The sequence below is a fragment of the Mesocricetus auratus genome, unplaced genomic scaffold (genome assembly GCF_017639785.1).
Source record: "Mesocricetus auratus isolate SY011 unplaced genomic scaffold, BCM_Maur_2.0 Super-Scaffold_2245, whole genome shotgun sequence".
NCBI classification, from domain to species: Eukaryota; Metazoa; Chordata; class Mammalia; order Rodentia; family Cricetidae; genus Mesocricetus; species Mesocricetus auratus.
Genome location: NW_024429180.1, coordinates 34,354,949 through 34,607,764, shown reverse-complemented (window position 1 = coordinate 34,607,764; position 252,816 = coordinate 34,354,949). Strand labels below are relative to the sequence as shown.

The following is a 252,816-nucleotide window of genomic DNA, read 5'->3' as shown; positions in this document are numbered from 1 at the left end:
GTGGTTTGGTCTCATAAAATTAAATGAGAAAACTTCCTTCTGTTTCTATTTTGGGGATTAACTTGAGGAGTATTGACATTAACTCTTCTTTAAAATTCTGGTAGAATTCTGCACTAAAAACATCTGTCCCTAGACTTATTTTCATCTGGAGAGTTTTAATGACAGCTTCTTTCTAATAGGGGCTATAAATCTGTTTAAATTGTTTATCTGACATTGTTATATATCTAACTCTGTTAGGTGGGTACTTTTCAAGAAAATTGTGCACTTCTGTTAGTTTCCAATTTTGTGTAGCACAGGTTTTAAAAGTATATCTTTATAACTCTCTGAATTTCCTTGGTGTCTGTTGTTATGTCCCCCTTTTCATTTCTGATCTTTTAAATCGGATATTCATTCTCCTTTTCACTTAATTTGGATGTGAGTATGTTAATTTACTGATTGTCTCAATGAACCAACTCTGTTTCATTGATTCTTTGTAACTTTTTATTTCTATTTTATTGATTTCAGTCCTGAGTTTGATTATTTCTTGTCTTCTATGCATTTTGAGTGTGATTTCTTCTATTCTTTCTAGAGCATTCAGTTATGCTGTTATGTTATTTGTATGAGATTACTCCTAATTTTTTGTAGGCACTTCATGTTACTATATTGGGTATGTTATGTGTCATTCAATTCTTGGAAGTTTTTTTGTTTGTTTGTTTTTTGTCTTGGCAGATTTTTCATTCAGCAGAGAGTTATTCAGTTTCCATGAGTCTGTAAGCTTTCTATTGTTATCAAATCCAGTTTTAATGCATGGTGGTCTGACAGTATGTAGAGTGTTATTTCAATTTTCTTGTATTTATTGAAACTTGAATTGTGCCAGAGTACGTGTTTAATTTGGGAGAAGATTCCAAGAAGTGCTGAGAAGAAGGTATATAGTGTATGGGTGATATATTCTCTAAATATCTGTTTTATGTATGTTAGCTCCAAAATTTCTGCGTAGTTTTGTCTGGATGACCTATCTATTGACAAGAGTTGAGTATTTAATTTACCCCCTCTTACTGTGTGAGGATCAAGATGTGATTTAAGATACAGTAATTTTTCTCATATGAACTTGGATGACTTTGTACACAAATGTTAAGAATTTCATGTCCTCCTGGTGAATCTGACATTTGATGAATATGTAGTGACCCTGTCTCTTCTGATTAGTTTTGGTTTCAAGTCTATTTGGTCAGATATTCAGATGGCTTTATCAGCTAACTTCTTGGGTCCATTAGCTTTGATTATCTTCAATTTGTTTTAAAGCTGAGGTGATGTCTACCCTTTATGTTAAGGTGTGTGTTTTTTTGATGCAGCAGAAGGGTGGATCCCTTTTTGCACATGCATCCTATTAGTATGTCTTTCTATTGAAGAACTAAGCCTACAGATGTTGAGAGGGACCACTGAGTTTAAAGATTCCCTAGCAGCTGGCCAGAAGGTGAGAGACTTGAAGGCAGGTTGCAGCACCACCCCTACCACTCACTGGACTCTGCAACCTCCAAGACCAACTCCACCTCCCAAACCCACCGATCACATCACCCTCCCCTTGGCCAACCGTCCGCCTCAACATCAGCAGCCCCTACATGTACAAGCACCACCTGCACCAGTTGGAAGAACAGGTGAGTGACAGGTGCCCCAGGTAAACTGCCCCAATCTCTAGGGCCTAAGCCCCAGAGCATTTCCTGTGCCTCTCCCCCTCCCATCTCAGGCCCAGAAAGGCCACTGGGCCAGGCCCCCAACTCTGGTGGAACTCCACTGCTCTGGTGTGGTCCCCAGCAGCTGGACAGCAGGTAAGAGACCTGCAGGACTCCTGCCACCCACTGGGTTTTCTTTGTTGATTTCATTTCTACTTGCAGGTCTTGAAATGTCTTATTTGTTTCCTTTCACTGTAACGTGTTGCCTTCCCACCAGCCTGGTCCCTGAGTTGCGTCAGTCCCAAATAACACACAAGACACTATATTAATTATGAAGCTGTTGGACTTTGCTATGATTTCTTATCAGCTAGGTCTGACTTGATTATTAACTTGTAATTACATATATACATATATATATATATACATATATATTTTTTTCGAGACAGGGTTTCTCTGTATTGTTTTGGAGGCTGTCCTGGAACTTTCTCTGCAGAGCAGGCTGGCCTCGACCTTACAGACATCCGCTTGCCTCTGCCTCCTAAGTGCTGGGATTAAAGGCATGTGCCACCAACACCAGGCTTACTCATATATATTTTATAAGAACTTATCTTTGCTAGGACGCATTCCTGCCGTGTCTGTTCCTCCCAGAAGTCACATGGCGAGCAACCTCCTCATTACAATTCCCAGAATCCTCCTAGACTCCTAGTCCCACCTATCTTGCTTCCCCATTGGCCAACATTCCACTGTTTGTGACTTCATAGCTCTCTTTACGGATTTATTAATTTTCTCTTTAAGGACTTCTATTGCCTTCATAAAGGCCCTTTTAATGTCTTTGTCCAGTGCTTCAGCTACACGAAAATTCCCAGGGTCTTCTGTTGTAGGGTTGCTGTGCTCTAGTAGGTCTTCATATTGTCCTAGATGTTATTGATAGTGTTTTTATGCTGGAGTCTACCTATTTGGGTTTGGGAAGATTGCTGATATCTGGTCTTGTCTTTGTTTTGTTCTTTTTTTTCTATTGCACTGTGTGGTTCTTAGGAGGTTATGGTGGAATCCTGATAGGTGCGGCCACTTGGGTTCCCAGGTAAAATGTGTTTGTAGGTATTGGGAGCTGATACTTAAGAATGAGGACAGTCTAGGATGGAGGATGAGGAGACCCACACGAGGGAGCAAAGCAGGGTGGTTCACTATGATCTCCTTAATCTCCTGGGAATGGAGACAGAGAGTGAGGAGAGGCTGAAGCAGATGATCTGTCACATAACTAGGGATGAGACTGGGGGATTTGACTTGGATGAATGATGGGAAGATCTGCTGTTAGCCTACCTGCTTCACTGGCAGGGACGTCTGTTGGAGTGAGGAGCGGGATAAAGCCGTGAGTCAGGGGAAGGAAATTTGGAGAGGAATATCTGTATGATCTACTGAGAAGTGGGGTGGAGGGTGGGGTGGAGGCTGATACAAGTGGTCTGTTACAGATCTGTGGATAAAAACTGGGGCATGGCTTTTCACAGAGGTGAGCTAGAGGTGAAGCTGTTAGCATGCCTGCATAGCTGGCAGGAGAGGCCTCTGGGTTCCTAGGGAATGCTTGTTGGAGTGGGGTGCTAGAATAAAGCAATGAGTAGGGGAAAAGAAAGTTAGGAGGAGAAGAACTGTGTGATTCACTGGAGATGGGGGCAAGAGGAGGGAAGGAGACTGTGATAAAAGGTGGGAAGGAGATGGGAGTAAGGGGGGGGAAGGAGATGGGAGAAAGGGGCAGGGAGGGAGATGGGAGAAAGGAGCAGGGAGGGAGATGGGAGAAAGGAGCAGGGAGGGAGGCCCTCAACTCCTGCTATTCGGCAGATTGGATTTGGAAAAGGTGAGGGTGAATTGAAGATGTACAGTTAGTCTACCTGCTTCTTTGGCTGTAGTGCTTTTACACACTTTTGAAAAGGTATGTTGTAATGTTGTTGAGGGGTGGCTCTTTTGTATTTAAGGAAGAATGACTATGGATAATTTGAAATGCATCCAAAAGATACATTAAATTTGAGATGATTCATTTTATAAGTGATTACAACTAGATCCTATGATGTAAAATAATAACATTTTGACTTATGTATGTTTACAAGGAATCCATCTATTGTACATAGTTTTAGAGTCTCTGCTTAGGTAAATGACTCCCTTTGTTGTCTCTTTATCTCACTGATTGGACCTTTGGCATGCTTGTATAAATGCTGACTGAACATGCAGTGGGCCCCTTATCTATATCACAACATGCATGTCACAGAATGCCTACTCTGGAATTTCTGTTTGGATTCAAGAGTCAATCACTTTGGAAGTCAGATGTGTAACAGATAATCCCAGGAACCAATGATATTCATTTCCCTGAAAATAAGGAAAAGAAGAGATGATATTTGATAGAAATGTAGACATATCTCCAGTTTTTGCCCTGATAACTGTCTGTCGACTTTCAGCTGCTCATTTTAATCCTCCTTCATTCCTTTTAAATTATAACCTTTATTAGTTTTTTGTTTTTGTTTTTTGTTTTTTTGAGACAGGCTGTCCTGGAACTCTCTCTCTGTAGACCAGTCTGGCCTGGAACTCACAGAGATCCACCTGCCTCTGCCTCTGGAGTGCTGGGATTAAAGGCGAGTGCCGCCCGGCTCTTTATTAGTTTTTAATTTTGTCGCATTTCACAGATGAAGCTGGTCTCAAACTTACAACCCTCTTATTCAGCATCCCTAGTGCTGAGGTTACAGCTGTGTGCCACTGCAGTTGGCCAGTTCCAGTCCTTCTTAAATGTCAACTGCTTTTCTGTTTCGGGGTTTTATAGAGCCACCCCTTTTCTTACACAGTTTTTATTAAGTTAGGTATTGTAACACATAAAACAATCTAGGCAATTTTCACTTTATTGTAGTTTTAACTGGGTATGTCATTCTTACGTTAAGCTGAAATCCTCTTCATTTATTCCCAGTACCACACTCTGGGACGAAGGAACACAGGTGTACATGTCTGTGTGTGAGGTCCTCACTTTGCTGGCGACTGCTACTGTAGCCCTTTATTCTCGTCTATATAAGCTTCTTACTTCCTTGTTTCTGTACTGATTATGTCACCAATCTGACAGATTATACTATGGAAAATAAAAGCACAGTGTTATAAAACATGGTGAAATACAACACTGTCAGGATTTTTTTGACATATGTAAAATATAACAGGAAAATAACAACATGAAACAACTGTTATTTGTTCTATTTCAGTGACAGTAACTTAATGTATTATCATAATTGTCCAGCCTTTTTGCTGAAAGAAAATTTAAGGGTAAAGCCTAAACTATCTTTGGCAGCTGCCCTCCGATTTGTTTTATTTTCTATCCTTACAGAATCAGGGTCCTATACATCCCCCCCTCAACACACACACACACACACACACACACACACACACACACACACACACACACACACAAAATCTAAACACAAATATATGCATCTATGCCCAGCCATACTTGGGCTTTGTGTCTAGTATGTAGGAACCAGCCAGCATATTATGTCTATTGACTCTATTAGTTCAGACATAGTACAGTTCCCTCATCACAGCGTTTACTGGAATATGTATATCTGTGCTCTTCATTAGCTGGGTGTGGTGGTTAATGCTCTAATTCCACTACACAGGAGGCCGATGCAAGAGGCACATGAGTTCACTGGATGACAGGTTGGGCTACAGAGGGAGACTATTAGCCAGTTCTGTGTCCCTGTAAGCATAGTACTTGACTGAAACAGCTTAAGGGAGGGAAAGCTTTGGCTCACTATTTTGGAAGGTTTTAGTTTATCATATTGGGAGGTGATGGTGGAGCAGCTCAGATCATGGTGCATGAGACTACACACATGACCAGGAATAGCATAAATCCCAAGGACTTGCCTCCAGGGACTTACATTAGTTAGCTAGGCCATACCCACCATATTTTCCATAACCTCCCCAAACTGTATCATTGGCGTGGGACTCCAACTAGGCATTCAAAACAAGAGCACGTTGGAGACATTAGATTCAAACTGTAACAGAGAGCCTCACCTCTCCTCTACAAAGAGCAACTTTTCCTTGGATGGGTACTCTTGTAATTTCATGTTTTAACTGTTGCTTTTATTCTTGTTCGGCTATATCTTTCTATCCTCTTCAGTCTGAGAACTTTATCCTTCACTGAAATGATGGGGAAATCCAAGTGATTCTGTACATTTCTTTTGTTGCCATCTCTTTTTATATCTTGGATACTAAATAGACTTGATTTCTTCTTTTTTAATCTACCAAGACTTTTTTGATATTCTTAGGATTTGAAAAATATTCAGCTCATTGGAGACTTTATATTTGCTGTGAATCAATAATTTGTCTAATTTAAAATGAAATTTACCTAGTCAGCTGCTACCATTTTTCAGGACAGTAAATTACATTTGAAGACCAGTATTTCAGTGATATTTTGCCTTTTTCTAGTTTGGAAATACTTAAAATCTAGGGAAAGGTTTTAAGAAACAATCGCAAGGACCCTCTAATGGATGGATCCATTTATAACATCTTGCCATGTTTTCTCCTCTATCATCTGCATACAATTCATATATGTATAAATTGTACATAAAGCATATGCAAGTACATTACAATACAACTCTTCATAGATAAATATACTGGCATAGGATTATCAAGATTATATCTAATGATAGCTCCATTAACACACTGTATGTATTAAATATCTGGTCTATAATTAATTTCTGAAATTGCTGTGAATACTTTTAAAAATTTCTTTAGAATTAGGAATTTTGTTTTACCCCTTGCATGTATGTGTATGTTTATATGTATGCATATATATATTCATATTGGTGTTTTAAAAATAGGTCTGACTATGTAGCTCTAACTGTCCTGAAACTACAGAGCAGGCTGGCTTGGAACTCACAGAGATCCTCTTGTTTTTGCTTCCCAAGTGCTGGGATTAAAGGCATGTCCCAACATGCCTACCATCTCTTGCATATTTTCAATCCAGAAGAATTCTTTTATAATTAGTGCATTTTGACATTCCAGTTTCAATTTTTGTGTGACATGACACATTCTCAACCCATGTGTCCCTTCATTTCTAACTTGTTCCATTATTTTATATGTATTTTAATGTGTGCTTTAATCTAGACTTGGAGTTCACCTGTTGCATTATTATTTTACATTTTTTTTGAGATTCCACGAGTGTTCTGTGCATTTCAGGTTTTTTTTTCGGCATCTCTGCCCCTTACAATCAGGTCTAATTGACCCCATGAACATCCTCATAGGCTATAGCACCCGAAAGTGTCTCCCTGACATTGTTAAATGTGTTCAGGGGCTGCTGACCCAGGCAATATATGAGTGAGAACTACAGCTCAGAAGCTCGATTAAGTTAATGTTAAAAGAAGACTGGCAAGGCTATTTCCTAAATGATGTTTATGTCTAGTTGGAGTGAGCACACACCAGACTGAGCCACTCCGATGCCAGCACTTCTTCAAAGAACTCTTTATTTCTATGCATTCATTCATTCATTCATTCATTCATTCATTCATTTTTGGTATGGATAAAGACTCACATTTCTCCTTGTGTTATATAATTTGAGAACAGTTGAGAACTTTGTATTCCTACAAACTTTTATACAGTGGTTTTTCATATCATTTGATGAATTTTGCATTAACCACTTGTGATTAGGGAAAATGACTTTCCTTCTTTCTTCTTCTTCTTCCTCTTCTTCCTCTTCTTCTTCTTCTTCTTCTTCTTCTTCTTCTTCTTCTTCTTCTTCTTCTTCTTCTTCTTCTTCTTTTTTTTTTTGCTTTTTTAAGACAGGGTTTGTTTGTCCTGTAACTTGCTTTGTGGACCAGGCTGGCCTCAAAATCTGAGATCTTCCAGCCTCTGCCTCTCCAGTGTTGGGATTAAAGTCATGTGCCACCACTGCATGGCTAGGAAAACTGATTTTTTTCTATCCTCTGTTCTGCATTTATAACCTGGCCCGTCTGTTCAATAACCCTTCACCCTATCTCATTTTTGAGACAGGGTTTCTTGTAGCCAGGCCACCTCAAACACAGTATGTAGCCAAGAAAGACCTTGAACCATCCACTCCCACCTCTGCTTCTAGAGTGCTGGGCTATTGGGGGATATTCGATCACACTGTGAACCCCGAGTTTGCATTTGTGTTAATTAAATAAAATCCACCTTGGGTTAGAAGGTTGTGTTAGCAACTAGTTGACAGAAAGTAATCATAGAGCATCAGTGGGCATCCCGGAGAGATAGAGACACAAGAAGTAGTAGGGGAGATATAGGAGACACAGGAAGTAGTAGGGGAGAGATAGTGAGACACAGGAAATAGAGGAGAAATAGAGAGACACAAGAAGTATTAGGGGAGAGATAGACACAGGCGTGGGGTTTGGAGTGGCACATCTATTTTGTGGTTTGGCAAAGGGAAGCATGGGTCTTCTGTGGATGTCAGCAAGGAGAGAGGGTTAGCTAGCTGCTTCTCAGCTTCTCTGAGCTTGTAGGTTTTCCCTGCAGCCTTTGAATCCTGAGTCTCATTCGTAATTAGAACAACAGGCCTGTGGAAGCAGAATTCTCTCTATGCTCTGGCCTGAGTGGCCAGGCTGCAGCAGAGTTGCAGTTGATGGCTGAGATAGCAGTAGATTAAAGGCACAGCCACTGCTGAAGTTAAAACATCACATCCAGTTTTTCTTTATTTTTGGTGGTACTCAAAATGCATTCATTCTCAAAAACTCAATGTCAATAAATTGATTAATTCAGTTAATGTCATCCTTTTATTTTTTGATGCTTTCATTGTAACAAATTTCTCCAGCAGAAGTCACATTCTTGAAGTGGATTTAGTATTTTGTTGGCCAATTTAACTTAATTCATAAGCACCTACAATGGTGAATTCTTATTGTATTACACTGAATGTGAGAACAAATGTAAAGGTTTATTCAATGAGTCTGGTGATTGGGATATTATAAATTTAAATTTTAGTTAAGGATTTACACTAATAAAAAGATATGCTTGGTAAGAGGGTATTTTATCTAACCGATAAAATTGTCAAATAGAGTCTTGTATTTATCTTTAAAATATCTTTTTCTGACTATGCACTGTTCGGCTGGTGCATATAAGCACACTTGTACCACTCATGCATAACTTAAGACATCTTACAGCACTGCAAGTACTGGGGGATAAGGTAAAGTTACTCCTGATTCTGCACATGGTTGTGCACGCGTCATAAAACCTACCCAGGAGCAATGAACGTTTAGAAACACGCACCCCAGCACTTTCCCCAAGAAGGCATAGTGACTTTAGAACGGCAGGTCTAGGGAAGAGCAGCTAAATTGAGACGTCGTTTTGGGAGATCTCAGCTCTCCTCTGGGTATTTATCACCCTTCTATCTCCAACTATCAAGTTGTTTCCCCAAGCATCAGGAGCAGCTGCCTATTCCGCAGCCTGTGTCCCAAGCCAGGCTCCCTGGTGACAGCAGCTGATGCGACCACCGCGACGGGGGGCTGCGGACCGAGTTGGAGTTGTCAAATCGTCTTCATTGCCTCGGAACCACTGGGATGCACCGCTTTTAAGACTTTTTTTCCCTTCATCACCAGGGCTGCGGAGGTGAAAGACCCAAAGCGTGGAGCCAACTTTTTGGACGCCTTCCCGGGCCCGCCCACCACCTCGACTCCTCTCCTCTGATTGGCCTGCGTGACTCCCGACTGCCCAATTAGGTTTGGAGCGCCTCGGCGCAGGCCGGTCGCGTCACCGCGCATGCCCAGTCCCGGACGAGCCGTACTCAGCGGTGCTCCGGAGTGCCGGGAAGGGCACGGGCTAGGGCGGTGCCAGCCTGGCTGGGTGCTGGCGCCAGGGCCACGCCCAGCGGGAGGGGGACCTGAAAAGCGGTCTCGTCCCCAACCGCCTGGCTTCCAAAACTCACTCCCCTAAGTGCGGGGTTCGTGTGCCCCGCTGGCTCAGCCATCCTCCGTCTGCCGGGGCTGGGAAGCGGCGCGAAGCGCAGTCTTCCGAGTCCCGAAGGACGGCGAAGCCAGCTGCATGGAGCCGGCCCCGATCGGAGGCAACGGCGGCGCGGCAGGATGGGCCGGGCTGTACCGCCCCAAACGTGGCCGCGTTAGCATCCTCCCCGAGGCGCCGCCCGGGCCGCGGGCTCCGTGTCCCGCCCCGTGAAGCGAAGCGCGGCACCCGAGCGTGCAACTCCCCAAAGTGACCAAGCAGCCCGGCAGCAGGGTGCCACACAGCTCAGCGCCCAGCCCCGCGGCCAGGCGCGTCCGATCCCCGGGTCCCAGGCCGCGTTTGGCGGCTCGCCGCTCCCAAGCCCGGGCCCGGCCCCTGCGGCCGCTCACAAAACGCGGCGAGCGGAACCGGCACGCGGAAGCGCCCGCCGCACTGAGCATGCCCAGTAGCACAGTCGAACAGAGGAGTTTTTTTTTCTTCTTTTTTTTTCTTTTTCTTTTCTTTCTTCTTTTTTCCTCTCTTCCTTCTTCTTTTTCTTTTCCCGGCTCTCCAGTAGGAGGCCCGTCCCCCGCCCTCTGTTCAGACTCCCCCCCGCCATCCCCGGGCCTGAGCTGCTAGCTTAACCATGGCCGAGGTGCCCGGCGCCGCGTTGTCCCAGGCGGGTTGGTAAGTGGCGGGGTGGCCCCGGCCGCTCGGCCGTGGGCTCGGGTCGGGCTCCTGGGAGGGTCGGGAGTGGGGCGCCGGGGGCGCGGCGGGGAAGGCGGACACCGCCGCCCGCCCCCCGTCCTCTCGGGGGCCCTCGGGGCCGGCTCCGCCCCCGGCGCCACGCGGAGCTCGGGGAGTCCCCCCCGGCTCCCCTCGGGGCGGCGGCCTGCGACCCGGAGCCGAGCCGAGCCGAGCGGCGGCCCGCGGGGAGCGAGAGAGCGAGCGAGCGGGGCCTCGGGGCCGGGGGAGCGGGCGGCGGCCAGGCCCGAGCCGCGCCGCTCTGGACGAGCCCGCGGGGCCGAGCACGGCGCGCCGCCGCCCGGGGAGGGTGTCGCTGCGGCGGGGCGGACGCGGGAGGCGGCGGCGGCCTGCGGGAAGTTGGCGGGAGCACGGAGCCCAGCCCCACGCGGCGGCCGGAGCCGGCCCGCTGCCCTGCTTTCAAACTACCGCGCCCGCCGTTCGGAGCGCCGCAGCGCTGGCTGCACGCTCTTGCCCAGCAGAGAGTGACTGACTGCCCGGCTACTCGTGCGGGGGTGCCCCGCGGAACTTTTCTCGAAGGGATCGCGTTGGTCCGATTTATTTTTTTTAAAGGACGTGTGGTGTGGAGAATCTGGTCATCTGAAAGCAATTAAAATTGTCATTAGGCAGTTTCTGGAACTGGAGCCACCCCGGTTGTACACATCCAGTTTAATTCTGCGTCGCCTTTCCCAGCCCTCAACCTTCTGGGTTGAAGGGTAGGGATGAGGATGAAACATAGTATTTGTCCCAGCCCTCTGAAACTACACTTTAGTGAGAAAGGAACATTAAGAAAGCTGTTGCTGCGTTGGAAAATCGTAAAGGGCAGGCAGAGCACTCTAGGATTGAAGGAGGGTTCGTTTCCTACAGAAGTGGACTTTTGACAGATGGCGAAGAAAGGCGTTGTAGGTGCAGTTAGGAAAGTGCTTATTGTTTTGGAGCAAGGACACTGCTAGATCCCGTTGGTTCCTGGAAGTAGGAAGGTGTTTGAGGATTAAAACGAAGAGGCAGAGCACCGGTGCCTAAAGTTTTGATCAGCTGGGCGATGCAATCACACCTGTGCTTTGATGAGTTTGCTACCCACTCGACAGGGTTTGCTACTTTACCCTGCTTCCTAGGTGCAACGAGGAAGGCAAAGAGTGGTTAAGTAACTTTCTCCCATGACGTGACTAGAATGTAGTTGAAATAAATGTTGACCTAAGGAGTCTGGTCCGGTGCTGTGTATTTATTATTTATTTATGTAATAAGATACAGACTTTTACCAGCCCCCTCCCCATGACTGGTACAACAAATTGTAAGTTAAAAATTTCACCTTATTCAGCTTTATTTTATTATTTTACTGGAATACTTACTTTCATTTTCTTGGTTTCTATAAGGCTGTCCAGATTAATCTTCGGCCAGTCTTCATATTAGTTTATGGAGCCCAGACTGGCCTTGAACTCACGGTGGAGTTACAGGTTTGGATCACACCAGACTTTGCATCTATTCAAGTTTACCCCATTCTTCCTTACACCGAGTCCTACTCTTACAAATTAGTTTTGCCCCTTTATTTACAAGGTTGGCCTTTTAAAATTCATTATGACAGAACCTACATCTAGGAAGGTTTCTTACATTATTGTGAGTCCAGATAATTAAAAAATTGACACCTTTGGACTCTTAAAAGCTTCTTAAGGACAGAGAACTATATCTTACTTTTCTGTAGTATCTAAAAATACCCAGCATACACCCGGTGAATGACCCTGTCAGTCAGAATTGCTCAGTCAGAGCCCTTTCCTGCTTTACGTAATTGTTACAAATCTCCAGCAGTGTTATATTGTAGCACGTGCCACTTAATGCTACCTTGAATTTCATTTTCCCTTAGTCTGTTGTGCTTCTGTAGGACAGTGCCTCCTAAAGAGCCCGGTACATAAAGACAGTGACTGTTCAAGTTCTTCCTTCTCTAGGGCCAGTAGGAGTTTCCTGGAGCTCCCGACCCATGGTCACCAGTCAAAGCTGGTGCCAAGGAAGGCTTGGGTGCTCTTCGGTGAAGTGACTTGAACTAGGCCTTTGATTAAAGACTTACTGTGTTACCATCAGAATCTCAAAGGCTTGAAGGGACGAAAGTACTAAGCGGAAAAGTTTAGACTTGAGAACAGCTTTGAACATCTTAGATTTCTGACACCCAGATTTCCCCTTCCTCTGGAGTTGTTGATAGCAACAAAGCACTTTTAGACTCATGTCCTTTAGTTGTGGGCCATAAAATAAAATGCTAAAACATCTACACCATCATCAATCTGTTCTGTCAGTTGTATGGAAAGTTAGAGAAATAGCAGTGAATGACTTATGCTGGTAATGCGATCTTTAGGGGGGTCAGAAGACCGAGTTCCTGTTGAAATTTATAGGTGGTTTTAGAGTATTATCTTGTATGTCTCAGATGCTCGGTGGTATCCCAGTCAGACTCTGGGCTTTAAAACATAAAGTAAGCAGTGTTATACCTCACCCACCCCACACCTCCAGCTTGCAGTACAGAAGATCAGGTCTCATGGACATCAGTTTAAATGTTGTAGGCATTTCTACAGTACAGTGGTTTGCTTAAATACCTTACATGTCACCTTGATCTTTTGTAATGCTTATTTCTATGCATAAAATAACTCCATAGAAGGCAATTGGCTTTATATTTGTATAGGGAACAACTTCATTGTGGCTTGTTTTATTTCTACTTACTCATTAAGTACTCTTCCACAATATGTCTTTGAATCTTTTCTATTTCTTTAATATTTTTTCCTGTGAGGTGAATGTGCCTGTGTGTCATGTGGTGCACATTGTGAATCCAGAAGAGGAGGCTGGGCATTTTGCTCCATGATTCTTTGCTGAGTTCCTTCGAGATGGAGTTTTCCACAAAATCTGCAGCTTGTTCCTTGATTTTGGATAAGACTGCCACCCAGCAAGCTCCTGTGGTCAGCCTGTTTCATTGGGGGTTACAGGCTTCTGTGGCCACACCTAGCTTTTTAATCTGGGTGATGGGGATCCAAATCCAGACCTCTTATCTAAGCCATTTCGTTCATTTATCCCTCCCTCCCTCCCTGCCTCCTCCCTCCCTCCCTCTCTTCCTCTCCTCCTCCCTCCCTCCTAACCCTCTTCTTCCTCCTTAGTCAGGAGAATGTAATCATTGAATTTATATTAGTGAGACCATATTGTCTGTAGAATTAATGTTGCATAATTTATCTCCAATGTGAGGGTGGGGACAAACCAAGTCATAGAGAGTAATAGTATGCTCATTTCAAAGCAGCAGAACGAAGAATAGAGTTCAATCAAGAATAAAAATTCTGTACTTATTTGCAGTGAGTTGTGGTGACCATGTCTCATTTGAGTGATTAAAAATAACACACTGGAAGCTAGCCTTGGTGGTGTGTGCTTGTAATCCTAGCCTGGGCTTCAAGAGAGCATCTCAAGAAACCCAAGCCAACAAACAACACCAAAACTAACCCCTACATTTAAAAATAGAATGGTTTGCTGCTTTTTGTTTGGGAAGGAGGCTTAGTCTGAGGGGTGGTTATGTCATAATCAAATAAATCATTTTTATTGGACCACCTATAAGTCTTAAGAATTCCTGAAAAAACAAAGCACTATATTGTGTGCTTTGTTTTCTTCAGCAGTTTAGAGTTCAAGATCTATAAAGTAGTATTAGGTGTGACATTTTTGGGCAGGGCCTGATGACTCACAGCTGTAGTCCCTGGATTATTGTAAATTCCAGGCCAGCCTAGGCTACAGGGAGACAGAAACAAAGGAAGAAAACAAATACGTTTCCATTTTATTAAAAAAAATGTATCTTGGAATCTCAGCGCATTGATGGTTTAACTAGAGTACTCCAGGTATCTGTTTGTTTGTTTATTTATTTATTTATTTTTGTGGTTTTTACGAGACAGGGTTTCTCTGTATTGTTTTGGAGACTGTCGGTCCAGCCTGGCCTCGAACTCACAGATATCCACCTGCCTCTGCCTCCCGAGTGCTGGGATTAAAGGCGTGTGCCACCACCGCCCAGCTGTTTATTTATTTAATGGCATTTGTTTTTGTCCTCTTGATAGAGTGAGGGATCTAGAGTATGATGTCAAAGATCTCCTTTCCTTATGTCCCTTGACTCTTTCCTTTGGGTTATCTCCCTTTGGCTACTGCCACCAGCTGCCATCTTATGTCCTGAGTCCATCCCTAACTCCATCTGTGTCATCTTTCAACAACTAAGAAGCTGCATGTGTCCTGTAACCAGCTGTGGTGCAGAGCAGAGCGACCTTGGACTAAATAGTGAAAACAGGTAGTGCAGTGTGGCTTACAAAGGCACTCTTCTTCTTCCTCTGTCTCTTGCCTTGAGGTAAGGAAGTGGAGCAACTTTCAGACATATCACTGGGATTTAAACTTCCTCACCCTTTTATATCCCCCACCAGAAGCTTCTTAATAGCCGTATTAATTATCACAATAGAGCCTATGCAATTGCCATTCTTCAGCCCCTCCCTCTGTGCGTGCCTTGTTGGGTTGGCTTCAGTTTTCTCAGAGGCACACTATTCCCCAGGAGACTGCTGCTGAATGAGTGCTCTCAATCCTCAAGGAAAAACATATTCTAAGGCACAGATAGAACCTTTGGCAGTAGCATCAATATAAATCTACGCTTCTGCTAGTAGTCGTGTAGTAAGTTGTGAAAAGGATATTAAGAATTTTTATTCATCTACATTATTCCATAGCAACTTTCTCAGGTAGGTAGACCTATACAGTATTGTTCCCTCTCCTTCCCTCTGCTTTCTTCATTTTCTTTGACACATGGCCTCACTGTGTAGTCCAAGCTGACCTAGAACTGGAAATTTTGCTTTAGCCTTCCTGGTGCTGGTATTATAGCCAGTTACAGATGTGCATCGCTATATGAAACTTATAGTTATTTATGAGGTTATATATTAAGTGCATTTTTCCTGAAATTGTGAAATGTATTCTCTTCTCCTCTCTCTCTCTCTCTCTCTCTCTCTCTCTCTCTCTCTCTCTCTCTCTCTCATCTCACTATATAGTTATGGGAACTGACTATGTAGACCAGCAGGCTGGCCTTGAATTCCTAGAACTTCACCTCCCTCAGCCTTCAGTACTGGGATTAATGGGATCCACCACCACACCTGACTTACGAAATGCATTTTCATTTTCACTTTGATAAAAATATTCTTAAAAATATTTATTTATTTATGTATTTTGTGTAGATGAGTGCTTTGTTTGCATGGATGCTTTCATGGCAGAAGAGGGCATCAGATTCCATTACATGGTTGTGAGCCTCCATGTGGTTGCTGGGAATTGAACTCAGGACCTCTGGAAGAGCAGTCAGTCAGTGTTCTTAACAATGAGTCCAGCCCTACTACAAATATTCCTATTGTTCTCTTTTGGGAAGGATCAGAACTAACATCTTTTATATGCTGAAGAACACCAGAAGAAACCAGTCACGTTTATTTGGTTTTCAGGGAGGCTTATTGGAAATTCCCTTCTTTATCACTGTTTCTGTTTTTAGGCAGAGTCTCACTATATATAGCTCTGGCTGCTGGCCTAGTACTTGCTATGTAGATCAAACTGACTTTGAACTCACAGACATCTGCCTGCCTCTGCCTTCTTCTCCCAAATTCTTGGATTAAAGGCATGTGCCATTATACTTAGCTGGGAAACACCTACTTTGAGATAGTTCCTACTTTAGTGAACATTGGTGAACCTTTGCTAGTTTATATTATTTGCAAAGTTAAGATGCTGAAAATTAGCATGCCCTTGTTAACTTTGTGTCTTAAAATATGTCACATTATCTCCTCCTGCTTTTACTGGTAGTGTAACCTGGGTGTTTTGTCAGACAGTTCCAGTTTTAAGGTGCTATTTTCTGCCATTTCTTGGTGACTAACCTATAAATCTAGTTTCAGCTGTCTGTAGGCTTGACTGCCTCAAGCATGAAGAAGGTCTATAAAGAAATTTGCTGCCTCAGCAGGTTGAAAATCAGTTTCTTCTTTCCCACAGAAACATTTGCTAAATCAACTAAAAACTGCGTAGCAGCAGCCCAAGAACCATAAAAACAGCACTTGAGCTTGCTCCAGCTTATGTTTTCTCATTCTGACAAGAGAGGAATATTGGCATTCTGATGATTTAAGTCCTGTCAGTCGAAAATTCTTAAGGTCTACAGTGTGTAAGCAGGTGAAGAGCTCTTTACTTCTAGGTGGTTTCTACAGTACGTAGACTATGTTAACAACAACAGAACACATGTTTGATGTAAAAATTTGAGAAATATTTGTGGAACTGTAGCAAAATGAAGAAAAGCATTCAGGAAAAGAATATGTGACAGTAGGGTGATACGTTCAGTCATCAAGTCAAAGATACAGGTAACAGAAAAGAAAGTCATGATGGAAAGGAAAAGACTGGGAACTTAGTGTGTACTATAACCTCAAAAGGGGACATGCGTACGTACGTACGTGTGTGTGTGTGTGTGTGTGTGTGTGTGTGTGTGTGTGTATTCATGCCTGCATTTACAGGCCCTTTTTACATGTATTGATTGCAGTTTTGTGGTCTTTAAAGTAGAGACAAATAGGTCCTCTTAGTAGTGGTATTGGATACATGCTGTCTTTACATTAATAAGTCACTATAGAGATACTAACAATATGTATTACTGAAGTACTCTTAGTAAATATTTATGCTTCCTGTGTGCATGATACTGTGTTTGTTTTGGAGTGTAGTGATGTATGACAGGCAGAATTTAAACATGTTCTGCACTGTTGTTCTACTTGTAGAATGGTGTTGAAGCACATCTAAAAACAATTAGCCCAGATTTGGGAGCCTGGAAAAGTTTCCAATGTAGTAATATGTAAGCATGGCTTATACATCCTGTCTTACCATTGTTTCCAATTTTTGTCTAGGAAAAAAAGCAGACAGATCCATCAATTTGTCTATTCAATAAATAATTTTGGAACATTGTGCTGTAGCAGGCATTTTCTCAAATCAGTATATTTTACCTTTATTTCATAGTAATAGAGAGAAGTTGATGAGTTTTTATTGGGATGGGTGTTATGGTAGCTGTGACATCACGGGTTGAATTTCAGATATCCTTGCACTGCAGTAGTTGGAGCTGGGCAGGAGATGGTGAGGTTGACATTGAGTACAATAGATTGGCTTCAAAGATATTTGTGACCAATATTACAAAGGGTGACAAAGGTAGTAGTAAGGAATTGATTCTAGTTTTCAGGCTTATATAAATCAATTATAATTTAGTTTATTAGGTGATATTTTGCAGGTGGTTGGATCATGAGTCATTTGAAATAAGATGTTAGCTAGGTATTAGGAAATACTAATCATGTTCTCAGGAGTGAAGACCAGACTAGAGAGAGAAAATTTGGAGATGTGTGAGTGTAGCTGGTAGTTGCAGCTCCTCCTGACCAGTGAAGTAGGTGTTAGCCATTGGGTTAGTCGCCTTTCCTTTGATGAGACCCAAGAAAAATAATCTTAAGGAAGAAAGACTTATTTTAGCTCATGCTTTCAACCCTGGTTATTTGACTATACCTTGACACTGGGGAGGAGCAGAAGAAACAAGCTATCTTTCTAAGACAGACTTTTTATTAATCTACTTTCCCCTTTTCCACCCTCCCAACTATAGATTCTGCCACTTTCACCTTCTAATAGTGCATTTGTGTAACATGAAAAAGTAAAAGACCCAGACACTGATACTGGGTTCAAGGCGAATATCAGAGCAGCAAAGCAGCTGGCCACTAGCTTCTTACCTCTGCCCCAGGTTGAATGGGCTGACCCTGTCTCCATGAACTCTCGCCAAGCCTCAGACTCTAAATTCCTCAGCGTGGCCAGAGAACAAGTGCCTCTACTGAGACCTTGCTTCTGTCTTCTATTGTAAAGAGAAGCTTTGTCCTTGAGAGAAGCCTTCCCGCCAGCCTGGTTCTAGAGCCGCATCAGTCCCAAATAAACACACAGGAGGCTATATCAATTATGAAGCTGTTAGCCTTGCTTGTTTCTTACTGGCTAGCTCTGACTTAAGTAGTTACCCCATAATTGTTAATCTGAGTATTTCTCTTACCGGAGAATAGTTCTGGGCTTCCTACTCCATGGCGTTACATCTTGACTCTTGAGTTTCTCCTGTGTTTCTCCTACCCAGAGTCCTCCTGGACTCCTAGTCCCACCTATCTAGATTCCTATTGGCCAGCAGTGCTTTATTGACAAATGCACAGGACTTCCCCCCAACATTCTATACTTCCCTAATGTTGGGAATTAAGATGTGAACTATAATTCTATTTTAGACTGATTAACTCTTGTGTAGATCCGGGTGGCCTTGGACTCACAGAGATCCATTTACTTCTTAATCCTGAGTCTGAGTCCTAGGATTAGAAGTGTGTACCACCACCTCCTAGCTTCTGGCTGCTGGGATTCAAGGTGTGAGTCACCACTGCCTGATCTCTATAGCTTGAGCCTGTCTTTGCTTTTCTGACTCTTCAATCAAGCTTTAATAAACCATAAATAATATATCACTATTTGATTATGAGCTTATCAAATGGATAAGTGCACTGATGAGATCAGAGCCCCCATCATCCATTTGCTTCTTCAAAGACCTCATCTTAAACACGGCTGCATTGGGTTCAGAGCCTTCACTATAAAAGCTTTTGGGAACATTTTAGTGTACTGTGATGGCCACATGTAGCTACTGAACACTTAAAATATATGTCTAGTCCAAGTTCAGATGTGCTGTGAGATGTGTACCTAGTTTGGGAAATTTAGGATAAAAGTGTAAAGTTTGCAATATTTTACATATATATATCAAAATAATATTTTCAAAATATTGTACTAAATATAACATTTTTTTTCTATTTTTATTTACTTTAAAATGTGACTGCTAGAGGGACTGGCTGGATTGCTCAGTGGTTAAGAACAAGTACTGCTCTTGCAGAGTTCAGATCCTAGTACTTACATCAGATATACAACTGCTTGCATGCTGTCTTAGCCAACTCCGAAGGATGTGATGACTCTGTCTTTGCGGATACCTGCTCTCGTGCACATGCGGACACAGGTGCTTACACATCTATAGAATTGATTTTCTTTCTTTCTTTCTTTTTTACTGTGACTACTGGAATGTTTAAGGTTATGTATATGGCTGATAATACTGTGTCTCTGTTGGACAATACTGACCTGAGAAGTGACCTCTGAGTGAGAGGATACACTCAAGTACTGAAAAATCTCAGCACTTTTAGATGAGATTAGCCTTCAAAGAGGGGCACGTGGGAAAAGTGCGTTAGAGTGCATTAGAAAGGCATTCATTTCTCTAACAGAAAATGGACATTTCAGAGGTTTCTGATCATGTGATAGGCCAGTATTGTTTTAACAACTTACCAACATTAGAGATAGAGTGATTTTGAGGCATAAATAGATACTTAAAGGTTCTTTAAAATTGTGCTCCAACCCCTCACATGTGATTTAGATATAAAATTCAAGTTAAAATACTTTAACTGTAGATTTTCAGAAGATTCTGCCATGAAGACTATGCTAATTGGTGATGCTAAAAAAAAAAAAAGAACTTACAACAACAACAAAAAACAACTAGGGGATAAGTCAGCAGGTGAAGACATTTGCAGCCAAGCCCGATGACCTGAGTTCGAGCCCTGGGACCCACATGATGGAAGGAGGGAGCTGACTCCAGCAAGTTGTCCTTTGACCTCCAGTAGTGCCTTCTGACCTATGTTCCCTACCTCCATAAGTAAATGGAATAAAAATAAATAAAAGGCATTTGTAATTTTACTAAATTCTTAGGGCTTTGAAGAACTTGGGCGTTAAGGTGAATTTTGTTTTTTGTGAAATACCTAATATGAAACATTAGATATTAAATATCAGTGGAGAAATTTTCTAAATAAGGTCAAATTTAATGGCTTATAATTTTATAAACTTCTGAAAAGAGAGGGTCAACATCAGGTTTCTCTTTGGTTAACTTTCAGTCATGAGCAATGGAAAACACACTTTATTTGTTGCTGGCTAGGGCACAAAGCATGGGTATTAGGCATCTCAGTGACTCTGCTTAGTTCCCAAGACTCATAAGTAGGACAGTGACTTCCTCAGATGATGGCATTCTTGTGATGGCAGTCTGAGGTGGTGGCAACAGCAGGGAGCACTTGTTGCTTTCATTTTCTTATAAAGCTACTGGTATCATGGAGGTTTCTGCTCTGATAGCCCTATGGACTCTCTAGTCCCTTTCCACAGGCCCTTTTCCTAAACCCTACATTAGGTTTCCATCCTCTGATAATTTAGAATGGAGACTAAGCTCCAGCATGAAGGGGAAAAGCATATTCAAAGCCTAGCAAATGCGATTTCTGCAGGATCATGTTGATTTGACTACTTTGCTGAGTTTTACTTGGGATGGGATGGGTAGGCATAGCATAGTATGCAGGATGTCTGAATCATCTTTAGTTGGCAACATTTTGAAGTGGAGCAAGATGAGGATACAGTTCTTCCCTTGTTTTGGTTGCTGTTGGTAATTTTTCTGTTGACCTTTCTGGTTGTAGTTTTTAACCATTTTTATCTTTGTTCATTTAATTACAAATTCATCAGAAGTCTTTAGAAGTATATATTGTTTCTTTGATAATTCAAATTTGATTCATATTAAGGGTTTTCAAATACAAATTATGGCTGTATGGATACAGTAAAATTTTAGTACTCTCTATTCTGTGCATACCTACATATTTGTTGGTACAAAGTAGCCACCTAAAACAACATTTGGCTTTTTTTTTTTTTCAAGAAGGGGGTTTCTACACTGTGTAGCTTTGGCTGTCTTGGAACTCACTCTGTAGACCAGGATGACCTTGAACTCAGAGATCCAGCCTTCTCCCAAGTGCTGGGATTAAAGGCGTAGGCCACCAACGCCCAGTTTACTTTTGACTTTATTGATAAACATATTTTTAGTTGTTTTTTTCTGCCCCAATAGCAGAATATACTCACTAATTTTTTTTAGCAGTTGTGAAGCTATTTGCAGAGGTGATTTAAAGAAAAGCATCTTTACGTAATTGCATGTATCTTCTTAAGAAGTTGAGAGCTAAGTTGGAATTTATTTGCCATCATGGAAGAGAATGCAATGTCTAATATATATTACAAGTATGTGTTAATGAGATATATTTAATATGTAAATGATCATTACAGTCTACACACTGAAGTCTAGCTATCTTAAAAGGTCAGTAGAGCTTCAAGTTTTGTTTATCCTTACATGAATAAATTTATACTGACATGAATAAATTTGTGAGTAAATATTTACATTGATATTCGTGAATCTTCTACAGTTATAAACATGTTCTAGTTAGGTTTAGGATTAGGGCCCAGTAGAGGCCACAAGTACAGAGGTCTGAATTCCAGCCATTTTCCTCTCCGTCTTTTAAACAACCCAGTGTTCTGGGGCAGTTTTCTGCTTTGCATTTTTGGTCATCTTGTTGGTTTCACACGTGAGCCACACGACAGTAGCATCTGGTACCATGTGGCAGCCTGTCAGTGCTGTAGACTCTGTCTCCAGAGACATGCTCAGGTGTCTTTGTAGTTTAAAAGGTTCCCTTGGTGACTCTTTGGCACATTAAAGTCAAGATAATACCATTGTAGAATATTGCAGTTGCCTGCATGGGCAAAGCCGAGTAGCTGTTACATCTCAATTTCAAGGGAAGTGTTCTCAGGAAAGGGAAGTTCACGGAGTCCACTCTTGTTGGTTGGAGAAGACAGTGTGCCACATCCTTTGTTGTAGGAATGTTAATCTCATATCCACTTGAAGGACATGTGAGAACTGTGGCCTGGCTCAGTGATTCTCAAGTTATCTGTCAAAATAGTTTCAGTGTGTCAGTGTCTTGGAAATTGCAAAACTGTGAGGCAATTCTAGATTTTCCTAAGATTCTGTGTTCACCTGTTTCTGTACCTGTTCCATCACCCAGCAGTAAGAGTTTGTGGGTTGGCATCGATCTGATGAGTGGGCCATGCTTAAATCAGTTCTCTTTCTACCTGGAAACACTGAAATTTTGAATCAGTGATACTCTTTGAATTATGGTAAATTTGAGTTAATTGGTAGGAATAGTCAAAGCTGTACTTGGGGGGCATTTATACTTCTAACTTATTTGCTATTATAAAAATTGAAGTGTTAATCTTATGCTTATAAATGGCTCTACAGCTTGCAAAGCCTTCTTTGTATCATATTTCACAGTAATAAACAGGAGATAGTATATTTGCTTATGAAAGGGTATTATGAATGTTAGTGGTGAGGCAGGAGTGTAATCTCAGCACTGGGGAAAGGGAGGCAGGAGGATTAGGAGTGAAGACTAGCCTCAGCTGTATAACAGGTTTGAAGCTATTTCAGCTGTATTAGAATATTTCAAAACTGACAAATAAATGAGTAAGTATTTATAAGAATTGCGAGCCTCATTGTAGACATCTAGTATGATACAACACATAATAGGCTTATAAGATGTCATTAGTCTTTCATAACTTCTTATACTTTTAGTTATGAATTAATATTAGCTCAAATTTGGTATGAAGCTTACCAGCCTTTACTGTGGCTACCTTTTACCTTTTGAATTAGTCCTGCTTCAGCATGTTTTCATGGAAAATAAGATTGGACTGGACGTTTGTGGTTCTTCAACATGTTTCTCTTATTGTAACAGTTTCCACGTATAAATTGGATTATTTATAGTTACTGGTGATGCTTTAACCAAAGTCTATGGAAAATACATGTAGCTACAGGTTCCTATGTATCTAAGATACTTCCTTTTTTTGCACTTGTGTTTAAAATGGATTCTTTCCTCACATAACATACCTGGATGATGGTTTCTCTTCATTCCTCCCAGTTCTTCTCACCTCATCTGGATCCCCCATCCAGATCCACTCCCTTTCTATCTCTCATTAGGAAAGAACAAACTTCTGGGCTGAGAGGCCAGCATGGGACTGATCCAGGCCTCCTGAACGTGTGTGTCAGTGAGGAGGCCTTGGCAAGCTATGGGGCCTCGGATAGTAGATCAGTATTTATCCCTGGCATACAAATGGACTTTGGGAGCCCATTCCACATGCAGGGATGCTCTCTCAGCCTGGACACATGGGGGAGGGCCAAGGCCCTGCCTGGGATGAGATGACAGACTTTGAAAATCCCCTTGGAGGGCCTCACCCTCCCTGAGGAGCAGAGGGGGAATGGGTTGGGGGCTGGGGGAGGGGTTGATGAAGAGTGGGGGGGGGGGGAGGAGAGGGGGCGAGAGGGAGCTGGGATTGACATGTGAAGCAAGCTTGTTTCTAATTTAAATAATAAGGAAAAAAGAGAATAGACTTTTAAAAGATAATATTAAAATATAACAAAACAAAATATTGTAAGATACATAAAAAATTATGACAGTTGGACAGGGCAATCCAACAGAAGGAGAAAAGCCCAAGAAAAGGTACAAGACTTACACACTCAGGCATCCCAAGAAAACACTAAACCGGAAGCCATGATACATATGAAGAGAACTTGGTACAGACCCATGCAGGCCTTGCACAGGCTGCTTCTCTTTCTGAGAGTTCACATCAGCTTTGCTCATGTTGATTTAGAGGGCCTTATTTTCTTGATGTCCTCTGGCTCTTACATTCTTTCCTCCTCCTCTTCCATTGAGCTGTGAGGAGAGGGATTTGATGGAAAACTCCCATGTAGCGATGACTGTTCTGAGGTCTTTCTCTCATCCTCTACGTAATGTGGTTTCTGTATTTGTTCCCTCCCATCTACTGCAGAAGAAAGCTTCTCTGATGATGGTTGAACAAGTCACTGATGTGTGAGTACAGCAGAATACCAGTAGGAAAAATTTTATCACTACTTTTTTTTAGAGCATTTTGAGTGGTTTTACCTAAGTCCCCGGGCGTTCTGTCTTGTCTCAGGTTCTTGATCACATGAGCAATGTTGGGAGTGGTTCCATATTGAGGAGGTTGTTGTTTGCTTACTCCCTCAAGTGTTGAACCACCATTGTACTCGCATATCGTGCAGGCAAGAAACCATTGTAGATAAAGCATGTGTGGGTGACTGGTGTTCACGTTTCTCCTCTGGTAGTGTGCGGAGTACCTTCCCTAAGACATGCCAGATAGACTAGTGTTTGGCAGGATACTTTTGCTGTATCCACCTTGCTTGTTGTATGATAGCATGGCTTGTACTGTCTCTGGAGACCCTTCTTTAATCCTCTCCTATATTTGTTTTTATTATTATTATGATGAGAAGGAGGATGGTGATGACGATGATGCCTAAATTCCTAACACAAATAAACTAACAGGTCAGTAAGATACCACTACTCTAAAAGTACTCCATAGTAATGTCCTTGGGAGATTAAATCAATTTTTGTTTGGAACAGATTAATAATTAAATTACCTTGAATAAATGTTTATATTAGAATCGATTATAATAGAGGTTTATAGCAAAACTAGATTATCATGAGAGATTTTTGAGAAAAAACACAAGAATGCCAATATGTAGTGTTGTTCTTCAGTTAGATTTCATCTCTTTCTTTCCTCTTATTTTATTAGTTCTTTGGCAAGTTTTCAATGCATTCTGATTATATTCACTGCAACCCGACTCCTCCCACATCCATCCCCTCTTCCCTACCCACCCAACTTTATTCCTTTTGTTTTTACTTTTTATTTAAACACACAAAGTACAGTTTATGCTGTCCATATGTTCTTGGATATGTGGTCTTCACAGGAGGGTGATCTACCCACCAGAGCCTGTGTCTTAAAAGAAAATTGATTCTCCTTTTCCTAGTTGTAATCAATTGCCAGTAGCTCCTTTGGTAAGGGTTGGACTTTTCTACCTCCTCTCTCCATGCTGGAATTTTGTCTGGTCTGATTCTGCACAGGTCTGGTGCATACTGTCTCAGCTTCTGTAATTCATCTGCGCCACTGGCCCTGCTCTATCCAGGCAACACTATTTGCTTGTAGTTTTCACCACCTATGACTTTTACAGTCTTTCTGCCCTCTTTACCATCAGTCCCTGAGCCCTGGGAGGGGGATTTGTGATGTAGATGTCCTGTTTAGGGCTCAGCAGTCTCCAGTCTCTTATTCTCTGCACCTTGATTGCTGTAGATCTCTGTGCTAACTGCAGTCTACTGGAAATAAGCTTCACTGATGGCAGTTGAGAATTAATCTAGTGCATGATGATAAGTCATTAAGAGTTGATTTAATACTGTGATCATTTAGCAGAGTAATAGTACTGGTTTCTACCCCAGAGCCTCTGTCCTGTCTAGTCACAGGTGTTGGCCCTGGTAACCGTGTCAGGCCTGGGGTTTAACTTTTGGATTGGGCCTTAGACACAAGTAGAAAGTATTTGCTTACTACTGTGACATTTGTGCTACTATTGCATCAGTGGGCATGTCTTCCTAGGCGCCTCATTGTTGTAGCTGGCAGGGCAAACAGTTGGGTAAGACTGGTGTCCTAGGGTTTCTGTTGGTGTGAAGAGACACCATGACCTACGCCACTCTTACAAATAAAAACATCTAATTTGTGTGGTTTGTTTACAGTTCAGAGGTTCATTCCATTATCATGGGGGGACATGGTGGCTTGTAGACAGACATGATGCTGGAGAAGTAGCTGAATGTCCTACGTCTTGCAGGCAACAGGCCATGGGTTGTGGCATTGGGCATGGCTTGGGCATATATGAGACCTCAAAGCCCACCCCCAGAGTGACATACTTCCTCCAACAATGCCATACCTACTCCAAAAAGCTACACCTCCAAATAGTGCCACTCCCTATGAAGTTATGGGGACCAGTTACATTCAAAATGCAATTGGTGACCTTTTTTTCTTCTGGTAGCATGTATGAAACCTTCCAGCATTATGAAAGGTAACCAGGAGGGATGAAGCTTGCACGGTCAGTACAGTTTGAATTCTTTATGTTCTGTGACTCAAGTACCTGCAGCAATTGGGTCTAACTCTCAAGTTCTGGAGGGTAACCAAGAGTATTGGTATAGCCTGTAATGTTTGGAGGTATATGGGACTTGACTTGCCAACAACTCCAAAGAAGGTAAGCCATTACTAACACTGGACTTTTTATTTGCTATTCTATGGTATCTAGTAGGGGCATTGTTGCCCAATTATAAGGTAACTCTTTATATAAGTGCATGCATGTATTTTAGGAAGGTTGTATAGTAGAAAGTTTCCCTACGATTTTATTCAAGATGTCTTTAGTGTTATCCCTCTCCATAGTCACTCATGTAGGCTGTCCTTCTGTCCTCTCCCCATTAAGCCTTTCCTGTACCACTTTAACCCCTTGTACCACTACCTTCTATCTCTCCATGCTTGAAATTCCTGTGTGTTGGCTAAAGGTCTCAGGTATCAAGTGGGCCAGGGATCCTGTGAGTCCAAAAGGGCAGGAGATGGGCTGAGAAGAGGGGGCTGACCCTGGCAAATAGTCTTGGGACTTGGACAAGCTGAATGTGTGTGTGTGTGGGAGTACAAGTAGCCTACCTGGGTCTGCATGGAATGTGTTTCCTATTGCCCCCCCCCCAGCAAACAGCCACATCTACTTCTTAAGCAGTGTGGTTTGTGGTTAAGAGCATGGGTTCTGCTGCACAGTTCTCCTGAGCTGGGCTAAATCCTTGTAATTAGCTATAACCTTGGACGTGTTTCCTTACTGCACACATGGTATCAACAGTGGTAACCCTTACAAGGTGTAATTAGGAAGACTAGGAATTAATCCAGAGTTTGCTTAGAATACTGCTTGGCATTTGCTGAGCATGCAGTAGATATTTAATTTTCTCTGTATTAAGCTTGACTCCACATAAATAATTTCAGATGACTTGCACATAAATGGATTTCTATGCATGTATTATTTTTGGAAAAGCTGATATCCTTTGTTTTGGAATATTCTCTGTTGAAGGGATTTTGAATCTCCTATTTTACAGCAGTGTTTGGTAATCTCTCAAAGATGAAACAGCCTAGGAAGATGGAATATTTGATTCATTATTTTACTTACACATTGCAACTAGAAGTTCGATAGGAATTTGTGAGTATCTAGTCCCTTACTGTCTAAAGTTTTCATCTCAGAAGTAAAAGTAAGGTAATCTCATCTCTTTGAAATGTTGCATTATTAAGTATGTTTTAAATTTTTTTTTGTAAACATGGCTTTCTCCTGAGTAATGGAATTCTGTCATCAAAAATGAAATATGTGGAACCACTTATGGAACAATGTTAAATTAAAAAAAACAATGTTTTAAATGAGAAAGACTGTCTTTTGAGGAAAAGGAGATTGTATAATTTTACCTGGAAATGAGGACTTGGAAAACACAGCCCATTAGCCAAATCTGGCTTGCTGCCTACTTTTGTCAGTAATGGTTTATTTAGACACATCCCTAAGTATTAATGTACTCATGGTCCGTGTCTCGTTTTATGCTATAGAGGATGAGTTAAGTATTTGTGACAGAAATCCAATGGCTTATAAAGTCTGCAGTTTGTACTTTGTGGCCCTTTACAAAAAAGTTTGTGCTGATCTCTTCTGTGAGTAATTTGTAAGTAATTAGTGACGTAGATGTATTACTGTATTGTCAGAAAAATATAGAGGTTGGAACAAGTTGTACATGCCACTTATTCAAGTTTTTGTTAAAAATAGTATGGCAGAAATAATCATGGCCATTGTTCTTCGCCTTCCTTATAGTGACTGGCCAGATGATGTGCATTATGGATTAGTAAGCCCCAGCTATTTGATTGGAAAGTGCAAGGACTTGCAGAGGAACTTTTGTCAGATGCAGATTTGTCAGTGGCTTTTGACATGGTCTACTGATTTTAATAGAACTTTCCCATTATGCCCTGGGGCAGGTATATATTTTGCATTGCTTTTACTTTAGACTTCTACCAAAGGGACAGTTTCAGATGCTTTACAAAGTCTAAAACAGGTGATTTTGTTTTGCTGAAATAGATTTTTTTTAAAGAACCATTTAAAATTAAATTTGCTTTTTGACAATTTCATACATGTATATAATGTACTTTGGTTATTCCTTCCCTATACTATACCTCTCTCCTATTCTTTTAGTGCCCTCCTCCTTGTATCTGTTCGGTTTCTAGGTTGATGACTTTTGGGTTGTTTTGTGTTCTGTTTAGTTTAAGTAGGACCATCTGGGTAACCATTGGATTAGAAGTTTTAAATACAAGAAAATGTAGGTGTGTTGAGCTTGAAAAAAATTTAAAACATACCAGTCCTAGCCAGGCACAGTAGCCCATACTTTAATACTAACATGCAGGACATGGAGGCAGAGGTAAGCAGATAACTGTCAGCTCTAAACCAAGCCTGATCTACATAGCAAGTTCCAGGTCCACCAGTAAGAAAACAGAACAACAAACAAACAAGACCACCACCAAAGAGAGCTCCTACCATCAATCCTGTGTAAAATATAGGTGTTTTGCTTTTAATAGTGAAACATATTTGGTAGTCCTTCATACTTAAGTTTACCTTACTTGACATCATCAGAATGCTTATTAGAAATTGACCCTAAGGAATATTAATACTTTTGACACGACAAAGGTTGATGAAGTTTTGTAATAGGGTTCATGGTCCAGCTTTTTTGTCACATCGTTTTCTTTTTGAAGATATGTCTCTCAGGCTTCCAGGATCACCAGTTTTAGTTTGTAGAGATCTGTTCACTGAGGTCAAATACACAATTTGCATTTTAATATCATTCTGATTATAGAAATTATGGTACTGTTTCTTTAGAATATTTACATTAAAAGCACTTAAGGTATTGAGTCTGTATTTAACACAGTGATATCAAGCAAACTTATTCCTTTAGCTAATGGAATCAGTAGTGGACGGATACTATTATTGGAAAAGCTAGGTCCTGAATTTACTAACTTAAGCAGACTGTGGTGGTTTCAGTAGCATCCATAGGCTTGTTTACTTGAATGCTTGGTCATTAGAGAGTGGCCCTACTTGGCAGGGATTAGTGTTTGTTTCTTCCTTCTGCCTTCTGATCTAGATGTAGAACTCTTGGCTACTCTCTAGCATGCCACCACACTTCCCAAATGATGACAATAGACTAAACTTCTGAACTGGAAGCAAGCCCCATTTAAATGCTTGCTTTTATAAGAGTTGGCATGGTCATGGTGTCTCTTCACAGCAAAAGACCATTGTCTAAGACAGAGATTGGTACCAGGAGTAGGTTATTGCTGTGACAAGCCAGACCCTGCTTCTTGTTGACAGAATTTGGACTTTGGGACTTTGGATTAGGAAAGCAGGGGAAGGCTTTAAGTGGGACTTAAAAGGGCCTTACTAGTCTGAGTAGGGAAGACAGTGATGCTGAGAGTAATGTAGATTATTTTATGGTCTGCCTCAAGAGGTTTCAGAGGAGAATATTAGTAAGTGGCCTAGAGATCATTCTTTTGATAGTTGGGTGAAGAATATGGCAGCTTTTTGCCCTAGTGTGAGAAGTCTGCCAGATGCTAAATTGAAGAGTGTTGCTCCAGTGGTGTTAGTAGTCAGTCTTATCAGATCTGTAATGAAAAGGAGCAAGGAGAGCAAGGGAAAATATCAGATGTACAGTTTGAGGAGAAAAGAGGCACTAGAAAGTGTAATGGAGCTTTATGCTGTGTTCAAGTAGATAAACAGATGGAAGAAAAGCCTGATGTTAAATCGAATAAAGGGAGTAGTGATCTCAGGGTAAGACCCCACACAGCTGAGCTTCCAACTTGTGAAAAGGAATTAGAAAGAAATTGGTGACAGGTGTGGCAGCACACACCTTTAATCCCAGCACTTGGGAGGCAGAGGCAGGTGGGTTTGTGAGTTCAAGGTCAGTCTGGTCTATGGAGTTCCGGGACAGCCAAGCTTAAGCAATGAAAGGAAGCCATTGAAAACAGAAAGCTGGTAAAAATGTATTTGAATGAGAGAGCTGTGTTCAGCCCCAACAAGCAGCAGAACTTGGCAGCTTCTGGTTTTAGAGTCAAGGATGGAAGTAAGGGGTTATGGAATTTCCCTCCGAGACTAAGGAAAGCCACCAAGGTCAGATGTGTGTCGGTGATGACCCTTTATGGAGACCTGGAGAGGCCTTTGAATGAAGCTGTGAAGATGAATCCTGGATTCTCTTTGGGGATCTCAAGATGTTGGAGATGGTCAAGTCATGGGATACTTGCCCAGGAAAGCTGCTAATGGGAAGTGGAGTTGTAGTCAGCAAAGCTGAAAGGAGTTAAGATCTGAAGAGCATTTTGACATCAGACATGGAGATGCTGAGTTTGGAGTTTGCTCTGCTGGTTTTTGGTTTTGCTTTGGTCCAGTATTTTTTCATTGCTTCCTTCCCTTCCTTTTGGAATGGTAATATATATTCTGTGTCATTTATGTTAGAAGTATGTGATTTGCTTTTTTATTTTTATTTTATAGGGGTTAGAATTAAGAGATTGCATGAATATCATAAGAGACTTAGAACTTTGGACTTTAAGCATTGTTGAGATCATGTTAGATTGTGGAGACTTTTGAAGTTGGATTGAATGCATTTCTGCATGTTGCATGTGGTTTGAATAGGAATGGTCCCCTTAGACTCATATATTGGAATGTTTGGCCCTTAGGGAGTGGTACTTCTTGGCAGGGATTAGAAGGTGTGGCCCTGTTGGAGGAAGTAAGTCACTGGGGATGGGCTTTGGGGTTTCAAATGTTCAAGCCAGGCCCAGTGTTTGCCTGTTGTTTTCCAATCTAGATGCAGATGTTTGCATGCATGTTGTATGCACCATGTTTGACTACATGCCACCATACTTCCTGCTGTGATTATAATGGGCCAAACCTCTGAAACACTAAGCCAGCCCCAGTTAAATGTTTTCCTTTATAACATTTGGCATGGTCATGGTGTCTCTTCACAGCAATAGAATGATGAGTGACTAAGACACAGACCAATGCAGTGAATATGAGAAATTTGTAGACTAAGTCTCCTTCTATACAAATTATAATTAGCTTTACATATAAAATTGTGAGATATCAGCAATTAAAATTATTTTCTTTTCTCAAATGGCCAAACTTTGCATGAATACTTGATGGATTCAGTAGCAACGCTGGTTTAGTGATCCTTTGGAAGTGTTAAATCATTTCCATGAAAAAGATCAGATTTGTTTTGTTTACAAATCAGTCTGTCTGGCTTCTACTTCATGATTTGGTAAGAGATACAGTCTCAGTTAAGGATAATGTAAAGAGAACCTTTTTATTTTTGAGATAAATATAATGTTTTTCCTAAGGAAAATTAATTCTGTGAGATTTTTCATGTTTTTTGGCTCCTATAACCCATTTAAAAAATAAAATGAATGAATACTGTTTATTCTTTTAGTATTGTGCTACTATTTCTTCATATCTTTTGCTTAACAATTAACTTTATTGGACACTTTAAAAATGACACATTAAGATTTAGTGTGGTATCATTTTAAGTCAGTAAAAAGAAATCAACCCATTGTAGGATTTCACCAAGTCTCTATAATAGATACTGTAAAGTGTAAAGTTTAAATAAGATGAGGGGATGGAGAGATGGTCCAGTTAGTAAATTGCTTGCTTTCTGTTTAGGGATGAGCACTTGAATTCAGATTCCTGTCACCCATGTAAAAAGTCCAGCTGTGGTAGTGTACTTTTGTTATACCAACACGGGGGTGGTAGAAGCAAGAGAACCCTGGGACTCACTGGCCAGCCAAACCAGCCAGTTTAGCCAAGTCAGTGAACTCTGGGTTCAGTGAGAGACCCCATCTCACAAAATGAGGCAGAGAAATGACCGACTTCAGTGTCTGACTTCTGACTTTGGCCTCCATGAGTATGTATGTTCACAAGTACCTTTGTATGTGCACATGTATGACACACGTATGAATCCACCACACACATACACAAAATAAAGCTAAAATGAAAATGAGGACTATGTTCCTAATAAAGTTCTTAAACCATGATTTTTGTAAAGTAGCAGTGGGTTTTGTTGTTTTTTTTTTTTTTAACTAAGGAAATTTCAAGAACGCATTTGCAAAAAAGCCTGTTACTGGCCCATGAGAATAATTGTTCTTCCCTTTCTTTCCCAGTCTAAATCCTTCCTTCTGTCATAGAATAGTTTTTCCATTAAAGCTACTGGTTCATGCCTGTTAACTATTAAAATAAATGGCTCTTAGATACTTAATGCAGTCAGTTCTAGTTTAAGTTATTGATTTTTTTTTTTTTTTTGGTTTTTACGAGACAGGGTTTCTCTGTATTGTTTTGGAGGCTATCGGTCCAGCCCAGCCTCGAACTCACAGAGATCCGCCTGCCTCTGCCTCCCGAGTGCTGGGCGCCGCCACCGCCCCGCAAGTTATTGATTTTTTAAAGGAATTTTCCAAGAGTTTGAGGTACCCTGTGATTTACTGTTGAAATTGCATTTCAGGGTTTCATATGTTGTTCTTCCATAGTCGTGTGCTTGCTGTCCTTGAATGCTGCTGTTGGTTTTTCCCCGTTTTCTAAGGATATAGTAAAGCCACTCTGTAGCACTTAGGATGTATTAAGTATGAGAGGTAGTGTGTAGCAGGAGGATGTGTGCAAGTTATGTTCAAACACAGTCGTATTTTAGATAAGAGAGGAGAGCATGATCAGATTTAGGTTATGAGGAGAGTACTTCAACAAATCCCCCATGCACAGTGAGAGGCAACTGCACAAGCTCAGGTAGATTTAGGAGCCATCAGCATGCAAAAATTAGAAAAAGAAAAGCAGTGGAATCAGTTAATAGATAATGAAAAGACAGAGCAAAGATAATAGAATCTTGTTAGTATTTTTAGTATCAGTATGGAAGATAATAGAGTACAGGGGAGGGTAGGAGAATGATGTAAGATCGTAACAAATGAGCGACCAGGTAAGGGTGCAGACAGCAAGCCTTCACAGTGGAGGTGGAGCGTGCTCAGCTGGTAAGAGCACATGTTACTGTTGTGGAGGATCAGCTCAAAACTGCACTGAAACATACACGTGATCATTTTCTGATGTTACACAAATCATTGAATATTTGATAGGAAGTACTCAGTGATTAGAAAGTCCATTTAAGTTGTACCCCTTGGTGATTATGTATTTATGTATTACACACATATATATTTCAGTTCTTAACTATAATTGCTATTATCTAAGGTCTTAGTGACCAAATCCACATACCAGATCTTTTGTCTCTCTAGGTGGCCTTTATAAAACAATTTAGAGCATAAATAATTACAGAATGTAAGAAAAAGTTATTGTAAGTGTTCTATGATGTTAGTTTCCTAAATATTTGAATTTTTGTTCATAATTCACATCTGACACATCTGTTGGTTTATGATTTGCAAAACCTAAGAAAAAATCAGGAAAATATTAAACAAATGAAAAAAAAAATACCTGCATATAGCTCCTGGAGATCCAGCACTCTCTTCTGGCCTCAGCAGGCAGGGAGACTAGAGCAAGCCCAGTGTCTAATGGCCAATCAGGAAGGCTCCACCCTCATGAGCTAAGAACCTTCAGGAAGGTTACAAAATCCCAGCACACTGGGGAGTAGAGTTTCAACACAGGAGTTTGGGGCAGATACAGTGTTCATTTCATAGTATTATTCAGAGGAAGACTTGGACCTGCTGCTTTCCCTGGCCAGTTTCAAAGCCTGGAACCTCTCCAAATGCTTTTCTCTGAGTTTGGATGAGAACCTCAAGGCCTTGGTAGCTGAACAACCTGAGTTTCAGGAATTCTTTTGCCCTACTTCCTGTGTTTAGTTATTGAAAGCCCAGAATGTTTAATTCATGTAGCTGACTTTTATCTTATTTAATGCAATTACTAATTTGGTTAGCTTTAATCTCTTACTTTTCTGGGGGGAGGGACTATTCTGTACAGCTCCTTTGTTGTATTTGTGGTAAAGTGTGTTCTCTTTAGCATCCATGTTTTCTACTTTGCTTTTATCAGTCTTGTCCGGGCTGGGCTGTCTTTTTAAGTGGTTGCTCCTTTAGCTGTTGCACCATGTCTTTAGTTGTCATAGTCTGAAATAATGACACTTTATAACAGTGTAAGGACTTGTCAGTATACAATTATACTTACCTATTCTGTCCATTGTCCTTCTGTTGTTAAAAAAATTCTCATATCTAGTAGAAATATAAGTTCTTTATAATATTTTAATTTTGCTTTAAATACTCTGGAGTCTTAAAATAATTTGTGCATTATGTATAATGTAATAGTAGTTTGAAGTTTTTCTCTTGTATATTTTCAAGTGAGAAGGTTTCTATCTCTGTATTTTCTCTCTTAAATGCTTTTACTTTTTTGGCTTCGTGTCTGGCTTTATCATGTATGGAATGAATCATTTCTTTCACTATTTTCCCACTGAGTCTACTAATAATAAATGCTTTCACATAGGGATCTCGGGTCAACTTTATTTTCATACTGAGGAATGTGTTCTGTAGTTACAGACTGCAATATGACTCATCTCAGTATTTTGTTCATAGGATTTTACTTTCTTCTGGGATGAATTCTTTATAATGGGAAGTTAGGAATTGGTTGTTTTTCCCCACTTTGTTGTTTTGTATCTGAGGCAGAGCTGCTGCACCTGATCCTATTGCTACCTCAGCTGATGACCATGTCTCCACAGCCATTGCTGCCACTGCTGCTGTGAGATAGGCAAATGTTTTAACTAAATCTCTGTCTTTTATTTTACCAGTAAAGAGTCTGGAGCCAGATGCTGGGGTGAAAACCTGCTAGCTCAGAGAGTCAGAGACAGCAGCAGGCTGACTTTCCTCTTCTGCCATTATCTTAGACTGAATCCTCTCATACATTGTCTGAAACAAAATTCCTCCAATCAGATGTCCCTCCCTTCTACCTCCTGTGCCCCTCTCTCTCTCTGACCTCCCGACTTACCCTCACTCTCTATGGTTACTTCCAGTCAACCGGTTGCTGACTCTGCCTCTTGACCTATGGTTGATTTTATTTAAATAATACAAATCATAGTATGATCAAATATCCTGCAACATTTTGTAATGCTCGTGTGTGCTCTCAGTGTTTTCCACAGAGGTTTGACACTGTTGTATCTTGCTATAGAGTTCTTTGTATTTATTTTCTTTTTGTTTACTGAGATGTTTTGCTCTCAGCTAGAGCCAGATCATAATGAGTTTCTTTTGGTGGTAGAGTCAAATCACTACTGGTTTCAGGTGCTTTGAGTTTGAATCCTTAGCTTTCCCCTCAATAAGGTCTGGGATGTAAGCTTGGGTAGATTGCAGAGAGAGTGACATTTTCTTGACAGCTCATGTGGCAGCTTTGGAAATGTGGGTGATAAGTGTCTCTAAGCTTTCTTATCTAGCTGCTCGAGAGTTAGGCTTTTTTTTGTGCTTGGATATCTCTTTCAATCCATTGTCTGTTTCTTAGGTAAAGCTTGGATGGTCTAGGTATGTTTTCTTGTGCGTCTCCTGAGAGCCATTCCACTATTGGTTGCTCAGTTCTCAAATATCTAGATGGATTCCTCTTAGTTCTCCTTACTTTGTTTTTAGTATTTGAAAGTTTGGAGCATTTAGAAATGCAGTGGTATGAAGAATGGATAAAGACAAGTTCTTTTACACCCACTTGCAACCAAAGTCTAAGTTTTTGGTTACGGAGGTGTCTCTGTCTCCCTGTATGATAATGATACTAGCTTTTGGTATATATCACCCAGAGCATTGGCAGGCAGTTGTTAATTTGGTTATTGATAAATAGTCTTGGGATTGTGAACTGTTAAGCCAAACTACACTTGGCTTATGAAAGTCTTAAATCTGTGTACAATTTCCTTACATTGTGGCGGACACCTTCCTTTGACAAGAATAGAAGCGATAGGAGTCTCTTCTCTCCTTGAAAAGACCCAGCACCTTTCAGAGTTTAGTTCATTTCATACTTACTTCCTTGTGGTCTTAGCTTCCTGGTGTGTTGAAAATTCCATGATTTTTGTTCCACATGGCCTTTGTTTCAGTTGTTCAGTTGAGAATGATGGCTACCTTGTAAGAAATCCTTGTTTCTCTTCCTAATATTGATGATTTTATAGAACTATCTCTCTTACAGTGGCATGTTGAAAAATTAGTAACTGGTAAGTCATCTCCTATTGATATTTAATTGTCCTTGAGATTTCTTTACAGTCTGCCGTTTTTACATTTAAGGTAGAATATTGATTGTGGCTGCTTTTACTTGAATAGTAAACCTAGCTTATTGCCTGGGAGTGAAGGTTCTTTTGGATGCTCCTCTTGATCATTGTGTCATGGAGCTGGTAGAGGTCTTGTAGCTAGCCCTTTTATTTTACTGATGGAAAATTACTATGCTTTAGAGAGCAAGGCACATATATATATGGAGAGTAGTATGCCTCTTGTTTCTCTGCAGTACTTAGGTTTCTGTCATTTAGCATAGTACTTAATGGTTCAGGTTTTGTCTTTATAACTTTTAGTCTGTGATAGTCATCTTACTGTCCTGACTCTAGTTTGAACTGTAAAAATAATTAGAAAAGACTAATTCTTTCTCTGGGTGTTAATTACCCTATTTGTTTTGCATGACACATAAATTGCTTTGTAGATATAAAGAATTAAAAGTGTTATATTGACATTAACTCAAACTGTTCTCAACATGAATACAGTGGTTTATTTAAAGTATAGACGGGTACTTACGAATAATGTTCCTGTGTAAAATGTTTTAAATGGCAGAATATGGTTTTTAATAAACTTTGTGCCTTGGTCATAAAAATAAGAAGCTAACCTTCATTTGGATATGTAGCAAGTAGTTAGAAATTAATAGCTATATATTCAGTTGAAGGAATGTAAAATGTTAGTTGTAGTCTCCCAGGGGCAGGCCCAGCATATGTATTGTTTAATATTCCTATAAATGATTAAAAAGACAAAGGGCATAGAAAAAATTTAGGTAAACTTACTAGCTGGTAAAGTGCTAAATTTTGTTCTCACATAGTTTTCGGTTAAAAGTTAAATTTATTAAAAACTTGTTTATTTATAAAAACATTTAGTTAAGTAAGTGCTCTTTTTGCCTTTTCTAAGAAGTGGTGATCTCATTATAAATGACCTCAGGCAATTCTGGTTCCTTGTGTTTTTTAATAAGGAATTTTGCATTACTGCATGATTTGTTTTCTGTTAATAGTTCCTTGCAGTTTCCTTCTGCCTCCTGCTCTATTTCCTTTTGCCCCATTCCTTTCTGATAGGCTAAGAGGGGTATGAAGCGGACTCTGTACACAGAGCTCAGCGTTGTACCCAAGGCAGCTTAAGATAGCTGTCCTCTGGCCATGCTCTTACCAATCTGCCATTTCTCTTCATTGCCATTTCACTGTTTCATAACTGTGTAGCTTTGGGCAGGTTGCTTAGTCTGAATGCTGTTACACCTAAAATGAAGGTAAATTTTCTTTATGGGATTATTGTGACAGTTAAGTGAATGAATACTTCTCAAATGTCTAGATTTATAATCTGGAATTTAAAGGGACGGTAAATACTTTTCATTTATTCTGGTTGTCATAGTTACAATCTTCATCATCATCCCCACCCTGATACATCCTCTATTGTTCATTTTGACAATCCACCTTTGTCCTTTTTGGTTGTTTTTTTGTCAGCTTGTTACAAGTTAGATTTAGCTGGGAAGAGGAACCTCAGTTGAAAGATGCCTCCATCGGATTTCCTGTAGCAATCAGTTCTGTAAGGCACTTTCTTCAGTGACTTGAGGGAGGAGGTCTGGCTCACTGTGACCAGTGCCACCCCTTGGTGGGTCATTCTGGGTTGTAAAAGGAAGTAGACTGAGCAAGCTCGTAAGCAGTTCTCTTTCATGGCCTCCTCTTCAGTTCCTGTCTCCTGGGTCCTGCTGTGAGTTCCTGCTCCACTGAGGAGTGTGACCCAAAAGTTATAAGCCCTTTCCTCCCCTTTTGATCATGGTGTTTTGTTTTGTTTTTTCTATTTTTCTTTTTATTTAGGTTAGAAACAAGCTTGCTTCACATGCCAATCCCAGTTCCCTCTCCGTCCCCTCTCCCCCCAACCCCCTCAACAGGGATAAATACTACCCATAGATTGCCTAAAATCCATTTATGAGTGAGTACATACCAGTCACAGCAACAACAATAACAACAAGATCATGGTGTTTTAATGCAGCAGTAGAACCCTTACTCCAACGTTGTAGTCTGTCCACAAGAAGCTTCTTACTGCTTTTCTCACTTCATAGTCAAAGCTGTGCAGTTAACTCCTTTCCGATGCTGGGGCCTTTAGTTCCTGGTTTATTTACACGTTCCACACTAATTTACCTAAAATAGAAGTTGTGATGAGGACATTGCCCAGTTTTAGAATGTGTCTGCCTTGTTTATAAAATCAGATTTTGTTTGATATTACAATAACTCAATTTTTCCTGTTCAACATTTCTGGCATTTTCCCTTGTTGAGCAAGTTGGATGAATACTTTTTAAAATACCACTTTATTCATAAAGCTAGACTATAGTGAAATTTCATTATGTTTACAGCTAGCTTTTAATAACTGTTCTTAAATTATTTCTTCTGGTTAAAAATAGCTTTTGAAAACTTAGTTAAAATTTATCAGAGTAGTATATGGTTATTGTTAAAAGTATCAACTGATACAGAAGGATTCACGGGGCACTGTCCTTTTTCTTAAAAGAGCCACAGAAAATCTCTAGGAAATCAGGTAAAAATTCTGGCTACTTTCTTTCTTGGAATATGATTTTTTAAATTTAAATTTTATTTATTTATTTATTTTTCAGTTTAAATTTAGATAAGAAATAAGGTTGCTTCACAAGTCAGTTCCAGGGCCCTCTCCCTTTCCCTCCCCTCCTCCCGTGCCCTCCCCCCAACCCCCCCATTATCCCCTCATTTCCCCCGGGAGGGTGAGGCCCTCCATGGGGGTGTCCATAGTCTGTCATTTCATATAGGGCAGGGCCTAGACCCTTCCCCAAGAGTTCAGGGTGAGAGTGCACCTCACATTGTTGGATGGGAGTCCAAAGTCCGTGTGTATACTCGGGATGGGTACTGATCTGCTGCCCAAGGCTCAATAGATTACCTAGGCCTCCTTACTGACACTCACATTCAGGGGGTCTTGATCAATCCCATGCTGATGCCTGGGATTCAAGAGTTAACCTTTGTCAGGTCAGCTGTTTCTGGGGGTTAAACCAGCCCAGTCTTAATCCCTTTGGTCATCAGTCCTCCCTCTCTGCTGTTTCCAGTACTTGTTACAGACATCAGTTCTTTTAAGACAGCCATTCTAGCCATTCTTGGTTGGTAGCACATCCCCTGGGGATGTTTGGTAATATCTGGAGATGCCTTGGTTGTTATATACATGGAGTGCTATTGCTGTCTCTTGAGTGTGTACCGTCTCCACAAATGCTATCTATCGTATGATGCATATGATGGTCTTCTACAAAAAAGAATTTTCTAATCCAGAACGTTAGTACAGCAAGTTATTGAGGAAAAGTTCTCTAACACGTGGAGCCGCCCTCTGTGATTTTTCCTACCTTCTGGATGTTCTCCTTGGAGGGGCAGCCCTGCTGTGCATCTCTTGGAATGTCAGCTGATTAGCTTTCGGGATTCAACCCATCACCTGCTTCTCTTCTAGTTTATTCCCTTCCTTGGTAAGGCATATCATCCATCAGACAATTAAATCTCCTATGGAAGAGTGGATAAAAATGTAAATGTCATAGCCACTCCACATGAAACGGCGGTTACTTTGTCCTCACTTCTTTGTGATATTTTAGCTGGCTGTAGAATTGTAAGAGAAAGCCCTTTTCTTTCATGATAAAGTTGGAGACCAGCCCCAGCCTTTTTTCCTATTTATTAGTTTTTGCTGCTTGTAGAATTTTCTGTGTGTCATTGGTATTCTGAAAATCCAGATAGGAGCTTAATATCCCACCTCTCTTTCCCTTCCTTAGTACTGGGAACTTGCCTTTCCCTGGGTTCTTGAAATGCCTCTAACAATTCCTGCAAAGCCTTGCAAGATAGGCTACGGCTATTCTTTCCTTTGCTGTGTCCTCTCTAACTCTCTTCCCTTCTTGAACTGTTATGTGACTATAGAGCTCTCTGGATTATTTCTTCGATTCTCTTATGTGCTTTTGATAGAGTCATATCCCAAATCACAATTTGGTCAATGACATACTGTATAAATGATGACTGTCTTGTGAACATTTAATAGAGCTGAAAAATTCCTGTTGATTTATGATATCATGACCATTGTAATGTCATGGTGTCTTGGATTGCATGTGTCTGTCATCATCAAACCTCCTGTGTTTCTGGGTTACTAGAGTATGGCACATATAATCATTTGTAGTGCATAAATGGTTGATAATGATAATAAGTAGTTACGTTGCTAGTTTATGTATTTACTATTTCTTCATTGTTTTTTGGTGTCCTGTTTATTGTAAGCACTATTTTTTCATGTGATTAATCTTTTTTTTTTTTTTGTTTCTAATGTGCCCTAGGACTTTTAATATTGAGATGTCACATGGATTGTACTGGAACAGAACTTAACATTTTGAAATTCAGCATATAGCAATAGGCTTCTCTCTGCCCCCTCCCCCTGTATGATTTTATACACACACACAAGCACATACATTAACATAACTACATCCCACATAGTCTAGTTGTGTAGTAGGGTGTACCACCCAGGCCTCGGCAATTGCCTTTTATAGTGTTTGTACAGTAACAACATTGTCTAACAATTTGTTTTCTTAGGACATGTCTTTGTCCTCGTAGTCTGTAGCCTCAAGAGCTCTTTATTATTAGCTCTGAAGGAGTTAGCCTTTAATTTTGAAGTTATATTAGCTTACTCTTACCACTTAAAATGTAATTTATTCAGGTAAAATTTACTAATGAAATGAACCATTGTAAAATGAAGATTTTAATGTTTCTTTATTTCCCATCCCTTTCCCCATTTAACTTGCTGAACTGCATCTTTTTTTCACCCCACCCCACCCACTTTTAAAGCTACTCATTTTCTTTAAAAATTTTTTATTTACTCTTTTAACTTAATTTTCTACAGTTATTCTTTGTCTGGTAAACATATCCACCCCCTTCCCCCCCCACCTCTCTTCTCTCCCACTTGCTGCCTTTATTCCCCTTTAGTCACTTATAGACACATTTATGATTTTATGTGACTGAAGAAAATTTAGTAGCCAACTTACGATATTTGTCTTCCTGAGACTGACTAAACACGATTATCTCCATAAGCTTAACATGATTATTTCCAGTTGCATCTACTTCCTTGGAAATTACACAACTTCATTCTTCTTTGTGTTTGAAAAAATTCCGTGCACAGAATTTGTTATTCATTCCTCTGTTACTGGAGGCCTAGGTTGGTTCTGTCATTTAGCTATCATGAACAGGGCTGTAATAAACGCTGATGTGCAGGTGTCTCTGTGATGTGTTGACTGGCAGTCTTCTGCACAAGTCCCCATGCGGTAGATCAGTGTTTTTACATCCATGGTAGCTGGACTACTTACATCTGCCTATTCCTCAGTGGATTGTGCTGCCTCTGCTTTTCAAGTGCTCCAGGACCTGACTACTTCTAGTTCTCATTGTGTTCTTTTAAAAAATACTTTTGATTCACTTTTGTTTTTCATCTACTTGAGTGTCACAGGCAAGTTATCTGTGTGAGGTACAGGTCTTACTAAGAGCTGAACAGTCAACTTTTACTTATTCCTAGCACCTTTAGCAGCTGTGAGTCTCTTCATTTATTACCCTACACTTCAGAGAGCAGCTTTCTAAAGTAGCATTTGTGTCTGGGTATAAACATAGATATTTATTAGATACTGTCTTTGTTACTGTTGTAGTGCTGTAAAGAGACCCCGGAACTCTTACAAACAAAAGCATTTGATTAGGCTTGCTTACAACTTCAGAGGCTTAATCCATTATCATGGCAGGGAGCATATAGACATGGTGTGGGAGAAGTAGCTCAGAGTTCCTGATCTTTGGGTAAAGAACTAGGCCTGACAGGGGCTTTTAAAACCCCAGTGACATACTTCCTCCAACAAGGCCACACCTCCTAATCCTTCTCCCTGGTGACTCAGCATTCAATGTATGAGCCTATGGGGACCCTCCTTATTCAAACCACCATAGACACCATGTTAACTTAGCTAGCAAGTAAGTAGTAAGTCTCCTCAAGGGCCTATGACTTCACCAGCTAAGAGGTCTTAACTGGGTTTAGAGTGCCAGGCATGGATTCCTTCCTGTGCACCTGGCCTCTAATCTAGCTTTTAATTACCCCAAACAGTCAAGTGTGACTGTTACACATTGCATAGAAGGTTGTCCTTGTTCTTAGAGTTTATTGATGCCTTTTCTTCACCAGTGTCCTGCATAGCGCCTTCAGGCACTGAAAGTTAGCCAGCAAGGAGGATGTTTCCAGCCCATTTTCAGCTTGATTGTGTGGTGTCCTCAAGCAGTAGGATCTTACCATCTAGTCCTGATGGGCAACCAAGAGACATAGCTTAGGGGGCCTTGCAGGTCTCTGACCAACAGTTCACATAGAAGCACCCCACACCTGGTGCTGGTGTTTTTGTTAGTAGTCCATGGTTTCTAGGAATAGCGTTTTATTACAGTGCCAATTATTATTTCCTGTTATAAAGGTACCTTTTTTGACTTTGCTTGGATATGAATTGAAAACTAATCTTGTATAGTTGCTTCAGTGTGTGTGTGTGTGTGTGTGTGTGTGTGTGTGTGTGTGTGTGTATTAAGACTGTTTTGCACTTTCATATTAGAAGTATGAGTGGGTAATGTGAGGATATCCTTTCTAGATGTTTCTTATGTGTGATTCCTCCAGATTCTTTGGTGTTACTGGTTTACCAACTTCCATTTCTGCATTGTAAAAAAGGGGCACTGTCACTTTTATTGTAATTCAGCATATTGTGTGTCTTATTTATCGACTTATACCAATCAGCAAGTGCACTGACCACTTAAAGCAATAAGACATTTTACACTGAATAGAAAATAACCCTAGGAGAAATTAAGGGATGACCTCGATTCTTAAAATTTAATTGAATCGGTACTTTTGCCACAATTAAATTTATAATGGACATATTAAATCTGGTTTGTGGTCATGGACTGCAACAGCAGTTTCCTAACGTCTGAAATGAAGGCTCTTCAAAGCTGCACATCTGTCAGAGAGACGCCAGGGGAGAGTGAGTGACTGCTGAGTGGCATCCCTCTCTGCTCTGGGTGCTGCTGTCATACTGTGTGTTTGACTTTGTTGTTGTTTGCTGTGTTCTTACAACCCTTTATTGTAATTAAGAAAAACAACGCTGGAGAGAAAAAGACAACCATGCAACAGGGTTCAAGAAGAGGAATTAAGGGGAAGGCAAGGAGAGAGACTGGCCTCAGGAGACAGGAGCATCAGGAGAGGTGTGGGGGATGGGACGCCACACAGACAGATAGGGGAACAACCAGAGAGGGGGAGGGGAGGGAGGGAGGAGGTGGGCAGGGCCCCTTTAAAAGGAACATAGTGGATGTGCACAGTTGGTGCTCTTAGTGGCTGCAGCTGAGGACATGTCCTGTCAGAACCCCAAGGACAGACCAGTGGAGATGCCTGAATACTAACACCCTCTGCACCTATGCCTCTCTTAATTAGATGTAGGGAACAGCTGGGCAATCTAGGATGATTGCATGATTTTCTTCCTCAGTTTAAGATTTTCTCTCTCCTTCTTTTTGTCCTGATTTTGTTTTGTGGTAGGGTTCATTGTGTGAGTTAGGCTAGCCTTCAGTGCACAGAGGTCCACCTGATTCTGTAATGGTGAAATTAAAGGTGTGTGCCACCATGCCCTCCTGTTTCATGACTCATACTACCACCAGGGAAGCCTGTTTTGTTTTCAGGGAAATTACTATTCACATGTCCCAGAGACTAGAACATTTTTTTTGGTTTGGTGTCAGAGAGGAACAGTTATTGAAACAACACTGAAAGCATTTCTTGTAACTATTACTACTCCAAAAACAATTAGACTCAGGAGAAGTCCCCACCAGAACGCACTCACAGTATAAGAGTGAGGACCAGAGTTGGCATCCCTAAACACACAGGACAGTAGTGCAGGTGTGTGTGACTCTGCCTGTGATTTTAGTCGGTAGCACTCAGCAGGCAGAGACACGCTAGCACCTTCGGACTAGCCAGGCCCGCTGAGAAGGTGAGCTCCAGGGTCGGTGAAATCCTGTATATAAAGTGGGAGTGACTGAGGAGGAGGGCGCGCGCTCGCATGTGCACACACACACACACACACACACACACACACACACATTTATAAATTTTGTATTTCCAAAGGGTAACTGTAAAAACAAAGTAGGCATATCTTTTGATATACTAGTTTTTGTTATATCAAATGTCTTTGAATGTATACTAAGGGAATTGCTTCTAAACTTTAATGATTTTTATAACAAGAACCTTAAAAAAATCTAGTAGTCTATTTTATTTTCTCTGCTTTCCTATCCGCTACAACAGTGACAACAACAATGAGATGTCATAACCCTCTTTAGTAAGTTTGAGGCCTTGGTTTCCAACAGCAGTGCAATATTTTACTTGTGAGGCAAGGTTGCCATCTAGTGGTATTTTCAGGTAGTACGGTCTTCAGAATTCCTCCTTATTAACATCAGCTTTTCAAAAAGAAAGTCCTTAACAGAATCAACTTTTGATTTTTAGCTTCCAAATTTTAAACACTTTTAAATGTTAGATCAGATACATGCTTATGAAATATTCCTTCTAGAACTTTTAAAATGCCTTTTACTCTGGCCACTGAAATCCTTAAAGTTGGCCAGCAGGGTGCTAATTATTAGGTGTAATAATGCAATTCATGTTGCTTTGCATTTCCTGAAATTGTGCTTTAGGATAATAGGTACTCTCTAGTATTAACTCGATTTTACATAAGATTTTGCACATTTATCCTTTTATTTCTGTATAGGTTAATTTTGTGAAACATTGCTTTTTGTGTGCTGTGGCTTTCATAATTATTTCTTTGACACTCCTCATTTGGTTTAGATTATATTTTTTTTAGCAAACTGAAAAGTTGTCATGAAAGAAATTAATGTTTAATATATTGTGTATGTATATGTGTGAAAAACATCACAGATTAAAAGTGAAAATAGCTTCTATAGCTTTCATTTGTACATAAATCCTAAAAATAAACTCTGAGAAAATAATTCTAAAAATAGTTTATTATTGAATGAGATAAATCTCGCATTGAGTTAAGTTTACTGCATTAAGGTCAACACCAAGGGCTTAAACTCAGAAGGACTGTAAAAATATATGACTTTGAGTCATGTTTATATAAATCATAAAGTTAAATTTCCAGCTTGATTTCGCTGTCCTGCAACCGAAGTGTATCCTGTATTTAGCAATAGATCTTCTCATCTAGCTGTGATGGGCAACTAAAAGCAGCATCTGTACTGTTTTGGAGGTCTCTGGGACCTGCCTGGGTCTGAGATTTCCATTTTATAACCAGTGTCTTCTGTGCGAAACGTTGTCCATCCATGCAGGGTACCTCTGTTCAAATTCCTTTTGTCACAGTTAAACTGTTTTTTTTTTTCATTTGCCTGTGTGTGTGTGTGTGTGAGAGAGACAGAGACAGAGACAGAGACAGAGACAGAGACAGAGACAGGGACAGGGACAGAGACAGAGAGAGTAACCAGGCTTGGTGGGAAATACCTGTGCTCACTGAGCCATCTAACTAGCACTAGCTCCTCCCGTTCTCAATTGAACCCTTTTCACCGGCTCACAAAGCAGTGGGTTTCCTGAAAGCCTTCTCACGTTGACTTAGTTTGGTCTGTCCTGTCCACCATGCTGCCTTTCTTTTCGTCTCCCGCCACACTTAATCTTTAGCCCACACCGTCGTCCCCTTCTGCTCGTGTGCCCCGTGCTCTTACCCCATCGTCCCCTTCTGCTCGTGTGCCCCGTGCTCTTACCCCATCGTCCCCTTCTGCTCGTGTGCCCCGTGCTCTTACCCCATCGTCCCCTTCTGCTCGTGTGCCCCGTGCTCTTACCCCATCGTCCCTTCTGCTTGTATGCCCCGTGCTCTGCTTTTTCCAGGCTCCTTAAGTCCTTGTGCCCTTTCCCCTTTCATGGACCTTTCTAGCTTTCTGGTCTCTACAGACACTACAAATTAAACATACAAATCAAAAAACTTGAAGCTAGGATCCATGAATGAGACAGAACACATTTTTTTTCTGGGCCTGAGTTACATATTGGTATAATAATTTCCACTTTCATCCTTTTTCCTATAAATTCATTTTTCTTTACACATAAATGAAATTCCATAGTGTACAGGTGACACTTTGAATTGCTGGACATCTATGATGCTTAATTAATCTAGTGTGGCTTGTTCTTTCCTGTGGCCGTATGGATAGATTTGCCTTAGATTCCTTCAGCTGTGTCTTGGTCACTGTTCTGTTGCTGTGAAGAGACACCATGACCATGGCAACTCTTATAAGAGAAAGCATTTAATTGGGGCTGGCTTACAGCTTCAGAGGTTTAGTCTGTTATCATCATGGTAGTGGTCAGGACGATATGGTGCTGGAGAGGTAGCTCAGAGTTCTGCATCTGGATCGGCCTTCGGCAGGAAGAAAGAATGACACCTGGGTGGTGTGGCCAGGCTTGGGCTTTGAAACCTCGAAGCCTACTCCAGTAACACACTTCCTCCAGTAAGGCCACAACCACACCAACAAGACCACCCCTCCTAACCCTTCTCAAGTAGTGCCACCTGTGAAGACTAAGCATTCAGATATGCCCATCGGAGTGTTCTCATTCAGATTTCCACAAACTGTCCTCTCTAGAGCCATCTAAGTGGCCATGAGTTCCTTTAGTCTATTTTTAATCATGGAAAGTATTTTCACTTCATGTGTGATGATAGTTTTGCTGGCCACAGTACTATGGTTTGGCAGCATATACTCTTCCAAGCCCTCCTGGCTTTGAAAGTTTCATTTGGATAATATGCTGTTCTTATAGGCTTGCCTTTATATGTGACTTAGTGCTTTTCTTGCTGTTTTGTTTTGTTTTGTTCTGTGTATTGTTTTAGTTTTTAATCTGTTTTGAAGCCTGTCTTTGGAGGGGTGACAGAAGAAAACATGATGGAGAAGTGAGCAAGTTTAGATTTTAAATGACAGCAGATGGGGTCCATGAGCAAATCTGTATGGGCTGTTGGGATTGACTGGGAACTCAGTGCCCTGAGGTAGTTGAGCTTTGGGGGGAGGCAAGAGTGCTTCCAGTGAAGAGAAACAAACCACCTCAGGAGAACTGCTTCTCAGGTAAACAGAGATCTGCCTTTAGGCTTATGTTTACCAAGCCAAAGTCCTGCCTGGGACACTGTCTTGTGCACAACCACTCTGGGGGACCTAACAAAGGTTCTTTTCTGATTCCGTTCTGATCCCATTCTTTCTGTTTGGTTTCCTAATGTCTCTAACCAGATTGGTATTTCTTTTCCTAACACTAGGAAGTTTTCTGTTAAAATTCTTTTGAAAATGTTTTCTTTCCTCTTTTGATGATTACGTAGCTGTAGACTTGTCTGTTTTCAGTGTCAGGGATACCTGGGAAGTCCCACTGTATCTTCTCACTGATTCACCTTCGTCCTTCTCTCATTGCTCCCTACTCCCAGTTTTTCTTTCAGATTTTTAAATTTCAGTTAGGAACAAGCTTGTTTTGCATGTCAATCCCAGTTCCCTCTCCCTCCCCTCCTTCTCTGCCTCCCACCAGCCACCTATCCCATCCCCATTCTGCTCCCCAGGGAATGTGAGGCCTTCCATGGGGGATCTTCAAAGTCTGTCATATCATTTGGAGCAGGGCCTAGGCCCTCCCCCGGATGTCTAGGCTGAAAGAGTATCCTCTATGTGCAGTGGGTTCCCAAAGTCCATCCGTATACTAGGGATAAATACTGGTCCACTACCAGAGGCCCTGTAGATTGCCCATACCTTCTAACTGACACCCACAGTCAGGGGGTCTTGGTCAGTCCTATGTTGGTTTCCCATCTATCAGTCTGGGGTCCATGAGCTCCCCCTTGTTCAGGTCAGCTGTTTCTGTGGGTTTCTTCAGCTTGGTCTTGACCCCTTTGCTCATCACTCCTCCCTCTCTGCAACTGGTTTCCAGGAGTCCAGTTCAGTGTTTTTTTTGTGGGTGTCTGCCTCTGCTTTCATCAGCTCCTGGATGAAGGCTCCAAGATGTCATATAAGGTAGTCATCAATCTCATTATCGGGGAAGGGCATTTAAGGTAGCCTCTCAACTATTGCTTAGATTGTTAGTTGGGGTCATCCTTGTAGATATCTGGACATTTCCTTAGTGCCAGATTTCTCTTTAAACCTATAATGGCTCCCTCTATTTTGGTATCTTTTCTTGGTCTCCTCTATTCTTCCTCTGACTCAATCTTCCTGCTCCCTCATGTCCTCCTCTTTTCCCCTTCTCTTTCTCCTAACTCCCTGTCCTCTTCCACCATGCTCCCAATTAGCTCAGGAGATCTTGTCCCTTTCCCCTTCTCCAGGGGACCATCTATGTCTCTCTTAAGGTCCTCCTTGTTTTCTAGATTCTCTGGCAGTGTGGATTGTAGCCTGGTAATCCTTTGCTCTATGCCTAAAACCCATGTACTAGTGAGTATATACCATGTTTGTACTTTTGTGACTGGTTTACCTTGCTCAGTATGGTTTATTCTAGTTCCATCTGTTTGCCTGTGTCATTCTCCCTTCTTGTCTTCAAGCTGAGATGTCGTGTCTCTCCTTGTTCTATTCTTTGGTGAAATTTTCTGTTGTTTTTCTTTTTTAATTGTTTCTACCTTTTAAGCTACTGCTATCATATTCAACAACTGCTAGTATACCACTCCCAGCAGCAGCTTGGCTGAAAGAGGGACATTGGTTCTCTTAGGCACCAACTCTTTCAAAGCTACTAAGGACACTTATTTAAATCTCTGTCCTGGTAAAGAAATCAAGATTCAAAGTTTGAGGTAGAACCCTGCTTCCCAGAGAGCTGAGTAGCAAGCGGGTGACCTCTTCAAGTCTAGCAAGAAGTCCTCGAGCTCGTTCTCACCCTCCTTTAAACCCTTCTCCACTTGGCTCCTCCTGACAACTTCCTGTGAACTAGTTGCTGACCCGGCCTCCTGACCACAGGCAAATTTTATTTAATCAAACACGTCTTTGCATCATTGAACAAATGTTAGCGAGTATAAACAAAAGTAACACACTTTAATATTCTGCAACACTTTTCCACAGAGCTTTTTGTTTCACTTGCTATGCTTTCCTTCCCAGCATTTCCTTGTTTTTTCTTCAATATTTCTCTCTCTCTCTTGGATTCTTTCATATTTTATATCATGGTCCTCAGTTTATCCCGACATTTGGCTTTGTTCTCAGTCAGGAGCTTATTTTCTTCTGTTTTTGAATATTTTTATAGTCATTCTTTTGAATTCTGTCTGGGACTATCTAGCACACTCTCATTAGATGCCATTATTAATTATATAACTGGTAAATTTTGGAGGAGTTATGTTGCCTTGGTTTTCTTAAGTTCTTGTGTTGACTGATTGGGTTGATTTAAAATAATCATCTTCGTTCCTTGCAATGTTCAAGTGGGACTCAGCTGTGCACTATTGAGACAAAAGCAGACCATCACAAGATACATGTGCATGAATGGAAATTAAATAATAGACAATTAGAAATCAAAAAAGTCTCTGGAGTCAATTGCTGGTATGGCTGCTCTGTCTGGCTCTCTAAGGCCTCTTACTTGGTACTGTGTCAGGGAAGGGCAAGCAGGACCCTCTGCTTTCTACAGACTCACTGTTTTATGTGGTTCTGCTGTGAGCATAAATGAGTTTACCTTTTTTATGTCTCTTGTATCCACAGTAGCTTTGATAGTTGGAATCTGGTTACTTCTTTGTGTTCCAGCAAGAATTTACATATTAAAGTTAGTAACTCAGTGTTGTAGCAGATAACTAATAGAGGTAGAGACACCCCCCCCCAACAAAACACCACCACAAACCACACGAAGCCTGTAACTCAGCAAGTCTGTTGTCTCATTGTGCAAATGGCTCCTGTGTCTCGCTTGATAGAGACCCTGTTATCTGGAGGATTGTTTTTCTCTTCTTATTGGCACCTCAGTTTTCATATGCCACAGCCTGCTTGCTGTCGGTGTGTAATACTAGGCTGTCCTGCTGTTTTACAAGTGCAAGTCTTGATTCCCACCTAAGTAGACATCCATTATCTCAGTGGGTGGAGGTGATTGGAGGGGAAGAAAAACTAGTTTTTCTTTTTAGGTTGAGGTTCGGGACCATTAGAGGTAGCCTGACTGTCTGAATTCTCTCTGTCTCCATCTATATGTCCGTCTGTCTATTTTGACCAAACATTATCATAAATGATCTGACACCTTCAGCCTGACAGCCACTCTGGTAGGAATGTTAGTTGCAGGTGTAATTGTGTTCCGTGCTCTCCCATACTGCACAAAATGTCATGAAGATCCCTTATTCTACCCTTCCCTGCAAAGGCTAGCTGTGATGTGACTGGTAAGTGTTTGAGACGTACTCAGTGTCACACTGCATCTCAGAACAACTTGGAGGTGAGCAGGAGCAGATATGTGACTAACTTAAATAAGCTCAGAATGAATAGTCCTCATGCCAGCTGAAGTCTGTTTTGTTTGGCTTGTATATTGCTTTACGAAGGTTAAAAATCGGACCCGACAATAGCTGCCTCCCCTGTCCTCATGCAAACAGTCAGCTGAAGCTGACTTGTGGCTGCCTTTTGTAGCAGGGCAGCCTTCCACGGCGTGGCGTGACCTTTTCCTGCGTACGTCTGCCAGCCAGTAGACATGGATTTTCCCAGTTTTCAGAGCCTAGATGAGGGCAAGTTGGCTTTGTTTTGATCATACTGGTGCTAAAGGGTATTAATGGAGACCTGTTGTCTGGATCTACCAAATGAGTTTGAAATGATAGCCAGTCTTTTATCCCAGTTTCTGCCAGTTCAGAGTTTTGAAAGTTTTGAACTCACTTGAACATGTCTGTTTCTGAGCATGAGGTGAAGGCTCTTGTGGCAGTGGCCCTTAGGCCATGTGACTTTGTATAATTCTCCACCTAATTTTAAGTGGTTATTTTTGAAGTTAAATAAATTGATTGGGATGACCAGTTAAGTAACACTAAGAATTGGGAGTCGAGTGCCCCACAGTTTGAGAACTACTGCTCTAAACCCTCCCACATATCACTCCTTGCTCTCTTGCAAATTAATGGCCTCTGTTTTCAGTAATCATTGTACATTTATATATATGCATATATATCCCAAAATACATGCATACAAACAGCTTAGTCAATTCAATCATACTTATATGTGTGTTATCAGGACTGACCATTTGGTATCGGATCACAGACTCGTGTACTTTTCCCTGGGGAAGACTATTCCAAGGAAGATCTCTCTCTCTCTCTCTCTCTCTCTCTCTCTCTCTCTCTCTCTCTCTCTCTCTCTCTCTCTCTCTCTCTCTCTCTCTCTCTCTCTCTCTCTCTCTCCCTTCCTTCCTTCCTTCCTTCCTTCCTTCCTTCTTTTTTAATTACCTTCTTGAAAATTTTGTGAGCTGATTAAGCTTGTGTTTAAAATGGCATTATTTGAAGATAAAACTAGAAAGGAAATATTAATCAGTTTTATGCAGAAATGTAGCCCTTCAATGTAAAATGTATTCACATGTATTTTGTAGTCTAGTGGTAAGGGTTTGTAATATCACTGTTTCAGGCATCTCTGATGGAGGAGGCGCAGATGGGTGCCTTGTGGGCTGTTGTAGCTACAGCAGCTCTCTGGGGTCTGGGCTCAAAGGCGGCACAAAGGACTGATTGTAATTCCTCTCCCTGGTGGCCCATTGAGCACGTGTGTACAGGGAGCTTATCCATGTACCTGCTCCAATTTTCAGTTCCTTTTCCTGGTGACAGTCTGGCTGGTGGGTACTGTTGTTCCTGGTCACTGAGTTCTGTGGTATCTTACAGTCAAGATCATTACTTTTTGCTTTTATCACTTGCTTTATTCATTGTTAATACTGTCATTTTCAGTGTTTACAAAAGAGAGTAATGTATAAGCGTGACATGGTGATTAAGTTAGGTCAGTCTTTTTGTGAACCGGCCAGGTATTTATAGGAGGGTTCCTAACATGCTAGAGCTGTGAGTGGATACTCTGTTGATTGACAGTTTTGGAATAAAGCTGGAATAAGCTTTAGAAAGGGATCAGGGAGACCTGTTAAGATCGGAAACCGAAACTCAGATACACTTCGTAATTTGCTATACAGAAAAACTATTACTAGGCAGTGTTGTAAAGGTAGGTACTACATGATACCTCATTCACATTTATGTGAAGGCAGCCCCTGTCCCTTCATTAGTGATGGGGCTGTAGTTTGAGTGTGAGTGTGGAACGACCCCTATTGGGTTTGAACACCAGAGCGCCAGCTGGTGGAGCTGTGAGGGAGGCTGTAAATAAGTCAGTAGGGATGGCCTGCAGATTTCATAGCCAGACCTGACTTCCTGACCTCTGTGCTTCCTGAGTGTGGACACAGTGTGGCCATCTGCCTCATGCTCCCGACTCCTTATGTCTTCCTGCATGGTGGCCTGCATTCCTACTAAAGCTGGACACCCAAGTAAACTCTTCCTCCGCCTCTAAGTGTTGAGATTATAGGCATGTGCCACCATGCCAGGCACATGCTTTTAATCTGTTTCTTTTCTCTGTCCGGATAAGATTCACACTCTGGGCCTGCAAGATGGCTCAGTAGGTAAAGGCACTTACGAGGAATTGAAGTTTGATCTTGGAGCCTACGCAAAAGGGGAAGGGGAGAAATAACTGGATGGAGCTGTCTTCGGATTTCCATATTTATAGTGTAATACATGTGCACACACCTCAAATAAATACTCCAGTAATGGAAAAAATTACACTGGTAAATGTCTTAAAATGAGTGTAGTAATGAAGATTAATGGTGGCGTTGCTGACTCATCAGGAATGGCTTAGGATAGCTGTTGGATTAGCTGTGAGACCAATTCTCTTAGTACTAGGAGAATGTGGGCAGTAGTGATGGATGGTGACTTTAGCCCATTGGTTAAACAAATTGGTGATGGTCATAAAACATGTGAGATGCTGGTGGACATTTTTATGAGCTGGTTTATACTTGAATCACTGAATTCATAAAAAACAAACCACCCTGTATTGCATATGGGTTTGTTGAATGTGTAGAGATAGTTTTTCCTCTTTTGGAAACAACAGTTCCTTCACTCTTGAATTAATTATTGTTTTGTTCAGATGTAAGATTGGGTTGGACTGAGAAAACGAACATTAGGATGTGATAACAAACAAACCAAGACAAAAGGCAAAGGTTGTATTATAAAGGTTCCCTTTCCCTAGGTCCCTTCGAGTCAATAGTGCTCACTGAAAGATTCTTGAGAACATGACATTAAAGAAGGCATGTGAGAAGATAATGTGAACAGATATCCAGGAGGGGATTTTCATGTTATTAGTTTGTTCAACTAAGTTTTAAAATGTGGTTATTTTAGTCTTAATTTTACAAAGTAGCTCAACCTCTTTTACAAGCTGACCACATTAACAGATATTAGATGAGAAATTTCGTTTATATCATTGCAAAGAATAGCTCGTAGACAGGCTGATATGTAAATAGCTTTTTTCAGAAAGTATATGGATAATTTTATTCACATAATATCTCATTAAGTGTACAGAACAAGATACACGCATGCATATATGCATAGTTGTTATATATTATTATTACATATATACATCTTTTTTATTTTTGGTTTTTCGAGACAGGGTTTCTCTGTGGCTTTGGAGGCTGTACTGGAACTAGCTCTTGTAGACCAGGCTGGCCTCGAACTCACAGAGATCCACCTACCTCTGCCTCCCGAGTGCTGGGATTAAAGGCGTGCGCCACCAACGCCCGGCTTACATATATATATCTTATCAGAATAGTATACAGACTGGAATATTCAGTCTTTCCTAGTATTAGGAGAAAACAAAGCTGCATATTGTAAAATTTATCTAATATTGGGTTTAGATAATATTAAGCTGTTTATTTTATTTCAACAGGTACCTTTCAGATGAAGGCATTGAAGCTTGTACAAGCTCTCCCGGCAAAGTCAATATAAATGACATCATCCTGATTGCTCTCAATGTAGGTTAAGTTTATTAACTTTTATTAGATCCCTTTTAAAGTTTAAAGCTATTCCAATGAAAAATACACCATAAATTGTATTTTATGAGAAATAAAATTTTTCACCTTTTTAAGTTATAGAGATCTTTGTTGAATCTAATGGTCTAATTTTAGCTAGTTGTAAATATTACAAATACAGTAAGAAGGAGAAAAGTTCATTAGTTGTAGAATCCATAATATTGCATTGAAACTTAAGCTATAGTCTTATTTAAAAAAAAAACATGGTTTATTTATTTACCTCATGTGTATGGGTGTTTTTCTCTCCTGTGTAAGTGTGCACCATGTCTGTGCCTGGCACACTGGGGAGTCAGATGAGGTTGCCAGGTCTTCAGACAGTTGTGAGCTGCCATGTGGGTGCTGGTAACTGAACCCAGTGCCCTTAACCACTGAGCCGTCTCTCCACCTTCTGTTTGTCCTTAGATGTTTCCATTGTGCTCCGATTTTTGTGTTGAAAAAGACAAGTCTTACCTTGTTCATTTATAAAGCAGGGCAGTAGGAATATTAAGGAATGGCATTAAAATCCTGCATGCAGTTTAAGGTTCAAATACTTGAATTATTCAGAGAAAATTAAATGCAATCTTATTTATTGAGCACTGTTAGTGTCTAGTATATTTAAAAACAGTATTATTTCTCTTGAAGTCTATACTCCATAGAAAGACCTAAATTACCATAGGTTTTTACTCTGAAGAGGATACAGATCTTAAAAGCCCTACTTTTTATATGTACTGTATAGTCTTCCTGTTAGCTGAGATGCTGTAACCTTAGTAACCAGTCCGAGTTTTGTGTGCAGCGGTTTGCTGAGTTACAGGTATTTCTGCATTTCCATAGTTAGCTGTTAACTCACCATTTCCTCTTCCTGTGATTTATCTGAGCAAGGGAAATGCTCCTTCTGCAAAGGTGCTGCTGCTTTGCCAAACCTGCCACGCTGGTCCCTGTTTCCTTCCCGTTGCTGAATAGTGAATGTCAGGGCTGGGGGCGTAATTGGTTCTCATGTCTTTGGATATTGAGATCATATGGGATTTAGTTGTTATCACATGTACTGTGCTTATTGTAGTCCAAAGCTGTCCTTTGACTTTTGATTATGGCAGTAATTTTCAGTAAGACCATAATGGATGGAATGTGTTGGAGATTTTACTAGAGAAGACTGACTAAGATAGAGTGTCAGGGAAATAGGACGCCCCGTCTCTTACAGTTTGCTTTAGTGGTTCACTTGAAGCAATACAAAAATTAGCTAAATGATTCAAAAATTGTGACTATCTGGTCACATTTTATAATTAGTTAAAGATGGTTACTTAATTTTTGTTCAATAGACTGAATCTAGACATACTTTTTGTATCATTCTATTTTAATAATGAAATATTTATTTTAGACAGATTTGAGAACAATTGGCAAGAAGTTCCTTCCCAGTGACATCAACGGTGGAAAGGTGGAAAAGGTAAAGGATGACCTCGCGCTTTCCTGACTGCCACGGAGAGTGGCTGTGCACTGTTGCTAGGCGGAGGCCCAGAGTCACAGTGCTGTTCCTCTTCACATGCGGGATACTGTTGACAGTAACGTTCAGGCGAATTTTAAATGCCAGAAACTTCATTCTGAAATTATAAATACGGTGCAATAGCTCGGCATGTAACACTCATCACATTGTTAGAAAGGGGAGACAAGTCCCCTTGTCTATGTTTGTGTTTTAGTTTCCTTGGTAAACTGTTACTAAGTTACTCAGTGTGTTTGTGAATACAGAAGTATAAGGCTACAAAGCTGTTAGCAGTCTGACAAAGATGCATGTGTGATTATTGTGTGTTTCACATAGATGTGTTCATATTATGGATTTATTCAGTGGTCTCATTTTTTAAGATGCAGGAATACCCTTCAAAGAAAGTCAGGTATGGATGATATTTCCTGCACATTTCTGTTATTTGTTTTGTGAGTTTGAAAATAAAGATATATTGTTTTAGTAAAGAATTTAAAATTGCTATTGGTAATTTCTGGATTAGTCTGATTTCCAGCGGTTGCAGGCCGTTTTGTTGTCTTGATATTCCTTCAGAGGGCGTGGACAGTATTGTTACCGCCCTCTGGGTGGCTCTTGGTAGACCTGTCAACGCCACACCTTTTTGTTCAAATATCTGGGAGCTTTTGCTTATTTTTAGTTTCGGTTTTGTTTTCTGCTTTCTAATGTGCTTTCCAGAGTCCTCTCCAATCTGTCTATATTCCACTTGTGGTTACAGAGATATCTGTTCTCAGATGTAATTTCCTGCTGTGTTCCTTGGTCCCCAAACTCGCCTTGCCCTCCTCCCTGAGTTTCCAGCTCCCTAGCACGAAGATGGAACCTGCTAATTTGTATTTTGGCCCTTTTAAGGGGATGCTGGCCTTGCTGCCTCAGAAACATCCTTAAGAAAACCCCCAAATTATAACTGTAGATTGGGCAGCGATGGCGGCCAGCTCTTTTGAGTACCGTAGTTACACAAGAGCGCATGCACATCTATATACTAACTTTATTGAGAAAATGAGGGGTAGCCCGGTGGTGGCGGCACAGGTTTTAATCCCAACACTTGGGAGGCAGGCCAATCTGAGTTCGAGGTCAGCCTCGTCTACAGAGCGAGTTCCAGGATAGAGAAGCCCTCTCTCACCGCCCCCATCCCCACCCCCACCCCCAAAGTTTACTGTAATACTGCTTTTCCTAAAGACTCAGAGCCTGCACTGCCAGGAGATCACCAGTAGATGGCGGCATTCTTTGTCCAGGCCACCTTCTCAGCACAGTTTTGCTTCTAAAACTGTGTGCAGTACTTTGTAAATGTTTCCTTTGTAAAACCTGTAATTTTTTGTGAAATATATTATTGAAAACATGCTTAAATGTGATTCTAACTTATACATAGAATGAATAGACTAAAGGTTCCATATGAAATGGAAATTGCTAGATCATTCTTTTTCTGTTCTTTCTCACTGATTATATTTCTGCTGCTGACCAGATATAATTCCTCTCACAGCAGGAATGAAAAATGTTTTCAAAATGGTTTTAATAGAAATTTTAAAAGCTGATACACATATTATACTCACTTTGTTGGCCACTAGCTAGAACTCCACACACTATATTTGAATACAGCTATAATTAGGGTAAATATTCAAGGGATATGTATTTGATAAAGATTAATGTGGCACATTATACCTTATTTGTACTTTTGTTAGAAAGATTTACTACCTAGCGTTTCATCCTGTTAATAGTTTCTGGTTGTTATGAAGATGTGACTCTAGAATCATCTACCATAAATACAAACTAATGTTACAGTTTTAGTTTAAAATCAGCTTTATCTTAGTCTGTAAATATGCTATCGGGCAGTATTATTGAGTGTGCTATTTTAATTATTAATCTGCCTATCTTTTACTTTGCTGTGCCAACTATTATGTAAATTATACTTAAATGGAATGTTAATTTATATATAGAATAAATAGATAAAATAATCCCTTTCAAATGAAATAGAAATTGCTAGATCACGTTTTAAATTTCTCCCAAATCTTACACCCCAACCTCAGATTTCTTTTCCCTCCCTCCTCTCCTCACAGTCCTCCCCTACACACCCTCTCTTCCCCAGATCCACTACTGTTTCCTTTCAGAAAGGGCAGGCCTCCCAGGTATACCAAGTACGGCGTATAAAGTTGCAAAAGACTAGGCACATCCCCTCATATTAATGATGAGGCAACACAGGAGGAGGGAAATGGTCCCAAAAGTAAGCAAAAGAGGCAGAGACACCCCCGGTGCCCACTGATAGGAACCCCACAAGACACCAAGCTACTCAGCCATAACACATACGCAGAGTGCCTAGGTCAGTCCTGGGCAGGCTCTCTGATTGTTGGTTCAGCCTCTCTGGTCCCCTGTGGGCCCTGGTTAGTTGATTCTGTGAGTTTTCTTGTGGTGTCTTCACCCCTCTGGCTCCTACAATCCCCTCTCCCCTTCTTCAGCAGGATTCCCCGAGCTCTGCCTAATGTTTGACCGTGGGCCCTGGTTAGTTGATTCTGTGAGTTTTCTTGTGGTGTCTTCACCCCTCTGGCTCCTACAATCCCCTCTCCCCTTCTTCAGCGGGATTCCCCGAGCTCTGCCTAATGTTTGACCGTGGCTCTGTGCCTCTTTCCGTCAGTTGCTGGATGGAGCGTCTTTGATGCTGATGCTGGGCTCTGGTCTACAAGTACAGCAGAGTAGCTAGATGATTCTTTTTCTGTTATTTTAGCGTTTGTCTTCTTCTAGTTGCTCCTGGCATGGAATGTAATTGATGGAGTCTGGTATAAAATGGTACTCTGTAGTTTTCCCTTTGTGCTAGGAAAGGAAGGAAGGTTGGTAAGGGAGGTGACCGGAAGAAAGGAGAATGAGAAGGAATCAGCGAGCAACCTGGATTTCCTGGTCAGCTCCCGAACACAGCAGACGGGAAAGCAACTTTCTAGTTTTGTGACCAGCACTGAAAATGAAGTATGTAGTATATGTCTTAAGAGGCAGGGGAACCATGGTTCATATTAGGTATGGAGGGGCATGAAATAGGAACCAGTAACAGATTAGGAAGATGTGAGCACACCCATTGGCCTTACTCAAACTCCATTTCTCTAGATTCTTAAATTCTGTGATTTTTGGCAAGTTACTTAATCTTTCTAGAGGTTAATATTCCTATCGTTAAAATATTTATTTCCTTATGCTGTTAAAGAGATAAGTGGTATTGCACATGAAGTATTCAACGTAATGCAGAGCACATGGTGACTTTGACATATTATGAGCCATTCAGGATGGTGTGTTTGTCTCAGAAATCTAGCAGTGCGTAAATGCTAATTACCTCTGCTTAGTTACTGAGAGCTTCAAGACAATTCAGTGAAGGAAGCAAGCAAATGGACTCATTTTTATCGTCTGGATGCATGCCTGAACCTCCTTGATCCAGACTAATGTCTGTGATTGGATCAAAGATGCCTGAAACTGCTGTGACTGATTGTACCGAATTTCAAGCCTGTCTGTGATACTCCCTTCTCAGAGAGAGGAAGCCATTTGAAGACCAGGGGACTTTTTTTTTTTAGGTATTTGGAAGGAAGGGAGGAGTGGTAACCACTGTCTGTGGGAATGTCCTCCATTTGCCTTGTGTGGTCTCTTAAAAGCCTTCCCCCCCCCCGGTGTTCTCCTGCCCCCTTGGAAGTTATTCACTAGGCAGAGGCTCATCACGGTGTTCTGGAGCTCTCAGGCAGACTAGTAATTCCCTTGGGAGGTAGATGAGAAGAGTCTAAATGTCATCTCCTGAATGGCCAAAGTCTGTGTCGTTGCTGTACAATAACACCATGCTCCTGATTTGGAATTTCAGATTAGAAAGAGAATGGAGAGCTAGTAGATTCGTGATCAGGTGAGAAAGATGGTGCCCGGTCTGTAGTTGGATGATGCTAACCTGACTACTCTGAATGTACAGTCTCATTGTAAGATGTCTTGGACCCTCAGAAACAGATTGCCATCTGCATTTTGCAAGTGAAGTTTTAGTCATTGCTATTATCAATGATTAATTTAGGAGAAAACAGAATTGCAAAAAGTAAAATACCTATTAGTAGCCAATATAGCATTTTCCCTTGAGGGCCTTTTTCCTCTTATTCTCCCTGTGACATTGTTTTGAAATTTCCATGTACTCTGGACAGTGTGTGAGCATGACTTCATAGATTTCTAGGAGATCTGACAAGGGGTGAGAAGGAGGACCGGGGTTTTGCTGCAGGCTTCCAGTCCAGGCTGTGTGTTCAGTTTTTTTTTCCTCCTTAGGCCTAAGTGTTGGAGGCTGAGTGTGTGTGTGTGTGTGTGTGTGTGTGTGTGTGTGTGTGTGTGTGTTATATCTCACATAGTTCCTTTTTGAGCCTATTTAGGGCAGGCTTTGTGTTTCTTAGATATTTTGAAGTCTTGGGACACTTAGTAGTGCACAACTGGAGTCAATGGGAAATAGTCATAATGTAAATGCAGTATAATTATTTAGTGTTTTTTTCCAGTTTAATTTTAAAATTTTGTTGTTTTCATAGCTGTTTAAAAAAAGGCATGAAGCAGCTCAGGTTCCAAGCTTTGAGTCCAGTCCAGTTACTTGAGGACTTGTACACACTGCTTAAGAAACCTAGCAGGGACTGTGTAGGTGTGTGACACTCCTGGAGAGAGGAGACAGTACAGATAGAGAACCAACAAGCAGCCGAAGCAGTGATTACACCAAATGTCCAGGGTGGTGATCCCAGGAGTTTCTCAGAGTTGCTAGCAGAGGTATCAGAAAGGGGTACCTCTGCAGGAGCAGGGGTTGTGGCTCAGCCGGTTGGAGAATCTGCTCCGGGTGTCTGGACTCACCATTCAGAGAAGTGAAGACCCATGAAGTGTCCTGCTCCCTCTCCCTGTACCCCAACCCCGGCAGAGTTTACTGCCTCCATAGCCATGGGGAGAGGTCTCATCCGTCTTGTTTCAGCTCTGAAGGGCTTGTAAGGTGGTTTACTCTGAGTCTCCTGAGTCTTCCTCCAGGATGCAGGGTTTCAATTGGAGGAAGTTAGGTCCTGCAGTTATTTCTTTTTAAATTGTAAGTCCTCCTACTGACAGCTGTGTATGACTTTAAAATGCTAAACTGATTTAAGGCTTCAGTTTGGGAAACTGAAGGGACTGCCTCAGAGCCCCAGCAATACCAACCTGAGCCACAAGATGGCAGCCTTGCCTTAGAATTGAGTCTAGAGGGCGAATGATGTTTAAGAAGGAAAAAAAAACTGGGAGAAGATTCAAGTTTTAATCTAAAGTTGTTTTCTATCTACTTTGTTAATTTAGTCTGCAGTAAATGATACTTTATTAGCGTCCCATTTAGTGAATGGGTTATTAAGATTAAGCATGCACTTGTATTTTTCAGAATGAATAGAATTAGGAATTTGTGTTTTATTTACTAGGGTTTTGTTATTATTTAGATCTCTGTGTTAAACAGATAAATTCTGAAAACTTTGAGAAGTGTATTTTGTCAGGAGCACACAGTAATCAGTGAAAGGCTGAGAGGATGTCCCATGGGAAGCGCTCCCCTCCTGTGCCGTTAGGGGCAGTTTGTTTGCCGTGCTGTTACTTTTATTTATAACTGTTGCTCTTGTCGTTCAAAAAATCTCAAGTTTGGGGAACTATTCAAGGCGTTTTTACAGGACTCTGAGATTTCTAAAGGATAGGCGCCTTACAGTTCTATAGTAAGTGCACCCCCCACACTTGTAGTCTGTAAGTCCTACATTAAGTGCATCCCCACACTTGTAGTCTGTAAGTCCTACGGTAAGTGCACCCCCACACTTGTAGTCTGTAAGTCCTACGGTAAGTACACCCCCACACTTGTAGTCTGTGCTCTTTCCTCGCATTATTCTCATTGCCACCACTGTGGTCTTCACTCGCGGTCGTGTTGTATGTGCATAGCAGGTGAGAATGTGGACGGATGCAGATTCCGGACAGCGTCACCCACCGCTGCTGTTTCTTTGAGTCCCAGTGCTTTTGGTCTAACCTCCTCCATCTTTGAGGTGTCGTCTTGTTTAGAGCTTGTTTTTAGTAGAACCTTCTTTTCCCCTCTTTCGGTGATTTCTTTGAGACGTTCCTTGCACTGGTGTTAATGTTTGCTCTTTATTATCTGCACAGTCTTTGGGAGAACACTAAAGCAGACATTATCACTGCAAATCCAGCTTTCATTGCTGCAGCACCGGAGTGTCCTCCAGCTGCAGGCAAACTGCAGTTTAGTCTGTGGTTTCTAATCGAGTGCTCCTTCTCTTCCCGTCTTCTGCCTTCTTTTGAGCACGGCTCGTTGTTTATAGTATCCTCATTGCTCTGTGTACCCGCATCTGCATTTTGTGTTAGCTGGGGAATGTGCAGGAGAAAACAAACTTGCTTGGGGGAGACAGCTCCTGTTTGCATTCTGTCTCTGTGCCACAGCCACTCATGACCTCTGGCAAAGGTTATGTACGCGAGGATATATGAATGACCCTCATGTGCCGTGTAATTCCACAGGTGAATCCGGGAATGCCTGTGGAGCTCCAGTCTTATCTCTGGCATATTAGTTGCCTGTTTAATAGATTACAGCGTAGCACTGGAAAATCACTTTTTGTTTATTTTATTCTTCTCATTTTTTGAGAAGGGTCTGCCAAGTAAACCAGAATAGTTTGGAACTTTCTGTGTAGCTCAGGGTGCACCAAAATTTGTGATCCTCTAGGCCTTCGGCTCCCAGGTGTGCCCTGCTGCTGTCCCGTCAGGGGTATCTGTCTTAGTCTTCATTTCATGTGTGGGGCGTTTAACCTCATGAGTGTCTGTGTTGCCTGTTGGCCACTCACTCTGTGGGTGCTAGGAATAAAATCCAGGTTGTTTGAAAGAGCAGCCAGTGCTTGTAATTGTGGAGCTCCAGAAATACTGTGATTTATTCAAACAGGTAAAAAATGACTAAATTTATTCATTTACAGAGAGGGAGGGAAAGAGGAGAGAGAGAGAGAGAGAGAGAGAGAGAGAGAGAGAGAGAGAGAGAGAGAGAGAGAGAGAGAATGAGAATGAATGGGTATGTGTGTATCCCTTGGTGAGTGTGTGGTGGTCAGAGGGCACTTTTGTGAGTTGGTTCTCTCTTTTCACCATGTGGGCCCTGGGACTTGAACTTGGGTCACCATGCTTGGTGTCGAGTGCCTTTTCTCACCGCACTATCTCATTGTCCTTGTAGCAGTTTTGAGTATATACCTGTGCATAGTGCAAGAGACAAAGAACTCCATAAAACTGATTTTATGTTGGAAGTACATACAAGAGGGAGAGCCATTGGAACTCAAGTACAGGAGACTTGCTTTCGCCTCTAGACTGTTGGCTTTTAGAGACAGGATTTGCAATTATGGAATAGTGAGCGGTCTCCATAGTGGAGGCATATTTGAAACCTTAGACTATATTGCGTCTGGGCTGGAGCGTTGCTTAACAGTTAACACTTGTTGCTGCTTTTGCAGAGCTCTGGTGTTTGGTTCCCAGTGTCCATGTCAGGAGACTCACAACCACCCCTAACTGCAGCTCACCAGGTCTGACGCCCTCATTTGGCCTCTGTGAGCATGTGCAAATGTATGCACATGCATGTAGACAGACATGTGTACACATGAATAAAAATAAATCTTTGCAAAAAACCTTAGAGTATACATGCTCTGTACACATGTCTTCCTGCTGTAAGATTCTTAAACATATATTTATATTGTATATGTATATTAAGTATATGTGTGTATATTTAGTAGGCATACATTTAGTAGATAGTAGCATACCATATTCAATTTTATTTCTATTTGAAAACAATGGGCTGTTTTTATAATATGAATTATAGGAAATGGGGCCTAATCACACTTTTGGCTGGTGATTGTGCATAGAAGATATATATGTTTGGTTCTTGTGGTTACTAGAACTTTCACTGAGTTTGGGGAATTTTTTAAATGAAGATACATGTTTAGAGAAGCGAGAAAGTAAAGAAATGGTGTACCTGTTTCTCGGTGTGTAGACACAGGTTTTCTCAGGTTTGCTCAGTGTGGAGGAACCACCAAGTGGTAGGAGAACAGCAAGAAGTCTGGGTTGAAGGTGGCAGCGGCAGCATTGCTAGGCTACGTGTCCGGAGCGAGTGAGGTCGTTTGTACAAAGCTCAGAACACGGGCTTGCTGTGTGCTGCGTCAGTGTGTTCTAGCTCATGGAGGCCAGCAGATAGCATCTCTTGGCACAGAGTATAGTAGTATCCAGTTGGTTGTTGATATTGCAGGGAGAATTGTCAAATGGTGTAAACTATGGCTTTTCCAGCATTCCCCCCTCTTAGAGATGATTTTACTAACATTTCTGGCAGCCAGCCAGCTCTGTGATTTGGCTTTGGGTATACTCATGCTGTGTAGGTTGTAGATCTAGTTTTTCAATTCTGAAATTTCACTGACCAAGCCAACATATTAATTTTAAAAACATTATTTAAAATATTGTATGCATGGCATATGCACACATACTTTGAAGCTTAGTATTAAAGTTGGTGCCTCGGAAGCCTCTTGTGATGCAAACACTAGCATATTGGAATGATTCTGCTCTAATGCTCGGTTCCTCACCTCTTCCTACACTAGAAACAATTGCTGTAAATCTTTGTCTTTTTTCTTGGATTACATATGCAATTACAGTAAATAGAAATCAGTTCCTTTGATGGCTGCTTAGTTTATTATTGTTTTTTATCAGTTTTTAAAATGGATACTTCTTATAAGAACAAGCATATATAAGAGATGAACTGAGGCACTGAATTAGTGTACGATAGAGTTAAGCCAGTGTTCATCAAGATGATGCCGAGTTATTTTACAAAGACTTGCATCATTTATATTGCTTTCACTAGAGTATACAAAGTCTGTTTGAAAGGTACCTTTATGACACTTGAAATTACCATTTTTTCTAAACTTGTGGTTGTAAAATACAATATTTTCCCCTCAGGTTATTATTTTTCTTCCAATAAATTATAGAATCAAATTATTAAATCTCTTAAAATGTGCTAGAATTTTTACTGAAGCTGCAGATCAGCTCAAAGACAGTTGACATCTTTATAGGATATGATGTGATGCTACCCATAAAATGCTGGTGAGCTGCCCATCCGGAGAGAGGAAAGCGCCTCCGTGGGCAGCAGTCACCGCTCTCTGTAGTTTAGTACATCCGGTTAAACTGCAGCATGAAACCACTGAACCTGGAATGAGGAAGAAATGCATGGAGTAAATTCCTGTGGATTATCCTGAGATGGACAGTTTCATGACCTATGGGTATACATACTCACTCTCCCACACACATGCGATGTTAAATTTAGGTTCTATATCTGAGAGAAAAATGTGCAATTTGCCTTTGAGTCTGGCTTGCTTTGCTTAATCTAAAGATTTCCAGTTGCATTTTTTTTCCTGCTAATACCATGTTTTCACTTTCTTCATAGCTGGATGGAATTCCATTGTGTTGTGTGCTACATTTTCTTTATCTGCTCGTTTGTTGATGGGTGACTATGCTAGTTTTGTTTCCTACCTATTATGACTTGTGCACGCGTCCCTGTGCTGTGCTGATTTGGGACATACACCCAAGAGTAGAATAACAGTGCCCTGTGGTAGTTGCATTTTCAGTTTTTTGAGGAAGCTCCAGACTGGTTTCCGTAGTGGTTACACAAGTTTACTGTCCCACCAGCACTGGACAAGTAACTTTCCTTTTCCTCTGTCCTCAGCAGCATTTGCTGTTTGACTTCTTGGTAATAACCATTGTAGCTAGGGTGAGATGGAATCTCAAAGTAGTTTTAATTTGCTTTCTCCTGATGACTAAGTCCATACTTAAAATATATTTAGGGAATATTTAAAAATATTTATTGGTCATTTGTGTTTTTTTCTGTCTCTAATGGCTAATGATGTCAAACATTTTTTCAAGTATTGATGGGCCATGTGTATTTTTTTCCTTTGAGAACGTCTGTTTAGTTCATTAGCCCATTTTTTTATGATGATTTTGGGGGGGGTTGATTGTGACAGTTGCATACATTTATAAATATATATAAATGTATCTGATGTTTAGTTGGCATTTTGGTTATCTCTTCATTGTGGTGATTGTTTCTTTTGTTTTGAAGAAGCTCCCTAATTTCATGCAGTCTGCTTGTCAGCTCTTGGATTATTTCCGGTGCTATTGGTTGGAGTCCTCTTCAAAAAATCCTTGCCTATTCCTGTACTTCAAGTTGTTTCACCCATTTTTTTTTCTAGCGGTTTTTTAAAATTTATTTTTAAGTTTAAATTTAGATTAGAAACAAGGTTGCTTCACAAGTCAGTTCCAGGGCCCTCTCCCTTTCCCTCCCCTCCTCCCGTGCCCTCCCCCCAACCCCCCCTAATATCCCCTCATTTCCCCAGGGAGGGTGAGGCCCTCCATGGGGGTGTCCATAGTCTGTCATTTCATCCAGGGCAGGGCCTAGACCCTCCCCCAAGAGTTCAGGGTGACAGTGCATCTCACATTGTTGGATGGGAGTCCAAAGTCCTTGTGTATACTCGGGATGAGTACTGATCTACTGCCCAAGGCTCAATAAATTACCTAGGCCTCCTCACTGACACCCACATTCAGGGGGTCTTGATCAGTCCCATGCTGGATTCCCAGGCATCAGCCTGGGATTCAAGAGTTAACCTTTGTCAGGTCAGCTGTTTCTGGGGGGTTAATCCAGCCCAGTCTTAATCCCTTTGGTCATCAGTCCTCCCTCTCTGTTACTGGCTTTCTTGAGTTGAGCTCAGTGCTTAGTCATGGGAGTGTGTCTCTTCTTCCATCAGCCACTGAATGAAGTTTTTGTTTCCCAGACTCTCTGGCCATGGGATTGTAGGCTGGCACTCCACAGATCTATGTCTAAAATCCATATATGAGAGAGTACATGCCATGTTTCTCTTTTTGTGACTGTGTTACCTCACTCAGGATGGTTTCTTCTGGTGTCATCCATTTGCCTGCAAATCTCAGGATTCCATTGTTTTTTTCTGCTGAATAGTACTCCATTGTGTAAATGTACCACATTTTCTCTATCCACTCTTCGCTTGAGGGGCATCTAGGTTGCTTCCAAGTTCTGGCTATTACAAATAATGCTGCTATGAACATAGTGGAACAGGCATCCTTGTTGTATGAATGGGCATCTTTTGGATATATGCCTGAGTGGAGTTGCTGGGTCTTGTGGTAGGTTTATTCCCATTTTTCTGAGGAATCTCCATACTGATTTCCAAAGTGGCTGAACAAGTTGGCACTCCCACCAGCAGTGGAGGAGTGTTCCCCCATCACCACATCCTCTCCAGCATAAATTGTCGTTGGTGTTTTTTATTTTAGCCATTCTGACAGGAGTGAGATGGTATCTCAGAGTTGTTTTGATTTGCATTTCCCGGATGGCTAAGGATGTTGAGCACTTTCTCAAGTGCCTCTCAGCCATTTTAGACTCCTCTATTGAAAATTCTCTATTTATTTCTGCAGCCCACTTTTTAATTGGATCCTTTGGTGTTTTGGAGACTTGCTTCTTGAGTTCTTTGTAAATTTTGGGATAGCAACCCTCTGTCAGATGTGGGGTTAGTGAATATTTTTTCCCATTCTGTGGGCTGCCTTTTTGTCTTGCTGACTGTGTCCTTTGCCTTACAGAAGCTTCTCAGTTTCAGGAGGTCCCATTTATTAATTGTTGATCTCACTGTCTGTGCTACTGGTGTTATGTTCAGGAAGCTGTCTCCTGTACCAATTTGTTCAAGGTACCACCCACTTTCTCTTCTAAGAGGTTCAGTGTGGCTGGATTTATGTTGAGGTCTTTGATCCATTTGGACTTAAGTTTTGTGCATGGCGATAAACATGGATCGATCCGCATTCTTCTACATGCCAGCCTCCAGTTATGCCAGCACCATTTGTTGAAGATGCTTTCTTTATTCCATTGTATATTTTTAGCTTCTTTGTCAAAGATCAGATGTTCATATGTGTGTGAGTTAATATCCGGGTTTTCAATTAGATTCCATTGGTCTACCTGTCTATTTTTGTGCCAATACCAAGCCATTTTCAGGACTATAGCTCTATAATAGAGCTTGAAGTCAGGGATGGTGATGCCTCCGGACATTGCCTTGTTGAACAGGGTTGTTTTGGCTATCCTGGGTCTTTTGATTTTCGATACATTATTGATTATTGTTCTTTCAAGGTCTGTGAATAATGTTGATGGGATTTTAATGGGGATTGCATTGAATCTGTAGATTGCTTTTGGCAGGATTGCCATTTTTACTACATTGATCTTACCTATCGGAGATCTTTCCATTTTCTGAGGGCTTCTTTAATTTTTTTCTTTAAAGATTCAAAGTTCTTGCGATACAGGTCTTTTACTTGTTTGGTTAGAGTTATCCCAAGGTATTTTATGTTGTTTGTGGCAATTGTAAAGGGTGATGTTTCTCTGATTTCTCTTTCAGCCCTTTTATCATCTGTATATAGTAGGGCTACTGATTTTCTTGAGTTGATCTTGTAGCCTGCCACTTTGCTGAAGGTGTTAATCAGCTGTAAGAGTTCCCTGGTGTAGAGTTCTTTGGATCATTTATGTAAACCATCATATCATCTGCAAACAGTGAAAGTTTGACCTCTTCCTTCCCAATTTGTATCCCCTTGATCCCCTTTTGTTGTGGAATGGCTCTGGCTAGAACTTCAAGTACCATGTTGAAAAGGTATGGAGAGAGTGGACAGCCTTGTTTTGTTCCTGATTTTAGAGGAATTGTTCACCCATGTCTTTATCTAGCAATTTTATAGTTTATATTAAGGCCTTTTATCCATTTTCATTGATTTTGTGCAGAGAGAGGATCTACTTTTAACCCTTTATATGTGGAAAACCAGTTTTCTCACCAACTGTTGTTTCAAAGGTTGTCAATTTTCCAGTATATGTCTTGGCAGTTAGTAAAAATAATTAGGTATCTATAGCTTTGTGGTATGATTTCTGGGTCCTTATTCTGTTCTATTGGTCTATGTGCCTGTCTTTGTGCCATAAGCATGCTTTGTTATTGTTGGTGGTTTTTTTTTTTTTTTACTGTGGCTATATAATATAGTTTGGCATTAAACATTGGAATACCTCTCGTATGTTCTAGAGAGTTTATCTGTTTATGTATACTTGAGTCCTATATGCCTCTAACTTCTTTGAATAGATTCTTTATGCCTTTAGTATTTATCTCAGCTTTATTTGTTGTGTTCTTAGGTTTAATTTCTTTTATTCATTTATTTTAACATCCTGGCTATGCCCATTTATTTATTTATTTGCTTGCTTGCTTATTTATTTATTTTTGTGACTGATGTTTGACTATAATATTTTGCCTACTTTGTATTCTTCTTGTGAACTTTTTACTTAAAAATATTTCTACATTCATGTATTTCTCTCATTCTCGTGTGTGTGTGTGTGTGTGTGTGTATGTGTGTGGTGTGTATGTGTGTTTGGTGTGTGTGTATGTGTGTTTGGTGTGTGTGTATGTGTGTGTGCAGTGTGTGTATGTGTGTGTGGTATGTGTGTGTATGTGAGTGTGTGTGTATGTGTGTATGTGTGTGTGGTGTGTATGTGTGTGTGGTGTGTATGTGTGTGTGTGTGTGTGTGTGTGTGTGTGTGTGTGTGTGTGTGTGTGTACCATGGCATGCAGGTAGATGACAGTGAATATTGAGGAACCCTTGGTTCAAACTCAGCTTCTCAGTCTTGGCAGCAAGCTCCTTTCCTGATGACCCATCTTACCCTCTCTCTTTCTGTAGTTTTAATTTGATTCATTTTTTCATGCCCTACATTTCTATTTTTTTTTAAGATCTCAATTTGTTTGGTAAAATTCTCATTTTTGTTGCTGATACTTTTCTCCCCACATTACTGATTTTTCTCATTCATTTTGCCAACTTTTTCTACCTGTTATTGATTTCATTTTCTCTCTTCTAGTGTGAGCTCACTTACTTGTTTGTATTTTATTTCAGGTCTTTACTCATTTTCACCAGGAAACTTGATCTAGTGTTTTACCTCTGTTAGTATCTCTGAGTTCAGTGCTTTAAGAATTGCCATCCTTTGAAAGATCTGGACTACCATGTGCTTGTGTGTGTGTGAACTCATGCATGTGTGTGTGCATGTGTGTGCATGTGTGTGTGTGTATGTGTGTGTGCACTCCTGCACCTTGTGTGTGGAAACCAAAGGTGGACATTTATTGGCTGTCCTCCTCTGTTACTCCATCACATGTCCCATGTGAGATGAGACATGATGGTGCATTGTGTCACCTTACCTGGAAGACAGGCTTCTGGGCCTGTGTGTGTGTGTGTGTGTGTGTGTGTGTGTGTGTGTGTGTGTGTGTGTGTGTGGTGTGTGTGTGTGGTGTATCGTGATTGTGTTATTGAGCTGGGAAGACCTGTGCACTATAGAGGGCGCCTTTCCCTGGTTGGGATCCTGAGCTGTGTAAATGGGAGACAGCATGCTGAGCATATAGCATTCATTCCTTTTTGCTTCCAGGCTGATCCAAGTTTCTGTGCCTTGATTCCCACACCATGATGGTCTGGACCCTTTGATTGCAAATGAAAATAGACTGTTTCAATAAGTTGTTTTTATTGTAATATTTTGTTTTTCAGAGCAATAGAAAAAAAAAACCACCTATGTAATTTGAAACCCAGTTTTGGTGAGACTAGTTAGCTGGCTAGACTGGACTGCCAGTGAGCCCCTCAGAATTGCCTTTTTCTGCTCGCCAACATGGGCTTACAGTCATAGCTTGGCTTCTGTGTGGGTATTTGGCTCATTGAGTTATTTGTTCATATTTTGTGTGTGTTTCTGTAAATTTGTGTGTGTTACTCTGGACAGCCGCTGTAGATTTCTGCCCTTGATGGTAGTCTCTAGTAGCACTCAACAAGAAGCAAACTGCTTTACATTTTTGTTATATATATGGTGTGTGTGTCACTTTGTCTGTCTGTCTGTCTGTCTGCCTGCCTGCCTGCCTGTGTGTCTTCCTGCCTGCCTATGTCTTCCTAACCCCCAGATGCCTTTGTAGGATGCCTTTGTCTCCTCCTCCCCACTGCTGCCCTCTGCCTTTCCTCTCTGGGCACACGGTCCTTTTTACTTCTGCTCTTTCCTGGGATCCTGTCGCATCCTTGTGGATTTCTGAAGCTTTTCTTCCTTCTTCCTGTGATAGCAACCATTTTCCTTTATGTTAACTCTTGCTTTTACTGCCTCTCTCAGAACCCCCCTTCAGTCCACCATCTTGCCCAGAAATAGTATTGGCCTTCCATAGCTGAATGTTAGATGAAAGCTTAGAGTAGATATAACTGAATGTAGAGCATTATTGTTTCTGGTCAACGTTGAGGAGTAGATTTTCAGTTTGGAGACTTGCTTGCTTTGGGAATACGGTATAAATATTTGCCGACTGTTTTTCATTCTTTTCTGAAAACATGTATTACTTTTTTTTTGCACAGAAATATATACTTGAAAAACTTTAGTTTTAAAATAATCTTTCTTCTTAAAGTAGGATGCTAACTTAATTATCTATTTTACTATGTAGAAATTATCACTTCTATTACATTTATTTTTCCTACATATAAGCAAATTTAACTATTTTTCTCCAGTATTGCTATCAACATTTTATTATATGAACTTTTAGCTTTGTAGCTTGTTAGTTTATTGACTTATTTTTTATTTTGATTAAAAGTTGGCAGGGGAGAACATTTCTTCTCTTCCTGTCAACACATCGTATAGCATCAGATTTAATATCATTTTGAAAGGGAAGTGTAGACATAAGTATAACACACTCTTTGAACTTTATGTGTCTTGTACTTTGGAGCACTGCATTCTTTACACCTAAAGAGGGGGCCTTAAAGGTGGTGTTTGCACTGGAAGCGTTCCTTTGAGTCCCTTAGAGTAATGTCACATTGTTTGTCTGCTGCGTTCCTGCTCATGTGAGAGGTGAGGAAGCAGGGTTTGTGTGAACTACTTAGAGCACATCAGACTAGAAGCATGGTTAATACACCTTTTACTAAAAAACAGAGCTGTTCGATGAGTGCTGTCATGCCTAGATACTATCTGAAAGTGGATTTAAAAATTCTTCTTCCGCAGGCCTCTGAATTAACAAAATAATTTCCATCTTGACTTTAATTGAAGTCATAATAAATCACCATTAAAGAAGAGAAAAAATGGTGTAATTGAAAATATCGCAGTGACTAAGAAGTGACCTTTGTTCCTTTGTGTTTGGCAGCTTGAAGGTCCGTGTGTTTTACAAATTCAGAAAGTCCGCAATGTTGCTGCACCAAAGGATAACGAGGAATCACAGGCTGCACCAAGGATGCTGCGTTTGCAGATGACTGATGGGCACACAAGCTGTACAGCTGTGGAGTTCAGTTATATTTCAAAAATAAGGTGACTGATATAACTTGTTAAACAGAATTTGAAGGTGCTTTTCAAACCTCATCTTGCTGTAAGAACGTGAGTAAGGAGGACTGGAGTTTTAGGTGAATGCTGTACTTTTTCACAAGAAATTACTGGGGTTTTCATGTCAGTTTTGTCTATCTGGAAGGCAGCTAGGGATAAAGTTAGTCACTCTTTTTTGTGTTAACTATAAAACAGATTTAAGATATACATGCATTTTTTTCTAGAAAATTTTGTATCATTCATTGTTTAAAACAGAATTTCTCTAAAATATGTTTTTTTTTTCTCCAGGACAGATTAACAGCTAACTTGTACATATTAGTGTATTTTTATATGATTTAAGATTCTAGCAAAGTTTGTAGGCTAATGTACTTTCTAAGGATATAATTAAAGCTAAGGAGGTTTGTGATTAGGTGAAAATCACACCTCTCTCCCTTGCCCCAGACCCTGCCCTTCAGAAAGCTTGCAAAATGATGACACCTACCCCAGAGATGCTCAGAACCACTACCATAGGGTGTTTAACTGCCCCCCAGAAAGCAGAGGCGTGGATTTTTGGTCTCTCTTCCTTGTCTTCTCTCTGGGAGGGCCGGAAAATTATCCAGGAGCCTTGTATTCATTAAATGTGGGCTTTTTCTAATTCAGTTTGATTTGATCTGATTTGGATTGCTGCATCAACGGAGAACTTATCGGTGTGCAGAAACTTCAGTTTGTGGCTCCCTACTTCCTAAAAGAGAATTCTTTAAGGGGCAGCCTTCCAAAGTTTTATTTTGTTTAAAATACTTTTATTAACTCTTTGAGTATTAAATATAATGTATTTTAATCTTTTTCACTTCTTTTTCAACCCCTTCCAAATCCACCATCATTTCCTGGTTTTTTGTTTGTTTGATTTTTGTTTTTTTTCAATTCATGAAGTCCATATACGTTGGGATCCACTACAGCTTGGTTGACATACCAGAGGCCACACACTTAAACTCTCCTTCCAGCAGCAGTCACCAACTGCCAGTAGCTCCTCAAATACTGGTGGGAATTCATACCCATCTCTTCTCTCCATGCTGAGCTTCCTTCCTTCCTTCCTTCCTTCCTTCCTTCCTTCCTTCCTTCCTTCCTTCTTTCCTTCCTTCCTTCCTTCCTTCCTTCCTTCCTTCCTTCCTTCCTTCCTTCCTTCCTCCCTTCCCTTCCCTTCCCTTCTTTTCCTTTCCTTTCTCTCTATTATTTCTCTCTCTCTCTCTCTCTCTCTCTCTCTCTCTCTCTCTCTCTCTCTCTCTCTCTCTCTCTCTCTCTCTCTCTCTCTCCCTCTCTCTATCATCTATCTATCTATCTATCTATCTATCTATCTATCTATCTATCTATCTATCTGGTGTCACTTTAGTCTTGGCAATGCTGTCACAGCCTCTGGGACTTCATATGTGTCACTGCCCCACTGTGTTTTGAAAACATTATTTTGCTGTAGTCATCCACTACCCTTGACCCTTAGAACTTTTCCACCTCCCTTTTTGGATGATTGCTGAGGCTTGAAGGAGGAGGGGTGATGCCAATGTCACATGTAGGGATGAGTACCTCAAAGTCTTGCACCTGTCCAGTTATGAGTCTCCATTCATTGCTGTCTACTGCCAGAAGAAGCTTCTCTGATGAGGGTTGAGAGATGCACTAACTTATGATAAGTCATCAGGAGTATTTAATACTGTTATTTGATGAAATAGTAGTGGGCTTTGCCATAAGGTCTGTGAGCTATCTAGCCACATGTTGTTGGCCTTGAGAATAGAGTCAGATTAGTTCCATCTTGTTGTGTGGGCCTTCAATCCACTTATAAAGCAGTGAGTTGCTCCCATGGCATTGATGCCACTGTTGGACCCGTGGGCATATTTTGCCAGGTTGGTCATTATTGCAGGTTACTATTGTAGAAAGTGACTGCATGGCAGGCAAGACTAATGGTTATCTTTCTCCCTCTGGTGCTGTGTGTAACACCTTACAGCGTGCTGAAAGCTAGCCAGCAGGAATTACAGGCATTTAGAGATACAGCCATTAGACAGAAAGATGAGAAAGGGTTTCTATCATGGCAGTCTGAACTCTGCTTTGTGAAGGAAGAACTTTTACTGGACATTTGCAGACTTTTTTATGTTTTTGTATATGGTCATGTTTGCTGCTTTGGGTCCTCTGAGCTTTTTTACTTCATGTAAATCCTAAGGAGTACTTTTTTCCCTAAGCAAGCATATAGTCTTCACCATACACAATATTCCATTTCCTTCCTGGGGAGACCAGAGATAAAGTTAAATTTTACTTCCTAGTAGCTGATATGCTAACAATTTAGGCATATACACATGTAATTATTTCCCTGGAGCCCAGAGAATTACTGAAACTTGGGGGAGACAGGGGTTTGATTTGAAATATGAATGGTTCTGAGAGAGGTGAATTGTTCCTGCTTTAGTTGGTCTCACGTGGTAACCAACTTTACTGAGAGCAACAAATGGTTGATATTCTGAGGGTGTTCTGAGGGTTAGACAAGGCCATATGAGTGTAGGCTATGTACAGTCACAAGGACAACTGGTGCTTGGGAACATTTTTGGGTAATAAAAGTAAGATGATGGGTAATATAAAGTAAACCCACTCCTGGTTACCACACTCGGGAGGGGCAGCAATCTCCTCACACAGCTTCATTCACGGTCTCTGTCACAACAGTGAACGGCATGTGTTGGCCAAAGGGTGGGGAGCAGTTTTATTTGGTAGAGCTTGGGTGATTTGGAGTAGGTTGAGGTGCTGCATTTAGTTTTCAATGACACTGTTTTCCTTTATTCTGTTTCTGCCTTTGGTAGAGGAGGGACCCCCCTGAGATGATAAATGAATAAATGTTCATCACCAAGTGTTGATTTCTTATACAAGGGGTGGTGTGGGGCAGCTTAACTACCTTGTAATTGCACTGTCTTCTTTTTCTGTGGATAAGGCATCTTTTCTCCCTTGACAAATTCCGTTCAGGCCCTTGCAAGGGCTCAAGGGTGCCACAGAAGGCTGACTTTATGGAATGCACATTTTCTGCTTTTGCTACTGTAATTTCTCTGCCCAGTGCCATCTGCTGCCCGATTCTATTGAATTTATTACGGCTTAAAAACTAAAGATTTTTATGTGCTTATTCACTCATTATTGAAGCAGCCTGTGTTGCTTTGCTATCACAAACATGACAGCATGCAAAACTGTTCTTTCATGGAGATAATTTAGAAGAGTTTTAATGTTTGGCTAGTGGTTGGCATAGAGGGAAGGTGAAATAACTTTCTAGACAGCATAAACCAGATGCAGGGCTGGGCTGGGCTCCCTCCGTGGCCTCGGACTTTGTTTGTAATTAAGGTAAAGACATGTTGGGGTGCCTCTCTAAATAAGAGTTAATTATGATACTGAAGTCAGTGAAGTAAAACATATAATGTAATTTTAGTTCTAATTTTAATTTTGTGGGAGTAAAATTATAATTTAGCCTAGTGAGATTCCACTAGTTATTTTTTGTGAAATTTTAAGTGTATTCTGAAATTATTTGACAATTAGGGATAGTTTGGGGAGGGTGTTGCCATTTAACACAAAGTTAATCATCTGCTTCTATATTTTTGTTATCTTTGATATTTGTCTTTTTATTGTTTCATTTCTGCTGTTCCCTGTATTCATAATTTTGTGTGCTGGTATATTCTTACTCATTCTGGTTTTACTAATTTGTAAGAAATTCTTGACTAAATGTTCTTTTCAAGAAAACAAAGATCAGTAGTATAATTGATGTTTCCTTTGGCCATAAAAGGGCATCAGTCTATGGTCTGTGCTACCTGTCTCTTTGGTCCATTTAGTAACGAAGAAATTATTTTCAGAGTTATTGAATCTGGGTTTGCTGATTAGTTAGAATTGGTAAAAACTTACTGGTATAATTTTGTTGATCGTAGTTACTACTGATCTTGAAGATGGGACTTTGTTCTCAGTGACTACACTTCTGACACAGAATTGCATAAGGTTGAGGTTAGGCAAGGCTGTTTGTGAGAAGTCGTTATGTCAATCTGAATTATGACTAGGAATGTTAAACTTGTTAGCCTCAGAACAATTTTAGTGACTTTATTGAGATAGACTTATCTGACACACTGAACAGTGTGTAATCTGTCTTACTCTGTATGGGTTCTTCGAAGCTTGAGAAGTAGGCATATTGTTACTTCTTTTCACTAATGATTTTTATTAGCTATTCTTTCAAAAGCTGTGGTATTAACACTTACTGATTTGATATTGCATATATCAGCATGTGATGAATTTCACAAGCCTTTAAAATGTGAATAATGATGCCATTGCAGAATAATTTTCTAATTCATCCCAAGTGTTTCATGGTAGACTATTTTAGGAACCCTATTTGGAGGGTTTTATCCCTTGCTAGATGTGGGAGGAGATGGAGTGTGATTAATATCTATGCTTTTCCTGTAAACAAACCTATGTGATGATGTGGATTTCATCCTGTTTCCTTTGACTAAGGTAGTAGGAAGATGAACATCTTGTCTCTGTTTTTTTTGTGCAAGGATTTGTGTTGCCGTGTTTATTCAACTATGGTTAACACTGGCCTTTTGTAGAAAAGTTTTGTTACAGTTGTTTGTATACTTTCAATTCGGTTTGTAAAATTCTATTTAAAGTTATTGCACAAATAATTTTCATGTTTTATCTTTAACTAGATGATTAACAAAAAGGGTTTTAAACAGATTGCTTTAATTCATGTAGGTGCTAGATTTCTGTGTTTATTACTGGATAGATATCTTTTTCTATATTAAAATTTAATTTAATAATGATGTATATTTGCCATGTATAGCAAAAGTTACAAAAGGAAAGGGAGATATTATGTTCATTTATGGTAGAGCTGAGAAGCGCTTTCCTGGTTGGAGAGATGTCTCTATGGTCAAAAGCACTGGATGCTCTTTCAGTTCAGTTTCGGGTTCAATTCCCAGCACTCACATGGTGGCTCACAACCATCTGCAACTCCAGTTCCAGGGGACCTCACTCCAAAAACTCAGGCAAAACACCCAGACACTAAAAAATAAAATCTTAAGAAAAGGAAAGTACTTTTGGCTTATTTACCACAGCTTCGTGAGGTGTGATTGTTCTTGTCCACTTGTTTTAACTTGTGGAAACCGAGGTTCATTTTGTTTTATACTTGGTCTTCATTTATCATGATCCATTTATACTTCATAGCTAGTCCTGAAAGCTAGTGTAGGCGGCAGTGCATTCTGATTAGGTCGTAAGACTCCCTTTCACGACTGTGGAGGAGCGTCAGTGCCGCTCTAACGCCTCACTCCTTTGCCTTTCTTTGCATCAGTCTGAACACACCGCCTGGCACGAAAGTGAGGCTCTCGGGCGTCGTCGACGTAAAGAACGGATTCCTGCTCTTGAGTGACTCCAACACCACGGTCCTGGGTGGGGAAGTGGAGCACCTGATTGACAAATGGGAGCTACAGAGAGTAAGTATGCAGTAAGAATGGCTGAGACGTTGGAATGCCGGGTTTCTGACCGTTCTCGTGAGCGACTTGTCCCATAATGAGTGGTGGCGTTAGTGTTTTGTGTCAGAGTTATGAAGATAGAACGTGATGATGTCAGAGAAACTATCCGCTATGCTATGATTTAAACACAGTCTTCCTGGGGAGCAGGTGAAAGATTTCAGCACTTGTTACATTTTTTTCATGCTTTAAATGTTCTTTTTTTTTTTTTTTAGCCCCAAATGATTTTATTTAGAAGTACTTACAACTTCTCATTCACTCTTAATTTAGTATTTATTCTCAGTTTGATTAAAATTGCCAATGAATTGCACCTTGAAACAAACCAAGTTCACTCTACTTATACAATGAATGTCCTTAATGGGCTTTAAAGCATCATAGAAAATGAAATGCAAAACCAGATGTGATGGCTGACACCTATTATCCAGCAGCTTTAAATGTTCTTATTACAGTGTCTTGGCAGGTTTGAAACTTGTCAGTTAAGAGGAGGATAATTTTAAAGTCAGATTGTATAATTTCTCAACATCCCAGCTAGTCCTTTCACTTAAAACCATTAAATCAGGTAGGAACTTACTCATTTCCAACACATAGACACTCAGACATGCACTCTTACACTCATCCCCATGGCAAACACTGTTCTACTGTCTCCATGAACCTGACTATTTTAATAACTCTTCAACATGTACTATTATAGTATTTGTTCTTTTGTGTCTGGCTTATTCTGTCTGTATGAGATAAGTAACATGTGTCAGAATTTCTCTCCTTTTATAGACTCAGTAGTATTCCATTGTTTATACCACATTTTGTTTATTCATCTGTCAGTGGGCATTAATGCTGTTCCTATCTTTTGCTCACTGTAAATAATGGTGCTGTGAATATGGGCTCCTCCCAGTTCTTTTGTATGCATCCCTGTCAGATTGCTGGCTTACGTGGTAATTTTGCTTTTATCGTTTTAGTAAGGCTGTGACGTCTACGCGGGTTGTCTTTTCAAGTAGCTATTGTCTTTTGGGTGCCATGCGCATTTCTCCAGGGCTTAGTGATGCGCAGTCTTCTCCTGAGACTGTGTTCTCCACTCAACTCTCTGTGCTGTGCTTTCTGCATTGTACATCAAGCAGAAGCCATGACTTACTTCTTCCCATAGGAATAGCTGTCTTCTACGACATGTTGTGTTGGTTTAGTATCGTTGTATTTATATGTTGACCAGGTTGCTCATTGTATTTAAAGGGGGATTAGGGCTGGCTCTTTGTACCTTCATCAGTGTAAGGAATACAAGTCCTCTAAGTCGTTTTTAATTTTTCATGTTAACAAGAGCTGCTAATTTATGTTAGCTTTTAAAGGAAGTTTTAGTATGAATTAAATTGATTTATCGCTGTTTACATAATCCTTTCTTTGTAACTAAATGGAAACTGAGAAAAGGGCCCCTAGATAATTGTGTATATATGTTGTGCTTATTTTCTTTTTAAATTGAAGAGATTGATAACGTACATGTAGATTGTGAAGAAATATGGCATCTCTATACCATTTTTGTTTTCTTTTGCTCATTAAGCTGATGTTATGGTTGCCATTAGCCTTATTACTCACTCTGCAATGTACATGAACTGTATAAGAGATTTACATAATTCAAGAACTTTGGAGTATGTTGAAATGTATTTGGCAGATTTTTAAAAATACTTTGTGACTCTTTTACATTGTATTTTCATCACAACACCTGTAATGGTAATTTAAAAAAATGCACACAAGATTAAAGTTTAGAAAGTATACTTACTAATGAGCGCTTAACGGGTGCTTGTTAATAACTTCAGTGGGAAGGATAATTGACAGGAATCCTATTTAGTTTCCTTTGGCCCTGTAGAAGGACCTCACAGTCTGATAAGAAGCTTTTGGTAGGAGATAGTTTTCTTCTGCCCATTTTCACAATACATTGCTGTTTCTCTAGTTCTAACTGGGCAAGCTTGAAAATAAACTGAAACTGACAAGAGTTTGGCAGCTTGTGTCTGTTAAATAATAATCAGAGGCTGTGCAGTGACTCAGCAGGTAAAGTGTTTGCCTTCAAACCTCAGGACTCGGGTTTGATTCCTGGGATCTACATGGGAGAATTGACTCGTGCAGGTGGTCCTCTTACCTCCCTCCATATGCCTGTGTTTGTGTGTTTGTGTGTGCCTGCACATACCCACAAAGTATAGCAAAACTTTTAAAGAACCCTATTGGTTGAATATTTCTTCAAAGTATGAATGATGTACGGTAATTTGACAGAATGTTATTGAGTGACTTTCCATGTTATGAACTATAGTAATATGACATTTAAAGCACTAGAAATCACCTTCAAGCCAGGCGGTGGTGGCGCACGCCTTTAATCCCAGCGCTCGGGAGGCAGAGGCAGGCGGATCTCTGTGAGTTCGAGGCCGGGCTGGACCAACAGCCTCCAAAACAATACAGAGAAACCCTGTCTCGTAAAAACCAAAAAAAAAAAAAAAAAAAAAAGAAAAAAGAAATCACCTTCATCAGTAATGATTTTTTATTTAGTAAGTATTATCTCTAAGAATTTCATTTTTGTAGAAAAATGTAAGGCATTATTGACCTCTTGGTTATGTACTTCCAAGTAAAACTGTTCTTGCCAGGGTTTATTTTCTATGAATTGACTGTATTTGGGGTGTTTTTTGTCTCCAAAGGACAACAACTTGAAAACTATTTCTAAAAGTTAAATTTGAATGTATTTTCATCAGGAGAGTTGATGAAGGAGCCGTTGCCAGGTTACTGAAATAAAGAGTAGAGAATTTCCTGTTGTGGTTTGAAATACTTTAAAGAATGCTGCTGTTCTTTCTTGGGACTCTATGTTAAGCAGTGTCTCTGGTGCATTTGCATTTGGCTAGTGTGTTTGCCTGTGATTTATGCTCTATGACTGATTGTGTTTCTAAACAGAGCTTATCAAAACATAGTAGAAGCAACATTGGAACTGAAGGTGGCCCACCTCCTTTTTTGCCCTTTGGACAGGTAAGGACTTTCTTCTGGTAGGTGGACTCAGTCAGGAAAGAATGTTCTTCATTGTGCTCAAACTGCCTGTGGTTTTGTGCTGAATTATTTATTTAAACGCTGTGGAGATACATGGAAAAATGAAGTACAGGGAATGTAATAATTTTGCTGCTACTCCAAAGATTGAAGCAATTAAGAGTTATGTCTGAAGAGCAAATTACAGCAAACTAAAATAGGTTAATTAAAAACAATTTTTAAATGAGAATTTTAAAAGTAAGGAGATAAAGTATGCCAAAATTTTCCCCAAAATTCTTTTCTTTAGCCTCCAGCCAATTCTTCATCTCGGTTTTAAACTACAGTAGCTGGATTCTTCTTCTGTAGAAACTAAATATCGAGTCCTTAATTTTTAACACCTTTTCAGTTTTCTGTTGCTGTAACAGAAACACTGACTGAGGCAACTTTTAGAAGGAAGAATTTAATTGCGTTTATAGTCTCAGAGGGTGAATCCATGACTATCACATCACAGCAGGAAGCATGGTAGCAGCGGACTAGCATGGTGCTGGGGCAGTAGCTGACAGCTTACATTTTAATCCTCTAGTGTGAGGCCGAGAAAACTAAGTGGGAATGGCGTGGACTTTAGAAACCTCAAAGCCCACCCCCAGTGACACACTTCCTCCAATAAGGCCACACCTCCTAATCCTTCCCAAACAGTTCCACCAGTTGGGAACTGAGCATTCAGGTGTATGAGCCATTGGGAGCCATTCTCATCAAACCTCCACGTCTTATCTAGTGTAGAGGCACTTTGAGGAAGATCTTGAGTTGGCCTGTGTCTGTGTCTTCCTCTATACACAACCTGGAGTTTGTTCCCAGCAGTCTCTTTAACCTTCTCTCCCTTCCCCCGTGATGAGACTTAGAGGAATCCCTGTGTCTTTTGGCTTTGCCTTTTTGCCACCACCAAAGTTTTTAACAGTATTTATTCTGTACTTTTCTTAGAGAATGCTGGCTGGAGTAAAAGTGAACTGGGCACACAAAAGTAGAAAGCTGAAGTAAACATTTATTTTGGATTTTGTTTTGTTTGAAATTTTGATATTAAAAAGGTATCTAGTTGGTTCAAAGATATAGGATAGAATCAGTTGATTGGAATCTTCAAATAAGTTTTATGAGCTCTACTCAGAATTGAATTAGAGTTATTCCTGCATCATGTGCATTTTTTAAGTATGTAGAAAACATGTTTCCTTTTGAAAGCGATTAGGAAATAGGAAGTCCAATGTGTGGTCCATGTTATTGACATTCTGCCTGTGATAAAAAGAAAAATTACTATTATTATAGTAATTTATACTTTAAAATAATAATTGATATATCTGTAAAAAATTTTTCTGAAACATTTGTAAAGTTTCTTTCTTAAATTACTTAAGATATTAAAAGTGACATTTCCCCCCCCAGAGATACTTAATGACTTAATTGTTGTCCAGAATTTAAAATGTGTATTGCAGTTTTAGAGGGCTAGGCAGTATAACAAAGGTTTAGTTTCGACGACAGTGTTTATTTTTTATTCATGCTAAACAGTCTTGTGCAGCATATTACAGCATTGTAGGTGGGCTAAGACTATAGTGCTGGCTCCATATTGATATAAATAGCGTGTTTATTGGAGGAAGCCTGCTGTATTTGTGTAACACACTTGAGAAAATTTCCTCTTCTCCCCTTTCTTCTAATTAATGAGCTGGGGGGAAAAGCAAACCCAAAACAAAACATGCAAATAAAAAAAGCAGTCACAGTAGAGGACTTTACTGCTGTGGAATGAGAATTTAGGAATGTTTCCAGACAGAGACACCATTGTTAAATTATGAGATTAACAGTTGAAACTTGCAAAACTGAACACATAAAACTTTATATCTTATTTGGTGCAAAGAGTATGTTTTTTGTCTTTGTCTTACAAGTTCACACACATTTTGTTACATGTTAACATGTACCGTCTAACTCATGGATATTGTGGTGTGATGCGGAAATTGAACTTTTAGTTACAAAATCAAATTTATGTGTTTTAGCTCATGTAGACAGCTTGAAATTTACAGCTATTTTAAAGTTACTCCTTTAAAATGAAACTTGGCACTTTCATCACAGTATGTTTTGTAAATATGTGGCCTCATTCAAGTGATGTACACACACACCCACACACCCTTTATATTTATTTAAAACTTACGTTGTAATCAGCTTTCTACTTTTCTTCTTTAAAATCGGTTGGATGGAGTGGTATATTTGCTCTTACCAGTGATGAGAACTATAAACATTTCTTTTGAAGAACTAGTTGTTTCTATAGAGAACTATAATTTCTTTTGGGATTCCCGAATGGTATGAATTTATTTTTCCAGAAGTGTGCATCTAATGTCCAAGTGGATAGCAGAGAACTTGATCGGCGGAAGACATTACAAGTCTCGTTGCCTGTCAAGCCTGCGAGTGATAACGATGAATTTGAAAAGCAAAGGACTGCTGCAATTGCAGAGGTTGCAAAGAGCAAAGAAGTAAGATAATTTTCACAAATCTTCCCATTGCAATCTCTGTGAATTATTCATGATCATTGCTCATTTTCACATAACTAATTCCCAGTGTCGTCATCTTGTTGTCGTTACATACGGGAGAAGTAGAAGAATGCTGTCCTCTGGTGATTGAAGCCTGCCTGTTGGATCCTATGTTCTTTGTCCAAGTCATCTTGGCAATTCTAGTAACTATTTCTGTTAGCAAGTCATCCATCCCTGTGCCCCCTTTTCTTTATTAATGAAATAACTAAACACATTTTTTCTTTTACATTATAGCAGAGGGTTTCTTGTTTTTAGTTGCGCTAGTTTCCACTTTCTCAGAATATTCTCCCTCTTTAATACTTCTGAAAAGTAAAACTTTTGAGGAATGAATTGTAAACCGGGATTAAGTAGCATATAAAAAATGTCTTGCTAGTTTATTCTTATGTTAATTACAGCAAATGTTAATCTTAGGACTATATGTGTTTTTGTAATGTACTCCTGTCCATGCTTACACACACCCTCTATCTTACACTGTAGTTAGCTAAGTAGTTTGTTTTGAATTTCTTGCTTACTTGGACAAGTTTTTTTTTTTTCCCTTTGTTGATTGATTTTTCAGATTTTGATATGAAGTTTTGTGTTTGCTGGTTAAATTTTGGGTTTGTTGGTTGAATTTTTTATTCACTAATATTGAAATGGTTTCCTGCATTCAGAACACAAAGAAGATTTGTGAATGATCACTTTTCTATTTAATTTCGAAGCTTCACCTGAAAGCTTATTGATGTTCGGTTGTCTCTCCTTTTTTTTTATAACCAGTTCAGAGTAGGCCTGAACACAAGGCTCTGGAATGGGGCACCCCAGAGCATTAACTTAACAATTCAGCCCAGTCCTGACATGAATTATGAACTTTGTGTACCCAGTTTCTTCATCTGTGCAATTTAGGGGCAATAGTGAATGGCCATGGGTGCTGTATGGTGTATACTTGGCCATCTTTGAAACATCTCCAGCTGCCCCCACACACCACACAAATTATGACACTCCTTTGTGTCAATAATCACTAGTGGTGGCATACTTCAGTGTGCTCTTCATTCAGAGAATGGAACTAATTTAAATTTAGAAGAAGATATTTGATATAGCCCGTTCTGTTGGTTCCCATGTAGTTCAAGCATTCCTCCTTAGGGTTTGTTTACTGTGGTTGCAAATGTCTATATATTGGAGAATACAGTTAGCATTATAATGTACTTCAGTTTTTACATTATAATTGATCATGTGTTTTCTTCACATGTATAAATAAAGAATCACAGCTTTCAAGGACTGAAACATTTCCAAACTCCTCAGTGTGAGATTGTTGAAAGCTCTAAATTAACTAACTCCACACTTGTCCAGTGTTACCCAACAGTAATTTATTGAGTAAACTGACATGTAACATAATGGGTGATCCATATTGTAGATAACAAGACATGCAAATAAATTTTGCACATCAATTTTACATAGGCCTTATTTATATATACACAGGCTATATGTATAAATAAGCCTTGGGATAATGGAATTTTTTCGATGATTTGGAGGAGGTGAGAGAATTAGCTATATGTTATAGCTAAGGAAGAATACCCATGGAACAAGAAAGCTGTAGTGAAGGCTATAAACAGGAGCAGATGTAAAAGAAGCAGTGATGTGGTCCTGTGCAGGAGCGGGGGTGAGGAAAATAGGAGAGATAATGAGGCCAATTGCAGGAGCAGAGAGCTACATAAACTAGCTAGTTCAAAAGCTGTGTTTGAGCTGAGCTGTGGTGGCGCACTCCTTTAATCCCAGCACTTGGGAGGCAGAAGCAGGTGGATATCTGTGAGTTCGAGGCCAGCCTGGTCTACAAGAACTAGTTCCAGGACAGGCTCCAAAGTCACAGAGAAACCCTTCTTGGGGGGGGGGGAGCTGTGTTTGGCTGTGCTAAACACATTAGTTCCCATCTAATGAGCTTTGCATTATATTTATGTAAACTACATTTTTAATCAGTAGTGAATACTTTTATTTTTGCTGAAAATCCATAGACACAAAACTGAATAGTGTTTGTTCGGTAATATGCCTTTCATTTTTGAAGATACTATTTTACCTTGAGTTTTATAGAATTTAGCATGGTATTCAAGAAATAATAAAAATTTTGTCCATTATGTATGTCTAGCATGAATTTCATTTTTCAGATTCTATTTGGCATTTTTATCTGGTTCAAGGTAATTTCCCAATGTTAAATTAAGATGCTTCTTTATTACATATTACTTAAAATATATTTTAAACAATTATCCTTTATAAAAATCAATTTTTAACTTTTATTTTTATGAAAAATATCTACAATAAATATAATAAGATTTTTCTTTTGATGATATTCAATAATCAGCTGTGGGATGCTTTTCAGCCATGATCTTATATCTTTCCAGTCAATTATCTTTATAGCCCATTTTTTCCATAATTATTTCAAAATGACAAAAGTAAGATTAAATCAAATTTGAAATTTATTCAAATAAGTCAGCAAAATAATGAATATATAGACTCATGCTTTTATATGTAGTTTGTAATAAATGGTATACATGATGAATATAAATAATGAATTAATAAACAGATTTCAGTCTTGTGTTCATGTTATATTTACTTTCTCAATTTATATAATGATAAGACTGTGACATACTTCAATTGATTATTAGCCATTTTAGTATTTTGTTCAAAATAACCTTGATTAGTAGATGGTTCTAGGTCCTGGATCCAAGACATATTCAAATATTTTACTTAGTAATTTGGACAATTAATCTTTGTTATTTATGTCATCTTATTTCAGTCTATATTGATGAACATAAAGGTTTGTTTTGATGACTTAACTAAGATCTTGTAGTTTTTTTTTTTTTTCCTGCCTGAGCTTGTAGAAAGAAAATATTATGGCTTGTGGATATTTATGCTCTATGCTACTTATAAATATTTGTTATTTTTTTAACTTGTGAAAAATAATTAAGCTTTGAAATCCATTAATTTTTCCTGCTTTTTCAATAATGTCTTGGTTTGTATGACTATTTTAAAATACTAATTACTGTTTTCTGTTTTATTTTTCTCTTATCTAAAGACCAAGACATTTGGAGGAGGTGGAGGTGGTGCCCGAAGTAATCTCAATATGGGTTCTGTCAGTCACCGAAATAAGGAGGGGTTACAGAAGGAAAAGGCTTCCAAATCAGAGAACAAGCATGAAGGTGTCTACAGAGAACTGGTAAGCGTGACAGTCACTCCCAATACAAATACCCCATGCTTTCCTTTGTTTATCTTTAAATTTATTTTTGAATTGTCAATGGAACTTTGCTACAGCACAGTTCTTCCTTGTCTGTTAGTGTGGAAACAGTGAGTTGGGATGTTGTGTTACTGTGACAGTTTTTCCATAGCTATTGTTGACTTTTGCTGACCTGTGTAGATCTTTTCTGCCTGACCTGGGATCTAAGACCTGAAAGAACGGGGTGGACTACAGTCTAATGCTCTAGACAGTTTTCCTTCAGTTACACGACTACAGCAAAGAAAGCAATGATCAAGGAAGGTTGCTTGAGTCCAGAAGAGCATGATTCGAGCAAAACATGTAAATGAAGTCCGGTCAGCACATGCTAAATTTGACCGAGTAGCCCTTTCCCAGGACTTTCTCGGGGTAGAGCAGTTTGAAGACACGTGTCTCTCATGTACTACTGACTTTCTGGGAAAGCACAAAAACAAGGCAGAAGGCCATATCCATGTTTGGGGCACACTGAGACCAGCAATCAGCAATGTCCTTGCACCAGATTTGGTTCTATAGCTACGTGCTGATACCCAGCAAGAGTAACGGTGTCTTATGAATTGAAGGCAAATGTTTAACATAGGAGTATGACATCACAAAATGCACCTGAAGTAAAAGACTGTGCCTTTTTTCCTGGTGCCTCTCTCGCAGGGCCCCGAGGCATTGTTCACCATGAGTCATTCTTTTGACTGTGTTCTGACAGCTGTGAATGAAACTTGAGTTAAGGCAGTGAACTGTATGTCTGACTTTGTCTACAGTCGTTACTGTAGCCGTCTCTTCCTTCTTTCCAGGTTGATGAGAAAGCCCTGAAGCATATAACTGAAATGGGCTTCAGTAAGGAAGCGTCGAGGCAAGCGCTCATGGATAACGCCAACAACTTAGAAGCAGCATTGAATGTACTTCTCAGCAGCAATAAACAGAAGCCTGTCGTGGGCCCACCTCCTAGAGGTACAGTTCATGTGCCAGCTCGATGAGTGATGGGCCAAGGCTGAGCTTTGTGCTGTGACTGAGGGCTGTGGCGTCAGGTAACACTGTGGTTCTGAGAGCATGCAGCTGGGAGCCGCTGAGGTAGTTGCAGGCTGCTTCCTGTGAGTGTCTCTTGTCGCTGTATGAACTGTATCTAATAGTGCCTTTTTAGAGGAGCTGTTTCAAGTCAGAGAAGAGACTGTGATGTACACTAACTTCTAGAGCTGCGCCATTTTTATAAAAAAAAACTTATCAAAATTAACCAAACACTACCTTGTACTTGGTTTTTCTCTTTAATCATTCACATGGTTAGAAGTGGTATCATTTGAGAAACAGATTGAGAAATAACCCTGTATGTACGATTAAATAACCGTACATGCGCATTTAAGTATGTAGAGTGGTATTCTAAATGTTAGGTAACTGTGTGAGATAACTTTAAGTTGTAGCAGTGTTTACAAAGTTTTATTAGGCACAGCTATAATACACTAAGCTTGAGTAACTTAACATTTCTTTGTAGAAAGAAAATATTTTAAGTTAAAATATTTTTAAATTAAAAAAGTGATATATTTTTCAAGCCTAAGATCCATGTTACTTGGCAAATCTTGAATAGATCATATTGAGGAGTAGAGGTGCCATTTAGTAGCCTTATTAAAAGTATTTGTATTGGACGAGAAATAGAATTCACTGAAGACAGTGAGAAGAAATGCATGTACAGTGTAGAAGATTTCTGATTGTATTTTAATGTGGTTTCTCCTTCTGTTTTTCACACATTATATATGTATGTATGTATGTGCTTTTAAACCTAAGGTAGAGGGAAGGGCAGGGGACGCACACGATCTGAAGATGAAGAGGACCTAGGAAATGCAAGACCATCAGCACCAACCACATTATTTGATTTCTTGGAATCTAAAATGGGAACTTTGAATGTGGAAGGTAGGCTAACTTAAAATAGATTTAAAACGTACCAATATTTTAAAAAAGACTAACCTCACTTGGAGTTGTACAAAATGATCTCTATCCAGAGTGGTTGTTTAGAATTTTTATAGTGAATTTTGTTTGAAAAAACACAGGAGAAAGTTTTAATTGTTATAGTCTAAAAACAAATGCCAGCTTACTTTGCTCCTAATTGCATGTTGAGTAATACTACAGAACTGCTCCACCCACAACTCTATTAGACAGCAGAGTTAGATGTGTAAACAGATGGTGGCGTTGGAAAACTTGTTGCAGCATAACTTATATCACATACATCATTTGTAAAATTGGTACATACTGTAGGAAAATGTTACTGAGAGAGCATGCTTTCACAATATAATATTTCTTCCACATGGTGTACTGTAATACTGAACATAAATACTGGAAGGAGAAATAGGCATGTTAGATATTTATCTCTACAAGTGTAGAATATGGTAAATGTTTTGAAAAGATTAAAATTGGTGTTTCTTTCAGATTTATTTTTCAGTTCAACCAAATAAACTTGGAAGCAAAATGCTTTTTCTTTTCAAAATGCTTTTAATATAAAATTGAATGTCTGTATTTCATGAAAACAAGAGTTTAGTGCTATATTTTATATCTTATATGTAATTTATAAATTACATGTATTATATATAGAAGACTCCTTGTCCTGTTTGGAAAATTTCTGTTAGACCAAGACAGTTTGTAAGGGTAACATAGGGGAGAAGAGAGCAGTGTTAGAAAACTGATCGCTTACTTTTCCACTGCTGTGTAACAAATGACTATACAGTCTGTAGCTACGGTTTGGGGGTGGGGTGGTGAGCTCACCCAGCATCAAGTTCCTCTTACAGGCTCACTTGCTGTGAGCTGTGGAATCGTTCTTTGCAGGTGCAGGACTAATGTGCTTTTTTCTTGCTTCTTATTCCCGGGGCTGCTGTCATCTCGTATGAGCAGGCTTCAGGTTGCATGAGGGCAGGACTTAGGCAGCATGGTTTTTTGTCTACATGGTCAGCAGGGGAGTCTCTGCTGTGTCCTCACATCTGTCCTGACTGACTTCTTAGTGTTCTTAACCCAGCATCATCCTTCACAGTGCCCATTCAGACCTCTCGATGCCCCTTATCTCTGACTCCCGTATTCCCATCTTATGGTGACTCCTAAATCATGAGTTTGCTTTTCTGTTTCTTTTTAGTTGAATTGGATATGTAACCCATCTGTGATTTGGCATATGCAAATGAAGTATTATTGTAGTTTATAAGTAGTGCCAGATCCTAGTGATTATCACAGTAATATATCTTCTGCTAAGTCCCCTTATTTTTGTTCATTTTAAAGTTTATATTAAGTAAATGATAGCATTCACTAAGCAAATAATTAAATCCTCTTTAATAAGCATTTCTAAGCTCCTTAGTTTGTTTGTTTTGTCTCATAAATGACAGTACATTTTCAGGCATATTTGTAGTCTGTAATAATGTTTATTCCTTTATCTAAAAACTTTATTACTAAAATAAGGCCAACTAGTTGTTTTAAATGGGTTAGGCAATGCTTAATCCAGGCTGATGTGAAAACACTATTGATTTACTGTCATTGTTGTTAATATTGCTGAGTAGACACTAAGTCCATCAGCTGCAGCTTTTCCTCCCAGACTCCAATGATGTTGACACCATAGAGAAGAGATCCATGATTCCACACATTGGTGTAAACAGATGCACAATACATGAATTCGTTCACAGACAGAAATCATGTTTACAGAGGTTTTCTCTGTCCTTTTGGTCCTGATTTCATGGATACAGTGAAGACAGCAAGATTGATGGGAGAGCTTGATTTGTGGTTGCTCTCAAGTGTATTTTTTTAAACATACTGTTCTGTTATTCTTTCTCTTGTTAGTTTACTTCCACTAAGTGACAGTATTCTTAAGTGAGCTGGGGCTTCTAGGAAACAGCAGTGGAGACAAGTGACTGAATGGGTTTTCCTATAGTTTTACAATTTCATTGTTTTCTTTTAATTGCAGCTAAAACCTGGAATGTATGACTAGGAATTTTCTCAGATATCTTACATTTTAAAATGAGATCTTCCTAGGTGGTGGGGAATGTTGACCATTTTCCTAAGAAGCATCTAGCAAGCTTTTCAGGATAGTCTTCATCACATTTAGTGGATTGGGATTTTAGAAGAGTGCTATGATCTGCTGACTTGGCTTGAGTTCCTATCAGCATTGGTGTTTGGGTCTTTATAGAGGCTGATAATGAAGACTGGTCGTGATTCAGTGGTGTGTAGCGTGAAGCTTCACTTGGTAGTTAGCATTTGCTCGATATGTGTGTGGCCCTGAGTTCAGTTTCCAGTAACACACATACATAACACACCACACACAGACACAGACACATATACACGCATGCAAACATTCACATGCATAATTCTAATACATCATTGAATAATGAAGCTTTTTCTAGTATTTGTGTTTTGTTTCATTTAACTTCACTTCAGGCTATATCAAGAGTTTGTTTAGTTTTAGGATTCCCCAAAGTCACGATTAGCTTAGCAAGTATCCTCATTTGGTTTCTGGTGATGTGATAAACACTATGACCACAACAACTTGGAGCAGAAGGCTTTATTTAATCTTACCATCTATTATGAAGGCAGGAACTGAAGCAAAAGTATAAAGAAATGCTGTGTACTGACTTGTTCACTCACCGTGCTTTCTTTTATAAGGACACCTGCACAAGGATGGCACCACCCACAGGGAGCTGGGCCTTCCCATTGCAGTCGCTAATCAAGAACACGTATCACAGACTTGCCTTGGTTCTGGATGGTCTTCTTGTGTCATATTGGTTATGCTATTCTAAACCAAAATTGTGAAACCCAAAACATTACAAAATATGCAACTTTTTTGAGTTATTGTGCTGTGATGTTGAAAATTTCACGTCCTTATATAGCAGACAGTAGTCAAAATGTAGGTATGCTAAATGCACTGGAATATTTATACTTACAGCCCACGCCAAGTCATATAACTATGCTAAAATACAGAATACAAATATTCCCAAAAATATTTGTTTGAGGAGTATTTACCATGTGTCAGATTCTGTATAGTATTTCAGATGTTTTAAGAAAAAGTCCTCCTTTAAGTATAAAGTGTGTGTTTGTGTGTGTTAAATATAATACAGGTTTATAATGCATTTACTTTCATATCACATGTAATTCCTCTAGAACAGCCAAATGTGCTATCATTTCTTCATTTTTATGCTTAAATACTCTATCACAAGTAACTGATCATTTCTTAGAGAATGTCTTCTAGTATTAGCTTTATAAACCTTTTCTCAGAGCAGGCAGCTGAAGCCGGCCGGGGCTTTATCCATACTTGGCAAGTGCTTGAAGATTGAGCTCCATTTGCAGTCAGTGATGGACTGTGACCTGGAAGTGTCAGTTTAAAAAATGCTTCCCTTCTTAGGTCGTTTCTCAGAGTGTTTGTCATACAATAGAACATCTAGTTTCTTGTGGTTTCCAGCCTGCATATTTTAAGAATCTTAATTTTTTTATATACATTACCTATGTAGTTATTTTCTTAAACTAGTAATTTAGCTAGCTGTAAGCTACATACATCTCTGGATTTTACTAGCAGCCAAATCCCAAAAGGACTTAGATGTAAATAGTATATAAAATACCTTGAAAAGAGATTGTAGAGGTCTGTGAGTTCCTTCCAGACTATGGCTTCATTAGCTTACTATTATTAGTTACGCTCTTAATTCAAAATGGTCCAAATGTACATTCTGAAGTTTTGAAACTTTCTGTATGGATGTTATATATCAAATAATTGAATATTTGTTACTTGAGGAAGATTACCCCTGTTGAACACCTACACAGTGTGTTGGGCCCTCCCACAGCAATCATTAGTCAATAAAATATCTCACTAAATTTTGTGGCATAGCATATAGTTTTCTCTGATATTTTATTAAATATGCATTTATTTTCTCAGAATGCTAAAAATTCAGGCTTTTCTTTCACATTTAGTTTACTCTCCCAAGATTTTCTTCTCTATAAAAAGTGATGGATGATATTTACTGAGAACTGCTGTGTTCTTGGAGCCGTGCTAAAGGCTTGCCAGCACTAAATGATATTGTGATTTCCATGTGACATAGAGTATGCTTGAAGAGAGAAAATGTCTAAAGACCCGGGATTTGATTTATCTTTTGCTGTTATTTAACCTAAATCTTCTGTAGTGTGCTTTAATATTCTTACCTTTAGAAGGCAGAAGAGAGGATGGAATTTTCTCTTTTACCCTTAGCTTAGCAGAGGTGAAAGAATTAAACAAGCAACTTAAACTTGGGACTTTGTTTCATTTCCAATGTTTTCAGTAATTCCTTGGGCAAATATCTACTGAGTGTCTCCAGTCTGTGGTTGTAAAACACTGGAGAAACAGTTATGAGTAAGACTCAGACAGACTCTACTTGCAGATTGGCTAAGGTGTAAAAATATTCCCTATAATCTCCTTTTCTCTTAATGTGTCTATGTATGTATCTGTATATATAACACATATACATATGTATATATACAGACATGCATGTAATATATATGCTATATATTCCAATATCCCTAAATTGATATATTAAATGAAAACACTACATATATATATTCCTAAATATATAAAAAAACTGCTCAATCTGTAAGAATGTCTGTGTGTATGAGCAATTATGGAAAGATGCCATGAATTTGAATGAGGGGTGGGGGTACATAGGAATGGTTGGAGGGAAGAAAAAGAATGGGGAAATTTATATAATTAATCTTTTAATTAAAAAATTCCCCAAATCAGGGCTAATCAAAGCTTTTATAGTAAAAACAAAATATGCCAGAGTAAAGGGATAAAACCTGCAGCACTGAGCCGAGGGAGGCAGTTCTTCTCAGACTTGGAAAGGTGCCATAAAATACTGCTAATCCCAAAGTAGACTGCAGCCCCAAGTGAAGAACAGGAGCATTTTGTTGTTGTTTATGGAAATGTGCACAGAGATGCCATGCATCATACTAAACAGTAGCCTTGACACTTTAACAGTGGCTGTGGGTGATAGGATTGCTAAGGGCTTCCAGTTTCTAACAATTGTAGACTATATGGATGATTTTTATATAAAGAATGCTGATATTTTAAGTGTAAAACAACATTAAAGTATGACTTATTTTCAAACGTTCCTGAAGTTTCTCTTTTGTAACTTTGCAATCAAGTTTTTATTGAAGTACTCTTCCTACCCTACTTGCAATAACAAACAAGCAGAAGAGTAAAGTTAATATTCTAGGTAATGGTGGGCGTTTGTGGCAATGAGAATGTGTAAATAGATACAAGCTTCTTATCCAAGTCACAGGTGTTTCCTGGATGTCCGTATATAAACTTATTTACATAACTGTAATATTTATGATGTCATAATAATAATAGCTAATATTTACTGAGAGCTTACTAAAGACCAACTATTCTATATGTTTTACATATGTTAAGTTTTGAAGTACATTATTTATTTGTATGTTTATTGATTTTAAGATAAGACTCAGAAAAGTTTATGTTTTGCCTGAGATTATAGACCTAGTAAATGACTGACCTATCATATGACCCTCTAAGCTATGCTATCTCTAAGTGCTGATGCTTAAAGCTTTTAAATGTTAGTCCAGTTCTTAATAGTGGTTTTAGTTTTTCTTCTTGGAAATAAAAATATTAATTTTAGGTCAGGAATCACTAGTCCTGGTATTGAAATGTATCTTTCAGCCTTCAGGGCTAATAAAGGGCTTTTGCACTTTCTGAATTTTACCAGAATGAATGGATGTAGGTGGTAAACATGTCATCAGTATTCTCTGTTCTTCTGGAGATGCAGATTGACAGATTGAGAAATCAAGGGCTTTAGCTTTAGTAAGATTTAGTTGAGCTCTGGATTCTACATTTTCAGGCAGATTTTTAGTTGTGGCTCATTGCTTTGAATCTTCACTTGCAACATAAGAATAATAATATTGTGCTCTCAAGATACAGGTGTAAGTAGTATGTTCACAGTCAGGTTTTTAAACTTTTTTTCCCTTTCATTGAAAATAGCTATTTTCTCATATAATATATCATAATTATGGTTTTCCACTTCCTTTCACTCTCCCTTAAATATAAAATAAGATAAAATAAAACTAACATGTTGGAATTGTACAAAACAAACAAACAAACAAACAAACAAACAAAAGATCCCAAGACAAGGCACAAGAAAGAGAGAGACCCACTGCTCTGCACTCTCAGGATCCCATAAAAATACTAAACTGGAAGCTTTAATATATATGTGAAGGACCTGTAGAGTTAAAAGGGAAAAGAAAAAAACATATATATATATATATATATATATATATATATATATATATCTTTACATGTAAAGATAATTTTTTTAAGATGTAGAAGATTCCTAACATGAAATTATGAGACAAGAAATCCCCAAAGATGCCATTGAACTCATTTTCAGTTTGCCGTCTAATTCTAGGCATGGGGCCTACCCTTTAAGAGTAGTCTGTTGCAAAAGGAAACCAAATTTTCCTTGCTAGTGGTTGTCATTTGAGGATTTCTTTGGAGTTAGGCATGGGGGTGTGCGGTCTCTCCTTTCAGCACTAAGTCTGGGACTGGTGCAGACTCATGTAGACCCTGTGCATGCTGACTCAATCCCTGTGTCTGAATCATGTTGACTTAGAGGGCCTTTTGTGGATCATACATCTTTTCCATGTCCATTTTGACAAGGTTCCCTGAGACCTGAGGGGAGGGATTTGATGGAGACAGCCCATTTAAGGGTTGAGTTTTCCAAGTTATTTCAGTCTCTGCATAATGTTTGGGTGTGTGTCTGTGTTTATTTTATCTGTACACGATGAAGCTTCTGTGATGATGCTGAGCATAGCACTGATCCATGAATATAGCAGAGCATCATCAAGAGTCATTGTACTGCTTCTTTCCTAAGAACAGGACTATTGGGCTTCACATTAGGTCTCAGGTTCTTGGTCAGCCAAGCAGCGTTGGTGTGGGCCATGTTGTGGAGCGGGCTTTCAGTCAAATCAGATATTGTTTGGTTACTTCTACAAACTTTGTGATACCATTGCATAGCATGTCTTGTAGGCAGGACACCATTGTAGATCAAAAGGTTTGCAGCTGGCTTGTTGTTTACACTTCTCTTTTGGTAGCCTACAGAGTACCTTCCTATTTACACCAAATATGCTAGTTGTAGGGATGAAGGCGTCATGTAGGCATGATTTCAACATTATTATAGTCAGTGAGTCATGTGGATGTTGTCTTCAGCAGTGATCCCTTCTTGTCTATTTGTGGAGAGCAACATACAGTCTTGGCAAGGCCTGGATTTTTTGTGGAATCCCTTTGGCTAACAACTCAATTAGATGTAACCCATTTCCAAAACTGAATGCTTCATTTGGTGGCAAGAGATGTCTGGTCGGGACTATTGTCTTTCCCATTGTTTAGTGATTTCAGTTAGATTACCTTTCTATGTATGTATTTTAGGAAGCTTTTATTGTATTAGGTTCCACATTACTGTTCAAATAGCTTGTAATTTTAACTCTTTGATATCCCTCCCTTCTATCTCTCTTTCCTCCTCCTCCCCACTTGGTCCTCCAGTTCCAGCCACCCTGCATCCATCTGTAACTATCTATTCTATTTTCCTTTCTAGAGAGATCTATCCATCCCTCCTAGTTTCTTTCTCTATACCTGACCTCTGTAATTCTAGGAGTTGTAGCTTTGGTATCATTGACTTAACAATTAGTGTCTACATGTAAGTGAATATATACCATATTTGTCTTCCTGGGTCTGGGTTACCTCACTCAGGATGCTAGTTTTTTTTCTAGTTCCATCTGTTTACCTACAAACTTGACAGTTTCATTTTTTTAACAACTGAGTAATTCTCCTTTGTATTAATATATGACATTTTTGTTATCCATTCTTCTGCTGAAGGTCGTTTAGGCTGACTCTAATTTCTGACTATTAGGAATACATCAGCGATGAACATGCTTGAGCAAGTGTTACTGGGATAGGATGGAGCATCCTTTGGTTATGTGCCAAAGAGTGGCTTAGCTGGATCTTGAGGTAGATTGATTCACATCTTCCTGAAGGACAGCCATATTGATTGCCATAGTTGGTTGCAAAAGTTTTCACTCCCACTAGCAATTCACTAGTGTTTTCCTTATTTCACATCCTAGCCAGCATGAGCTGTCTGCATGTATGTTATTGATGTTGCCTATTCTGACAGGTATAAGATGGAATCTCAAAGTAGTTTTGATTTGCATTTTCATGATGACTCAATGTGTTGAACGTTTAAATGTTTCTCAGTCATCTGAGTGTCCTCTTTTGAGAACTTTCTGCTTAGGTCTGTACCCCATTTTTAAAATTAGGTTATTTGTTTTCTTGATTCTAGATTCTTGAGATCTTTATATATTTTGAATAGTAGCCCTTTACTGGGTGTATAGTTATGTTGGAACACAGTCTGTGAATATAGTTGTACGAGGAAAATTCTGGGTGCTTATAAGAAAATTCCAAGAATACAAGAGTTTTGTGAACTCAGTTTCTTTAAAACATAGAATGGTTCTTGGAATCTGTTTTTGTGCTCCTCCCAGATGTAGCAGATAGGAGTTTATGTCAGATTATTCAATACACCTGGTTATTGTTATTTGTTTATATGTCTGGGAAAAATATGAAAGGTTCAGGTGATCTGATGGGAATGAGAGTAGAGAGGAAGGGGGACTGCAATAGGAGTTCTGCTACAGAGCTGGGGAGGACCTGGAGTCCAGTTTGGAGGAGTGGAGGGAGAGGTAAAATCTGTAATTAGCCTACTTTCTTCCCTGGCCTGTGTGGCCTGAAAGTTCTCTGGGAATGCCTACTGGAGTTGGAGGCTGCCATAAATCAACCAGCTGGGGCAGAGGTGAAGAACTTAGCCTGTCTCCTTAACTGGCTGAAGTGCACAAAGTCAGATGTTAATGAATTTCAAACGCTCTCCAGGTAGGAGTTCCAAAACGAAATGATTAATTCTGGAGAACAAAGTACACCGGGTTACCATAAAATGAAGGGTTAACTGCTGCTGGAGATTGAATTTTTTGCCAAGAAGTATTCATATTGTAAGATATCTGTTTAATTCAACATCCTCAATACTGATGGAAGAAGTTGATTTTTGACAATAGATTTGTTCTGAATGACTCTTGCATTTAATATCATGGTGCCATCACCATTTTAATTGCTGTAAACATATATTTTGAAATTCATGACCTGGTACAATAGTAACATTTTGTTTCACACCGACTCACAGCAACACTCTTTGATAGCCCTTTTTTCTTTTTAAGCTTTATTGTATTCAAATTTTGAATACTATTCATCAGATTTTGGTAATCTTTCCTATATTCTGTTACACAATCTTAAATATTGAATTGGAAGCTTTAGGACAAAAAAATAGCATCATTTACTTCTGCTTATGCTACTCTTTGGTATTATTTTCTTCTGATCAAGTTTTAAAGCTCATGAATCTACTCTTTCTTGTACATAAAAGCATTTTGGCATACTTATTATTGGAGGGGTTGTAGATTTAGTGTCTGGTGCTGTTGGTGTGTCACAGTTTGGATTCCTGATTCTCTGTAGGAGTGGCAGAAAGGACCAGTATTCTGACTACACAACTGAAGCCACACCTCCCCGTTGTTACTCTTCTTCTTCTACTCCTTCTGCTTCTCCTTTTTAGACAGTGATGGGAAAGTTTTTAAAAAAGACTGGGTCTAAAGCCAAAAGAGAGATTTTGGTATTTTTTTAATAACGCAGTTTTCCATTAACTAAAGATATACCTCCTAATTCCAGCTGTAGCCTAGAAGGCTTTGCTTTTCTTGGTTTGTAATCATCTCATGGCCATCAAGTCTAGTTGAACCTTCTTTCTCTGTGTTTATTTAGCATCTGTCTGTAGCCCAGGGCACTGAGGTACCGTCGTGATAACCTACTTTTTTTCTAATGTTTTTGACCATCATAGATATCAGTGACCCTGACTAAAATAATTTAAGAAGAAAAAAATAATCCTAAATATAGCAAGCTTAAAAGCCTATTCCCCAAATACATTTTCATATCTAGCTGATGGCAAATCAACCGTCTTCATATTTGATTTATCTTGGCAACAGAATTTTTCTCAGTTTATGCTACAAGAACCTCACCTTGTCTTGTTAATTGGGCATCCGTGTTTCTGCATTATGATAGTGTGTGAAGATTGCTTGTCTGGCACTACCAGAACAGTCAGCATGGCCACTGCCACTTTGTTCCCCAACATGCCTTTCTGATGGGCGTGCTCGTCATATGTGTCACCAGTATTCCCTCTGCTTGAAATGTGTATTCCTAGAAAAATGTAATGTTAGCAAAAAGTCTCCAAAACAGTTAGCGGGCTGGAGAGATGACTCTACAGTTGAGTGCTTGCTGCTTTTCCAAAGACCTGAGGTCAGTTCCCTCGAAACTGCTTGTAATCCCAGTTCCAGGGCATGTGGCCTGTGTAAGCACACTCCCCTCCCCCACATAACATAATATATTTACATCCTCTCCCATACACACAAATGCAAACTTTAAGAAGAAGCATTTTAATTGAGTATGATTATTAAAATAAGACATTTGAACATGTTTATCAGATAGGTATTCTTGGGGGAAAGTTTCTTTTAAATATAGTTGGCCAGCATTTGAAGCCTTGGGTATTTCTTTTTGTCACAATTAATAGACAGTTGGCCTACATGTAGAAACTTACCTAGAAAATAATCCTTTTTTACTTTACATGTCATGTCCAGTGGACCTGCTTTGATGACTTTTTGAGTTTTCTTTTATTAGCTTTATTTTTGTCTTGCCATTTTGAATCTCGATTTAGAGTCTATGACTTAGCATTTTTAAACATCTCCTTTATTCTTGTTGACCTAAGTAATTTATCTGACAACTCATTTGCTTCTAGTGAGTGTTGGAAACAGATAGAGACATATTAAGTTGGTGTTTGCTATCTGGAGAGCAATAAGGGTAGTTTTCTTGCAATGCTAGAAATAGGTCAAGCAAACGTCATTAGTGCCCATCTTTGGGAATGTAATGACCCTAGGAAATATATAAGGTCCTGAATCTTGACTGACAGTGGTTTATGTCAAAACAGACAGAAAACACCAAATGTGTCCATCAAAGGTCAGTCACTGTATTTGGTAATACTGTAGTCATTTTTGTGAAACAAGAGAATAAAGTGTATATGTCCTCACTTAACATAGAATAAATGTTCAGCTGCTAAAATGTTTTTATGTTGATTCAAATAATCACTTTAGTTTTTCTAACGTGCTAACCAGGAGGACGGACTTTATGATAGACAAACAGAACTCTGAAGAGCCAAGAATTTAAGTAACAAGATTTGAAGATAGGAGTTGTTAAAATAGTAACCTTATACCTGTATAATTTAGGAATTTTCAGATAAGCAACTATCAGTGCTGTCTTCATCCTAATATGCATGATGTACTTCTACCTTTTAGAACCAAAGTCACAGCCACAGCACCTTCACCAAGGACAGCAGAGAGTGTCGAATACTGAGCAGAACGGGATAAAAGATAGCAGCAATCAATCAAGACATCTTCTTCGAAATGATACCAGACAGCCAAGAAATGAGAAACCTCCTCGTTTTCAAAGAGACACCCCCAATTCCAAGTCAGCCCTAGAAAGCAGCGTATTATCTAGGAATAGAGGCTCTGAAAGGCCTGGCAGTTCTTCTGCTTCAGAAGTGTGGGCAGAAGAGAGGATCAAGTGTGATAGGCCATATTCTAGATATGACAGAACTAAAGACGCTTCATATCCATTAAGTTCTCAGCACAACGATGGCGCTTTTAAAAAAAGAGATAACTCTATGCAAAACAGGTCAGGAAGAGGTCCAGTGTATACAGAGCCAAAAGAAAACCCACTTCCTCAGGAGTTCTTAGATTACAATAATCAAAAGCGTGGGAAAAGAGAAAACCAAACAGGTAATCTTGATCACTTTTATGACAGGAAATCACGGACAATGAATAATGAAGCTTTTAGTGGTCTCAAAATTGAAAAACATTTTAGTGTGAATACTGATTACCAGAATCCTGTCCGAAGTAGTAGTTTTGTTGGTGTTCCAAATGGAGAGACGGAAATGCCACTCAAGGGAAGACGCGTAGGACCAATTAAGCCAGCAGGACCTGTCACAGCTGTATCCTATGATGATAAAATATTTTACAATAGTGGGCCCAAAAGAAGATCTGGGCCAATTAAACCTGAAAAGGTGATAGAATCATCTATTCCTGTGGAGTATGCAAAAATGTGGAAACCAGGAGATGAATGTTTTGCACTTTATTGGGAAGACAACAAGGTACGAATGTTTGAAACACGTGGCTGCATATTATGCAGTGTTCTGGTGGTACTCTGTAGAAAGTATTTGTGTGATCTATTCTGTAACCATACCTGCTTGGGGCCCTTATGGAGGTTTATAGATAGATGTGTAATTCAAAAATATTTAACATTTTTTGTGTGGGTGCTTAGAATTTGCTTTGGCTTATATATGAAACCTTATTAAAATGACTAAACTTAGTTCATCTGTATTTCACTTATCATTTTCTAAATTATAGATGTTTACTTTCTTGTAAATTTTACTGATTCCCAAAGGGTGAAATCATTTCAGTTGTGCAAACTTTTGTGAAAGAGAAAAGCATATAAGTTAGTCTCTCACCTTGTAAGAAATAAGTTAATAGTCATTAGTTGGCTCCGAGGGAAAGAAAGAAGTGAGGAAGGAGATGACCAGGAAAAAAGGCAAAAGGAAGTAGAGTGATGAGAATCTGGTGAGAGCTGGGAGAGCAGCGAGCATCAGGGAACCCAGAATGCTATTTGTTTTTAATTTTATTAGTTCACGGATAATTTTGTGCAGTGTTTTGATTACATTTACCAACTTTCACAACTCCTTTCAGATCTACTCCTCCTTCCCTACCCACCCAACTTTGTGTCCTGCTTTTTAAATGTATTATGTAAAATGTTCTTCTACCCCCCAAGTTCAATTGATGCTGCCCGTATGGCTTTAGGTGTGGGGTTTTGACTGTAGTATGGTCAGCTTACCATGGGTATTCTCCCTCTCCCAGCAGCTGTCGGCTGCCAGCAGTCATGGGCCAGCGGTGGGACTCCTCTCCTTTGCATTCAGTGCCGTAGTCTGACTTCAGTTTGTACAGGTCTTGTGCATGCTGTCTCAGCTATTGTGAGTTGATATGTGAAGCCTCCCTCCCCAGGGTGTGGTCATCCACTGCCTCTGGCTCTAACACTGTTTCTGTCCCCTCTCCCACCATGATCCTTGAGCTATGTGGGATGGGGGTATGATATAGATGCCTCATGTAGAACTAAACATTCCACAGTCTCGTCCTCTCTGAACCTTGGCCACTTGTGGGTCTCTGTGTAAATCACCATCTCGTACAAACAGAAGCTTTTCTGATGTGAATCGATAGCTGGGTATAACAGTCTGTCAGGGGCTAATGCTATATCCATTTAGCTGACTAACAGTAGTATGTTCTTCCATGGGAACTATGAGCTCTCCAGCCACAGGTTCTTGGTCCTGATAATGGGTTGCAACTTGTGAAGTGGGCCTTAAATTCAATTAGAAAGTGGTTGGCTATGCTCATTATGTTCATGCCACTTTTGTGGCATGTCTTGCCAAGGCAGTCATTATTATTGTTGGCAGGATTCATAACCTGGATAAGATCGATGCTTATTTTTCTCCTCTAGTATTGTGCATAGTGCCTTTCAGAACTACGAAAACTAGCCAGTAGGAATGAAGCTTTCAGGTTAGTACTAGCTTGGCATTTCTATGTATTATGGCTTAAGTATCTACTGTCTTCAGCAGTAGAGTCTAATCATCAGTTCTGGAGGGTAATCATTGGCATTGGCAAATAACCTATGGGAACTCACTCCAAAAGAGGTAGCCCATTCTTGGAATAGGGCTTTTTGTTAGCTTGTAAATGCCCTATAAGGGCATCAGCACCCTGTTATAGGCTAACTACTTAAACACACGCACCCTCCGAGTGTGTGTGTGTGTGTGTGTGTGTGTGTGTGTGTGTGTGTGTGTACATGCATACGCACACACTTTATAATGCTTTTATAGTATAGTATTAGGTTTACATAATTTTTTTCAAAAGGTCTTTATTATTATTTATCTCTTGTTCCCTCCTCAACCCTGCCTTCCCATTCCCACCCAATTGAACCTTTCCTGTTCTTCTTTTATTTTTCCTTTCAACTTCCTCTGACCCTTACTTATTTCCTGACCTCTTTGCGCTTTCCAAATGAAGCATGCATACCTGATGATTTAAAGCTAATAGTCACAAATGGAGAACACATGGCAGTTGTCTTTTTCAGTCTGGGTTACCTCCATTTACCTGTGAATTTCATAATGTTTTTCTGGACAGCCAAATAATATTCTTTTGTGTAAATATAACACATTTTCGTTATCCATTCATCAGTTGATAGGTATCTAGGTTATTTTCCTCTTCCTGACGGTTGTGCATAGAGCATCAATAAAAATAGATGAATGGGTGAGCGTGTATCACTATAGTAGGGTAGGGCATATTCCTGAAAGTGATGTAGCTGGATCATGCTGAAGATCTATTGATCTATTTTCTTTTTTTTTAGGAGCAGCTACCAATTTCCATAATGACTATACCAGTATTTTTTTCTTGGCCACTTTTATTTCATCTTTTGAGAACTCTGTTTAGTTCCATGCCCCATTTTAAGATATAATTTTAATCTTTAAAAGATTGTGCCAGTAACTCTAAGGCCTGGAGTGGGATTGTGTGCCCAGCTTATTTTTTCCTTGCTGGAATTTGGTGTGATCTAAGCTTGCACAGGTTTTGTATAAGCTATCACAACTACTATGAGTTCATACACTTCTCTGCTGTGTCTAGAAGATAATGTTTTCCTGTAGTCATCTACTGACTTAGGCCTTTTCTACTCCCTGCTGCTTGTGAAAACAGTTTTAATATTTGATTTCCCAGTAGGGCTAAGCAATCTGAAGTCTCTTAATCTCTGAACCATAGCTAGTTGTTACCATCAACTATACCAGCTACTACAAACAGAAGCTTTTTAGATTGATCTATCAGTTTTAATACTGTGTCCATTTAGCAGCACACTATTGCTTTTGGTAGGATGGCCATTTTAATAGTATTAATCCTACTAATCCATGAGTATGGGTGTTCTTTCCATCTTCTAGAACCTTCTTTAATTTGTATTTTCAGTATCTTAGGTTTTCACTGTGTCTTTCATTTTCTTGGTTAGATTTATTGCAAGGTATTTTATTTGAGAAAATTTTAGTCATTTTTATTTTATGGGCTTGAGTGTTTTGCCTTCATACATGTATGTGGACCGTGTGTGTGTGGTGTCAATGGAAGTGAGAAGAAGGGGTCAGATCCCCTATATTGGAGTTACAGATGATTGTGAGCTACTATATGGGTGCTGGGAACCAAGCCCAACTCTTCATCAAGGGCAGCAAGTGTTCTTATCCACTGAGCCATCTTTCAGACTCAAGATATTTTATTTCATATTCTGAGGCTGTTGTGGCTGGTATTGGTTTCTCGATTTTCTTCTCTTCATGTTTCTTTTGCACATAGGAAAGGTACTGATTTTTGTGTACCTACTTTATATTCTGCCCACTTTCCTTAATGTAGTTATCAGCCTCAAGTAATGATAGCAACACCCACCAGGTAACTTTGGCAAATCTAAATCCACCTCCTTCAGGAGCAAGGGTATCTCCTTGGTATTCTTGTCCACTTCCAAAGACATAAAAGCTTTGGATATGATTGATCTGATCAACCAGAGATTAATGGAGCAGCAGAGAATAGATCTGCCTGTGTTCCAATAGTTGAAATTGACAGAAGCGTTCCTTCATCAAGTGTTAAATATTAAACTAAGCATAACTCAGTAGTTGGTAAGCACTAACTACCAAGGGATGTGTAAGTTAATTCTGGCTATGTGTGCTGATATCCAAATGCCTCCCATAACTTGATATACTTTTTAATAAAATTTTAATCTTAATTATAATTGTCTATAAAATCAGCATACTAGTAGGATTAAATACAAATTTTTTTCAATGAAACATTCTAGTTAGTTTTCACAACTAGTTATAGCCTGTAGTTAATAGGTTCTTAACCAAAGTAAAGACTGTATTAAGAACATATGAAAAAAGTCCAATGTGCTGAATTCATTTGTTGCCTGTATTGAATATGTTTATAAATAATGGCCTAAACTATGTTGATATTCAAAACATGTTGAGTTATTACAGTATTCTTAGAACAGTTAGAGGGTCTTTTAAGGTGGCTACTTTGATTTATGTTGGTATGTGGGCATCTTTGGAGTCTAGGTTATACTTTCAGGTAATAGAAATCAACACTATTCGCTCTGTGAAGAGATGGGACCAGTTACCTCCTAAAGCCACTTAACTTAAGGGGCACATTTTAAATACCTTGTCAAGAATAGACAACTTCCAGATGTTTTAGATAGAAACAAAGAAGTTAAAAAAAAAAGAAATGGTTTATAACTACCATTAGGAAACCATGCCTTAATTTTATTATAATTATGTTTTGGAGACGATCACCTAGTATATGATAATGTTTGCACAGTTCCACACAATTCCTTCTTTTATTTCCATAGAAGAACTGAGAATTCGAAGCCATTTTCCATCTTTCTTTACACTATAAAGCTAAATTTTTTCTCCCTCTGGTCTTGAGTATTGTAACAGTAACCTCCAAATTGTTTTCCTTACCAGCAATCTTAGATCTCCCAACTTTGTCAATGATAATGCTGTCACTATGATGCTGGTCTTAGACCACATGATCATTCTACTTAAAATCTTTTATGTATACATGCAATACAGTTTGTCGATCCCTCATTATCTATTAGTACGTATTGATCCTAACTTGTTATTCTTTGAGCAGTCACATCATATCATAATTAGTTTAAATCTTCTATTAGTTGACTATATTCATCTCTATGGCCTCATAACTTTCCCTGGAATATCCTGTTCTTGGCTAAACATTCTTCATCTTTAATGAGTTCCATCCTTACAGGAAGCTCTTTGTTAAGTTCTCAGCTTTGTAAAATGGCACATCATTTCAGCTGTATTTCACTACTTTTTGTGTTGTAGATTAAATTTTTTTTTTAACATGGATAACCTTTATTAAGCTGCCAGGTACTGTTTTTTTTTTTTTAAAGAAATTAAATATATGGCTTTATTTGGTGCTGAATTTCTTAAGTAAAACTTGCCTCTATGTCAAGGCTGTTTTGGAAAGTTGAATCTAAAAGCCAGACAAATGGAATATATTGTACTCTTTTAGTTACTGTACAGAATCATGAGAGCCAAAGATTAAATTGTAAGTTCCACAAAAAGGCATTTCCTTATTTGTTTTCTTAGGCTACAGTATGACTCTTGAACTTACTGCGAACTGACATAATTTGAGAAGCTTAAAATTAAAACATGTACTCATAACAACTCAGAACACAATAGTGAGTCTACAGACAATAGAGGAAGAGAGAGAGGAATATTTGCTAACGGCCTAAGATAAGGACAGCCCAGCATGTTGCTCTAAACTAAGCAGCACCCAGACAGGAAAAGAAAACATCAGGCATTAACTTAATACTTATATGAGATGCACTAGTTATTACCAAAATATATTAATGAAGCATCAGCTTATTCTCGGTACAGACTTAGAGTTACCTCGCTTAGAAGGATGTGGAGAGTATGAATTCTGTTATCTTTTCTCATTTCATTGATTATATTAAGAAATCCTGGCAAAGTAGGCATTGCCTCTGTAGACAACACTGATGTCCTATTTCAAACTTCTTTTTGCTTCCTCAGTTTTACCGAGCAGAAGTTGAAGCCCTCCATTCTTCGGGTATGACAGCGGTCGTTAAATTCACTGATTATGGAAACTATGAAGAGGTGCTATTAAGCAATATCAAGCCCATTCAAACAGAGGCATGGGTACGTGATCCAAATTCTGTACAAAAGCTACTTTGAATAAAAGAAATAGCTCTAAAAGATTAGGCATAGTCATACAAAATTTGCAAGTGAAGAAAAGTGAGTTTGTTTGAAAGTGGCTATTCCAACTAAAGATTTCAACTTTATCTGAACAAAAATAAATGCATTACAATTACTCCAGTGTATACTGTGTTGTTATATCATGCTATGGAAATAGATAACTTTGTTTACGTTTGCCAAATATTTGTATGTGTAAAATTGGGTTTTATGAATATTTTCTTTTTCATATTGTTACTTTAAATTTGGCTAAGTTATGCCCCAAATTTGTCAAATTTCAGTCTCTGTTGGATACATGATTTTGTCCGTTACCTTAGGTACCTCTACAGTTAGGACAAAACATTTTAAATTTTGTATGGTTTGCATATTGTCTACCAAATGCTTGTCTTTATCCTTGTGTATGTGCAGAGTAACTAAACGTTTCAGCTTAGTAATTACTTGATGAATTGTATTGGCAGTTGTTTGTCAAGGCTGTATACCAACTCTGATCACATAAGTTAGCATTTCTCCAGCCTCACAGAGCCTATGTTTTATAGGACCTCCTTCACTTTTTACAGACTGATTATCATCTACATGTAAGTACAAAGGGCCATAGAGAAGTGGTGTCCTACACTTTCTATTTTCATTAATTTGTTGTGATTTCCCTAACATGGTACAATGAAACAGAATATATCATCCTGCCAGGCTTCTCTGGAGCCCTGCATTGTCTTTTCATGAGCTGTTTTAGATTTGGTGTTTTCAGGTTTTTCTGTCTTGTCTTTATTAGTGCCCCCATCCTGCAGTATAAATACAGCAAGAGCACAAAACCCAATTGCAGTCTTCAGGTTTAGAGGCATGGATTTTTGTTGCCTTCTTATTCAAGAAAAGCTGTTATGTTCTAAGGTAATTTACCATATGCTTGCAGTATGATATTACTGTTGGTTCATAGGTTTACTAAGAGGTCACTTCCTTCAGCCTCATTCCCTAAAGTCTCAAAGTTTTTCTCTAAAAGACCCAAATCCAATCATTTTCTGATGCATATTTTTCCTTTCTTGGTAAAACTTGATTTCACGTATTTTTATTCTTCTTGATCTCATGTAATGGCTATTTTAATTCCCCCCTTTTTGTTAATACTTTCTAATCCAATGCTAGTGGTAAAAGTGATTATTTACTGAATCTCTAGTTCTAGAATATGACTTGCTATTTTACATGCTCCCTGTTGTTTTTAGCATTCAGTGTCAAAGTGAAAGCCATGTTTGTAATGTGTATATCATGCTTATTTTATCTAGAGGCTTACATGATAAAAGCTAGGGTCTCACATAGCCCAGGCTGTACTCAGTCCTGTAGCCAAGGATGAGCTTAAACCGATCCTTAGGTGTGCACTCTTATGTCACCCTCAAAGTCAAATTTTTATGTAATTTAGTTTTTATATGTTCAGAAATCTTAAGTGTGGATTTTACTCTTTTAGTTTTCTTGCTGTCTTTTTGCTCTTCTAGGGCAGTCATTCCTGATGACATTTATTGTCCCTCACTGAAACTCCCCCATTTACCGGTGTTTGGTTCTGAATGCTTTTACTTTTCTGACTTAATGGTCCTCATGGCTCTTACCTTGATTTTTATTGGTGTGAGCATAGCTGGATGATGGTTTTATCAGATGTCTTAACTGGTTCAGTGGTTATATTCTGAGCCACAGTACACTCTGTTAAACACTCATTTATTATTTATTTTCATGTATTTTAAGCTTGAATAAGATGCCTAATCTATTTTTGCAGAACAGCATAAAATCACTACATTTTTGGAGATTTTGCCATTCTTTCCTCCTACGTGAAGTTTTTTTTTTTTTTTAAACATAAATCAATGTAACTGGATCATGGGCATCATTGCTGGGGGAAAGGCCAGCCATTCTTGTCTGCAAGTGTAGTTACATGAGAGAAACATCTCCTTGAAATATAGATGCCACCAGCTTAACAATTCTTTCTCTAGCTCCATTTAAACAATATCTATGTGTCCACAGATACATACATAAAAAGCCACTGCAGCAATACAATCTATGCAGGTGTCAGTACATGTGATGTAGGGGCAAGGTAGAATTCTTACCTTCTGAGAGTATTTGTGTTACAGTCTATGAGCACCTTTCTCTATGCTGGAACTGTATCAAGGCTATGTTAATCAAAGGTCTACAAATTATAAGCAAAACATCCACTGTACCAATAGGAAGGCAACCATAGTTGACTGACTCACTCTACAGAATTATAGGGCTGCAAAGGTGCAGAGACTCTGTTAAGGGGCCTTAGCACAATTACCCATTTACACTGTGGATTATCGAACTTTCAGTTTTTAAATTCTTGCACTATATATGTGTTTGCATTTTTATGTGAAGTAGTATGTTTATTTGATTATGGTTCTTGTTTATTATTGGCAAATATGTTGGAAAATCTCCAAGTTTCCCCAAAATACCAATGATCATTTAGTGAAAATGTTTTTCAAGTAAAGTGCAGAGCAACCAAAACCAGCTTGCATATAAATCAAAAAAGCCTTTATAAAAACAGTTGCTTGTACTGCTTTTCAAAGATGTAAGGATAAATCAAGTAAAAAGCATGAAATATTAAGTATTAAAGACAAAGTTAATAGTCGGTTGTATGGAAAATTAAAATAAAATTTAATGCTTTAAATCTAAGTGTTAATGTCTTTCTCATGAGGTTTATGGGTTGTTTATCTTACATATGTTGGCCAGATGAATATCTATTTCTTTTTTTTTCCAATCTGGATATGCCCAACTTTTTTTATTTCTAGGACATATACAGGGATGATACTTAATTTACTCAAAATACATGTTATGATTTTGACTGAATACATTATTCTTTAATACATTAGTAAACATCCTATTGTGTTAACCTTGAACTTTTGTTTTTATTACAACTAGATTCCACCTGGCTCCTTTTACCAGTGTAGGAAGTTATCTTATTTTTGTTGGTGGTTTTGTTTTTTCTTTTCTACTTTTTTTTTTTACTAAAAATAGATTTTTTTCATACAGTATATTCTGTTTGGTTTCACATCCACACCTATCTCAGATCTTCCCTACTTCCCTTCCACCTGTATCTATACCCTTTCTTTCTCTCATTATAAAAACAAACAGGCATCTAAAAAACAATAACAGAATACATTAAGATAAAATCAGTCTTATTTTAATATATAACATGTAGTGGACTTTCTACTTATCATGTGTAATGTGACATTTACAGTTTGTTTTGAACTATATAAATGCTCTAATTTTTCCCTCTAATACTCTCTTTTCTTGAGAATTTTTTTTAATTTTGTGTTTGCACATTGTATGCCTATGTGCTCGTTTGTGTGTTATTGAAATCTTATAGAGCTATCCTTGTTTTAGCAAAGTAGTTGATGCATTATGGAAATATACATGGAAAAACCCATAACATTTTTTAATCCTCTCTATTATATGAGAAAACATTAGCAAGGAAATCTGCTAATGGTGTGCCCTGCAGGCCCTTCCTAATTGGTTCCTTTGAATTCCAAAACTACCATGAGGATACCAGTTTAAAGATGCCACAGGCATTTTGGAAACCCTGTGAAGTAGTTGGCTGGGTTGCACAGATTCACCTTTTATTTTTCTGGAGTTGTTTCTGAGTAGTTCCTTTACACATGGGACACTACTTTCTCTTGAGTTTTCAAATGCCTTCAAGACTTAGATCCTGTGATATTTTATGTCCTAAGAGATGTTTTGGAGTGTGCTGGTATGTAAGCTTTCTCTTAAAAGTGTTCAGAGCCTGTGTGTCTTCTTTCAGAAAACCATCACTGTTCAGCTGTTATTCCAACCAGAGAATCTCATTGTGTAGACAGTAGCTACAACTATTGCGCATGGTCTTGGTCAGTAATTCTGACAAAATAACAGATGGATTGTTATTATTTTTAAAGTAATCATCCTACTGTAAGTGTTTTTGTGGGGTCATTTATTACTCAACATATATTTCTTGCAAACCTCCAGGTTGCAGGCAGTGTTCTGTGCGTAGTATATGTAAGCCCACAAAAATCTCCACCCTGTACACAAAAGTAACGTATCTGCTATATGCAGGGATCCTCAGTGTAAGTCGTCTTCTTACCTCTTGAACTCTTAAAGCCAAATACCAGTAGAGATGATTCTTTATTCCACTTTAGTTTGAAGACAAAATTGTTGTTGAAGAAAATGCAACAACGAACTTATGTGTTAAAAACCATACTTTTTCTGAGAGAATGAGTCAGTGGGTAAAGTGCTGTGTCAGCACAAGGACCTCAACTTAGTTCCCCAACACCCATGTAAAAATGTAAAAGGCCGGGATAAAGTTTCATATCTATAATCCCAGGGCTGAGAATTGAAGACAGAACAATCCTAGGCTCACAGGACAGCTACTATAGCCTAGTGAGGTTCTGTGAGACCATCCCAAAACCTGAAGTGTAAAATGATAGAAGACAGAAGCATTTACCTTCAGCTTCCTTGTATAGATGCACAGGTATGTGCACGTGCATGCTCACACACACATGGGCATACAAAATACTAATGGAAAATAAAAAATACATTTCTCTATTTATTTCATTGTATCATCTTTTGCTTGGTTTGGGTTTGGTTTTTTTTAATGTAAGGTATTGCAATGCTGTCCAGGCTGGTCTTGAACTCCTGACCTTAAACAATCTTCAGTAGGTAGAAGTCTAGGCAAGCCTGTTGTACTATGAATTGTAGAGAGAAGCCAGTCGCTTTGGTTTTTCCCCACCAGTTGCCTGGGCTCTGCCGCATTGTAGTTCCCAAATAACACACAAGATGCTGTATTAATTATGTATTAATTATGGAGCTGTTGGCCTTGCTTGTTTCTTACTGGCTAGCTCTGACTTAAGTATTTATCCCATAATTGTTAACCTAAGTATTTCTCTTACCGGAGAAAGTTCCGGACATCTTAGTTCTCTGCCAGGCTACATCATGACTCCCTTTGTTTCTCCTACCCAGAGTTCTCCTGGACTCCTAGTCCCTCCTATCTTGCTTCCCTATTGGCCAACAGTGCTTTATTAACATATACACAGGACTTCTCCATCAATGAATGGCTTTGTTTCCTATTGAAACAATAAAATTTAACCTGGCTTAGTGGCATATGCAGAAAACACAGCACTCAGGAGGCTGAGAGAGGAAGTTCACAAATTCAAAATCACCCTGGATTATGTAAAGCTCTTTGCTCTACTACCTTAGACCCTATCTGAAGTTTTAGTTTTGAAATAACTTTGCACAAATTTGTTTTTTTTCAATGATAGCATCCTGGAAAGGACATTTAAAAGTTACCCTTTCAGTTTCAAATAGCATTAATAAAAAGTCATGAATTGTTATTTCACCAAAAATACTTTTTTAAACAAAGAACCGAGCAACATCAAAAACCCTAACTTACTTATTGAGAAGGGAGAGAATTGAATTTGTATAGGTAGAATTAAATGAATTAAAAAGGAATCCTTAAATGTATAAGAACACGATCATGTAAGTAATTTAATTAGGCTGTATGTAATTTGTACAGGGTATCAAAGATCAATAGACAATTAAAATGAGGACAGTTGTTATAGAAATTAACTTGGAGATTGGAATTAATGTAACAGTGAGGCTTTGCCAGTTAGTATTTGGTTTAAATGTCTGTTTGATCATAGACTTTCTATTCTTGCTGATAAATCCTTAAATAGTGTCTGTATTACTGCTAAGAACATAGTTTGTTTTGGCCACTCATTAAAGTGTGTCTTTTTCTTTTCTTTTTTTTTCCCCACTATATTTTGAGAAACATTCAAAGTTTACCACGTGTTCATTTTCTTTTGTGGTATAAAGTCAGAAGCAAACTGTATGTCTAGTTTGAACATAAAACATCCTTTAAAATTATGGACCCTGAACTTCATCTATGTTGTTTCCTTTTAATGTTTTTAATTAATTTTTATGATGCTGTGATTGAACCCTTGTCCATGCATGCTGCATATCTGTTATTCCACGGGTGAATTATATACCATCTTTAAACTTCTTTTCAACACATTTATTACATTTAATGTGATTTATTTCTTCTTTAGCTATTCCTCATCATCTTGTGATTCCTACAGGAGGGTATGGGCTGTACCTGAGCCCTTTCCTGGGGATGAGAAAGCTGCTACCATGGGGGAAGGGTGTAATACCCTCATAGGTATACTCCATACTCATAAATACAGCACCCTAAAACTATTCATAGCCCTTGAGACTCAGATTCAGATGTGACAGTTAAACTAGAGTATTATGAAAATCTTGAGATTTAGCTCTCACCCAGGTATAATAGTTTACAGAGGAATTTTATTCCATCATTGAAATTATGCTATTTTCAAGACCTATAAAAACAGTTATGTCAAAATTTTGATATAATACATTGAGATCTCTGCAAGCCATAAGACCTTTTCCAAAGAGTTTCAGATTAGTCTGAAATGCCTTTTATTGAGCAGTGAAAGTATCCATTTTCTTTTTTCTGAAGGTGAGATACCTCCCAAGGTGAAGTAATGTGGAGGGACTATGGTGTCTTTCTTTTAAAGTTATTTTAATGACAAGATTTGTTGCTAACTTTAATTAGAGCTTATAAAGTAATGTATGTCTGGAATTAAATATTAATATCATGTATGAGGTTAGCATAAAATTATATGTTTTGCATATCCAAATAATTCTACGAGATGTTACATAAATCTATTATCACCTAAGTCTCTCCTTTACTAATGCTAAATTAAAGTGGGGGGCTTATGAATATGTTATATTGGTTAAGGAGTTAATTTATGATACTTTATTGTTTACTGAAAATAATTTTAACATTTTCCTTCAAAGCAGTTTTTATGGGGTGTGTTGGGCAAAGGCCACAGCTGAAGGCCCTGGAACTGTCAGGTGCACTAACCTTCCCTTTTGATACCTGATCAACAGCTGAAGAGTTGGTTGGTGTGTAAATAGTGCCTTTCTGTTCATTTTGAAGCCATGAACTTATTGTTCTGAGTTCTACCATCCTTTTGCAAATACATGGAGCGTATATTTGCTAGTATGCTCATTGCCTAGGGAATCTAGTAGTAAATAAATGAATCTGAGTGATATTCTTCTTATGTTTATTTCTATGTTCCTGAAGTTTTCATCCTTATATTGAAAATGTGCTTTAACAGTATTACATGACAATTTATTTTAAAGATTCTGTTAAATTGGAAAAGGTGATTTTCTTGACTTAAAGCAATATAATTCTGCTTTTGCTTCTTGTGGATTTGGGGGCCATTTCAACCCCATCTGGAATAGCTAACAATATTGTTGCTCATTGTGCTGTAGGCTCATTTTCTTTTCTGTTGGAATTCCCTCAGTGCAGCTTTAGTTCTTAGTCAGTGACGTGGATGAACCCTCACAATATTGAGCTGTGGACATACGGTACACATTTAACTTCATACTCTAGTGAATTATCAGTAATCCATTTCTTTTAATTCTTATGTAATCATTTGTGTTTTCTTACTTAACATTATATATATTTTTAGCCATGTCTGTTTTCAATCTGTTTCCTAAAGATTACATCCTTGATTTTTATCATAAGTTGTTTTTTCTTTCTTTTTTTAATCCTTTGATAGGCTGATCCCTTTTGTTACTTTCCCATACAATGCTGCTTATTATAGAATCATATGCAGGAGGTTCTATCATCATATCTCTGGCAAAAAAAAATGGATTTGTTCTCTTTTTTTGTGATAAACATTTTGATGCTGCAAAGTTTCTAGCTCTATTAAACTTAGAAACTACTGGCAAGACTTTGGCCTGAAATAGCCCCCTTAGTGACCTGCCATTGGCTAAGAGCTGTAATCAGAAGGGAAAGGAAATGCTGCAACAGTGAGTATCATCTAGTTGCCTTCAGCCTCCTATGATCTGGACGATAAACACAAGGAGAGAAGTTCTAGTTAGGCATCTTAGAGCAGTCTAAGGAAACAGAAGTCATTGCTTTGTGCTTCCTTGTGTCTGACCAACTGTTTTCTCAACTGTATTCTGGGAACATGAGTACTTAAACACATTTGGAGCACATGGGTCATATAATTAAGTATATTTTTTATTGCAGAGCTTCCTTGATTTGATATCAAATTAATAAGCACTTTAGGTTTACCAGGAGAAAGAGTTAATGTACAGAGCTTCACAGAGTCACCTGCTCTTGGAACACTTTAATTCCCCTTTGTTGAGAACCTATACAGAAAGCCTACAGGATATGTTTCCCTAGCTAACTTTCAAATTTCCCATCTATAAGATGGTAAAGATTCATTTTCAAAGTATAAGGTGACTTTTCAGATGTTTGATCATGTGGTCTCTATATAAAAACAGTTTCCTCCAACATTATAAGATTTTTACCTTCTGCAAATAAAGGTCAAAATGCATGGCCCTTTTTATGTCCTATGTCTTTAGTGATTGGATTTTATTGCATAAAGATGAAGATTTTATTTTACATATGATTATTCAGAACTCATTGATTTTTTTTTAATTTTACTTTATCTAATTCTGAAAGTTTTTATATATTAACTTTAAGAAATCGTCCCTTGGAAAGATTTCCATCATAGCATTCCTAATGATGCTTTTTCTGAAAACTTGACCTAATAGTCCACCATGTTGATATATTCAGCAGTAAGGTATTTTCATATTTGTTTTTCTCCAATAGGATAAAATCTGAAGCTATTCTTTTGTTAAGCTGGCATTGGTTACTAAATAAAAAAAAGAGCCCAAAACAGTTACTTCACCTGGGCACTTGTAAATAGAGGACAGGACTCCAGGAGATCAGACCTTCTGTTCTGTATCAGCATTTACATGGTTCCTTTTATATAGGCTAGTGTTTTCTCCCACATCTTCACGTACTATGGTTTTGATTCAGTAGAAGTTATTTTAAGCCTCCTAAGAAAGAAGCTCTTGTCCCTCGCTTCTCGGGTTCTTTGTCTTTGTTTTCCTGGCATCATTGCTTAAATCAGATGAAGGAATAATCTAGAGTCCAGTTTCAACATTTATCTGTAAGATATTTTGAAGGTAGATGGGTATTCTTACTTTTAAAAATACCCTCTTTTCAGATACTTAGAAAGGTGATCTGAATTTAGTGTTGGATGCAGCTGGTAGAATTAAAAGTAATTGTGTAAATAATCAGTGATTGTGTACCATACCGAGGTGCTATCTCTTCTATGGTTTATAATGTCAGAGTTTTAAGTTCATATAAAAATGAAGTTGGAACTCAAAACAGTAGAAGGTGATCAATAATTATTGTGTAATTAATGAAGTTATGGTATCAAAGATGCCTTCCTAGACACCAAACCTAAGCATCACAGCTCCATATGGTAGAATTTTACTAAGGACTGTGTTCTTTTTATATAAATACTTCTTTGAAAGATAGATTAGTTGTGTATGTGAAGTGAGAGATGCATTTTCCTCTCTAGTACCTGGTAAATACTGGTAAGACTAAAATGACACCATCTGGCAGCATTGCTAGCGTGGTTCCAGGTTACACTCTTGTTACACATGCCATAAGAATGGGATAGTTTGGAGAAAGTAGACTTGGAAGCCCAACATTGACTTTCTAAAACTCTGATTTTCTTTGATAATCATTTCCTGGTATGTTAATCATCATGCATGAATATCCTTTCTTTTCTCAGATGTGTAATTAGGGGCAATCCTCTGAGTCCTGATTTACAAAGAACTTATTATACAAAGCATGGCATCAGAAGTTAGCTTAGTTTAGCTCTGTATGCTTCAAACTATAAAAATGACCATTATTTCATCTTTTTAAGTATTGGTAATTATTTCTGGTACCATTTAATGAATGACAACATAATAGGTACTTATCTTAAAAGACTTAGTTTAGTAAAGAGTGCACAGAAATGTAATTTTTCTGATAATATGACCAAAAGAATAGTAGACTTCAAAATTTTAAAATATGAAAGAAGCCTTAAACCTACCAAGAGCTCAAGGGTAGTGTTAATACTTCATATTTGTTATATCTTTTAGACAATTCCCCTTCACCTTATGTGTCCCTTCTCTGCCTCTTCTTCCTGCTTATCCAAGCCCCCCCCCCCTTTTTTTGTCCTCTTTGTTATGCTTCTCATTTTGAAGCTATCAAGTGATTAACTGTTAGGGTGGATGCCTTCCAACTCAGACAGGACTGTGCTTCAGCTCGTGTCTGGTGACAAGGAGTAATCGTTCGAGAACCAGAAAATAGCTGACAACTTTGGGCACTAATAAATACCTTGATGTCCCCAGTGCTCATTTGTATAGATGCTTATTTTGCCCTTGACTCAGCTTCTTCTCAGGAAGATGATCGGGCCTGAAATGTGTGAAGACATACTGCAAAAAGACTCAGAAATGATGAAAAGGTAGCTACAGGTACAGGCAATTCGAATTGTATTCTTGTAGTCTCAGGCCATTAGAAAAGGAAGTAAAATTTCTCATTGAATTTGTTCATATTTTGTTAGAAATACAAATAAATTAAATTGCACAACCTTAAGAAAAGTTAATGTATTCTCCAAGCTAGGTAATGGAAAGTCTAAATTTTGTTATAGAAATTTAATTTTAAAAGGCAGCACTAAAGATATTTTAGACATAATTTAGAAAATAATATAGGTAATATTCAAGTATTATATATTTCTGTCAAACACTTAATGTGGGCTATGAAAGAAACTGAATGCATGGACTTTTCATTCTAATGACAGTTTTTAAATATGGCATAATCACCGAGTGAAGATGATTAAATGGGTGAAAAGTGGTCTCTCAGCATGGAAGTACTATTGGTAGGTTGGTGTCTTGGCTCATCAGCGGTTTTCAGAATCATCATTATGACATATTTTAAAAGCTGTAACTGAACCTGCAAAACAAAAGCATTGAGCAAACAGCTTTAAATAACTTAGCTGTTAAAAAAGTTTTGTTTCCCAAAGTGACAATTATTATGCTTTGAGATTTCAGTGAATTTTACCTAATTGGCAAAGTCTAGCCAGATGTAACTTTGGACATTGCCTTTTATTGGCATTCTTGAGCCTAAGGTTAGTACACATTTTCAGATTCTCCGTGGGATTTGGTGGAAAGGGTCTCAGAAAGAGTAAAATGTCTGCTCTGCTCAGCCTTTGAAGGAAGGGAAAGGGCAGGGCTGGCCATGGGCAAATTACTTCCACCTCCCTTTTTGCCCCTGCTTCAGCTCCAGGGGAGCTGGGACTGCACAGGAGGAATCAGAAGACCTGGGTTCCAGTCCCGGTTCTGCCACTTACTACCTGTGTGACTTTGGGTAAGTTACCTGACATCTCCAGTCTCAATTGCACTGCAGGATGTTGTGAGGATTAAATATGATCTACAGAAATGTGATTTGTAGCCTCCCAACATCTATAGAGACCATTTTTATTAGTGCAGGCTTGGCCTCTTCCCTATTCCTCTGTAGTCTTGTGTTCTGACTCGTGCCTTCTCGAAGCAGTCCAGATGACTTTACTACTTGTGCCTTTCCTGTGTCCCCTCTGTATTGGAACCACTGTTCCTGCCTTCTGCATGCTTCTTAGTGGGGGAAACTAAGTGGACTAATCTTCACGATGGACTGCGGGATATTGCCCTCCCTTCTTACCCTACTCTCGCCTCCCTTTAGTCATTTCAGAATTGCATGCTTCAAAACTTCAGAGAATAAATCTAATGCATGAAGATTCAGACAGTGTTGAAGAGAATGATTGAGGTAGAGGGAAGGGCTTTCAGTTCTATTCCCACCTCCTCCATTACTAGGCAGATTGACTGGGAAAACTGAAGGGAAAAGTTCCTCTCTTTTATTTCCTGTGTGGAAATAAGATCCTCAGTGGTCTCACTGAAAACCTAGATCCTTAACCTTGAAGAGATCCGTAGAGGAGAGAAAAGAGGTTTGATGCCTGTCTTTGGTCAGCTCTTTTAGGACTACATGGTATAGCTTCCTCTGTTAGGAAAGCCCTGACTTACCCTCACCCAACTTAATTGACATGCTTGCTTTCTGGGTGTTCAGCTAAAAAAAAGTGCATGGAATTGAGGAATATGCTTTCTTGATCCCACACCTGGCTTCAGACCAAATGATCCTTATAGGAAAGTGTGATGCTCTGTTTGGTTCAACTTTCTCCACAATCTAAGAATGCTTAGCCTGGCACTATAAATAACAGTAGCCATTTACCATGAACTGCTTGCCATTAATGCTTGATTGCCATGCAGTACAGTAACACTCATATCATTATGAGATTAAATTTGATTAAAATTTTTGCTTTTTTTTTTTAGCCTTGAACCATTGACTTACACTTCATATGGTTTCTTCCTGAAGTAGCAGTGCCATCTCTTACAACAAAAACTTAGTGATAAATGCAAATTAAAGCAATTAACAGCATGGTTTTAGATTTATCAATCAATGGAAAAATTTTAATGATAATACTCAGGATTTAAAGGATGTAGTAAAATAGGGGCCCTGATACAGTGCTAAAGGCGTTTCAATTGACAAGATCTTTTTGACATCTCCGCCCTGCCCAAGGTATCAGAGTATTCAAATTTGAAGCCAGTCATTCTGTCATTGCTAATGTCTGTAAGGAATCATAATGGGATCGCAGCACAATCCTTACAACAAGAACCCGAAAGCTGCAATCGTGTCTGACAATAAAAAATAGTGAAATATTGTCTGCCAGAAACATCACAATGAAATCTGTGATATATGTTAATAACTTACAGACCTGAATGAAAGTATATCAGCATAGTTGTTTTAATGTAATAAAGTTATACATAGCTGATGTGTGTGTATATATATATATATATATATACATATATATATATATATATATATATATAGTCTTATAACTTCTGGAATTTTTCATTATGTCTTCAGTTGGAAAAGTCAAAGGCAGATTGAATAAGAATTGTTCTGACAGTTCACCCCTCAGTTTATGGTCCTTTCATACCTGCCTGAAGAATACTTGATACACAAACAAGACAACCTTTCTGTGTTTATTAAGCTCAAGCTATCTGTCTGCCACTCATCCAGATTCCAGTGGAGGTTTCCACTGGGAACTCTTTTTAAAAGTCTCTCTAGCCTAATGAGCATATTGTTGCCCAAAGGCATCAGCAAAACTCAGTTTTTAGAAATTGCCTCTGGAAATAGATTTCCAGAATTTGCTAGTAATATTAATATAATCCTGAGAACATTAACATCCTTCAGGCCCCCTTTTAAAGATTTTATTTTATATGTATGGGTAGTTTGCCTCCATGTATGTATATGCATGTGTAAATTGCCTGAGGAAGCCGGCAGAGGGCATCAAATCCCTCAGAACTGGAATTACAGATGGCTGTTAGCCACCATTTGAATACTAAGAACCAAACCACTGGCCTCTGAAAGAGCAGCCAGTACTCTTATCCTCTGAACCATCTCTACAGCCCCATATAGTATCTTTTTGAGCTCGTCTTGATGCCAGATAATAACACATTCAATGGCAAATGTTAGGTGTCCATGTGTATTGGGGGAGGGGCTGAATTAAATTCTGATATTTGGTATATTTATTGTTCCTTTGTGGGGGGCAGTACTTCAGTTAAAGGAGTAAGAAAATAAGATGGGAAATTACTGGTAATGCATGCCATATCCTTTCACTAAGAAGGCTGAGACAGGAGGGTGACCTGAGCTCAACAGTTTGAGATTAGCTTAGGTAACATGAAACCCATCTCATAATCAATAGCAATAAACAAATAAATAACCAAGGCAAAACAAAACCGTTAATCTCATGAAATGTAGCATAGCCTGTTGATTTATCTGTTTATTATTGCCTCTTTCATGAAGAAAAAGTAAGAACTAATAACAGTTGCCCAGTCTTCCTAATGATGGGACGCTTTAAATATTTCAAGTTGTGGTGACTCCCAACCATAGATTACTTCATTGCTATTTCATAACTATAATTTCACTACTGCTATAAATCATAATTGAATATCTGACATAGGATATATATGTAACCCCTGTGAAAGGGTTGTTTGATTATCAAGGGGTCATGACCCATAGATTAGAACTACTGACATATTCTTACATGAAGACCAGAGAACTTAGAAAAGAACTTATCTCATAGACCTTGGTATTGAATGTTTTAATACTCTTTAAATAGTAAATATGGGATTTTTTTTAAATTACAAGGTAACCTCCCTTACTTAACATGTACCAGAGTGACACATTCTTGAGTCAATTTAGGAACTTGCATTAGTTACACATTAGAGAATTATTTGTCTTCATCTAAGCTTCTGGAGGTAAATACTTTAGAGTTGAGAATCGTAAACATAAAGAATCTATTCTGAAAGTTCCTGCCTTGGTGAACTTGACTCCTGGTTGTTTGTTTGTTTGTTTTTCTAGTAGTAATGAAGGAGTTAGGCTTCATCTTAGCAGATACCAAGGAAGAGAAAAAGTTTTACCTTGAAAGGACTTTTTAGTAAGATTCGTATGTCTGATGTGTTGGTATGATATGACTTGTCGCTGAAAAGATGACTTTTTTCATTGGAAGAAAAACCAACATGGTGCTTCCTTATTAAGTTCTTCCTCTCTCTTCAGTGCTGTTTTGGTTACTGATGTGAGTTGGTTGCAAAAATAATTTTGTTAGTAGAAAATGCTAAGTAAGGGTTAGTTTGACATTATGTGTTAGGTTCATCATCTCTGTAACTCACTAGGGTAAAATAGACTAGCTCAAACTCTTAGGTGAAAAAGTGACTGCACTGTATCTGATATTGTAAAGATTAGAACTTTACATCTAGGAGCTACTAACACTATCTCACTTTATGGAATTAGCTCTTATGTTAATTTGTGTAGATGCCATAGCTTCTAAGGATAAAGTTGGTAATTCAGGGTGTCTTAATTGAGTGAAAATGGAATGTGTTCAGTATAGATAGCTTTGGGTTGTTTATGTTCTGTATGAATAAGTTTAGCATCTGGGTGCTATTGATGTATTAATGTACGTGTCTACTTAAAATTCAAGGTTTATACTTATATAAACCGTCCTAAAATTTATAAGAAACTCATAAGCAGCATAGAAGCTGCTCTCTGAACATCTTTTCAGATTGAAATGCCTAGTCTGTGGGTTCTTGATCACTGCCCGTTCCTCCTCTTGTTTTCCTTAAAGGCTTGGAGAGGAACAACCATTCTGACGTTCACTTGCTGTATGAGGGAGGTCCAATGCTCTAAACTGCAGATGCTCTAAACTGCAGTGGCAGCTGCTGATGCGTTAAGAGCTGAGCATCTGTCCTGAGTTCCTTCTCTTGGAAGGAAACCAAAGGGCGTCTTTACACCATTCTGTTTTTTGCCCTCTTCAACTTTTCTATTTTAATGTAACTAATAAAATGAAGATCTTCCTGGACCCCTAACATGTAGGTCTAAACATCAGAACCTTTTAAAGTAAATTAGTTTTTCTTGGAGCACATAGTCCTTTGAGTTAATATGACTTTGGCTACAAAGTTACAAAGCTTTTTTTTCCTTTAAATTTCTCCTGCAAGCTTTGGAAACCCTACAGTTTGTTGTAGCTTTTGTGAGTGGATGGCTTCTGCTTTGACTCAAGCATGATGCTTTCAGCCACTCCTACAGTAAGTGCACCTGCCCTTTACACTGACAGTGCTGTCCAGACCTGGGTTTTGAACAAACTAGTTTTGAACCATGGTCAAACTTTTTTTTTTAATGTGTTGTTGTTCCTCTACCTTTAGAATAGATTTAAGGCTGACATGTCCTTCTTCAGAGTTAAAAAGGTGAAATTTGAGTCATGGATGCTATACTCTGAAAAGGGTTGTGTACTGTTAGAGTACCGTGAACTCTTTAAGTCTCTGATTTCTCATTGAGCCTTCTTTTCATTCCCTTGCAAATTGCCTCATGATTTGGACACCATTACCAATAGCTGGCTGTTCCATCCCTGCAATCCACATGACCTATCTGCTATGCTTTTAATGTCTGTCTGTCTGTCTGTCTATCTCCTTCCTTCCTTCCTTCCTTCCTTCCTTCCTTCCTTCCTTCCTTCCTTCCTTCCTTCCTTCCTTCCTTCCTTCCTTCCTTCCTTCCTTCCTTCCTTCCTTCCTTCCTTCCTTCCTTCCTTCCTTCCTTCCTTCCTATTTTGGAGTAGTCTCACATAGCCCAGATTGGCCTCAAACTTGCTCTGTAGCTATGGATGACCTTGAGTTCTTGATCTTCCTGTCTCGCCTCCTAGCTGCTGGGATTACAAACATGTAATACCATATCTGCCTATTTACTGCACTTTTTAATACACACAACTTACATTCTTTTGAAAGGAGTTCTAAATTGCACAAAGGAAAAAGACCTTTATTTGCAGGTGATGTTAAAACAAAACAAAACAAAATGTCTGCAGGCTGGAGAGATGTCTTGGTGGTTAATATCTCTAACTGTTCTTCTAGAGAACCCAGGTTCAATTCCCAAAACTCCCTGGTGGCTCACAACCATCTGTAAGTCCATTGCAGGGAATTTGATGCCATCTTCTGGCCTTCACAGACACTGCACATGAGTGGTACATGTAATACATGCTTACATACTAACATGCAAAACACCCACACACATAAATAAACTTGGTTTATCTTTCTACTTTTAGGTGATGAAATAGAGAATCCAGAGACTTCATGCTTTCCCAGCATGTTCTTGCTGTCATTGGCCCTGGCATGGCTGGGTGACAAAGGAGAAATATTTTCATTTTTAGATGACAACAGAATATAACATATTTAATATAATCACATTTCCTTTTTATTCTTTCTTTGTATAAGATGATGAGCAAAGACTATAATATGTTAAACAGCTCAGACATTTTGGATGTGGAGTTATACATGGTTAAAGCTTGCTTCCTGGATTTCAGTAAACCTAAGACGGAAGTGCTAGCACTATGTATTTGTCTTGTATCAAGTGATGGTGTATACTAATTTTCATTCTTTGAAGTAGAATGTCTCTCTTTTACTATTGAAAAAAAATCTTTATGATACTTCTTTATCTCCAGATGATCTAACTTTCAAAAATGACGAAGAAAATGTCCCATAGTAGGAAAGACATTTTAAAAAACAACTAACATATTGAACAGTTTGAAATCAAGTGGGAAGATGTATCAACTTAAGCACAATGAGTTAAAATATAAATATAAAAATAGATAAGCTCTTGCTTTTTTTTTTTTAAGTAAATGTGGCATAGTGGTTAAAATGTGAGGGCTAGAAATTTTTCCTGTTTAAAATGGTTGCCATTGTAGCACTTTCTGGTCCCTCTTCACCTAGCGTAACTCTTGATATACATTAATTAATTTAATAGGTATGGGAGCCCTATGAAGTAAATATTTGTATACCCACTTGACACACTAGAAAAATTGCCCGTATAGACTCTGAGCCATTAACTAACTTGTCTAAAATCTTTACACTACTAAGTTGAAGGACTGATATTTAGCTTTGGCACTTTTTGAAACCACAGAGAATAATCCTACAGTTGACCTCTGAATAGGATTAAATGCTACCTCACTCATTAAAGAACTTGTATGTGAGTTCAATGAAATATATGTGTGATCTTATTTTTTGTATAAATTTGTCTGACAAGATGTCTTTCAACAAGTGTTAGTTTTCATAAAGAGCCAACTGAATTTCCTTATTTCTCTAAAAGAGCATTTCTGTGTTATTGAAGATGAGGGTTGGTAGAAGTACTAGCTGGTGTTTCTCAAGAGTAGGCAGGAGTTTCATAAAGGGTAAAAATATCAGCCAACCTTTTCCTTTCTCTTTTTTTTTTTCTGTTTTTTCGAGACAGGGTTTCTCTGTATTGTTTTGGAGGCTTTCCTGGAACTCGCTCTGTAGAAAAGGCTGGCCTCGAACTCACAGAGATCCGCCTGCCTCTGCGTCCCAAGTGCTGAAATTAAAGGCACCATCAATGCCCAACTACCTTTTTCATACTATCCATTGCTGTAAGATTTTAATCTTATACTGTGACACCTTGTTAGTTTCTGCACTGTGAACTATTATCAAGGGTCAGCTGGAGTATAACTACCCATCTAGAAGTTACTCTTTTGGGTAGCAGTCCTCTAATGTCTACCCACTCTGCAAAATGAAAACTAACAAATTATCCAGAGGCTATACGATCTGTTGTTGCACATTTATGCATAATACACCAGTGAGAATATTGTGCCAAAATATGGTTATTTCTACTGCACAGTCATTAGCTGTGTTTAACATAGAGCTCTGTGCTTGCATTTGGAAAAGCATCCTCTACAAATATGTAATGAATTAGATTTGGGAGTCCGTTGTCAGGATTTCACTCAATGTCAAGCACAGTACGAGTAAACTGTTTGAGCAACTGATAAAAGCTTTAATGCAACTGCCTAGTATATTTGTACATTGTCAAGGAGAAGAAAGGACTTTCTTCATGAAGGATATGTAATGGTACTGTACTTTAGACAAATCATACTTTTAATAATATCCTGAGTGCAGGTTATATAGAAAGTCAATACTGAAAAGTAAAAAAAAAAATATTCACAGTGATGGAGATTCCAGAAATAATGACATTTGACAAGTGACTCTTATTGAAAGAATGAGGAAAGGTAAAATCTTTAGTTTTACACAGTCTAGTCTGATACATGGAGGAAGAAACAGACCCAAGTAGAAAAGTCAGTCAGCACTTGTAAAAGTGCAGCCTTCCTTTGTAGTAGAAAAAGCAGCACTGCCGTGATGTGCACTGATGTGACCTGAAGGAGACATCACCTCCATCCCTGTGGCCATGCCAGTGCTGTGGGGAAAGGCTGTGCTGCAGCGCTGAGCTGTGCTCCTGAGCACACTTCACACCCCAGACCGCAGCCTTGGTAACGGGATAACTTTGATGGGTGTCGTGAAGCAGGGTTTTTATTTGCGTCACTCAGGAGAAGTGGTTATGATTTGTCATGTACACATTGTTGTGAATATTTGGGCATGGATTTGGCTTGATACTTGACGTTGTACCTGCTTTAAGGTTTACATTTTTTATTTTATCTGTTAACTTCCTTAATTCTTATAAAGAAGTGAAAACATCAGGAAATTATTTCCCTTCTCTATCATATTATATTGAAAATTATGTTAAGCATTTCCCATCAAATTTCCCTTGCCCACCTCAATTTTCAGTACGTTTTAAAAGGAGAGATGTGACCTATCAACTGGCCATAAAGTGTTGTTTTTCTAATTCAGTTTTTAAAAGTACTGTAGCATACCATATATATCTGCTTCAATTGGTCTCTTTAAAAAATTGCATTGAGCTAACTGTTTGTACAGTAAAAGCCATTTTGGTGTTATGATGTGGTAATTACTGCTTTCAGACAAAGAATTAGTTTTAGTATCAAGTTCTGTTATATTAGCCTACTATTGTAAATTGTAAAAGCAATATAAATTATGGGAGTGAAAGAGGATTTTGCCACTTGTAATATAGTTTATATACTTTATAATGCCCATTATAAAGCATGTAAATTTTGTTTTGTGTATCTTTAGAATATTATGTATATTTTATTATATTATGCATAATTTAAAAATATTCCAGAATATGTGTTCAGCTAGCGTATGTTGGAATGCATTGCTCTTGCAAACATAAACTATAAACATTTACGTTAACACTTATATATTGATATAAGTAGGCATATTTTCTTCTCATTAACCATTACAACTGGCCTTCTACTCATAAATACTGTTTTCAACTCCCTTCTTTTTTTGTCAGTGGTATTTGTTATAATTTTAGGGGTATAGGTTAAAGACAAGATGTTCAAAGAGGTTAGACATGTGACTATTTTTAATTTAATCTAAAAATACTGAGACTTTATAAGATACTACGTGTAAGTTTTGGTGATCATTTTCAACCATGCTCTTTTGCTAATTTCCTCCCCCTTTTTCTCTATACATAAGAATGACTGCCCTCCAAAGAAAGAAAAAAAGATAATAGAATGAGTTATGATGACAGAGTCTTAGGTTTTCATGCAGTTTTAAGCTTTTAGCACCTCCGAACCTCTGAAGTAGTTTGGTGACAGTTTTAGTTTTGTTTTGTTTTTTCATCATTGACTCACATTTTCTCCTTTATCTACATGCTGCAATCAGAGTAGTACCATAAAGAGCTAAGTTCCCACTTTTCAGCAAAATGCCTGAATCTTTCGTTTAGTTGAAGGAAGCATGTAATTTTATTTACAGCTAGTCAATTTAGATATATGTCAAATGGATTGCCTATTTGTTGAAATCTTTCTTTTCTCACAATTCTCAGTACTGTTTCCTACCTGGAAACGGAATAGGAAGATTGAAGAAGTGTGTCTAGGACATGAAGGACTCTATTACCAAGATTCAGAGCTGGTTAAAGATAAGGAGCTCTTAAGTGTTCCTCTGTGATGCAGAATCTGTAATAGGAAGCTCTGAGATGGCTGATGTCATTAGAATAGGTACACTCTTTCTGTTTGGACTCCTACAAAGTCTGTAACATGTTTAGACCGTTGGTTTTAGAGAAATGCTTTTTTGCAATTAATAATTCTTTGATTTAGCTGTAGCATTTCAACAAAGATGATGACCATTAATTGATAATCGTGCTGAAGCCATCATATAATCATGGGATATGGGACCCTAAGATATGCTCAAGGCTACAGAAATGCTTGCAGAGTACTGCTCTTGCTCTCCAAACAAGCAAGAGTTGATTGTGGTCTCAGCAGTTAAGATGCCCTGATTGTTCTTCCCATGACCCAAATCAGGTAGCTATATCACAGCCTCCTGTATCTCCAGCTCTACGGGATCAAATACCCTTTTCTGGACTCTGCTGGGATCCGCACTCACATATTCATATATCTACACCATGCAGACATGACTAAAAACATTAACTGTGTGATGTGAAGTGGGACTATGTGATTTCATTCATGTAGAGGACTTGATACAGTCAAATTTAATTAAAAGACACCATGAGTAGGATGGTGGTTGCCGGGAACAAGGGCTAGGTTAGATGAGGAGATGTTCAAAGGGAACAAAGTTTCAGTAGTGCAAGATGAAAGATTCCTGGCACTGTATAGCTTGGCAATGACAGTTAATACTTGTATTATGTACTGGTGCTGAATGAATGGCTCCTCAGTGTTCTCCCAAGAAAAAACAGGGATGAAGTCAGCAAGAGCATTATGAGGTGATGGATGTGGTCACTGGCTTGTGGTCATTTCACAATATGTACATAATGTATTTTATACTTCAATGTGGATTTTAAAATATGTATAAGTTGATTTTCAAGTATACCTTAGTAAACTTGAAAAATTGAAGTTAAAAAAGTGGCCCTAGAAAAATTAAGCTAGTAGAAAAATTAAAGGGAAACAATCAAAAGCTAGAAATATTAATAAAATACCATACTAAGCATTCTTTACAACTTTCCCCTATAACTTATGGTCCTGACTATCACAGGCCTCTATTTTATTGTAGAACATATGGCTCAAAAAAAGGCAATTGGTAAACAAAAGGTTAGTATCATGGGCACAGAGACTACACAAGCCTCAAGGAGATAAGAGCTGAGCCATCTTTGTTTCAATTCTCAGCTATTGTAATAAATAGAATATTAGTGGAATTAATTTATGAACAGGTTATTTATAATATTTTAAGTTCTAACTGGGCAATCTATTGCATAATGTTTTGTAAAACATGTCTGTCTTTATAATGATTGTTTGCTAAAGTTTTATATACAACCTTATTTGGTTGTATTTAATAATATAATCTCACCAGACAGGCATAAAAAAGTATAGCCTAGTGATTTATAAAGTAGGTTTTTGTGTATGAATTACTACAAGAGATGTATATTCCTTAATATTATTTAAAATAGCCTAAATTTCAAAGATTAAGTATATTGAACTTCATATGTAATTTATTAAATCCATTGAAAATGCTCCCAATAACTATTAGCTTGATTTTTTCCATGTTCTGTGATTCAAATATGTGGTGTTTTCAGCAGTAGGATCTTACGATCATGTTCTGGAGGGCAACCAAGGACATTGGCAGTAGCCTACAATGTTTGGTGTTCTTTTAGTTCCTGGCCAAGGAATCTAAAAGAAGTCATTTATTTCTGGCATTGAGCTTTTATTTGTTAGCTGGTGTCTTATAGGGCCATTATTCCCCTATTACAATACAGGTCTATTTCAGTTTTTTAAATGTATGTGTATAGTTACATTTTAGGAAGCTTCTGTAGTAGTGTGTTTCTATGTTATGACATTTTTAGAAGTCTTTAGTATTACTTCTTCCTCATTTCCCTCTTCTGCCTTTCCTTCCCCTTCTGTACTACAATTTACCCCTTTCTGTTCCATAATTTCCTTTTAACCTTTTATACTAGTGTATTCATTCTGCCTTGTCCATGGACCTTTATTTATTTTCTGACCTTTCTGGGTATTCCTAATGAATCAGATGTCTAAAGATTCAAAGCTAGCAAAAACAAACGAGAGAAACAAACATTTTTCTGGGCATGGGGTATCTCACTCAGGGTGCTTGTTTCAAGCTCCATCCATTTGCTTGTAGATTCCATCATTTTTCCTAATACCTAAGTAATATTCCACTGTATAAATATGTAGCATTTTCATCATCCATTCATCAGTTGATGGGCATAATAGTTTCCAAGCTGTTGTGAACAGAGCAGCAAAGGAACATAGCTGAGCATGTATCTCTGTGGTAGGGTATAATCGAGTCCCTTTGGCGTTTTGCTAAGGGTGGGAAAGCTAGATCATGTGGCATATATTTTCAGCTTTTTTGGAGAACTTCTATACTGATTTCCATAGTAGGTACACCAGTTTGTTCTTGTAGCAGCAGTGAATGAGTGTGTTTCCCTACATCCATACCAGCACTTGTCAGTATTTGTTTCTTTGAGTCTTAGCTATTCTGACTGGGGTAATATTAAAAAAAATAATTTTAATATGCATGTCCCTGATGGTTGAGGATGTTGAACATTTATTTCTCAGCTGTTTGTATTTTATCTTTTGAGAACTATTTAGATTCTTGCAAGTCTCATTTTTAAATTTTAATTGTCTTGACATTTAATTTTTAAATTCTTTTATATTCTAGGTACTAACTCTCTGTCTGATGTAAAACTAGTAAAAAACTTTTCCCATATTGTAGGCTGTCTGTTCACTCAAGTGACATTGTCCTTTGCTGTAGAGAAAGACGACACAGCTCCTGGCGAGCATCCCTGCTCATCAGTTCCTCCCTTACATGCTTGTGCTTATGTTTAACCTTATTTCACCCAATGTTCCTGGAACAGAGATCCTATGATGTAAGCATGTTTCAGGCTGTTAACTTGTGGGTGTCATGGGATCCCTACATAACAAACTTTCATAGAGCAGCTCATTTGCAGATCAGACATATGTAGTTGGATGTGTGTTCTCCAAATATAGTAAGAGACCAAAGACAATATGCAGAAGAGATTTAGTTGTAAATTTTCAATTTTTTGTTGTTGAAGTTATTACTGTAATCTTTGTGTTGGTGATTTGGCTTTGCTTCAAAATGCCATTTGATTTGTGCTTGTCAGACTACCCAGGGTGTGTGTGGGTGTGTGTGTGTGTGTGTGTGTGTGTGTGTGTGTGTGTGTGTGTGTGTGTGTGTGTGTGTGTGTATGTGTGTTGGGGGGTTGACTGTTTATGAAAGATTTCACTGGGTTAGTGAATGTAAGCAGGAAAAGGCCTCAGTGTGACTATTCATTCTTTGGAACCAGGCTTTATTTGATAACATAGCTGAAGTGATCAAAAGTCCTAATAACTAATGAAGTAGTATGGCATTTCAAAAGCTTGGGTGAAGATTACATCTGGGTGTTTCTGTCACTTGGACTTTATTCCAAGCCTTATGAAGAACTCCTGAGAATCAGAAACAAAATAGTTCCCACCAGAACTTCTTGTACTGAGCTCTGTGACTTTGGAAAATTACTTTATCTCTCTAGGTTGACAGATATGTTTATCAAATCCTGAATGCAGGACTAGATGCCTCTAATACATGGTCAGTTTGTTGTTGTTGGTTTAGTTGCTTATTGACTATGAAATCAATTTTTAGAGTTTTCAATGTGTAATAGAGTTTGGAAACGTAAAAGAAGAAGAGAGGCTAGGATGACATAAAGATTTCATTAAAGACAGGCCAGGCTCCCCATCTGTTCCACTGAACTGTGTGCTGTACAGAATGGATGGGGATGCAGTCAGCACTCAGCTGTCCTCCTGCAGACCATAGTGGGTATTGCATGCAAACCATGTTGGCCCTCAGCTGCACTGCAGGAAGAATTTGGAAGTTAATGAAAACAAAGATTGTGCCTTTGACGGTAATTGAGAAGTAAGCTATCAGAATCTAAGTTTTTGACTGTTACTTTGTATAAAAAAATTGTGAAGACATCAGATTATGTGAAAGACATTTCATGGTTGGTCATCTCTATAACACTAATTGGCTCTAGTGAGTACAGTCTGAATCTTTTAAGCCCAGAAGAGACAGCTTTTTCAATAGTAATATCATTTTTTATTAGGCAGTTGCTCAACACGTGTGGTGTCTAACTTCTGACGATGTGTTTCATTGTAAAGCAAGGACTTTTCAGATGTTCTCCAGCCAGTTATGCAGCTGGGTGTAGAGAAAATTAACATTCTGTTCCCATTCCTGCAATAATTACTTCCTCTCCCAAAGTACCAGATATATTTTCATCCTTTTCAGTTAATATGCAAAGCCTTAAGTGTTGTCATTTGTCATAAAATTAAGTATATCTCCTTTTCAAATTTGCAGTAATATTTGATAATCATCATTCAGAACAGTGCCCAGAATAATAAAATGGTAGCTCTCTCCTTTCCCAAGTACTTTTTAACTTCTCTTACTGTGTTTTAATTGCTGTGCTGAGTTCCAGATCTGAGGCCCCTAAAACAGTTTGAGATTGACCTTTGGAAGGGATTTGGAGAAAAGTCGAGCTTATCAGACATTTTTCTCTAAGAAGGGCTACTGAATTACATCACATAAGTGTTAGATTTCTCCTTGAAAATGATCATTAATTTTTGGCTTACATGCAGATGGAAATACTGAGATTTAAACAGCAGTGTTTGAATTTAAACTAAATCTGTCTTACTTGTCTTAGATCTTTTAGTTCCCAGACTTGAGTATCCTTTCTAAAAAGTGTACAATGTGGCTCTTTCTTTTGAATACTGTGAGGGATGTCTAATAATGAGAAGAATGTTCATGCCTAATACTAGCTATCACTGTTAAATAATAGGATTTCTTTGTCAGAGCGTCTTAACATCTCTCTTTCTATCAGGTAACAGTGCAAAAGTTGGCTATGTAAAAATTCAAGGAGTGTAACTTAGGCTTTCTTATAATTTCTTATGTTATTATTAGAGTCAAAGTTTGAGAAAAAAGACTTCATAACACGAGGAGGAGGGAAAAAGAATAAATTTCCAAAATCATGCAAATTATTGTACTCTGATAATTTAGTTGGAATTTAAACTCTACTCAGTAAAAATAGATATGCTGTTTCTTGCATAAATAAAACTGAGAGCCAGTTTTTTCCATTTTATAGGATACCTAATTCATAACTGAATTAATTTTTAAAAAGTACAAAAAAAAAAACCCTAGGGTGGCAGCACTCAGTAAGAAACCGTGTGTTTTTGACTCTATTTTGTTGCCTTAAGTCCTTTTCAGGTGTTATAATGAGCTATACATTTCCTGCTCACTCTTTAATCAGTCTCCTAATGTCCTTGTGCTTGTCCTTGAGTTAGTAGATCTACCCTCACAGGAAGGAGAATGGAATAAATGCTTTACTATGCTCTCTCTTGCATGAAGCTTTTTGTATATTTAAATTGCATAACCCCACCCCATTCCAATTTATTATTTTTTCTCTCTGTAGATGTAAGATTCTTAATGTTGAAGATTTCATTAAATGAAGGTAGATAGTTGGTGAATGTTCTCTACCTCTTCAATCCCTTTTTGGTATCTTTTCAAGACTCCTTCCACAGTAAACACCCAAAATATATTTAGAAGTCCAAATACTTAAGAAAATTATATTTAATATTCTATGTGTTCCTTACATTTCATCATTGATGTAACATCATGGAATTGTTTGGACATTATTTCCTTTAATACTTCTGCCTTTCCCCTTTGCCTCTCTCTGTTGACAGCTTAAGAAGGTATATTAACATGGAGACTATAGACCATATTTAACTTAGGAAAGTTGGAGCTTCTTTAAGCACACTAAATAATTATTCTTTGCATATAGGAAGAAGAAGGCACCTATGATCACACCATTGAGTTTCGTAGAGGAGGTGATGGCCAGCCACGGAGATCCACTCGGCCAACACAGCAGTTTTACCAACCTCCTCGGGCTCGGAACTAACGCTAAAAGGTAAATTTGACATGGTAAAGCAGTTTTTATAAAGAGAAAGATGCACTTAGTGTTCAATAAAAGTTCAGCTGCTGATGCTTCGTATGATTTGTCAGTTTTCCACCAGCCTTTCCCCCACAAATCATTCTATAAATCCTTTGTTCCATACATAGTCTCAGTTACTGTTCTGAGCAGCATTTAATTGGGGCTTGCTTATAGTTTAGAGGCTTAGTCCATGGTCATCATGGCAGGGGACATGGCAGCAGCAAGCACAGTGACAGAATAATAACTGTGAGTTCACATCTGATCCACAAGTTGCAGGAAGAGAAAGGAAGACCAGGACTGGTGTGGGCTTTGGAAACCTCAAAACCCACTTCAGCAACACGCCCCCTCCAACAAGGCCATGCCTCCCAATCCTTCCCAAATAGTTCCACTAACTGGGAACCGATTCAAATATAAATGAGTGCTGTATTTATAATGTTTCACCCCTTCCTTTCCTGACTCCAGCTCCTCTCTGCTTCCCACATTCTCTATTTAAATCTGCCCCATCCCTTTTCTCTTTCTTGATTTCTACAGTTAATCCAATTGTGTACTCACATGTGAAGATGAGAGCTAGGATCCACAAATACGAGAGAACAGGCCTCATTTCTGAGTGCTTTTGTATTGCTTCACACAGTTTAGTTTAGTTAAGAAAGAGAGGATGTCTCAGTGTACCCACCAGAGTCAGAGAACAACCATTTGACTGCTTGCTGAGATGTGATTTGGGGCCATTTGCCATTTACCTAGAAGTATTCATACTAACTTCAGAAAGAACAGCTGTCTGAAAATCATCTCCACAAGGGAGAGAGAGCCCAAAGTCAGGAGGTGAGGAAAGCACACCTGACAAAAACCTTATTGCTTAGTATGCTTTTGGAAGGAGATACTTCTGCCATCTTTGGTAACCTACCTGTCTTGTTTTCATCCTATGATGTTAGTACTTTTGGACAGTTGAAAATAAATTTCCCATTGGGTATCTATCATCCCACAGACTGTTCTGGACCTAAGTGTAATTTCTTCCAGTGTCTTCCAAGATGAAACTCTTCTCAACTTCTCATTTTTGCTATTAATTCTACTAAGGTTTTTAGTCAGGTTCTATTCCCCCGCCCCAAGAGTGACCAACAGTAGAATTGGGTCCTTGAGGTGCAGGTACCTTGAACTGAGTTGTGATGAGGGGGTGTAGGTGGGGACGAATTTCAGGATTTCAAAGGGGGGGAGTAAATTATCTCAATTTTATGTTGATATAAGTTGAAGTATTACTTTAAATATAATAAGAAAAGTGTCATTCAACCTTTAAAATACTTGTCTCTCCTGATATTTCAGCTGAAAACAGTTTGAAACTGCTTCCAATGTTCTAATATAAATACAGAATTTTTCCTTTTCTAGCGTTTACCTTCATATCTGATAGTCTGCCTGAAGCAAAAACCTAATGCTAATTGACTTCTGGACTCTCAGAACAAGTTAGTGTGGCACTTCTTCCTTTTAACGTGGCCTTTTCTTTGCACTCAATACAAGGCCATCAAACAAGCAGACCTCACCCACACGCAGATCAAAGAGGAGCTGCTTTTTGACTCTGGGCATTTTTCTGAATCATACAAGAACCCTTTCTCATGATTCTTTTTCTTAAGCAGAATCAAAGTATATACAAGGTTTTAAGGAACTTCACACTGTAGAAGATTGAGTATACAGTCTTAAAATGAGTTCCCTGTGCTTACAATTAAATGTCACTTCAGCTTTGTGGGAATTTTTCAGTCCTTTAAAAGAGTGTTTAATGAAGCTAAAGGTTTTCGGCAGGGTGTCAGGTTTCTCGGGGCTGCCTTTGGGTTGATGGAAAGGACAGGATCCAACAGGCTAGAAGTAGAGAAGCCAAGAGAAGTTGAAGTGTGCCCAAATGGGGAGGGCTCAGTTCTCTCATCCTTCCAGTAGTTTCTTTCATGTATTTTATGTTTGGGTTCCATGGAAATTTTTATTTGGAGAAGAGTACACTGCTTAAAACTACATTATACACCATGGCCCTGAGGTAACTGTGGCTTCACCATATCAAATAGTACAATGCAAACATTTCTGAATCAACTTAAGTGTCATAATCTTACTTTTTGTGCCCCACAACTTACAACTATCATCTTGGATGCTGGCGTGTAGCTCTGGGAGAGGCCATGCATGTCTAGCACATGACAGGCCCTGGATTCAATACTCAGCAACAAAATAAAATCAATAAGCCTGTTTTTTTCACATGGTCCAGATACTTGTTTGGGTTGTATTGTTTTCAGGAAAAAAAAGTGAAACTAAAATTTTACATTCCTAGTATCAACAAAACAATTAATTTTGGATGGATGGTTATCTTATTGTGTGTCATTTAAAAAACTACCACAAAGTTTAATCAAATAAAGTGATCAAGACATGCAATGTTGGCTGGGGAAAATTAGTTTTGCACTTAATTCAAGATATATTGCTAAAGCCTATAAAGTATAAGAAATTATCTCTGAGAAACTATTTTGAATGGGGTATTCAGCAATAAGATAAATATGATTTCCTGTTCTTGTTACAAGATTGAAGACTTATTTTTTTCTCACTTTCTTTATGTTTCTATTAACAAGCATCTAATAAGAAGATACACATTGGTAGTCAGCCAATTGACTTTCTGTGAATATAAATTAATATTTACATATGCTAAAGTATTTTTTCTCAAAAATCACAGGGTAGTGAGAAATACTTTAGGCATTTCTGTTATCACTTCTAAAGTATAATTTTAAAATTCATTCATTTATATTTTGGGAATGTTCTTGGGGCATAAATGCCATAGAATTTTAGTTGTAAATTTGCATGTTACTTTCCAAGATCATTTTTGAGATTCCATACACAACCCCATTTCCCTGCTTCTCCAATGTGGAGACATGCCTGGTTCATTCGTTTCTATTTCTAAGACCAGCACTGCAGAGTAACAAAGGAAGACACACCTTCGAGGCAGGACCAAGTGAGAGAAGGGGGTGATAGGGAGGTGTGGGAAAAAGTGGCGATACATCAAAGCTGTTATTTGAGGGGAGACAGCCCCAAAATCCAAAGTTCTAGTTCCTGGACACTGTCTCATTGTGCTGCGCAGTTTGGAAATGTGAGTGGATACAGAAAATTGAAAGTAAAGCTGCCTAAACTTTGGACAGTAGGAGGAATTTATAATGTCCTAGGAACTACATAAATTCCCGGGATCAGCCAGTGAATTCATTGTAGGGTGGACTCTGAGACTGCTGAAAAGGAGGAAAGCTGGAGAGGTGCACACAGTAGGCCTGCAGGTGGCTCTTGGTAGCTACTGAAGGCTGTGAACCAAAAGTGGGTGTCATGGATGCTTACTGATGCTTTTGTTACACATTGGAGTTGTAACGTGATATGTTTGGTGTAGTTGTGAACTTGTAAGAATAAGAAGATCCCAGCCAAACTTAGAAATATTGTTGTTGGTTGGAAGTAGGATCAGAGGACCTCATCTGTCCACTGCTTGAGTAAAAATTGCATGTTTGGCTCTGGAGAGAGAAAGTGTAAGATATATTAGCTGGAAATCCCTAGTGTTCTGAGCTCAGCAATATGTACTGTGAACTTGCGTCCTTGTTTTTTATTTAATGGAAGAATGAACTTCAGAGTTTATTAACCAGAAGCTTTGAAATGATTAGCTACCTGTAGACACTACAAAAATACTTGACTGTGTTTGTTCTTTAAGGTCCAGTTTTAACACCATTTTTTAGCTATGTTTTTAAGTGTAGGTTATTTTGGAGACACTTGTGCAGCATTGTTTTTGTAGAAGTTCTTATACCAAAGTTAGAACAGTGATCTTTATGATTATAACTGTCGGCCTGTGGTGCTGCCAGGACTGCCTTTATGTAAGAGAATCAGTGTCTAAAGCACAAGCTGACAGGCCAGTGGGTAAAGCACTTGCCACACAAACCTGACCACTTGAGTCTGTGTCTGGACTCCACATAACAGAAGGAAAGAATGTACTTCACAAAGCTGTCTCCTGACAGCTGCCATAGTACACAGGCTGTCCCCATTCACGACATACATAATTAAATAAAAACAGTGTCTGAGAGCTCTGCTTTCTAGTCCGGACTCTGCTTGCTGAGGAAGACTTAGGGGCTGTATGTTTGTAGTGGTAGATTACCTATCCCTGCCCAAACACTTTTTCACCCATAAAGCTCACCCAACATGTCTCAGTATCAATCTCAGCTCTTGTCACCACTGACTCTTGTGGTTTCCATCCTGTGGTGCCTGAGATGCTCCTCAGTTAAGAACACTTTCCACTTGCTCTTACAGAGGATTGAGCTCAGTTCCCAAACCAAGATTGGTCGGCTCACAGCTCCTATAACTTCAGCTTCAAAGATCTAACAGTGCACGCACACACGCACGCACGCACGCACGCACACACACGCACATATACTCGAGCACTCACGAGCGCACACATGTGCATGCAGATAAATAAAAGGGAATCGTAAGAAAATACAGGTACTGAACAAGGTGGGGAACAGTTGGAGGGAGAGAACAGATGATAGTCCAAAGTAAATGACAAATGAGCTGGGTAGACTAGCCCGTTCCAGAGATCTACTGAGAAAACGTTGAACTGGGTAGGATAGGGTGGAAAGCCCATTTGATTGTCTGCCTCTCATTTTGGTCTTCCTTTGTGAAAGAGCTATCACTTAATCCAGCTTTCTGAAATCAGCGCCTAGTAAGGAAGGACTTAGCACCAGAGATATACTTTCAAAAGAAAAGTTCTATGTATTTTTAAAATTTTGGTTTTTTTTTTTGTTGGTTGGTTTTGTTTTGTTTTTTATATTTTTATTTAACTTTTTACACATATTACACTCAGTTCCCTTTCCCTCCTCTCCTCCCCTGGCCTCCCATTCCTCCCAACCCCTCATTCCACTCCATCTCCCTTCTGCTCCCCAGGGAGGGTAAGGCCTTCTATGAGGGATTTTCAGAGTCTGTCATATCATCCCGGGCAGGTCCTAGGTCCTCCCCCATGTGTCCAGGCTGAGAGAGCATCCATCCATGTGGAATGGGCTCCCAGAGTCCATTTGTATGCCAGGAATAAATACTGATCTACTCCCCCAAAGTCCCATAGATTTCCCAGGCCTCTTCTGTGACACCTAGGTTTGGGGGGGCGGGGAGGTGTGTCTGGATTAATCCCATGCTGCTCTCTCAGTCATCAGTCTGGGGTCCATGAGTTCCCCCTTGTTTCTCCAGCCTGGTCATGATTCATTTGCTCATCCCTCCTCTTTGCAACTGGGTTCCAGGAGCTCAGTTCGGGTTTTTAGCTAGAGGTGTCGGCCTCTGCTTCTGTCAGCCACTGGATGAGGGTTCTGGAATGGCATATAAGGTAGTCATCTTTCTCATTATCATGGGAGGGCATTTAAGGTAGCCTTAATGCCAGGTGGTGTCATTTTTGTAAATCTGTGAAGATCTCACTAGTGCCGGATCTTTCCTCCAGCTTATAATGGCTCCCTTTATTATGGTATCTCTCATCCTTCTCTCCTCTATTCTTGCTCCAGCTCAACCTTCCTGCTCTCCCGTATCCTCCTCTCCCCTTCTGTTCTCACCCTCTCTTTCTCCAGCTCCCCCCCCCCAATCCAATGAGGGGATCTCCTCCCATAACCCTTCTCTGGGTTACCATGCTTCCAGACTCGGGGGCGGTGGGATTGTAGATTAGCAATCCCCTGCTCCATGCCTGAAATCCATATATGAGTGAGTACATATCATGTTTGTCTTTTTGTGACTGGCTTACCTCACTCAGGATGGTTTCTTCTAGTGCCATTCATTTGCTTGCAAGATTCCGGTTTTTTTGGTTTTTGTTTTGTTTTGTTTTGTTTTTTGGTTTTCTGCTGAGTAGTACTTCATTGTGTAGATGTACCACATTTTTTCTATCCACTCGTCAGTTGAGGGGCATCTAGGATGCTTCCAGGTTCTATCTATTACAAATAGTACTGCTATGAACATAGTTGAGCAGATGTCCTTATTATATGAGTGTAGATCATTTGGGTATATGCCTAAGAGTGGAATTGCTGGATCTTGTGGTAGGCTGATTTCCATTTTCCTGAGGAATCTCCATACTGATCTGCACAGTGGCTGCGCAAGTTGGCATTCTCACCAGCAGTGGAAGAGTGTTCCTCTTTCTGCACATCATTAGTGGTTTTGATTTTAGCCATTCTGACAGGAATGAGATGGTATCTCAGAGTTGTTTTGATTTCCATTTCCCTGATGGCAAAGGACATTGAGTACTTCCTCAAGTGCCTCTCAGCCATTTTAGACTCCTCTATTGAGAATTCCCTATTTAGTTCTGTACCCCACTTTTTAGTTGGATACTTTGGTGTTTTGGAAACTTGCTTCTTGAGTTCTTTGTAAATTTTGGAGATCAGCCCTCTGTCAGATGTGGGGTTGGTGAATATCTTTTCCCGTTCTGTGGGCTGCCTTTTTGTCTTGTTGACCGTGTCCTTTGCCTTACAGAAGCTACTCAGTTTCAGGAGGTTCCATTTATTAATTGTCGATCTCAATGTCTGTGCTACGGGTGTTATGTTCAGGAAGTGATCTCCTGTACCAATTCGTTCAAAGGCACTTCTTACCTTCTCTTCCAAGAGGGTTAGTGTGGCTGGATTGATGATGAATGTCTTTGATCCATTTGGACTTAAGTTTATAGTGCATGGTGATAGATATGGACCTATCTGCTGTCTTTTACATGCCAGCATCCAGTTATGCCAGTGCCATTTGTTGAAGATGCTTCCTTTTTTCCATTGTATAGTTTTAGCTTCTTTGTCAAAGATCAGGTGTTCAAAGGTCTGTGGGTTGATATCAGGGTCTTTGATTTGATTCCATTGGTTTACCTGTCTGTTTTTGTGCCAATACCAATATGTTTTCAGGACTATAGCTCTATAATAGAGCTTGGAGGCAGGGATGGTGATGCCTTCTGAAGTTCCTTTATTGTAAATGACTTTTTTGGTTATCCTGGGTCTTTTGTTTTTTCATATAAAGTTGAGGATTGCCCTTTTGATGTCTGTGAAAAATGTGCTGGGGTTTTTATGGGGATTGCATTGAGTCTGTAGATGGCTTTTTTGGTAAGATTGCCATTTTTACTATATTGATTGTACCTATCCAAGAGCATGGGAGATCTTTCCATTTTTGTGGTAACTTCTTTAATTTCTTTCTTTAGAGACTCAAAGTTCTTGCTATACAGGTCTTTCACTTGTTTGGTTAGCATTATCCCCAGATATTTAATGTTGTTTGGGGCTATTATAAAGGATGATGTTTTTCTGATTTCTTTCTCAGCCCATTTATTGTTTGTATATAATAGAGCTACTGATTTTTTGAGATAACCTTATATTCTGTCACTTTGCTGAAGGTGTTTGTCAGTTGTAGGAGTTCCCTGGTAGAGTTTTTTGGGTTGCTTACTTAGACTATCATATCATCTGCAAATAACGAAAGTTTGATTCCTTCCTTTCCAATTTGTATCCCCTTGATCTAATTTTGTTGTCTTATTGCACAAAACCCTAACCCTAACCCTAAGTTCAAGTACAATATTGAAGAGATATGGAGAGAGTGGACAGACAGCCTTGCCTTGTTCCTGATTTGAAAAGAATTGTGTTGAGTTTCTCTCCATTTAGTTTGATGTTAGCTGTTGGATTACTGTAAATTGCTTTTACTGTGGTCAGGTATGTTCCTGTTATCCGTGATCTCTCTAGGACCTTTATCATGAAGGGGTATTGGATTTTGTCAAAGGCTTTTTCAGCATCTAGTGTGATGATCATGTGGTTTTTCCTTTGCAGTTTGTTTATATGGTGGATTACGTTGATGGATTTTCGTATGTTGAACCATCCCTGCATCCCTGGGATGAAGTCTGCTTGATCATGGTGTATGATTTTTCTGATGTGCCCTTGAATTCGATTTGCTAGTATTTTATTGAGTATTTTTGCATCAATGTTCATGAGGGAAAGTGGTCTAAAGTTATCTTTCTTAGTTGTGTCTTTGTTTGGCTTGGGTACCAAGGTAATTTTAGCCTCGTAAAAAGAATTTGGCAGTGAACCTCTTGCTTCTATTGTGTGGAACACTTTGAGGAGTATTGGAATTAACTCTTCTTTGAATTTCTGGTAGAATTCTGCACTGAAGCCATCTGGGCTTGGGCTTTTTTTGATTGGGAGACTTTTGATGACTGCTTCTATTTCATTACTTGTTATGGGTCTATTTAAATTGCTTATCTGTTCTTGATTTACTTTTGGCAAGTGATATCTATCAAGAAAATTGTCCATTTCCTTTAATTTTTTGAATTTTGTGGAGTACAGGTTTTTAAAGTATGCCCTGATGATTCTCTGGATTTCCTCAATGTCCGTTGTTATGTCCCAGTTTTCATTTCTGATTTTGTTAATTATCATATTCTCTCTCTGCTTTTGGTTAATTTGAATAAAGGTTTGTCTATCTTGTTGATTTTCTCAAAGAAGCAACTCTTTGTTTCATTGATTCTTTGCAATGTTTACCTGGTTTCTACTTTGTTGCTTTCAGCCCTCAATTTGATTATTTCCTGGCATCTGCTCCTCAGGGGTAAGTTTGCTTCTTTTTGTTCTAGAGTTTTTAGTTGTGCTATTAATTCTTTAGTGTGACTATTCTCCAGTTTCTTCATGTGGGCACTTAGTGCTATGACCTTTCCTCTCAGCACTGCTTTCAAAGTGTTCCAAAAGTTTGGGTAAGTTGTGTCTTCATTCTCATTTGATTCCAAGAAGTCTTTAACTTCTTTTTTTATTTCTTCCTTGACCCAGGTATGGTGCAATTGTGCATTGTTCGATTTCCATGAGTGTTGTAGGGTTTCTCCAATTTGTGTTGTTGAATTCTAGTTTTAAGGCATGGTGGTCTGATAAAGATACTGCGGGGTTATTTGTATTTTTTTGTATCTGTGGAGGTTTGCTATGTTTCCAATTATGTGGTTAGTTTTAAGAAGGTTCCATGTGGCGCTGAGAAGAAGGTATATTCTTTTGTGTTTGGATGGAATGTTCTGTAGATTGTCTTTTAAACCCAATTGGGTCATTACTTCTGTTAGTTCTTTTGTTTCTTTGTTAATTTTCTGTCTGGAGGTCCTGTCTAGTGGTGAGAGCGGAATGTTGAAGTCTCCTGCTACTAGTCTGTGCGGTTTTATGTGAGATTTGGGCTTTAGTAATGTTTGTTTCATGAGTGTGGGTACCCTTGTATTTGGGACATAGATGCTCAGAATTGAGACTTCATCTTGATGAATTTTTCCTCTGATGAATATGAAATGTCCTTCTTCATCTCTTTTGATTGATTTTAATTTGAAGTCTAATTTGTTAGATACTAGGATTGCTGCACCAGCTTGTTTGGGTCTGTTTGATTGGAACATCTTTTCCCAACCCTTTATTCCAAGGTAACATCAGTCTTTGACATTGAGATGTGTTTCTTGTATGCAGCAGAAAGATGGGTTCTGTTTTTGTATCCATTTTGTTAGTCTGTGTCTTTTTATAGGTAAGTTGAGACCATTGACATTGAGGGGTATTAATGACAATTGCTTGTTGATTCTTCTTTGTTTTGTATTTATTGGTGGTGCTGTTATTGTGTGTGGGCTTCCCTCCCTTTTTCTTGTGGTGTTTAGTAAAGAAGGATTATCTATTGCCTATGTCTTTGTGAGTGTAGTTATCTTCATAGGGTTGAAGTTTTCTTTCCAGTATTTTCTGTACGGCTGGGTTTGTGGATATGTATTGTTTTAAATTTGGTTTTGTCATGGAATATCTTGTTTTTTTCCATCTCTGGTAATTGTAAGCTTTGCTGGGTACAATAGTCTGGGCTGGTATCCTTGTTCCCTTAGTGTTTGTAGGACATCTGACCAGGCTTTTCTGGCTTTCATAGTTTCCACTGAGAAGTCAGGTGTAATTCAGATAGTTTGGCCTTTATATATTAATTGGCTGTTTTCTGTAGCTGTTCTTAATATTTTCTCTTTATTCTGTAGGTTTGCTGTTTTAATTATTATTATGTGGCAAGGGAACTTCTTTTTCTGGTCCAGACTATTTGGTGTTATGTAAGATTCTTGTATTTTCATAGGCATATTGTTCTTTAGGTTAGGGAAGTTTTCTTCTGTGATTTTCTGTACCTTTGAGGTGTTTTTCTTCACCTTCTTCTATATCTATTATTCTTAGGTTTGGCCTCATCACAGTGTCCCATATTTCCTGGAATGTTTGTGTTTGGGATTTGTTGGACTTGATATTTTCTTTGGTTGATGACTGTATATATCCTCTAATGAGTCTTCATACCTGAGATTCTCTTGTATTCTATTAGTTATACTTACATCTGTAGTTCCTGATCATTTACCCACCTTTTGTATTTCCAGCATCCCCTCATTCTGTGTTTTCTTTATTGTTTCTATTTTGGTTTTCAAGGTTTGGACTGCTTGGGCTGTTTCCTTCATTTGTTTGTTTATCTTGACTCTCTTTAGATTCTTTAAGAGATTTGTTTATTTCTTCAATTTTTTGGTTTGCTTTTTCTTCTGTTTCTTTAAGGGATTTCCTCATTTCCTCTTTGAGGGTGTCTATCATCTTCATAAAATAATTTTTAAGGTCTGTCTCTTCTGCTTAATCTATTTTGTGCCTTTTGGGTCTTGCTGGTATGGAGTCTCTGGATTCTGGTGGAGTCATATTGATCTTTCTATTGCTGAGTATGTTCTTATACTGTCTCCTTCCCATCCCTTCCTTCAGTGGGTACAGGTGGGGTCTCTCTGTCTCCACTGGTCTCACTGAAGGGGGGGTGCAGGTGTGGGGAGAGCTGGGGGTGGGGTCTGGAAGGACTCAAGTCTTTCCTGTGTGGGCGGGACCTCTTGATACCAGGAGTGGCCCCCAGGAAGATGGAGGGAGCGGGTGATGGGTGAGGAAGGGGTCTCCAGGAGGACCCAAGCTCACCTGAAGCCTGGGGCGCAGGTGTGGCAAGAGCCAGGGGGTCTGGTTTTGTTTTTTTGAGACAGAGTTTCTCTGCCCTGGCTGTCCTGGATCTCACTGTGTAGATCAGACTGGCCTTGAACTCAGTGATCCACCTGCCTCTGCCTTCTAAGCACTGAGACTAAAAGTACGCACCACCACCACTGCTCTGCCCCTATTTTGGAGTTTTAATGTTGCTTTTTATAGAGACTTAAATTTATGAACTAGGCTGTTTTGTCTAATTTATTCTATTGGAGATTACTGATATTTATATGAACATTTCACTTTTCAAAAAACTTTCAGCAGAGTTATACCTTAGTGAAGTATAGAAAAGTACTCTGAGGTTCATTATTTTCTTCCTTCTTTTTGAAACAGATTATTTGTGAAGGAGGAAGCTGCTGACTGAAACATCCTGGAAGACTATTCATAGATTTTTCCATGTCTTCACAATTGAGAATCACCATGCTGGCTGATATTTGGAGAAAGAAAAAAAAAACAATTTTTAGGGAAAAGATTCAATCTACACAGAGCAAGGGGGGAAATACTAAGTTCAATAGAGCAAATATCTTTACAAGTTGAAGGAAGAATCTTTCTTCTGCCATCAATAAAACCATTGTGTTATTATATATGTTGTACTGTTTTACTTGACTATTATTTTTCTTGGTGATCTGGCATTAGCCCCATACTAATTGCCTTCTATGGAATATCTTATGGAAGCCTTTCCCCATAGTTACATAGTATACTGACTGTGAGTTTACACTATTTCATATTAAAACAACCTGAAGCCCAAAAGCAGTTATTAATATGGTAACAGCTATCAAATATAATAGAACATTGAAAAATTAATATGCAATCTATAGCACCCTGACAGTTTTTACAAATATAATTTGTAATTTTTAAATGTGAGTTGTATTCCTGGGGTGCATTTGGTTGCAAGTAATGGAAAAGACATCTCAAAGCCCCAGGCCACAGAAGAAATTGACTGACTCACTCCATGGCTGTAACCACAGCGTTTCAGGCTTGGCCTAATTTAGTCATTTGTCTTTTGGAGAGGTTGTGAAAAACTGATTTTTGTATTTCTCATTTCTGAGCTGCAGTCTCGGACAGACTTGCCCCATGTGACTTTAGATGGTGTCTAGCAACTCCCTCAGCCATTAAGTCTAGGGATAAGTGAAGGCTTCTTCTAGAAGTGTGTTCAGAAGATGGAGCTTAGACCCCATTTACCTGAATTGGGCAGTTTGTTTTCCTGTAAGCAGAAATCCCCACCAGGGTTCTAGGTTATTTCTAGCCTGGGCTTGAGTAGGCTGGATTGGAGACAGAATGTATGTATGCCTCTGAAAGCCAGATTCCTAAGAGGAGAGGAGGGGTGCTGTGGAGGAGCTGGTGACCAGTTACCTGAGATAAAAACTCTTCATTCAGTAGACAGTTCCCTTAGCATATCAGCGGGAAGCCAGAAGTGATCAGTGCAATTGAAGGAGTATGAAGGAAGCAGGGGTGGGAAGGATGGAGAGAAAAAAGGGGAGGAGAGAAATGAAGGACTTAAAGTTCTCTCACAGACTACCAACTCGTAAGTTTTCTTTGTTTCAACCCACAGTTGGTAGCAGATGTAACTGGCAGTAGTTTTTGGCTTTTATTGCTAGGTATCGTAGTGAGGTAGGTCTGAGTTCTGTTTTTGTTGTTGATGTTTAAAACCTCCAAATGGCTCTAATGTGTGTCACAGGTTGCCTATAGTAGTTTTGAAGAGTTTAAAGACTAAATCAATCAGAACTGTAATCATAAGTTCAGAACTATGTGAAGAATTGTTCATTCAAAATTTCTCCTAACCCTTACACAGCTCAGGAAGGCAGGGATTATTATTTCTATCCCAGAGTAAAGTAGGAGATGCCTCCAAAAGGTTAAGGCAACTAACAATGTTCACAGAGTAGAAGTGTAAGAACAAGGTTCCAAAGCAGATAAGCCACAGGAAGCCGCCGCCTCTGTCAGGACCTGTCTAGAAGCCTTTGTGTGTCCCTCTCTCCACTAAGGTTATTTTGTTGTTGTTGTTATTGTTGTTGTTTGTTTGTTTGACTTGGTTGTGATGTATTCTACCCTGTTGACAGCTGTGATAACTATTCTTGGTTGTTACCTTGATTACATCTGGGCTTAAACAAAAATTCGAAGTCGAGGGCACACCAGTAAGGGTTTTTTTTTTTGTTGTTTTGTTTTGTTTTGTTTTTTCTTAATTTGATGTAGGAAGATCTAGATCTTGAGAAGACTACTTCTTCATGATTCCAGCATATATTAGAGATCAGATCAGATGAGACATCACATTTTGTGGACTGAACAACTTCTGTATTCTTGGTCTTTCTGTTCCTAGTCAGCCATTGTTAGATTAGTTGGATCACAGCCTGTAAGTTGCTCTAACAAATCATAAAGAGAAGCAGGGAGAGAGAGGATATACATTGTATACATTCTGCTACTCTGGAGAACCCTGAGCAGTACAGTAGCCCTGTAGATTATTTGAGGTCTGCCTTGCATGCAGTAGGATGCTTCCCTTCTGTTTTCCTCCTGGCTCCATCATGGCTGGTGCAGTTTTCTCCTTATGGCCTCTTTTGTCTGCTGTCTTTCATTTCTCCTTGTTTCAAACCTCGGCTTTCCCTGCGACTTTCCACATTTGTATTCTTAGCTCAAGTTGTTGGTTTTTTTTTTTTTCCTTACACAGGCAAAGTATTTTATTACAGCTAAAAATCTTTTATGTAAGCGTAGTCAGTAAATATTAAGCATGCATTCTAGGCTTTATGCTATAGCAGGGTCAACCTTATTTCTAATTTCAGAGAGCTCATGATCAAGTTCCCTTTGTTAGTTTGTTTAGATAGTATTTGTGTACTATCCTTTTCATGTTCTTTTTATTAGAAACTTCCTTTCTTTAATGTATTATTTATTGACCTCTCATTCTTTTAAACTGTTTAATTTGAAGGATTACTTTATTATTTTATGTTCTCTACGTTTTTTGTAAAGCAATGCTTTCACTCTTAGGATGCTTTTCACCTACAGGCATGAGTAGTATTTTCTGAAGAAAATGCTCAAGGTATGAGGAAGCAGTTAGGTTGAGTCTCCAAACTGTTGTTATTTCTCCAAATGGAACCTAGTCTGAAGGATGGCTAGGATTGTGGGGAAACAACACGAGCTAGTAAGAAAAATTAAGAGATATTGGTTCCAAGTGAAGCCAATGTTTTTCTCTTGCTAATCAGAGTAAAAAATGCCTATTGTTTTGACCACAGGACTGACTCTCCTTTCCCTGTCCTTTTTCCCTGCCTTAAAACTTTCACTTCTGGTTGCATCCTGTTTAGGAGAAATTTTTAGTGTACTTGACCTTGCAGCCTTAGGTCATGGTGATAATACCCCAAGGTTCACTGAGTCTACTGTTCCTATAGAGTGCCTTTACTTCTCTTATGACTTAACCAGCACACCATAGCTAGCTCCCTGTCTCTTTCACCTAACTGCAATAAATAAGATCAGAGGGAAAGAAAGAAAAACATGGCTGACGTAGCCAAGCAGCCAGAAGCTTTCCCAGCCCTGGCCTTTGACTGGCGCACACTGGACCATGAGACTTTATCCAGTGTGAGCCATGTAAGGCTTGGTGAGTGGTTTGGGAGGCCTTTGTATCCTGTCATTTGTCCCCTCTGGGGCAGGTTTATACTGCTGTTACTGTGTAGGGAGTCTTGCTCAGCTTTTTTTTTTTCCTTTGGCAGTTACAGAATTAAAAGGAAGGAAAGATCTTGAGCTCAACAGGTAGCAGCAGACAAATCTTATACAACAGACAAAAACAGACAAAATCAGTAGACGAATAGCAGAGACAGAGAAAGCCCTCCACAAAGCCGGTGGGGAGTGTCTTAGGATGCTGAAAAATCCAGACTCTTCTTGAGAGCAGGGTATCTTAAGTCCCTGAACAGTTTTCCTCACTAAATTTAGGGTTGTTCAGAAAGATAGGATGGTCCACAACTGTTGGATAAACATGTCCTGATCTGGTCTAAAACTGACTAAGCCAGTCCATTGACAGGAGAAGACGACCACGTGGCCTTTGTTTTAAGCTACAAGGCTTTCATTTGCGGTCAGGAGGGTGAGGAGGAAGCCAGCTCTCTTGGCATCTCCCATCTTTAACCTAGCCATGGATCTTGTACCTATCTGTCTGTCTATCAGGGAATCTGCCTGACTTCTAGTCCCTCAACTACAAATATATCTTCGGTTTCTTTACTCTTTTTCAAAGTAAACACTATGTGGAATATTTATTATTTAATCTTCCGTTCCTGCAAGATCTAGAGGTAAAACACTGGAGATGAAAATATTCATTACCATGTTTATAAAAAGAAAACAACAGCATCACAGGCATCAAATATAGTTTTGTATAAACAGGAAAGACAAGGAGGTAACTCAGTTTTACTGTTGACTAGAGAAGGAAAACATTGGATTTTGTGTCATAGTTTGCACATTTTGAAAGTGAAAATCAGTTAAGGGAAGTCGTAACTCACAGGGCCGTTCCCTGTATCCCAGGGGAAGCCTCGGTGGCTCAGTGTCAGTGAACATTTGACAGATGTGGTGGAACACAGCATAGAGGCTCTGGGAGAGAGGATAGGCAAGAGGCTTCACAGCCCTACAGCCCAACACAATGAGAAATGCAGGGTGCTTTCTCATAAACTAGGTACAGCATTGGTCCCACTTCCTAACTCTATGCCTGGTTTGCTGACCAGTGTGAAGAGAGAACCTGGAACTTAAGAGAAAATATGGCCCCTACCAACTGCTTTGGTCAAGGTAACCAGTAAAGGGGGTTCTTGGATTGCCTCTTTAAAGGCAAACTAATATATGTGTAAGTGTCCCTAATCTGAAGAATTACAAGGTTGATAGAGATGTATTTGGCAGGTACTTTTTCCCTCTTAGGTAGAACACAGCAGTAGTGCAGTGCCTAACACAGAAGACTTGGGGGCCTCCTGAGCCAGTGAAAGCTTAGTTGATGGTTGTTAATCACAGGATACAGGTGTAAGGAGGTGTTGCTTGTGAATATTAGAACTCCTGCTCCTAATTGGGTAAAACTTACTACTCAAAAGGGAAGGGGAAAGTAAACTAAAGAATATCAAATTAAAAAAAAAAATTAACCGTCACAGAAATGGCTGAGAACAAAGAGAGGGGTCATTTTAGTCCTACTTTCCAAGGAGTGGTGGTGATGTCAGTACAATGGAGAAGTCCCACTTTGTGCCAGAATATAGAAACTTTAGTGGCTCAGTGTTTACAGTTTAGGCATCACTCCTTATAGCCGATGGTCTCTGGACACAAGATGACATTTTTGGCCTCACATGATGGGATTCCTTTGCTATATTTTTTCATCTGTTCTCTTTTCAAATAACGGCTTATTTTATTCATTACAAGGTATATGAGTCAGTTATGTAATGGAACACCACTGATAGAATTAATATGTGTATTAAATATATTAAAATAGATGATACTTAAAATAGATAACATATATTAAAAGGATATGATCATGATAGTCCAACAGTGGCATCTCACACTGAAGAGGCAGAGAATCCAACAGTTGTTCTGTTCACAGGGCCGGATGTATCGTCAGTTCCAATCTGGCCCTGATGTCCTGGAGGATTCCTGGAAGCTGTTGGTAATTAATTTACATTGCACTCCCATAGAAGTTGTTTGTAATGTCAGTGAAGAAATTTTGTAGCAACAGGATAAATGAGCCTGCCAGGGAGAATGAGAAGTGGGAAAAAGCAAGGTTTCCTTTTTCTCTAACCTTTTATCTGGACAACCACCAGAAGGTGTAGACTAGGTTTAAGGTGAGTTGTTCAAATAACCTGCTTAGGGAAACCTCTCACAGGAATGTGCCATGCCTTGGGTTTCAGTTGATTCCAGATGCAGTCAAAGTTGGTAACCAAGGTTAGCCATCACAACACAGACCAACACTGTAGCATTCATCACGTTTTGTCTTAACAGTGCTGAACCCTATTGTCATAAAGTTTCAATGACATCATTCTTCGTTCACATTGGGAGGGACTGAGAGAATACATAGATTCATCTCAGAGACTATTGGGCCAACCATAACACATTTATAACAGTGTGTGAGGTCAGCTGCCAGGCTTTAGAGGTTTTAGTTTTAAATAATAACCTTAGACATTCTGTAAATGAGAAAAAATACCCTCAAGAGTGGCTGGAAAGATTGTTTTTGTTATTCTTCCAGAGAATTCCTAGCCCCCATGCTGGGAGGCTCACAGCTTCCTGTACCTCCAGCTTTGGAGACCTGATGACTGTCTCCTAGCCTCTACAGGCACACACACACACACACACACACACACACACACACACACACACACACACAAACCTTTAAAAAATAGTAGCCTTGTGGAAGTAGGCAGAATCTCCATTTTACATATTTTTTGTGACATTTTGTTTTTTATGTCTTTTATGTTTAAGTTAAATTAGAAACAAGGTTGCTTCACATGTCAATCCCAGGTCCCTCTCCCTCTCCTTCTCCTTCCCCTCCTCCCATACCCTCCCACCAACCCCCATTCCTTACTCCCCCAATCCCTACTCCTTTCCCCAGGGAGGGTAAGGCCCTCCTTAGGGGGTATCCTTAGTCTCATTTCATCCAGGACAAGGCCTAGGCCCTCCCCAAGAGTCCAGGCTGAGAGAGAATCTTTCATTATGGGATGGGCACCCAAAGTCCATTTGTATTCCAGGGATTAATATTGATCCCAAGGCCCCATAGATTGCTTAGGCCTCCTCACTGACACCCACATCCAGGGGGCTGGATCAGCCCCATGCTGGCCTCCCAGCCATCAGTCTGGGGTTCAACAGTGCCCTTCTTCACAGACCTTGAAAGAACAATAATCAACTTTATATGAAAAAAAAAAAAGACCCAGAATAGCCAAAACAACCCTATTCAACAAAGCAACGTCTGGAGGCATCACCATCTCTGATTTCAAACTGTATTATAGATCTATAGTCCTGAAAACAGCTTGGTATCGGCACAAAAACAGTCAGGTAAACTAATGGAATTGAATTGAACACCCCGATATTAACCATACATGTATGAACATCTGATCTTTGACAAAGAAACTAAAAATACACAATGGAAAAAAGAAAGCATCTTCAACAAATGGTGCTGGCATAACTGGATGCTGGCATGTAGAAGAATGCAGATAGAACCATGTCTATCACCATGCACAAAACTTAAGTCCAAATGGATCAAAGACCTCAACATCAATCCAGCCACACTAAACTTCTTAGAAGAGAAAGTGGGTGGTACCCTTGAACAAATTGGTACAGGAGACCACCTTCTGAACATAATACCAGCAGCACAGACACTGAGGTCAACAATTAATAAATGGAACCTCCTGAAACTGAGAAGCTTCTATAAGGCAAAGGACACAGTAAACAAGACAAAAAGGCAACCTACAGAATGGGAAAAGATATTCACCAACCCCACATCTGACAGAGGGCTGATCTCCAAAATTTACAAAGAACTCAAGAAGCAAGTCTCCAAAACACCAAAGGATCCAATTAAAAAGTGGGGTATAGAACTAAATAGAGAATTCTCAATAGAGGAGTCTAAAATGGCTGAGAGGCACTTAAGAAAGTCCTCAATATCCCTAGCCATCAGGGAAATGCAACTTAAAACAACTCTGAGATAACATCTTACTCCTGTAAGAATGGCTAAAATAAAAAAAACACCAATGACAGTTTATGCTGGAGGGGATGTGGAGAAAGGGGAACACTCCTCCACTGCTGGTGGGAGTGCCAACTGGTACAGCCACTTTGGAAATCAGTATGGAGATTCCTCAGGAAAATGGGAATCAGTTCACCACAAGACCCAGCAATTCCACTCTTAGGCATATATCCAAAAGATGCACATTCATACAACAAGGATGTCTGTTCGACTATGTTCATAGCAGCATTATTTATAATAGCCAGAACCTGGAAGCAGCCTAGATGCCCCTCAACTGAAGAGTGGATAAAGAAAATGTGGTACATTTACACAATGGAGTACTATTCAGTGGAAAAAAACAATGGAATCTTGAAATTTGCAGGCAAATGGATGACACTAGAAGAAACCATCCCGAGTGTGTTGACCCAGTCACAGAAAGACAAACATGGTATGTAGTTACTCATATATGGATTTTTAGACTTGGAACAGGGGAGTGCCAGCCTACAATCCCACTGCCAGAGAGTCTGGGAAACAGAACCTTCTACCAATGACTGATGGAAGCAGAGGCAGACAGCCACAGCTAAACGCTGACCTTAACGCAGGAAACCCAGTGACAGAGAGGGAGGACTAATGAGCCTAGGGGTCAAGACTGGGCTCGTTTAATCCACAGAATCAGCTGACCTAAACATTTTACATATTTTTTATTCTTTAAGAATTTCATGCATATGTATAAGATCTCTATCATAAATACTCCATATTTTCCCCTAACTCCTCCCAGACATCCTCTCACCATCTCTCTCAATTTCATGGCCATTAAAAAAAAATCTAAGTCCAATTAGTGCTGCCAGTGTTTGAGTGGGTGTAGGGCCATCTGTTGGAGAATAGGCAACATGTTTTGTGTAGACTTGTTTTTAAGTAACTTATTTTTTGTTAGTTAGCTTGGAGGGTACACGAATATCCATTATTATCATGTGCTGTTGAATGTCTTGGGTTTTATAGGCAAAGAACATAATGTAGGAGAATAGAATGATGTATTCTAGCTTCAGATGCCTCATTCACTACTAAAGAAAGGCAGTTTGCAGGAGTCAGAGATTTTGCAGGACTTAAGGTTAGAAGAGCCATGGGGCATGGACTCACCTCTCTGCCTGAAAGAGTTACAATGTATGAAATGTTGCACTCAAGGTATTAGACAAGGAGTTACAGTCTCTTAGAAGATAGGAACTAAATGGGCCCCAAATTGGTCCAGATTGATGCCTGGAGGAAAGGACAATGCCGTGGAGTACTAAAAGGGTACCCAGGAAGTGTTGCTGCCACTGATACGAGAATGGAGGTAGGTGCTTAGGGAAGATAGGTTAAGAAGGATTGTAGGGCAGACGCCATTAAAGGCTCTCCAGCCTGAAGGTAATACTGGAAACTACGTGAAGCAGGAGTTCTCTGTGATGTTGGTTTACAGAGCTTTCAGGTGTAACACCAACAACACAATGCATAAAAGAACAGTTAAATTGTATTTAATCTAAACTAAGAACTTGCTCTTAGAAGATACTGTAAAGGAGTAAAAAGCTAAATAATTGTCTTTGTTAGGTCATACTTAGCATAAAAAATTATTCACAGCCCTATGATCATTTTTCGAGACCAGAAGTCTTTATATAGGGGAGTGTAAGAAAATGTCTACACATGGAGAATATGTAGCTAATTCTCAAGGTACATGAAAACAATCCAATTAAAACTGAGAAAAGTCAATAGAAATGTCAAGGAAGCACATAAAACTATTATCATTAGTCATTAAGAAAATACAAATTAACACCATAAGGTGGTAACTGTTGCATACCTCTTAATATGATCATGTTTGAAAACATCTGTCCTCACAAGAGATGGTGATAATGTGTAGAGGAACTTGGACTTAATGGGAATGTAAGATGGGACTTATAAATGCGTTGCATTTGTTCAGCTCATGTTTGAGCAGTTGTGTTGGTGAGACTATGGATGTAGCTTCTGATATTAGGAGATACAAGCTCACAGCAAAGTCCCTGATCCTCTGACTCTTACACTCTTTCTGTCCCTTTTCCACAATGTTCCCTGAGCCATAGGTGTTGGGAGTCTTTTATAGATGTATCCATTGGGACTGTGATCCAGAATCCTGCATTTTGATTGGTTGTGTTCTTCTGTAGTGATCTTCCTCTGTTTCAAAGAGAAGTTTCTTTGTTGAAGAGTAAAGACTATACTTATCCATGGGTACAAGGGGGGAAGATTTGGAAGGAGGAAAGGGAAGTGACAAGTGTGATTGTATTATAGTCCCCCAAATAAATAAAATAATAAAATGAATGCATTGTCAATATATCGAATATAGATATGTATTAATTATTAATATATTCAAATGTGCTCTTTATGGTGATGCACACCTTTGATTCCAGCATTCAGGAGGCAGAAGGAACTTTGTGAGTATGAGGACAGTGTTTTCACATAGTTTTAGTCCAACCAGGGCGACATAATAAGACCTGAAGAAGACAAAAAATTAAACCTATGCCACTGCTCATTCTACTCCTACTTCTTTACCCATGACAATGAAAATGTATTTATACTTGTATTTGCACGTGTTTCTTAGATTTTAATTTGCAATAGATCCTGAATGAAAAAAACAATGTTCCTTTAAAATGTAGAATTCATAAACAAATTGAGGTTATCCACTGATGTCCACACTACCTTAGATGAATCTCAATATAACTATGCTAAGTAAAAGGGGTCCGAACTCAGAGGTGTTAGGAAGCATATTATATGATTACATTTACAGAAAACAACAGAAATTTAAAATAACCCATAGTGGCAAGTGGCTGCTGGAGGGAAGAATGAAATAACCATGGCACATGAAGAAACTCCTTGAACTGTGGGCATGTTTGCTATCTTGTTTTCATGCCTATATGTACATATATAACATATGCATATGTATATATATTCAAGCCCAGATCATCAAATAATATCTTCTAAATATCTCCCAATGTGTGCCTGTTCTATACATCTGTTAAGTCTCTATAAAACTGTTTAAAAATTGTGAATCTAATGTGGGTTGTTTTCCTACACTTTATATAGCATATTAAAATAATGTTGAACATTTCATTCACATGAAAAATTAGGTTATAATGTTCCTATCTTCAGTGGGCTATGGTGATAATACAATGACAAAAATAAGTGTCTTTTCTAGGCAGTATTTTACATAAGACATACTTATAGCCCTATATTTTGAGTCCTGTGATTTTAAAATGTTACTTTTATATTTAAATTTTAATTTGGAAGATATATAAACTGTTACAATCATTGTCATTTTCATCACTAGATTTTTACAACAGTTCATCCTGTCTTCTGTGTGTGTGTGTGTGCACTTACCTAAATTTTCTCATAAGTAGTTCTGACAACTATTTTTCTAACAGACCTGCTTTTCTTTTTAAAATTGGAAACCATCATCTATTTGAGCCCTTTCTATTGGTTTCTCTGTATCTGTTGTTTAGATTCAAATACTGACAAGCATAATTCTGGCATTTAATTTTTACCTATTAAACTAATGGGTTTGAATCTAATGGAAACTTTTGAATTCTTGGGAAGATACAGTTCATGGGCCAATAGCCTTCATATTTTTACTATATTCTGAATTCTTCAAAATTTTATATGGTATGGTTTTAAATGTGATGGAATTTCCTCCTACTTTCATATTGCTTATACATTATATAAAAATACTAAATTGAACATTCACATAGAAGCCCAAATTCTTCTGGGCTTCTTTGTCAAGCTGATTAGTACACAGAATAAATGTCTACTTGGACTTCACATATTGTACCAGCGTCTGACATAATAGAACTATGAACTCAAAAGATCACAAATCTGGCTATTGAGAGGTTGTAGAAATATTAGGAAGTGGGGTCTAGTTGAATGGAGTAGGTCACTAGAGGCATGCCTAGGGGCAGAATATTGGGTCTGTGACTCCAGACTCTTTTTACTTCCCAGCCATCGTGTAATGAGTAGCTTCACTCTCTGCATGCCCCAGCAGAAGTGTGCTGCCTTGCCACAGGCCCATAGCAATGAAGTTCAAGGACACTTGGACTGAAACCTTCAGCCCAAATAACCTTTTTCTGTTTGAAATTCATTTATCTCCAGTTTACACACAGAGGTGGGAAGCTGAGTAACACATTGCCCGTGTCCCTTTTCTGGGCATTGCTGGGTCTGCTTTCTAAACATGTACTTTCCGAGAGGAGTACAGTGTCCACAGCAGTGAAGACTTTCTGGGAGTGAGGGCTCTGCCGCTTCTTCCCTTTGTGAATGTAGTCCGATATCTCCCTCTTTCAAACTCTGTTCCCCTGATATTCATAAGTTGCCAGACACCAAATTCTTACTGCCCATAGATCATTTCTCAGAGGCTATCATCTGACATGACGTTGAGAGCATGAACAAACAATAAAACTAACTCATAAATGACATCCTATGCTGGAGAGGATGTGGAGTAATGGGAGCACTCCTTCACTGCTTGTGGGAGTGCAAACTTGTCCAGCCACTTTGGAAATCAATATGATGGTTTCTTCAGAAAATTGGGAATCAATCTACCTCAAGTCCCTGCTATACCACTCCTGGGCATATACCCAAAGGATACTCAATTATACCCTAAGGACACTTGCTCAACTATGTTCATAGCAGCAACCTAGATGCCCCTCAACTGAAGAATGTGTAGAGAAAATATGGTACACTTACACATGGAGTATTATTACTCACCTGTTAAAAAGCGATGACATCAGGGAATCTGAAGGCAAATGGAAATAGAAAAAATCATCCTGTGGTAACTCATACCCAGAAAGACAAATATACTATATACTCAATCATAAGTGGATATTAGCTATAAAGTAAAGGATAACCATGGTACAGTCCACATACCCAGAGAGGCTAGGTAACAAGGAGGGCCCAAAGAGGTACACATGGATCTCCCTAGGCAGTAGGGATAGAAGAGATATCCTGCATGGACTGGATGCAGATGGGGTTGAGAACTTGAGGGCTCAGGTTAGGGGTCAGATGAAGGGGGAGAATGCTAAAAGATGACTGGAAAAGGGGGACATTTTGTGGACATGTAGAAACCTGATACAAAAGAAACTCCCATGAATCTATAAGGATGACCCCAGCTAAGACTCCTAGCAATTGTGCATGGATAGCCTGAACTGGTCATCTCCTGTAATCAGATTGGTGACTACCCCAATTGTCATCAGAGAGCCTTTATCCAGTAACTAATGGAAACTGTGTCAGAGACTCACAGCCAAAATATTATCCCAAGCTCTAGGACTCCTGCTGAAGAGAGGAATGATTGTATAATCTAGGAGGATGAGGTCAAGGACACCACAAGAAAAATCATAGAAACAAATAACCTGACTCACAGTAACTCAAGAGTCTGGACCAATAACCCGGGAGCCTGCATTGGACCAACATAGGCCCTCTATATATGTGTGACAGTTGTGTAGCATGGTCTACAACTTGTAGGACTCCTTACAATGGGAACACAGGTTGTCCCCGATGCTTTGGTTGGCTCTTGCAAACCTATTCCTCATACTGGATTGCCTTGCTCAGCTTTAATGCAAGGAGAGGTGATTATTATGTCATGCTTTGTTGATACCCATGGGTGGCTTGTCTCTTTCTGAACAGAAACAGAGGATTGAGAGGGGGAAGGAAATGAGAAGAGAGGGTAGAGGGGAAACGCGATCAGGCTGTAAAATGAATAAACAATAAACTAAATTTAAAAAGAAGTAATTCAATTAGTATGGCAGTTCCTCAGGAAAATGGGAATCAACCTGCCATAAGATCCAGCAATTCCACTCTTAGGCATATACCCAAAGGATGCACATTCATACAACAAGGACGTCTGTTCAACTGTGTTCATAGCAGCATTATTTGTAATAGTCAGAACCTGGAAGTAACCTAGATGCCCCTTAACCAAAGAATGGATAAAGAAAATATGGAATATTTATACAATGGATTACTACACAGTGGAAAAAAACAAAACGAAAACAAAAACAATGGAATTTTGAAATTTGCATGCAAATGGATAGAACTAGACAAAATCAATCTGAGTAAGGTAACCCAGTCACAAAAAGATAACCAATGTATGTACTCACTCATATATAGATTTTAGACACAGAGCAAAGGATTACCAGCCTACAATCCACACTGCCAGAGAAGCTAGGAAACAAGGAGGACCCTAAGAGAGACATACATGGTCCCCCAGAGAAGGGGAAAGGGACAAGATCTCCTGAGCTAATTGTGGACATGGGGGGAGGAGGGAAGGGAGTTAGGAGAAAGAGAAGTAGAGAAGAGGAGGACATGAGGGAGCAGGAAGATTGAGTTAGGGGAAGAATAGAGGAGAGCAAGAAAAGAGATACCATAAGAGAGGGAGCCATTATATGTTTAAAGAGAAATCTGACACTAGGGAAATGTCAAGAGATCTACAAGGATGACACCAACTAACAATCTAAGCAATAGTGGAGAGGCTACCTTAAATGCCCTTCTCTGACAGTGAGATTGATGACTACCTTATATGCCATCCTAGAGCCTTTACCCAGTAACTGATGGAAGCAGAAGCAGACACCCAGAGGTAAACACTGAGCTGAACTCCTGGAATCCAGTTGCAGAGTGGGAGGAGTGATGAGCAAAGGGGTCAAGACCAAGCTGGAGAAACCCACAGAAACAGCTGACCTGAACAAGGGGGAGCTCATGGATCCCAGACTGATAGCTGGGAAGCCAACATAGGACTGATCCAGAGACCCTAAACATGGGTGTAAGCTAGGAGGACTGGGCAATCTATGGGGCCTCTGGTAGTGGATCAGGATTTATCCCTAGTACACGAATGGACTTTGGGATCCTACTCCACATACAGGGATATTCTCTCACCCTAGACATGCGGGGAGGGTCCAGGCCCTGTTCCCAGTGAAATGACAGACTTTGAAGATTCCCCATGGAAGGCCTCACTCTTCCTGGGGAGTAGAAAGGGGATGGGATAGGGGTCAGTGGTGGACAGGGGAGGAAGGGATGGAGAGAGAACTGGGATTGACATGTAAAACCAGCTTGTTTCTAATTTAAATTTAAAAAAGAAAAAATAACTCATAGTCATGTCTATGCACCAATAAGCAATCAATATAGCCCAAATTCAAAGAATTTTGTTCAAATTACTCCAGTGAGTCTCTTTTCTAGCTAGTAAGATCATTGTCTCTTCATGTGTTCTCTCCCTTTCTAGATTAACATTAATAAGGTACCCTGTTTGGCTTTTTCACATTCATTTAAGATATTCTGCTTCCTCACAATCTCCTGTGCTGGGCAAAGCCCATTTTTCTTAAGCCATCAACATTCTACAATACAAGGTCAGATTCTATTCTGTATGTGATCCGACATCTGAGGTTTTACTGACAGGGAAAAACTGTCCATTGCTTGATTAATAAAAAACTATCTTGAGTTTGCCTTTCATATTTGATCTGGCCAATCTAAACCCCACTTAATCTTTAGGAAAACCTAACCCTCTACCCTAAATATCCCAAAACAACTTATCCTCAATGTCATGGAGGCTCTGTACCTTGCAGTTTGCCTTTGTATCCAGTAGCCTCCTGAACTGAGAGAAGCTGGCCTGTCCTAACTAACCTAGTCAACTTACTTACTCTGCCTTGTTCAAACTAAAGTCAAGAACCGCCCCCCCTCTCTCTCTCACACACACACACTTGAGGTCAACCTTGTTATTCCTACCTGGAGCCTGTACAACATGGCATACCATGTTCTTTCCACTTAGACTCCATTATCAATAAACCATATTTTTATCTGTACCCCGATATTAAGTTTCTCCACTGATGTAATAAATCAGATAAGGCCGAATTAATAAATCCAGGTTTAAGCAAAACATTCCCAGGGAAAGAAGAGAAATCCGCAAGGGAGAATGATGAGGGGCCTTACATATCCTCAGAGGATGGAGCCACCAATGGTGGGCTTTCTCAGGGGAGGGGTCTGAAATGGGAAGAGGAGGACTGGGTGGAGCTTCCAATAGCTCTCATCTTCAGATCCTTGCAGTCACCAAACCTGCATAAACCCCAAATCCCAGATATAGTTCATTACACTTGTAAATCCTTCCCTGTCATTAAGATGTTCCATAGTTTCCCTGGCATGTGGTCTTTTGTCAGTGAAATGAGCCTATCATCCTAAGTTTATTCAAGGACTGGTGGGTTTCTATTGGCCTTAAGCAGATGACAGTATGATAAAGGAGTGATTAATGTGAAGTCCGGTAACTAGAAGCATTGAAAACCTCAAACATATTGTATAGAATATTATCTAACTCCTTTATCCATGGCACACTGGCTCAGGAAATGACCTAGTGGGTTAATACACGTTTCTCTTAAAAGAAATAGAATGTAACAAATGAGACCGAAGTTACTGGAAGCCTTTTGTGATGTGGCTTAGGAAACAGGAAGCCCATCTATGATGATAGAGAAAAAAAAGAACCCAATGCTTCCACAGGATTCTGTGGGTCCCTCGCTCGTGCCTACTGACAAAACAAACAACCTTTGAAATTTTTACAAGGAGTAAGTGTATCAATTGCTTTTCTTGTTGCTATGAAAACAATAACTGAAGAAAAGCTACTTACAGGAAGGAGGATTTGCTCTAGCTCACAGTTTAGGGAACAGTTGATCATCCAAAGTCAGGATCAGGGAGAGCAGGATGCTCAGACTCAGCTAGCTTACTTCTTTTTATTCAGTAAAGGACTACTGCCCACATTCAAGGCAGGACTTCTCTCATTCATTACATCTTTCTGTAACATCCAGAGATGTTTACATTGTGATTCTAAGCCCAATCAGGTTCCAAATGAACCGTAAGTTTATAAGGTATAAAGAAAATAATTTCTGCCTTTTTTCTTCAAAGTCTGGGAACTATGGGTTTAATTCATTCAATTTCTGTACAATGTTCAAAATTTTTCAAAGGTTAGTATGATGATTTGAATGGAAATTGTCCCCATAGACTCATAGGGAATACCATTATTGGCTCTGTGGCCTTCTTAGAAGAAATGGGGTGGGCTTTGAGGTTCTAGAAGCCCAAGCTAGGCCCAATTAATAAATTGCTGCCTGCCAATCCAGATGTAGACCTCTGGGCTCCTTCTCCAGGACCATATCAGCCTGCATGTCACCATGCTTCCTGCTATGATGACAATGAACTAAACCCCTAAACTATAAGCCAGCCCCAATTAAATGTTTTCCTTTATAGGAGGTGCTGTGGTCATGGTGTCTCTTCACAGCAATAGAAACCCTAAGACAGTTAGTAATAGCCAATCATCTTTGTCACAACAGTCAGCCAAAAAGAAGAATGATATTTGATTCAAGAAACATCTATCTTTATTTTTCCCCAGATCAAGTAAACATGGTAAAACCCCCTGCTAGACGGCCGATCACTACCCAACTCTGAGATAGACAGGCTCACATGTTTGATGTCATGGTGAAAGAGATGTCCTCCTAGGTTGATCTCCATTGCCTGGCTGCTCCACGATGTCCTTCAGCTGTTATTTCTGGGATTATCTGCATTGCACACACTACACATCCCACTAGGGAAGAAAGCACCATTTTTAAGATGGAGAGTCCTGACTTCCTTTTCATACAGAAGGAGATGGGTGACCATGAGAGCTCATGGAAGAGAAAGAAGTGGCTGAAAAGACCACTGCAGTATTTGAACAGATCAAATTTTTTTGAAGAGTGAAAAAGAAATTTGAGAATCTAGAAAATAATTCCTTCACACTATTCCTATCTGTTTGGCTTGTGGAGGGTTGTTCTGTCTCCTCAGCCGGGTAGGCGTCTCTTGTGGAGATGGATATTGTAGCTTAGGCAGTGAGTCCTTGCCCTGAAGGAGCATCAGTGGCCTCTTGGGGGCTTCTGTAAATGCAACTGCCACCTCTGTGGAAGATTCTGATTCTGAGAGCACATTTTAATTAATCTCCAGGAGAGGCTGCATAGCTCACAGTTGGCTGCCATGTTTAAAAATCACTGCTCTGAATGGCCCATTACAATCTCCTGAGGGTAGGATGGCATGGGGGGGGCAGATCAGGGTCTGAATACCTAGCAGTGAGATGTGGAAGGGAAAATAAAAATAATACTATAAAAAATAAACGGATAAATGCTCCCTTTCGAATATATGCTCTTAGATTTCCTCCCCTCTCTTATCCTAGACCATTTATGTTACAAACATATAATTATAAATATTATTTCTCTCTCTGAAATGTCTGAACACCCTTTTGGAACTAGATAGGTCTTTTGTGAGTCTGATGACCGGGGAATGTCTTGCTCAAGGACCTGGGCTCTACCTCTTTGAAACTTAGATATCAAGGGAGACAACACCCATTCTCATTCCCATCGGCTCTGTGGGGTAGGAGGAGCCTCACCTCTGTAGTGCTTCACTCCAGACTGTAGAACTGCCTCAAGCCAGAAAAAAACTGTTACTCTTCTGGTTGAATCAAGCAAACCAGCAGTTACCAGGTGTCACCCAGTACTGACTTGAGGAGAGGCGGTTAATTTGGAGATCTGAGTAACACAGGCTGTATTTGATTGACTCCGCATTTCCTGATGAACTGCCTACCGTGTGTGCCACATCCCGACTTCACGCTTATTCAGTAATTAAACTGATTCGTTTCTGTCCCTGCCGTCTTTGTGGAGAGGTTTTCTGGGTCAAGGGAAGACTTTATTGTTTGCTATTGCCCTAGCAACTAGCAATATTTTTTTTAATCACAGGTTCCTTGGGAGAAGCAGCGACTTTAAGTCAGAAACTGTAGCTCTGTGGAAGCTGTATGTTGTGGCCACTAGGGCCAGAAGCCAGCTCGTGGGGATTGCCATAGAACCAGCAGGTCAGGTCCCTTAATCTGAGCCCAGTGGTCACACTGCCCAGGTGTGTGTCAGAAGCTCGCGAATGAGTGACTGGAACTGGACATGCGCAGAGTGCTCTTCCTTCTACCCCTCCCCTTCTCCCAGGCTAGGTTCTGAGGACCCCTTTCCCTCAGCCTCTCAGTTCTGTCATCCGAGGAGGTGCTCTTGACTACTGACTGAGTGCCTGCCCTGTGCAGGCTGTGGGATTGCAAAAAACTGACCTCCCAAATGCTGCCGTGCTCAAGATGGGTCACTTTTTCTGTGGTATTTCTACCTCCTCTTCCGTGCTCTGCTATCAACCGACACGATTTATAATCTCTCCTCGGTAGGCATTAAGGCTGGAAAGGGTCTGTCCACATTTTCAACTTCTCTTTCCAGGCTTGCCACCTGCCTCTACCTGCCCTATCACACAAGGATGCTATTTTGCCCTGAATCCTAGGCTCAGAGTTTCTCATGGTGTGTGGAGGCTTATCAAGTGGGAGCATCCCTGTAATATGATCTGAAGGATACCAAGTCCCTTATCGCAGTATGTCACCCTGAGGCTTTTAGCACAGTGATGAGTGGAATTAGAAGCCGAGACAGAAAGTGACAAGAAACTGCTCCCCAGCCTGTATCTGGGCTGCATTTGTGAATCGTACCTCGGGTTCATTTAGCCCAAGCTGGCTTTGGGTACCAATATTCCTGCCTCCCTCTACCTTTCAAGTGCTGTCACATGCCACACTATCTTCATTTTCAACACTAGTAGTCCCCATTGTTATTTTTTTAAATGAAGAAAATTTACTCATTTCGCTCACTGAAAGCTCCTACTTCAGGCTGTTTGCGTAGCTAGAATTCAGACCAGAGCATACAAAATTGCTTTTCAGTGGTCACCTGGCACTGAGGCTCCGTGAGAGCTAAAACACTGCTTCCAGGGAGCCAGTATCAGCAAGAAGAGAGCTGTCTCCAAGGAGAAAAGACGGACAAGACTTTTAGAAAAAAAAAAAAAACATTTCCTCGGCCCATACCACAAATGTATCACGAAGTCTAACCGTCTTATTTTCTGCAGGTTGTCCCATTGATTGAATTAAAGACAAACAAATGGTTGGATGAATATTTAGTAGCTCCTCTATGTGGTTTCTTATGTGGCCATTTTCCTACATTTCCAGCTTTAATGATGCATGCATAAAAAGAATCAAGAAAAAGGCATGCACAGACCTTCATCTGAAATGTGGAAGCCAGAGGTTTGTGGATTCAGGTGTTGATAAATTTGTGGCAAACTCATTTGGCACCCAAACAACACCTGAAAAAACCCTTTACTTGAAATTTAGTTATCCCATTTAGTGTGACTGCTCTGTTTCCATGAGTGGAACGTCAATGTTAAATAGGAGTGTTGCTCCATATGCTACACATAGCATGCATTAGCAATGTCATTTATCTCTGAATTTAAAGCATGTGTAGTACATAACGTTGAGATATGCAATCATAGAGCTACATTATAGTTATTTGTTGATGTGGAGGGATGTCATGTCTTTGTAAGACAAATTACATTTGTGTATATGCTCATTTACAAATTAATGTAAATGTTTCTTCTATCATTTGCCAAACATTAGGGGCAAGGTCTTTTGCACATTCTCCTGTTGTATGAAACACAGATTCTCCAGCCGATGTTTCAAGCTCATCATTCCTACTCCATAATTTCTGCATTCAAGTACTACAGAAAGAACAAGAAAGGCAGGACAAATATGCAGTGCAAACTACAGGACATTTTGATGCTTCTTCACTTATTTTTTAAAAAAACCATGTGGAGAACATACTACATGAAAATTTTGGTTTTATTATCAAATTCAATTTTAATTTCATTTAAGGTGGCTAAAATGCAGCTTAAATACAAAACCATTTAACTGCATTTCAAGGTATATTGAGGTGAATATAAGATTTACTTCTATGGTTACTGTAAAGCCAATGCTAAGGAAGATCTCCTACTTGAGCAAATTAGATAACAACTTCCTTGCTGTACGACTAGATGTTTAACCTCTGGTTTTGCCATTATCATTGCTTTATGAACAAAGATAAGTTAGGTATTAACAAATTCACCTAGCCATCAAGTTTTCCATCTGTCTACCATCATTGTATTGATTCTGCCAGCTACTAATTTGTATTTTTATCACTATTGCTGTCAACTTTACATGACTATGACAAAAAAAACTGAGATAACCAACTTAACTGGAGAACACGTGTATTTGGGCTCAGGATCCCAGAGGTATTGTTACACATTCAGTTCTCCCTGTTGCGTTTGGACCTATGGGGCTATGTGACATTATAGTAGGACCATGTGGCAGCTGGAATGAAAGGAGGAAAGAGAGGGAGGTTCTGCAGTTTCCATATCTCTTGCAAGAGAACACTTGCTGTGACCAGACTTCCTCTCACAGGGCTCTACCTCTCCAGAGTTTCACTGTCTCCTAGTAACGGCCACAGGTTGGCAGTGAAGCCTTTGGGGGACAGTCTAGAAGCAAGCCACAGCAACCACATACTTCTGAGGTACTGCTAGATTCCAATAGGATTAGCATTTTGAATTTGTCCTGGTAGCACTTGAGAGAGAAGAGTGCTACAATTCAGGAGGAGATTTCTTTGAATTTAGAAGAAACATTTAACAAGACAGATGATATTTAAAAGGGTCTGAAGGACAGATAATAAAAAATTCTGGGCTTGGAAGTCAGAACACCTAGCTTCAGATCCCATGCTATTCTTTTGGGGGGGGGGGGGGGGGTGTAAAGGGAAGCCTTTTCCTTGAGAGAAGCCTTCCCACCAGCCTGATTCCAGAGCCGCAATAGTCCCAAATAAACACACAGGAGGCTATATTAATTATGAAGCTGTTGGCCTTGCTTGTTTCTTACTGGCTAGCTCTGACTTAAGTAATTACCCCATAATTGTTAATATAAGTATTTCTCTTACCGGAGACTAGTTCCCGGCTTCCTACCGCATGGCGTTACATCTTGACTCTCCTTGTTTCTCCTTCCCAGATTCCTCCTGGACTCCTAGTCCCACCTATCTTGGTTCCCTATTGGCCAACAGTGCTTTATTGACATCTACACAGGACTTCCCCCATCAGGGGGGGTTTCGCGACAGAGTTTCTCTGCAGCTTTAGAGGCTGTCCTGGAAGTAGCTCTTGTAGACAAGTCTAATCTTGAACACACAGAGATATGCCTGCCTCTGCCTCCCAAGTGCTGGGATTAAAGGTGTGCTCCACCACCGCCCAGCTCCTCATGCTATTCCTTATTCGCTAAGTGATCCATGACAATGTGTTTAACCCATCCCATCTGTATTCCCTTGTCTATAAATGAGACAAAAATGTTACAGCATTACTTTCCAAGTTTGCTCTAAGGATGAGTATATCATTCTACATTAGTTTTGAAATAAATAAGTAACAATACTTACACACATGGTAAGCATTCAATAAATTCCTGTCTTACCCCTTGCATTTGATTCCTTTTAATTCTTAGGTTTTTCCTGTTGTTCATGAAATTCCCTGGTTCATTCATTTTTTTTCAGTCATTTAAACATTCACTGAACAAATATAATATACCTGATACAATGGTGGTAGGAGTTCAAAAAGATTCAAAATCCATGAAGAGTCTAACCACATAACAGAGGAGAGACCAGTAAGAGGAATCAGTGTGCGGTAATCAGAGGGAAGGGAAGAACACATTGCCTTTACCCTAGAAGACAGGGCTGAGAATACAGAGTTCTGGTTGCCTTGGAAACTGATAATCCATAAACACGTCCTAGGAGACGTTTTCAACAAGTAGCTAAGAAACTCTTTATAAAACTACCCATTAGGCAGCAGTAAGAAGGGGAGGGAAGTCCAAATTGTTTGCTGTAGGGGGAGACAGGACTGCTAAATCTCAGAGCCCTAACATCCTCCACTATGTGCCCTTGAGTAGGTTACTCAATTTCTCTATGCATGTTTCCTCACCTGGAGATAACTGAACTTATTTCATGAAAATGAAATATGTAAGCCACTGAACATTTGCACATATTAGGTATTTGATACATAGTGACAGTTATTGTTACTACCATAAGAATTCTTGCAAACAATAAAATAGTTTTCCTTTTAGAAGAACAGGTATTTTAGTGACAAAATGTTTCTCTTGTTCCTGTAACTTCAACTTCTTGAGTAAACCATTATCTCTAATCTAATACACTGCCTGAAATATGTGCCCTTTACAGCAGCAAAAGGAACCAATGTTACTATCATCACAGGTGCAGATCTGGTACTCTGGTGGAAATGTCTCTTTGCAGAAGTTTGTGTTCCCTCTCAAAGTCTGATCATGACCACCCTGATATGATGAACATAGTAATTCCTCAGGATTCTTTACAAGAAAAACGCTTAAAAACAAAACAAACAAAACAAAACTAATTTCCCATTTGTTTTACTTAGACCCTAGCCCTGAATTCTTGATTTAAATTTTTATTTATTCTTTGGTAATTTCATACATGATAATTTTTTTATTCTCTCTTTCCATCTGACAAAAGGCATGGGCCCAACTGATGGTTGACTTGAAAGTTACATGCACAAAACTCAATCCGTGCAGAAGCCATGCGAGTGAATCACTAGCTCATTTTCAAAGACGAAAACGGTGTTTTCATTTGTATCGAAATAAGAACTTCTCAGGTTTTGGTGGCTACTGGCAAGCTGCTGTCATTCCCTGTGGCCTAAGCAGGAACCCAGGAACCTACCCAGTTATTCTTTGTTCCCGGAACAGTCATTGGGGCTGAGCGATGAGATTTGCTTTACGTTTTTGGTGTCACACAGGGCAGTCAGCTTGACTTTGAGCTCAGAAAGAGCCGGAATTCGTGCCAGAACCCAGAAAGCTTAAAGTGCTTCCTCTTCCCACTACCAGGAGTAGTTACGAGTTTACAGAACTTGCCACACCTTTGGGCTGTGTGTTAAGGCTCCATTTCGTCTCTGGAGCCAAGGGATTCCATCCCAAAGGTCAAAGCAGTCGGAAGTTGCTATGTTATCTGACAGGATGAATCTTTCTCAGGGGTGGATCCCAAGTCCCTGCAGGTGGCTGAGCAGCAGAGATCACTCTGCACCCAAAGTCAATGCCTTGGCTTCCAGATTCTCACAGACATCAAAGGCTCATGGGGTTTGCCCGGATTCAGAGGCGAGGAGGTATTGGAGGCAGTATTAATTATTGGCTCTTGCTAACCTCCCCACCTACCTCGTGAAGCCCTGCGGGTTCAGAAGCCCATAACCCAGGATTGCGCAGGCTTTTCTTGGCAGAGACAATCAGTGCATCGGGAACTTTCCATTTGCCACTTGCCAAGGCTCTGCGCCAGCATGCAGTCAGTGCGCTTGGCTTGAAAGCATTCTTGGGTGATGTGCTGGGGCTGAGGTTTGTTCTCACTTGCTCTCACCATGTGTGGGAAGGAAGCTGTGGCTGGGCATGCCCAATTTCTCACTGATCTGCCCTGCTTCGGGTCGGAGGTTCTCAGGCTGTGGACGGCAGCCAGGCACTGGCAGGAGGCTTACAATCCTCCAATTATTTTCAAAGCACTGTTTGTTTCCTCCAGTGATGAAGTCAGAATGCCATGAACCGTTTTCCCTTTGCTTTGCATAGTTTCGGGCCCCAACATTTTAAGTCCCAATATCACATTTTTCTGATGCTATCCCCTTTGCAAATGTTTGCAGCATAACCTTTGAGGACGAGCGGCAGAACCTGTTAGAAATCTTCACGAGGAAACATTTGTTAGCTGACTCTAGTCCCCACTCCCCTCCCCTCCCAGGATTTCATTTCCACTTAGCATGTAGCCAGTAATGTCTTTTTATTATGATCAGAAATTTAATTATGTATGTATTTGAAACCTGAACCATTAAGTCTACAGATCTCTTGAAAATGCCATTTGCCAGGTGTGCAATCACAGTCAATGTGCAAAAATGTCGCACAACAATTAGATTTTAAAGCTTAACTTACTGCAAACGGGCTGAGGGACTAGCTCTTTAGATGGAGAGAAATGGCTCTGGAGACATTAGAGCAAATCAGGAGAGAGTCTGAATAAGTGAGAAGCAAAATGAAGAGGACAATGAAGAGGACTGGGTCCCTACAAAAGATACCAGCAAGGGGAAAGAGATTGAAGCAAAGAAGGAAATGGAGGCCATAAGAGAAAAAGGGAGCAGATCCCTCTAACAGAGCCCCTGCTGTCCTCTTCCCTGTCTATGGAGACTTACCTAAGTTGAGGCAGCCAGGCCTTCTGAGAGTTCCCAGGTCACCACACCCCCTCAGTGTGTCTGTCTGTTTCCTTATGTACTGTTCTACCCTTCACATCGTCATCATGATTTATTAGCTGTCTTTCCTACTCGACTTTCAACTCCCCAAGGTCAGGGATTTGGGAGAAATGTCTAAGACAGTATTTCCTTGTTAGATAAGATGTCTGTGACCACAGTTGTCCAAGGGGCAGGTAGAATTTCCCATAGGCTTGGGATAGACAGACCTTCCACATAAGCTCCTACAAGTAAGGACTTGGAATGTGGGGACTGTCAGTACACAGCCTTAGCTTTCAGCCCGTACCTAGGGATGGCCCAATCTTATCAGGGATGTCTGCATTCCAAAGGAATATTTTTGGAATATGGTCACATCCAGTGCCTAGGATGGACATCTGTACCTGGCTGGGGAAACTCTGAGGGGGTATTTTAGTTCCACAGAGTCATGGAGAGCCTGTCTAATGCTATTGGTGGCTTTTTCAAGTTGACCTTTGTCTTTGTCCACTTTATTTTATTTATTATATCTATCATCTATCTATTTATCTGTCTTCTATCATGCACCCCCGTGTGTGTGTGTGTGTGTGTGTGTGTGTGTGTGTGTGTGTGTGTGTGTGTCAACCAAAGGTAAACTTCCAGTGTTGTTTCTCCTTGTTTCTTTGAGATTAGATTTCTCATTGGAACCTGGGGCTAATAGATTGGCCTTGAATGGCTAGCAAGTGATCCCGTGGCATCCATCTGTCTCTGCCTTCTCAGGATTACAACCCTATACCATCATGCCTTGCTTTTTTTAATTAGTGGTAGGACTTGAACTCAGGGTCGCATAAAAGTAAGAACTTTATCTACTGGCTAATAATACCCATCCTTCCATCTCCTTTTCTGTTTCTGCTCCTCACCTCCACAACTCTTTGTCCAAGGTAACCCATGAAGATGCTCAGCACATCAAGTCCCAGCTCAGAGTCTATGAGCAAGAAAACTCTATTTGTACCATCTTTCAGTTGAGGTTAAAGGCTAATAAAGACAAAAGGTACTGAGTTTAAGTAGACACGTCTTAATGTTTCCAATAGTATGGAATTCTACAGGTGAATAAGCAAATAAAATTGAGGAGAAAGCAGAGCCTGATGGGATGAATAATGGCAGGGAATATACTAGGAGGTGTCTTCACCTTGGCCCCTCAACTCCTGTCTTGGCTGTCTTGTTCTGTCCCGCAAAGGGAAGAAGTTGGATCCAAATATCTTCACAGTTTCTCCATTCCAAACTTCTCTCAGCCTGAAGTAGAAATGCTAGGAGCATTTATTGAGAACTCAGCTATAAACAGAAGGGTCTGAAAGATGACCTCCAAACTGTAAATCCAGGAGACAAACCAAAAGGAAAAGAAAATGTAGCATCCAGAATTGCAGGCGGTGATATAGCAGCCCTGAGAGACTGTCATCCTGACAACTCCGGAGGATGTGTGTGAAAAGGATTCCTTTGATAGCTGCCTGCTAGAGATAACTGCTGCCTTTCAAGGTAAGCAGGCAAAAGGACGAAGAGGGCACAGGCCCAGCAGAGAGCAGAAATGAGGATGAGAACAGCACGAGCGACTAAATCAGACCTGAGAGCATAATCGCTGACATTTAAGATGAAGAGATTAGCAAAGAGGAACATTTTGCTGCTTCACAACTAAAACTTACAGAACTCAAGTTAGCCACAGTCTTACTTTGTTTTTGTTTCAAGACCCTCTGATTTGTATTCTATCATTAACTGAAGCAACAACAGTCATCCAACAGTCAATCATTAAATGCTCGTTCTTGTTAATTAGGGTTCTTTGATGCATTTGAGAAGGAGCAAAATAATAAACATGACTTTATGGTAAGAGTATGAGTCACAGCATAGAATGAAAAGTGACCTAAGAAGGGTTTCAGGGGCTATGGAAGCCCCAAGAGTTTGGTGACAGGAAGATGTCTCCCTTGACATCTAACCCACTTTATCCTTTCACCTGGAATTGAAAATTTTACCTGAAAGATGTGAATGAAATATAAATATGCCCCACTTAAGTGAGTAACAATTGTTTGAGATAGCTGAGGAGTAAGAGCAACTGTACCCAATCTTCACATGAAGTAATCAGACCCGGACATGGGGTTTTGTTTTGTTTTGTTTTCTGAGTCTAGAATTTACCTTCACTGTCTTTCATTCAGAGTGGTTCTCAACCTTGATGTGCAACCCCTCTAGGGGTCGAATAACCCTTTCACAGGGTTGCCTAAGATCATTGGCAAAACAGGTATTTACATTATGATTCATAACAATAGCAAAATTACAGTTATGAAGCAGCAACAAAGATAACTTTATGGTTGGGGATCACCACAGCATGAGGAACTGTATTAAAGGGTCACCGCATTAGGAAGGTTGAGAACCTATTTATCATTTTCATTATTGTTTATATAATGACTATAGCCTGATTTAATTAAATTCCTTTCCAGCTATCCCATAAATGTACGGATTACCTTGTCGTATGATCATTTCATCTCAGCTGCCTCTATCACATAGCCTGTGTACATGCTAGATTTAGTTAATAGATATAGAAAAGCCCTGTAGCTGCTACATTTGATTTTCCCTGCACGTTTTACTCTGCCTTCTAGAATTCACCTCATATCCCACTAAGTGCATTAACTGTAAGCAGCTGGACGAATATAATTTGTTGTTGCCCTCATACTCATCTGACAAATGTCATGGTGTTACTAGGAGGTAGCTTCTATGAGAACACAAACTTTGTCCCTCCTAGTCACCATTATATGCCCAGTGGTCACAGTACTGTCAGTAAATAGTACTTGCTAAAGAAATATATGAATATCTTCATCTTCAAAGGACTCTGGGTTCTTATTTTATATTTTATCATTCTTCACTACTTCTTGAAGTCACTCATCTTTTTGTTCTTTGTAACTTATTTTTCTTCTCTTTTAATTTTTTCTCATGGAGAATTGTAAACACATATAAAAATGGGAAAATAATAATAATGAATATCATGCACATAAGGCCTAGTTTCAACTCTTAGCCAATCTTGTTTCATGTAGACTCTCACTCATTCCCTGCTCATATGAGTTAGAAGAAATCTTAGACACCCTGTTTTTCCCCTCATCAGCATTTCAGCTTGTTTTCCCAAGAGAAACAAATCTATATTAAAAATGTGTAACTTGGATGTCACCATAATACATGAGAAGAAATAAAAATTCCTTAATATCATCAATGATATCCCTACTTGGTTTAACTTCTCATTCTTTTGGATTATGGCTTGTTGGGTGACTAATTGGGTGAGTGAGGGAGCCTATTACTGAATCCAATAATCAAGCTGATGCTTTAGCCCTCTGACTGCATACTTGCCTCCAATCAATTATGAACTTGAAAGCAGGAGGGATGCCTTTTTCCTTTGGCAGAGTGCAGATCTTCTCTACACATAAAAAGGAAAACGCAAGAGGAAAGAGCCGAAGAATTGGGGGATTTCTCTGGGGAGTGGAAGAACGATAGAGAGTGGATGGGGGACAATTATTTTCTCTTTCATTTAAGCCTCTTAACAGAGTATTACTCTTGAAGATGTGTGCACCCCACTGTTCCTAGACTCCTGCATTACGTATTGCCTGAATCACTGCAGAAGACACCAGGTGGTCTTCTATCCCCATCCACTCTAGCACTTCCCAAGGCCATATGCTTTAAGAGTACAATTCCATGTAGCTGGCTAGGATGGCAGGAGAAAGTGATTAAGAGTTCAGGTTCAGATCCAAGAACTCTGTCCAGCCCTCCTCCTTTGAAAGAATATCAAGAGGCTGGATCTTGATGGCATAGTATCTATCTATGATGAGCTGAGTTGTGACCTCAAATTTATGTAGAGATCCTAAGCTCCCATAACTCCAAATGTGGCAGTATTTGCAGATATGAGGTATTAAAGAGACAGTTGTGTAAAATGAGGTCAAATGGGTGACACTGATGATGTCCTTCAGCAGAGATAATGTAAGGTGGCAGATGTGTATATGGAGGGAAGATGATGAGAAAGAAGGAGACAATCATCCACAAAGCAAGGCGAGAAGCCACAGAAGCGCCCTGCTCACCCCTTTCTTCTCCTTGCTGTAGTGCAAGAATGATAGGCATCATCCTCGGAGTGGTGTGAATATTTTGTAGAGACCCTCAAGATCTGCATCACCCTTGCCAATATCACTAACCTCACTCTCATGCTCTGAGAGTCTTAAACTCATTGGTTCCTCACGTTGGACTTTGGTGGAGTCATTGTACATTCTACACCGCCTTTTGCTTACAGGGGAAAGAGTTTCTGTAACAGTGCTCTTTGACCTCAGGCTTCTAGCCTGAAAAACTGTGAAAAAAATAAAACTGTAGTTTGAGCCACTCAGTTTTGTGGTATTTTATTATGGCAGCTGTGAACAAATACATCATCTTTCTTCCTTCTTCTATATCATTTAATTCACCTTTTAAAACAGTGTTAGAGGAAGCTTTCAAACATGGGCATCATTCAAATTATATGTCTGTCTAAAATCCCCAAGTGACTTTACAAGAGCTGGTTTCCCTTCGCTTTGTCTCATCACCCTCCCCTTACTGATGTACCATGATGGTTCCCGAGTTACTCCATCCCCCAATGTGCCCTCTTCCTGCTTTACTGTTTTTGGAGGTTTGTCTTTCTTGCCTAGAGCAGCTGTACCCAGTCTATGATCTCACTCACCTGTGGGATATCAACTTCCTTTTCTAAGTCTGGTGAATGCATCATTTCTTCCGGGAAACATTTCCTTCGCTCATTCCTTCAGGCGTGTTGGCTTCTTTCCTTTGTGTCCACTGTCTCCTGCATGGGGTTCTACTCTAGATTTGAAGCAATTTCATTACCATTATTTTTTAGTTTATTAATTGAATGATTAAAGATAGACACTGCAGATAACTTAATATTCTTGGGGCCTAACACAACATGTTCTAGATAGTAGTGCTGAAAACAACTGATGACAAGTTGACTATCATATATAAAATTGAATTAATTATGCTCACATATTACACCTTCAAATCTATTGTCAGGTAATGTTTGTGAAAATCTCAAATTTATATAATAGTTTTTGAACTTTCAAAGGTGAACTGAAGTTACAATGTGTTACTTGATTCCTAGTTTGAGTATACTAAGAATGAATCATTTCAATCCTTAAAATTGTGTGGTTTCATATTAAAACATAAAATGTGAAGACATATTCCTGCAAAGGTATTACAGGTGATCTGACCCAACCACACTTTTTTTGTTTTACAACTCCATATATTTTTTAACTTTTAAAATTGATACAATCATTGTACATAGCTATAAGGTACAGCATGCTATTTCAGCAAATGCGTACAGTGTGTTATGATCAGACCAGGGTAATTGGCCTATCCATCAAACAGTTAACATTTCCTTGCCAACCACTTTCTTTTATTGACAAGGAAATTGAAAAGAAGCAATGGTGCCCTCCATTGCACAGCCCACTGTTACCAGAACCACTTTGATGCACTTATATTGCCTCTTATGAAAGAAGAAATACTGCAGTTAGAGTAGCTGGGAGAAAAGAATTCAGATGTAATTTAGCAAAGACAAAAGTCACAAAATGTACATTTACCAAAATAATACACCTTGGCTTTAAAATTCTTTTTCTAATAAAAGATTGTGAATGAATTTCATACAATATTGATATATCCTTTAGCACTGGGGCATTTTGGAGTATTTATTTGTTATAGTGAAAGTCGTATTTGAATAATGCATAAGGATATGTAAATTGCCTTTGAATAATATATAGCAGGGAAGGTTTCCTTATTCATTCAGTGGTTTTCTTTCAAAGAACTACAAATATTTGCTATAGGTGTACTTTCTTGCTTCCATGCTTTTTCATTTGACTTAGCATTTTGGTTCTATGTTCCTGATGTGAGCCTATAAAACAACATTAATACCGGAAATACAGCATGACTAACCATCAAATTTACATTGTCAGCTTAGGGAGAATTATAAAAGGACGCACACCATTTCTGGATCTTCAGAGGACTGTGAAAGCCAGTGGTCCAAAGACTTCTATCTGCACATCTGTTGTGATGCTCTTGGGACAAGAATGCTCACAGATTAGAAAGTGAACTTTCTCCTCTGCTTCCAGAACACAATGTTCCAGTTCAATAAAAGGTGCAGAGAATGTAACATAGCCTTTCCACTTTAGAGCTTTGGGCTTCATCTTTGGTACAGGCATGACTGGGAAAGCGGCCACAAGTCTAGAAGTAAAGGTAGGTGGGCAGATGCCTTAGGAAGCACTGTGCATAGTTTCCATACATGCTGATATATACCTGTAGCACCAGAACTTGGGAAACTGGGGTGAGAGTTGGAGCTTGGACTACAGTGTGAGACATTGTCTAGGGAAAAATTCATCATAGACACCAGGATATTTGAGACAGATCTGCGTTGACTATGGACTCTTGGAAGATGTTTTGAGAGACTCTCCCATATTTAGTGGTAAGATTTTGAAGGGTACACAAAATCCTTCATTGGCCAATGGGATAGGCCTTATGTAGACATTAACAAACTTGTACTAGGTATGACAATTGGGGCTCTAGATAGAGCATTGAACAAAGCAGATCCTGTCCTATACTGTGTAACTCACACAATGTGTGCACATGACAGTGCTAAAAATATGCATGTTATCTAACTACGAAGTAGTACACACTATAAAATAAAGGAGAGCAGAATAAACGAGTTATGAATGCAAAGACTGGAGGCAGGAAGCTGGTGTGACTAGGACTTATTAAGAAGATGACCTCTCAGTGAATAATTTAAAGAGAGGAAGATACTAGAAAAGCAAGTACCCTCGGGAACCCTATTAAGTCAGAAGATAGCTTGAGCAATGATCCTAAGGTAGGAATGTGGCTGGCATATTCTATCAATCCCAGAAAAAGCCACACTGGTTAGAAGGGAATAAACGAAGGCAATAATCCATTAAAAATTTTGGGTCAAATCACATAGGTCTTGTAGACTTTTGTAATGATTTTACTCTGAGTGAAATGAAGCAATATGTTGTCTTAAATGGGCAATTATATAATTATGTCGAAGGATCTCTTGGACTTGCATGTTGAGGATGGCATAGAATCAGGGAAGAGAGCTAAAAGAATACAGCAATGGATGTGAAGTCCTGGACTAGAAGGTAGAGGTAGAGAGAAGTGATTAGATTGGAGATGTATTCTGTAAGTAAAGCAAAGAGAGGGTTTACCTAGACTTGGACTGCTCTACTTAAAGGGATAGAGAGGAAACACAGGGGGAAAGTCCAAATTAATTAGTCTTTTAATATGGATTTCCTTTTTTGCCTTGAAGTAAGAAATGATTTATGATAGTTCTAAGTGATTTAACACGATGGGAATAAATATACAACTTGTGATTACATGACGCAAAAGCATGTGGTCTGAGAAAAACTAAAGAAAACATGTCAAATGCAAAGGGGAAGAGCAGTTCTTACACACTTGAAAAAAGCAGGAGGCCTTGAACTATGAAATAAAAAGCGAGGCTATGCTACCAACAGGCAATTAAAGCGCATCTTCCCAATCAGCTAGGCATTGATAGGCAAAATAGGCTATTTCTTCTTGTTGACAATACACCATCTTCAAGGTTTGGGTACTTGACTCACAACTGCTTTCTCACTTTGATTGGTGGGAACTTTCTCTGAGGTAGCTTTCAAATTCCAACGGAAGATTTTGCATGCGTCAGGACCACGTTTGTCTGTAGTCCCTGGAGTTCCTTGAGCAAAGCTGCCTGGATTTGTCATTTACTCCCAGATGAGTTCCATCATGTCCATCCATGCAGAGGAGAAGCTAAATCTATTATATACTCAATTATCACCATCATTGTGTGTATGTTTGTTGTTTTTTGTTTTGTTTTTGCATCCGAGGCCACATTTCCATTCTTGCTCCCTGGAATGATCTTCTTGATCTTGCCCATGTGTTTGGATTTTAACTCCAATTAGATTACAGGGAACTGGTTTCCCTTTAGCTGCTCAGAACTCTAGTTTCTGATATATGTAGTTGCTTATATACTCTATGTTGTTCCCCCCACAAGGACCCAACTTCTAATGGAGTTGGGGCTGCGAAAGCATTTGACCATCTAGAAAGTATGTAGTCCTGTGCCCTGTGACATAGCTGGTAATAAATTGTTTATGACTTGCTGACTGACATTATTGGGAACAGAAAGAATTGTGTAGTTAGTTATGTTACCCTTAAACACCTACTGAGGGAAGTTTTCACAAATGAGTTCAAGGAAAGAACATTGTGCTGTCCTCATCTGGCTCTTCAGTTGAGAAGCACTCCATCATGGGCCAGAAGACTTTATTTGTGTTAGTGGGTTGGCTCCCAAAGTGTCACAATCTAGTGTCTTCAAACACAATAAATTTATTCCCTCACAGTTCTGGAAGTGAGAGGTGCTGATTTTTCTGAACTCTCTGGAAGTCAAGAAAAGTTTTGAAATGTTGACCAGACTTTTCATAGACTAGGCAATGGATGGCTGCTGGTGGTACAAATTTATCTTTTTAATTGCACAATGTCTATCATGTTTAATTTGTGTGTGAATGTGTTCCTGTGTGTATATGTGTGTGTGTGTGTGTGTGTGTGTGTGTGTGTGTGTGCAGGTTTGCATGTATGTGTGTGTCTGTTTGCAGGTTTGAATTTGTGTATGTGTGCAAGCAGGTTTGCATGTGTGTGTCTGTTTGCAGGTGTGTGTGCAGGTTTGAATGTGTGTGTGTTTTTGCAGGTGTGTGTGTGTTTGCAGATTTGAATGTGTGTATGTATGTGTGAATGCAGGTTTGCAAGTGTGAGTGTGAGTGTGTGTGTGTGTGTGTGTGTGTTCATGTTTGTGCAGGTGCCGGTGTATGCACATGTCTGGAGGTTGGAGAGCAACCTCAGATGCCATCCTCCAGAATGCCATCTACCACCTTTGAGAAAGAATCTCTTATTAACCTGGGGGTTACAAATCATGGCAATAAGACCCAGGCATCCTCCTGTCACCGTCTCTCCTCCCAGGAGATAATAAGCAAATGCTGCCATACCAAGTTTCTTAAGTATGGATTCTGAGGACCATGCTCTGGTCATTGGTGTTTGCAAAGCGAGCACTTAATCTTCTAAGTCATCTCTCTAACTCTTTTTCCTGTCTCATCCTCACTCCATCACAAAGTGGTCTCATCTTAACTGATAGCATCTACAAAGACACCAAGACCATATTCTGAAGACTGTGGATTGGATTTTACTCTAGAACAACCTGGTCCCTGTGTATGATAATGAGCGCTGAGGTGCTGGGAGATGCAAGAAACATATAGAGACACACACAGGATTGCAAAGAATGCCATTTACTAGTGGATCAGTGACTGAAGAATGTTTTTGATGGTGTAAAACCAATGAATTTCCCAAAATTGATGCTAGATAAAGGAGGCTTGCTAAAGGATTAGGGCCAAAATGACTTCATCCAAACAGGATACATAGGAGTGTGCATCATTTCCAGTGGATGAGAGATTGATATAGAATTTTATGAAGCAGTCACTTCTCTTATTCTTTTCTTTGTATTTCATGAATATAGAAAATAATTTGATTTTATTGCTAACATAAACAGTGGCATATTAAAGTTATAAATGCAAAAGTACATGGTAACTAGCAAGGTGTCAGGGAGATATTAGGGTGCAGTGAATTTAGCAAGTTGAGACATGCATATTTATTTAAAGGAATAATTACAACTCAGTTCCTGCAGAGTTCTGCTAAAAATAGACATGGGCCCTGTAGATGTTTCCTCCTGTAGGTGGATTGCACAACCAGGCAGAGGCTTTAAGAAATACTGCACAGCTCTGTGTCCTTTCTCCTTCCTTTGGGATCATGAAAATAGATTTTAGGTTAGATCCTCTGATAGGTTTTCTCAGAATTTCTCACAGCTATCTCCATATTTTTTGTTCCATTTCCTGCCATTATATTCTGACTCTTTTATATATTTAAGTCAGATTTCAAATCACAGATAAAATTTATTTTATATCCAGACTGTAGTTTCTCCTCCCTCTTCTCCTCCTGCCCTTGCCCTGCCCCAATCTATTCTTCCTCTATTTCTGTTCAGAAAGGGGCAGTTCTCCCATGGGTATCAACGAAACATGGCATATCAAGGTGAGGTAGGACTAAGCTCCTCCCCCTGATTTAGGCTAGGCAAGGCAACCCTGTGTGAGGAATAATTTCACAAAAGTCAGCAAAAACATTAGGCACAGGCCCTGCAACTGCTGCTGGAAGTTCCATAAGTAGAGCAACCTACGCAACTGTCACATATAGGTAGAGAGCCTATGTTGGTCCCATGCAGCCTCCATAGCTTTTAGTCCAGATTTTGTGAGCTCATATATACCCAGGTTAGTTGGTTTCTATGTGTTCCCTTGTGATGATGACTTTGATACCCCTGGCTCATATAATCCTTCCTCCATTTCTTCAGCAGGAGTCCCTGAGCTCAGCCCAGTACTTGGCTGTGGATCTCTGTATGTCATCAGTTACTGATGACAATTGGGGTGGTTACAAATCTGATTACAGGAGATGGATAGTTTAGACTTCCTAGTCACTGTTTCTAGGAGTCTTAGCTGGGGTCATCCTTGTAGATTTGTGGGAGGTTCCTTTTCACCAGGTTTCTATCTGGCCTTAAAATGCCCCCAATGTCAAGACATCTATTTGAGTATGTTCCCCCTCCACCCACCCCCTAACTTGATTTCTCATGTTCCCATCCCCACCTAACCCCATCTACCCAGGAAATCTCTTCTATTTCCTTCTCAGGGAAATCCTTTCATTCCTTTTGGGCCCTCCTTGTTACCTAGGGTAGCATGGCTATCCACTTATGAGTGAATATATATCCTGTTTATGTTTCTGTGTCTGGGTTACCTCACTCAAGATAAAAACCTCTGGTCTCTTAATTATAAACGTCTATTGCATTATTTCAGCTTTCTTGGTTGGCTTGGGTTCTGTTCATGTCATTGAATTTGCTCTTTAAAGTTCTTTATTTCTAGTACAGTTTGAGAATTTCCTATTTGAAAATCTGTACTCTGTAATGCTTTTGAGTGTCAACATGACACCACAAGTGGATAATTCTATATTTGATCTCATGTGACAGTTGTAGTCCAAATGCAGGCTCACATTTTGACTAACCGAATGGTAGTTTTGTAGACTTTTGTCTCTTATTGCTCTGATGGAGCTTTTTGTTGTTGTTGCTTACTGGTCTTTTGCCTGTGTCTAATGTTTTTTGATTTTGTGGTTGTATGTGTTTCTTTTGTCTGTATGTTTTCTAAAGAGAGAAAGAAAGAAAAGTGTGGTGGTATCTTATCTGTGATTTATTAACATTTGCCTGAGGATTCAGAAAGCAAAGTCAGTCTTAAGTTATAGAGATCAGGCAAAGGTGGTACAGGACTCTAGAGAGAAAGGCAGATGGATGTCTCTGAGTTCAAGGACACCCAGAACTACACAAGATTGAATCAGTATAAAAGAGTAACAGAGCTCACACCCTTAATTCCAGACTTAAACAGACATAAAAGATAGGAGCAGGGCCTTCAATATTCAGTTTCAGGAGTCTCGAGCCACACTGAGGAGATCATGGCAGTCTGAGTGAATATGAGGAGCAGTGAAGCCAGGAGAAGTTTGAGGATTGTCCCTTTGGTCTGAGCTGACATAGAGATAAAACAGTAGCTGGGCTGCTTTGCTTTTCTGTTCTGAACCCCAATATCTGTCTCTGGGTCTTTTTTTGTGCTACAGAAAAAGAGTGGAATTTGGTGGGTAGAAAGGTTGGAAGATCTGGGAGGAGCTGGGGAGGGGAAACATGTATGAAAGTATTTTTTCAATATAAAAAATGAAGACTCAATGCCTTTAAACTAGATGCATATAGATTTGATATAAAGGTATATTTTTATATTGAGTCTTGGGTCTTAACCCCAGAATCTCTCTCTCTCTCTCTCTCTCTCTCTCTCTCTCTCTCTCTCTCTCTCTCTCTCTCTCTCTTTCTATATACACACCCACACACACATATTCTAAAATACAAAAATTCTGAAGCCTGAAACACTTTTGATCACAAGCATTTCTGATAAGAATCAAGCTATATATGTATTTTTGTTTTTGCCTCTTGAATTTTGGAGGATTTCTCAAATGCCCACTGTTCCCTGGCTCTCTATTGATACACAGGGAGACATCAAAAGCTTCTTGGAAGTTCTGCATACAAGAGTGAAGTAAGTGACCTACAGCTTTACCTGCAGGTTATTTAGAAGAAATGTGTTTTCTTTGTAGCTACAAAATAGCAGTATCATTAAGTATTTGCTGTAGAGTTTTTAAAATTTCTGAAAAACCTTCTTAGCTCTATGGGAGATGTCTGTTTACCGGTACCTTGGAGTCTAAGGACAAGAAGGGGGTTTTAGGCTTCCAAGGCCTCCTTTTAGGTAAGTCCTGCTTCAGCTCTCTCTACTGTGCCACATTTGATTCCTCAAGAGTGTAAGATCTGATCCTATTGGAAAGATCACACACAAGGAGAGCTGCCTAACCAGGTTACCAAAAGAAATTTGATGATGGGTTGTTCTGTAAAGAGGCTTCAGCCAGCTTCTGAGCTGTAAGAGTTTAACTACAAAGGATTGATCACACTTCTTGTCACTATTACCCTGAGAAGTCACTTTTTATCATCTTTTCTTTGCTATCTTGGTTACTACTCACTAATTCACTTCATATCTTTCAGGATTTTGTTTACAACTCTAGTACTTCCCCACGTTCCTTCTTGTCCTTGTCATTAAGAGTACACAGAATGGTCCGTTTTAAAGGAATGGTTAAGATCCCCCACTGGATGTCTACAAGTTGGGATGGTCTGGAAATCTATTTGTACAGTGATGGTTCTTATTTAGCCTGCAGTGTTTGTGTCTCTGCAGGGGACCAGGTTTACTATATCCCTCCTAGTCCTATATCCTGATGCCTCTTTTACATCACACTGTTGAGCAATACTAGCATAATTAGCTAATGCAAGAGTTTTTTGGACACAGATATCCCAATAGAGAGTAGTCAATTTGAAAACTGAGATGACTACTAAGTGACTGTTGGGTATCAGTTTCCTCTTTTGATTGAAACCATTGAAACACCATGTCTTCCAGGGAAGCTTCTTAATCAGGAAGGCAGGCAACAACTCAAAGTAGCTCCAGGAAATCCCTGAAATTAACCAAATTCACTAGGCCCCTCCTTTCCAGAGTAAGCAATAACTGCCAGAAATAACTCAAATAAGCCAAGCTGCAATGAAGACTCTGAGATTCACTCCAGCTGCTTTGAAGAAGCAGAGACCAGGTGAGCTGACTGAAGGAGTTTTAGACAATGGAGTTATATGGAAAGGACTCTCCAACCTGTTGAGTTGCTGCAAGCTCTGCAGAGTGCTCTAGGTTTGTAGCCCTTGTGAGCTGTCATCTCGCTGAAGTGGATTTTGGTGATGCAGCTGTCCTTGAGTCATTCCAGGTTTTGTAAGGAACCCTTCGCCTATATTCCTGTAAATAGCTCCAACAACAGTGATTGGCTCACCCAAATTGGACTTTGGTGGTATCCATACGTTTGTCTGTTGTGGGATCCCTATGCGGGATGAGAAGATGTGGGTGTTATATCTCCCTAGGAAAAGTTTTGCACACAAACCTGTGTGTAGGGTATTCAGTGTGGGTAAGAGATGGTGCCCCGTATGGAGTGGAACAGATCCATGCATGAGATTTCATCATGTTGCCCAGAACAGTTTGCATTTGAAATTCTGTGGGTTTTGCTATAGTTTATTTTCTGGAAACTTCCATTTATTATTTTTGAACTAGAGTTGTCTGAACCCTCAGAAAAATAGAATCACAGACAATGGAGATTACAATTAATTTAGTAAACTTCCACGAGGGAGTTGGCTAAAGCGTGCTCACTATGTTTAAATCTAATTGTAGTAATAACAAACAAAGCAAACAAAGTGTAAGCCATGTGAGTTGGCACGTATTTGTTACTCACGTACACAATGGTGGACTTGACTGTAGGCTGGGCTGCAGGGGGAGACTTTTCTTTCACACTATTCCTATAGAGAAGCAATGGTGACATCAGCAGCAGCAACAACAACAAAATGAAAAAACAAAACCTAAACAAGATAGCAAGGGAGATCTGGTTCTTTTTAATCTTATGGGCTCAGTTTTATCAGATCTAAATTAAGCTTCAGTTGTGATTGAATTTTATCTGATAAACATCATGCTGAGAAAGTAGCACAAATTGGAGGCAGGATGCTTTCAGATTCTTGAAGTATTTATTAGTACATAAGGGTTGCTTGCCTATTCTCTCTATTAATTTTATTTTAATGTCTCAGGTAAACATGCCCATCAGTTAAGGACTCTCCAGCCTTGACATCAATGTTTTGGCATTGAGAAACAAATCAGTAGTGTACCAGAATCACTTCCCTGGCTGGTGTAATTGGGACCAACAGATCTTATAGCAATGGATGCTTTCATGTTGAAAATCTCCATTTACTCAGATGATTAAAAAGACTTAGCTAATGCCTGTCTTGTTTCTGTGCTAGTGGAAGTTCACTGTAATGGAATCAATCTAACTGGTTTACTGTTAATGAATTTTTCACTGTGTCTAGGTGGCTGCCTTTCATTTTCATCTGTGAAGTCAGCCTTCTAGCTGTGTTTACTGTTAAGCAGGTGCTTCGCCTCACCACTTGTCTTTCAGCTGCAGAAGACAGCGTCTTGTTGGAAAATTAAGTTGGTGTGGTGGTCTAATTAACTGTGAGTATATGGACAAAATTCTTTCCTCATCTTCTTTTATCCCATAATCCCATTTAAAAGCAGATCCCAGAGGGAAACACAGCATGTCCTCACGAGCTTAGCAAGTCTTTTATGAGGAAAGACTTCTCCCACTTGAGGCTTTGCTGCATCAGTTAAAAGAACACATCATGAATGGTACTTTTTCAGTGGCCAAGGGAGTTCAATTGGCTCTCATGTCTCAAAACCCAGGCATACAGTTCATGAGGATTTTACGGAGAGGTCCTTGAACACACAATGTCGTGTTGTATGAACATATATCCTACTTTGCCTGGCACAGTGCTAAAACTTGAAATTCTATGAAAAATTTTATGAAATAGGAAAAGTTTGTTAATTATAAGGCTGATGGTCAAAATGAAATCTCTTATGATTAAGACGTGTCTTAGATTTCTCCAGTTTTTGGTCACATTTTCAGAGACTGCAATAAGGAAATTGAAGATGAAGCTGGGCATACTTTGCTGATCTAGGCATCTGGTCAACCCTGCATTATTGACTAACTCCAGCACTTCCATATGCTGAGAGAACTCTGTAGCCCAACAGCATTTGCTCATTTTGTTTTCTCATAATTAGTTCCCTAGTGGCTTGCAAGCTAAGTTAAATGGCTTTGGTTATCTTTCATAGAAAAAAAGCCAAAGCACCTACATTAGTTACAGCAGATATTAGATAGCCTATTAAGTAAGAATTCTTACCAAAACATTTGAATAGATTTGAGTACTCTGAGAAAATGGATTAATGAGACAGAAAGAAAGAAGGAAGGAAGGAAGGAAAAAAGGAAGGAAGGAAAGAAATACATGAAGTTCACCTCTGTTAGTTTTTCCTTCTTCACAAATTTTATCTTCCTAGAGTTCCCAGGTAGGAGATTCTATCCATTTATATCTTACTCAGCAGGGGCTTGGCTCCCTGCCAATATCATCTAACTGCGCACCAAAATGTCTCTATCTGTTATTTTTATATGCTTATTCTGGCTCAGGGGAATTTACACTGACCAATTCAGACCTCTAATACATCTAGTTTCTTCTCCTATCTGCTTTGGTCCTTCCATGCAGGTGTCACTCCTGAAATGCTAGGTTCTTTCTCAATAAATTATTTCTCCTAAAATCCACTCAAAGATAGGTGACTGATTTTTATTTATTAAATCATACTATGCTACTTAGAGGACAGAGGGTTAAAATCTTTAGACAAGACCAGTTTAACTAGCTTAAAATTCTCCACTACTTACTATAATAACACCAAATCAGCACAACAAAAAAGTAATGAATATGAAACTCATTATTTCTTATCCCAAAGTATGATAATTATGAATAAAATTTAATAGAGCATTAAATAAACTCTGGCTTCTTCTTGTAGTATTGTAATTTATTTTGTTGAATTTGATTTTGTAGACTAAAGGGTGAAAGCAAACATTTTTTGAACACCTACCTATTAATTGCCAAGCACTACATCAAAAAATTCACAGAATATAAACAACTACCCAGTGATGTTAGAATTCATATTCCAGTTTATTGTGAATAGTCGAATGACTTGCTTGAGATCATACACATAGTAACAGAGGAGCTGTTTCCACTTCCCATAGGCTTGGCATGAATCTCATGTTTTTTTTTGGATGCAACATGTTCAGTAGTGGTAGCCCTGCTCAGTTTTGACATTTTTCATGACTCCGATGTAAATCATGTGAGGAGAGAATGGTCTTTCTCAAATGTGAGTATGAGCACCAACGGAAAAGGAGTTGGAAATGTATCTGTTCATTTTGCTCTGGCTAATTTCTCAAATCAGCCAATATCTATTATCTACCCCTTCTGTTGTCTGAGTCTTTTTCCATATAACTTAGTCATATTTTTCTTCTTTTGGTTGATGTAGATCCTGGCTACACCATGAATGTTCGTGTTTTTCACTTATTGTGGAATATTATTTTAAGATGTGTTTCATTTGTTTATGCTGTGTAATGTGATGATGCTCAGAACTAGATAGACCAAGAAGGAGAGAAAAGGGTAATGGTGGTATCCTGATACCTTCCTCCTTTTTCTCTTTTTATTTAGGCTGGGAGCCCAATCTGTAGGATGATGGCATCTATGTTTAGGTTTATCCTTTTTAATTTTTTGAAATGCCTTCACAGATGCATCCAAATGTCTACCACACCGGTGCCCTAGATGTTTCTTAATGTAGCTATGTTGATAAAATTAGTCATTGTAAGTCATTCCTTGCCAACACAAGTCAAATATATTGCTCTATAGAAGAATAGTCTACCTTCAGTCCCCCAGAAGACACATGTCCATCTGATAACAAAAAGTATATTTATTCCATCTCTAAGATGTCCTTCCTGGGACTCAGTGGACTCTTAAGTATGTGTCTGTCACTTAAGAAAGTGCTCAACATCCTTAGCCATCAGAGAAATGCAAATCAAAACAACTTTGGGATACCATCTTACTCCTTTCAGAATGGCTAAAACACCAACTACAGTTTATGTTGGAGAGATATGGAGAAAGTGGGACACTTCTCCATTGCTGGTGGAGTGCCAACTAGTACAGCCACTTTGGAAATCATTATTGAGTTTCCTCAGGAAAATGGGAATCAGTCTTCCACAAGACCCAGCAATTCCACTCTTAGGCATATTCATGCAACAAGGACATCTGTTCAACTATGTTCATAGCAGCATTATTTGTAATAGTCAGAACCTGGAAGCAACATAGATGCCCCTCAACTGAAGAATGGATAAAGAAAATGCGGTACATTTACACAATAGAGTACTACTCAGTGGAAAAAAACAATGGAATCTTGAAATGGGCAAATTGGTGGAACTAGAAGAAACCATCCTGAGTGAGGTAACCCAGTCTCAAAAAGACAAACATGGTATGTACTCACTCATATATAGCTATTAGACATACAGCAAAGGATTACCAGCCTTCAATCCACACTGCCAGAGAAGCTAGGAAACAAGGAGGACCCTAAGAGAGACATACATGGTCTCGCAGAGAAGGGGAAAGGGGAAAAATCTTCTGAGCAAATTGGGAGCATGGGGTAAGAGAGCTAGGAGAAAGATAAGGGGAGAAGAGGGGAGAGGATGACATGAGGGAGCAGGAAGACTGAGTTAGGGGAAAAATAGAGGATTGCAAGATAAGATATACTATAATAGAGGGAGCAATTATAAGTTTAAAGTGAAATCTGACACTAGGAAAATGCCAAAGATGAGCCTAACTAACAATCTATGCAAAAGTGGAGAAGCTGCTTTAAATGCCCTTCTCTGATAATGAGATTGATAACTATCTTATATGCCATCCTAGAGCCTTCATCCAGTAACTGATGGAAGCAGAAGCAGACACTCACAGCTAAACACTGAACTGAACTCCTGGAATTCAGTTGTAGAGAGGGAGGAGTGATGAGCAGAAGGGTCAAGACCAGGTTGGAGAAACCCACAGAAACAGCTAACCTGAAAAAGGGAAGTTCATGGACCCCAGACTGATATCTGAGAATCCAGCACAGGAATGATGTAGACCCCCTGAAAGTGGGTGTCAGTGAGGCAGTCTGGGCAATCTAGGGGGACTCTGTTAGTAGATCTGTATTTATCTTTAGTATTTGAATGGACTTTGGGACACATAGACACATAGACACACGGGGGAGGACCAAGGTCCTGATCCCAGAAAGGGGATGAGATAGGGGGTTAGTGGGGGGTAGGGGAGGAGGGGAGAGAGAGGGAACTTGGATTGACATGTGAAGCAAGCTGGTTTCTAATTTAAATAAAAAATATGTGTCTTTTTAAACAACAAAACAAATGACATGCTTCCAATAAATGATGACACAGAGTAACATTCCTTTCTTGAGGGGAAGAATGATTGCAAAGCAGGGAAATATCAGATCAAAGAAAAACTGAAACTGTGCAAGGTCAACACCAAACTTCAGCTCCAAGTCTGCAGTCAGGGGCTTATGATAGCATCAAATGGGATCCATTGAGTTTTGGCAACTCTTTCTTCCCATCTCCTCTGTCTTTGACAGCAGAGGTCTGTCTCAGACTGGCTCCAGTTGGTGCCTGCTACTTTCCTTAGTCAATGTCTCACATTTCTGACATCTCAAATATCCCGTAGTCTCTACTGCAGTTTAGGACTTAACTCTCACACACTCCTGTACAGCCTACTTGGGAACTGCACACAAGTAATGCGGCCTTATTACATGTTGGATGGCTTCATGTAATTTGAAACCTTTGTCCAAGCCTCTAAAAGCTTCTTAATTGTATGTTGTATGCTTTAAAAAGTCAGCACCATGTGGATGATACCAAAATTTACTACTATTCCCAAATGAAGCCACAGATGGTAGGGTTAAGCCTGCGAAAATACTTTTCCAGATAGATCTAGTAGAATGGTTGGTCCTGGAGGCTCTCTTTTCAAATGAAAGTTTTCTCTAGTGAGTTTACATTTTATAAATTGAAGCCTTTGATGGGTAGAGTTTTGTCCTTAACCTTTTTTATTGTTTCAGTGAGAAGTTCCTGGTTTCTCTTTAGCAATGTTAGTCTATTCAATGCTTAGAGACATTTAAGCTCACCAGCCAACTTTGAAACTTTATGTGGGTTCAAGCTGCTTTCTTTGCGTTACCACACATAGTTCTCCTCTTTCATTGGAAACCTGGATATATGCACTAAGCATTCACTGTGCTTTGGCTAATAAACTGCCTTGAAATTTTCTCTGCCAAACAACCTAGTTCATTACTTTTGAGTTCAGCCTTAAAATTTCAGGAGACAAATAGAATGTAGTCAGGTTCTTTGCTGAAATGGATCATGAATAATCACTAATAGTCTAGTTCTTAATTGTCTTATTTCCCTTTGAGATGTCATGAGCCCAGAATCCACTGTCTACATGTTTAATATCCTGACATCCCACCAGAATTGACCTGTTAATCTTTGCTTACAGCATTTAAGAGTTTCTCTAACCTACCTCCAAACTCATCCATAGTCCTCACACAAAGAAATCCGAAAGACCCATAAACCACATGGTCACATTTAGCACACCAATGTAGCCACTCTTTCTGCCTATACCTTTTTCTGGTACTAGTTGCAGTTCTTGATTTTTATGACTAAATTCTTGGCAAAAAAGAAGAGGCTGTTGTGGCTCACAGTTTGAGGTTATTTATTTTCTATCATGGAAAAGAAGTCATGATGCTGACAGTGCCTATGTCATATGTCAACAGGAGTATGTGGTTTCTTGCTCAATCAGGGTGAACCAGGAAACAAAGGAAGGGGAGGGCTGCTAGCATTTAAGAATCATGAACCAATCCCTCTGAATGAGACTGCCAACTAGGAGACCCAGGCAGTCTATGGGACCTCTAACAGTGGAGCCAGTGTTTATCCCTAGTGCACAAATGGATATTGGGAGCCCATTACCTATGGAGGTATACTGTTGCAGCCCAGATACAATAAAGGGGGGCTAGGCCATCCCCAAAATGTTGTGAAGGACTTTGGTGATCCCCTGTGGAGGGTCTCACTATCCTTGGGGAGCAGGTGGGAGGTGGGGTGGAAGGGTTGGTTGAGGGCATGGAAGGATGGGAGAGTGAGGGAATGGGGGATTGATATGTAAAATAAGAGTGCTTCTAAAATAAAAAAGGGAAAAAAGAATCATTAATCATGTTTTATGTCACTAGAAAACCCACAGAAATAACTCACCTGACTCATAAGAACTCACAGGCTCTGAATCAACAATGATGGAGCCTGCATGGGATTGACCTAAGCCCTCTACATATATGTAACAGTTCTGTAGCTTGGTCTATTTGTGGGGCACCTAAAAATGGGAGCAGGAAATATCCCTAACTCTTTGACTGGCTCTTGGGAACCTTTTTCCCATATTGGGTTGCCTTGCCCACCCTAAATACAAGGAGAGGTGCTTAGTCTTACCACAATTTAATATTCCATGCTTTTTTGATACCCATGAGAGGCCTTCCACTTTCTGAACAGAAACAGAGTAGTGGATTGGGCCAGGAGATGAGAATAGAGGAGGGAGGGGAAACTGTGTTTGGGATGTGAAATAGATAAATTAATGAAATAAATTTTAAAAATTATGTTTTGTCACTTATTATATATGTTACATCACTGAGTATGCTGAGTATGTATGTTACAACTGTTAAACATCCCAACTTAAAATGGCAGGTTCCTTAACATGGTTGTAAAAGAAGTGTTTTTTCTTGAACTTTGTGGACTGTTCATTTAGAAACTAACTCTCCATCACACAAGTTAATTTCTCCACTTCAATTCCACTGCAGTAAACACAACTGTTTGTTGTCAGGTCTTGCCTGGAGTTCTGAGATAATGTTCTGACCAGAGTGGTGGTATCACCACCCTTGCAGTCACACACCAAATAGATTACAAGCTTCAGGAGTGTAGGACTGAGATCCTTGTCTCCATGATGCAAATCAGCCTCAGGACATGGTGTATGGCAGCAAATATCCTATCAACTAGACTACAATTTTCATCCCAGCTCTCAGTTCTTTTCTGCTTCAAATTCTAGATACTTAGCAGTGCCTGTCCTAGGTGAAGTCAGAAAAGAATTCTTTTTAGATGAATTAACCTAAGTGTCTACTGATTTTCAAGCACAGTGATATTGAGCTCTAAGGATCCAGTTTCTGTCTTGCCCATGCTGTCTATATGTAGACACTAAAATGTTGATCTGATTGTAGAAGATTGTAGAATACGGGTTAATAGAAAATAGACGGGAAAACAGGTAGGATGGAGGGAAATTGCATAATAAATATCAAGTAATCCCTACAAGAACATTTAAATGGGTCAAAACCTGGTAGCATACATAACAATATTAACAAAACTGCTCATGTCTGTTCATGTAATGACAGCAACTGTCTACAGCGATACAGGAGCCACCATAGGCAGTCTCCTGCAGATGCATTGACAGGAACACGACAGCGATCTTGAATGGAAGGTAGATTTATAAAACGGCTAGCAAATAGCCTCACCACTGAAAATAACTGCAGTCCTGGAGGACAAAAGCTCACAGAATCAGCAGTGGTGCATGATGTTTACAGAGGAAAACTGAAACCATTCAAAACTGTCCATGGAGAGGGAAGGCCACAGTTCTCTGGATGACAAAGAGAAAGGTTTCATTGGCCAGTGATGCATCTTCAGAGGCAGAGGCTAAATCTGCTCTTTGCAGTTAGCCAGACATAGTGATCTAATAACTGGACTCCTGTATAAAATACAAAAACTCAGAAACATGGCTAAATCCACTTTAGACAAGCCTAAATCTTGGGAAGGAGGAAAAAAAATAAAGTGATAGAAATCCCTGCAAGGAACAGACATGAACAAGTTATCTTAATCTCACTGAGAGTTATTTTCCCAGGCTTTGAGCTATTTAAATTCTCTTCTAACCCACGAATTACTTTCACATTTCCAAAGGACACAGATGTGTCTTAAATTGATAACCAGAGTGTCAAGCATCACTTCCAGTGACAGGAAAAGAATCCACAGTCTTTAATTTTTATGTCCAATTGACTTCAGTTGAGGTGTAGTCAAATGTATATTATTTCCTAATTTGACACCATCCAGTTAAAAGGTCTTGCTTTATATGTGTCAGAGTTGCAGGTGTGAAATTAGTCACCCGGAAGGCTAACGGTTCCAGATTCTTTTGACCTTATGGCTGGAAGGAGTTTAATTGTAACCTCATAAAGAGAAAGGAATTCTGGCCACTAGGGAAGATGATTACATGGTCATTGACAATGTGAACTTGAATGGCTACATTAGCTCTTTAATTATAATGAATCCAGAAGAAATGTTCAAGGTTGAAAAGGAGGCATTCTGTAGAGGATAATGACAGGTACTTATGCAAATAGTACCAACACCAGCAGAATGAAGAGGCTGGACCTGCTTTGGATCAGCCGGAGGCTTCACCTAGGAAGGAAAAGAACAACTGTTGAAAACATTCAGCCTTTGTCACTAAAACTATCTGCAGAGTGACATGTTTTCAGTCACTAAATCTCAAGCTAAGACTTTTCTTTTTTTTTTTAAAGATTTATTTATTTATTATGAATACAACATCCTGCCTCCATGTATGTCTACACATCAGAAGAGGGCACCAGATCTCATTATGGATGGTTGTGAGCCACCATGTGGTTGCTGGGAATTGAACTCAGGACCTCTGGAAGAGCAGTCAGTGCTCTTAACCTCTGAGCCATCTCTCCAGCCCAAGACTTTTCTTTATTGGGGAGATGGCTGCTTTGTTTCTTCCTTTATGAATTTTTTAGGGCTTTTAGTGCTATTCCTCTAAATGGGATGAATATCTATCAATACCTCCAGCAAGGTTTTTTATATAACTCTCAAGAAAAAAAGTTTTTTCCAATTTTGAGCTCTGGCTTTAACTTCCATAAATTCGGAGTACCCAGGGCTGTTCTTAGCAGATAGAACATGTGCATTAAACCTATATGAATAAATTAATGATCGAAAGACTGGATAGTTATGGAGACATGAATGTTGCAATGAAGAAATAAAAGCAATGAAAATTGGATTAAGGGAAACAGCTCCACATTAGATCTCAATTTACATATCCTTTACGACACTGAAAACCGATGTATTTCTTGGAATTCTGTAAGGGCAATCTGTTGAGAACACTTGTGAGAGGCTCGTTTTTAATCCAAGATTACTTAATTAAGGTAAGGATATAGAAACAACTTTGCACACCCACAGGCAAAGTACCATTGTTTGTCAGAGTAATGGAACTGGGTTTTGTATATAGGAAAGCAAGCTTTTCTCCCTTGAAAGAAAAGTCGCCATGAAAAGCAACTCTTAGCATGTGGTCTTCATCTCATAATGTTGGCTTTGGAGAAAGACTCCCCAGTCCTAATGCTCATAAAATAATGCTCGCCATGTACATAAAACTTCTGCTACTATCATTTCCTTCTCTATCTCCTTTTGATTCTAGGGGGGGCGGGGTTAATTTACTGTGACAGAATACCTGACAAAAAAGGAACTTGTGGGAGGAATAGTTTATATTGGCTCACATTCTGTGGGGATACAGCAGCAGGAACATGAGGAAGCTGGTCACGTTGTGTCCATAGAGCGCAGGCAGTTGAATACTGGGGCTCAGGTTACCTATTCTTTTTATCCAGTCTAATACCTTAGCTGCACTCACCCATATTCAGTATTTCCATGCTGAGTCTAAGTCTAGTCAACCTGATGATGAACATTATGCTTGCTTTTCAGGTCTTTATTTATACATTACTCTTTTTATGTTTTGTAATGCTTGGGGCTGGAACCCAGACATTTTACATTGTGGTAGTCTGAATGTAATTGACCTAATAATCTCATAGGAAATGGTACTATTAGGAGGTGTGGCTTTGTTTGATGGCCTTGTTAGAGGAAGTATGTCACTGTGTGGGTGGCCTTTGAGGTCTCCTATTTTTAGGATACCACTCAGTGTCTCAGTCGACTTCCTGATGACTACAAGATATGACTCTTGACAGCTCTTTTAGTACCATGTTTGCCTGCATGCTGCCATGCTCTCTGCTGTGATGATAATGGACTAAACCTCTGAAAATGTAAGCACACCCTCTCAATTAAACGTTTTCCTTATATGAGTTGACATGGTCATGATATCTCTCCTCAGCAATAGAAACCCTAAGTAAGACAGACGTTGGTACCAGAAGTGGGATATTGTGATAGGCCTGACTGTGCTTTTCTTTGGAGTAATATGGACTTTGGGCCTATGGATTATTAAAGAAGTCAAACATTTTAAGTGATACTTAATGGGTCATACTAGTAGGAGTGTTGAAGAGAGTGATGCTGAGTGATGAACTGTGAGGAGCTCACTCAAGAGGTTTCAGAGGAGAAAACTTAGTATGTTGCCTAGAGATCATTCTTGTGATATTTTGGTGAAGAAAGTGGCTGCCTTTGCTCTCATCTAAAGGGTATACCTGAGGCTAAAATGAAGAATTTTGGGATAATTCCTTGGGCAGAGGAAATCTCAAAACAGTCTATTATAGACTTTGTTTTGCGGTTACTGGTGTTAACTCTAATGAAGATATATAATGAAAAGAAGCAAGGTGAGCAAGAAAAATATTTGAGGAGAAAAAGAACATCAAAAAGTGGAGTGGAGCTAAGTTCTGTGTTCAAGGAGATAAAAAGATTAAGAAATGTAATATTTTTGCTAGTTCCTGTACCTCTGCCAACATTTATGAGCTGTCTGTCAAGAATCTTCTGTGTCACAAGCTGGAAGTCTTGCATTATTGGTATAGCAAGGATGGGAATGTAATAGTTTAAACATTTTCCCTCTGCTCTGGCATTCCACTTTCCCCTCTTTTCAGGAACTATATTGGCTAACAGAATGAATATCCTTTGTATTTGTTAAGGAGAATATTAAAAGTTGACTTCTCAAAAGAAAGAAAGAAAGGAAAGAGAAGTAAGGAAGGAAGGGAAGGAGTAAGTGGAGTGGTGTTCTCAGGGCAAGATACTACCTAGCTAAGTTCCCAATTTGTGAAAAATGAATTAAAGAATTAATTCATTAAAGAATTAATGAATTAAAGAAAAGTTTAGATATGGGTGTGGTGGTGCATGCCTTTAATCCCAGTACTCTGAAGGCTGAGGCTGGCAAATCTCTGAGTTTGAGGCCAGCCTGGTCTACAGATCCAGTTTTAGGCAGTGAAGGACAAAAAGCTGATGAAGATGTAGTTGAATGAGGGGGAGGAGGCCATGTTCCAGCCCTAGGAAACAGCAGATCTTGGCAGCCTCAGCCACATGGTTCTGACTTTAGAGTTAAGGATAGAAGAAAGTGTTATGGAATTTGCTCTCAAGAGTAAGGAAAGCTGCTGGGGCTAGGCATTTGTCAGGGGTGTTTCTTAATGGATGACTGATAGAATGTAATTTGCCTCCGTAATTTTATAGAGAGCGGCTTATTATGAGAGGGTGGAGGAAGGAATGGGATTCTTATAAAACTTGGATTTTGCTTTATTTGAATGCTTTTGAGAACAGAGGAAGTGTAAACCAGGAGTAGATACAGTGACCATATCTTTCCTATCAGCTTGGAATGAACTCCCTTGCAACAAGAAGAGAATAGAAATGGAATATGCAGACAAGGAAATGTCAGGTCTCCAGGCTGTCAAGCAGTGTTACTGGTGTAGGTCAGTGAGACTCCCTAAATCTCTTGGCTTGAGCAAGGTCCATGCTGTTTGAAGTTCAAGATCTTAATGATATACGGATTTGACTGAAAACCCACAACCCACCCTGCCTTTCTCTCTTATGTTTGTACTACTGTCACTCAACCTCTGCAACCTTTATTGCCAGTTTACAATAGGGAATGGCTCTTCTACAGAAGCTCCCTGTCACACTAACAGTCTTCAATGGGTGAATTATTTTACCAGCATCTTTCTTGGAGCCCTGGTTTCCTTCCTTCCATCTCTGAGACTAAGAAGACAACCACAGCCATGAAGGTCTCGACTCCAGCTACAGCACCAGTACAGAGGCTCTAGGCTGGACTAATTTACTTAAAACATTTTTATTTCACGAACCTTGCACTGCTGAAGCTTTAAATAAAATCATGAAGAGGTCATCATGATTCCAGGGTCCATAATAACACCCCTCTTCATCCAGGTTTCCTCTCAAGCATAGGTATTCATAATCTCCTCTGATGTTCCTACAGCTGCCACCTGCAGAATTAGCTCGTAGGGGAGAATGAATTATCTAGAACATATATGTAAGCAATTAGCACATAAGGCAAATCCTATCAATGTTTCAGTGGAGGGCAACTTAAAGCCAAGAGAAGGAGATCTAATGGTGGAATTTCATCCATTATCTAAAAGGCAGAGAAATTAGTACATGTAGGATGTGCACTGGCTGGGGTGGGAGTGCTTTTTTGAAGTCACTGAAATTTATAACACAGGTGACTAACTCTTCTGGGGAGTCTCAAGAATTGTCTGTAGTCAAAGGCACTGATGCCTTCTCTTTAATAAGGGACCCAACTTGAAATAGACTGAAATTTACTCGCAATACATAGAAAGTTGCTTGTGTCACCAGCTGTAATATTTGCTTTTGGTCTTTACTAGAAAATATAAATGAATACACTGAGTTATATCTGAATTTTTTTTAAAAAAGCAAGACCAAAACAGCTCTAAATACTGTTCAGCTAGTATTTTCCTCATTCAGGATTTGAGTATGCTTATTAATAAACTTCAGAGGTGTTGCGAGGGCAATCTTTCACCCAAGTCACAGCTATGTGTGATAGTTAATAGGAAGGTAAGTATGTGACTTTGGAAAAACAAAACCCAAAGCCCACAGTAAGACCTGAGCATAATCAGTTATATGAACCCTCAGTGCAGAGGGCAAGCAAAGCTAGGCAGGGAACACTGGGTGAGTTCTAACATGCCCTAGGCTGCAAATGGAATAAAACACATTGCTCAGAAATCTCCTGTAGAGGAGGAAGTGTGACATTCACACGTGCGTAAAACGTGGAAATTACCCTCAATCCCATGGGCTTTCCCACTGGCCTCCACAGTGCAGTCACACAAAATAGAGTTTTGTAGTAAGCATCTTCATTTACACAATGTGTTCACTGTAATCCTGAGAATTTATCATGTGTAATCCAATTAACAGAATGCCAAGCATATCTAGCTAGTTCATTAAAGGCAACTGTGGCTTGAATATACAGTTGCTATGAAATACACTGTGTACTTTCTCTTGTTCGGTCTCAGTTTGTTAGTAGAATCTCTTAGCAATGATATCGTGCCATAGACTTTGATGTTAACCGGTCTCACTCTTCAGAGGTGAATTTACTTTAACAGAAATATAAATATTTATTTCCAACAAATGCCTTTGTCTTTCTTAATTTTATAGGTTATATGTCATAATATACTGTGGTGGTTTGGAGGAAGTGTGTCACCATGGAGGCGGGTTTTGAGGTCTCAAATAGCTCAAGCCATGCCCAGTAAGACAGATCACTTCCTGTTGCCTGTGCAAGATGCAGTACTCATAGCTACCTCTCCAGCACCATGTCTGCCTGCATGCTGCTTCCTTCCTGCCGTGACGATAACCAACTAAACCTCTGAACTGTAAGTGAGTCACCCCAATTAAATATTCTCTTTTATAACAATTGTTATGGTCATGGTGACTCCACAGCAATAGAAACCCTAACTAAGACACATACGTTGTTAACTTTACACACGAGGGAGGAAGGCATTTTTCTTGATTGCTGAATGATGTAGAAGGGTCCAGTGCACTGTGGGCAGCACTATCTCATAGCATCACTATCCCTGTCAGGTGATCCTGAGCTGTGTAAGGAAAGTAGCTAAGCAGACCACAGGCATGAGCCAGGAGGCAGTATTCTCTGGTGTCTGCCTCAGTTTCTGTTCCAGATTCCTGCTTGATTTTTCTGCCCTGATTTTCTCAAGGATGGACTGTGATGTTGACGTGTCAGCCAAACAAACCCTTTCCTCCCGCATGTCAGCTTAGTCAGTGTTTTGTCATATCTACAGAAAGCAGACCAGGACACTACATTTCCTCAGTTATTAGTCTTTTCTTCATTTTCTCATTTTTCCTTGGATAAAGTTTTTTTTTTCTTCAAATTTCTTTTATAGCCTTTTTTAATGTCACTGCTTTACTAGTGTCTGTTCTTTGTGCTATGAGTTGACTCTTCTTATGAGTTTTTGGGGGGGCAGTTGAGCTTTCTGCTATTGCTTGGTTTTCATCATTGTTTTCTGCCAGTTAGGGCACTTTCATAGCACATTGGCAAGTGTCTATTTTAGAACATTATGCCTCCTCTCTTAAGATTTTAGATGGTTTCAAGAGTTACTGTTGTCCAAGTTATAAAATGTCTGGTGTGGTCAGAGATATTTTTTATAAAGTCAAAGAGAATGTCAACTAGTCATCGCCATTGTCCTTCCTTCTGCCTCTGAGGCAGAGACAGCTGTGTGGATGAACTGACAATCTGCTAAACATATCTTCTGATATGTAAAGACATACACTGCATTTCTTCACCCCACACAATACCCTTTTGTGCTGGTACAGCAGTATCCATTCACTCATGGTCCCTTAAAGGATGCTGCAAATGGATCACTTACATGTCAAGGTGCATGACATGTTCTTGTGTGATTTTATAGACTGGCAGACGTATCACCCAAAGATCATGTAGATTCAGAATCTAATATTAACAGCACTAACAATACTCTTGGTCTTTCTATTTTGTCTTTCTATTTTCCTTTGTGAAGGCAGGCTGGGAAAATCTAATTAGGAGGATTTGTCAACACATCCCACCTTGATTTGCCTATCCTAAAGAACTAAATGTCACATCCTCTGGTCCTGGCTGGCTGGCTTACAGGACAAATATTTACAAAAAACATCATGTAAATGAATTGTGACTTCTAACTCTATTGTTATTGAAAGAAAAAGGACCTTGATTAGCAAAACAAAGAAAAGTTGATTTCTCTAGAAAGGAAACAGATGCAGAAAGACAAGATTGCACCAGACTTCGCAACATCTTTGAGTGTTTACTGAGTTTTTAATCATGCTTATTACAATATATATGTATATATATGTTGTCTTTATTATGAAATTAATAGTATGATATTTCTTTGTGATGAGGAAACCTTTTCTATGGTATGTGTGAATTCATTTGTTGTCAGTGAATTGGGGTTTTGATTATTTTTAGTTTGTTTCAAGGTTCTGAGTCTTGGTTTAAGATGGTTTTTGACAAGAGATGAATCTTGGAGAAATAAGATGCCATTATAGGCTCAACATCAGAGCTGTTATCTTTGAGTCCCGTGATCTTTAATGACTGCTCTGAGTATACTGGTAGAGGTTATTCAAGGTGTCTCACCAGAAGCATCCAAGACGCGCTGACTGCCCCCAAAGACATCATGGCTACACATAATGGGGTCTGATGTTAGCAAGAGGGATAATGTATTTGTGGGGGTAGATTGCTATTCTAAGTTAAAATAATAATTGGGGTCACGGAGATGGGTCAGTGGCTAAGTTACTTATAGTGCAAGCATGAGGATTTGAGTTTGATTCTTAGAACTGATGTCAAACTTTTAGGTATGGCGTGCAATTCCAGTGCTTGGGAGGCAGAGGCAGGTGGAGTCCTAGGACTCTGTGTCCAGCCAGTGTAGCCTACTGGACAAGCTCCTGGTCAATAAGAGAATCTGTTGCAAAGAAAGGGTAGGCAGCCCCTGGAGAGCAAAACAAGGGGCCTCCACATGTACTTGTGTATACATATATACCAAAAATTATCTTGCTAGTTGATGTTCTTTTGTATTATTCGTAAGACATCCACCTGAACCTTTGGGTGCCTTATTTTCAGTTGTAGATGAGTCACCTGTCAAGTAATCAATTTACAAAGACTTGCTAGGTGGACAATGAATGGCTATGCAGTCTTATTAATTTGACTGTTTATAATAAGGAGGAACCGAAAACCAATTAGAAATGAAGCATATGGTGAATGTAACTTATTGGCCACAGGCTTAACTGGTAATTCATTAGGTGCAGTTTAACAAACCATTTCTTTAGAATGGTTATCTCTTTGCACTCCCCGTGTGACCCTTTCACCACCAGCAACAGCATCTCTCAGCTGTTTGTTGGAAAGCACAGAAGACTCTCACAGAGAGACTGCCTAGAGTTTCTGAATTAAAATCTGCATTGTCACTGGGCCCTTGGGTGAGTCGCACATACAGTTTAAGAAGTACTGCTCCAAGGTAACTTCAAGCTGAGGTAGATTAAAATATATCCTGGAATGCCTTTGCCTGAGCTTGCTTGTAATGGCAATTAGCTGAAAGCACAGGAACCAGCAATTAACAAAAGGCAGAAAGAGTCCCGTGCCAAGCTGGTGGTACCCACAGAAAGGCCCTGAGTGTGAAGAGGAAAAAGCAATCATAGCCAATTAGGTCTACTGGGGAAGATTGCTAGTCTGTTGCCCTCTGGTATTTCAAATGTGTTCACTACTAGCACCTGCCATAAACTCCTGCAGCCCTAGGGGGCAATGTGGTATAGTCAAAGCCGCTTGTACCAGCTCCTCAGTGTTCTTTCTCTGTGGCCCTTTGACCTTGACAAATCAATTACAATCCCCCTGAGCCTCAATGTTTTGAAGAATAGGAAATAGTGTTGTTCCCAAAAAAAAAAATACGTTTCATGCATCGCTCAGATCAGGGACTCTATTTCTCCCCTTGTTGTCTTCCCCATGTCTAATTCATAGGTAGAATGAAGAAGGCTCCCTTGCACTTCAAAGACTGCATAGAATATGAAGAAGCAGCTCTCAAGGATGGTGTCCTCTGTGCCAGTGTTGATGAGTAACTGCTTAGAAGTAGCTTCTGTATCCTGAAAGGGAGGGAGACTTCTAACTCCCTCACTCACAGTGGGTAGCTTTAACATCTGGATTTTCTTAATGTCCCAGAGGGATTTAAGTTCCTAGGTAGTCAGCCTGACCCCCACAGGTGTCACCAGAAGCTGCCGGCACATGTGTATCAGAGTCTCTTGGGGGTCTGCAAAGAACTGCTGGGGTCCAGAATATACCCCAGACTAGATAAGTAAGACTCTCTGGGGTTAGAAAGGTGTTTAAGAAAGCAACTCAGGTGACTTTAGGTGAGAAGTTAGGTTAAGAACGACCATAAACTGTGTGTTACAGACCTAGTGCGACTATACAGCATTCATTACAGCCTTAGTACTAAATGCAAGTAAGTGCCACACCTTGGTCCCAGAGGCTACAGCTCCTCCACAAACAAATTCATGTGGTTCTTGTGGCTTGTGAGGGTGTGGCAGGTGGAAAATGTATAAGCTAAGTCTTAATGTATCCGATACACATTGAAAAAATGTCTCACTATTCTGTGAGATCAGTGGGACCATAATGGTTTTATTTCATGTACTCTAGAACATAACAGAAGACTGCAACATAAATGGTTTTCCCTTAGAAATTCGCTGGCATTCCTAGTTCTTTATCTTTTTGTGATAAAGTAATCATTTGTCCTCAACCATTATTAGAGAGAGGAAGATGGGGGGTGGTTCATTTACTCAATATTTTCTTGTGAGCTTCAGAAAGTTTTGTTTTTGTTTTTTTTGAGACACTTTGGATCATCCAGGCATTGTTATATCTCCTAAAACTTAAAAGTTTGAGAAGCTGGGTAAGGCATCCTACCATAGGGAATGGGTTCTGAAAAGCCAGCTCATGTACCAGGGACAGATCCTGCTCCCACTGCCAGGCTCCATAAACAGGCCAGGCTACACAGCTGTCAGCCATGTGCAGTGGGCCTAGTTCAGTCCCATGCAGGATCCACAGCTGTTGGTCTAGAGTCCTTGATGCAGGAGAAAGGAGCTTGATCCTGGCTCAACTTGATAACGCCAGGCTTTTTTGACTCCCTATGACAGGTCTTACCCTTTCTGAGGATTGGATGGGGCTGGGGGAGGGAAGAGAAGGAGAGGAGGGAGGGGAAACTGTGGTTGGTACGTAAAATAAATAAAAAAAGTATGGGAAGCAATGAAGACGTTTTGAACTCATGCAAAGCGATTGAGGGTAACAAGACTCATTTCTTCCCAGGGTGAAATGAGGGTAATACTAGCTACCCTTCTCCCTTCCTCCACCTCCCCCATTTTTTCGTTCTCCTTGTCCTCCCACCCTTCTTTCTCTCTATTTCTTGCTTTAAAAAATATTTTAGGTGTATTGGTGTTTGTCTGCATGTCTGTCTATACACCACGTGTGTGCCTGTGAGCAAGACAAGAGTAGAGTATTGAATCCTCGGGAACTGCAGTTACAGATGGTTGTAAGCTGCCATGTGGGTTCAGAGAATCACACCAGGTCCTTTAGAAGAGCAGTAATCTTAGCCCACAAGCCATTTATTCAGCTCGCTTTATTGAGGCGGGGTCTTACACATCCCAGGTTAACCTCAAATCTGTCCTGTAGTTCAGGCTAGCCTTAAATTCCTGCTCCTGGGTTCACCTCTCAAATGGTTGTTGGATCTTATTTTATAGTTGGAATTATATGTTAAATAACTTTACTACACATAACTGTCAAATTTTTGTCAAGAAACTATGATGAACTTCGACAGTTGCTTTCTACATCAATTTAGGTGATCATGTACTTTTATCTTTCATCTTATTAAAGAATTCACTCTATTCAGGACTGAAATTGAATGCAAGGAATGCATACATCCTAAGCATGTATTCTACTGCTAACTACATTCCTAGTCGTAGGCTGCATGTATGAAGGCAGTTTTGTATATCATGGATAGTCCCACTCAATTGTAATGTCTAACTCTTTGGGAGGGTTGTCAAATTGTTTGCTAGCAGTTTATTGAAGATTTTTATAGTATTATTTGTCTAGCTTTTAATTTTTTCATTGTCATTGTCTGGTTTAGATATGTTGGCCTCATAAAACTATCTTTGGGATAGTCCCTCTAGCTCTAGTTGTTTGGAAAGCTGAGTACATATTGTCAGTAATTCTCCTTTGTCTATTGGTGGAACTCATTTATGAACTAAATTTTCTTTGGTTGGAATTTTGTTTTTAATTTTTTTGTTTTTTGCTTTTTTCAAGAGACCTGGAATTTGCTTTATAGACAAGGCTAGCCTCAAACTCACAGAGATCCACCTGCCTCTGGCATTCGAGTACTGGGATTAATGGTATGCGTCACCACTGCCTGGCTTGGAAAGTTTTTAATTGCTTGGTTAATTTCTTCTATTTTTATTTGTCTGTTTGATCTTTTATTTTGTTTCCTTATTCAATTGTGGTAGGCTATATTTTTCTAGTAATTTATTTCCTTTAAGAAATTCAACTTATAAACATATAATTATTCTTAACCACTCTATAAGGATTCTCTTATTTTAAATCTCAGAAACATCATTCATAATCACCATTTTTATTTCTAGGTCTGCCTGAATCTTCTCTCTATTTTCTGAGACTAAGGATTGTTGACTTTTTTTATGTTTTTCAAGAACCAATTTTTCATTTTATTTAGTTTTGTTTCTACTCTTCTTGTTCTCTGTTTCTAATCTGATCCTTGTATTCTTCTTTCCTCATGGGCTTCATCCTTTTAAATAGTCACACTGAAGCATAATTTTGGGCTATGTATTTGGAATGCCTTCATCTGTTTTAATCTAGATGCTTATTATTGACATGTTGTTTAGCTTGAAGTCTCTTTTTATGGTTTATAGATTTTCTTGCTCTACTTGAATTTCTACTTGCATGGAATACCTTTATCCTTTCCTTCATTCTTAGTTTTTATGTGTCACAGAGTCTGAATCATACTTGTGTAGACAGTATACAATGTTCCTGTTTCCAATTCATTCATCCTCTCTGTTTTTTATTAGAGAGTTTAATTTTTCCATCTGTGGTTATTCTTCATATATGGACTAACCCCTGTCATAGTAGATTATTTTCTGGTTGTTTTATAGATATGATTTTTCCCATATTTGGTTTGTCAAAAAATTAGTTCTACCTTCAAAATGACCTTAGATTTGTTTACTTTATTCCTGTTAACACTTTGAAAATCTTTGGTTTACTTTAAACATCTCTTCCAATCTTAGATCAGAGCCAATTGTATCCTGTTTGTTCTGTGCACTAGTCATCAGTTTGTTCTTTAAATCACAAGTTGAACCATGTTATTTCTATGTCTGGCTTCTTGGCATTATTTCTGTCTGTTACCTGCTCTGTGGAACATAACTGCAGTGAAAGAAATCTGTCTTCCTTTGATTATTCTACCATTAAATGCTATTCAATGTAAGATGTCCATTAATGTGCTAAAATTATCATAATTATTTAATGACTTGGGTGAGTGTCTTGCAGAAAGTTTGAAGTTAATATCTTCGGTCTGAAAAAACATTCATGTCAGTAATTCCATTAGGTGAAGCCACTGAAACACTATAGTTTTACCTTTGCTTTTAAAAAGTTAGAGATTATTACTTTGATAAGCATTCCCCCTCCCCGTTTATTCAGTGTGTATAATTTTTTGGCATATTATTTTTTAATCTGAGACATTACTTCTGAGGATTTTCCTCCCAAGTAGTTTCTTCATGGTTTCTCTTGGCAGCAAGCACTCTCAATTTTACTGAAATGTTTTTCTCACTTAACAATCATTATATTTGTTTTTTTATAATTTAAATAATTTGAATTTCCTCCAGCTTCCGTTATTACTGTTAAAATTGTCTTTGATTCTTTTTGTGATTTCTCTTTGTGTAATTTTCCTTTCTCCTGTGTTGGTTAGTTCCACACTCTATGGTAGTCTGCAGATGCTATACTGTGAATATTTTTCTCCACTTGGTTTTGCTTAATACATGTCACTTCTGAATCAGTTTTTGAAGTTAGTCTTACCAATTCTGCTAAAAATGCCGACCTGCTTGTCTAAGCTGTTCTATTACCAATAAAGACTCAGGATTCAAATATTGAGTGAAAACCTGACAGGTACAAGCAGCAGTGGAGGAGCGACCAGTTGGCCTTCTCGTACATTGACCAGATTGAAGAGACTCGAAATCTGTAAGATCCTCCCTACTCCTTCCTGTGTGTCTTCTCTATCCTTGTCTCTGCCTTCTCTATGGTTAATTCTGGTCGGCTAGTTGCTGACTCCATCCCTCCTCATTCAAGGATAACTTTCTTAATTCAGTCTTGGGGCGTCACAATGCAATAAAATATCTTGTAACAAAATGCCAGTCATTTTCTCTTTTAATATTGCTTCTATTTTCTTGATTTTATTTTTTTAACATGTGAAAATAGACCCTTCCTATCTTTGATTTATGATGAATTATAAGGAATTTCTTCAAATGACTGTATTAGCTCATTGAATTATTTATATACTGTGTATCATCTGCTGTTTAATCTGCACTTTAAAAATCTCATCTTATTAGCATTTCATCTCTAGAAGTAAAGGTTTGTGTTATGTTAGGAGGTTGAACATTTCTGTGATGCCTTATCCTGTTGCCAAATTTTAAATGTATCTTTTATTCTTTTTAAGCACAGTTAATTTTAATGAACTTACTGCTCTGTGAACCTGTTTTTGTAAGTTTGTTGTTTCTATTGACTTTTACTCATGTCTTCTTGGACCTCTTATGTTTAATTTTGATAGTGAATTCTGTTCTCTGAGTTTTTGTCTATAAACTTTTTTCAGTCTGTGAAGTGGCTTTCTTCATGAAGGGAGTGATATGTTGTCTTTAGGCATGTGTTATAAGATACTCCTAACTGCAGTTCAGCTTCAAGTCGATTTTATCTTGGGGTGGCTATTCTGAGTATGCGATCTGATTGGAAATGCCTGGGTATTTGAGCTCTCTGAGATAAACATGTCTTCCCCTCTCACTTTGCCTTTTAGCCTTTTGTTTTAGATCACTTACCCATGAAAGCTCGAATTTACTAAGTTATCTCTGTTGCTATTGTTTCAGTTGTTAATTTTAGTCCTGTAGCAAGATTGAACCCAGGGTCCCAAGCAAATCAGGCAAGCATTCCACCATTGCACCAGACCTCCCCTATGGACTTGTGTACTCTGCAAGCCCCAGGTTCTATTTCTTATTTTCTACAACACTGGAATCCATTAAAACTTATGATCAGAACCACCAGAGATTGAAATGTGTCCTCAGAGCATTACCTCTGCTTTTAGAATTTGCCTACATTTCCAAACACATACATTTCTCCTTTCTTTCTAGCCCATGATGATCTCTTAGCATGCCAGTCAGTTTAGCCATGTAGTAAAGTTGTCAAATAAAAAAAATTATTTGTAGACAGTACTAAAAGAACTTCCTAGAAATCCAGTTTGGCACATTCACGGAAATGGTCTATTTACAAGATAATTTCATTTTATTCTAACAGTTTTAAAGTGTTATGCATCTTTATGTATCAGGACTCTGGCACACGGTTTTTGTGTGCCGTCTAGTTAATTTGCCATAGGCTCTTCTCTGGTAGCACTTCTCCAGTCACAAATTACAGTCATCTATAAACTGGATGCTAAGCCATGCTGGTTTTCTACAGTTACCATCCCGTGCCATCTCTCCAGACCATAGCCATCTGAGGACCTGTACTCTGTGTGTGTTAGAACCTGCTAACCTTAAGGAGGGGTTGTTCCCACGATCAGAAGCACCGTGCAGCTACACCTCTGATGTCACGACTGCACAGAAACACCAAGTGGCTCCAAGTTCCACTCAGCTGATCCCAAACCTGCCAAGTTTGGGTAATAACAAACAGATCAAAAGATAGCCACACCAAAAGATCCAACAACCTTGGCAACCTAAATGCAGATGTCAAGGTCCCATTGCAAAAACAAAAATAACACAAAAGGTAAAGGTGTCTTATTAAGTTTACCATTGCTATGATGTAACATGAGGAGGAAAAGGTTTATTTGGTTTACACTTCCATATTGTGATATTAACCAAACATGGCATAATACAATGCAAGAAGACTAGGCATAACCCCTCATATCAAGTCTGGATGAGGGAATCCAGTAGAAGGAAACAGGTCTCACAAGCAGGCAAAAAAGTCAGAGACATCCCTATTCCCATTATTAGGAGTCCAACAAAAACAAAACCCCAAGCTAAAGAACCACAGCATGGCAGGGCAGTGGTGGTACATGCCCTTAACCCCAGCATGTATGCAGCAGATGACCTTGTCATTGGCCCATGCAGGTTCTGTGGTTGTCACTTCAGTCTTTGTGAGCCCCCTTTGAATCCTATGTAGTTGATTCTGTGGCTATGCTCTTCTGGTATTGTTGACTCCTCTGGGTCATACACTTTTCCCCACCTCACTCTTCTGCAGGGTTCATTAGCTCTGCCTAATGTGTGGCTGTGGGTCTCTGTATTTGTTTCCATGGCTGGAGGAAGCCTCTTTGATGACAGTTGGACTAGGCACCAATTCTATGAGTATATCAGAATATCATTAGGAACTATTTCATTGACTTTTTTGTTTGTTTATTTCAGTAGAAAACAAGCCATCCAGAGCCATCCACCTTCCAGATCTTGGCCATTTACACAGTATGAGGTATGGACTCCCTATGTGGCATGGGCCTCAAGTTAAACCAGTCATTGAGTGGCCCACAAGTTCTGAGCCACCATTGCCCTGGAGCATCTTGTAGGCAGGACAGGGTGTGGGTCTGGTTACAGAAGATGACTGATTCAGGCTCCATATCCTCGATTACTAGGAGTCCTTGCTAAAGTTATAGAATTCGGGACCATCAGCCCATGGATGATGGGCTGGGTCCTCTCTAATCACTTACTAATTAAGAAAATTCCTGCTCCATCCACATGACCAGGTAAACTGGGGCCTGTTTCTGGGCCTGCATTCCAGTGCCTGGGGACCACCACTGAGCCTCCCCTCAGATTCCTGGTCTTCTTCTGCACACGTGGGACCAAGCAATTTGGGGGAATTCCAGCCACTTGCCCTCTCTCAGATCTTCTGGCCTGGGGACTGCAGCCAGGTCAACTCGCCCTGGGACGACCAAGAGACTAGGAGACTGCAGAGAGAGCCGCTCTACTCCTGCCACCACTCAGGGCAGAGGGCAGAGGAAAGAAAGCAGAGACCAGAGAGTATTAGATTTGCTTGCACTCACCGAAAGGGAACCCTGGTCGCCTACACACCAGGAGAGGAAGAGGCACTTTTTACACCCATTGGAAGAATTAAATGGGAAAGAGACAATATAAGAACACACTCAGCAACAGAAAAACAAATATGACACCACCAGAGTCTAGAGATTCTACACCAACAATACCAGAACATCCCAATGCAGATGAAGCAGAAGGGAGTGACCTTAAAAACACCTTCATGAAAATGACAGAGACCCTCAAAGAGGATATGAGAAATCCCTTAAAAATGGAAGAAAAAACAAACAAAAATCCAATCATTGCAATAAAGGGAGGAGCAAAAATTACAAGAAACAATTCAAACAGTTCAAGGGATGAACGCCCACGTGGAGATAATAATAAAAAAAAACACAGTCTGAAGGAATGCTAGAAATAGAAAACCAGGGGAAATGGTCAGGTACTACAGATGCAGGCATAACCAACAGAGTGCAAGAGATGGAAGAGAGAATCTCAGGTATTGAAGACACCTCAAAGGGGAAGAAAACATATTCAACAAAAACATAGAAGAAAACTTTCCCAACCTAAAGAAAGACATGCCAATGAAGGCACAAGAAGCTTACAGAACACCAAATAGAGTGGAACACAAAAAAAGTCCCCTTGCCAAATAATAATCAAGACCCCAAGCATACGGAATAAAGAAAAACTTAGAAAAGCTAGGGAAAAAGGTAAAATAACATATAAAGGCAAACCTATCAGAATTACACCTGACTTATCCATGAAAACTCTGAAAGCCAGAAGGTCCTGGATAGATATTCTATCAACACTAAGAGACCACAGATGCCAGTCCAGAATACCATACCCAGCAAAGCTTTCAATCAATATAGATGGAGAAAACAAGATATTCCATGACAAAACCAGATTTAAACAATACATATCCACTAACCCAGCCCTACAGAAAGTTCTGGATGGAAAACTCCAATCCAAGGAAGTTAACTACAACCAAAAAAATATAGGCAATACATAATCCCACTTTACCAATAGCCAAAAGAGAAAAGGGGTGGAAGTCCACATACAATTCTACCACCACCAACCATTTCAAAACAAACAAGAATGAGCAATCAAAGGTCATTAGCATCCCACAATATTAATGGTCTTAACTCACCAATAAAAAGACACAGGCTAACAGAATGGATTCAAAGACAGAATCCATCCTTCTGCTTCATACAAGAAACACACCTAAGCTTCAAATACAGACATAACCTTAGATTTAATGGTTGGGAAAAGATTTTCCAACCAAATGGACCCAAGAAACAATCAGTGGTAGCAATCCTAATATCCAACAAACTAGACTTTAAACTGAAATCAATCAAAAGAGATGAAGGCGGTCATTTCATATTCATCACAGGAAAAAATCCACCAAGATGAAGTCTTGATTCTGAACATCTATGTTCCAAACACAAAGCCATCCACATTAGTAAAAGAAACATTAATAAAACTCAAACCACACATAAAACCTCACACACTTATAGTGGGAGACTTCAACACCCCACTCTCACCACTAGACAGGACTACCAGACAGAAACTTAAAAAGAAACAAAGGAACTAATAGAAGTTATGACCTAATTAGGTTTGACAGGCATCTATAGAACATTCCATCCAAACACAAAAGAATAGAATATACCTTCTTCTCAGCACCACATGGAACCATGCAAAAATCGACCACATACTTGGCAACATAGCAAACCTCAACTGGTACAAAAAATTGGAATAACTCTTATCAGACCACCATGCTTTAAAGTTAGAATTCAACAACAACACAAATTACAGAAACCTTACAAACTCATGGAAATTGAATAATGCTCAATTGGACCACGCCTGGGTCAAAGAAGAAATAAAAAAAGAAATTAAAGACTTCCTAGAATTCAATGAGAATGAAGACACAACATATCCAAACTTATGGGACACTTTGAAAGCAGTGCTAAGAGGAAAGTTCATAGCACTAAATGATCACATGAAGAAACTGGAGAATAGTCACACTAGAGAATTAGCAGCACAACTGAGAGCTCTAGAACAAAAGGAAGCAAACTCACCCCGGAGGAGTAGAGGAGTAGATTCCAGGAAATAATCAAATTGAGGGTTGAATTCAATAAAGTAGAAACTAGGAAAACAATACAAAGAATCAATGTAAAAAAGAGTTGGTTCTTTGAGAAAATCTACAAGATAGGACAAACCTTTATTCAAACTCACCAAACGGCAGAATGGGAACATGTAAATTAGCAAAATCAGAAATTAAAAGGGGGATATAAAAACAGACACTGAGGACATACAGAGAATCTTCAGGTCATACTGTGAAAACCTGTACTCCACAAAAATTGAAAATTTAAAGGAAATGGACAATTCCTGGCATAGATATCACCTGTCAAAATTAAATCAATAACAGTAAGCAATTTAAATAGACCTATAACCCATAAGGAAATAGAAACACTCATCAAAAGACTTCCAACCAAAAAAATCCCAGGCCCACTTGGCCTCAGTGCAGAATTCTACCAGAAATTCAAAGATCAGCTTATACCAGTTCTCCTCAAATTATTCCATGCAATAAAAGCAGAAGGGTCTTTGCCAAACTCTTTTTATAAGGCTTCAATAATTTTAATACTAAGCCACACAAAGACACAACTAAGAAAGAGAACTTCAGACCAATTTCACTCAAAAAATTTCATGCAAAAATACTTAACAAAATACTATCAAATCGGATCCAAGAACACATCAGAAAACTCATCCACCATAATCAAGAAGGTTTCATCCCAGGGAAGCAGGAATGGTTCAATATATGAAAATCTATCAATGTGTTCCACCATATAAACAAGTTGAGAAACAAAAATCACCTGATCATCTCACTAGATTCTGAAAAAGCCTTTGACAAACTCCAACACCCCTTCATGATAAAAGTCATGGAGAGATCCGGGATAACAGGAACATACCTAAACATAGTAATATATACAGCAAACCAACAGCCAACATCAAACTGAATGGAGAGAAACTCAAAGCAATTCATCTAAAATCAGGAACATGACAAGGCTGTTCACTCTCTCCATACCTCTTCAATATTGTACTTGAAGTTCTAGCTAGAGCAATAGGACAATAAAAGGAGATCAAGGGGATACAAATCGGAAAGGAAGAGGTCAAACTTTCACTATTTGCAGATGATATGATAGTTTACATAAGTGCCATGAAAAACTCTACCAGGGAACTCCTACAGCTGATAAATACCTTCACCAAAGTGGCAGGATACAAGATCAACTCAAGAAAATCACTAGCCCTACTATATACAGATGATAAAAGGGCTAAGAAAAAATTAGGGAAACATCACCCTTTACAATTTCCACAAACAACATAAAATACCTTGGGGTAACCCTAACCAAACCTGTATTGCAAGAACTTTGAGTCTTTAAAGAATGAAATTAAGGAAGACACCAGAAAATGGAAAGATCTTCCATGCTCTTGGAAAGGTAGGATCAACATAGTATAAATGGCAGTTTTGCTAAAAGCAAGATTCAATGCAGTCCTCATTAAAATCCTAGCACAATTCTTCACAGACCTTGAAAGAACAATAATCAATCTTATATAGAAAAACAAAGACCCAGAATAGCCAAAACTACCCTGTTCAACAAGGTAACGTCCGGACGCATCACCATCCCTGACTTCAAGCTCTATTATAGAGCTATAGCCTTGAAAATAGACTGGTAGATCAATGGAATTGAATTGAACACACTGATATTAACCCAACATGTATGAACACTTGTTTTTTTAAAAAAGAAGCTAAAATTATACAATGGAAAAAAATGAGGCATCTTCAACAAATGGTGCTGACATAACTGGATGCTGGCATGTAGAAGAATGCAGATAGATCCATGTCTATCGCCATGCACAAAACTTAAGTCCAAATGGATTAAAGACCTCAACATAAATCCAAGTCACACTGTACCTCTTAGAAGAGAAAGTGGGTGGTAACCTTGAATGAATTGGTACAGGAGACAGCTTCCTAAACATAACACTAGTAGCACATATACTGAGGTTGACAATTGACAATTAATAAATGGGACCTCCTGAAGCTGAGAAGTTTCTGCAAGGCAAATGACACAGTCAACAAGACAAAAAGGCAGCCCACAGAATGAGAAAAGGTATTTGTTAACCCCACATCTAACATAGGGCTGATCTCCAAAATCTACAAAGAACTCAAGAAGCAAGTCTCCAAAACACCACAGAATCCAATTAAAAAGTGCTCTACAGAACTAAATAGAGAATTCTCATTAGAGGAGACTAAAATGACTGAGAGACACTTAAGAAATTGCTCAACCTCCCTAGCCATCAGGGAAATGCAAGGCAAAACAACTTTGAGATACCATCTTAATCCTGTCAGAATGGCTAAAATCAAAAACACCAATGACAGTTTATGCTGGAGAGGTTGTGGAGAAAGGAGAACACTCCTCCACTGCTGCTGGAAGTGCCACTTTGGAAATCAGTATGGATATTTCTCAGGAAAATGGGAATCAGTTCACCACAAGATCCAGTAATTCCACTCTTAGGCATATACCCAAAAGATGCACATTCATGCAAAAGGGCATCTGTTCCACTATGTTTATAGAAGCATTATTTGTAATATCCAAAACCTGGAAGAAACCTAGATGCCCCCAACTGAAGAGTGGATAGAGAAAACGTGGTACATTTACACAATGGAGTGCTACTCAGTGGAAAAAACAATGGAATCTTGAAATTTGCAGACGAATGGATGGCACTAGAAGAAACCATCCTGAGTGAGGTAACCCAGTCACAAAAGGACAAACATGGCTTGTACTCATTCATATATGGATTTTAGACTTGGATCAGGGGAGTGCCAGCCTATAATCCCACTGCCAGAGAGTTTTGCATGGTACACCAGAGGATGTGGAATGAGTCAAAATCTCCTGAGCAAATTGGGAGCATGGAGGGGAAGGGAAAGGGAGCCAGGAAAAAGAGAGGGGGATAAGAAGAGGGGAGAGGAGGACATGGGAGGAGCTGGAAGTTTGAGTTGGGGAAAGAATAGAAAAGAACAGGATGAGAGATACCAAAATAGAGGGAGTCATTCTAGGTTAGAGGGGAGATATGGCACTAGTGAGATCTCCAGTGATCTACAAGGATGATACCAACCGGCAAACTAAGCAGTAGTGGAGGGACTACTTTAAATGCTTCTCCCTGATAATGATTTTGACGACTATCTTATATACCATCCTAGAACCTCCATCCAGTGACAGATGGAAGCAGAGGGAGACACCCACAGCTAAACACTGAACTGAACTCCTGGAACCCAGTGACAGAGAGGGAGGAGTGATGAGTAAAGGGGTCAAGACTGAGCTGGTGAAACCCAGAGAAACTGATGACCTGAACAAGGGGAAGATCTTTGACGCCAGACTGGTGATTGAGAGGCCAGCATGGGACTGATCCAGACCACCTGAATGTGTGTGTCAGTGAGGAGACCTAGGCAATCTATGGGGCTTTGGATAGTAGATCAATATTTATTTGTGGAACACAAATGGTCTCTGGGTGCCCACTCCACAATGGGATGTTCTCCCAATCTGGACACTTGGGGGGAGGGCCTGGGCCCTCTCTGGAATGAAATGACAGATTCTAGATAGAGATCCCCCATGGATGGCCTTGCCCTCCCTGGGGAATGGAGGGGAGATTGTGAAGGGGTTGGGGGAGTGGGGGTGGGGGGGCGAGTGGGCATGGAAGGGAGGGAAAGGGAGCTGGGACTGACATGGGGAGGCAAGCTTGTTTCTAGTTTAAATATATAATAAGTGTTTCAAAAAAAGGAAAATTCTCTATATGGTTGCCTATAGCCTGATCTTATGGGGGGGGCATTTTCTCAACTGAGGTATAACTTTTAGATAACTCTATCTTGTATCAAGTTTACCCAAAACTATCCAGCACAGCAACTTATATAACACATAAAACACCAAACTGAAAACAGCGATTATTGATGTGTTCAAGGGACTCGAAAAGAATATGAATAAATGCCAAAATGGAATCTAAGAAAACACAAAGAGTTGAATGAAATAAGGAAACCAATTCAGGATGTGAATATAGAATTTTGCAATTAGATAAAAATTCTGAAGAAACATAAACTTAAATAAAAATTGAAATAAAAGGTCAGTAGGTCTAACTTAATGGCCACAGTAACCCATTTTGGGATGCTAAATGCTTATCTTAACTTTAGAAATTAGAAAACTGAGGTTTCTAAAACTTAGTAACTATCCCAGTTCCCCCTGTCAGACTGTTTTGGAGCCAGGGTGATCAAACTCCATTGAAGGTTTTGTTCTGTTTTTCCTTCATTTTTATAATGAAATACTCCAGAGACAAAGCAATGCTGAAGTGTTAATATAATAAATATACACTGATAGCATTTAGCTGTTGTAAGCATTTTGTCTTATGTGTTTGCTCTCTTGATGTGTACATTCACACTTTTGCTGCTACCGGAGGGAAAATTTTAGGTATGAGAATTTATACTTCACACTGAGACTTCAGTCACAAAGTAAGTTCATAGCTATCTTCAAAGTGGTCCCTTTGGAGAGTTTAAAAAATATTTTCCCAGAAAAAGGGGGGAAATTCTTTGAGAGGAGGGACTCTTTTATCTGGGAAATTCAAGGTTTCATGTAGTGCTTGGTGTAGCTGGCGAATCAATGAGTTCTTTGTTAACTGGGAGGAACGTAAGTTTAGGAAGAAAGGTAGTAAAAGTTATCCATATGCAGGAAAAGAAACATGTTCTGATGTAGATGGCAGGACAGAGGGACACGTGGAAGAGGGGATACTTATTCTTCTTTATATTTATTTTTATTTAAACTAGAAACAAACTTCTTTTACATCTCAATCCCAGTTCCCTCTCCCTCCCCTCCTCTCCTGCCTCCCACCAGCAACCTATCCAGTCCCCTTTCCACTCCCCAGTGAGGGTGGTCATATTATTTGGAGCAGGGCCTAGACCCTCCCCCATGTGTCTAGGCTGAGAGAGTATTCCTCTATGTGGATTGGGCTCCCCAGAGATCTACGTGGTTGACACCAACTAACAATCTAAGCAATAGTCTGAAAGGCTACCTTAAATGCCCTTTTCCTATAATGAGTTTCATGACTACCTCATATGCCATCCTAGAGCCTTCATCCAGTAGCTGATGAAGCAGAAGCAGACACCTACAGCTAAACACTGAGCTGAACTCTGGAGTCCAGTTGCAGAGAGGGAGGAGTGATGAGTAAGGGGGTCAAGACCAGGCTGGAGAGACCCACAGAAACAGCTGACCTGAACAAGAGGGAGCTCTTGGACTCCAGACTGATAGCTGGGAAACCAGCATAGGACTGTCCCAGACCCCCTGAATGAGGATGTCAATTTGGTGCTCTGGTTAATCTATGGGGCCTCTGGGATTTATCCTTAGTACACGAATGGACTTTGGGATACTTATTCTTCTTTGAGAATCAGATCATTTCACCCTGACACAAAGAGAAAACATCGAGCTGAATCTAAATGCATAGACATTTATACTATTGACTGATTTCCCAGATCCTACTCCCAGGAGTCTGCACTTTGTCTTCTGTGTGTCTAGCCAATTATATGGTTACTAGGAAAATGGAATGAACTGATGAATTAATTCTATTGTACGATTTATAGTCAATGTAATTTCCCCATGTGATTGTCACCATTCTTGTTACTGAAGCCAATTTTAATGATATGGTTACTGCTACTGAAACAGTTACTATTATTGTCAGGAGGGCCTCTAAGAGAACAGTGGAACCAGGCAGGGCATAGCATTCTAACGCTATGGAAATGGAGATTTGAGATGATTTTAATTCCAATATTCTGTCTGAAAATCCAGCGTTTCTTCTGAATTGCCCTCATGCTCTTGGTCAGTACCTGTTGATCCCTTGCTTTCTTCAGGCACTGTTATAAATGTCAGAGTTGCCAAAACCCAGGCAACAGAATCCTCAGCATTACTAAAAGAATATGATTGGTATTAGATGTTTTTACAGCCATTTATTATAATCATGAGTATCTTCTGAGATGAATAACTAAATATATACAGTTATCGCTAAGGAGCTATATTTATGAAGCATGTTTACTATGGGTTGATACGTGCATCTCTTCATGAACTGCCGTGAATTGTGCTTAAGCCCACACTGACAGGCAGGAAAACAAGCGGTAAAGAAGTGAGACGACCTGGGAAAGCCTGAGGTTCATGGGGCTACAGTGGTGACTTGATGGCTAGAGAACAGCTATGTGATTGCTCTAAATACCAGCTGAGGTCAGATTCTAAACCTTGGGGCCCCTTGGTGCTTGCTGTAGGATTTGATTGTTTCATTAACCACACCTTTATGTGATTTCCGTCTTCTCTCTCATCACACAAGCTACCAGGGCTATGTTCATGCCAAGGCATGAGGAGTAGTTGCTGGCAGAGTCTATTCCTGTTTTCATTATTGCCTCTGTCTAATAACTTTTTGTAGCTGCATCAAAGGCTTCTGGATCATTCCACTCTCTTCACTGAATTGACTTTCAAGTTTCAAAAGAAAATCAAATATTAATTCCAGAATGAGACATTGGTCATATAATCTTATTATGACCTGGTACATTGGCTCACCATTTTCTGAAGACAGATGGTTTTGCTTTGATTCTCATTCTTGGAGAGGCATCATTTTTTCTTTCTGCTATTCAGTAGCAACTTATCTTATGTTTACCTCCCTTGTCATCATCCCATCCACAGATCTCATTCACAGTACAGAGGAATACATTTTATTTTCAGGCATCAAATAGAGAAACATGAAACAACGACTGGAAATCAACTGCAAATTGCTATTTTCACTTTATGCAATGTTCAACCCTTTGGTAATAACCACCTCTATATAATCTCTGGGCTCTGTGAGGTAAGGCACTTTCCTGGTAAAAAGACATTGTGAATAATAGAAATGCAATCTTCAAAGGAATTTGATAATGTCTATAATCCTCAGTATTATAGGCCTCACACTTGTTAGAAGAATATCAAATATGATTGTAGCAGGAAGTACATTCTTAATAACATATGAGGTTTAAACTCAGACCTTAGGTATATTAGAATAACAATGACACAGACCTCAAGGTACTGAGCAAATATGGCAGGCAGTAAAACAGCATCAGAAAAAGAGTGAGGGGACAAGAAGAATTGAACAATCTTTATTTAGGTTCTATTCTTGTAGGGACCTTTGGAATCTGTGGGAGGGAAGAGTAATTACATGCTCCTTGTGGGATGTATCGCATGACTGGGGGGCCCAGGTTACCTTTTAACAATGTCAGACCAGAGATGCTAGTTTTTACAGCCATCCTGCAAATGGTATTTAAGATGTGAGAGAATTAATATCAAGGCTTTGACTCTTAATGAATGTGGAGGAAGAAGCAGATTAGGAAGTGTGCAAGAGAACACATATAAAGAAGTTATTTTATTCAACGATAACAATCATACAGTTGTTTTAAAGGTTTAGATACATGCAGAAGTCCACTACAGTGTGACATAAGCGTCATGTGTTGTACTGTTCTAAATCTGAATCCTTTTGTGTTCTGTCTCACAATCATCTACCTGCCCAATTACATCTGTTTGGCCCACAACAGAGAGCATAGGAGGTATCTTACAGAAGCTCCTGGTGGCTCCCAGGTACTGTCTCCTGGGCACAGCTACAGGACGTGTCCTGTACAGGATGCTTCCGTAGGTTCTCCAAGCATTTCTTACCCTGGATATTCACTGCATCTAAGCCATCTGTTCTCCATGAAAGAGGTTCTTTCTCATGCTAAGTCCCTCTGCGGCATGGCTTCCCAGCAGTGCCACTCAGGATTCACAGCCATTCCTGTCACCTCCTTGAAGGTCTTGGGGTATAACATCGAGTCTCTGAATTCTCATAGGAAAGAGATGGTTTCTCCCATTCATTCACTTTCTCCCAAGAAGGTACCCAGGAGAACCTCATCCTCCCAGGTTCCTTCTCGAAGGAAAGCAGACCCTGAGCTCAGGTACTCTTTGCTCAGTGTCTGCAGACTACTGGAAACTCACGGTGGAACAACTTAGGAGAAAAGTACAGAACACAATCACGATGTGGCCTGTGTGTCTCAAGATGCTGAGTCACACAGGCTGCAGGCATGGAGGCTGAGCTGGTCTGAGGAGAGCACAGCACAGCCGTGACTCCTGGCATGTCCCGGGGGATCCTTCCTCTTGTGTACACAGAGATGCCAGTGATTCGGTGGTGTATCTCATTTGACAAGGCAATGGAATCAGCTCTTCCTGAGGCCATTCCTGGCTCCACTCTCCACGTTTGTATTAAAAGGTTAATTGCTTTCCACCTATGAATCCCCAGCCCAGCTCCCCTGAGCCAGACAAGCCGCCTCAACTGGAGCTGATTTGTGCTGTAATATCATCTGCTGCATCAGGTACATAGGCTCTCTTTATTTGAGGCCAAGTGCACATTCCCATTTGAGAGACAGTTGCTGTTGGCAGCCAGCAGCGGCTGGCTGGATATCTGTTTGGTTCTAAAACCCTTGAAGACTCTACTCCGTCTTTTTGTTTACTGTGGGTTGGTGGAGAGCTGTACCTTATTTTCAAGGGCGGCCTTTAACGAGCACCCAGTGGCTTTTGAATGTTTCCCCACCACAGACTGTGGGTAGAGGCACCGTGAGAAATCAGACGTTTTCATCTGTGCAAGTATTTTGTATTGAACCCTGTCAAAAATAACAGTGCCTTTGGGATACAGAAAATCCAATTTGATAAGAATGTTTCAGCTTCCCCCACCTCTCTCTCTCTCTCGTGAACACACTCTCTCTATGAAGGTGTCGTCTATGGACTTCAGCCATTTCTCAAAGTAATTTTGGTAGTGGCTTTTTGCAGTTCAGTGATGACTTGAGTAACTATGTTTGTTTATAAGTGGTCTTGTTCTAAAAGGGCCCAAATTAATACCTATCATGGTTAGAGAGGCGAGCAGTCAGTCCATTTGCTTTCCTTGGGAACTTCCCCCAGGCACTTAGGAATAGGAGTTTCATGAGCATTCCTGTCCCCTCAGCTGTTTCTCTCAAAGCTTCGTGGGAGGAAGAAGAAGGGTTTGGGGCTACGGGTGAGAATGTGAGGCTTCTAGATCCAGAAATTCCGACTCTCTGAATGAACTCTTGGTTTGGAAACCATCATTCCTATGACTTGTTCATTAGTTCATCCAAAATGTATTTAAACATCTACCATATTTCAGGCCAGGTTACAAATAAGGCTTCAGTTACATCTGTAAGGCTTATGACTTTGTGGAAGAAAAGAGACAAGAGAATGAACAAATACAAGAAACAATTAAAAGAACAAAACGTACTTATGTACAGACACAGTGTCAGTGTGGGGCAGTGTTTCTTGCCTACTTTTTTCTATTACCACCCCCTGAAGGAGATTATTCCCCCCTTTTTTTGTAATTATACTCTTTCTGTGAAATATGACCCTTTCTATTTTCTGTATGTGGAGTTATATGTATATATAGTGTGTGTTTTTTATGAAGGTGATAAATTCTTTCCATTTTTGTTTTTTACTGGCTAAATTTGTCCGTTGATATGTTCATGCATGTATTTAGTGTCTTTTTTTTTACTAGCACTCCTTAACCCTCTCTTCTCTCCTCCCAAACTCTGTCATCCCTTCCTCTTCCTACAAGTCTCTTACATTCATGTCTTTCTGTTTTGTTTTGTGACCTACTGGTTTTAACCAGGGTTTTCTTTGTGACCCCAAGTTTAGAAATATCCAATGGAACTTAGTGGACCCACTGTACTTCCCATAGCTTCTGTTAGCAATACATAGTTCAGCATTAAGAGGTAATGCCCCACCATGGAAATTAACACGCTGTTTTGTTTGGAGCTATTCCACAAAACTTTAGCTGCTGTGAGTTCACGATGGCAAGGGTGTGTCAAGCCCAGAAGACATCATTTTGTAGCCATTCTTCTTAGTTTTCAGGTCTTGTCTTCTCTCTAGTCTTCTGTGATTTCCCCCAAGCCTTGGAGGTGGTAGAGTGAATGACTGAGAGTGCGATGAGAAAACAGCTGCCTACAAGCAGAAAGAGGATCCTCGTTTTGTGCCGGAGCCATCCATAGGCTCCTACATTTCAACTCTCCAGTTTCCAGACTCTGAAAACAGAAACCTCATTTTTATGTAAGTACCCCATCCCTGGTCTTCTGGTACAGTGCTGTGCAGCAATACCTGTATGACACCACTTCACTGGAAAATGTAGGGTCTAAAGGAGGTGATGGTTGTTTTTCACTTATAAAGTCCTAGTAAGACACAACAGAAGTGACATGTGTTACTTAAGGTACTAAAGGTGAGTAGGCATCTTCACAGCTAGGGAAAAAAAGGCAATAGCCATACATGAATACAGAATAGTAAGTGGAAAAGTGCAAAGATACAAAAGGAATAGTTTATCTGGTGCCATGCAGAAATAAAGTTTTCCCATTGAGGCCTCTTTGAGTTAAAGCCCCATGACCTGAATTTGTCTCTGGAACTCACAAGGTAGAAGAGGAATACATATTCCTACAAGTTGTCCTCTGACTCCCATACTTGTTCTGGGGCATGAAGTGCATGTGCTTGCAAATGGTCACACACTTGTGTGAGCACACACACACAGACACACACACACAGACACACACACACAGAGTAAATACTAAATGTATAAAGATTTACCATAGACTAGGTAATTTTTAAATTTTTTTTAAATTTTAATTTTAAATAGCTTGTTTTACATGTCAATCCCAGTTCCCTCTCCCTCACTTCCTCCCACACCCCCCATCCCCCCCAGAATCCCACCCCATTGCCAATTCCTTCCACATAGGGGATATCTAGAGTCTGTCATTTCACTCAGGGTAGGGTCCAGGCACTCCCCTAAGAGTCCAGGCTGAGAGACCATCCCTCTTTGTGCTATGAACACACGATGTCTGTTTGTATTCCAGGAATAAACACTGATCCACAGCTCAGGGCCCCATAGGTTGCCCAGGCCTTCTCGCTGACACTCACATTTGGGGTGTCCAGATCAGTCCCATGCTGGCCTCCCTGCTGTTGGTCTGGGGTCCAAGAGCTCTCCCCTGTTCAGATCAGCTGTCTCTGCTGGTTTTGCCAGCCTATTCTTTGCCAATTTGCTCATCGCTCCTCTCTCTCTGTCACTGGGTTCCTTGGGTTCAGTTCAGTGTTTAATTGTGGGTGTTTGCCTCTGCTTCCATCAGTCACTGGATGAAGGCTCCCGGATGGTTATAGACATCAAGTTCATTATCAGAAATGGGCATTCGAGGTGGACTCTCCACTATTGCTTAGCTTGCCAATTGGTGTCATCCCTTTAGATCACTAGAGGTCATACTGGTGCCTGATCTGTCTTCTAACCTATGTAGGTAATATTTTTTTACATTAGACAGAATTGACTAAGACAATAGGACATTGAGAATATGTTGGTGAGGACCTAAAAACACCCCTGAAAAGCTTTGTGGTGGTTATTCTCTGTAGGTTAGGGAAGAGAGAGGAAGCACTGAACTAGAAATAAATTCTCTGAATTCAATGGGAAGTACTAGAAATTCAGGAACCCTGATCAGAACTCAATGGAGATAATGGGAGTTTAATAAGGACAACAGGCAGAGGAACACTGCTCAAGCGGGCACATGGGACAAAGTGGCCATAGTGATTATTATAAACCATAGTGATGAAATAGTGATCCAAACAGTTTAGTGAACTGATATTTTTTTTTGTTTGTTTTTACGAGACATGGTTTCTCTGTATTGTTTTGGAGGCTATCAGTCCAGCCTGGCCTCGAACTCACAGAGATCCGCCTGCCTCTGCCTCCCGAGTGCTGGGATTAAAGGCTTGTGCCACCAACACCTGGCTGAACTGATATTTTTGATGTTGGCTGATTGGTCATGGCATCTTGAGAATTGAAATAAATGGGCAATCTACCGAAATTCTGTATGATGTGAATGAAGGAAGAGTTGCCGGTGATTTTAACAGTAGGCTTTTTTAGTTAGTCTGGTACAGTTTTGAGTTCATCTTGCAAGAGTTTGTATTGGAAACCTGGTCAATGGTAAGGTGATCCTGAGAGCTGGTGGAACTTCAAGAGGTGTAACTTAGTGAGACGTTGGAAGTCAGAAGTTTGCTCTACCTTGAACTGTTTGGTTTCCTGTCAGAAGCTGAAACAACAGATTGAACCAGTTCACAAGAATAGAACCTCGTAAGTAGAAAGGAGACTGGCTTCCTTTCTGCTGCCCAGCCACTCTTTCCTGAAGGAAACAGTTACTTACATGGGTGACTGCGATGGGGAAGGAAGACATATCAAGCTTGTTAACTTTTTGGCTCTGGGCAGACACCAATAATTGGTGACTTATACTATCTCATGTTTAAAGAGATGAGTAACATAATTTTGTCTCGATTCCATCTCAAAGTGGCCCAAGCCTGTCTAATGGCTATGTCCTCATTTGGAATTTACAGTTGCTGGAGTAATTTTTAGGCAATAGAGAATGCCTTACATTGTTTCCCACCCCCATTGAGAGAAGGTTGTTATAGCAGGAAAGGCTGTCTGGAAGCCAGTAGAATGACTATACATCTAAAAATCATAGTCTGAAATCTACACTGGATTCCTAGAGAGGTTTCACGGAATTTGAATGAGTGCTGGGATTGATACTACAACCTGGTTCAACTTACTTTTGTAGCCCTGGCAGGAGATCGATAGGTTTCCAGTTAGTCCAGCTGCTACTCCTCTTCCAGGTGGGGTTCCTATACCAGAGGTAGTGAATCGCTGTTGGCAACAAGTATGCAGTTTGGATAGGTTGTAGTCATTTACCCAATTATCAATCTATGTTTTTCTGTGAAGATATTTCTGTAGAGTGTATTAAAAATCCATAACCAGAGACAGGAAATCTGATACACACTTGCAAGCACAGGATCATGTGTGGCTAAAGCAGAGGAAACATGAATTCAAGATCACTTTAGGTAGTACAGTAAGATTCTATGTCATAAATAAACAATTTAAAACCACTTTAAGCAAAGGTGATTATTTTGGATAATATGGATATACCCAAATCAGTTCCTGAGATATCTGAAAAGCAGAAATGAAGCTTCCTTGGAGAAGAAATTCCTCCTGGATACTACATGAACAGATGCATGGCCCTGTAAGCTTGCCTTTCCCTACAGCCTTCCCCATGATTTTTTTTTTACTTCCCTAGCCAGCTTCTACAATTCTATAAGCCAACTTCTTAATTTGTATCTCCCACTGGCTCTCTTTCCCTAGTTAAATCCCAAAGGACACAGTGATTGATGTGAAGGGGTTTCCTTTATCCTTGTTAATAAACATCATCAGAGGAAGTTTGCTTTCAATAAGAAAATCCAGCATATCTCTTCAGTGTCTTTCTCAGAGTTAAAATTCCTCTCCAATTCTCTGTTATAATCTTGTCCACGGAGGCCTTGATTACTTCTTGATTCCATGCTGCTCCACTAATTAATGATATTATACTAATTTGACTAGTGTAGCAACTTGGTAAAACATGCCCAAGAGAGAAGGTTGGAAAGAACCTTTCTCCAAAATGCACAGGCCTTCTACTGTACAATATTTTTATAAAACTCCTATTGCTATGCTGTATTCCTTACAAACTAAGGATAAATTATGAGCATACCTACAACAATAATAGTGGTATTGAATTTGAGAAATAAGTTATTCATTTTGACATGTACTCAGGTTCATTGGTCAACTCATTGGAAGAGCTATTAGTTTTGGAGCATCTCAGAACAAAAGACACTTAATAGATACTGATGGATACACACTGTACAACTTAACAAATCCATCTGCTGATGACTGATGTTACAGTCATCCGTATGGGGCTGCTGAGGGTGAATGGTATCAGTAACATTTAGAATTTTGAAATAAGAGGTGCTAATTTCTGAATATGACTAATGTCCATTTAAGAAACAACTTCTGGGTGTTATTGAACTCTGTACTAGATTACGGATCACCAAGATCACTATTATGGTTTCTTTGTTCTCAGACTTAGTGAAAATATTGGGTATGTTTTAGCAGCATTCTAATACCAAGTGTAGGTGATATATTTGAGATCAGGCTTGAGAAGACTTTGAATTCTCAAATAAGTTGTGTGGGGAAGGATTTCAGATGCCTGTGGTCAGTGCTCTTGTTATATTGTCTTCTTCTCATCAAAGCTTTTGGTTTCACAGGAATTTCTCTCATTATTCTATGAATTGGGAAGGTAAACATTAAGGCTTTTTTACCGATGTTTCTAAATAACATGATGGTGTAATCTGACACTAACCAGATAGCATTAGAACCCTAGTCTAATTATGAAGAATGATGGTTGTACTCACAGCACTGACCACACCCTTTTTTGGACGTGGTCACAGGTACATGGGGAAGGCAGAGATAAAGGACAAGGAGGGAGGGATCTCTTTCTCTCTTGGGTTCCAGTAGAGGTTGGAGACCAGCAGAGCTCTGACCTCAGTTCTTGGCTTCTCACGTAAGTGATTTCTCCCTAATAAAATAACATGCAACATCCCTTACTTGTGTATGGTAATCCTTCTCATCTTAAGACATAATTTTCCTCTAGCAGACATAATTTTTATGTTATTTTTTATGTTTTTACATTTTCTTAGAAGGAGAGTTTGTCAGAAGTGCATACATCTATATTAACTCATTTTAAACAGATAACAGTTCTACTGGGTAGACAGAGGTTTAAGAGGAGCATGTCTATGAGATCTTGCAAGAGGGATGTGGATGGATCCATATGGAGAGGGCTAAAGGGGACAGAATCTCAAAAGATGTATGCTCCATGTGATTGACCAAGAAAAATCTCTGTACAGATTTCCATGGCTAGATGAATGAAATAGCTCATGTTTTAGATTTTAGTAAGTCATTATTTACATATACTCTTGCCCTTTCCTTTAAAAACAGGGTCTATGGAAGGGGCCAGCAGGGCTACAAGTTCTGCATTGATTCCGTCACATTCACTTATACTCATCAAGGATGATTTGCCAATAATTCCAATAGAAGTACCAAATATTCCAATAGAAGAGGTTATTCCTGAGCTCTTGATGTATCATCAGGGGAACCGGGTAGTCACTTGGTAGATAATACTGTATTCACCTCTGTCTTGGAAGAAGTAGATCTTTGTTCTTACTGGATCAGATAGTTTGCGTGTGATTTTTTTTACATTTCTGGTGAGAACTCACCACTCACAGATTTACAGAATTCTAATTTACTGTCTTGGTTTCCACATAGCATTGTTTTTGTCAGGGCAACTGGTTTTACAAAAAGATGGGCTCATCTTCATCATCTTGCTATCGTGCTCCTCACCTTAGAGTAGGTGGTCTGCTAGGAAACTTGAAGAAATGCCTTCTAAGACTCAACTACAATACCATCTTGGTGATGATATGTTTTGGGGCAGGAGCAGTGTCTTCTAGGATGGAATTAACTTTTCTTTGAAGATGTGTGTAATACTGTTTCTGTTATTGACCTTTAGAATTTATTTATTGCCAGTAATCTGGCAACTTAGTGTTTCTCATGTCAGTCAACCTGCATGTAAAAAAAAAAAAAAAAGGTTACTGGAGTGACTAATCCTATCATGGTATTAAAAGTTACGTAATTTAACCAGAGAATTCTTGGTATCCCCTCTGGGGGGAGTCCATGTTTTGTGACAAAAGAAATAGAAAACCACTCTTAACCATCATGACTGCCGGGAAGGAAGATTTGTGTCTCTTCATAGGCAAAGAACAGTGATTAGCTGAAGTGTTTTAATTGTGTTTTAAATAGCTGACTGTGGATGATTTGCAAACTCAACAGTACTGTTTTTCTTTAGTGTCAGTGTATTTATGTATGCACCACCTAATTTTTAAATTTCCTTTTTCCTTCTTCCATTATTTGATAATATAAGATGAACAGTGGTTAATTTTCTGTCTCATTATTGTTTGCCATGAGATAGCAAAATCAGAAGGACTGAGTGCAAGAAGAATGAGCATCATCAAAGATGAGTTAAGTGTCTCTGTGTGTTTGGAGACAGTGAATAGTTTCTGTTTGTGTGACTGTTTCATTATATTATCTAGAAGCATCACTTTACAGATATCTTTATTTGAAAGTTAAGGTTGGTTAAAAGATGCCTTTGGATGGTAAGTGGAAAGGGAAGGATTGTGATATTATCAACTAAGAACTACATTTTCTGTAACCTCTGGTATGGTTAGGCGATAACAGAAAGAAGAGCTTGCACAAAATTTAGCAGGTAGAGTGACTCAGTGGCCAACCTCCTTTTAGAAGGAGGTATCTGGCAGGTCTCCCCTATCCCACTCTGTGTCTTGTTTGCCTTACAAACGGCTGGCCTTGCTGACCAAAGGTGGTTCCAGGGCTATGAAGGACATTTGACTGTAAGCCTACATGGGTACTACACAATAGCAATAACACCATTTAGATCTTGCCATGGCTTCCTCATTATGGTCCAACTGTGCTGGATAGAAATTCTTGGCTTCCTAAATTTTTTTGCAATCTGAAAATTAACCACCTACATGTACTAGGAAACCTGGTGGAAAGTTTCACTCTTATAGCCTTGAAAAATCATTTTGAAGACCCCCAATTCTGCCAGGATTCACAGGTAAGTTCTAATATGTGCAATAAATTCCATAACCACAGTCTTACTCAACGGTGTTGTTATTACAATTGTTTCATTTTTCTTTTGAAAAAGAAGTGTAATAAGAAATCTTGGGGAGTTCCATTGGAACCACAATATGGTATTGGGGGTCTCTTTTTGGAGTTATTAGTATCATTAATAAAATTTTAAGATCTTAAGAACAGAGTAAAATGGAATATCAAGGGTAACTTATTAGAGATAGAAAAACCTATAAATCTCACAGCTATCCAGAGGATGGAGGAAGGGAGAGAGAAAGAGAATGAGAGAGAGAGAGGAAAGAGAGAGAGAGAGCCCACATATAACCAACCAACCTACTGACCAGCCAAACAAATAAACACAAATCCAACCCACCGATGCTATTTGAGATAATCTGGCGTGGGTGTTAGCCACATTGTGGCAGGCAGCCACTTGGAGGAAAGGAGAGTTTCACAGTAGTATGGAAGCCCAAAGTACCAGGGAGTTTAAAAGCATCCTTAGGCTCTAGCCAGCATCTGAAATAAAATGACAGAAAAGGAGAAAAATGAAGGTGACACTGTTTTGAGGATTCAGAATGGCTAGACAATTCAGTTGAACTTCACGGTGGTTCAGACAGACTGAGTTAGTAGAGAGAATTTGTGAAGGAAAGGGGCTTCAGAGGTGTGGGATTCCTTAGCTATGTCCTGACCTGCCCAACTAGGTTAATTCTTATTGCCATGCCTCAACATGGAGGGGTACATTTCATTTTTTATTATATCAATTCTACTATGCAAAAAGTGTAATTCTCTTAAATTTAAGCATATATTTTAGTCCCATATCACTTTAAAGCTGCAGTTATATATACATTTTGCTTCCAGTTGTAGTAGAACTCCTTAAGGCTTCTCATTATTCTTTTTTTAATTTTTAAATTTAAATTTAAATTAAAAACAAGGTTGCTTCACATGTCAATCCCAAGTCCCTCTCCCTTTCCCTCCCCTCCTCCCATGCCCTCCCACCAACCCTCCCCCAATACCCCCTCATTTCCCCAGGGAAGGTGAGGCCCTCTATAGGGGTGTCCATAGTCTGTCATTTCATCTAGGGCAGGGCCTAGACCTTCCCTCGAGAGTCCAGGTTCTTGCTACCATAAAGACATTCCCAGGAATCCACCAAACTCACTGCCACTGGCATCTGCTCTTACACACCATTCGATTGTTAGCAGGGCCTCTTAAAAGAGCCTTGCATGATGCTCCAAATGGCACTGTAACGATAAATGCCACACTTACTGAGAGTAAAACTAAGAATTTATTTTAGAAATTACTCACATGGTACCAAACCAGTAACCCAGATGAGCCCAGTAGTTTTCTGCTGCCAAACTGGAAGCCGAAATCCGGAAAAAGAGACCAAGACTTCCCTTCTTCGGTCTTTTATGCCTTCCCCCGTAACGCCCCCTAGCCATGCCCAAAAGTGGGCCTGGCTAGTGACGTAGTTCACTGCCTACGAACGTATATTTCTTTATGTCAGTCTGTATACGTCTTTAGTCATGCCTAAAGTGACTGTGGTTAGTGTTGTGGTAACCCGCTCTTTTATTACCTCATCTGTAATCGCCTCTAGTAAGTCACATGGTGAATGGCGGCATACAGGCTTCCTCCTACAAACTGGCATGGTCAAATTTCAATTTTAACAGATTTCTGTTTTTCTCTTTTGGCTGTTATCTAGAAAAAAGGACATCAGTAGAGGAGAAGATATAAAACCAGGTAGAAGCAGGAAAAATGACTTATGGCAATGTTGTATAGCAATTTCCTGCAAACTGGCACATTCATTCCTGGAAGAAATTCATCAAGACACATTAACTTCTAAAGCTGTAAATCTCAAACTATCGGTTAGGACTCCTTTGGGGTTAACTAAGACTGCCACAGGGGTCAGCTGAGACACGGATATTTACATTACAGTTCATAAGAGTAGCAAAATTATACTTGTGAAGTAACAACAAAAATCAAATCATGGTTGGAGTTACCACATGATGAGGAACTGTGTTAAAGGGTTGCAGCATTAGGAATGTTAAGAATGACTCTTCTAAAGGGAAGCTGGTAGAGATTAAGTGAGTAAACAACTCATAAGTCTTTGGAAGAACCTGAATTTAACAGATGCTCCCCAATGTAATTATCAGTAAGAACTGATGAGGAGAAGAGACCCTGATAGGTCAAGAGGCCTGTATTGTGCAGAGAGATCCAAGCCTCTAGCTTCATGAGTCATAATCCATAATGAACAAATATGAACAGGTGTAGTGGTACAAGCCTTAATTTTAAAACAATCTATTTTACACAACAATCTCAGTTCCCTCTGCCTCCAGACCCTCCAACCCCCCCACTATTTCCATATCCCATGCCCAATCGTCTACTAAAGAAGGCTGAGGTCTTCCAAGGGGAATCAGAGTCTGTGACATCATTTGGGACAGAACAAAGGACCTCCCTCCCTGCCTCTAGGCTGAGCCCATAGGAAATTGGTTCCAAAAAAACACTCTTTGCATTAGGGATAAATCCTGGTTCCAAAGCCAGATGCCCCATACATGGCCAAAAACACCCAGCTGAAACCCAGGTTCAAGGAACCTGGTTTGGTCCCATGCAGGTTGCCCAGCTATTTTCAGGAGTCAGTGAACTCCCACTAGCTCAGATCAAGCTGTTTCTGGGGTTTCCCCCAGCACTCCTTGACGCCTTTCCTCATCACTTCTCCGTCTCTACAAGTGGACTCAAAGAGATTGGTGCAGTGCTGATCTGTGGATCTCTGCTTCCGTCATTACTGGACAGGGTTCCAGGATGGAACTTAGGGTACTGATCAATCTCATTACATATGAAAGACATTTGTGGTGCCCTGCCCGTTATTACTTTGATTCTTAGTTGGTGTGGTTTTTGGTGGATTCCTGGGAATGTCTTTATAGTAGCAAGAACCTTACACACCATCACAGGGGTAGAAGTGACAGGGGAGTCGCTGAGTTTGATATCTCCCTGGCCTAGAGCATATTCCGGGATGCCAGGACTTCACAGAGAAGCCAGACAAACAGAAACAAAAATTTAAATGAAGTAAAACTAATAAAGAAGAGGTTTATGAAACAGCAGGAGCTAACAGAGGGCCTGGGATAAGTTTGGGCGTGTGTTAAAGGTATGGATATGAGATGACATGGGATGAGTACATTGTATGGATGCACAAACTCACCAAAGTATGAAATGATGTATGTTGATTTAAAAACCAAAGCAAGTTAATTTTAGGAAAACCTCTCAAATATGTAAGATGCTTTATAATCAGCACACACACACACACACACACAACCAAACAAACACACAAAATCCCGTGTACACACATCAGACAGTGACTATTAGCAAGGCAGAGGTATCAGCAACAGTGTCAATTGGAATGCACCCTGATGGAGGGGATTCATACTATTAAACTTATTATTCCAAAAAGCATGTTTCAACGTCAGAGCAGCTAAACTATTGTATGTGATTGATGGGAAACTCTCAAGTAAATACTGAGCCACAGAATTGCTATTATTGTGCCTTCTTTGGAATCCTTGGAAGTGATTTTGTTCATGTAGTTCAAGTGAAATGCTACATACAATTTTTTCCAAGCAGAAGTACATTCTTTATTTCTCTAGATATGTGTATACAGACATCCTGTTAATTTAACATCTCCTAAGTTGTCTCTCCATTTCTTCTACTTGCAGTTAAACGAAAGTTGATAAACGAATACCTGAAGGAATACTACAAAAGAGCTGTCTTCAGCATCCTCAGCACTTGCTTCCCCCATGAGACCTTCATATTGATGCTGATCTTCTCCGTGTTCTTCTGAAGACTGCGGCTTTTGTTAAGCTGAGGCAGGAATAGGCACGAGGTAAGGCTTCAGGGCGCTTCCGGGTCTCATTGACCTCACTGGCAAGAGAAGCATCTGTCTCCTCCTCGGCCGTGTCCACCATCAATATATATGGGACAGTTTCGTCTGCTGCAGATTCGGCAAGTTTGACTGCATATCCTTTACGAACTAACTCTTGCCCAATATCAAGTTCCTGCCCATTGCTGGAATCATATAGATAGACTTCTGGCCAAGTTGACATTCCAGTATGGACATCGCCAGAGAACTTGGCCACCAATGGCTTCCAGGCACCACAGGCAGTGAGTCTTTCAAACTCCTCCAGAGCTTCCTCTTCCCACTGTTCACCTGAGGGGGCAATCCGTGCCAGACTGCATTCTACTGCCTGAATAGGAAGGATCAGGAAGTCCGCCCTGAGAGCCCTCAGATCCTCCCCTGGGCAATTCCCATTATCTCCAAAGTCAACAAAATATAGGTCCAAGTTCCCATTTTCCAGGGTACCAAGAATCTTGGCTCGATACCAGCAACCATCTACGGAGTAACGTGCTGCTACAATGTCTCCTACGTTCATGGTCAAGTCTTCAGGCAGACTGTTTTCATAGTGCCGAGTCATCTCGATCATAAGTTTTTCGCAATGGAAGCTGACGGAGTCAATGAATTGGATCCAGAAGTGGTTAGGGTTTTCAGAAGCAGAAACGTACACGTCTAGGAACTCATCGGCATGGAAAATGAAGTCGGGATTGGCAACTTCAAACATGGATGTCTCTGGATAGTTGTGGACACCAGAATCTTGAAGGCCATCATCATTGGGTGTCTGCCGGGAACCTTCTTGTGGTGCTGCAGCAACCGTATCGCCATCACCTCTGCCGAGATGAACCTCCAGGGGTACGGCTGGGTCCATGCTCGAACTGCTACTCTTCCATAAGGCTGCTTCTCCAGCCGCTCCTGGCTCTATGACTTCCTCTCTTCGAACACCGATAGGCTGCTCTCCTGGAACTCTGGTTTCGGCCGAATGGGCAATCCTGCTTGGAAGATCTTCATCTTCTAACACTTTCTCCATAATCAGATGCTTAGCCGCTTCCACTTCCTTCCGTGTCCCCGAGATTTTTACGAGTCTTGACTGTAGTAACGTCCCCTCTGATTCCTTATGGCACGTAATTTTGGCTCCAGAGGCCTTACAGATAGAACGAATCGTCTCGCCACCTCTCCCAATGACTCTGCCCACGGATCGCTGGGGGACGCAGAGTTCCTCGGACACCGGGGTGTTCTCTGTCGGGATCTGATGGATTGCTGCTTTGGCTTGGCACACCTCACCAGGTAGGCCGCTCAGCAGCAGCACCCGCTCATCACCCTCATCGCCCGAGTCCAAGTCAATGCGAGCGCCTGTCTGTTTCCGCAGCTGTTTAAGATTGGCTCCTTGCCGACCCATGATCAGCCTCACAGCCTCCTGGGGAACTCTCATTTCTACCTCAATGTCGTCTTCTCCAACGTATGTCAGCCGCTCTTCTCTGCTTTCCCGGTATAGGCGGTATATGCTGGAAGCTACTGAAGCAAATGCTGGGAGTCCAAGGACGACCGCCACTTTTTCCATAGTGGACTTTCTCTGCTGTACTCTGAAACAAACAAATCAAGAAGTAGTTTAGTACCCCCAACTTGTTTCATTGGCAGAGAAGCATGAGAACAAAAACCAAAAACCAAAAAAACCAAAACCCCCTACTACTAAGCCAGACAGTGGTGGTGTAGGCCTTTAATCCAGGCATTCAGGAGGCAGAGGAAGAGGAGTTCTGAGTTCGAAGGCAGTCTGTCTGGCCTTCAGAGCTAAGTTTCAGGACAGTTAGGGGCACACAGGAAACCCGTCTCAGAAAACAAAGCAAAATAAAATAACCAAAACAACAACAACAAGAAAAAAATCCAACCTGTCTATTTTTTTCCCCATTTCAAATGTCTAGTAACAACAAAAAACAAAATCACTTTATAGAAAATGTCTTTGGACACCCCCATGGAGGCCCTCACCCTCCATGGGGAAATGAGGGATAATGGGGGGGTTGGTGGGAGGGCACGGGAGGAAGGGAGGGAAAGGGAGAGGGACCTGGAACTGACTTGTGAAGCAACCTTGTTTCTTATCTAAATTTATACAGAAAAATTAAAAAAAATGTCTTTGGATACTTAAAATGCTAACTGAGGTACATGAAATTATACATCAGCTATTTCAGCTTTTCCTGAATAACTATATTTCATTCCCAAATCAAAGGAGGACAATATGTATCTGGATTCCCTTGCTGGTCTAGCCATCTCACTGCTCCCCACGAAACACTGGTAATATTTGTCGAGTGTGTCACCAGTACAGGTTTCTTGGGTGATATCCATTGGAAACAACAGACAAATCTAAATTCAGATATTACAAATAAGTGTGTGCTGAGTTGCTGGGATTGCTATCATAAGGCATGTGTTAATGGAGTCAAAGCCGGATTTTACTTAAACACTGATGGGGATTGAGGCTGGTGTGGAAGGCCATGTTCATAAGGCCAGTACCAAGTAAGTGGAGGCAGAAGGATCTGAACCCAGGCCATGGTGGTAGACACCTCTAATCCCAGCAGACACACCACTTATAGCTATAAAGGCCAGGGAACGGTAGTGCACACCTTTAATCCCAGCAGCCACACTAGAGTTAGAGGCCAGGCAGTGGGGGGACACACCTTTAATCCCAACACCCGTGAGAAGCAGGCAGAAAGATCTGTTTCATGGTTACCCTGAACTACAGGAAAGGGATCGTTTAAAACAGCTCACACCAAGCTTTGTTCAGTACTTGGGAACCCCGCCTTTAATCCCAGCACAAGTTGGGAGGAGACAGGAGCTCAGTACAGTCTGACATCTGGTGGAGGCAGATGTAGTCTGGAGAACAGGATCGCCCATTCCTTCTGAGCATTGGTGAGAACTCTAGTGGTTGCCACTCTGCGTCTCAGATCCTCACTTTTATTCCCAATACCTGTCACTGGGTCTTTATTAGTAGTGCTACATCTCACAAACAAAGAGGAAAGAAGGCTCCAGGAAAAATCAATTCAAAGTAGAATATTCTGGGGCTTGCCCGTACGTCCATCATTCCAGAGGTGAAAGCCGGAGGAGCTCAGTTCAAAGCCAGATCGACACAGGCCCTGCCACTAAATAAAGAACCAAATATCCTGCAGTTGCAGACAGTCATTGGGACTAAATCGGGGAAAGAAGACCCCTCATTTCAAAAGGAGCCAGTCTAGGAGCCCCGAGTAGTGGCGAGTGGTCTACCAGGTATGGGAGCCGAGCCCCTGGGGCCAGAGCCCTTGCTCCGAGCACAGGTGGCCCAGAAGGGGACCCGTGAAAGACCAAACACCCGCCACTGGCCCCGTGCATCCCACCCTCAATCCGGAACTTCTGCCTCCAGTTGCCAGGCTGCCCACCACCCAGACTCTCCCAAGCCCCAAACTCCTCTCTGCAGCCCGGACTGTACCTGTCTTCCGAAGTCCTGCTCTCCTTCTCCTTGTACCTCACCAGTAACACTCTGAAGCAGTCAAGCAGGTGGCAGCTATTTAACAGAGGCTTGCCCCGCCTCCCTGCCACGCCCGCACCAATCAACGCCTGTCTTGAAGTCTGACAATTGCCCTAAACCACAGCTAATCCTTGCTCTGGCTTCCTATAAGCTACCTGAGCCAAGGCGCTCTGAAGGCCAATGACTGAGATTAAACCTCTGAGCCTGCCCACCTCACTAGCCACTTAGAGCCTCAGGAAGGAGATGCTGTTAATGGATCCTGCATCTGCTGAGGAGTAAAGAACCAACTGGAGGGAGGCCCTTGGAGTCCTCGGATCTTCTCTGAGGATGAGATTTGGATGCTCCAAAGCTCAGGGGCCTTGGATCATTGGTGGGCTTTCTCGGATCAAGTGAATCACTTCTTTGTCTGCGGGAGGAGCCTCTTGGTATCAGGCACTTCGGGCTCTGCTTACCTGGAGTGTGGTGGTACACGCCTTTAATCCCAGCAATTGGGAGGCAGAGGCAGGCGGATCTCTCTGAGTTCAAGTCCAGCTCTTTTTCTACAGAGAGGCACAGAGAACTCTTCCGTCAAACAAACAAACAAACACAACTTCTGCCAGTATCCATTCCCCATTTCCATCGGGCTAGGAGACAGGAAAACGACTCTGTTGAAAGGACTAAAAAGGGGGCAGACACTGCATGGCACTGCGGAGGAGCCCCGGACACTCCACATGGACATAAGTCACCAGGGCCACCACCCAGGTTAGGGAGCTGTGGGTCGAGAGCACCTGTGGACCAATTGCGCTGATTCCAGCCCATAGAAAGGGAGGCTGTGGCGGGCAGCAGTTTGCTTGACAATCTGAATTCCAGCGGCCATCTTGATCATACCCGGACCACTAAGAACCTTCAAACTGCTGCGAGGACAGAGTCACTCCAGTTCATGCGGAGATGTTTTTTGAAATATCATCTCTCACGCCTGGAGCAGGATGAACACTCAGACAAAAATGTTTGTTGAGTGACTACAACATCGTGTAGGGACATTCACGTGTCTTTGGTTCAGTTTTCCCGTTAGTATTTTTATTATTGTTATTACTGTTATTTCAGAGACAGATGTTTGGTGTGTTGCCCAGGCTGTCCTCAGATTCTGTTTGCTCAGGTTCTTGAGCAGCTGGGACCTACACACATGCTTGACTTCTAGTCATCCAGAAACAATAAATTTGGGTAAATAATACCTGCACCTCCTACAAGAGTTCCAAGTAACAAAAGGTTAATGCAGAAAATGTGTCTTCCGAGGCAACCAGTACAACTAGTTTCCGGGGGGAAATTTTCACAAGCCATTCCAAAGTTAACACACAAGAACACACAGACACATAAACACACACACATATATACATACACTTTTGCAGAAAGTATCTTTTTTTATTTAATTTTGAAACAAGTTTGCTTCACACGATAATCTGCATATCCCCTGCCATGTCCCCCCACCCAGTCCTCCCAGCATGAAATTCCACATAGAATAACTCAAGCTAAAGAGGGATTTTAAAAACAAAAGGACAGAGAACAGCATGTTTCTCTGGTGGGCTCTGTTTTGCTAGAGACAAGCAGACTCACGTGGCTCCTTTAATGGAGTCTTCCTGAGGCGGCATAAGCGGCAAAAGAACAAAACAAAACAAAACTGCAAGGCTCTTTTAAGAGGCCTTGCTAACAATCAAAAGGTGTGTAAGAGCAGATGCCAGTGGCAGTGAGTTTCACAGCTAAAACTGCAAAATTATATATTTGAAACTTTGACAAGATTAAGCCAATCAATACTCAAGCATGGAGGAGAGTCCTCATGACGTCCTAAAGCTAGCTAAGTTACTGACTATGTGGGTGAGCCTAAGTTAGTTATTACCGGGTACATAGGCGGTGATAGGCAGGTTGGTTGTGTTCCTTGGTATGGTCCTATACACATGCACACATGTGCAACACTAACTGCTGGACTCTTTGGGTCTTTAAATCAGATCAAATATGAACCAGGTGTAGTAGTACACACCTTACTTTTAAAACAATCTTATTTAACACAGCAATCTCAGTTCCCTCTGCCTCCAGACCCTCCAACCCCCCCACTATGTCCCCATCCCATGCCCAATCTTCTACTAAGGGAGGCTGAGGTCTTCCAAGGGGAATCAGAGTCTGGGACATCATTTGGGACAGAACACAGGCCCTCCCTCCCTGCCTCTAGGCTGAGCCCATAGGAAATTGGTTCCAAAAACACACTTCATGCATTAGGGATAAATCCTGGTTCCAAAGCCAGATGCCCCATACATGGCCAAAAACACCCAGCTGACACCCAGGTTCAAGGAACCTGGTTTGGTCCCATGCAGGTTGCCCAGCTATTTTCAGGAGTCAGTGAACTCCCACTAGCTCAGGTCCAGCTGTTTCTGTGCGTTTCCCCGAGCACGGCCTTGACCCCTTTCCTCATCACTTCTCCGTCTCTACAAGTGGACTCAAGGAGACTGGTCCAGTGCTTATCTGTGGATCTCTGCTTCTGTCATTACTGGACAGGGTTCCAGGATGGAACTTAGGGTACTGATCAATCTCATTACATATGAAAGACATTTATGGTGCCCTGCCCGTTATTACTTTGATTCTTAGTTGGTGTGGTTTTTGGTGGATTCCTGGGAATGTCTTTATAGTAGCAAGAACCTTAAACACCATCACAGGGGTAGAAGTGACAGGGGAGTCGCTGAGTTTGATATCTCCCTGGCCTAGAGCATATTCCGGGATGCCAGGACTTCACAGAGAAGCCAGACAAACAGAAACAAAAATTTAAATGAAGTAAAACTAATAAAGAAGAGGTTTATGAAACAGCAGGAGCTAACAGAGGGCCTGGGATAAGTTTGGGCGTGTGTTAAAGGTATGGATATGAGATGACATGGGATGAGTACATTGTATGGATGCACAAACTCACCAAAGTATGAAATGATGTATGTTGATTTAAAAACCAAAGCAAGTTAATTTTAGGAAAACCTCTCAAATATGTAAGATGCTTTATAATCAGCACACACACACACACACACAACCAAACAAACACACAAAATCCCGTGTACACACATCAGACAGTGACTATTAGCAAGGCAGAGGTATCAGCAACAGTGTCAATTGGAATGCACCCTGATGGAGGGGATTCATACTATTAAACTTATTATTCCAAAAAGCATGTTTCAACGTCAGAGCAGCTAAACTATTGTATGTGATTGATGGGAAACTCTCAAGTAAATACTGAGCCACAGAATTGCTATTATTGTGCCTTCTTTGGAATCCTTGGAAGTGATTTTGTTCATGTAGTTCAAGTGAAATGCTACATACAATTTTTTCCAAGCAGAAGTACATTCTTTATTTCTCTAGATATGTGTATACAGACATCCTGTTAATTTAACATCTCCTAAGTTGTCTCTCCATTTCTTCTACTTGCAGTTAAACGAAAGTTGATAAACGAATACCTGAAGGAATACTACAAAAGAGCTGTCTTCAGCATCCTCAGCACTTGCTTCCCCCATGAGACCTTCATATTGATGCTGATCTTCTCCGTGTTCTTCTGAAGACTGCGGCTTTTGTTAAGCTGAGGCAGGAATAGGCACGAGGTAAGGCTTCAGGGCGCTTCCGGGTCTCATTGACCTCACTGGCAAGAGAAGCATCTGTCTCCTCCTCGGCCGTGTCCACCATCAATATATATGGGACAGTTTCGTCTGCTGCAGATTCGGCAAGTTTGACTGCATATCCTTTACGAACTAACTCTTGCCCAATATCAAGTTCCTGCCCATTGCTGGAATCATATAGATAGACTTCTGGCCAAGTTGACATTCCAGTATGGACATCGCCAGAGAACTTGGCCACCAATGGCTTCCAGGCACCACAGGCAGTGAGTCTTTCAAACTCCTCCAGAGCTTCCTCTTCCCACTGTTCACCTGAGGGGGCAATCCGTGCCAGACTGCATTCTACTGCCTGAATAGGAAGGATCAGGAAGTCCACCCTGAGAGCCCTCAGATCCTCCCCTGGGCAATTCCCATTATCTCCAAAGTCAACAAAATATAGGTCCAAGTTCCCATTTTCCAGGGTACCAAGAATCTTGGCTCGATACCAGCAACCATCTACGGAGTAACGTGCTGCTACAATGTCTCCTACGTTCACGGTCAAGTCTTCAGGCAGACTGTTTTCATAGTGCCGAGTCATCTCGATCATAAGTTTTTCGCAATGGAAGCTGACGGAGTCAATGAATTGGATCCAGAAGTGGTTAGGGTTTTCAGAAGCAGAAACGTACACGTCTAGGAACTCATCGGCATGGAAAATGAAGTCGGGATTGGCAACTTCAAACATGGATGTCTCTGGATAGTTGTGGACACCAGAATCTTGAAGGCCATCATCATTGGGTGTCTGCCGGGAACCTTCTTGTGGTGCTGCAGCAACCGTATCGCCATCACCTCTGCCGAGATGAACCTCCAGGGGTACGGCTGGGTCCATGCTCGAACTGCTACTCTTCCATAAGGCTGCTTCTCCAGCCGCTCCTGGCTCTATGACTTCCTCTCTTCGAACACCGATAGGCTGCTCTCCTGGAACTCTGGTTTCGGCCGAATGGGCAATCCTGCTTGGAAGATCTTCATCTTCTAACACTTTCTCCATAATCAGATGCTTAGCCGCTTCCACTTCCTTCCGTGTCCCCGAGATTTTTACGAGTCTTGACTGTAGTAACGTCCCCTCTGATTCCTTATGGCACGTAATTTTGGCTCCAGAGGCCTTACAGATAGAACGAATCGTCTCGCCACCTCTCCCAATGACTCTGCCCACGGATCGCTGGGGCACAGAGACTTCCTCGGACACCAGGGTGTTCTCTGTCGGGATCTGATGCATTGCTGCTTTGGCTTGGCACACCTCACCAGGTAGGCCGCTCAGCAGCAGCACCCGCTCATCACCCTCATCGCCCGAGTCCAAGTCAATGCGAGCGCCTGTCTGTTTCCGCAGCTGTTTAAGATTGGCTCCTTGCCGACCCATGATCAGCCTCACAGCCTCCTGGGGAACTCTCATTTCTACCTCAATGTCGTCTTCTCCAACGTATGTCAGCCGCTCTTCTCTGCTTTCCCGGTATAGGCGGTATATGCTGGAAGCTACTGAAGCAAATGCTGGGAGTCCAAGGACGACCGCCACTTTTTCCATAGTGGACTTTCTCTGCTGTACTCTGAAACAAACAAATCAAGAAGTAGTTTAGTACCCCCAACTTGTTTCATTGGCAGAGAAGCATGAGAACAAAAACCAAAAACCAAAAAAACCAAAACCCCCTACTACTAAGCCAGACAGTGGTGGTGTAGGCCTTTAATCCAGGCATTCAGGAGGCAGAGGAAGAGGAGTTCTGAGTTCGAAGGCAGTCTGTCTGGCCTTCAGAGCTAAGTTTCAGGACAGTTAGGGGCACACAGGAAACCCGTCTCAGAAAACAAAGCAAAATAAAATAACCAAAACAACAACAACAAGAAAAAAATCCAACCTGTCTATTTTTTTCCCCATTTCAAATGTCTAGTAACAACAAAAAACAAAATCACTTTATAGAAAATGTCTTTGGACACCCCCATGGAGGCCCTCACCCTCCATGGGGAAATGAGGGGATAATGGGGGGGGGTTGGTGGGAGGGCACGGGAGGAAGGGAGGGAAAGGGAGAGGGACCTGGAACTGACTTGTGAAGCAACCTTGTTTCTTATCTAAATTTATACAGAAAAATTAAAAAAAATGTCTTTGGATACTTAAAATGCTAACTGAGGTACATGAAATTATACATCAGCTATTTCAGCTTTTCCTGAATAACTATATTTCATTCCCAAATCAAAGGAGGACAATATGTATCTGGATTCCCTTGCTGGTCTAGCCATCTCACTGCTCCCCACGAAACACTGGTAATATTTGTCGAGTGTGTCACCAGTACAGGTTTCTTGGGTGATATCCATTGGAAACAACAGACAAATCTAAATTCAGATATTACAAATTAGTGTGTGCTGAGTTGCTGGGATTGCTATCATAAGGCATGTGTTAATGGAGTCAAAGCCGGATTTTACTTAAACACTGATGGGGATTGAGGCTGGTGTGGAAGGCCATGTTCATAAGGCCAGTACCAAGTAAGTGGAGGCAGAAGGATCTGAACCCAGGCCATGGTGGTAGACACCTCTAATCCCAGCAGACACACCACTTATAGCTATAGAGGCCAGGGAACGGTAGTACACACCTTTAATCCCAGCAGCCACACTAGAGTTAGAGGCCAGGCAGTGGGGGGACACACCTTTAATCCCAACACCCGTGAGAAGCAGGCAGAAAGATCTGTTTCATGGTTACCCTGAACTACAGGAAAGGGATCGTTTAAAACAGCTCACACCAAGCTTTGTTCAGTACTTGGGAACCCCGCCTTTAATCCCAGCACAAGTTGGGAGGAGACAGGAGCTCAGTACAGTCTGACATCTGGTGGAGGCAGATGTAGTCTGGAGAACAGGATCGCCCATTCCTTCTGAGCATTGGTGAGAACTCTAGTGGTTGCCACTCTGCGTCTCAGATCCTCACTTTTATTCCCAATACCTGTCACTGGGTCTTTATTAGTAGTGCTACATCTCACAAACAAAGAGGAAAGAAGGCTCCAGGAAAAATCAATTCAAAGTAGAATATTCTGGGGCTTGCCCGTACGTCCATCTCTCCAGAGGTGAAAGCCGGAGGAGCTCAGTTCAAAGCCAGATCGACACAGACCCTGCCACTAAATAAAGAACCAAATATCCTGCAGTTGCAGACAGTCATTGGGACTAAATCGGGAAAGAAGACCCCTCATTTCAAAAGGAGCCAGTCTAGGAGCCCCGAGTAGTGGCGAGTGGTCTACCAGGTATGGGAGCCGAGCCCCTGGGGCCAGAGCCCTTGCTCCCAGCACAGCTGGCCCAGAAGGGGACCCGTGAAAGACCAAACACCCGCCACTGGCCCCGTGCATCCCACCCTCAATCCGGAACTTCTGCCTCCAGTTGCCAGGCTGCCCACCACCCAGACTCTCCCAAGCCCCAAACTCCTCTCTGCAGCCCGGACTGTACCTGTCTTCCGAAGTCCTGCTCTCCTTCTCCTTGTACCTCACCAGTAACACTCTGAAGCAGTCAAGCAGGTGGCAGCTATTTAACAGAGGCTTGCCCCGCCTCCCTGCCACGCCCGCACCAATCAATGCCTGTCTTGAAGTCTGACAATTGCCCTAAACCACAGCTAATCCTTGCTCTGGCTTCCTATAAGCTACCTGAGCCAAGGCGCTCTGAAGGCCAATGACTGAGATTAAACCTCTGAGCCTGCCCACCTCACTAGCCACTTAGAGCCTCAGGAAGGAGATGCTGTTAATGGATCCTGCATCTGCTGAGGAGTAAAGAACCAACTGGAGGGAGGCCCTTGGAGTCCTCGGATCTTCTCTGAGGATGAGATTTGGATGCTCCAAAGCTCAGGGGCCTTGGATCATTGGTGGGCTTTCTCGGATCAAGTGAATCACTTCTTTGTCTGCGGGAGGAGCCTCTTGGTATCAGGCACTTCGGGCTCTGCTTACCTGGAGTGTGGTGGTACACGCCTTTAATCCCAGCAATTGGGAGGCAGAGGCAGGCGGATCTCTCTGAGTTCAAGACCAGCTCTTTTTCTACAGAGAGGCACAGAGAACTCTTCCGTCAAACAAACAAACAAACAAACAAACAAACAAACACAACTTCTGCCAGTATCCACTCCCCATTTCCATCGGGCTAGGAGACAGGAAAACAACTCTGTTGAAAGGAGTAAAAAGGGGACGGACACTGCATGGCACTGCGGAGGAGCCCCGGACACTCCACATGGACATAAGTCACCAGGGCCACCACCCAGGTTAGGGAGCTGTGGGTCGAGAGCACCTGTGGACCAATTGCGCTGATTCCAGCCCATAGAAAGGGAGGCTGTGGCGGGCAGCAGTTTGCTTGACAATCTGAATTCCAGCGGCCATCTTGATCATACCCGGACCACTAAGAACCTTCAAACTGCTGCGAGGACAGAGTCACTCCAGTTCATGCGGAGATGTTTTTTGAAATATCATCTCTCACGCCTGGAGCAGGATGAACACTCAGACAAAAATGTTTGTTGAGTGACTACAACATCGTGTAGGGACATTCACGTGTCTTTGGTTCAGTTTTCCCGTTAGTATTTTTATTATTGTTATTACTGTTATTTCAGAGACAGATGTTTGGTGTGTTGCCCAGGCTGTCCTCAGATTCTGTTTGCTCAGGTTCTTGAGCAGCTGGGACCTACACACATGCTTGACTTCTAGTCATCCAGAAACAATAAATTTGGGTAAATAATACCTGCACCTCCTACAAGAGTCCCAAGTAACAAAAGGTTAATGCAGAAAATGTGTCTTCCGAGGCAACCAGTACAACTAGTTTCCGGGGGGAAATTTTCACAAGCCATTCCAAAGTTAACACACAAGAACACACAGACACATAAACACACACACATATATACATACACTTTTGCAGAAAGTATCTTTTTTTATTTAATTTTGAAACAAGTTTGCTTCACACGATAATCTGCATATCCCCTGCCATGTCCCCCCACCCAGTCCTCCCAGCATGAAATTCCACATAGAATAACTCAAGCTAAAGAGGGATTTTAAAAACAAAAGGACAGAGAACAGCATGTTTCTCTGGTGGGCTCTGTTTTGCTAGAGACAAGCAGACTCACGTGGCTCCTTTAATGGAGTCTTCCTGAGGCGGCATAAGCGGCAAAAGAACAAAACAAAACAAAACTGCAAGGCTCTTTTAAGAGGCCTTGCTAACAATCAAAAGGTGTGTAAGAGCAGATGCCAGTGGCAGTGAGTTTCACAGCTAAAACTGCAAAATTATATATTTGAAACTTTGACAAGATTAAGCCAATCAATACTCAAGCATGGAGGAGAGTCCTCATGACGTCCTAAAGCTAGCTAAGTTACTGACTATGTGGGTGAGCCTAAGTTAGTTATTACCGGGTACATAGGCGGTGATAGGCAGGTTGGTTGTGTTCCTTGGTATGGTCCTATACACATGCACACATGTGCAACACTAACTGCTGGACTCTTTGGGTCTTTAAATCAGATCAAATATGAACCAGGTGTAGTAGTACACACCTTACTTTTAAAACAATCTTATTTAACACAGCAATCTCAGTTCCCTCTGCCTCCAGACCCTCCAACCCCCCCACTATGTCCCCATCCCACGCCCAATCTTCTACTAAGGGAGGCTGAGGTCTTCCAAGGGGAATCAGAGTCTGGGACATCATTTGGGACAGAACACAGGCCCTCCCTCCCTGCCTCTAGGCTGAGCCCATAGGAAATTGGTTCCAAAAACACACTTCATGCATTAGGGATAAATCCTGGTTCCAAAGCCAGATGCCCCATACATGGCCAAAAACACCCAGCAGACACCCAGGTTCAAGGAACCTGGTTTGGTCCCATGCAGGTTGCCCAGCTATTTTCAGGAGTCAGTGAACTCCCACTAGCTCAGGTCCAGCTGTTTCTGTGCGTTTCCCCGAGCACGGCCTTGACCCCTTTCCACATCACTTCTCCGTCTCTACAAGTAGACTCAAAGAGATCTCTGCTTCAGTCATTACGGTACAGGGTTCCAGGATGGAACTTAGGGTACTGATCAATCTCATTACATATGAAAGACATTTATGGTGCCCTGCCCGTTATTACTTTGATTCTTAGTTGGTGTGGTTTTTGGTGGATTCCTGGGAATGTCTTTATAGTAGCAAGAACCTTAAACACCATCACAGGGGTAGAAGTGACAGGGGAGTCGATGAGTTTGATGTCTCCCTGGTCTAGAGCATATTCCGGGATGCCAGGGCTTCACAGAGAAGCCAGACAAACAGAAACAAAAATTTAAATGAAATACAACTAATAAAGAAGAGGTTTATGGAACAGCAGGAGCTAACAGAGGGCCTGGGATAAGTTTGGGCATGTGTTAAAGGTATGGATATGAGATGACATGGGATGAATACATTGTATGGATGCACAAACTCACCAAAGTATGAAATGATATATGTTGATTTAAAAACCAAAGCAAATTATTTTTAGGAAAACCTCTCAAATATGTAAGATGCTTTATAATCAGCACACACACACACACACACACACACACAGACAAACAAACACACAAAAACCCGTGTGCACACATCAGACAGTGACTATTAGCAAGGCAGAGGTATCAGCAACAGTGTCAATTGGAATGCACCCTGATGGAGGGGATTCATACTATTAAACTTATTATTCCAAAAAGCATGTTTCAACGTCAGAGCAGCTAAACTATTGCATGTGATTGATGGGAAACTCTCAAGTAAATACTGAGCCACAGAATTGCTATTATTGTGCCTTCTTTGGAATCCTTGGAAGTGATTTTGTTCATGTAGTTCAAGTGAAATGCTACATACACTTTTTTTCCAAGCAGAAGTACATTCTTTATTTCTCTAGGTATGTGTATACAGACATCCTGTTAATTTAACATCTCCTAAGTTGTCTCTCCATTTCTTCTACTTGCAGTTAAACGAAAGTTGATAAACTAACACCTGAAGGAATACTACAAAAGAGCTGTCTTCAGCATCCTCAGCACTTGCTTCCCCCATGAGACCTTCATATTGATGCTGATCTTCTCAGTGTTCTTCTGAAGACTGCGGCTTTTGTTAAGCTGAGGCAGGAATAGGCACGAGGTAAGGCTTCAGGGCGCTTCCGGGTCTCATTGACCGCACTGGTAAGAGAAGCATCTGTCTCCTCCTAAGCCGTGTCCACCATCAATATATATGGGACCGTTTCGTCTGCTGCAGATTCGGCAAGTTTGACTGCATATCCTTTACGAACTAACTCTTGCCCAATATCAAGTTCCTGCCCATTGCTGGAATCATATAGATAGATTTCTGGCCAAGTTGACATTCCAGTGTGGACATCGCCAGAGAACTTGGCCACCAATGGCTTCCAGGCACCACAGGCAGTGAGTCTTTCAAACTCCTCCAGAGCTTCCTCTTCCCACTGTTCACCTGAGGGGGCAATCCGTGCCAGACTGCATTCTATTGCCAGAATAGGAAGGATCAGGAAATCCGCCCTGAGAGCCCTCAGATCCTCCCCTGGGCAATTCCCATTATCTCCAAAGTCAACAAAATATAGGTCCAAGTTCCCATTTTCCAGGGTACCAAGAATCTTGGCTCGATACCAGCAACCATCTACGGAGTAAGGTGCTGCTACAGTGTCTCCTATGTTCACAGTCAAGTCTTCAGGCAGACTATTTTCATAGTGCCGAGTCATCTCGATCATAAGTTCTTCCCAATGGAAGCTGACGGAGTCAATGAATTGGATCCAGAAGTGGTTAGGGTTTTCAGAAGCAGAAACGTACACGTCTAGGAACTCATCGGCATGGAAAATGAAGTCGGGATTGGCAACTTCAAACATGGATGTCTCTGGATAGTTGTGGACACCAGAATCTTGAAGGCCATCATCATTGGGTGTCTGCCGGGAACCTTCTTGTGGTGCTGCAGCAACCATATCGCCATCACCTCTGCCGAGATGAACCTCCAGGGATATGGCTGGGTCCATGCTGGACCTGCTACTCTTCCATAAGGCTGCTTCTCCAGCTGCTCCTGGCTCTATGACTTCCTCTCTTCGAACACCGATAGGCTGCTCTCCTGGAACTCTGGTTTCGGCCGAATGGGCAATCCTGCTTGGAAGATCTTCATCTTCTAACACTTTCTCCATAATCAGACAGTGAGCCGCTTCCACTTCCTTCCGTGTCCCCGAGATTTTTACGAGTCTTGACTGTAGTAACGTCCCCTCTGATTCCTTATGGCACGTAATTTTGGCTCCAGAGGCCTTACAGATAGAACGAATCGTCTCGCCACCTCTCCCAATGACTCTGCCCACGGATCGCTGGGGGACGCAGAGTTCCTGGGACACCGGGGTGTTCTCTGTCAGGATCTGATGCATTGCTGCTTTGGCTTGGCACACCTCAACAGGTGAGCCGCTCAGCAGCAGCACCCGCTAATCACCCTCATATCCCGAGTCCAAGTCAATGTGAGCGCCTGTCTGTTTCCGCAGCTGTTTAATATTGGCTCCTTGCTAACCCATGATCAGCCTCACATCCTCCTGGGGAACTCTCATTTCTACCTCAATGTCGTCTTCTCCAATGTATGTCAGCCCCTCTTCTCTGCTTTCCCGGTATTGGCGTTATATCCTAGAAGCTATCTGTGTCAAATACATCTCTATATGTCTAGAAAACCTAACTTACCTAACTACAAATTCTGACTATTGTAAGTAACTATCTATAGTCTGTATTCAATTAGCATTATTTTGAAAAGAACAGTATTAGGACAATATTTAATCAAGAGGAGAAATATACATATCACAAAATTGACCTTGAATTTGTATCAATAAACGAAAAACCATACCCATACCATAATTCCCCTTTTTACCATTAATAAGAGATTGGTTGTGATCATTAACCAATTATAAACAATCCCATTTAAATGAAAACAAAGATTTATAAACAAGATGGGAATAGGACGTCGCTCATTCCAAACTGCTTTGTGCTGGAAGGGGGTGCTGTTCATACCATGGGGATCATGAAAAAACTCAGAATCCTGTATAAGTCCATATTTTTGGGGTCTGTAATACTGCATCATCTTAGCTGTTTCAGTTGTTGGAACACTTGGTCCAATGCTTCCGGGGGTCTTGGTTCATCAAACCACAGAAGCCTTGAAGGAATCCTCAGCTTTTCATTTTCTGTAGAAACATAAGCAAAATCTCCTTTCCCAAGTAACATATCCTTATACTTAAGTTTTGAAGTCAAGGCATTTTCAAAAGATAGAAGTTGAATTAATTTAGCAGCATTTATAATCAAGTGTTGTTTAGCAGCTGTTCCTTCCTGAGCAATCAAAAAACTGAAAAACACAATAGCATACATTATCCAGCCTCTCTGTGTATTTTCCATGTTTACGTGGCTTATTTATTTATCTATTATTACTTTATCTCTTTTACTTTTATTTATTTTTTTCTGAGACAGGGTTTCTCTTTGGAAATCTGCCTGCCTCTGCCTCTGAAGCAATTCCTACCACGTGTGCCACCACAGCCGGCTTCTCTATTTTGTCTCTCAATCTAATGTATATTTTTAAACACACTGTAAACCTTTAGAGGTTTTCTTCATCCAAGTCTGACTTTACTGTATATCTTTATGTTTTTCTGGCCACGTGTCTTATCTGTAAAACCGCGGCTGTTTTAAACTGCTGTTTTTTTTTCCAAGATGGCAGCCTAAGCATGACTCCAGCTGCTGGCTTGGAGATGTGGTCACTGCCACTTCCAGCTGTATGTACAACTTTTAAATCGTTAGCAAAGCCTCTTAAAAGAACCTTGTTGGCTTTAGTTTTTTTTTTTTATGCTGAGTCAGGATAACTGCCTTAAGCAAGCCGCGAGTCTCTGCTTGCAGCAAGCAAAACAGAGCCCACCTGAGAAAATGCTGCTACCAAAAATCTGTGCTTCTCTCTGTTCTTCTGTTTCTAAAATTCCTTTAAAGCTTTTGTCATTCTATGTGGAAATTCATCATCCCACTCCTGATCACCATTATGTAAAGGGAAACCTTTTTCTTGAGACAAGCCTTCCTGCCAGCCTGGTTCTAGAGCCACACCAGTCCCAAATAAACACACAGGAGGCTATATTAATTATCAAGCTGTTGGCCTTGCTTGTTTCTTACTGGCTAGCGCTGACTTAAGTAATTACCCCATAATTTTTAATCTAAGAACTTCTCTTACAGGAGAATAGTTCCAGGCTTCCTACCCCATGATGTTACATGTTGACTCTCTGTGTTTCTCCTTCCCAGAGTCCTCCTGGACTCCTAGTCCCATCTATATAGATTCCTATTGGCCAGCAGTGCTTTTTTGGCACAGGACTTCCCCAACACCATACCATAGACACGTTCTCAGGCTTCCAATGGGCTACTGCCCTCAGCTCTGAAAAAGCTGATTCTGTTATTACACACCTCTTAGTGGTGATGGCTGTTATGGGTATACCTAAAACAATAAAAACTGACAATGCTCCAGCATATGTCTCCAGTAAATTGGAACAATTTTTCAAATATTATAATATAAAACTTGTAACTGGTATACCTTACAATCCCACAGGACAAGCAGTGATTTAAAGATCTAACCGAACCTTAAAAGAGATGCTTCATAAACAGCCAGGGAGAACAAAGACACCTAAGCACAGGTTACATAATGCTTTACTAACATTGAATTTTCTTAATGCTGATGAGAAAGGACAAACCGTAGCAGAAAGACACTGGACTACAGAGAAGACTTCTGAACTGAACCAACCGGTGTATTTTAAGGATGTTATGACCTCAGTCTGGAAACCAGGATATGTGTTATGTTGGGGAAGGGGTTATGCTTTTGTTTCCACAGGAGAATAAAAGCTTTGGGTTCCACCAAAATTAATTAAGATTCGATCAGAACAGAAGACATCTCAGGAGGAGGAAGATAACAGCTCATTTACAAATTCATATTTTACCATGGGTAAAGTGACCTCCTAAAAGGAAAGAGAAGTGTTTTGTTTTTTGTCTTCACAGGTAAACTCAGCAAAGAATACTGGACATATGTATTCCTGAAGAAAAATGAATAGCTACCCTGAGGACCATCAAACAAACAATAACTCACTGTGTGGTATCAAAGTCTAAATCTCTCTATATTGTTTTTCATAGTACCCTTTTATCTTTGTTTCTTCACATACTTCAGTCCCCATTCATTTAACTGAAGCTGGCTTTGGAGTTGGATTGGCTCTCCTACTCTAAATTCAAGCATATTATTTAAATAAAATCCAGAATTTCTGTATTATATCAAAGAGCCATTGATATAAGACAGAAGAAAATAAAATTAGGGACTGTTATCTGTGGATTTATTTTTCTGAAAAGTCTAATTTCCTTCATGCTTACCATCTTCCCTATTGTCACCTCTTCCAGTATGCATACATATAAAAGTTAAAATATTTCATTGTTAACATTAATGCTTGAGTTTTCCAGAGAACAAGGAATTTCCTGACAGCAATCTTCAACTGATTCAGAAAGATAATGAGGATCCACTTCCTTGACTCAACCTGATTCGACTGGAAGCATCTGAACTGCCCCACATCATCGACTCCACCTGACAAGCACGATCCTGAAACTGGCTTGAAACTACATCACTCTACACAACTCCGGACCAAGAAACTGAAACAGCACATCTTCTACAATCTGGCCAGAGCTTCAGACGAGAGCTTCAATCAACACTAGAACCCCAGTCAGGAACTTCAATCAAGCATCTCCTGCCTTACAGAGACTGTCTGATCTACTGAGATTTTGTTATACTAACATTTTTCTTCTCACAGGTCTCCACGAGATTATCATCGTCCCATCTCAGCAGGAAGTAGTTTTGAGAAATCCACACCCTTCTCCCTACTATTGATATTATAGGATAGTTTACACCTGATAGCGTTAGTTTCCAATTATTTTAGAGTTCGAATTGGAAGGAGGTGTTCAGATTTGGGTGTTTCTTTCAGATAAGTTTAGGTTTAGATAGAATAGATGTTTGATACATTTTGTTCCTTGACACAAGTTACTTGTCCTTTTTAGACTAAAAGGGGAATTGTAGGAGGAAACCTGTATGCTGCCATTAACCATGTGACTTACTAGAGGCACATACAGATGAGGTAATAAAAGAGCTGTTTACCACACCGCTAATGACACCCACTTTAGGCATGACTAAAGACGTATACAGACTGACATAAAGATGTATATGTACGTAGGCGGTGAACTACGTCACTAGCCAGGCTCACTTTTGGGCATGGCTAGGGGGGTGTTATAGGGGAAGGCATAAAAGACCGAAGAACAGAAGTCTTGGTCTCTTTTTCTGGATTTCAGCTTCCAGTTCGGCAGCGGAAAACTACTGGGCTCATCTGGGTTACTTGTTTGGTATCTTGTGAGTAATTTCTACAATAAATACTTAGTTTTACTTTAGTAAGTGTGCCGTTTATTGTTACAGTGTCATTTGGAGCATCACCAGTTGACTGCTCTAAATTTTCCTGTGTTTCCTTATCTCATTCAGAATCAGAGCTCAAACATTGTAGAGTTCTATAGTCACCAGAGTTGCCTACTTTTGTCTGTATGTGTGACGAGAACACTTTGGGTCTATGGATTGGCAACACCAGCTTTCATGCTATTTCTTGCATGCATCAAGCATAATTTTTCTCGAGAGGCCTTGTATCAGTTTTTCCTCAACAAAATTGAACAAACAGTATAATGACTTCTCATATATTCCCTATTCCTTTTTGGAATACATTTTTCCATATATAAACACTGCCCCCCCATACCAACCTCAGGTCTTTTCTCAAATATCATTGAATTAGGGAGTCTTTCTGTCCATGATCATCTCATTAAAAGAGAAGTGTCTCTTCTCCATGTTCTTTCCTCCTTTTCCTATTTTTCTTTCATAGACTATGTGAATATATACATGCAATATAAGTATGTTTAAAATATAACATATACTGTAAAATATATATTCATTTTACATTATACCAATATATGACATATCCACTATATCCATTGTTAATTAATATTCTTACTCCTGTTTGTTACAGGCTATAAAAAACCGCCAAAAGGGTTTTTAGCACACATGTATTGTTTCCACTCGTGTAATAGTTACTTTCTTGACAATTAAGGCCAAATACTTCTATGTAGTGACCACCTCTTTAATCTTTTGCTAGAACATGGTCAGCCAGGTGATTTGATTTTGCATAGTTTGTCTTTCTCTTTTAAAACATGATTTTATCGACCAATTATTGATGATTTTTAATTTATACTTTAAAATGGGGAGCATATTTTAAATAGGATTGGCTCCTTAGAACAGCTTTAGCTTCAAAATTTGGCAAACATTTGTAAAGAATTCTCAAATACTTCCCACCACTTACCTTGTTATATTGTCTCCACATGTTTCTTTCACAGAATTAAGTATAGTTAGAATGCTGTAGCCTTTCATATTTGCTTTTGTTGTGTGATGTTTCCTATAGAAACATGAAATATCTATTCACTCCAATACAGGTCACTCATATCAGTCATATAACTCCACTCAAGACTAGCTCAGTAATCTAGTGAGTTTATTGGGGTTATAGGAACATGGGTTTCTCAAAGGCAATGGCATCACTAAAAAGTCCACCAAAGCAGAGTGGCCCCCACCCCTAACCCACTGTGACAGCTGAACCCTAGATGTGCCTGGAGAGGATCTATGTACCCCAGCAGTTGTTAAGGTTTATATAATCCCAAGAGAAGCCTTTTGAGCCTTGTAGGTTTCCGGGACTTCCTGAGTCCTGTCAGTTTTGTCTTCTTTGTCTCCTAAGGTTTCTTTGCTCCCAGGAAGAAATGTCTCAACCAGCAGTTGTTAAGGTTTATATAATCCCAAGAGAAGCCTTTTGAGCCTTGTAGGTTTCCGGGACTTCCTGAGTCCTGTCAGTTTTGTCTTCTTTGTCTCCTAAGGTTTCTTTTGCTCCCAGGAAGAAGTGTCTCAATCTATAGACTATAGCTACACAACAATCTTTCCCTTTAAAAATATATGCATTTTGAGTTTTTCTGTATCTAATGACTTGAATGCTTGTTTTATTTTCTTTTCTCACTCTCCTTATTTTCCTGAATATAATCTATTCTCTGCATGTAATGCAGTTTGTTTCTTCATTCACCTACTGAGCATACAGTTTTATTCGATGTTGTATTAGCTCCTAAAATCCTACTTGACACACAGAAGGTGTTCAGGATGTGTTCCTTTTCCTTATCATGCAATTATTCTGAGTAGTATATCTCTGTAGTAAGTCATCGGTGTGATAAACCAAAATGGAATTCCATATGTTAGAGATTCCCATCTGCCCTCTCACTCTAATTTTCTCAAGAGTGGCTCCTGACTGTTGGATGTATATCCCCCCATCGTCATTGTCTTTGGTCTGTCCTAGCTTCATTAACATCTTCCAGATTAAATATTAGCATTTTGATTCATATTTCTGACTGTAAGGCATAATATCTTTTCCTAAAATTCATACCTTATTATGTTGAACTCTGGCCTAAAATATTCAACTGATTAAAGTTTAAACTCATTTGCATGTGTTTGCATTTTTTTAAAGACTTGACTCTTACATGGTGCACAGCTTTCTGTTCAGCCTCTCTTTGCACAAGCTTCTATCTCCTACTGTGTTTGTTTCAATAGTTTGAATTATTTGGGGAAACCAAGTTGAGGTGTGGCTGCTTGTCAAATCAAGCATATTTATGTGGATCTCAAATTGTTCTTTGCTTTCTTGTCAGCTTCCCCCTACCATATTCTGGTATGTTTGAAATAATGTATAAACTTTATTAACAGTTCTATATTTAGGAGATGAATTTGACATGAATTACAGAGGAAAATTACAGAGAAAATACAGAGCTGGCAGCTGTGGTTGGAGGTGTTGCCTTCTTTATTTTTTTTCAGCTAGTAGTTGGGTGCTGTCTTATCGGCTCACAGGCTAGAAGATAAAGTTCCTGCAGACTCTCATAAGTGGTGTGGTTCTTACACACAAAAGCACTGCACAAGGCGTCTAGATTCTGCTGTAGAATAGCAAAAAAAATACCCCAAATTGGCTTGATCATCTCTTCAAGTGAAGGAGTCTACTTTAAAATGCAATATATTTCACTGTTCCTTATAATACCCACTATTCTTCTATCACACTTTTATTTTTATTTAAATAAAGCAAAAACCACTTGAAAAATGTCTTGAAAAAGGACCAGTGGAATAGAATCCCACTGCTATGGAAAGAATGGCTCTTAATATTCTGTGAACTTCCATCTCACTTTGAACATTGACTGTACATGTGAATACACACACGCACACACACACACACACACACACACACATTTGAATCTTAGAAGGCTTGCAATGATGTTAGGAAGCAAGTGTGTGAGATAATGCAGAATGAGGGAATGTCTTTTCTCCGGTTGCATACCCTTATAGCTAAAGTATTTGGTGTAATGAGATAGAGCTGAACTTGGGAAACTTCATCAGCTCTTCGATTTCAAGTGATTTTATTCTTTCCTTAGCTCACAGCAGCACTGGGCTCTGATACTGAAATACAAATATAACATTGTATCGTACTTTTATTTTTAAATCTGGCTTTTGCTATACTAGAGAACTTCATGATAATTATTACATCCTCATGAAGCATATAGGATCAATATCCTTACAAACTGCTTTGGTTTTCTTTTCTAGAATATGAAGAATCCCAAAATTGTAAGCGACTGGAAGGTTAACATTGAGAAAATCAGAGCTAAAATCATGCTTAAAATTTTGATACACTAATTTCCAGGATTGATCACTCAACAAGTCTATTTTATCCTTCAGTTTTTCAGTGTATTGCATTTTGTAATACTATTTGTCATATGGTTAAAGTCCAGTCAGGATGTTTTACGTCTGTCTGTCTGTCTGTCTGTCTGTCTGTCTGTCTATCTATCTATCATCAATGTTTGTTATCCCTTTATTTGCGCGTGTGTGCGTGCATGTGTGTGTGTGTGTGTGTGTTTGCATGTATGTTTGAATCTGTGAGGATGTGTATGCCTATGTGTGCAAGTGCACATTGCGTACTAAGGCTGATGTGGAAAGTCATACTCTATTGCTTTTTCATCTTATTCATTGAAGCAGTGTCTCTTAGAAGCTCAGTCAAACTTAGAGCTCACCAATATGGCTAGTTTCACTAGGCAGCTTGCTCTGCGATTCCCTGTGTCTACCTTCTGAGGCAGTAATTACAGACAGGATGCCACACCTACCTGGATTTTATGGGTTCCGGGTATCTGAACTGTGGTCCTCATGTTTGTGGGTCCAGTGCTTTAACTGCTATGCAACTTTACCAGCTCCAGTTTATATATATATATATATATATATATATATATATATATATATAATTCTTATGAAGAATTGGGAATTTTGAGTTCTAATTTCTAGTACTATTTATGTGTGTACATGTATGTGTTTATGCATGTATTTGTGCATGTGAAAACCAGAGGGGCTA

At 39.9% G+C, this 252,816-nt stretch overlaps 3 protein-coding genes, 2 long non-coding RNA genes and 1 pseudogene across 10 annotated transcripts; 1 reads left to right on the top strand and 5 right to left on the bottom strand.

Moving 5' to 3' along the window:
* Positions 1-10,123: 10,123 nt before the first annotated feature.
* Tdrd3 (tudor domain containing 3) lies at positions 10,124-144,274 on the top strand. 4 transcript variants are annotated; one of them, XM_013114079.3, is made up of 15 exons: positions 10,124-10,256; positions 54,233-54,317; positions 55,726-55,791; positions 72,027-72,187; positions 77,511-77,652; positions 80,605-80,676; positions 83,025-83,174; positions 86,272-86,412; positions 87,252-87,408; positions 88,234-88,359; positions 99,865-100,718; positions 106,230-106,355; positions 132,577-132,702; positions 141,241-141,279; positions 144,024-144,274. In XM_013114079.3, the coding sequence occupies exons 1-13, from the start codon at positions 10,216-10,218 to the stop codon at positions 132,691-132,693; spliced, it is 2,238 nt and encodes a 745-aa protein (XP_012969533.1). In that variant the 5' UTR covers positions 10,124-10,215; the 3' UTR covers positions 132,694-132,702; positions 141,241-141,279; positions 144,024-144,274. The 4 variants fall into 4 exon arrangements, with proteins under 4 accessions (XP_012969533.1, XP_005070977.2, XP_005070976.1 ...); XM_005070920.4 differs by lacking the exon at positions 141,241-141,279; XM_005070919.4 differs by lacking the exons at positions 10,124-10,256; positions 141,241-141,279 and having other exon boundaries at positions 55,730-55,791.
* LOC121143274 lies at positions 21,592-33,707 on the bottom strand. Its single transcript, XR_005880481.1, has 2 exons — positions 33,619-33,707; positions 21,592-22,120 (listed from the first exon to the last, which is right to left on the bottom strand). It is a non-coding gene; the product is annotated as an uncharacterized LOC121143274 (long non-coding RNA).
* LOC121143258 lies at positions 116,971-165,928 on the bottom strand. Of its 3 annotated transcripts, XR_005880463.1 has the most exons (5): positions 165,793-165,928; positions 160,801-160,921; positions 156,085-156,112; positions 153,732-153,827; positions 149,102-149,369 (listed from the first exon to the last, which is right to left on the bottom strand). It is a non-coding gene; the product is annotated as an uncharacterized LOC121143258 (long non-coding RNA). The 3 variants fall into 3 exon arrangements; XR_005880453.1 differs by lacking the exons at positions 149,102-149,369; positions 153,732-153,827 and adding an exon at positions 116,971-117,249; XR_005880467.1 differs by lacking the exon at positions 153,732-153,827.
* Positions 165,929-229,166: 63,238 nt separating this feature from the next.
* Positions 229,167-234,364, bottom strand: LOC121144160 (tudor and KH domain-containing protein-like). The gene is made up of 2 exons (XM_040757707.1): positions 234,330-234,364; positions 229,167-230,832 (listed from the first exon to the last, which is right to left on the bottom strand). The coding sequence occupies exons 1-2, from the start codon at positions 234,362-234,364 to the stop codon at positions 229,167-229,169; spliced, it is 1,701 nt and encodes a 566-aa protein (XP_040613641.1).
* A 1,900-nt stretch (positions 234,365-236,264) lies between these two features.
* On the bottom strand, positions 236,265-241,480 carry LOC121143975 (tudor and KH domain-containing protein-like). Its single transcript, XM_040757084.1, has 2 exons — positions 241,446-241,480; positions 236,265-237,930 (listed from the first exon to the last, which is right to left on the bottom strand). Exons 1-2 carry the CDS (start codon positions 241,478-241,480, stop codon positions 236,265-236,267), a joined length of 1,701 nt encoding a protein of 566 aa, XP_040613018.1.
* Positions 241,481-243,489: 2,009 nt separating this feature from the next.
* Positions 243,490-244,941, bottom strand: LOC121138444 (annotated as a pseudogene).
* Between the last annotated feature and the right edge of the window lie 7,875 nt (positions 244,942-252,816).

Excerpts from the sequence above, each read along its gene's own strand:
- Tdrd3 (XM_005070920.4), top strand. The coding sequence starts at position 10,216 with ATGGCCGAGGTGCCCGGCGCCGCGTTGTCCCAGGCGGGTTG. Across the intron at positions 77,653-80,604 it reads ACAAATGGGAGCTACAGAGA|AGCTTATCAAAACATAGTAG; the intron begins GTAAGTATGCAG and ends GTTTCTAAACAG. Across the intron at positions 83,175-86,271 it reads AGGTTGCAAAGAGCAAAGAA|ACCAAGACATTTGGAGGAGG; the intron begins GTAAGATAATTT and ends TCTTATCTAAAG.
- LOC121144160 (XM_040757707.1), bottom strand. The coding sequence starts at position 234,364 with ATGCCGCCTCAGGAAGACTCCATTAAAGGAGCCAC. Across the intron at positions 230,833-234,329 it reads GACTCCATTAAAGGAGCCAC|AGTACAGCAGAGAAAGTCCA; the intron begins GTGAGTCTGCTT and ends TGTTTGTTTCAG.
- LOC121143975 (XM_040757084.1), bottom strand. The coding sequence starts at position 241,480 with ATGCCGCCTCAGGAAGACTCCATTAAAGGAGCCAC. Across the intron at positions 237,931-241,445 it reads GACTCCATTAAAGGAGCCAC|AGTACAGCAGAGAAAGTCCA; the intron begins GTGAGTCTGCTT and ends TGTTTGTTTCAG.